Genomic DNA, 279,616 nt, shown 5'->3' with positions numbered 1-279,616 from the left:
ATTATTAGAGGGGGCATGTAGAGGCCTGGGAAGTTAGTGTTCAGAGACAGGGAGGACGATGGCTCATCTAGATTTTAAAAGCTGCCTGGTGCATGCACACAGGGGTTGACATGGCTCCATCATATGCAGATGATCGGGCTCAAGGAAGCGGGCAAGGGTTTAGCTGAGTCATACGTGGATCATGCAGGAGGGAACCTTTAACATCCCCAGGTGACTGAGGGCTTGTGTGCCCCTGCATGACCCCTAGAACCTAGAAGTACCAACCATATGTGGCTTAATCCATTGCAGTCACCACCTTACCAAGTGATTTGAAATGCCCATCATGAGCTGAATATTACTGGATCTATCAAGTTATAAAGTAGGACATTTACAGCTACAACCTGTTATCAAATGGGAGTGGTATATTAGAGATCAGGACCACGTAGGTCCGGAAGACACAAGGAAGATACATGAAGAAATGGCCAACTTCCAATGGTTTCTACTCCTGTTACAATGCCTTCTGCTGTCAAGCATACACCTATAGTCTATTCCCTATGATTGGTTGAATGAGGAAGAGATGACTAGGTAGTGGGATTTTCTGAGTTTGAGACGAGTCTGGCATACAGAATCAGTTCCACAATTACACAGAAAAATCCAGTCTTGAAATCACCAAAAAAAAAAAAAACTGAATCAAACAATAACTATGACCCAACTTCAATCAGCATCTTACATTCTAGCAGCAGCAGTCACATATAAAGTATTTTGAAGAAGAAAAGTCTCTTTTTGCCTCTGTGCTTTGGCTCTGGCTACCAAGCTCATTCCTGTACTAGCATTAGTGCCTACGTCATTGTAATTTTGGTGAATACTTAAAATGAGCTGAGAAGTCAAGGTTTGTGGGCTGAACAACTGCTGGATTCTTCACTTGATCTTAGAGAAAAGGCTGAGAAGCAATCTATTGGATTCTTCAATTGCCATTGGTAAGCAGCTGTTCTTAAGTTACCTGGACCACAGCTTGTAAGACATTCTAATAAGCTCACTTTTTACATCCATGGTGAGAATCATTCTACCTGTTCTGTTCATGTAGAGAATCTTGAATACTGCAGCTGTATATTTTATTCACCTAACTATAGAGGAAGATATGCCGGCTGACAATAGTGCTCATGAAGTCATTCTTTCTAGCTCCATTATTCTCTACATATTCAAATTTCCATGAACACTACCCTTTTTATAATTATTCATTCGCCTGGAGTTTGCTTCGAATTTAAGGAATAAAACCCATAAACAATGGAGTCATCATCCAGCTTTCCGATGGGGGAAAGACCAATCATCTTGAGACCTGGTTCCTGCTTTTCTCCTTCCTGTTGTGTAAAATCCCTGTGAAAACCATGTAAAAAGTACCTTCAGTTCATCTGACCTCAGAGTGAAGCCACAGAACAAATATTTCATTTTGTAACTTTATTTATTTATTTATTTATTTATTTATTTATTTTTCGAGACTTGGTTTCTCTGTGGTTTTGGAGCCTGTCCTGGAAATGGCTCTTGTAGACCAGCCTGGTCTCAAACTCCCAGAGATTCCCCTGCCGAGTGCTGGGATTAAAGGCGTGCACCACCACTGCCCAGCTCATTTTGTAACTTAAAAACTCTCTTCTTGAGGGGCGGGGTGGAGCCGCGGCAGGAAGGCGAGGGGCGGGACCTGCTGGGAGCGCGGCGGCGGCGGCAGCGTGCGCGGGCACGAGCGACGGGCCTGCTTCGTGCTCAGGAGCAGCGGGCGCGCGCTGCGGCGGGTGTGCGGGACGCGGTCTGTTGTGCTCCCGGTTCTGCTCGGTCCCTCCTCGGTGGCTGGCGGAGGCCCCGAGCGCTGCGCTGCGGGGCGCGTCCCTTCCTTCCCTGCTCGTCCTGCCAGGCTCCTCTCGCACTGAGCGGTCTCTCGGACGCCACACCGGCCCGGATATGGGTCGTGGACAGCAGAAGATTCAGTCTCAGCAGAAAAATGCCAAAAAGCAGACTGGACAAAAGAAGAAACAAGGACACGACCAAAAGGTTGCTGCGAAAACTGCCTTAATATACACCTGCACAGTCTGTAGGACACAAATGCCAGACCTGACTCTTCTACTGTCTCAGACCTAGGTAACAATCCTGCAGCTGCTTTTTTTTTCTTTCTTTCTTTCTTTCTTTTTTTTTATTTATTTTTTTATTTTTCGAGACAGGGTTTCTCTGTAGCTTTTTTTTTTTGGGGGGGGGGGGGGTTTCCTGTCCCGGAACTAGCTCTTGTAGACCAGGCTGGCCTCGAACTCCCAGAGATCCGCCTGTTTCTGACTTCCGAGCGTGCGCCAGCACCGCCAGGCTGCAGCTGCTTTTTGTAAACAAACTGTTGATCAGCAAAAATAAAGGGGCTACAGAAACACTCATTTTTATGCTGTTCCCTTTGGGCTTTATGCAAAGACAATTCTGTGTAAGTGTATAGTCAACTCTGATTTGGAAATCTGAAAAATCAGTCCATTCTTATAAAGTTTTTTTTACAATTGTAATTATATTGATGTTCATATTGTGTAAAATAACTCATTCAATAAAGTAGTGCTTTGATTTCACAACATCACAAGAAAAAAGAAACTCTCTTTAGTTGTTAGTGTTTTGGGCATCCTTACCCCTGCGGGACAGGAAATTGCTCAATCCACCTAGTACAGTGCACAGTACAAGCTAGTGAGTCACCATTGCATCCAACAGGAAAAAAAGAAAGTTCCTCTGGAGAGCTAGAAGATGACATTGATCACTTTAGTAGCCAGGGGCCAGTGCTATTAAATGCATGTATTCTCAAATCTGGAGAAGTTCTCTGTTGGGGTGAATGGAATGGACAGGAGCCAGTATTCTGTCTCTTTTAGCACACTGTACCCCTATGGGTGGTGCTTTTGCCACTCAGGACTCACTAGCCAATCATGCACTCCAGGTGACCTGTCAGTCAGAAGCAGTGCAGGTCTCTTCCGGGCAGCTGCCTTCAGTCTTGGCTTTGAAGAGGAGCTGGTGCCAGTAGATTCCTGTTCTCGGGTGCAGTTGCTGTTGCAGGGAGATGATGAGCTGAGAACTTTGGCAAAATGGAGAAGCACAACATGGTGAGTGAGGGAACGCGGTCTTCTGATGGGGAGGAGCAGAGGGCGAGGTGCGGAAAACACTATGGTGTGTCCTTCCGTCATCTGCATGGAAACCTGCCGCCATAGTCCCTGTACTGTGAAGTCCCTCATGGTCCCTGCTAAACTCATGAGTCTAGGGGCAGGCCTGTGTATAATTTTGCTCTGACTCAATCTGCTTAAAGTATTGGGAGCAGGAAGCTGTGTTTAAAAACACTTTTGTAGTCAACTTCAGCAGGGTCGATGCATTCACGGAAACAAGTTGCCAAGCTCAGAGAGGCCTAGTTTCTTCAACATAGTTTCAATATTGAGCACTTTGCATTTAACCTTTAAATGTAATCTCCATTTATATTTAAATCTGTGGAGGTTATCAAATACATCTCACATGTTGGGTAGGTCTCCACTACTATACGATAATGTAGAATAGTAGAATTGGAAATACAAAGGATTTACCAATGCGTTTGAAATAATTAAGTCTCACAAAGTAGAATTTAGCAGAGGGAGGACTGTGTCTAAAACACCCAAAAGCTAAGTATATGCTAATGAGGGCTGGTAGAGATTAGAATGCCCAGGTATACATTGTTCATCAGGATTGTCCAGATATTTGACTCCAAACCATTTCAAAGAAGCCAGCACTGATATTTTTTTTAAAAAATTGCCGGTGGGCAACGATGGTGCACATCTTTAATCCCTGTAATCCTGAGGACGAGGCAGGTGGATCTCTGTGAGTCTACAAGAGCAAGTTCTAGGACAGGCTCCAAAGCTACAGAGAAATCCTGTCTCGAAAAGTCAAAAGTAAATAAATAAACATCACTAGGCTCATCCAAATATCAAAAAACAGACCTCTTATGAAGCTGCTCAAAGAGGCATTACAGAGTCACAGCCAACCATAAGGCCTGGTCTGATTTCAAGTTCCTGTTTTCCTTTTGAGAAAAGCATAGTTCTACCAGAAGGGCTATATGACACCAGGTGACCTATATTTGAAATGTAAATCACTGTTGTGTGAAGGACTGGCCTGAACAATCAAGGCTTTCATTTAGAACCTCAGGCAGGTAAGAGGGACATTCTTGGGAGACCTAGTAACAGCCTGGGACATAAGCCTTGTGAGTTTCCCTAAGAACCTGATGTATTGATAATAAAACAGAGCTCCTTCTCTAAAACCAGGAATATGCATTGGAGCTGGTAATGGTCTGGTGCCCAGGCCTTTGTGGAGGGGTTGCTTCAGATCTTGACAACCCAACCCTTCCCACTAGATGGAGCTCTGCGCTTAGCCAAGATTTCAAAATACCCTGTATACCCATTGTGTAGAATTGTTGGACTAGCTTCTTCCTAAATTTGTCTCATTGCATGATAGTTTCTGCTGACTTCATATAATTCTTTCATTTCTCCTCAGGAATTAGTATACAAAATGCTAGACATCATCTTCTCTCTCTCTCCCTCTATTCTTTTTCTTGATACAGTGTTTCTCTGGCCTTGAACTCACAGAGAAACATAGGGCTCTTCTCCCTGTGTCTTGGGATTAAAGGCATATGCTACCACCACCTGGCTATTTTTCATAAGAAGCTTATTAGCATGGGACATATCTTCTGCAACACCCCCCCGTCTTTTTTTATTTTTTACTTGTCCAGTATTTCTCATCCCCTGTGACCTTCACCTTACAACCCTGTCAGTGAAGAATGACCTGCTGTAACAGGTCACTGGCGTACTTAAGAAAATATTCTGGGAATATTTCTTGTCTAAATATCTAGACCAGCATGTTGCCTGTTGCTACCTCAATTGTTCAAAGTATAATCTGGACACAGTGGTGGCGCATGCCATTAATCCCAGCACTCGGGAGGCAGAGGCAGGCGGATCTCTGTGAGTTCAAGAACAGTCTGGTCTACAAGACCTGGTTCCAGGACAGGCTCCAAAAACCACAGAGAAACCCTGTCACGAAAAACCAAAAAAAAAAAAAAGGGCTGGAGAGATGGCCCAGTGGTTGAGAGCACTTGCTGCTCTTCCAGAGGTTCTGAGTTCGATTCCCAGCAACCATATGGTGGCTCACAACCATCTGTAATGAGATCTGGTACCCTCTGGCTTGTGGACATACATGGAGGTAGATTGTTGTATACATAATAAATAAATCCTTAAAAAAAACAAAGTATAATCTGGACGAAGTGCCTAAGAGATACTTAAAAGATAACAGCATATATTGAATGCAAAATCTGTCTAACCTGGTTCCACTTGAGCATTGGACAGAGATTGATGCATACTGTTATTAAAGAGATTTTTTTTCATTAATCTCCTAAGTGTGTGATGTGATATCTCAGTGAAAAGGCATATTAATTCTAGAAGAGTTTCATTTCCATCCTGATAGAAATATTGTTTCTGAGGGGGCTGGAGAGATGGCTCAGCGGTTAAGAGCATTGCCTGCTCTTCCAAAGGTCCTGAGTTCAATTCCCAGCAACCACATGGTGGCTCACAACCATCTGAAATGAGGTCTGGTGCCCTCTTCTGGCCTTCAGGCATACACGCAGAAAGAATACTGTATACATAATAAATAAATAAATTAAAAAAAAAATTTAAAAAAAAAAAAAAAAAAAAAAAAAAAAGAAATATTGTTTCTGAGACAAGTTGTGTTATGTTGACTCAGGTGGCCTTGGTCCCTGTCTGCTGCCTTACACAGCAGTGACCTTGAGTGTCCTCTATATTACACCTTCAAAATACTTAAATGACTAAACCAACACACAATTTTAAAATTATGTATTTGCTGGGCAGTGGTGGTGCATGCCTTTAATCCCAGCACTCAGGAGGCAGAGGCAGGCAGGTCTCTGTAAATTCAAGGATAGCCTGGTCTACAAGAACTAGTTCCAGGACAGACACCAAGGCTACCAAAAAACCCTGTCTCAAAAAACAAAAACAAAATGAATAAAATTATGCATTTGAGTCATGTAGTTACAGTCAAATGCATTTGCAGGGAAAGGATTTGCATATGCAGTATTATTTCTGTCTTCAGACCACAGTAGAAAGAATAGATTATTGTGTGCACTTCAGGAGGCACAGCATAGGCAATCAGCTGTTGGAGCCACCACTATGAAAAAGGGCCTGATTGTGGTAGCAGGAGTGATTTGTAATTTGCTAGCATATTTAAATTAATGTCATGTGAATGAACACAGACTAGATTGTGTGCTATACATATTGGGAAGGTTGTCTTGAGTCAAGAAATATTGAATTAGCAAATAGGCAACTATCCTCTGCAGATATGATTGATCTTGCTTGACACAGTTATTTCGGCTCAGTGATTTGAAAAACAGGCCATTGACTAACTCTATGTGTCAAGTTACAGATCTCAGCAGCCAACATATGTATATGGGCACCATCAATCTACCTCTTATTAATGATATCCCCTCCCCTAGGGAAGGGCCTTCTCTTTTTTCAAAGTTATTATAGAAAATTTTATTTAATCTTAAAAGTACATTATTATCATCACTTCAAAAATCACTTTTTGGTATCAGTTTCAAATACTTTCTTTATGTGTATTGCTGCTCTTTTCTCTATTTGTTTCTGTTCTCTAATGTTTCTAAGTCATTAGTAGTTTTATTTCATTTCTTTCAAGTTATGTTCATTTCTTTGTAGAGCACTGTCTCCTGTAGCTTAGGCTTGCTTCATGTTGTGTAATTGAGAATTATTTTCAACACCTAATCCTGCCTCTGCAGCCCAATGCTGGGAAGACAGTCCTGTAACTCCTTCCAGGTTTGGCCTTGACTTATCAATGAGAAAGAAAAATAGCAGTTAATAAGTGTCTGCTAATCTTTCTGGCTTTTATTTGGGAACTTAGAAATGAAGAGGGATTGGTATAGGCTTGCAGTCTTCTGTTCCTATTTAAAGTGTTCAGTGTGGAGCCTGAACCTAAAAGATGCAAAGATGGCAACATGTGGAATGCAGAATCTCTTCTAGCCTGGCTTCTCTTCGAGCTGCATCTAGAGATGGGTGTACCATATAATCATAGAGACTTATTTATTGATCTCTCAAATGTGTAGAGTGAATTCTCTCTGGGGAAGTCCTATCAGTTCTAAACAACCGTAGTTTCAGGCTTTCAGAAATTCCTTTCCGAGACTAGCTATCTTACCCTGACATAAGTGGCTTTGGTCCCAGACTTTTCCTCTCCAGGGCAATGACCTTGTTGTCCTGTATGACACCTTCAAAATCTTTTTTTTTTTTTTTTTTTTTTTTTTAAATACTTATTTATTATTTATTATGTATACAATAGTCTATTTGTGTGTATGCCGAAGGCCAGAAGAGGGCGCCAGACCTTATTACAGATGGTTGTGAGCCACCATGTGGTTGCTGGGAATTGAACTCAGGACCTTTGGAAGAACAGGCAATGCTCTTAACCACTGAGCCATCTCTCCAGCCCACCTTCAAAATCTTAAATTAAATGATTGTAGCACCTCAGTTTCAAAGTTACACATTTGAGTCAGGAAACTGAATATCCACTGCAGGAAAAATATTTGCATGTGGAGAGTGGTCTCTCTCTTGAGATCAGAATAGAAACAACTATCTCTATTTTTTCTCTTCTCCAATGTTTCTAGGTCATTAATAGTTTCATTCCATTTTTTAAGTGATGTTGATTGTTGATTTCTTTGTAGAGCAATGTCTTCTGTGGCTTAAGCTTGCCTCATGCTAAGTAATTGAGAATTGCTTGAACACCTAATCCCACCTCTGTTGTCTACCACAAGTCAGAAGCCAAATTTGGGCGATAACACATGTTATACTTGTACTGGAAACAAGAAAGATGCACAATCTATAAGTGATAGAATCTTCTGAAGTTCGCTTCAGCACTGTTGCACCAATCTGTTTTGCAGAGTTGGAAACTCAGTTAAGATTCTGTGAGAGTTTACTGAATGAATTTGTAAAAATGAAGCCACAGTTGTATGATGCGATGATAGGATGTTGAGATACCAAGCTATGAGACATATGCCATAAAGAGCTTCATACAGGGAGTGGAAGCAGCAAAAGAGAGACATCTACAGGAATAGAACTATGTAAGCCCTTTGAGAATGAAGTCCTAACAGCCTGAGACAGACCTACATGATTCATTGTTTGCCCTGATAAGTTTTAGTCTTACCTTGGTCAAATACCCTAACTGTACTCATATTCCTTTTTTTAAAAATTTATTCTTCTCTCATACTATACAATGAGTCAATACACCCAATTTTTTCATCTTATTTTTCCTTTTAGTAGTTAGTAATTCTTCATTCAGTTTCAGTTTTCTTATGTGTACTGTGTACATTGATCTGCTTCCTTGTCTCTCTCTGTTAATAGACATTTCTCTTGTAAGGTGATATCTTATTCAAAGGGTACAGAAGTATAGAATCCTGAACATAATTAGCTGTTAGTCTAGGACCAGGAAAATGGAAATAAATGTTAGGAATAATGGCAGAAATTGAGTATTGTGGTCATAGGATTTCAGTTGGAAATAAACTCCAGAAAAAAAATTAATCCTGAGGTCGTTTGTGTGATATTTTGGCTCAAATCTTTCTTCCTCTGCCTGTGCTCTATAAATTGAGTAAGACAGAATTAAAAAATAATGAGCTAATTTCTTAAATGGAACATTGAATATGTTCAAAGGTTATCACTGATGGCTTATTCAGGTGCACAGTGGAAAAAACAAGTGAGCAAAAATTAATAAAAATGAGAAGGTAGTTTCAGACAGCAGTCATGTGTTGAGATAGGCAGGGATTTTCAAGGTGTTTATCACCATTATAGAGAAGGCCCATGCTATGGAATGGAAGCTTATCAAGGTGCCACAAGCATAAGACTCTGGCCACAGAAAACTTCAATTTAGGGAAGGTGTGAGCAAAGTGATTCATAGTCTCAGGAAGCTACTTCTTTTTTTTTTGTTTGTTTTTGTTTTTGGAGACAGGGTTTCTCTGTGGTTATGGAGCCTGTCCTGGAACTAGCTCTTGTAAACCAGGCTGGTATCAAACTCACAGAGATCCACCTGCCTCTGCCTCCCGAGTGCTGGGATTAAAGGCATGCGCCACCACCACCTGGCAGGAAGCTACTTGTTTCAAAACTTTCTGCACCTGTGGTCCAAGCTTGTTAGTGTCCTTCACAAATAAGAAATCACACTTTTCAGCATCACCCCTATGTGTTGCTCTTGGAAACAAGAAAGAATCAAAATTTAAGATCATGAATTTTTAGTTTATGGTTACAGTTTATCATTGTTGCAGGCATCTATGTTATGCAGAGTTAGAAGCCCAGAGAGGAGACAGTGAGAGTTCATTGCATGGAGCTCTGAGGATTGAAGCCTGGCATTGTTGGTTGTTTTCTTTTACTTCTTTCTCTATTGAGAATCTGCTACCCATTTATCAAATAAATCTCACACATGGAGGCTTATGTTTTCTTTCCTTTTTTTTTTTTTTTTTTTTTTTTGGTTTTTCGAGACAGGGTTTCTCTGTTGTTTTGGAGCCTGTCCTGAAACTAGCTCTTGTAGACCAGGCTGGTCTTGAACTCACAGAGATCCTCCTGCCTCTGCCTCCCGAGTGCTGGGATTAAAGGCGTGCGCCACCACCGCCCGGCTGGCTTATGTTTTCTTATAAATGTCTGACCTTGCTTTGCTTTGGCTTCTTTCAAGGATGGTTATTTTAAACTTAATTTTTTCTTTCTATCTTTTCACTCTGGCCTTCATCTTTCTCTATTCTGTATTCCCTTCTTTATTTCTGACTCCATCATTTGCTGTGTAGCTAGGTGAATGTCTCCTGTTGTTCTCTCCTTTTCTTGCCTTGTCTTCACTTTTTCATCCCAGAGTTCTCCTTTCTTTTATTCTCTTTGGCTGCCAGCCCTCTCTATGCTTTCTTGTCGTTCTCTTGGTCCTTCAGTTCTTTTCCATATAAACCAGGTATTTTAGATAGGCAAAGTATCACAACTTCACAGAGCTAAACCAATGCAGCATAAAAAATGGCAGCACTTCTTTGCATCATTAAATCAAAAGTTCTACAGCATAAACAAGTAAACACAATTAGAGATGTTATTTCACAACACACTGGATTTTCATTTTGAGCCCAAACATGTTAAGATACCTAAGTTATGACACAACTTCCATGGAAACCTAGCTGCTCATAGGGAGTGGAAGTTACCAAAGAGAGAAATGCATGAGAAGTCGCAAGGACAGGACCGTTTAAGCTATTTGAAACTGAAGCCATACATCTGACAAGGGAGCTACAGGATTTGATGTTTGTCCTGCTCTACTTCAGTCTTTCCATGGTCCAGTCTTCCCTCACTGTGTCTCCATCTTTCTCTCCTGGAATGTTAATGGGATTTTGTGCCATTCTATATTGGCAATATGTAACTAGTTTTCATGTTTTACAAGATGTTACTGTCAAGAGACAGAAGCTTCTCAGCTTCAGGATGTGCCATTTATTATCTGTGCTACTGTGGTTTTACGAAGGAAGTGGTCTACTGTGCCCATGTATTACAGGCTTCTTCCCACTTTCTCTTCTATCAGGTTCATTGTGTTCAGATTGATATTGAGATCTTTAATCCATTGGGACTTGAGTTTTGTTAATGGTGACGAACATGGATCTATTTTTATTCTTTTACAGGTTGTCATCCAGTTATGCCAACCCCATTTGTTAAAGATACTTTCTTTCTTCCGTTGTATAATTTTAGCTTTTTGTCAAAAATCAGGTGTTCTTAGGTTTGTGGGTTAATAGCTGTGTCTTCAATTCAATTCCATTGGTCAACGTCTTTTTTTTTTTTTTTTTTTGGTTTTTCGAGACAGGGTTTCTCTGTGGTTTTGGAGCCTGTCCTTGAACTAGCTCTTGTAGACCAGGCTGGTCTCGAACTCAGAGATCCACCTGCCTCTGCCTCCCAAGTGCTGGGATTAAAGGCATGCGCCACCACTGCCCGGCAACGTCTCTGTTTTTATGCCAATACCAAGCTTATTTTTTTTTTTTGCTTTTGTTTTTTTTTTTTTTTTCAAAATAGGGTTTCTCTGTAGCTTTGGGGCCTGTCCTGGAACTAACTCTTGTGGACTAGGCTCATCTTGAACTCACAGAGATCCACCTGCCCTGCCTCCTGAGTGCTGGGATTAAAGGCATATGCCATCAGCATCCAGCCAATACCAAGTTTTTTTTCATTGCTGTAGAGTTTGATATTAGGAGGGTCATGCCTCTGGAAGTTCCTTTATTGTATAGGATTGTATTGGCTATCCTGGGTTTTTTGTTTTTTCCATATAATGTTGATTATTGTTCTCTCAAGATCTGTGAAGAATTTTGTTGGGATTTTGATAGGGATTGCACTGAATCTATAGATTGCCTTTGGTAGAAATGCCATTTTACTATGTTGATCCTACCAATCCAAGAGCATGGCAGATCCTTCCATTTTCTGGTCTCCTCTTCAATTTCTTTTTTGGAAGACTTAAAGTTTTTGTCAAAGAGATCTTTCACTTCCTTGGTTAGAGTTACCCCAAGATATTTTATGCTATTTGTGGCTATCATTAAAGGTGATATTTCTCTGATTTCCCTCTCCACTTCTTTATCTTTTGTGTATAGGAGGGCTACTGATTTCTTTGAGTTGATCTTGTATCCTGCCACATAACTTAAGGTATTTATTAGCTGTAGACACTCTCTGGTAGAGTTTTGGGGATCACTAATGTACACTATCATATCATCTGCAAATAACGAAAATTTAACTTCTTCCTTTCCAATTTGAATCCCCTTGATCTCCTTATGTTGTCTTATTGCTATTGCTAGAACTTCAAGCACCACATTGAAGAGATATGGTGAGAGTGGACAGCCTTGTCTTGATCCTGATTTTAGTGGAATGGCTTTGAGTTTCTCTCCATTTAATTTGATGTTAGCTGTCAGCTTGCTGTATATTGCTTATATTATATCCAGATATGATCATTGTATCCCTATTCTCTCCAAGACCTTTATCCTCAGTATGGAAGCAGGGCCTCTTGCTGGGCTCCAAGGACCTCACAGAGAAAAAGGCCGTGCATCATTCTTTGTAGGAACTTCAGTAAACATCTCTGAATTCTTTCATTTGTTCTTTCATTGATTTTATTCAATGGATACAGTGTCTTAATGTATACTTCCACCTGTCCTGGACATGATTCCATAGACTTGGCTGACATTCAAACCAGGAAAATATATCCACCTGTGCTTCAGAAATTCTGAGTTTAAAGGCCTGAGTCAATACACCCAGTTTGTCTACTGTATTTTTTTTGTGATTAGTATTTCTTCATACAATTTTCTCATGTGCACTATGTCCTGTTGATCTGTTTCCTTTGTCTCTCTATTAATAGTTCTTTTGTGAGGTGATATCCCATTCAAAGGGTACAGAAATGACAGAGGTGAATCTCCTATTCAATTTCCTTCTAAAGTGATTGTCTGTGTCTTGGAATAATACCAGAATTTTATGACTATACAGTCAAAGAAGTATACATTTACGATGTTGTCACCATCATGCTTTCTATTATACATGTGACTGAAATATTTTAGAGGGCAGTGACCTATGATGATGTGCATATCAACTTTACTCGGGAAGAGTGGAATTTGCTGGATCCTTCCCAGAAGAATCTCTACAAAGATGTGATGCTGGAGACCTACAGGAACCTCACTACTATAGGTAAAAATGAATTTTCTTCATGTTTCAAAATAAGGGGATAATTTTTTCTTGTTTAATGATGTTCTTCTGTAATTTGATTTAGAAAGAATAAGAATGAGTTGAATAAAGCAGTCATAGTTCTAAGGCTCCCTTGAGATAACAGTTTAAATATTGCATAATTTTCAATAACTTAACATATATTTTCTGGTATTATATTTTAGAATGCATTTGGGAAGACCATAATAGTGAAGAACATTGTCAATTTTCTAGAAGACATGAAAGGTAATTTTCATGGGCAAGCTGATAACAGATGATACTTTTTAAGGCATAGCACCATGAGAGCTTTGTTGTAGATCTGCAAATAAATTTCTTTTTGCTACTCATAATATAAAAGTACACACATTGAAGCAATGATAAGTATATCTGCAAAATTATTTACTAAACCAATAGCCCATAGTAAATCTTGTATTCCTTGTACACTTCTTGTGACTGTGCTAAGTTTAGTGAGAGAAGCAGTTAGAGTTGAATCATTGGCAGTTGTTCTGCAGAAACCTTTATCTATACCATAAGTCTGTGAGGAACAGCAAGTTCCCTTAGAACTCAACGTGAAAATATTTTAATTGAAATTCTTCTTTACTATGTATACCATAGGTTACTCTTGATACAAGAATATGAGCATAGGGATATAGAGAGATGTAGCATCCCACTCTCTAAGAATAATTAGATAACCAATAGTCCCCATGTTGAGTATACTTGTTGAATTGGATTAAATTATACAATTAATTGGTTTTCCACCATCACTGTTAATATATGAACAAACTCTCACTGCAAGAAGCCCTATGAGTTCTAGAACTGTGCAAATACTGTTGGGTGTCCTAGTTCACATAACATATGTAATATGGTTCATGGTATAGGAGAATTCATGAATGTTAAAGCTGAGTTTATCCAGTTCTCTTCGCCTTTGTGTAAATTATCATAGAAAAAAAGATTCTGTGACTATAAAAAGGTAAGCCATAAAAGAAAGGGATTTGCCATTGGAGGTATCTTTCAAGTTGCAAAGAGCAAAACATGAGTTTAGACAGACTTACAAAAACATAGTATCTGATTCCTCTTTAGAATTGGAACATATTATAAAATTCATAGAAATGTGTAGGCACAACAGTGTATTCAATGTAGTAAAGCTTTTACATGTGCCAATTATTCTTACAGGAGTGAGAGAATTCAAACTGGAGAGAAACCTTCAGTAAATTTTCAATGTGATAAATCCTTGACATATGACAAGCACCTTAAATGGAATGAAAGAACACATACTAGAGAGAAACCCTATGAATGTAATCAGTGTGGTAAGGCCTATGCTTACCGCAGTACTCTTCAAAGCCATGAAAGAACACATACTGGAGAGAAACCCTATGAATGTAATCAATGTGGTAAGGCCTTTGCACGGCATAATGCTCTTCAATACCATGGAAGAACACATACTGGAGAAAAACCCTATGAATGTAACCAGTGTGGTAAAGCCTTTGCAGCTCAAAGTACTCTTCAAGTACATAAAAGAATACATACTGGAGAGAAACCCTATGAATGTAATGAATGTGGTAAGGCCTTTGCAGCTCACGGTACTCTTCAAAACCATAAAACGACACATACAGGAGAGAAACTATTTGAATGTAATCAGTGTGGCAAGGCCTTTGCAGTTCACAGTAATCTTCAAAACCATAAAAGAACACATACTAGAGAAAAACCCTATGAATGTAATGAGTGTGGGAAAGCCTTTGCATCTCACAATAATCTTCAGAACCATAAAAGAACACATACTGGAGAGAAACCCTATGAATGTAATCAGTGTGGTAAGGCCTTTGCACGACACAGTAATCTTCAAAACCATAAAAGAACACATAGTGGAGAGAAACCCTATGAATGTAATGAGTGTGGTAAGGCCTTTGCACAATACAGTAATCTTCAAAAGCATAAAAGAACACATACTGGAGAGAAACCCTATGAATGTAAAGAGTGTGGGAAGGCCTTTGCATTTCACAGTAATCTGAAATGCCATAAAAGAATACATACTGGAGAGAAACCCTATGAATGCAATGAGTGTGGAAAGGCCTTTGCAACTCACGGTACTCTTCAAAACCATAAAAGAACACATACAGGAGAGAAACTGTATGAATGTAATCAGTGTGGCAATGCCTTTGCTGTTCACAGTAATCTTCAAAGCCATAAAAGAACACATACTGGAGAAAAACCCTATGAATGTAAAGAGTGTGGGAAGGCCTTTGCATCTCACAATAATCTTCAGAACCATAAAAGAACACATACTGGAGAGAAACCCTATAAATGTAATGAGTGTGGTAAGGCCTTTGCAGCTTATCGTACTCTTCAAGTACATAAAAGAATACATACTGGAGAGAAACCCTATGAATGTAATGAATGTGGTAAGGCTTTTTCACAGTACATTGTTCTTCAATGCCATAAAAGAACACACACTGGAGAGAAACCATACGTATGTAATCAGTGTGGCAAGGCCTTTGCATCTCACAGTAATCTTCAAAACCATAAAAGAACACATACTGGAGAGAAACCCTATGAATGTAATCAGTGTGGGAAGGCATTTGCAGCTCGCAGTACTCTTAAAAGGCATAAAATATCTCACTCTAGATAGAAACTCTATGAACTTAATCAGTGTGGTAAGAGCGTTGCACAGCACAGTCATCTTCAAAGGCATAAAAGAACACACAAAAGAGAGAAACCCGATGGATGTATTTCATGTGGTAAAGCACAGTAATCTTCAAAGGCTTAAAAGAACAAGAAACTGAATGAAATCAGCATGATAAAGCCTTTTCATGTCTTATTCATCTTCAAATGCATATATGTACACCTACAGGATAGAAACCGTAAATGGAATCTATGTGGTTAATCCTTTGTCACAATAATCTCCAAATACATTAAACAATCCATCCTGGAAAGAAACTATGAATTTAATGAGTATACTCTTCAAAAAGATTTTTTAAAAATCATACTGCAGTGAAACTCTCTGAATATATCCATTATGGTAATGTTTTGTACTTTATACAGGAGTAAATCTTTTTGTGTATACATCTGATAAAGCTTGTGCAAATTACAATATCCTTTGGTTACCTAAAGAAGAACCTAAGGGCTTATTCTAAATTATGTTTTAAGATCCTTACAGTCAGCTAACTAACAACATTCGTTCTGTAGAAAAAAATTTAATCATGTCAATGATCTGTTCAATATGATACCTCTTTATTTTGTTTGCAACAGCAAACTAATGAACAAAAGCTAATTCTTGAATTTATGAAATCATATGGGTAGGAGAAAAGGCTAGTCAAAGAAACACATCCTGATCCTGAAATGAAATCTAAAGTAAAACACTTTATCTCTAAATCTAGAACTGGTTATCGAAACAATATCACCCTGAAAACAGAACCAAAAAAATAAAAAGGGCCAGTGAAGAAAACACACTTTTGCTCTCAATCCAGAGCCAAAGAAACACTCTTCCCTTGTTCAACTGAGCACCAAAGCAACCAATCTCTGAGCACAGAATTCTGCCCATGTCTCAGCTTGTTCAAACTCAGGGACTGAAATCTGACAAATTTCCACCTTCAAAATCTCCTTAGATCTGGTTTTAAGAAGCCCTATATAATTCATATTGCTCATTCAGTTAGCAGCTGTTTCTTTCCACCTTGGCAGAGGCAGTCACTCTCTTCCCTCCCATATAAATCTCCTGACTGAGGTTTCTGTGAAGAACTTCTTTCACTGGAATGGATCAGAAACTCCCTAGTGGAGTTGAATTGAGACATAATTGATACTTCTACTTGAAAGTCATTTAACCCAGAGGAGCACAGCAGCAATGGACACCTCTTTTGAGGCACTTCATTAGGGGAGTAGAGCAGATCAGTAACAGACATTTCTGCTGGGAAACTCTCTTAGAAGAATTGAGCGGATCCTCTCTCTCAGAGAGGAACATCATTGCCTCATCTAGTGTGGCACCCTTCTCTTCACAACTGTAGGTGTTTCCTGACTTCAGGCAGTAAGGGTATCTTTCCCTTCAGAACTGTAACTCTTGAGTTGTGAAGTTGAATGATAATGTAACTCTTTTAGATTTTATACTTCTTCAATTGCAAGACCAAAGTAATTAAGGTATAAGGATTTATGGATGGGTACTTTGGTCTTTTGTTTTGTTTTTCAAGACAGGGTTTCTTTGTAGCTTTGAGCCTGTCCTGGAACTAACTAGTGTTGTAAATGTTTTAAATTCTATTTAGCTCACTTTTAAGTCTGAGCTAGGAACAAACTCAGAATGAAAAAGTTCATATTCATGAAAAAAATGTTAATGGCTTTAAACATCACAGATTTCTTTAGCTTCAAGAAAAATAATTTTTTATCATAGCCTTGCAAGAAATAAATTACATACCATGTTCATTCAAAACTGATAGAGGAGATAATTGCATTGTGGTTTCTATTTTTACGCATTTGAGGTAGTCACTAGAGTGTGCTGTACGTGTGGCAAATCCATTTAGTGAAGTTTAATTTGTAGACTTTATATTCCTTCTACGACTTTTTCATCTTCTGTTGTGCCTGTACCTTGTGATAGGTATTTCTGCTGTAATGTATGTAATGGAGCCCTTATCATATAATTTTTCTCAATGGTTATTGAAATATCAGGCCATGTTTAAGCATACTTTCATAAAACAGTGGTGATTTATCTTTCTGGTTTTGATTTTTTCTTTTCACAAGTATTTCATTGAAATTTTGTTGTTTGATATCCATCTTATCTTGGATATCAGTAATGATTCAGGGATACATTTGAACTCATGAGTACAAGTCCAAGGGTAGATGATGAACTACCAATGTGCTGTTTTTTCAAGAGAATTTAACAATGTTAATTTTAAAATGACTGATAAAAATTATAAGAAACATTAAATACTTGATGTGTGTATTCAAAGAAGTATTTTTATTTATCTGATATGGATGTAATAATTTATGAGAATCAACAAACATCTGTGTATGTAATTCCATAGCTTGAGGTTCTACAGGAATTGAGGTAAGATTTCTAGTCTTGCTCCGAACAGTGCTTTCCCACTGAACCATTTCAGTGGTGCTCAAATTCAATTTGAATAAATATTACACTAGTAAAATATGTTCATTTTGAGGAGTAGACATTTATTTATAACACTTTTTCAAAACCAAAATTATACACCAGGAAATTGCCTCATTTAGTAAAGATCATTGCTGCTAAGTCTGATGACCTGGGATCTATCTCTGGGTTATGCACAATACCTTTACAAGTTTTCTCATATTTCTTTACATTAGCAGTTACCCATAGACACTCCTCCAACAGCTCATTCATTCATGAATAATTTTCAAACCCAAAGAAGTGCCATTGAGGTCATTTGTAGGCAAATATCTCCATAGGTTTAATCACTAGAACTCACAAAGCGGAAGTAGATTATTGACCCCTGCTAGCTTTCCTGTCAGTGCTACATACACATCATGGCACAGGTGTATTCACACAAACACTCCAAACAATTTTAAACAGATGGAATTAACAATGCAAAGAAAGTAACAAATTACTGAGACCATATGAAATAATTTGGCCATTTAAATTATAGAATTGCAAGAAACATTGCTATTCATCAAAACAATGATGCTCCATTTTATATCTTATTTTATTATTTATTTCTCTGATTCAATTCAATTAAAATTAAAATTCAGTGCATTTAAAAACACATATTTCACCTGGACATAGAATTGTATGGCTATAATTACAACACACAGGAGTGTGGGCTGGGCTGATCTCAGTAAGGCCAGCATATTCCCCAAAATAAATTCCTGGCATCCATGGCTATGTGGAGGTAACCTGTCTTAGAAATAAAAAAAACTTAAATTATGGATCTTATGTTCATAAAATATGAGTGGTTCTTGGTTGGCCAGGAAGTACAACCACCTTGTTTTCATTTATTGGTGGCACCAACTATTGGTGACAGTAAAAATAAAGTCACTTTTGTATGCTTACACATTACAAATTTCACTTATCCCAACTTTTGTTTATAGAACACAATTAACCATCATGCATTTAACTAATTCATCTTTCTGAACTATCAATAAATCAGATACAATTAAAAACAGGAGATATAGAGCATTCTACAGTAGAAGTCAGCAACCATATCTTTGACTCCAGAACTTTGTGGTAAATTTTTATAGGGTCTAGTGTGTGGTAATCAAGTAGATCAGTGGTACTGAGTAAGAAAGGACATTTCCGGGAAGGAGTTGGAGGTAATTCCCAGTAATGCTGCCCAGAAATTATTCAAGATGCCGTCATGTTGAATAACAGACCAGACATGGGCTGGAGCCACAAACAAATGCATGACCTTGATACCTGTGGGTGTCTGTCCTAGAGAATTAAATCAGGGCTCCACACATATTTTGATTTACAGAAATACAGGGAAAGTGGCCAGCAGGTGCATGACCTGAGCCCTCAGGTCGGATAGAGAAAGAAGACACACAAACAGTAAACTTAGAATCTGTTAAGGGAGCTGCTTGATTTGTTGCTAATGCTGAGTCATGAAGCCCTTGGTTGAAGGAGGCAAGCCTCTGGTCACTGCTAGCAAGCATAGCCCACCAAAGAAAAGGCAGTTACAAAGACATTGCATTTGACTATGTTTTTGGGTGTTCAGATTTTTTTCCAAGTTATTTCAGATTTTTTGTGAAAGTTTTGGCTACACATTGGAATGGCATTTGTGAACAGACTTATTTTTCCTAACTGCCACCTCAAGATTACCAAACAGAGGCTTTTAAGATTTTAAGAATTGAAAATGTTTACCCAAGATCATAGTTATTACTAGCCTGCTCTTACATTTTAAATTAACCCATATTCCCCATTTAGTGTCTTCCACTGGTAGAACATTTATCAGCATGGCACATTCATGTCTTCCTCCCTCTGCCTCATGCCCAGCTTCTAGCCAGTCAGTGTTTTATTAAACCCATTTGAGTGACAAATCATTGGAGTATACAAGAGAATTACTCCAACATAGATGTTACTTAGAAATGGGATTTCGTTTACCAAAAACCTTAGTACTCATGGAACTGTGACTTCATTTTTATGTAAAACCTACTCAATGGCTGGGAATGTTCATGTTACAAATATAAATAAGCATACGTAAACATTTAGAAAGCTACACAAAGTTAGTATTGATTTGTATGTATATTTGTAGGTACAAGTTTATATCTGTGTGGAGATGTATGTATGTGTATGATTCTGTATGTGTGTATGATGGGGAAGCTCTATTAACCAATCATGCCTAGTAAAGACATGGCTAACTGGAACCCAGGAAGAAAACTGGGACTTACCAGGTGCTCACTCTCTGCGTAATTCTCACCGACACAGAGGATGTTGGACTCCCCATTCTTGTGGTGTGAGTTTCCCATTGTAACCATTAAAAATATAATTGTTATCCTTAAGCTGGCCTGGTTATTTCCCATATTGAGCTAATTCACAACATGCATGTTTATATGTGTGGAATACAAGAGAAACTCTGGTGTTATTCCTCTGATTTTCCCAAACTTATTTGTTATTTCTTTTGAGATAGAGTCTCTGATTACTCTGTAACTTTCCAAGTAGACTAGGCTAGCTGGCCAACAAGCCCTATGTAGCCAATATTCTCTGTGTCCCAGTACAGTATTAAAACTTCTTGTGACCATAGTTTTTTTTTTCTCTTTCTCTTCAGTATAGATTCTGGGCCTCAAATTGATTTCCTTAAGCTTACAAGGCAGGCTCACCTGTCTTCTCAGACCCACACAACTTCAGGTTTTTTGTCCTTTCTCTTTGGTTTTCATTTAGTTTTTTGAAACAATTCCATGTAGCCTTGGCTAGGTGCCTTCAAACACACCTATAATACCAGTGTTTATGAGGCTGAGGCAAGATGTTGACAAACTTGATGTCAGCCTGTGCTACACTGTATGAACCAGTACCAAGAAAATAAATAGATACTACTCGTTAGTATTGCCCTCTTTAGTATCTCCTCAGTCCAGCATCAGGAGTGCCATTTTAGTTACCAATTAAGATTGCATCAATCTGCTGCCTGACATCCATAAATGGCTCCGCATTGCTCTCAAGATGATGAAGATGCTCATCAGCAGGGCCTCACTGCTGTCTGCCTGACTCCCTAGCTCCCAGTTTCTCCCCACTCTTTCATAGTCAATGCAATAAATAACCAAATGTGTCTTTAAATCTTCCCGATATTCAGGATGTAAAGTATCAAACGATGAGCCTCGGGGTAAAATATAAAATAATGGAAATGGGGCCGGGCGGTGGTGGCGCACGCCTTTAATCCCAGCACTCGGGAGGCAGAGGCAGGCGGATCTCTGTGAGTTCGAGACCAGCCTGGTCTACAAGAGCTAGTTCCAGGACAGGCTCCAAAACCACAGAGAAACCCTGTCTCGAAAAACCAAAAAAAAAAAAAAAAAAAAAAAAATAATGGAAATGGGTTAATTTAAGATGCAAGTACTAGATTGGAATAAACCTGAGCTGTTGGCAAAATAGTGTTGTAATTAACAACATTCTGTGTGATTATTTAGGTTTGGGTGGTCAGGAAACACAAGTGCGGTCTCCGTTTACACATCGTCCACACCATAGTGAGCTAGGCCTGAGCTCTAACAGTGGTCTGCTGTTGTGGAATATTATTTTCACTGTGTAAAGGTGTGCTACATTTTTCTACTACTTCGTAAAATGATGCAAACATGATACAGTTTTTGATTAAATAGGATTAACCTGGGGTCAAGAGGCTGTATCAGCAATCAACAGACAAGACGTTGTAGGGAGAAGCTAAGAGTAGCAAGTGTTCTTAAGCAGGGGCTGAGTAGAAGGACAGCACATTTTGGAAGGAGTACGCAATGAGAACATATTAGGTTGCTATTCAATGTCTTTGAATACTTCACCTCAACTTTTTTTTTTAAAGATTTATTTATTTATTATTATTATGTGTACAGTATTCTCAGTATTCTGTCTGCATGTATGCCTGCAGCCAGAAGAGGGCGCCAGATATCATTACAGATGGTTGTGAGCCACCATGTGGTTGCTGGGAATCGAACTCAGGACCTTTGGAAGAGCAGGCAGTGCTCTTAACCGCTGAGCCATCTCTCCAGCCCTTCACCTCAACTTTTAAGTCCTGTGTTCTGTAGAAGGATAGAGACTTAGATATGTAGTTCCTTACTCGCTTTCATAGCATCCCCTATCTCATGTCTCTATGAGTGTGAGGCTGGAGACCAAGGGCCAAACTGCTGCTGGTAAATGTGGAGTTGCAATCATGGGTTGAGACAGCAGTTGCTTGAGGTACAGTCCCTTTGTATATGTGTTGGTTATGATGGTTAATGAATAAGAAGCTGCTTTCAGCCAATGACTTAACAGAATGTAGCCAGACAGAAAAAGCTATGTAGAGAAAGTAGGCATAATCAGAAGAGAAGCCAGGTAGCCACCACAGGAGAAAGACACCACCAAGCGCTGGTATTAAAGGCTTATGCAATTATGCTCAGCTATGAATTACATCCCTTAAGATATGTGACAAGCTCGGTGGTGGTGGCGCATGACTTTAATCCCAGCACTTGGGAGGCAGAGGCAGGCAGATCTCTGTGAGTTCGAGACCAGCCTGGTCTACAGAGCTAGTTCCAGGACAGGCTCCAAAGCCACAGAGAAACCCTGTCTCAAAAAAAAAAAAAACCAACAACAACAAAAAAAAAAGATGGGTGACAAATGTTTCTGTATCTTTTGTAAGGACACCTAAGCACAGTGTCTCTCTCTATTTAGTACCTAATCTTCTGTGTACACATGTTCCCTCTCAATGTCTCTCTGACTTTTGTGGAAATATTTTTCTGTGGTGTAGCCAAGGATTCAATATTACCCAAGTGGTGGTTCCTTAAGAGGGCTCTTCCCAAGGCATTTGTAGCAATTCTGGACTGGATCTACCACTGAAGTTGATACAGAGGTGAAAGGGAAATTACCAGGGCTCAGAGACATCTTCTGAGCATGCATGAGTCAGGGCTGGCATCAGTCTGGCTATGCTACTTTTAATTCAATCTCTGACAGGATATCATCTTCCCTTACACACTTAGTGTATCAGCTTTTCTTGATCTTGTGCATATTGTTAAATAAGGAGTTGGAGGGGTAATAAATCAATATGAACCTCTTATATAGTAATTGGAAAACAGGGTCCTTAAACATCAGTTCTGTTAATCCTTCACTGCCAGCACGGGGAATCTAGTTTAAGAAAAAATGAAGGGCACAGCTATATCATGGTGGTGCCTACCTATAATCCTAGCACTTAGGAGACAGAAACAAGGAGATCAGAAGTTAAAGGCACTCCTCAAACACAAAGCAAGATTAAGATCAGCCTGGGAAACACGAGACACATCCACATGCACATAAACCCACAGGTGCACATACACACACACAAGGATAAAAGAAAAATATGCAGCACTCGGGAGGCAGAGGCAGGTGGATCTCTGTGAGTTCGAGACCAGCGTGGTCTACAAGAGCTAGTTCCAGGACAGACTCCAAAGCTTCAGAGAAACCCTGTCCCGAAAAACCAAAAAAAAGAAAAAAAGAAAAATATGGTACAATTAATGATTAATATGTACAAATTTTACTTATAGCACAAAATACATTAATCCAAGTTACAAAAAAAAATTGCAAACTTGATGCTCAAGTAGAACAGAAATGTTTAAACAAATTTCTGTGGAGTACAATGGTGAAATGCAAGAGATAGAAAACATTTTTAAAGAAATATTGGATTATAGGAAATTATCATGATGTAATCAATGGGAGGGGAAATATGCAGACCATAAAACATTGCATTAACTTCTGTCCTAATCTTATTTTTTTTTAATTATTGTCCTATGGATATATGTTTAGTTCTAGAAAATTCTGGAAAATTGTGGTGAGATACTAATAGTTGCTTCCTTTCTGGGCAATGTGGTTACAGATAACTACTCTTCTTTTCACCTTTTTAGTTATGTTAGGTATTTCTAAATAAATATGACCTTGGACCATAGAAATGCTGGCATTCTTTTTAAGAAGGCAGGGGACACCTTGTTCCAAACAGATGGGCTCCATGAGGGTGTAAGTGATGGAGATGGTGATGCAAGCTCAGCCATGTGGAAAGATAGACAGAGAGGGTCAAAAATAAAAGTATGAAATATTGACAGGGATGAATAAAATAGTTGGGAGAAGGACATATGTGGGATAGAATATGTGATTTACCTATACTATTTGCCATCCTAGAAAAGGGTGAGGAAGAGGGAAGACTGTGGGCTTCATGAGATTTCTTGGATGGGTAGAGATGCTACTGCCGTCTACTGTGGTGCAAAAAATATGTGCAACACAGGTAGCCTGTGCTGGGGAACTCCTGCAGTCAATAGCCTTTAAGATACCTGCCACCTTGGGCATCATCTCATGTACGGTAAATACAGACAAAGCCTCTTGGCTGTTGGATTTGGTTCCCATTCCCATTGCTCTCAGAAGGCTCTGGACTAGTATTCTTTCTGTTAGTTTATTTCCAGATGAGTAAACCTTTGTTATCTCTATTCTGAACTATTTAGGAACTCTTTGTACAACAACAAATTGGTGACCATATGGCCAGAATACTCACTATTGCTGGGTCACTCCTGCAGCCTTCTCCCACCACACACAGCTGAACTACCTCTCTGCAACTTAACCACCTCCCCTCTGGCACACAGCTGCACACCATTGTGTTGGCCTCCTGGAAGACAACTTTACAATTTCCTTCCTCCTATGCCCAAGTGGCTCAGTCCCTCCTACTAAGTGGCTGACTTACTGCTGCTTGTGGCTTTTGGCTTTTGGCTCTGCAGCTTCCAGCTCCTCTGGCTTCTGCCAACCCTACTCTGATTAGGCTGAGATCTGACTCTGGGAGGAGGGGCAGCTCCAGCTTGCATTTTAGATCAGCAAATGCCTGAACCAAGCTTTGTTCTGTAACCTCATGGCTCACAGCCATCTGCAAGCTCTATGTTCCTTGATAGTCTGCCCAAAACAAACCTGTATGGGGATATGCTGTTCTTAAGTAATTAACTAAATTTTGTTGTGATTTGTTTTTGTTAAGATTGATAGAGCATTGTATTTTTTTATTTTTTTTTTAAATTTATTGAAGCCGGGCGGTGGTGGCGCACGCCTTTAATCCCAGCACTCGGGAGGCAAAGGCAGGCAGATCTCTGTGAGTTTGAGGCCAGCCTGGTCTACAAGAGCTAGTTCCAGGACAGGAACCAAAAGCTACGGAGAAACCCTGTCTGAAAATCAATCAATCAATCAATCAATCAATAATTTATTGATTGTTTGATTTAAAATTTCCACCTCCTCCCATCCTCTCATTTTCCTCCCACTCCCTCTCCCCCTCACTCTCCAGTCCTAAGAAAACTCAGGATGCCCTTTCTTGTGGGAAGTCCAAGCCCCCGTCTCCATTCTAGGAAGGTGTGGATCCAAACAGACTAGGCTCCCAAAAAGCCAGTACATGCAGTAGAATCAAAATCCAGTGTCATCATTTTCTTCTCAGTCTACCCTCATTGTCAGCCACATCCAGAGAGTCTGGTTTGATAACATGCTTGTCCAGACCCAGTCCAGCTGGCCTTGATGAGCTCCCAATAGATCAGTTCCAGAGTCTCCATGGGTGGAAGCAATCCTCGTGGTCCTGCCTTCCTTTCTTATATTCTCCCTCCTTCTGCTCTTCATCTGTGCTTTGGCGGCTCAGTCCAGTGCTCCAATGTGGGTCTCTGTCTCTATCTCCATCCATCACCCGATGAAGGTTCTGTGATGATATTTAAGATATTGATCAGTGTGGCTATAGGACAAGGCCAGTTCAGGCACCCTTTCCTCCACTGATCAAGAACCTAACTAGGGACATTCCCTTGGACACCTGGGAAGCCCTCTAGAGCCAAGTCTCTTGCCAACCCTAAAATGGCTCCCTTAATTAAGATATCTTATTCCCTGATTCCGATATCCACCCTTCCTCCATCTAAACCCTCCCAGTCCCCCAAAATCTCTCCATACTCCCCTTCTCCCTTCTTTCTTCCCCTCTCCCCTTCCCTCAACACCAACCCCTTCCCCATGCTCCCAACTTTTGCCTGGTGATTTTGTCTGCTTCCAGTTTCCAGGAGGATCTATATGTTTTTCTTTGGGTTCACCTTGTTATTTAGCTTCTCTAGGATCATGAACTATAGACTCAATGACCTTTGTTCATGACTAGAATCCACTAATGAGGTAGTACATACCATATTCATCTTTTTGGGTCCTCTCACCACATAATAATCAAAACACTAAACATAAAGAGTAAAGAAAGAATATTAAGAGCTGTAAAGGAGGGGGCTGGAGAGATGGCTCAGTGGTTAAGAGCATTGCCTGCTCTTCCAAAGGTCCTGAGTTCAATTCCCAGCAACTACATGGTGGCTCACAACCATCTGTAAAGAGGTCTGGCACCCTCTTCTGGCCTTCAGGCATACAGACAGAATATTGTATACATAATAAATAAATAAATAGTTTTTAAAAAAAAAAAAGAGCTGGAAAGAAAAAAGGCCAAGTACCATTTAAGGCAGACCTATCAGAATTATACCTGACTTCTCACTGAAGACAATAAAAGCCAGAAGGTCATTGTCAAGCATTGTGCTGACATTAAGAGACCAGTGATGCCAGCCCAGACTACTATACCCAGTAAAACTTTCAATCACCATAGAAGGACAAAGCAAGATATTCCAGGACAAAACTAGATTTAACCAGTACCTAGCCACAAACTCAGCCATACACAAAATACTAAAAGGAAAACTGGAGAAAGTTAGGTTAACCAACAAAAACACAGACAATTGATGGTCTCATAGGAGTAAATCCTAAAAAAGGGAAAAAGGCATGAATTAACATCACCAACAATGAATACTAAATTAATAGGAGATAGCAATCACTGGTCAGTATTATCTCTTAATATAAATGGGATCAACTCACCTATATAAAGACACAGGCAAACAGATTGGATACAAATACAGAATCCATTCCCCTCCTGCATAAAAGAAACACATCTCAACCTCAAAGACAGACATCGTACCAAAGTAAAGGGTTGGAAAAAGTATTCAATCAAATTGACCTAAGAGACAAGTGGCTGTAGATGTCCTAATATCTAACAAGATAGACTTCAAGCTAAAATTGTTCAGAAGAGACAAGAAGGTCATTTCATATTAGTCATGAGAAAAATCTATCAAGAGAAATCTCATTACCGAACATCAATGTCCCAAATATAAGGCCACGCTCATATGTAAAAGAAACACTTCTAAAGCTTAAAACATACATAAAACCCCACGTACTAATAGTGGAAACTTCAATGTTCCCCTCTCACCACTGGACAGGTCATTAGACAAAAAATTAACAGAGAAATAACGTATCTAACAGATGTTATGACTCAAATGTACGTAACAGACTTTTATAGAATATTCCTTTCAAACAGAAAAGAATATATTTTCTTCTCCATACCTGATGGAACTTACTCAAAAATCAACCACATACTCAGTAACAAAACAAACCTCAACAAATAAAAAAAATCAGAATACCCCTATGTACTTTATCAGATCATCATGGTTAAAAACTAGAAGTCAACAGCAATACTAATTTCATCAAATGCACAAACATGGAAATTAAACAATGCTAACCAGAATCATCAATGGGTCAAGGAAGAAAAAAAAAGAAGAAATTAAAGAATTTCTAAAATTCAATGAAAATGACCACACAACATATCCAAATTTATGGGACACAATGAAAGTAGTGTTAAGAGAAAAGTTATTGCACAAAATCCCTACATATAGAAGACAGAAAAATCCCACATTAGTGAATTAACAAAACCTTTGAAAACTTTTTAACAAAAAGTAGTAAACTCACCTAAGAAATCAAGACAGCAGGAAAAATCAAACTAAGAGCTGAAATCAATAAAATAGAAATGGAAAAAACAATACAAAGAATCACTGAAACAAAGAGTAGGTTCTTATAGAAAATCAGCAAAATAGACAAAACGTTATCCAAATTAACCAAAAGGCAGAGAGAAAATATGCAAATGAACAAAATCAGAAATGAAAAGGGGGGCATAACAACAGACATGGAGGAAATACAGAGAATCATCAGGTCATATTTTGAAAACTCCACAAAATTGGAAAACTTAAAGGAAATGGACAACTTTCTGGATAAATATCACTTACCAAAATTAAATCAAGACCAGATAAACAAATTAAACACACCTATAACTGCTGAATAAATAGAAACAGCCATCAAAAGACTCCCAACCAAAAAAAGCCCAGGACCAGATGGTTTCAGCTCAGAATTATACAAGACTTTCAAAGAAGAACTAATACCAATACTCCTTGAGTTATTTCACATGATAGAAAAAGAAGGAACAATGCCAAACCCCTTTTTTGAGGCTACAATTACCCTGACACTCAAACCATAGAAAGACATTATAAAGAAAATTACAGACCAATCTCACTCATGAACATTGATCCAAAAATACAAAAAAAAAAAAAATTACTGGCAAATCAAGTCCAAGAACACATCAGATCATTCATCCACCATGATCAAGTTGGCTACATCCAACAGATGCAAGAATGGTTCAACATACAAAAATCTGTCAACATAATCCACCATATAAACAAAGTGAAAAATAAAAAAAACGTGATCATCTCATTAGATAACGAAAAACCATTAGATAAAATACAACATCCCTTCATGATAAAAGGAATATACCTAAACATAATAAATGCAATACTCAGCAAGCCAACAGCCAACATCAAACTAAATGTAGAGAAACACCCAGCTATTCCACTGAAATCAAGAACAAGACAAGATTGTCCACTCTCTTCATATCTATTTAATATAGTTCTTGAGGTTTTAGGTAGGGCAATAAGACACCAAAAGGAGATCAAGGGACTACAAATCAGAAAAGAAAAAGCCAAATGCTCACTGTTTGTTGATGGCATGATAGTTTTCCTAAGCGATCCCAAAATTCTACCAAGGAACTTCTACAACTCATAAACATTTTCAGTAATGTAGCATGATCCCGGATCAGAAAAAAAAAAAAAACAATATCCCTCCTATAAAAAGATAATAAAAGGGATGGAAAAGAAATCAGAGAAACAACACCCTTCACAATAACCAAAAGTAGAATAAAATATTTCGAAGTAACTCTAACCAAACAAGTGGGAGACTTGTATAACAAGAACTTTGATTCTTTGAAGAAAGAAATTAAGAAGAAAATAAAGTGGAAAGATCTCCCATATTTTTTGCTAGGCAAAATAAACATAGTAAAAATGGCAATCTTACTACAAAAGCACTCTACAGATTCAATGCACTGCCCATCAAAATCCCAGAAAAATTCTTCACAGACCTTGAAAGAAAGGTACTCAACTTCACATGGAAAAGAAAATATCCCAGGATAGTGAAAACAACCCTGTACAATAAAAGAACTTGGGGAGGCATCACAATTCCTGACTTCAAACTTTACTACAGTTCTACAATACTGAAAACAGCCTGGTATTGACAAAAGAACAGAGAGAAGATGAATGAACCAAATCAAAGAACCAGATAATAATTCATACATCTTTGAACACCTGATTTCTGACAAAGCAAAAAATATCAAATGGAAAAAAGAAAGCATATTTAACAAATGATGCTGGAATGACTGGATATCAACATGTAGAAGAATAAAAATAGGCCCATATCTATCACCATGCACAAAACTCAACTCCAAATGGATCAAAGACCTTAACATGGAGCCAGCCTCACTGAAATTTATAGAAGAGAAAGTGGGAAGTACACATGAACATAAGGGCACAGGAGACCACTTCCTAAATATAATCCCAGCATCACAGACACTGAAAGAAACAATTAATAAATTAGACCTCCTGAAACTGAAAATCTTCTGCAAAACAAAGGAGATGGTCAACAGAACAAAACAACAGCCTACAGAATGGGAAAAGATCATCACTAACCCCACATCAGAGGTCTGATCTCCAAAGTAGAGAAAGAACTCAAGAAATTGGTCATCAAAAGAACAAATAATCTAATTTTAAAAAATGGAGCACAGACCTAAACAGAGAACTCTCAACAGAGGAATCTAAAAGGGCTGAAAGACACTTAAGGAAATGTTCAACATCTTTAGTCATCAGAGAATTGCAAAACAACTCTGAGATTCTGTCTTACACCTGTAAGAATGGCCAAGATCAAAAACACTGATCACAACTTATGCTGGAGAGATTGTGGGGAAAATGGAACACTTCTGCGTTGCTAGTGGGAATTCAAGGGGTACAACCTCTTTGGATATCAGTGTTGCGATTTCACAGAAAATTAGGAAACAACCTTCCTCAAGACCCAATAATACCACTTTTGGGTATATAACCAAAGGATGCTCAAAAATGCACAAGGACATGTGCTCAACTATGTTCATAGCAGCTTTGTTTGTCATAGCCAGAACCTGGAAACAACCTAAATGTTCTTTGACCGAAGAATGGATAAGGAAAATATGGTTCATTTACACCATGGAGTACTACACAACAAAAAATAATAATAATGACAGGTTGAATATTGCAGGAAAATGGATACAGCTAGAAAACATTATTTTGAGTGAGCTAACCAAGACACAGAAAGAAAATTAACACATATCCTCACTCATAGGTGGTTTTTAAACGTAAAGCAAAGAAAGCTAGCCTACAAACCACAATCCTAGAGAACTTAGACAACAATGAGGACATTAGGAGGGACTTACATTGATATAATGTACATGGGAAGTAAAGAAAGACAGGATCTCCTGACTAAATTGGCAGCATAGGGACAATGCAGGAGTGTTAAAGGGGGTAGGGAAAAGACAGGAAGGGGTGTAAAGAGCAATGTAGAACTCAAAAAAATCAATAAAAAAAATACATTCCTAAAAATATCATCTGGTCATAAAAATATTAGAAACCCCAGTAGCACAATGGGAGCAACAATGAATAAATGGGACCTCCAGAAACTGAGAAGCTTCTGTAAAGCAAATGATACACTCATTAAGACAAAAAAGCATCCTACTGAATGAGAGAAGATCTTCACCAACCCCATATCAGACAAAGAACTGATCGTCAAAATATATAATGAACTCAAGAAACTAGACACTAGCTGGGCGATGGTGGTGCATGCCTTTAATCCCAGCACTCAGGAGGCAGAGGCAGGCGGATCTCTGTGAGTTCAAGACCAGCCTGGTCTACAGAGCAAGTTCCAGGACAGGCTCCAAAGCCACAGAGAAATCCTGTCTCGAAAAACCAAAAAAAAAACAAACAAACAAAAACAAAAAACCTAGACACTAAAATTCTAATTAACCCAATTTAAAAATGGGGAGCCGAATTGAACAGAGAATTCTCAACAGAAGAAGTTCAAATGGCCAAAAGACACTTAAGGTCATGTTCAACTTCCTTAGTGATCATGGAAATGCAAATCAAAAAAACTTTGAGATACCATCTTACACCTGTCAGAATGGCTAAAATCAAAAACACCTTTACTTGAAAGGATGTGGAGTAAGGGGAACGCTCACTCATCCACTGCTGCTGGGAATGCAAACCTGTGCAACCATTTTGGAAATCAGTGTGGTGGTTTCTCAGGAAATTCAGAATCAACCTACCTCAGGATCCAGCAATACCAATCTTGGGAATATATCCAAGAGATGCCCAATCATACTACAAAAGCATTTGTTTGACTATGTTTATACCAGCACTGTTTGTAATAACTAGAACCTGGAAATAACCTAGATGCCCCTCAATGGAAGAATGGATAAAGTGTGGAAATATATATATATATATATATATATATATATATATATATATATATTATATGAGTAGTACCTAGTGGTAAAAAAAATGACATCTTGAATTTTGCATGCAAATGGATGGAAATAGAAAACACTATCCTGGGTGAGATAACCCAGACCAAAAAAATGAATTTGGTATGTACTCACTCATTTGTGAACTCTAGCCATAAACAAAGGATACTAAGCCTATAGTTCACAAGCCTAGAGAAACCAAATAACAAGGTGAACCCAAAGAAAAACATATATAAGTCCTCCTGGAAATTGGAAGCAAAAAAGATTTCCGGGCTATAGTTGTGAGCATGGGAATGGGGGTAGGGGTGGGGGTGAAGTTGAGGGAAGGGGAAAGGGTAAGAGAGAAGGGAGAAGGGAAGGACTGGCAAGAGCTTGGGGGAGGGGGAGGTTGGAGATGGAGGAAGGGCCGATTTAGGAGCAGGGAAGAAGATAACTACATTAAGGAATGCATTTTAGGGTTGGCAAGAGACTTGCCTCTAGAGGAGATCCCTGGTGTTCAAGGGGATGTTCCCAGCTAGCTCCTTGGACAGCAGAGGCAAAAGATGCCTGAACTGTCCTTGACCCACTATCACACTGATGTGAGATCAGACTATCACACTGATCTCGAATATCACCATAGAATCTTCCATCGGCCGCGATGTATGGAGATAGAGACAGAGACCCTCATCAGAACAACGGACTGTGCTCCCAAGGTCCAGTTGAAGGGCAGAAGGAGGGAGAACATGAGCAAAGAAGTCAGGACCGTGAGGGTTTGGTCCACCCACTGAGACAGTGTGCCTGTTCTAATGGGAGCTCACCAAATCCAGGTGGACCGGGTATGAATGAGCACGTGATCAAACCGGACTATCTGAATGTGGCTGACAATGGGGGCTGACTGAGAAGCCATTGTTAAAGTCACTGGGACTTGTTTTATGGCATGTTCTGGCTTTTTGGGACCCTAGTCTATTTGGATGCACAGCTCCCTAGACCTGGATGTAGGGGGGGAGGGCCTTGGACTTCTCACGTGACAGGGTTCCCTGCCCTCTCTCAAGCAGGGAGAGGGAGGGGGGAGGTAGGTTGGGAGTGGGAGGGGATTGGGAGGAGGGAAGGAAGTGTAAATATTTGAATGGAAAAATAAAAAAAGAAGGAAATAAAGAAGGAATGAGCAAAACAAAATATTAGAAACCAAGGACACAGGACGGAGATAATGAGAGGAGAAAATGGCTTTGAGCCTAAAGGAAAAGAGGGTTCAACTGCTCTTGAATGAGTGCTGTAAATAACTGCCTCACAAGGAGAACACAAGTGTTTGTGAGGTAGGGAGTTTAGGGAAGATCGAAACACACATTTGTCAATTGTGTGTGACTGTGAAAGTGTAGGAGAAGACTGGGATCTAGGCAGGCATGCAGGCAGCTGTGAGGTCCTGCTGATGAGCATCTTTTTCATCTTGACAGCAGTGAGGAGCCATATGTGGCTGTCCATCAGGAAATGATGCACTCTTAAATAGTACTTAAAATGGTACTCCCAGTGCCCCACTGAGGACACATTAACAAGGGCAATACTAAAGTCTAGTATCTATTTATTTTCTTAGTACTGGTCATACGATGTAGCCCAAGATGACATTAATTTAACCATCAATCTGCCTTAACTTCACAAATGCTGGTATTATAGTTGTGAATGAATGAACCTAACCAAGACTAAAGTCTTTTTTTTTCTTCCGAGACAGGGTTTCTCTGTAGCTTTGGTGCCTGTCCCGGAACTAGCTCAGTTACTGGGTGCGCGGCAATTGGAGGTCTTCCACCGAGATTTCATCAATTGGAGGTCCTAGCCGAGATATCGGGAACTAGGGAATGCTGAGAGGTCACCCTCAGAAGGTGAGGGTGGATTGGGGTATATGTGTTAATCTTGACATCCTTCGCTCAGTTTGGCAGCAAGTGGAACCAACCAAGAAAGAGAGGTAAGCAAACAGGGTTTTCCCCAGCCGGAGGGGACATATGTATTGGGAATAGATAATGTATATAGCTTAAAAAGATAAATGTGTACAGATGTATATGTTGATTTTGTTGTCTTTTGTGTTCTGGACTGGAGAAAGACATTTGATTCTAGGAACTGCTAAGAAAAGTATCTTGACTTTAAAATATGGGCTTAAGAATGTGATGTTTTGGAAAAGAGGTTCTGTTTTTGTCTCCACAGATATTTGATATTCATGTGGTTTGAATCCCCGAGATCTCCTGAAATGTTGCACTGGACTGTGAGCTGGGGCGGCTCCAAGCAGCGGCCACTGAGGGTCTGCAACACATGCTAACCCTGGGACCAGCCTCGAGGACAGATGAGGCAAGAACACTAGGCCCACTTCCAGCACGGGCCTCAGGGTGCAGAAGCTCATCACAACTGCCAAAAGGCCTGTTGGCCTGGACCTCTGTCCCAGCCCGGGCCAACTGGCCTGGATGAAATCTACCCCATCCCGATGGAGTCGGAGCCCACTGCTCCGCCCCACTGCGCCTCCACCTTCCAGCTCGGTGAGACCCCAGATCCTGAATTTCTTGTAATCCCCTGATCTGAGTGCCTACAGCTGCTCTGAGCATGAGACCTTGAGGAGTTCCTGATGGCAAGAGGATGGTTTTTGGTTGGTTCGGCTGGGGCATGGCTATCTCCATATAATCTGCCCCTGAACACAATAAAGGGGGCATTCTTGGGGAATTCAAGGATGAGCTGTGTCACTGTCTCTCTGTCTGGTGTGTCTGTGTATTTTAACCTCCATCCCCCTTGCCCAAAGCTAGTGAACAGCGTGCCAGCGCACAGAGCACAGACACAGAGACATGGGGCGCGGCATTTGGAGGTCTCCACTGAGATATCGGCACTACATAACACAGAGTTATGTACACAGTAGAGTGGAAGGACAGAGGATGCAGGGTATTGAGAACAGAAAAATTGTTAAGGTCTTTTCCAACCTGGATACAGGTTCTGTGACTTTGGGACAGTCTTCTAATTTTCTGTAGGTTACATCGCATCCATGTGAATAGTGAGGATAATATCCCTAAGAGGGTATTTATGGAAGTATGAATCACAGAGATCCAAAGGTGAATGAAAAATAAAGGTCTTTACTGTAGGACTTCTTGAAACCTCTAAATGGCTAATGTTTATTGGTGACTCTCCAAAAACAATGTAGATTATTCACTTACAAACTTATCTGAATTTACATCCACTTCACCTCTGGTCCTATGCCCAAGAAGAGCCCTGCAAACAGCATTTGAGAGCTGGTAGCCTGGATCAGAGGTCCTAAAACTTACTTACATACTGGAATTATTTGGAAGACTGTCAAAACACAGTGTGTTTTCCTTCCAGAGTTTCTGGCTTAGGGCAGATGTGTGTTGTTACTGCTCTACTGGCACAGGGATGAATGGCTCTAAAGGTTCTGCTGAGTTTGCTGCAGCCTCTAAGTCATGGCTTGCACTGTTCTCACTATCTGGAATATTTTCATTTTTCCTACACTTGTAGCTGATCTGTCTCTTCTGGTTCTGTTTGCCACACACCGCATGCTTTTTGTCTCAGGAAGGGGGCAGCTACTGACCTATAAGCCTGTGAGTGAGCCCACCCCCAGAGAGATAATCTGTTAGGTGCTTTGTATGGGCTACAGCTTTAGAAGATGCCTCCTTTGTATTTACATCTCTACTTCAGAATCAGAAATGGTTTTAGAATTAGACTATGACTATCCTTCTCTAAATCCAAGCACAACGTTAAAAGAAAAACTCAAAACTTCTGTCTCATATCAATAGCCTTCTGCTATGGGACAGAAAGAAGATAGATTTTAAAGGAACATTTTACTTTCCTTCATGCCCATTTTGTCTATATCTTATATTTCACTGAAAATATGTCTACATGAATAATGTTTACATTTTCAACAATGAACATCTTCCAAGAAGAAGACATTGGAGCCCCACAATGTCTCTACCTGATTGATATGAAAGCATGATGCTAATAGCACTGTAAGACCGACTTATGGGTACAAGCTGCAGATATGGTGCACCTTCTTACAACGTTCTGGCCACAATTCCAAATAAGAACTTCAGAACAACCCTATCAAATACTTAGAAATCGTCTTACTTTTATAATATCCCATAGAAAGAACATTGCCCCCATGACATCTGGAAGCAATTCTAGAAGATGCCATCCTCTCTCCCAACAAAGTTTGTCTTCATGGTCAGGGAAAACATTTAAGAGTTGATTATTACTCATATAGGGTTGGGTGAAATTATGTATACCCAGAGATCTCAAAAAAAGAGGGAAAATTGAATGGGATAATAGGTAGATTACTTACTCACACTAATAATAATAGTTTGTAATAGAAGGAATACTTGTGAACTATTATTTATGGATAATTTACATTGGTATAGAGTTTTTTATTGATACAAATTCAAATTATACTTATCATATAGAATATTTCTATTTTTTTAGAATGTTTGTAACACCTATGCAAAGTTATTTTGTCAGATTTTATCTATGCATGATTCTACAATAAACATGTGTCATGTTTATTGACACAATTTTATGAGATATTTGTCATATTGCATTATATAATTCTACTTCTGATCAAGATACTGATACATGGTTTATATTTTGAGATCATTTTCCTGCTTTACTGCATAGCTGATTAAAGATTTTTTTATATTCTGATAGGAAGTCTTAATCTTCAACATTGTAATGAGACTTTAGTTGGTTGCTCATGCAGTCAGTTGTCTCTGTCATCTACTACACTTTTTGTGGGCTGCTGGACTTCACTACCTGCCTACTCAAGTAATATTAATGCTCTTCTCAGGCCTTTGATGGGGTTGAAGATGAGATAATCATACTTACCATCCTCTTATGATCTAGCCAAGCCATTTCTACTACAAGACATGGATTCCTTAGGATAGAATGCTTATCAAAACATTAGTATATATATTCCTTCCTTAATATTGATTATGCTTGTAATTCTAACTTTATATTTGACATCTGTTTCTTGTATACATAGTTTTGTATTGAGTTTGGAATTCCTTTTTTTTTTTTTTTTTTTTTTTGGTTTTTCGAGACAGGGTTTCTCTGTGGTTTTGGAGCCTGTCCTGGAACTAGCTCTTGTAAACCAGGCTGGTCTCAAACTCACAGAGATCCGCCTGCCTCTGCCTCCTGAGTGCTGGGATTAAAGGCATGCACCACCACCACCCAGCCAAGTTTGGAATTTCTTATTTAAGCAAAAGGGTTAGGTACTGGGAGAGCTTCTTCAGTCAATAGCCTGTAAGACACCACTCCACTTGGGCATGTTCTCCTACATTATAAATCGATCTATAAACTGTGTGGTCACTTTCTTCAATTCCGTTCTTGAGTCTGGCTGCTAGATTTATTGAATACAAGATCCATTGCGCTGGGGTGAGTGGATTGATATCCGATTCTTAGAATTAGTTCCATTGGTCCTCCTGTCTCTTTTTGTGCCAATACCAGGCTCTTTTCAGTACTGTAGCTCTGTAGTAGACTTAAGTCAGGGAATGTAATGACTACAGAAATTATTTTTTGTATACAGTTGTTTTGGATATCCTGCATTAATTTTTGCTTTTTTTTTTTTTTTTTTTTTTTGGTTTTTTGAGACAGGGTTTCTCTGTGGCTTTGGAGCTTGTCCTGGAGCTAGCTCGGTAGACGAGGCTGGTCTTGAACTCACAGAGATCTGCCTGCCTCTGCCTCCTGAGTGCTGGGATTAAAGGCGTGCGCCACCATCTCCCGGATTTTTTTTTTGTTTTCTATATGAAGTTGAGTATTTTTATTTTGAGGCCTGTGAAGAATTTTTCCGATGTTTACATGGGAATGGTATTGAACCTGTAGAATGCTTTTGGAAAGGTTATCATTTTTACTATCTTGATTTCTACCTAACAAGGGTAAGGGACATCTTCCCATTCTGTGGTGTCTTCTTCAGTTGTTTTCTTCAAAGATTTAATGTTCATTTCCTACAGTACTTTCACTTCTTTAGTAAGTTATTCCATAATATTTTATATTATTTGTGGCTATGGTTAATGGTGACGTTGTCATAATATATTAATTCTAGCCATTTTTTTCAAAAAATATTCCTGGTAACCACCGTCTATCTACCTTCCTGATGACCATTCCCAATTTTCTAATAACCATAATTATACCCCAACTTCTAAGGGAATTTTTAAACAAAACATACAAGGAAATGTATGAGAGATTTGACTCTTCAAGCCTCTCGTATTTCAGTTAATGGTATATCCTGTGGGCTTAAAAACATCATTGAATTTTATGATTTTATGGTTCTGGTTTGAGAGCCAAATTGTGTTTCTTTCACAGTCCCTTTTTTATTTTTTAGTTATTTTATATTTATTTATTTATTTATTTATTTATGTATACAATATTCTGTTTGTGTTTATGCCTGCTGGCCAGAAGAGGGCACCAGACCATGTGGTTCTGGGAATTGAACTCAGGACCTTTGAAAGAGCAGGCAATGCTCTTAACCTCTGAGCCATCTCTCCAGCCCCCCACAGGCCCTTTTTTAATGTTTTGGCTGTTTTCAGGGAGATTTTTTTTTTTACCTAGTTCTAGATTCAGAGTTAAAGTGCTTTTCTTTGGCTTTGGTTTCAGGTCCAATGTTAGAATACCCTTGCTGTAACCCATAATACTTCATTAAAGTTTTTATCAAATACAATCCTGGTTCAAACGAAAATAAAAAGAGGTATCATGATGCTTAAACAGATTGTGGACACTATCAAATTTTTCTCTACACAGTAGCTGCTTTTGGTTAACTGTTTGTAAGTGGCTTCAGATCTTAAAGAATAATTTAAAATGAGCCCCTAGTTTTTTTCCTCAGGTCCAAAAGATTATGATAATATGCACAAGCTTTATCAGATTGATTACACAAAAAGTCTTACTTTCATATGAATCACAAAACAATATGACACTGAATTAATTCATAGAGTTTCACTACAGTATGATGTTTTTTCATGTTTTTGAAGAATAAAGACATAACTTCAGAATTTCTTTACAGGTAGGCTCATATTATGTATTGAGATGATTCAAGGAGCTGCCGGCCGCTTCGTGCCACCCAGTTTCCGGCTGCCTGGCTAGCTTATGCCCCAAAATAAGAACACACAAATTGTATTCAACAAAACTCTGCTTGGCCCATTGTATCTAGCCTCTTTTAGGCTAATTCTCACATAGTAATTTAGCCCATTGCTAATAATCTGTGTAGCACCTCGAGGTGTGCTTACCAGGAAAGATTCAGTACATGAGACCTGGTGGCTGGCTGCATTGCATCTGCCCAGGACAGGAGAGGAAATGACGTCTGCCTCACTTTCCTCTGCCTCCCAGCACTCTGTTCTGTCTACTCAATCCACCTAAGGGCTGGCCTCAAATGGGGCCAAGGAAGTTTCTTTGTTAATCAATGACCTTCCTCCATCTTTTCCCCTTTTTCTGTTTAAACAAGAAGGAAAGGCTTTCACTTTAACATGGTAAAATTCCATATAACAAAACAGTTACAATTAAGAATTACAATATTTACATCTATTTTATGTTTATAATAACTAAGGAAAACTATAACTATTCTTCAACTCCATCAAAGACTCCAGAAACATATAATATTAGCCAGGTGGTGGTGGCGCACGCCTTTAATCCCAGCACTTGGGAGGCAGAGGCAGGCGGATCTCTGTGAGTTCGAGGCTAGCCTGGTCTACAAGAGCAGGACAGGCTCCAAAACCACAGAGAAACCCTGTCTCGAAAAAGCAAAAAAAAAAAAAAAAAAAAGATATAATATCACCTAAGTAAATGAGAAGTAAGCAACTTACAAAATGCTAGAAATCACAGAGACATCTCACTTCCTGGACAGTCACCCAAAGTTCTTCTGTACAGTTGGGGCATCCATCTTCGGCCTACAGGGCCATAGTTTCCAGCAGACATTTCAATGAAGCAGGAAATTTCAAAGGAAATTCAGTCACTATCTGCTGTGTCCTGCAGAATGTCTCGCAGACTCTTTCATGAATCAGGAACCCCGAAAGATCATCTCACCTTTAGGCAAGTTCAGCAGTCCTCTCTCTGAGGGTTTTCTGTGTCCAGTTTATGTAGTAGTCCGGGCAAGAGCAGTTTCTTGCCCAAATGGCTATCAAACTCCATAAGGAGCCTCTTCAATGCCCATCTTCCTCTTGAAGCAGCTGGTATTGCCAGGAGCAAATGTGTCACATTACCACGCAAAATTCGAAGTTATTAAAATATTTTAAATGCCATATTCTGCAGTCTTTGAAGAATATGAAGAATGCCTATCTAAAATATATCTATGCTCATCTAAAAAATATAACATGACTACAAACTTAACTATTATAGATGATTACCTATTAACAACCTATATACATTACATTTTTAAATAAACTACACAATCACAATACCTTAATCAATATCAGAAATATATACACACATAACAAAACTGACCTTAAATTAGTATCAGTAAAGCAAGATTCATTTCAATCCAAATTATTTATATCTATATTATATCACCCTTTAAATGTAAAAGAACATTTATAAACAATATTTGGGAATATGGACGTAGTTATTTCTCTCCAAACTGCTTCCTGCTGTATAGGGGCGCTGTTAATCAGGTCTTTGAGGGTATAACCTGTGTGCTAGATTTGTCTCAGTTAGCAGATAAGTAATTTTCTGAAGGTGGTCACAGCAACCTTTCAGGAGGCCGTGGTCTATCATACCATATTAGAATTGAAGCAATCCATAGGGTCTTATCCTGTGAAAACAAAAGAAGAATCTCTTTTCCAAAGTATCATATCCTTAGATCCAAATTCTGAAGTCAAGGTATTTTCAAAATATCTATCTTGGATTAGTTCAGCAGCATTGATAAAAAAATATCTTTTAGCAGATGTTGCTCTTTCCTCACCATTAAAACAATTCAAAGAGAGCACAATAGCATACAGTATCAAGATTCTCTGTGTAGTTTCCATCTTTGTACGTTTTTACTTTAACCTCTATTTCATTTATTTTGACATTTATTTCATATTCTCTGTATATCTTTGTCCTGGAATAACTCTGTAGACTAGGCTGTCTTTGAACTCTCAGAGATCTGCCTGTCTCTGCCTCCCAGGCATTGGGATTAAAGGCGTGTGCTACCACACCTTGAAGTCACAGAAGTCAATCTCCCTCCACCTCCCAAGTGTTGGGATTAAAGGTGTGTATTACCACACCCAACTACTCTCTTTCTTTCCTTTTTTTTGTTTTTTACTTTAAGAACTTTGACTTTTAGCCTGCATATATTCTTAACACACTGTAAATCATTTAAAGGTTTTCTTTGTTTTTGAATCTCTCTTTACTATATATCTACCTCTTTTTTTTTCTGACCACATGAGCTTTTAAACTACTGAGCAATATGGGCAGGATTAAAGCTGTGGCTTTGGCGGCTAGATCCAGCCTTAGCTTCAGCTTCATGGTGGAGGAACCAGCTGTAGCCATGTTTATTGCCACAAGTCTATGGCGTTTCAAGGTCCCTGACAGCAAGCAAGCTGCAGCATTCTGCTCCCAGACCACACTCAGTCAACTGCCTGCCTGAAAGAGTCAGAGTCTGCCCTGGCAGGACAGCCCAGAAGGGGGCATTTTAAAATGGCACTTTTTTCCTGCTACTGCTGAAAACAATGAAGCATTCAGTTGGCTTTTATCAACACCATTTAAGTGTTTCTTGGCAGGACCTCTTAAGAGCTGCAGGCTTTTGCAGCTAAAGCTCAGTCAGGAAGCCTCTCTTAGATGAGAGTGCTTGCTTGCCTCTAGCAAGCAGAGCATAATGAGAAATTGCTGCTACCAAGAAAACATGCTTTACTCTATTCTTTCCCAAGCTTTCCCAGGCTTTATGTGGAAGCAGTTGTCCACATGGCCACCATTCTGTTGAAGGAGCTGCGGGCCGCTTCCTGCCACCCAGATCCCGGCTGCCTGGATAGTTTATGCCCCAAAATAACAACACACAAATTGTATAAATTAAAACACTGCATGGCCCATTATATCTAGCCTCTTCCAGGCTAATTCTCACATATAAATTTAGCCCATTTGTAATCTGTGTAGCACCAAGAGGTGCGCTTACTGGGAAAGATTCAGCATGTCTGCACTGGTGGCAGGCTGCATCGCATCTTCCCCGGACAGGAGAGGAAATGATGTCTGCTTCACTTCCCTCTTCCTCCCGGCATCTGTTCTGTCTACTTCACCCACCTAAGGGCTGGCCTATCAAATGGGCCAAGGCAGTTTCTTGATTAACCAATGACCTTCCTCCACCTACCACTAATTCCATTCATCATATCTCTACAGTAGGTGTTATTTTATGCCTTTCAAGAGTACAGGGGTTCTGTAAAGGCCTTACCACACTGATTTCACTCATAAGGTTTCTTTCTAGTGTGCATTCTTTTATGAATATGAAGAGTAGTTTCATATTCAAACGTCTTAACACACTGATTGCACATATTCATTGCTTCTGGCAAGGATACATGGAAGGAATGTTGTATACATAATAAATAAATAAATCTTAAAAAAACAAAATGTGCAACAAATTACAGAGATAACTGGCTACCTGTGCAATCATACAAATTCTCATTTGCAACGTTGAACAGACCGACTTTTGCTAAGACCTAGAATAACTGACAGATCATTTTCAGAGGTAGGAAATTTTTCAAAAACATCTTTACACTGTCTTGTCAAGATTTAAGAGACCTGTTTATCCATATTCAGATACTATCTATCTTTTCAGTAGTTGAGGCATGAGCATGGTTTTGCCCAAAAGACAGTTTTGCCAAGAAAAAAAACAAACTCCAAGTGGAGTGCTTTCGGTGCTCAACATTCTCTGGGGGAATAGAGCAATGCTACCAGGAGCAATAGTGCCTCAATTCAAAAGAAGTCTAAGTTAGTTAAATTCCATATTCTACAGATCTTTGAAGTGGTTGAGGATTACCTATCTATCCAGAATATAATCTCTACTTATCTAGAGAACCTGATTATTCTAACTATAAGTATGACAAACATAGATGACTATTGTTCTATAATTTTTAATCCTTATATAACTTAAAGACTAAGATTTCATATGAGAATATTATACAATATTGCAACAAATGAGGACAATGACCTCAAAATGTAAACAATGTATAGGTATCTTGATCAGTGGTAGAAATGTACATTGCAATATGATAAATATGTATCAATATGTAAAATATTTTAAGGAGAGTTAGATGCATGAATGCATATAATATTCAATATGACTTAACATTATATCAATATATAAGAATCTATACAAATGCAATTGCCTATAAATTATAACTCACAAGCATTCACTCTATTACTCACTATTATTAGTGTGTGTAAGCTCACACTAATCTATTATTTCATCCAATTTTCCCATTTTTTTTTCAAAGAGATCCCGAGCCTTTAAAATTTCCCCTCCACCCAGGCGGTGGTGGTGCATTCCTTTAATCTCAGCACTTGGGAGGCAGAGGCAGGCAGACCTCTGTGAGTTTGAGACCAGCCTGGTCTACAAGAGCTAGTTCCAGGCAGGCTCCAAAACCACAGAGAAACCCTGTCTCGAAAAACAAAAAAAAAAATAAATAAATAAATAATAAAAATTTCCCATCCAACCCACAATCCTATACCAATTATAACCAACCCCTAAATGATGTCCCTAACCCTGAGTACAAACTTTGTTGGGAGAGGAGAGGAAGTCTTTTAGAATTACTCCCAGCCGGGTGAGGGTGGCGTAGCCTTTAATCCCAGCACTTGGGAGGCAGAGGCAGGCGGATCTCTGTGAGTACGAGACCAGCCTGGTCTACAGAGTGAGTTCCAGGACAGGTTCCAAAGCCAAGAGAAACCCTGTCTTGAAAAACCAAAAAAGAATTACTTCCAACTGTCATGGGGGTGATGTTCTTTCTTTAGGATCCTGTGAAAGTAAAATGATGGTTAAGTTCCAAGATTACTGTCTGGTATAATTCCAAATAGTCTGACTATTTGGTAAGGATTTTCTGAGCTTCCTATAAGAAGGAATGAAAATTTCTAGTCCTCAAAAGTTTTATCATAAACAAATTAGGATATAAAGTACTGCAGGTTAGTAGTTTGTTACTGATTTTAATTGAAATTATACTCAAGTTAGGTATGTTTTCAACATTATACAGAATTTTATTAGATGATTCAAATGAACATACTTTAGAAAAAATGTTTGCTGAAGTAAAGCAAACTTTGTCTCCTTGGGGATTAAAAATATACAGAATATGCTGAAAATATACAAAAAGGAATTCTATTAATTATTCAGCATGTAAAATACTTTTACAAAAAATTGAGGCCTAAATTTATAAATTAGGAGAGATTATTTGTGGAATCTTAATAATTTTCTGAAATTGCTGCAAGGCATTTACCATCTATAGTCCACTATTTGGGTAAAAAATTCAAAACAGTAATTAGAACCAAACTACAAAATGTGACATAGATTTAAATAGTCAAAGAGAATGATCATCTAAAGCATAGAAAAAAATTGGTTTAGTAGAAATAAAATTATAGGATGCACATACGGATGGTTTGGATGTGATGTTTGGTTACATTCAAGACATTTTTCTTGATACAGGGTTTCTCTGTAGCCTTGGAACATCTACTAGAAGTAGCTCTTGTAGACCAGGCTGGCCTCACACTCCACTTGCCTCTGCCATCCAAGTGCTGGGATTAAAGGCATGAGCCACCACCTCATGGTCTTCATTCTAGGCATTTTAACCTCTATGCATTCCCCTATAGGAATTTTACTGCAGAAGAAAGATATTATTTTAAAATCAATATTTTTTACCATATAAACAGACAAAAAGCTATAAAGTTATGTTAAAAAATCTGCGTTGATATTAAAAAAAAAATTGAAACTTCATCTGATGGAGGAAGGTCATTGGCCAATAAAGAAACTGCTTGGCCCTGTGGGTGGAGTAAACAGAACAGAACGCTGGGAGGAAGAGGAAGTGAGGTCAGACTCGACAGCTCTCCTCTCGGGAGCAGACGCCTGAGAGAGACGCCATGCTCCTGGCTCCTGGGCAGACGCACGCTATGAAGCTCCGACCCAGGATGGACATAGCCTAGAATCTTCCTGGTAAGCACACCTAGGGGCGCAACACAGATGATTAGAAATGGGCTAAATTAATATGTGAGAATTAGCCTAGAATAGGCTAGATAGAAATGGGCCAACCAGTGATTAAATGAATACAGTTTGTATGTTGTTATTTCGGGCATAAGCTAGCCGTGTGGGCGGCCGGGGTGCTGGGAACGCAGCCCCGTGCCCCTTATTACTACAGATTGGCACCCGACGTGATGGACTAAACCCACTTAAAAAACCAGAGAAGGCTTAAAAACAAGGGAGAGAAAGTTTAACACAGATTTTTGCTGTTTGTTGGTGGCGTGCTGTAGAGAGATTTCCTGATTTGGCAACAGCAGCAGAAAAAAATGCTGTGTCATTTTAAAGCACAGCTTCTTGGGGCTGTGCTGCCAGCGTGAACTCTGGCTTTAAAGCATTTGTGGCACTCTGCTTGATAGAGGCAAGCAAGCTTCTCTCATCTAATAGAAGCTTCCTGACTCAGCTTTAGCTGCAAAACCCTGCAGCTCATTAAGAGGTCCTGCAACGAAACACTTAAATGGTGTTGACGAAAAGCTGAACGCATGCTTTTCGGTTTTCAGCAGCAGCAGGAAAAAACCTGTGTTGTTTTAAAATGCCGGCTTTCTGGGCCATCCTGCCAGGGCAAACTCTGACTGTTTGAGGCAGGAGGGCCAGCTACCAAGAGAGGACTTGAGTGTTGTCTGTTGTAGCTCACTTGCTGGTAGGGACCTTGAAATGCCATACAGTTGTTGCAGTAAACATGGCTACAGCCTGTATATCCGCCATGAGGCTGGAAAGCTAAGGAATGGGCTGGATCTAGCTGGCAAAGCCACGCCTTTAGTCCTACTGAGATTGCTTGGTAAATTAAAGATTCATGTGGTCAGAAAAAGAGAGATATACAGTAAAGAGAGATTCAAAGACAGAGAAAATTTTTAAATGGTTTAAAGTGTGTTAAAAATAAATGCAGACTAAAAGTTGAAGTTCTTAAAGTAAAAAACAAAAAAAGGAAGAGAGTTGTTGTGTGTGGTAACACACGCCTTTAATCCCAGTGCCTAGAAGGCAGACACAAACAGATCTCTGTGAGTTCAAGGTGTAGTAGTGTACACCTTTAATCCCGAATGCCTGGGAGGCAGAGACAGGCGGATCTCTAAGAGTTCAAAGACAGCCTGGTCTACAGAGTTACTTCAGGTCAAAGATACAGAGAACCTGTCTCAAAAAGCAAAAAGTTAAAAGTAAAAATAAACGAAATAGAGGTTAAAACAAAGCTGTACAAAGATGGAAAATAGACAGAGAATTTTGATACTGTATGCTATTGTGCTCTCTTTGAATTGTTTGAATGATGAGGAAAGAGCAACAGCTGCTAAAAGATATTTATTTATAAATGCTGCTGAACTAATCCAACATAGATATTTTGAATTTGGATCTAAGGACATGATGCTTTGGAAAGGAGTTTCTTATTTTGTTTTCACAGAGGATGAGACGCAGTTCATTTCTTCTATTCTGATTTGGTATGATAAACCATGTCCTCCTGAATGGTTCCTGTGCACGCCTTCAAAAAATTGCTTCGCTCAACTGCCAACTGAGATGAAACTAGCACACAGGTTATACCATGAAAGACCTAATTAACGACGCCCCCATTCAGCAGGAAGCAGTTTGGAGAGAAAAAACTGCGCCCATGTTCCCAAATATGGTTTATAAACATTGTTTTACATTTAAAGGGGGATATGATATAGATATGAATAATTTACATTAGTATAGATTTTGCTTTATTGACAGAGATTTAAGGTCAATTTTATTATATATATAAGTGTTTCTGATTTTGATTAAGGTATTGTGATTGTGTAGTTCATTTAAATATGTACTGTATAATTAAGAAATATAGGTAGATATATTTTAGATAGACATTCTTCATGTCTTTCAAAGATTACAGAATAGGACATTTAATGTTTTAATAACTGAGGACTTTTCATGATAATGAGACACTCTGCTCCTGGCAGCACCAATCTACTTCAAGAGGAAGATGGGCATCGAAGAGGATCCTTATGGAGCTTGATAGCCATATGGGCAAGAAACTGCTCTTGCCTGGACTATTGCATAAACTGGAAACAGAGAACCCGTAGAGAGAGGACTACTGAACTTGCCTAAAGGTAAGATGATCTTTCGGGGTTCTTGATTCATGAAAGAGTCTGCGAGATATTCTGCAGGACACAACAGATAGTGACTGAACTGACTTTGAATTTTCCTGCTTTATGGAAATGTCTGCTGGATACCATGGGCCTGAAGGCTGAAGACGGATGCTCCAACAGTACAAAAGAACTTTGGGTGACTGTCCAGGCAGCGAGATGTCTTTGTCATTTCTAGAGTTTGAAGTTTCTTAGTTCTTGTTTACTTAGGTAATATTATATCTTTCTGGAGTCTTTGATGGAGTTAAGAATAGTTAGTTATAGTTATAGTTTTCCTTAGTTATGATAAAGATTATTGTAACTTTTACTTGATAACTGTTTTGTTATATGTAATTTTGCTATGTTAAATTTAAAGCCTTCCTTTTTTTTTGTTGAAACAGAAAAAGGGGAAATGATGGAGGAAGGTCATTGGCCAATAAAGAAACTGCTTGGCCCTGTGGGTGGAGTAAACAGAACAGAACGCTGGGAGGAAGAGGAAGTGAGGTCAGACTCGACAGCTCTCCTCTTGGGAGCAGACGCCTGAGAGAGACGCCATGCTCCTGGCTCCTGGGCAGACGCACGCTATGAAGCTCTGACCCAGGATGGACATAGGCTAGAATCTTCCCGGTAAGCGCACCTAGAGGCGCAACACAGATGATTAGAAATGGGCTAAATTAATATGTGAGAATTAGCTTAGAAGAGGCTAGATAGAAATGGGCCAACCAGTAATTAAATGAATACAGTTTGTATGTTGTTATTTCGGGCATAAGCTAGCCGTGCGGGTGGCTGGGGTGCTGGGAACGCAGCCCCGCGCCCCTTATTACTACATTCATCTATTAGCAAGAATTGACCAAGGTTAAATTATAAACTGTTTTACTAATGTTAAAATTGAATCATAATGGACAGCAAGTAAACACTGGCAAAGTGCTTGCAGTAACTTCTTGGGAGAGAATAACAACAAATATCTCTTTGGCCATAATATTAATAATCATAATGATCATCCTGAGTCATTTCAGACTTAAGGAAGCCCTTTGAGTTCAAGCATGCCTGCTGTACTTCTTCCAGTAAACTTGAGGGCTGTGAATAACATCTGGGTTAGCCAACAGAAAAAGCATTTTGCCCAGCTGAAAGAGTCCATTTTTTCTACTAAGATTTTGGCTAGTGTTGGCCAGACAGGGGCACTCCTTGTTAGTTATTAGAAGGTGCTTAGCTGAATCAGATAATGCACAGGTTTGAACTGCCTCCAAGAACAGTGCAGGAAGGTGGGGAGCTGGCTGTACTGCTTTTTGATCTGCCTTTTGGCTATATTTAGTATATATGCTGGCTGAGAAATAAACTCAGGCTGTTTTCTATTGACCTTTCATCCTCTAGGTCTAACCTATGATCCTGTCTTCATTTCTCTTAGTCTAACTTTTCCTAAGCCTCAGCATCCCCTCCAAGGGAAGCCCTAGGTGAATTTTGCTAGACTGATTAAATGGGGTATCCTGTCCCTGTAAGTCCTCAGACTGAATGCTGTTTCTACAAAACACTCAATCCTCAGCTCCTCTCTCGTACCACCTTATATTCCTCTCCGTGTCCAGACATGTCACTTCCTATCTGCAAATCCTTAGTGATAGGATTAAAGATATGAGACACCAGCATTTGACTCTACCACAAACTAGTGTGACTACTGGGATTAAAGCTATGTGTCAGCCTTGCCTGTGGTGTAAGGCTGGCCATGGCATCTGTTTCACTTTATGATCATCAGGCAAGCTTTATTATTAAAATATAAATGAAAAAATAAAATTAAATAATTAGAAGCAAGCATCTGAGATCAATAAGAGAAATGTAGAACTGTTTATCATCAAAGAGTATAAGAAATATTCTGAGTACAAAATGGTGAAGGTCCATCATTTTCAAAGACAATGAATGATATGATTAAATTATAGTTCACAAAATCAGCAATATAGATGATACTATTGACAAAACAAGACACAAACACAAATATATATACACATATATATATGTTTCTTATTTTTTTGTGTGGTTTTTCGAGACAGGGTTTCTCTGTGGTTTTGGAGCCCGTCCTGGAACTAACTCTTGTAGACCAGGCTGGTCTCGAACTAACAGAGATCTGCCTGCCTATGCCTCCCAAGTGCTGGGATTAAAGGCGTGTGCCACCACTGCCCGGCTCCTCTTCTCTCCTTTACCAATAATAGAAAATGGGTTGTGTATTTCACCAAAATTTATAATATTCTCTTGAAGTCTTCTGATGTTTTTACTTTACAGAAAATAGTTTTGATTACTGAAAGCATCTCATTCTCTTTTGATAAGGAAAATGATGTCTGTTAGGATCACTACCATGTTGTTTCCTAAAATTGGTGATTGAATCCAAGTCTGCACCACAGTGAGGAAATGAAATCTTTTTAAATGGAATTTCAAGAGAACAAATTTTTAAAGAATCAGTGTACATGTAAAGCAACTTGCTTTACTCCAACTGCTCTATAAGTTCCAAGCACTTTTGAAAATAAGGTTACTGATATTTTTGTGTGTTTGTGCATGACAGAGAATATCACATACACACAGACACACACACACATACACACACAAACAGGTGACATACAGAAAGGAAGGTTGCTGAATTGGGAATATTAGAGATTTCTTAACTGTAGGCCCAAATTTCTGTATGGTGTAGCAGCCAAGCATAAAATCCATAGGCCTGGTATGCGCTGATCACATAGCTCATCAGACAGCTGTCTCTGCGTAACAATAGCAAGGATGTATAGTGCCTCTCTTCTTTTGGTAGAAATGTAGATCTCCTGAGGAGAGGTATTGGCTGAAACTGGTCAGAATGTTTGGTGCCTATTTCTTGGTAATTTGGAGTAAGTCTTATAGAGATGCTAATTCATGGCCTGCTAGACAGCTAGCATACACTTAGGTGAGGACCTGACTAAAAGCCCATTCACCTGGTTGCCTAGGAGACAGCCTAATGTGTTTTCCCACTCAATAAGGTGTTTGGATAATAAACAATAAGAGATCTTCGAGAGATCTTGCCCTACCAGGATGACCCTGTAAATTGCGTCTGATCATTCTTTGTGACTCCATTCCAGTCCAGTTAGGGAAAATAATTATCTGTGTTGGACCCACACGGGCTTCAACAATTAACCTATCAACTAGCATGTAGGTATCTGAATTCAGGTCATCCACAAAAAGAATATGTGCTGAGCCACCTGCCCAGACACAAAAAAGCTTTTATCCAGTAAGTCAAGTCTTTCTCAGATTAATAAAAACAAGAAAAACAAAACATAAAAAAGAAAAAGATGACCCTTATGAAGATGATCTATAAAAATTATGATTTTGTGTATGATAAGTTTTTACCATTAAATGAATACAAATAGCTTTGCCAAACAATTTATAACTGGACAACTGATAACAAACCAATATTCACAGTGGAAACACTCAGAAAGCTCAAGGGATTATGTATTGATTATACCAACACTTAAGTAGCAAAGATACAGACATGAAGATAGCAACAACTGGAAAACATAGAAATGGCGGGAAATGGAAAGACGCAGGCATCAAAGATGAATAAAAGCAGTCTTTTAACATAAACTTTCCAAAAAACAATAATGACCTGATGAAATTAGAAATTTTCTGAATAAAATTGATGAAGGTCCATTATTTTATTTTATTTTATTTTTATTTTTTTTAATATAACTTTTTTTATTTTTTTTTAACTTTTTTTTTAATTGAGAAAAGGAGAAAAAAAAACAAGTTTCCTCCTCCTCCCAGCCTCCCATTTCCCTCCCCCTCCTCTCACCCTTCTCCCCCTCCCCCCACTCCTTTCCTCCTCCCTCTCCAGTCCAAAGAGCAGTCAGGGTTCCCTGACCTGTGGTAAGTCCTAGGTCCTTCCCCCTCCGTCCATTTCTAGGAAGGTGAACATCCAAACTGGCTAGGCTCCCACAAAGCCAGCACATTATGTGGTTCAAAACCCCGTGCCATTGTCCTTGGGTTCTCATCAGCCCTCATTGTTCGCCATACTCAGAGAGTCCAGTTTTATCCCATGCTTTTTCAGTCACAGTCCAGCTGGCCTTGGTGAGCTCCCAATAGATCAGCTCCACTGTCTCAGTGGGTGGGGGCTCCCCTCGTGGTCCTGACTTCTTTGTTCATGTTCTCCCTCCTTCTGCTCCTCATTGGGACCTTGGGAGCTCAGTCCAGTGCTCCAGTGTGGGTCTCTGTCTCTGTCTCCATCCATCACCAGATGAAGGTTCCCAATGCTGGGTCTCCTGGCGCCGAGGGTCCATTATTTTAAAGATAACCAATAATATAATTAGATTACAGTCAGATTACAGAAAAAGTAGTATAAAAAATCATGTATAATTACTTCTATACTTTCCACAATTATACATAAATAAAAAATGTGCACAATTTTTGTGAAAGAATTAAGGGGAAGGATAAAAAAAGGCAAAAGCAGATGCAGAAATATAGTCAACTTTTAATAAAAAGACCAAAGAAAACTTAGGCAAAGAAAAGTGTGATCTTGACCAATGTTACCCAGCTACCTTTGATTATATGTGTACAGAAACTAAATAAACACTGGGCTGGAGAGATGGCTCAGAGGTTAAGAGCACTGGCTGCTCTTCCTGAGGTCATGAGTTCAATTCCCAGCAACCACATGGTGGCTCACAACCATCTATAATGAGATCTGGTGCCCTCCTCTGGCATGTGGGCATACATGGAGGCAGAATGTTGTATGCATAATAAATAAATAATTTTTTTAAAAAAAGAAATTAAATAAACACAAACTGCACAACTCTCACAAACTTATCTCAAAGTAACACTTAAAATGTCGTTTCTGGCTGGGCGGTGGTGGCACATGCCTTTTATCCCAGCACTCTGGAGGCAGAGACAGGGGGATCTCTGTGAGTTTTAGGCCACCCTGGTCTAAAGAGCTAGTTCCAGGACAGGCTCCAAAGCCACAGAGAAACCCTGTCTCTAAAAACAAAAAAAAAAAAACAAAAAACAAAAAAAAAAACCCTGTTGTTTCTGACCTCCAATTACTGATATGTCTTCCAAAGACAGAAACCTCATGATATAGCTGCTCTCTTTGCAAACAGAGGAGATCTATTGTGATGGCTCTCTAGCCCCTTGTGCTTTCTTCTGGTTTCAGATATAAGCTGCTCCACTGATGCCCAATCCCAAACAACCTAGAAAAATGATTTAAGGAGTAGTGGGGGAAGAGGTGGTTGGAGATTCGTGCCTGAGATGTGGGTCTGGGGCCTTTGTGTAGGCTGGGAAGGAGACCAAGGGGCGCAGGGGACCATGGGAACAGCCTTCGCAAAGAGCACTGGTCCTGTGCCCCCGTCTACAGGTTCTGGGCACACCTGGAGACTTAAAACCACTTTTTGACATTCTGCAGGGGAATCCAGACCCAACCTCCTTTCGTGAGTTAACACCTCAAGCAAGGCAATGTATTACTTTAATTGAAGAAAAGCTTGCCTCTGCTCATATTAATTATATTGATTATAGTCAGCCACTGCTGTTGATAATTTTCCCCTCCAAGCATAGTCCTACTGGAGTTTTTTGGCAGCAAGGACCCATCCCTGTGGGTGCATGAACATGTGTCACCTGTAAAAATTGTTATCTCATATCCATCAGCTGTGCTACGTGTTATTCAGAAAGGATATAAGCTTAGTTTGCAAACTTTTGGAATGTTACCTGATAAGGTTATTACACCTTATACCCAGGCAGAAATAACTTGGTTTCAAAATTTTGCTGAAGATTAGACTTTATTTTTATGCACTAATCCCTGCAAGTTAGACAATTATTATCCTTCTGATGAGTTAGTCACCTTCTTTAAAAATCATCCGGTGTGTTTCCCTAAAATTATTTCTTTGCAGCCTCTGGCAGGGGCACGAAATGTGTTTACTGATGGATCTTCCACCAGGAGAGCTGTAGTAGCCTCCCCTCCTGATTTTGATATTCAGTCTGTTAATACTAACTCTGCTCAGGTGGCTGAATTGGATGCTGTCCAGATGGCCCTAGAGAAATATGCTGATATTCCATTTAACCTTTTTACTGACAGTCAGTATGTAAGCAATATTCTTGCACCATTGGAAACTGCAGCTTATGTTGCCTCTGTATCTCGAGTCCAGATGCAGTTATTGGCTATTCAAACTTTGCTTTGGGCAGGATCTGTACCCATTTACGTAGGGCATTTGCGGGCTCATACTGACCTCCCTGGTCCTTTGAGTGAGGGAAACGCTTTGGCTGATCAGCTTACTCGTCAAATTTATGTAGTGAGTCAGGAATATTATGAAGCTACAGAAAAAGCTCATAAACATTTTCATCTCAATGCTGGATCTTTAAGATTTCATTTTAAGATATCTCGAGAGCAATCCACTAATATTGTTAAAAAAAAGTGCTCTCTGTGTACAGAACTTTAAACTGTTCCCCATTTGGGAGTTAATCCTCGTGGGCTTGCCCCTAATCATTTATGGCAAATGGATGTCACCCATATTCCTTCTTTTGGGCACATGCAATATGTACACGTAACCGTGGATACATATTCTCATCTCATTTTTGCCTCAGGTCACACAGGAGAAAGATTACGAGATGTTAAAAGTCATTGTCTCCAGGCTTTTGCCTACATGGGAGTTCCTAAAACTGTAAAAACTGATAATGGACCAGCCTCTACTAGCTTTGCTAAATTTTGTTCTGAGTTTTCTATTTCTCACAAAACGGGTATACCTTATAATCCTCACGGACAAGCTATAGTGGAGGGAGCGCATCATACGCTCAAAGCCTATTTGCATAAAAGTAAAAAGGGGGAATATGGTTCCACCCCCAGAGATCATTTATCTTTTATTTTATACATTTTAAATTTTTTGACTGTTGATGCTCAAACTCATACCACCGCTGACAGGCATTGGTGGCCAGATTCTTCCAGGATGCCTCATGTCAAATGGAAAAATCTATCAGATGACACCTGGCATGGTCCAGATCCTGTACTGGTGTGGGGAAGAGGGGCTGTTTGTGTTTTCCCGCAGGATGCTGACAATCCAATATGGGTACCTGAGCGACTGGTGCGTGCTGTGGATTTTCCTGTCCAGAAGCCTGAAGACAGGACAGAGCGGAGAGATCAAAGAGATTCTGGCTTGTCAACTGAAGAGTTGCTGGTTTCCTGAGGAGCTGGCACGGTGGTCCGAGTGCCAAGGATTGTTCCTCTACCTGTCTACCCATCTACCCATCCCAGTGCCAAGGATTGTTCCTCTACCCGTCTACCCATCTACCCATCCCATGGTATCGGCAGCCACAGCTGTTGCTGCCACAGCAGCTAAGCTGCTGGATTTTTCATTAGTCAGTCAGTTGCTTCCTGCTAGCACAAAGGATACCTTCTCAGGGCAGGTTGCAAATGCCATAGCATTCAAATTGAGCTAAATTTACAAATGAATATTACAGTTAATTTTGCTCTTGGTTGTGGTTAAAGACCACTGCTAGATGATACAGTAATAAGCTTATTGCTGTTATTCACGGACCCTGAGGTGTACAATTTACAAATTGGCTCTTAAAATTATTCTAGTTAGCTATAACAGGGTTATTTTCACCACCGCTGAGACCTTACTTAAAGGGCTCCAATTTGGGCAGAATTATTAAAGATTGAGCAGGCACAGTCTCCTTAAGGGATGCTTACCTGTGCTGGAGCATCATCTTCATGGTTATGATGCCAGAGCCAAAGGCAAGCTCAGGTCAATATTGCCACATGGCAAGTCCTCTTAGCTATTGCCCCAGAGAATCTTTCAGCACAAATCTGGCTGAACTCAGTGATGGATAACTAGTGAGCCAAAGACGGGAAAGACTTTTGGGGGGCTGCCTCAACCTAAGACAGGAAATGTGTTTTGACCTGGATACTTTCCCATGAAGGGTAAGGGGTTTTGCCTGACGTCCAATGCCACCCAAGACAGGCCTAGTCATAATTTATACAAAAGGGGGACCTGTAGAGCCCTGGTCTCCCTTATTCCTGTGGTGCATTTGCGGGGACAGTTTATGATCAACTAACTAAGCTTCCTGTGTGTTTCTGTGCTATGCCTGCCCCACCTGGTGGTTAGCTGCAGGGCATTTACTCCATTGTTAATATGGTAATTTCCCACCTGCCTGGGCGGAGATCCTTGTGCTACAGTCAGGTAGATAAGGACTCCCCCAATGCTGAATAAAGTGGCATTCTGCTGATCTCCTTTCGAATGACCCTGGTCTCTCTGTGTCTTCTTTTCAGTCTCCAGGCCCTTACTGGACTCGCGCTGGGTACAGTGTACCGAGGGTGTAACACCAAATTGGGTGTTACAAGCCTGGTCTACAAGAGCTAGTTCCAGAACAGGAACCAAAAAGCTACTGAGAAACCCTGTCTCGAAAATTCAAAAAAAAAAAAATTGAAATAATAGGAGAAAAATGTAGATTATTGAATCTTCTCTTTAAACCTATAATTTGCTAAGCAATATGGCTATGGATAAAGCCTTGGCTTTGGCAGCTGGATCCACCCAATTCCTTAGATTTCTGAGATTCTAGTCTCATGGCTGAGGTACTGGCAGGAGCCATGTTTATTGCCACAATTCTATGGAGTTTCAAGGTCCTTATCACCACCAAGAAGCATGATGGTGACTGTACATAAGACACCATTTAAGTGTTTGGTGTGGTGCTTCTTAAAAGGGCTGCAAGGTTTTTACAGCTAACGCTGAGTCAGGAAGCTTCTCTTAAATGAGAAATGCTTGCCTCTAGCAAACAGAGCCCAGCTAGGAAAATGCTGATACCAAGAAACCATGCTTAACTCTGTTCCTTTATGTCTAGAATTAATTTCCAAGCCCTCTCAGGTTTAAATTGGATTTAGTTATCCACATTGACAACATTTGTTAACAGAGGTTTCTGTTTCACCTGGTCCAGTAGCCATTCAGTCCCAAAAAAACCAAACAGAGGTCTACATTGATTATAAACTGGTGTGCCTATTAGATCATGCTTCCTATTAACCCTTACATCCTACAATCACCCACAATTCTTGTCTGTGTCAGCCACATGGCTTGGTACCTTTTGTCAGCAAGGCAATCTCATCTTATGTCCTCTGCCTCTGGGTGATAACTACAGGCTGAACCTTTGCTCTTCCCAGAATTCTCCTGCTCTGATCTGCCCTGCCTATACTTCCTGCTTGGTCACCCAGCATATAGTTCCTGCATGGCTAATGGCCAATGAGCATTTTGTTAAAACAATACAATTGACAAATCTTTAAAAAGCCCATGACCATTGCCCCACAGCAAACTTTGTCTAAATTAGAATCAAAGAAATAGGTAAGGAACAGTTCAAAAGGACCCAAATTACATGATCACATACTTGTACCTGATTTCAGTCTGGGAGAAAATATAGCAAGAGAAGTATAAATAATAGTCTCTGATGGAACCTTGTAAATTTCTCATAGTTCTTGATTACAAAGAGATCAGAATTTTGGTTCTTAAACTCTTATTAGTATTTTTGTCTATTATGCTAAAAAAAACACATTTCAAAAAATCAGAATGGAGTCAGGGCCATTGGGAATGTCCATATGTCCCTTTCCATAGATGACAGAGAGTTTTCCCTGAAATTTCCTTTGGAAATGATATGGAAGCTGAGAGGAATTCACCATGGTGATAAAATGAGACAGTGACAGCAAAGACACGAAATGAATGGGAAGTTTGTAAACTCTCTTCAAATCTAGTACCAGTGCATCAACTCTCCCTAGACTTTGTGTTTCATACAGAGTTTAAGAGAACACACTAATTCTAATTCATGCAAAATTACATCTGGAAACGCAGTCAGTAAAACCATGCTCCTTTAATTCAGAATGAATTACTTAGAATAGCTAGTACAACATTGGACCCATTTCTCCTGTGTGGTATGCAAGTGTAAAGATAGTTTCTATTGTATAAAATCACACAATAAAATATTACCATATTTTCACACAAAAAGGGATATAAAGAAATGCAAGTTTGGCCAGGAAATAGTGGTGCATGCTTTAAACTCCTGCACCTGGGAGGAAGAGACAGGCAGATCTCTGTGAGTTTGAGAACAACCTGCTGTATGGTTTGTGTGCCAGCAGAGCCAGATATACACAGAGAAACCCTGTCTTGAAAAACCCACTAAAGCCTTGTTGGCCAGAGAAGGGTGATGTACACCTTTAATCCAAGCACTCGGGAGGCAGAGACAGGTGTATCTCTGTGAGTTTGAGGCCAACCTGGTCTACAAGAGCTAGTTCCATGCCAGGCTCTAAAACAACCTAAAATCCTGTCTTGAAAAAAAAACAACAAAAAAACAAAACCCAAACCAAATCCTGTACCAGAAAACCCATTGGAGAGAGTCTTAGTCCAGCAACAGATGGAGATAGAGACAAAGTCCCTCATCAGAGCACTGGACTGAGCCCCCAAGGTCCAGTTGAAGAGCAGAAGGAGGGAGAAAATGAGCAAGGAAGTCTGGACTGCGAGGGGTTGGTCCACTCACTAAGACAGTCTTCCTGTTCTAATGGGAGCTCACAAAATCCAGCAGAACCAGGACTGAGTGAGCATCCGATCAAACTGGACTCTCTGAATGTGGCTGAAAATGGGGGCTGACTGAGAAGGCATTGATAAAGGCACTGGGACTTGTTTCTACTGCATGTACTGGCTTTTTGGGACCCTAGTTCAATTGTCTATTTGGATGCAAAGCTTCCTAGGACTGGATGGGGGGGGGGGTGTGCTTGGACTTCCCACAGGGCAGGATTCCCTGCCCTCTCTTAAGGAGGAATGGGGAGGGAAGAGGGGGTGTGGGGGAGCGGGAGGGGAATGGGAGGAGGGGAGGAAGTGAATGGAAAAATAAAAAAAGAAACAAAAAAAAAAACCAAACCACCAAAAACAAAAAACAAAAAGACTTCAAAGATACAGAAACCCCAGTCTTGTGAAAGTGAAAAGCAAAGAAACAAGCAATAAGTGAAGAAAATTAAAAACTGAAGTTTAAGAAATATACTCATGATCCATTGGACCCTGAATTCTACAAGTTCCATTCTGCCCTAAATCTCCAATTATACCCCTACAAACCCCTGCCACAACCTCAATGGAACACTGAAACACAACCTGCTACTCCTCAGAGGGGACCAAGAGGTGAGTGACTACCCATGCAGCAGGACACCCCACTCTCTAGGCCCTCCATACCAGAGCAAAACCCCAGGACCTCCCCCAGTGGCCTCAGCTTCCCTAGCCAGCTAGCCTTTGAGTTTCCTGAAAGGAGGCTGCTCCAACACCCCCATCCCATCCATTGAACCTTGAAAGCTACAAGTCCCATTGTGCCCCAAGCCCTCCTATCCATGCACCCGCAACCTAAGTGGAACTCTGCAGCACAGCCTGCTATTACACAGAAAGGACCAAGAGGTGAGTGATGACCCACCTAGCAGGACAACCTCTTTAGGACCTCCATACTGGGGCAAAACTCTGGGCCCAAACACTACCTGCTTCAGTTCACTAGCCAGCCAAATGGTAAGTTTCCTCCAGGTGTGCTGCTCAAACACCTCCACACCATCCATCAGCCACTGAAAGCTACAAGTCTCACTCCACCACCAAAACTTCCCATGCTACCTCCCAGCACCTTGCAACTTCAGAGGAACATTAAAACACAAGATGTAGTTTCACAGGATGGCCTAAGACAGGGACCCTGAAGCACAAGCTGTGACTGCACAGACTGGACCAAGAGTGTGACCCAGGAGTGCAGACCAAAAGAGCAGGCCAAGAAGAGAGAGTACAAAGACAGACCTCAGTGGCATGGCTCTCTGAAACACAGAGTTGGCCAAGAACAGGTCTCAAAGACACAAACCATCACTTTAAGGATTGGAACAAAAGGAAAAGACACTGCTGGCACCAATTGAAGGATGAGATGGATAGGTGCCAATGCAAGAATTCATCCAATAACATAGAAAGCAACATGGTAACACCAGAACCCAGTGGTCATACTACACAAAGACTTAGTCATCCTAAGCCAGGAGAAACAAAAGAAATGATTTTCGATGTAGCTTTGTGAAAATGATGGGGTCCCCAATGTAACTCTAGGAGGATGATGAAGGAAATAAAAATTCCCTTAAAGAAACCAAGGAAAAGACAGACAACAAATTGGAAGACATCAAAGAAACCAAGAAAAAACAATCAAACAGATGAAACAAACAGCTCAAGACTTGAAGACTGAAATAGAGGCAATAAAGAAAACATTAATGCAGGGAATTCTGTATATGGAAAATCTGGTTAAACAAATGGGAACTATAGCAGGAAGTGTAACCAGCAGAATACAAGAGATAGAAGAGAGACTCTCAGATGCTGAAGATACTATAGAAGAAATCAAATCATTGGTCAAAGAAAACAACAAATCCAACAAATTCCTTACACAAAACATCCTGGGAATCTGGGACACCATGAAAAAAATTAAAACTTAAGAATAGTAGGGATAGAAGAAAGAGAACAACACCAACTCAAAAGAACAGAAACTATATTTGACAAAAAAAAAATCATAGAAAAAAACTTTCCCAACCCAAAGAAGAATATCCCTATGAAGGTACAAGAAGCTTAGAGAACACCAAATAGACTAGACCAAAAAAGTCTCCCCCAACATATAATGATCAAAATGCAAAATAGAGAACGAAGAAAGAATATTAAGAGCTGCAAAAGATAATGGCCAAGTATAATATAAAGGCAGACCTATCAGAATAACACCCAAATTCTCCATGGAAACCATGAAACCAAGAAGGCCCTGGACAGATGTGCTGAAGACACCAAGAGACCACAGACACCAGACCTACCAAAGCTTTCAATCACCATAAATGGAAAAAATATGATATTCCAGGGCAAAACCAGATTTAAACAATACCTATCCACAATCCAGTCAAGCAGAAAGTACTAGAGGGAAAACTCCAACCCAAAGAAGCTAACTTTAAAACCGGCAACAGATATCCTAACACCCACAAACCCCAAAGAAGGGAAACACAAACACCGCTACTGAAAAATACCAGGAACTAGCAGTCCCTTGTTATTTACATCTCTTAATATCAATAGACTCAATTAACCTATAAAATGGTACAGGCTAAGAAAATGGATACAAAAGCAGGATCCATCCTTTTGCTTTATAAAAGAAACACACCAAGATGCTCACCTTCCCGGACCTGGGGGGAGCAGGGAGGACCTTGGACTTCCCATAGGGTAGGGAACCCTGACTGCTCCTTGGACTGGAGAAGGAGAGGAAGGGGGTTGTGGGGAGGGGAGGGAAGTAGGAGGAAGGGAGGAGGTGGAAATTTTCAATAAAAAATAAATTAATTAAAAAAAATTAAAACACACCTAAACCTCAAAGACAAACACTGCCAAAGAGTAAAGTGTTGGAAAAAGATTTTCAAATCAAATGGACCTAAGCAGCACACAAGTATAGGTATCCTAATAGCTAACCAAATAGACTTCAAAGTAAAGCCGATCAGAATAGATGAAGGACACTTCATACCCATAACAGAAACAATTCATCAAGATGAAGTCTCAATCCTGAACATCTATGCCCCAAATATTAGAACACCCACTCATGTAAAAGAAACATTACTAAAGCTTAAATTGCACATCAAATCCCATACAAGAATAGTAGGAGGAAGTTGCTTTTTCGTCTCCACACTCCTGTTTCGCTGCCTGCGTCCTCTGGATGGCCTCGCAAAACTGCGACCCAGCTGCTGCCAGCATTCCGGCAGTTCGCAAGGGAGCCGAGCCCAGCGGGGGTGGTCCCGGCCAGTGGGCAAGAGGCTACAACAGGAGCTGATGACCCTCATGATGTCTGGTGACAAAGGGATTTCTGCCTTCCCTGAATCAGACAACCTGTTCAAATGAGAAGGGCCCATCCATGCATGGAGCAGCCGGCACAGCATATGAAGACCTGAGGTATAAACTCTCACTCGCGTTCCCTAGTGGCTACCCTTACAACGCACCCACGGTGAAGTTCCTCACACCCTGCTACCACCCCAACGTAGACACCCAGGGGAACATCTGCCTGGACATCCTCAAGGATAAATGGTCCGCGCTGTATGATGTCAGGACCATCTTGCTGTCTATCCAGAGCCTGCTAGGAGAACCCAACATCGATAGCCCATTGAACACACACGCTGCTGAGCTCTGGAAAACCCCCACAGCATTTAAGAAGTACCTGCAAGAAACCTATTCAAAGCTGGTCTCCAGTCAAGAGCCCTGTCACAAGCTTCTCCTTGTGTCGTCTTTTTTCTTAGATGGTCTGTCCTTTTCTTGATTTCTACGCTGTGGTGTTACTTTTGTTTTATTTGTCTTTTTAACTTAAGTCTGCTTAAGTTCTTACAATGTATATTAAATAAATACATGTTGATTGTTTTTGTATAAAAAAAAGAATAGTAGGAGACTTCAACACCCCACTCTCCCCAGTGGGCAGGTTATACAGAAAAATAAGACAACTAACAAATGTCTTGACTTAAATGGAATCAATGGACATCTACAGAGCATTCCACCCAAACACAAAATATACCTTCTTCTCAGCACCTCAGGGAACCTTCTCTAAAATGGACCACAAACATGGTAACAAAGCAAACCTCAACACACACACAAAAAAATGGAATAACCCCCTGTGTCTTTTCAGATCACCATGTTTTAAATTTAGGATTTAGTAACAACACTAATCACAGAAAACCTAAAAACTCATGGAAATTGAACAGTGCTCTATTAAACCACCCCTAGGTCAAGCAAGAAATAAAGAAAGAAATTAAAGACTTTGTGGAATTCAACAAAAATGATGGCACAGAATACCCAAATCTATGGGAAACTATAAAAGCAGTGCTAAGATGAAAGTTCATAGCACTAAATAAAGAAAGTATAGAAAACTCACACCAGTGACTTAACAGCACACCTGAAAGCTCTAGAACAAAAAGAAGCAGACTCACCCAGGAGTAGAGGATAGGAAATAATCAAATTGAGGGCTAAAGTCAATAAAATACCAAAATTAAATCAACACCAGATGAACAATTCAAATCAGCTTATAACCTGCAAGGAAAGAGAAGAAGTTATCAAAAGCCTTCCAGCCAAAAAAAAAAAAAAAAAGCCTAGGGCAAGGCAGTTTCAGTTCAGAATTCTGTCAGAACTAAGAACTAATAACTATACTCAAAGGATCCACATAATAGAAATAGAAGTAAGGGCCGGGCGACGGTGGCGCACGCCTTTAATCCCAGCACTTGGGAGGCAGAGGCAGGTGGATCTCTGTGAGTTCGAGACCAGCCTGGTCTACAAGAGCTAGCCAGGACAGGCTCCAAAGCCACAGAGAAACCCTGTCTCAAAAAACCAAAAAAAAAAAAAAAAAGAAAGAAAAAGAAATAGAAGTAAGATTGCCAAACCCCTTTTATGATGATACAGTTACTCTTATACCAAACCATACAAAGATTCAACCAAGGAGAATTCCAGACCCATCTTACTGATGAACATAGAGGCAAAAATACTCAATAAAATACTAGAAAATAAAATCCAAGAACACATTAACAAAAAATCATTTACCATGATGAAGTCAGTTTCATCTCAGAGATGCAAGTACGGTTCAACATACAAAAATCTATTAAGAATCCTGCCCTCTAAAATATCCAAGTTATGTTAAAAAAAAATCCTGTCCTCTTTAAGTTCCTCTCCTAACATCTTTTAAGAGTGAACAACAGCCAGGCAGTGGTGGCACACACCTTTAATCCCAGCACTTGGGAGGCAGAGGCAGGCGGATCTTTGTGAGTTCAAGACCAGCCTGGTCTACAAGAGCTAGTTCCAGGACAGGCTACAAAACCACAGAGAAACCCTGTCTCGAAAAACTAAAAAAAAAAAAAAAAAAAAAAAAAGTGAACAACAATATGGCAGTATAGGCCAAATTAACCCTTTTCTCCTAATCCTGGGTTTTGGTCATGGTATTTCATCACAACAATAGAAACCACAATTAAGACACCATGTGCGGTTGATATGTATGAGAGACCTGCTATTTTCTAAAGGTAAACAAAGAAGAGAGATTTGGGGGAAGGTTGGGACAGAGAACAATGGTGGGAGGAAAGACTGCAGTCAAGATGAAAGAATAAATAAAAGACAAATGAAAGAGAGGAATGAGGAAAACTGAGGGAAGATTGGGTCAAGGAAAGGTGAAAATTTAGCAGGGCAAATGACAAATCTTGTGGCTCTATCTCAGGTACATGGGCTTTATTTCCAAAGGGTTTAGAAAGTTCTGTACCTGCTGAAGCATTAATCTAATTGACATTTAACAATAAGAAATCAGGAGTCAGAGAGCAGGGTAAGAAACTGAAAGATCAGAGAAGCAGTTAACCAGCAAATTGTGACTACCACCTCTTCAGTCTCTCCATGTTAGTAAAGTGCTAATATTCTCCTAGGCCTGCCTTAGGAATCCTGACTCCTATCTGCCCAAAGTCCTCCAAACCTCTATGGTAAATTTTGGTCAGGTAGTGATTAGCTCTGCTGTAATGCTTAGCAGGCTTTATTATCAGAATATAATCAATATATCACACATTTCCCTATTTGTCTTATTAAAAGGTGAAGGTTTTAACTAACACAGTAAAGCTATATACACTAAATACAATAACTATATATAATATATACAGAGGAGAATTATACTAACAATGTCCAATCCATTTGCATTTGGTAAATTTAGAGAAAATGTTTGATCATCTATCCTATCTTAGTAAGCCCAAGGTGTTGTACCTAAAGTACTTTTTATCCTAACTGGTATTACTAACCTTAAATAATGTTTCTGCCGCTTAGCCTTATATACATTATACATTTTTTAATTCATTTTTTTCAATTTGTTAACATGCATAATTACAATTATTGAGCTTTTGGCTCCATCAGAGAACTCAGAGGGATATAATATTCCCTGAGTAAACAGGAAGTATAAAGCAAACAACATTTAAAATGAAGAAACAACACCACCTGTCTATGTAAAATAAATTTTTGTCAGGCTATAGTGGTGCATGCCTTTAATCCCAGCACTTTCATAGCAGAGGCAGATATATCTCACTAAGTTAGAGGCAAGCCTGTTCTACAAAGTGAATTGAGGAAAGCCAGAGGAATCTGTCTTTTAAAAAAAAGGAAACAGGGGCTGGAGAGATGGCTCAGTGGTTAAGAGCGCTGTCTGCTCTTCCAGAGGTCCTGAGTTCAATTCCCAGCAACCACATGGTGGTTCACAACCATCTGTAGTGAGATCTGGCGCCCTCCTCTGGTGTGTGAGCATACATGGAGGCAGAATGTTGTATACATAATAAATAAATAAATCTTTAAAAAAAAAAAAAAGGAAACAAAATGTCTTTTTGTTTCACCTTGAAAACACACCTAACATGATTATAATAAGTGACTGTTAGGCCAATTTATTCTTTTGAAGAGGATATTTTATTTGGATGATGTGTTATTTTTTAGATACCTCGGTTGTCTAGTGGTTCTTAGATTCCTTAGATCAATGTTTTCATACTTTTGTAAAGATAAAACAAAACTCTGCCATAACCCTATCTTTATGAAGATTTATTGTTGGAAATTATATTTAATCAAAAGGAAGACATCTGTTAATCTTACGAATTAGTTAAGATTGAATGGTAATGCTCTCTGATGAACTACTGTTTCTTTTACTCAAGAGATTTTTTATTTATTTATTTATTTACTTATTTATTAAAGATTTCTATCTCCTCCCCGCCACCACCTCCCATTTCCCTCCCCCTCCCCCAGTCAACTCCCCCTCCATCATCAGCCCGAAGAGCAGTCTCAAGAGATCTTTTTGTTTGAAGCTAATCTTTAAGGATTGAAGTGGTATCTATAACTTTATTCCCCAATTTAATACATATCGTGGTTTTTATTCTGAATGCAATGTATCTTTAAAGCATACAGGTTGGTTAATTTAGCAGGGCTTTTTTATTATCTAAGGTCTCCCCACAGCTGTTGTTTCCTTTTTACTAGCATTTAAAACTGTAAAAGTTAATAATCTATTCTGTAACCTATCTTTATGGCCTTAATTACTCCTTTCTGCTAACTGAGCATATATTTTAAGATGCCTGATGAAGTGTTAATCTAATTAATCTTTTTCAATCCCAAAACAACCTAAAAATTGTTTAAAATCTGCTTCCTGCTACATGGCATAGAGCAGAATATGTGGATTGTGCCCTATCTACCTGTCTACCACATTGCACACCTGAGAAATCTCTGCACATCAGAAACTCCTTTTGTCCTCTGGAACTAAGCTTCACTGGATCCCACCATTGCAGCTAGTGGTAACACCATGTTAAAAGCACTCTACTCTACTATTGCTTTACCAGGTCCTAAACAATTTGTAATATTTATAACACAAACCTGAAACTGGAATGCAATATTCAGAACTTCTAGAAACTAAACCTTCAGTTTTCTAATCTCTCTTCCCACTGCACAGCAAAAGCAGTGCCCATGTGTGTACTCTGGACAGAGATACAACCAGCATCATTTCCTTCCATTCCAGGGCTGTAGTATTTATATACAAAAAGAGGCTCAGAGAACAAGGGCCACTGCCAACATGAACCACATGGACCAACATAACTGCAGTCTAGCTCATGGTACTTCCCAGTCTCAGCAGAAATGACATTTCAACAGACCTGCTCTGATACGCCCCACTCATTACAGGATTGCTTATGGTCTTCCTTACCACCCCCTACAGCAGAGACAGAAGAGAATCATGGAAAGAACTGACAAACTGTCTGCCACTAGTACTCTTGATGTCTAACCCTTCCTAGAATCCCTCACTGGCTAGGGCCACTCAGCTAGGCCTCTCAATATTAGCAGCTCCTCTACAGGAGGATCAGAGATCAAATGACTCAGACAGCACAATCCTTCCAGTGCTGCCCTCCCAGCCCAGCAGACAGGGCCCCAGTTTAGACAGTTTGTATTTAGTACACATTTTCCCACTCTACTAGAGCACATCCTCTTCCTCATCTAGAGCACAGGGTCCTTTGTGTGCACATTCCATTACATACCCACTCTCCAGTTCAGCCATCCTACTGCCTCAGAGATGGAAAATCCTGCAGACAAACAGGTCACATTCATAACATAACTAATGTAACTGTGTAACTGTGGTTACTTTGTAACTGTTGTTAAAGAACAGGCAGGGAATTAGAAAACAATCCAGGTATCTTAGGGCTTGGAGGCAGCAAGGAGAATGTAAATATGATGTAGTTGTCATCTCAAAAACGATTTTGAAAACTTGAGACAGACTTTATGGTCATGTACTCCAGAGACTAGGGATTTGTATTAAAGCACATTAAAATTTTTTTCATGTATTTTCTCAAAAGATCAATGTCTTAATAGAGAAAAGTCCTGTTAAGTAGGGCCACAACATTTTACCCTGATTCTTGTAGATGAACTACTGTAAATATAGCAATTAGGTTTAAAGATAAGGTCACTCCCTTTCCCAGATTCCTTTTTGCGCTGGTCTGTGGACTGCAAACAATGGTCAATCAGGACATTCATAGAGCATCTACAATTGACTACCTGATTCCACAGAGCTAATCTCAACGACTTATGAAGGAGGAAAGCTCTCACCCTCAGTCTGACCTTTCCCTTCCTGTGCTGCATCTCCACCAGCTTCACTAAACTCCTCCCCCTATTGTGGTCTGAGGACAGAAAGAATGCTCCATATGCAAATCCTTTCCCTGCAATTGTAATGCATAGTCAACTACATGCCTCACATGCATAATTTTAAAACTGTGAGGTGGTGCGATCCTTTTTGAAAGGAATTTTGAAAGTGTATCATACAGGACAGCAAGGTCATTGCCCTGGACAGCAGCAGACCTAGGGCACCTGAGTCAACATAAGAGAACTTGTCGCAGAAACTATTTTTCAAACAGGGTGGAAATGCAGCTGTTCTAGAATTAATATGCCTTTTTATTAACAAATCACTTCACACATTTAGGGTGCCAACCTGTAATGCCTCCTTGAAAGGCTTGATAGAGGTTGTTCTTTGATATGGAGATATGCCTGGTGTCTGGTTTTAAATCAGTGGTGGCTTCTTTGTTTGTAATGGTTTGGAGCCAAATATCTGGACAATCCAGTTGAGCAATGTGTACCCTAGCAACCTAAACTCTAAGAGCCCTGTTTAAAACACATTTATTTCTGGGTGATGTAGAGGCAGCCCTCCCTCAGCTAATTCTACTTTCTGAGACTGAACTATTTCCAAGGCATTGGAAAATTCTTTACATCAGCAATTATCCTCTTCTACATTGCGGATTAGAAGTGCAGCGCTATCCAACAGGTGAGATGCCTTAATACCGTCCACATAGTTAAATATAAATGGAGATTGTATGTAAGGATGAATGCAAAGTGCTCAATATCGAGAAGATACTTGAGAAAGTAGGCTTCTCCGACTTTAGCACTTTAAAGTTGACAAGAAAGATGTTTGTACACACAGCACCCTGCTCCCAATTCTCTAAGCGGATTAAGCCCAAAGCACAAAGTTATTCAGAGTTCCATACCTAGGTCTAGGAATTAACAAAGACCGCATGGGACTTCACAATGCAGGGAATCTGGTGGTAGGTTCCCACGTGGATCAAAGGAGGACGCACCACGCTGTCTCCCGCACCTCACCCTCTGCTCCTCCCATCTGGAGACAGCATTCCCTCACTCACCATGTTGTGGTTTCTCAGCTTGCCAAATCTCTCAGTTTATCAACTTCCTGCAGCAGCAACTTCACCTCAACACAGGGAACCACCCGTGTGTGCTCCTCTGCAAAATCGAGACTAAATGCGGATGCCCGGAAGAGCCCTGCAGAACATCTGACTGGCAGGTCACCTGGAGGGCCTGATTGGCTTGTGAGACCTGAGTGACAAGAACACCTCCCACAGGACTGAAGAGGACTTAAAGAGACAGCACAGATATTTCAGGCCATTCCATCCACCGGAGTCAAATATCTTTTCTTGATTGGCCAAGATATGCACTTCAATAGCCCTTGCTCCTGGCTATAAAAGCCAACACCATCATAATCTTGCACTCCATAGGAACTTTCCCTTTTGCCTCCAGAATACGACGTGGCCAGTTAGCTTGTACAGTGCACTGTGCTGTGCTTGGTGAGTGTAGGGCTTTCCTGTCCCACGGGGGAAAGAATGCCCAGAATATTAACAGCTAAAGAGAGTTTTTAAGGTCACAAAAGGAGATGTTTGTTCTGTGGCTTCATGCTGAGGTCAGATGAACTGAAGGTACTTTTTACATGGTTTTCACAGGGATTCACACAACAGAAAAGAGAAAAGCAGGAGCCAGATCTCAATCAAGATGATTTGTCTTGTGCTGGAGAGATGGCTCAGTGGTTAAGAGCATTGCCTGCTCTTCCAAAGGTCCTGAGTTCAGTTCCTGGCAAACACATGGTGACTTACAACTATCTGTAATGAGGTCTGGTGCCCTCTTCTGGGCTGCATACATACAGACAGACAATTGTATACATAACAAATAAATAAGTAAATATTTTTAAAAAAAGATGATTGGTCTTTCCCCCATCGGAAAGCTGAATGATGACTCCATTGTTTATGGGTTTTATTCCTTAAATTCGAAGCAAACTCCAGGAATATGAATAATAATAAAAAGAGTAGTGTTCATGGAAATGTGAATATGTAGAGAATAATTGAGCTAGAAAAATGTCTTCATGAGCACTATTGTTAGCCAGGACATCTCCCTCCATGGTCAGGTGGATAAAATATACAACTGCAGTATTCAAGATTCTCTACATGAACAGGACAGGTAGAATGAATCTCAACATGTAAATAAAAAGTGGGACTAGTAGAATGTCTCATGAGCTGTGTTTCAGGTTGTTTTAAAATAGCTACTTATAATAGAAGAATCCAGTAGATTTTGCTTCTCAGCCTTTTCCCAAAGATCAAGTCAAGAATCCAGTAGTTGTTCAGCCCATGAGGCTTGATGTCTCAACTGATTTTAAGTATTCACCAAAATTTCAAAGAAGTAGTCTCTAGTACTAGTAAAGGAATGAGCTTGTAGCCAGAGCAAGGTGATAAAAAAGAGACTTTTCTACTTCAATATACTTTATATGCAATTGCTGCTACCAGAAGGTGAGAAGGTTAAAATTAGATCATAATCTTGTTTGATTCAGATTTTCTTGCTTTTGTGATTTAAGACAGGATTTTTCTGTGTAGGTGTGGAACACATTCGGTAGGCCAGACTGGTCTCAAACTCAGAAAATCCCAGTGCCTCTTGTTGTGCCCAGATTATGACCACCAGAGAGAGACCACCAGATAGGTTCAGTCTGTAATAAGCAAGGTTTAATCAGCATAATACAAACATGTTTGGAACTCATCTCCATCCCCCTTACAGCAAAGTAGAGAGGAGTTGTAGCTCCTCTGTGGGGTAAGCTTTTAGAGAAATAACTACAAAGAGAATCTTTGACACTGCTTTGGCATGGGTACAAGGACTTTTGCTCCCTCCCATTCTGTTAAGTCAGCTTTCTCCTTGTTCTTAGAGCAAGGCCCCTGTTCTTGAGTTAGGCCATCTTTATCAGTCTGTACCAGGTGGCTGGGTGGGCTGAGCTAAGTGACCTTGTGCTTGGAGTCTCCTGGGTGGGAGAGGGGAATGCCACTATCTTCCTGGGAAAACATTCTGCTGGGAAATTTCTTTTTGCCCCTTTGAGAATAAGGGGTGAGGGTTCCACATACCCCACTCCTTTTGGTCCTAAGCTCAATCATGGGCTGGCTTTGCTAACATTGGCCAAATTGTCTTTTACAATTACAGAATTGTTTTTTATGGTTTTTTTTTTTTTTTTTTACTTAGCATTTTAACCAGGGATAATTGGATGATGTATTCTTTTAACTGCTTCTAGCTGGCTTTAGGGCGTTGTTGATAAGGGTTAACAAAGGTGAATGAAATGCTAGTCAAAAAGAGAAAATTTTAGGAACGTTTGGTTTGTGGACTTTGTTGAAGAGGCAGGGAGCACTTACATCGACTAGACTGGTCCACATCAGTTTTTAACAAGTCCATGGTCCACAGTCATTTGGAGCAGGTTGTAGTAAGCAATTGATGCTTGTTTTTATCCACCAACCAAGGCAAAACCTGTTGAAACAAATTTAAACTAGGAACAGAAGTTAATACATTTGAAACTTTTAGGCCCATATTAAAATTCATATTATAGAAATAGCAAATAACAGATATCTATAAAACAGTAAAAATAGACTTATACCTTTGAGTCCCAGCAAAAACACAGAAAATCCTGAGCTTGTAACCTAACTAGTATATAGTCATTGTTTTATTGTTTATGAACTTTTATATCCTCAGATTTTATATATAATGAGCTAACAAGCTGGCTATAGCTTTGTGTAAGTATCTGGATATCCTTTTTGCTCTTAAATTGATATTATAGCTGGCCTAGCCATTAATACAGAAATCTTAGAAGGATAAATAAATTATATTTAAATACAGACAAACGGAAAAATGACAGAGACCAGCCCATATAAAGTCATACCCAGGTCTCCATAGCACTGGAGGCAGACGTATCAGAACAGCAGGCTTTACCAGACCTCTAGGGTGATTGGTTACTGTGGAAGAGTGATGTGGAAAAGACTGACCTTATTTTGTCTAGGCAAAAGTGGTGCAATCAATTCTCCAAGGTTCTACTGTTTGTTCACAGTCTGGGCTGGGTCCTGACAGCCAGTGCTGTACTGGGGGTCATGGTTCCCAGTGGTCAGCATAATTGTTATCCAGGTGGAGACATTGTGGGGTCCCATAGTCTTCTTTGGAGACCTTGGGTCACTGTTAGGATCTCAGGGTCTCTGTCTGACACAACCTTTTTAAATTTTATTTTAAATGCCATTTTTATAGATCTCTGAAGTATTTGGGGCTGCTTAGGTATCTCTCATTAGACAGATTTTATTTTAAATTACTTGTTTTAAGCTTTGGAACATATATAGGGGACTAAATAAGGCTTATCCCTGCATTTATATTAGTACTTTGAGGATGATTGATTATTAACTAGTATTTTTAACAGAGCAGAATTATATACCATATTTTTGTCAGCTTGAACCTTTAAATTAATGATTTTAGCAAAGACAATGAGAATAAAATCTAAATATTAACAATATGAAACATTTTATAAGCATATATGTTTTATAACCTAATTTATTGTAGCTGATGTTTTTGGTGACTATCACTTGGCATTGGTGTTTTTTCTCGTAACTTTTTTTGGGGAGTCTAGTCCCAGCTATTCTGGGTGGTAACTGACAATCTTATATATCAATAAAGAACAGCATAAAACAGTTTCTAACATTATATATATCAAAAAGACATTTAAATTTTTGTGAACCCAAATCTAATGACCAGAGCTCAGAGAAAAATTACAAGTACAAAACTTATAATTATCAAAGGCTAATTTTTTAATAAAACATACAAATGTTCTTAAGAAATAAACATGACGTTTTAACAAAACAAACAGAATTTAAAATAAACAGAATTAAACGTTAAACATTTAGGTACAAGAAAGTACAGCAAACATCTATTGGCCTTTTATAATTTTTTTTATATCTTTTGTGACTTTTTATATACCTTTTGTAATTTTTTATAACCCATTTTCCCCCTGTGGAAACAAAAGCATTTTTAGACATAATGTATCTTTGAAATTTATTTTTAAATCAATATTTTTTAAAGTTACAGGTTGATAAAATTTAAAACTTCTTGTAAGCAATATCAGGACAGGAAAGGGTTAAGAGGAGAAACTGCTGGGCAGCAGAAGAACCTTGAGTGTTATCACACTAAAGAACTTGGCTCAGACAAGAAAAGAGGCACAGAGAGTGTCCTTGGCTGCCAAAGCTTTTGTAAAAGAGTTTTTTTTAACCTTTTTTTGACCTTGAACTCAGATTCTCTGTTTTACATTTACCCAGGTTTTTAATTGCAAGCAGTCAATTCCATGTCACGCGCCTGCATGTCCCTCTCTCCTGTCAAAGCAAAGGCCCTCAAGATACAGAGAGAGAACAAGGGAAAGGGGGCTGCCCTGTTCTGCTGCAGCCAGCCTCTCTGGCACTAGCTCCACCTCCTGTCTTCTGAAGAGGCATTCCTCTGCCCTCAGCAGGGTGCTTGACGACTTTGTAGCCTGCTCTGTCCCAGGTGACGCTGCTCCCTGGCCTTGGAGCCCCTCAAGCCCCAAAGATCCTCTGCCACGTAGCATTTTCCAGGCTCAAGGCTTAGCTCTAAGCATCCAGGCAGTGTATTCTCTGCCATCAGTCCTGGCTCAGGGCTAGGGATACAGACCCTAGATGGGCTGCTGTCAAGTCAGCTGTATTTTTACATTTAAGTTTTGTCTTATTTTTTCTTTTTAGTCCTCGTCAGTCCAGTCTTAAACATAATAAGCAAAGAGACAACAGTTTTCTGGAACTCCAGGGGATCATCATTAACCAGATGTAGTGGCCCCAAAGACATTCCAAGTCATAGGCATGCACCCCCTACCCTCTCCACACCCAGTTTCTTTCTGGTGCTCTATAAGATTTTGCCTCTCTCTTCTCCATCCCTAGGGTCTGCAGGGGAGGGGGCTGGGGCTCCAGAGGAGCTGAAGGATCCTCTAGGATAGAAGTTGAGAGAAATTAAAAACAAAGCAACAATTACCATAACATAACACAAAGAGATTTTGACAAATTCCTGGGACAAGACACAGTGACACTTTCTCCCACGGTGGAAGAAACCCAAACAGCTTTCTTTGAGGTAGCTGCAAACGACCCAGGGATGGGAGAATGCTGGCCCCTGTCTATTGACCCGGAACTGGGAGAATTCCCATCTGGGAGCAAAACTCCCAGTCTAAAAAAGACCTGGGGCCAGAAAGGCCCCTGTCTGGAAATGGAAGACAAGGCATCCCTTGCTGATCCAGGGTCTCTGTACAAGCGTGTCCGCTTCAGAGAACACCTGTCAATACCAAAATCCCAAATCAGCTGACCGGTACTAAACCAAAGCAACCATAGTCAGACAGACAAGATGACAGAGACAAAGAGACAAGAGACAAAAGACAAAGAGAGCTCTCTCACCGGTAGATGCTAATAAACGTCCAGACTTTCATCATTCCGGTGGAATCCCTGGGGTTCCAGGCCAATGCACTAAATGTTGTGCCCAGATTATGACCCCCAGAGAAAGACCACCAGAGAGGTCCAGTCTGTAATAAGCAAGGTTTAATCAGCATAATACAAACATGTTTGGAACTCATCTCCATCCCCCTTACAGCAAAGTAGAGAGGAGTTGTAGCTCCTCTGTGGGGTAAGCTTTTAGAGAAATAACTACAAAGAGAATCTTTGACACTGCTTTGGCATGGGTACAAGGACTTTTGCTCCCTCCCATTCTGTTAAGTCAGCTTTCTCCTTGTTCTTAGAGCAAGGCCCCTGTTCTTGAGTTAGGCCATCTTTATCAGTCTGTACCAGGTGGCTGGGTGGGCTGAGCTAAGTGACCTTGTGCTTGGAGTCTCCTGGGTGGGAGAGGGGAATGCCACTATCTTCCTGGGAAAACATTCTGCTGGGAAATTTCTTTTTGCCCCTTTGAGAATAAGGGGTGAGGGTTCCACACACCCCACTCCTTTTGGTCCTAAGCTCAATCATGGGCTGGCTTTGCTAACATTGGCCAAATTGTCTTTTACAATTACAGAATTGTTTTTTATGGTTTTTTTTTTTTTTACTTAGCGTTTTAACCAGGGATAATTGGATGATGTATTCTTTTAACTGCTTCTAGCTGGCTTTAGGGCGTTGTTGATAAGGGTTAACAAAGGTGAATGAAATGCTAGTCAAAAAGAGAAAATTTTAGGAACGTTTGGTTTGTGGACTTTGTTGAAGAGGCAGGGAGCACTTACATCGACTAGACTGGTCCACATCAGTTTTTAACAAGTCCATGGTCCACAGTCATTTGGAGCAGGTTGTAGTAAGCAATTGATGCTTGTTTTTATCCACCAACCAAGGCAAAACCTGTTGAAACAAATTTAAACTAGGAACAGAAGTTAATACATTTGAAACTTTTAGGCCCATATTAAAATTCATATTATAGAAATAGCAAATAACAGTTATCTATAAAACAGTAAAAATAGACTTATACCTTTGAGTCCCAGCAAAAACACAGAAAATCCTGAGCTTGTAACCTAACTAGTATATAGTCATTGTTTTATTGTTTATGAACTTTTATATCCTCAGATTTTATATATAATGAGCTAACAAGCTGGCTATAGCTTTGTGTAAGTATCTGGATATCCTTTTTGCTCTTAAATTGATATTATAGCTGGCCTAGCCATTAATACAGAAATCTTAGAAGGATAAATAAATTATATTTAAATACAGACAAACGGAAAAATGACAGAGACCAGCCCATATAAAGTCATACCCAGGTCTCCATAGCACTGGAGGCAGACGTATCAGAACAGCAGGCTTTACCAGACCTCTAGGGTGATTGGTTACTGTGGAAGAGTGATGTGGAAAAGACTGACCTTATTTTGTCTAGGCAAAAGTGGTGCAATCAATTCTCCAAGGTTCTACTGTTTGTTCACAGTCTGGGCTGGGTCCTGACAGCCAGTGCTGTACTGGGGGTCATGGTTCCCAGTGGTCAGCATAATTGTTATCCAGGTGGAGACATTGTGGGGTCCCATAGTCTTCTTTGGAGACCTTGGGTCACTGTTAGGATCTCAGGGTCTCTGTCTGACACAACCTTTTTAAATTTTATTTTAAATGCCATTTTTATAGATCTCTGAAGTATTTGGGGCTGCTTAGGTATCTCTCATTAGACAGATTTTATTTTAAATTACTTGTTTTAAGCTTTGGAACATATATAGGGGACTAAATAAGGCTTATCCCTGCATTTATATTAGTACTTTGAGGATGATTGATTATTAACTAGTATTTTTAACAGAGCAGAATTATATACCATATTTTTGTCAGCTTGAACCTTTAAATTAATGATTTTAGCAAAGACAATGAGAATAAAATCTAAATATTAACAATATGAAACATTTTATAAGCATATATGTTTTATAACCTAATTTATTGTAGCTGATGTTTTTGGTGACTATCACTTGGCATTGGTGTTTTTTCTCGTAACTTTTTTTGGGGAGTCTAGTCCCAGCTATTCTGGGTGGTAACTGACAATCTTATATATCAATAAAGAACAGCATAAAACAGTTTCTAACATTATATATATCAAAAAGACATTTAAATTTTTGTGAACCCAAATCTAATGACCAGAGCTCAGAGAAAAATTACAAGTACAAAACTTATAATTATCAAAGGCTAATTTTTTAATAAAACATACAAATGTTCTTAAGAAATAAACATGACGTTTTAACAAAACAAACAGAATTTAAAATAAACAGAATTAAACGTTAAACATTTAGGTACAAGAAAATACAGCAAACATCTATTGGCCTTTTATAATTTTTTTTATATCTTTTGTGACTTTTTATATACCTTTTGTAATTTTTTATAACCCATTTTCCCCCTGTGGAAACAAAAGCATTTTTAGACATAATGTATCTTTGAAATTTATTTTTAAATCAATATTTTTTAAAGTTACAGGTTGATAAAATTTAAAACTTCTTGTAAGCAATATCAGGACAGGAAAGGGTTAAGAGGAGAAACTGCTGGGCAGCAGAAGAACCTTGAGTGTTATCACACTAAAGAACTTGGCTCAGACAAGAAAAGAGGCACAGAGAGTGTCCTTGGCTGCCAAAGCTTTTGTAAAAGAGTTTTTTTTAACCTTTTTTTGACCTTGAACTCAGATTCTCTGTTTTACATTTACCCAGGTTTTTAATTGCAAGCAGTCAATTCCATGTCACGCGCCTGCATGTCCCTCTCTCCTGTCAAAGCAAAGGCCCTCAAGATACAGAGAGAGAACAAGGGAAAGGGGGCTGCCCTGTTCTGCTGCAGCCAGCCTCTCTGGCACTAGCTCCACCTCCTGTCTTCTGAAGAGGCATTCCTCTGCCCTCAGCAGGGTGCTTGACGACTTTGTAGCCTGCTCTGTCCCAGGTGACGCTGCTCCCTGGCCTTGGAGCCCCGCAAGCCCCAAAGATCCTCTGCCACGTAGCATTTTCCAGGCTCAAGGCTTAGCTCTAAGCATCCAGGCAGTGTATTCTCTGCCATCAGACCTGGCTCAGGGCTAGGGATACAGACCCTAGATGGGCTGCTGTCAAGTCAGCTGTATTTTTACATTTAAGTTTTGTCTTATTTTTTCTTTTTAGTCCTCGTCAGTCCAGTCTTAAACATAATAAGCAAAGAGACAACAGTTTTCTGGAACTCCAGGGGATCATCATTAACCGGATGTAGTGGCCCCAAAGACATTCCAAGTCATAGGCATGCACCCCCTACCCTCTCCACACCCAGTTTCTTTCTGGTGCTCTATAAGATTTTGCCTCTCTCTTCTCCATCCCTAGGGTCTGCAGGGGAGGGGGCTGGGGCTCCAGAGGAGCTGAAGGATCCTCTAGGATAGAAGTTGAGAGAAATTAAAAACAAAGCAACAATTACCATAACATAACACAAAGAGATTTTGACAAATTCCTGGGACAAGACACAGTGACACTTTCTCCCACGGTGGAAGAAACCCAAACAGCTTTCTTTGAGGTAGCTGCAAACGACCCAGGGATGGGAGAATGCTGGCCCCTGTCTATTGACCCGGAACTGGGAGAATTCCCATCTGGGAGCAAAACTCCCAGTCTAAAAAAGACCTGGGGCCAGAAAGGCCCCTGTCTGGAAATGGAAGACAAGGCATCCCTTGCTGATCCAGGGTCTCTGTACAAGCGTGTCCGCTTCAGAGAACACCTGTCAATACCAAAATCCCAAATCAGCTGACCGGTACTAAACCAAAGCAACCATAGTCAGACAGACAAGATGACAGAGACAAAGAGACAAGAGACAAAAGACAAAGAGAGCTCTCTCACCGGTAGATGCTAATAAACGTCCAGACTTTCATCATTCCGGTGGAATCCCTGGGGTTCCAGGCCAATGCACTAAATGTTGTGCCCAGATTATGACCCCCAGAGAAAGACCACCAGAGAGGTCCAGTCTGTAATAAGCAAGGTTTAATCAGCATAATACAAACATGTTTGGAACTCATCTCCATCCCCCTTACAGCAAAGTAGAGAGGAGTTGTAGCTCCTCTGTGGGGTAAGCTTTTAGAGAAATAACTACAAAGAGAATCTTTGACACTGCTTTGGCATGGGTACAAGGACTTTTGCTCCCTCCCATTCTGTTAAGTCAGCTTTCTCCTTGTTCTTAGAGCAAGGCCCCTGTTCTTGAGTTAGGCCATCTTTATCAGTCTGTACCAGGTGGCTGGGTGGGCTGAGCTAAGTGACCTTGTGCTTGGAGTCTCCTGGGTGGGAGAGGGGAATGCCACTATCTTCCTGGGAAAACATTCTGCTGGGAAATTTCTTTTTGCCCCTTTGAGAATAAGGGGTGAGGGTTCCACATACCCCACTCCTTTTGGTCCTAAGCTCAATCATGGGCTGGCTTTGCTAACATTGGCCAAATTGTCTTTTACAATTACAGAATTGTTTTTTATGGTTTTTTTTTTTTTTTTTTACTTAGCATTTTAACCAGGGATAATTGGATGATGTATTCTTTTAACTGCTTCTAGCTGGCTTTAGGGCGTTGTTGATAAGGGTTAACAAAGGTGAATGAAATGCTAGTCAAAAAGAGAAAATTTTAGGAACGTTTGGTTTGTGGACTTTGTTGAAGAGGCAGGGAGCACTTACATCGACTAGACTGGTCCACATCAGTTTTTAACAAGTCCATGGTCCACAGTCATTTGGAGCAGGTTGTAGTAAGCAATTGATGCTTGTTTTTATCCACCAACCAAGGCAAAACCTGTTGAAACAAATTTAAACTAGGAACAGAAGTTAATACATTTGAAACTTTTAGGCCCATATTAAAATTCATATTATAGAAATAGCAAATAACAGTTATCTATAAAACAGTAAAAATAGACTTATACCTTTGAGTCCCAGCAAAAACACAGAAAATCCTGAGCTTGTAACCTAACTAGTATATAGTCATTGTTTTATTGTTTATGAACTTTTATATCCTCAGATTTTATATATAATGAGCTAACAAGCTGGCTATAGCTTTGTGTAAGTATCTGGATATCCTTTTTGCTCTTAAATTGATATTATAGCTGGCCTAGCCATTAATACAGAAATCTTAGAAGGATAAATAAATTATATTTAAATACAGACAAACGGAAAAATGACAGAGACCAGCCCATATAAAGTCATACCCAGGTCTCCATAGCACTGGAGGCAGACGTATCAGAACAGCAGGCTTTACCAGACCTCTAGGGTGATTGGTTACTGTGGAAGAGTGATGTGGAAAAGACTGACCTTATTTTGTCTAGGCAAAAGTGGTGCAATCAATTCTCCAAGGTTCTACTGTTTGTTCACAGTCTGGGCTGGGTCCTGACAGCCAGTGCTGTACTGGGGGTCATGGTTCCCAGTGGTCAGCATAATTGTTATCCAGGTGGAGACATTGTGGGGTCCCATAGTCTTCTTTGGAGACCTTGGGTCACTGTTAGGATCTCAGGGTCTCTGTCTGACACAACCTTTTTAAATTTTATTTTAAATGCCATTTTTATAGATCTCTGAAGTATTTGGGGCTGCTTAGGTATCTCTCATTAGACAGATTTTATTTTAAATTACTTGTTTTAAGCTTTGGAACATATATAGGGGACTAAATAAGGCTTATCCCTGCATTTATATTAGTACTTTGAGGATGATTGATTATTAACTAGTATTTTTAACAGAGCAGAATTATATACCATATTTTTGTCAGCTTGAACCTTTAAATTAATGATTTTAGCAAAGACAATGAGAATAAAATCTAAATATTAACAATATGAAACATTTTATAAGCATATATGTTTTATAACCTAATTTATTGTAGCTGATGTTTTTGGTGACTATCACTTGGCATTGGTGTTTTTTCTCGTAACTTTTTTTGGGGAGTCTAGTCCCAGCTATTCTGGGTGGTAACTGACAATCTTATATATCAATAAAGAACAGCATAAAACAGTTTCTAACATTATATATATCAAAAAGACATTTAAATTTTTGTGAACCCAAATCTAATGACCAGAGCTCAGAGAAAAATTACAAGTACAAAACTTATAATTATCAAAGGCTAATTTTTTAATAAAACATACAAATGTTCTTAAGAAATAAACATGACGTTTTAACAAAACAAACAGAATTTAAAATAAACAGAATTAAACGTTAAACATTTAGGTACAAGAAAATACAGCAAACATCTATTGGCCTTTTATAATTTTTTTTATATCTTTTGTGACTTTTTATATACCTTTTGTAATTTTTTATAACCCATTTTCCCCCTGTGGAAACAAAAGCATTTTTAGACATAATGTATCTTTGAAATTTATTTTTAAATCAATATTTTTTAAAGTTACAGGTTGATAAAATTTAAAACTTCTTGTAAGCAATATCAGGACAGGAAAGGGTTAAGAGGAGAAACTGCTGGGCAGCAGAAGAACCTTGAGTGTTATCACACTAAAGAACTTGGCTCAGACAAGAAAAGAGGCACAGAGAGTGTCCTTGGCTGCCAAAGCTTTTGTAAAAGAGTTTTTTTTAACCTTTTTTTGACCTTGAACTCAGATTCTCTGTTTTACATTTACCCAGGTTTTTAATTGCAAGCAGTCAATTCCATGTCACGCGCCTGCATGTCCCTCTCTCCTGTCAAAGCAAAGGCCCTCAAGATACAGAGAGAGAACAAGGGAAAGGGGGCTGCCCTGTTCTGCTGCAGCCAGCCTCTCTGGCACTAGCTCCACCTCCTGTCTTCTGAAGAGGCATTCCTCTGCCCTCAGCAGGGTGCTTGACGACTTTGTAGCCTGCTCTGTCCCAGGTGACGCTGCTCCCTGGCCTTGGAGCCCCGCAAGCCCCAAAGATCCTCTGCCACGTAGCATTTTCCAGGCTCAAGGCTTAGCTCTAAGCATCCAGGCAGTGTATTCTCTGCCATCAGTCCTGGCTCAGGGCTAGGGATACAGACCCTAGATGGGCTGCTGTCAAGTCAGCTGTATTTTTACATTTAAGTTTTGTCTTATTTTTTCTTTTTAGTCCTCGTCAGTCCAGTCTTAAACATAATAAGCAAAGAGACAACAGTTTTCTGGAACTCCAGGGGATCATCATTAACCGGATGTAGTGGCCCCAAAGACATTCCAAGTCATAGGCATGCACCCCCTACCCTCTCCACACCCAGTTTCTTTCTGGTGCTCTATAAGATTTTGCCTCTCTCTTCTCCATCCCTAGGGTCTGCAGGGGAGGGGGCTGGGGCTCCAGAGGAGCTGAAGGATCCTCTAGGATAGAAGTTGAGAGAAATTAAAAACAAAGCAACAATTACCATAACATAACACAAAGAGATTTTGACAAATTCCTGGGACAAGACACAGTGACACTTTCTCCCACGGTGGAAGAAACCCAAACAGCTTTCTTTGAGGTAGCTGCAAACGACCCAGGGATGGGAGAATGCTGGCCCCTGTCTATTGACCCGGAACTGGGAGAATTCCCATCTGGGAGCAAAACTCCCAGTCTAAAAAAGACCTGGGGCCAGAAAGGCCCCTGTCTGGAAATGGAAGACAAGGCATCCCTTGCTGATCCAGGGTCTCTGTACAAGCGTGTCCGCTTCAGAGAACACCTGTCAATACCAAAATCCCAAATCAGCTGACCGGTACTAAACCAAAGCAACCATAGTCAGACAGACAAGATGACAGAGACAAAGAGACAAGAGACAAAAGACAAAGAGAGCTCTCTCACCGGTAGATGCTAATAAACGTCCAGACTTTCATCATTCCGGTGGAATCCCTGGGGTTCCAGGCCAATGCACTAAATGTTGTGCCCAGATTATGACCCCCAGAGAAAGACCACCAGAGAGGTCCAGTCTGTAATAAGCAAGGTTTAATCAGCATAATACAAACATGTTTGGAACTCATCTCCATCCCCCTTACAGCAAAGTAGAGAGGAGTTGTAGCTCCTCTGTGGGGTAAGCTTTTAGAGAAATAACTACAAAGAGAATCTTTGACACTGCTTTGGCATGGGTACAAGGACTTTTGCTCCCTCCCATTCTGTTAAGTCAGCTTTCTCCTTGTTCTTAGAGCAAGGCCCCTGTTCTTGAGTTAGGCCATCTTTATCAGTCTGTACCAGGTGGCTGGGTGGGCTGAGCTAAGTGACCTTGTGCTTGGAGTCTCCTGGGTGGGAGAGGGGAATGCCACTATCTTCCTGGGAAAACATTCTGCTGGGAAATTTCTTTTTGCCCCTTTGAGAATAAGGGGTGAGGGTTCCACACACCCCACTCCTTTTGGTCCTAAGCTCAATCATGGGCTGGCTTTGCTAACATTGGCCAAATTGTCTTTTACAATTACAGAATTGTTTTTTATGGTTTTTTTTTTTTTTACTTAGCGTTTTAACCAGGGATAATTGGATGATGTATTCTTTTAACTGCTTCTAGCTGGCTTTAGGGCGTTGTTGATAAGGGTTAACAAAGGTGAATGAAATGCTAGTCAAAAAGAGAAAATTTTAGGAACGTTTGGTTTGTGGACTTTGTTGAAGAGGCAGGGAGCACTTACATCGACTAGACTGGTCCACATCAGTTTTTAACAAGTCCATGGTCCACAGTCATTTGGAGCAGGTTGTAGTAAGCAATTGATGCTTGTTTTTATCCACCAACCAAGGCAAAACCTGTTGAAACAAATTTAAACTAGGAACAGAAGTTAATACATTTGAAACTTTTAGGCCCATATTAAAATTCATATTATAGAAATAGCAAATAACAGTTATCTATAAAACAGTAAAAATAGACTTATACCTTTGAGTCCCAGCAAAAACACAGAAAATCCTGAGCTTGTAACCTAACTAGTATATAGTCATTGTTTTATTGTTTATGAACTTTTATATCCTCAGATTTTATATATAATGAGCTAACAAGCTGGCTATAGCTTTGTGTAAGTATCTGGATATCCTTTTTGCTCTTAAATTGATATTATAGCTGGCCTAGCCATTAATACAGAAATCTTAGAAGGATAAATAAATTATATTTAAATACAGACAAACGGAAAAATGACAGAGACCAGCCCATATAAAGTCATACCCAGGTCTCCATAGCACTGGAGGCAGACGTATCAGAACAGCAGGCTTTACCAGACCTCTAGGGTGATTGGTTACTGTGGAAGAGTGATGTGGAAAAGACTGACCTTATTTTGTCTAGGCAAAAGTGGTGCAATCAATTCTCCAAGGTTCTACTGTTTGTTCACAGTCTGGGCTGGGTCCTGACAGCCAGTGCTGTACTGGGGGTCATGGTTCCCAGTGGTCAGCATAATTGTTATCCAGGTGGAGACATTGTGGGGTCCCATAGTCTTCTTTGGAGACCTTGGGTCACTGTTAGGATCTCAGGGTCTCTGTCTGACACAACCTTTTTAAATTTTATTTTAAATGCCATTTTTATAGATCTCTGAAGTATTTGGGGCTGCTTAGGTATCTCTCATTAGACAGATTTTATTTTAAATTACTTGTTTTAAGCTTTGGAACATATATAGGGGACTAAATAAGGCTTATCCCTGCATTTATATTAGTACTTTGAGGATGATTGATTATTAACTAGTATTTTTAACAGAGCAGAATTATATACCATATTTTTGTCAGCTTGAACCTTTAAATTAATGATTTTAGCAAAGACAATGAGAATAAAATCTAAATATTAACAATATGAAACATTTTATAAGCATATATGTTTTATAACCTAATTTATTGTAGCTGATGTTTTTGGTGACTATCACTTGGCATTGGTGTTTTTTCTCGTAACTTTTTTTGGGGAGTCTAGTCCCAGCTATTCTGGGTGGTAACTGACAATCTTATATATCAATAAAGAACAGCATAAAACAGTTTCTAACATTATATATATCAAAAAGACATTTAAATTTTTGTGAACCCAAATCTAATGACCAGAGCTCAGAGAAAAATTACAAGTACAAAACTTATAATTATCAAAGGCTAATTTTTTAATAAAACATACAAATGTTCTTAAGAAATAAACATGACGTTTTAACAAAACAAACAGAATTTAAAATAAACAGAATTAAACGTTAAACATTTAGGTACAAGAAAATACAGCAAACATCTATTGGCCTTTTATAATTTTTTTTATATCTTTTGTGACTTTTTATATACCTTTTGTAATTTTTTATAACCCATTTTCCCCCTGTGGAAACAAAAGCATTTTTAGACATAATGTATCTTTGAAATTTATTTTTAAATCAATATTTTTTAAAGTTACAGGTTGATAAAATTTAAAACTTCTTGTAAGCAATATCAGGACAGGAAAGGGTTAAGAGGAGAAACTGCTGGGCAGCAGAAGAACCTTGAGTGTTATCACACTAAAGAACTTGGCTCAGACAAGAAAAGAGGCACAGAGAGTGTCCTTGGCTGCCAAAGCTTTTGTAAAAGAGTTTTTTTTAACCTTTTTTTGACCTTGAACTCAGATTCTCTGTTTTACATTTACCCAGGTTTTTAATTGCAAGCAGTCAATTCCATGTCACGCGCCTGCATGTCCCTCTCTCCTGTCAAAGCAAAGGCCCTCAAGATACAGAGAGAGAACAAGGGAAAGGGGGCTGCCCTGTTCTGCTGCAGCCAGCCTCTCTGGCACTAGCTCCACCTCCTGTCTTCTGAAGAGGCATTCCTCTGCCCTCAGCAGGGTGCTTGACGACTTTGTAGCCTGCTCTGTCCCAGGTGACGCTGCTCCCTGGCCTTGGAGCCCCGCAAGCCCCAAAGATCCTCTGCCACGTAGCATTTTCCAGGCTCAAGGCTTAGCTCTAAGCATCCAGGCAGTGTATTCTCTGCCATCAGACCTGGCTCAGGGCTAGGGATACAGACCCTAGATGGGCTGCTGTCAAGTCAGCTGTATTTTTACATTTAAGTTTTGTCTTATTTTTTCTTTTTAGTCCTCGTCAGTCCAGTCTTAAACATAATAAGCAAAGAGACAACAGTTTTCTGGAACTCCAGGGGATCATCATTAACCGGATGTAGTGGCCCCAAAGACATTCCAAGTCATAGGCATGCACCCCCTACCCTCTCCACACCCAGTTTCTTTCTGGTGCTCTATAAGATTTTGCCTCTCTCTTCTCCATCCCTAGGGTCTGCAGGGGAGGGGGCTGGGGCTCCAGAGGAGCTGAAGGATCCTCTAGGATAGAAGTTGAGAGAAATTAAAAACAAAGCAACAATTACCATAACATAACACAAAGAGATTTTGACAAATTCCTGGGACAAGACACAGTGACACTTTCTCCCACGGTGGAAGAAACCCAAACAGCTTTCTTTGAGGTAGCTGCAAACGACCCAGGGATGGGAGAATGCTGGCCCCTGTCTATTGACCCGGAACTGGGAGAATTCCCATCTGGGAGCAAAACTCCCAGTCTAAAAAAGACCTGGGGCCAGAAAGGCCCCTGTCTGGAAATGGAAGACAAGGCATCCCTTGCTGATCCAGGGTCTCTGTACAAGCGTGTCCGCTTCAGAGAACACCTGTCAATACCAAAATCCCAAATCAGCTGACCGGTACTAAACCAAAGCAACCATAGTCAGACAGACAAGATGACAGAGACAAAGAGACAAGAGACAAAAGACAAAGAGAGCTCTCTCACCGGTAGATGCTAATAAACGTCCAGACTTTCATCATTCCGGTGGAATCCCTGGGGTTCCAGGCCAATGCACTAAATGTTGTGCCCAGATTATGACCCCCAGAGAAAGACCACCAGAGAGGTCCAGTCTGTAATAAGCAAGGTTTAATCAGCATAATACAAACATGTTTGGAACTCATCTCCATCCCCCTTACAGCAAAGTAGAGAGGAGTTGTAGCTCCTCTGTGGGGTAAGCTTTTAGAGAAATAACTACAAAGAGAATCTTTGACACTGCTTTGGCATGGGTACAAGGACTTTTGCTCCCTCCCATTCTGTTAAGTCAGCTTTCTCCTTGTTCTTAGAGCAAGGCCCCTGTTCTTGAGTTAGGCCATCTTTATCAGTCTGTACCAGGTGGCTGGGTGGGCTGAGCTAAGTGACCTTGTGCTTGGAGTCTCCTGGGTGGGAGAGGGGAATGCCACTATCTTCCTGGGAAAACATTCTGCTGGGAAATTTCTTTTTGCCCCTTTGAGAATAAGGGGTGAGGGTTCCACATACCCCACTCCTTTTGGTCCTAAGCTCAATCATGGGCTGGCTTTGCTAACATTGGCCAAATTGTCTTTTACAATTACAGAATTGTTTTTTATGGTTTTTTTTTTTTTTTTTACTTAGCATTTTAACCAGGGATAATTGGATGATGTATTCTTTTAACTGCTTCTAGCTGGCTTTAGGGCGTTGTTGATAAGGGTTAACAAAGGTGAATGAAATGCTAGTCAAAAAGAGAAAATTTTAGGAACGTTTGGTTTGTGGACTTTGTTGAAGAGGCAGGGAGCACTTACATCGACTAGACTGGTCCACATCAGTTTTTAACAAGTCCATGGTCCACAGTCATTTGGAGCAGGTTGTAGTAAGCAATTGATGCTTGTTTTTATCCACCAACCAAGGCAAAACCTGTTGAAACAAATTTAAACTAGGAACAGAAGTTAATACATTTGAAACTTTTAGGCCCATATTAAAATTCATATTATAGAAATAGCAAATAACAGTTATCTATAAAACAGTAAAAATAGACTTATACCTTTGAGTCCCAGCAAAAACACAGAAAATCCTGAGCTTGTAACCTAACTAGTATATAGTCATTGTTTTATTGTTTATGAACTTTTATATCCTCAGATTTTATATATAATGAGCTAACAAGCTGGCTATAGCTTTGTGTAAGTATCTGGATATCCTTTTTGCTCTTAAATTGATATTATAGCTGGCCTAGCCATTAATACAGAAATCTTAGAAGGATAAATAAATTATATTTAAATACAGACAAACGGAAAAATGACAGAGACCAGCCCATATAAAGTCATACCCAGGTCTCCATAGCACTGGAGGCAGACGTATCAGAACAGCAGGCTTTACCAGACCTCTAGGGTGATTGGTTACTGTGGAAGAGTGATGTGGAAAAGACTGACCTTATTTTGTCTAGGCAAAAGTGGTGCAATCAATTCTCCAAGGTTCTACTGTTTGTTCACAGTCTGGGCTGGGTCCTGACAGCCAGTGCTGTACTGGGGGTCATGGTTCCCAGTGGTCAGCATAATTGTTATCCAGGTGGAGACATTGTGGGGTCCCATAGTCTTCTTTGGAGACCTTGGGTCACTGTTAGGATCTCAGGGTCTCTGTCTGACACAACCTTTTTAAATTTTATTTTAAATGCCATTTTTATAGATCTCTGAAGTATTTGGGGCTGCTTAGGTATCTCTCATTAGACAGATTTTATTTTAAATTACTTGTTTTAAGCTTTGGAACATATATAGGGGACTAAATAAGGCTTATCCCTGCATTTATATTAGTACTTTGAGGATGATTGATTATTAACTAGTATTTTTAACAGAGCAGAATTATATACCATATTTTTGTCAGCTTGAACCTTTAAATTAATGATTTTAGCAAAGACAATGAGAATAAAATCTAAATATTAACAATATGAAACATTTTATAAGCATATATGTTTTATAACCTAATTTATTGTAGCTGATGTTTTTGGTGACTATCACTTGGCATTGGTGTTTTTTCTCGTAACTTTTTTTGGGGAGTCTAGTCCCAGCTATTCTGGGTGGTAACTGACAATCTTATATATCAATAAAGAACAGCATAAAACAGTTTCTAACATTATATATATCAAAAAGACATTTAAATTTTTGTGAACCCAAATCTAATGACCAGAGCTCAGAGAAAAATTACAAGTACAAAACTTATAATTATCAAAGGCTAATTTTTTAATAAAACATACAAATGTTCTTAAGAAATAAACATGACGTTTTAACAAAACAAACAGAATTTAAAATAAACAGAATTAAACGTTAAACATTTAGGTACAAGAAAATACAGCAAACATCTATTGGCCTTTTATAATTTTTTTTATATCTTTTGTGACTTTTTATATACCTTTTGTAATTTTTTATAACCCATTTTCCCCCTGTGGAAACAAAAGCATTTTTAGACATAATGTATCTTTGAAATTTATTTTTAAATCAATATTTTTTAAAGTTACAGGTTGATAAAATTTAAAACTTCTTGTAAGCAATATCAGGACAGGAAAGGGTTAAGAGGAGAAACTGCTGGGCAGCAGAAGAACCTTGAGTGTTATCACACTAAAGAACTTGGCTCAGACAAGAAAAGAGGCACAGAGAGTGTCCTTGGCTGCCAAAGCTTTTGTAAAAGAGTTTTTTTTAACCTTTTTTTGACCTTGAACTCAGATTCTCTGTTTTACATTTACCCAGGTTTTTAATTGCAAGCAGTCAATTCCATGTCACGCGCCTGCATGTCCCTCTCTCCTGTCAAAGCAAAGGCCCTCAAGATACAGAGAGAGAACAAGGGAAAGGGGGCTGCCCTGTTCTGCTGCAGCCAGCCTCTCTGGCACTAGCTCCACCTCCTGTCTTCTGAAGAGGCATTCCTCTGCCCTCAGCAGGGTGCTTGACGACTTTGTAGCCTGCTCTGTCCCAGGTGACGCTGCTCCCTGGCCTTGGAGCCCCGCAAGCCCCAAAGATCCTCTGCCACGTAGCATTTTCCAGGCTCAAGGCTTAGCTCTAAGCATCCAGGCAGTGTATTCTCTGCCATCAGACCTGGCTCAGGGCTAGGGATACAGACCCTAGATGGGCTGCTGTCAAGTCAGCTGTATTTTTACATTTAAGTTTTGTCTTATTTTTTCTTTTTAGTCCTCGTCAGTCCAGTCTTAAACATAATAAGCAAAGAGACAACAGTTTTCTGGAACTCCAGGGGATCATCATTAACCGGATGTAGTGGCCCCAAAGACATTCCAAGTCATAGGCATGCACCCCCTACCCTCTCCACACCCAGTTTCTTTCTGGTGCTCTATAAGATTTTGCCTCTCTCTTCTCCATCCCTAGGGTCTGCAGGGGAGGGGGCTGGGGCTCCAGAGGAGCTGAAGGATCCTCTAGGATAGAAGTTGAGAGAAATTAAAAACAAAGCAACAATTACCATAACATAACACAAAGAGATTTTGACAAATTCCTGGGACAAGACACAGTGACACTTTCTCCCACGGTGGAAGAAACCCAAACAGCTTTCTTTGAGGTAGCTGCAAACGACCCAGGGATGGGAGAATGCTGGCCCCTGTCTATTGACCCGGAACTGGGAGAATTCCCATCTGGGAGCAAAACTCCCAGTCTAAAAAAGACCTGGGGCCAGAAAGGCCCCTGTCTGGAAATGGAAGACAAGGCATCCCTTGCTGATCCAGGGTCTCTGTACAAGCGTGTCCGCTTCAGAGAACACCTGTCAATACCAAAATCCCAAATCAGCTGACCGGTACTAAACCAAAGCAACCATAGTCAGACAGACAAGATGACAGAGACAAAGAGACAAGAGACAAAAGACAAAGAGAGCTCTCTCACCGGTAGATGCTAATAAACGTCCAGACTTTCATCATTCCGGTGGAATCCCTGGGGTTCCAGGCCAATGCACTAAATGTTGTGCCCAGATTATGACCCCCAGAGAAAGACCACCAGAGAGGTCCAGTCTGTAATAAGCAAGGTTTAATCAGCATAATACAAACATGTTTGGAACTCATCTCCATCCCCCTTACAGCAAAGTAGAGAGGAGTTGTAGCTCCTCTGTGGGGTAAGCTTTTAGAGAAATAACTACAAAGAGAATCTTTGACACTGCTTTGGCATGGGTACAAGGACTTTTGCTCCCTCCCATTCTGTTAAGTCAGCTTTCTCCTTGTTCTTAGAGCAAGGCCCCTGTTCTTGAGTTAGGCCATCTTTATCAGTCTGTACCAGGTGGCTGGGTGGGCTGAGCTAAGTGACCTTGTGCTTGGAGTCTCCTGGGTGGGAGAGGGGAATGCCACTATCTTCCTGGGAAAACATTCTGCTGGGAAATTTCTTTTTGCCCCTTTGAGAATAAGGGGTGAGGGTTCCACATACCCCACTCCTTTTGGTCCTAAGCTCAATCATGGGCTGGCTTTGCTAACATTGGCCAAATTGTCTTTTACAATTACAGAATTGTTTTTTATGGTTTTTTTTTTTTTTTTTACTTAGCATTTTAACCAGGGATAATTGGATGATGTATTCTTTTAACTGCTTCTAGCTGGCTTTAGGGCGTTGTTGATAAGGGTTAACAAAGGTGAATGAAATGCTAGTCAAAAAGAGAAAATTTTAGGAACGTTTGGTTTGTGGACTTTGTTGAAGAGGCAGGGAGCACTTACATCGACTAGACTGGTCCACATCAGTTTTTAACAAGTCCATGGTCCACAGTCATTTGGAGCAGGTTGTAGTAAGCAATTGATGCTTGTTTTTATCCACCAACCAAGGCAAAACCTGTTGAAACAAATTTAAACTAGGAACAGAAGTTAATACATTTGAAACTTTTAGGCCCATATTAAAATTCATATTATAGAAATAGCAAATAACAGTTATCTATAAAACAGTAAAAATAGACTTATACCTTTGAGTCCCAGCAAAAACACAGAAAATCCTGAGCTTGTAACCTAACTAGTATATAGTCATTGTTTTATTGTTTATGAACTTTTATATCCTCAGATTTTATATATAATGAGCTAACAAGCTGGCTATAGCTTTGTGTAAGTATCTGGATATCCTTTTTGCTCTTAAATTGATATTATAGCTGGCCTAGCCATTAATACAGAAATCTTAGAAGGATAAATAAATTATATTTAAATACAGACAAACGGAAAAATGACAGAGACCAGCCCATATAAAGTCATACCCAGGTCTCCATAGCACTGGAGGCAGACGTATCAGAACAGCAGGCTTTACCAGACCTCTAGGGTGATTGGTTACTGTGGAAGAGTGATGTGGAAAAGACTGACCTTATTTTGTCTAGGCAAAAGTGGTGCAATCAATTCTCCAAGGTTCTACTGTTTGTTCACAGTCTGGGCTGGGTCCTGACAGCCAGTGCTGTACTGGGGGTCATGGTTCCCAGTGGTCAGCATAATTGTTATCCAGGTGGAGACATTGTGGGGTCCCATAGTCTTCTTTGGAGACCTTGGGTCACTGTTAGGATCTCAGGGTCTCTGTCTGACACAACCTTTTTAAATTTTATTTTAAATGCCATTTTTATAGATCTCTGAAGTATTTGGGGCTGCTTAGGTATCTCTCATTAGACAGATTTTATTTTAAATTACTTGTTTTAAGCTTTGGAACATATATAGGGGACTAAATAAGGCTTATCCCTGCATTTATATTAGTACTTTGAGGATGATTGATTATTAACTAGTATTTTTAACAGAGCAGAATTATATACCATATTTTTGTCAGCTTGAACCTTTAAATTAATGATTTTAGCAAAGACAATGAGAATAAAATCTAAATATTAACAATATGAAACATTTTATAAGCATATATGTTTTATAACCTAATTTATTGTAGCTGATGTTTTTGGTGACTATCACTTGGCATTGGTGTTTTTTCTCGTAACTTTTTTTGGGGAGTCTAGTCCCAGCTATTCTGGGTGGTAACTGACAATCTTATATATCAATAAAGAACAGCATAAAACAGTTTCTAACATTATATATATCAAAAAGACATTTAAATTTTTGTGAACCCAAATCTAATGACCAGAGCTCAGAGAAAAATTACAAGTACAAAACTTATAATTATCAAAGGCTAATTTTTTAATAAAACATACAAATGTTCTTAAGAAATAAACATGACGTTTTAACAAAACAAACAGAATTTAAAATAAACAGAATTAAACGTTAAACATTTAGGTACAAGAAAATACAGCAAACATCTATTGGCCTTTTATAATTTTTTTTATATCTTTTGTGACTTTTTATATACCTTTTGTAATTTTTTATAACCCATTTTCCCCCTGTGGAAACAAAAGCATTTTTAGACATAATGTATCTTTGAAATTTATTTTTAAATCAATATTTTTTAAAGTTACAGGTTGATAAAATTTAAAACTTCTTGTAAGCAATATCAGGACAGGAAAGGGTTAAGAGGAGAAACTGCTGGGCAGCAGAAGAACCTTGAGTGTTATCACACTAAAGAACTTGGCTCAGACAAGAAAAGAGGCACAGAGAGTGTCCTTGGCTGCCAAAGCTTTTGTAAAAGAGTTTTTTTTAACCTTTTTTTGACCTTGAACTCAGATTCTCTGTTTTACATTTACCCAGGTTTTTAATTGCAAGCAGTCAATTCCATGTCACGCGCCTGCATGTCCCTCTCTCCTGTCAAAGCAAAGGCCCTCAAGATACAGAGAGAGAACAAGGGAAAGGGGGCTGCCCTGTTCTGCTGCAGCCAGCCTCTCTGGCACTAGCTCCACCTCCTGTCTTCTGAAGAGGCATTCCTCTGCCCTCAGCAGGGTGCTTGACGACTTTGTAGCCTGCTCTGTCCCAGGTGACGCTGCTCCCTGGCCTTGGAGCCCCGCAAGCCCCAAAGATCCTCTGCCACGTAGCATTTTCCAGGCTCAAGGCTTAGCTCTAAGCATCCAGGCAGTGTATTCTCTGCCATCAGTCCTGGCTCAGGGCTAGGGATACAGACCCTAGATGGGCTGCTGTCAAGTCAGCTGTATTTTTACATTTAAGTTTTGTCTTATTTTTTCTTTTTAGTCCTCGTCAGTCCAGTCTTAAACATAATAAGCAAAGAGACAACAGTTTTCTGGAACTCCAGGGGATCATCATTAACCGGATGTAGTGGCCCCAAAGACATTCCAAGTCATAGGCATGCACCCCCTACCCTCTCCACACCCAGTTTCTTTCTGGTGCTCTATAAGATTTTGCCTCTCTCTTCTCCATCCCTAGGGTCTGCAGGGGAGGGGGCTGGGGCTCCAGAGGAGCTGAAGGATCCTCTAGGATAGAAGTTGAGAGAAATTAAAAACAAAGCAACAATTACCATAACATAACACAAAGAGATTTTGACAAATTCCTGGGACAAGACACAGTGACACTTTCTCCCACGGTGGAAGAAACCCAAACAGCTTTCTTTGAGGTAGCTGCAAACGACCCAGGGATGGGAGAATGCTGGCCCCTGTCTATTGACCCGGAACTGGGAGAATTCCCATCTGGGAGCAAAACTCCCAGTCTAAAAAAGACCTGGGGCCAGAAAGGCCCCTGTCTGGAAATGGAAGACAAGGCATCCCTTGCTGATCCAGGGTCTCTGTACAAGCGTGTCCGCTTCAGAGAACACCTGTCAATACCAAAATCCCAAATCAGCTGACCGGTACTAAACCAAAGCAACCATAGTCAGACAGACAAGATGACAGAGACAAAGAGACAAGAGACAAAAGACAAAGAGAGCTCTCTCACCGGTAGATGCTAATAAACGTCCAGACTTTCATCATTCCGGTGGAATCCCTGGGGTTCCAGGCCAATGCACTAAATGTTGTGCCCAGATTATGACCCCCAGAGAAAGACCACCAGAGAGGTCCAGTCTGTAATAAGCAAGGTTTAATCAGCATAATACAAACATGTTTGGAACTCATCTCCATCCCCCTTACAGCAAAGTAGAGAGGAGTTGTAGCTCCTCTGTGGGGTAAGCTTTTAGAGAAATAACTACAAAGAGAATCTTTGACACTGCTTTGGCATGGGTACAAGGACTTTTGCTCCCTCCCATTCTGTTAAGTCAGCTTTCTCCTTGTTCTTAGAGCAAGGCCCCTGTTCTTGAGTTAGGCCATCTTTATCAGTCTGTACCAGGTGGCTGGGTGGGCTGAGCTAAGTGACCTTGTGCTTGGAGTCTCCTGGGTGGGAGAGGGGAATGCCACTATCTTCCTGGGAAAACATTCTGCTGGGAAATTTCTTTTTGCCCCTTTGAGAATAAGGGGTGAGGGTTCCACACACCCCACTCCTTTTGGTCCTAAGCTCAATCATGGGCTGGCTTTGCTAACATTGGCCAAATTGTCTTTTACAATTACAGAATTGTTTTTTATGGTTTTTTTTTTTTTTTACTTAGCGTTTTAACCAGGGATAATTGGATGATGTATTCTTTTAACTGCTTCTAGCTGGCTTTAGGGCGTTGTTGATAAGGGTTAACAAAGGTGAATGAAATGCTAGTCAAAAAGAGAAAATTTTAGGAACGTTTGGTTTGTGGACTTTGTTGAAGAGGCAGGGAGCACTTACATCGACTAGACTGGTCCACATCAGTTTTTAACAAGTCCATGGTCCACAGTCATTTGGAGCAGGTTGTAGTAAGCAATTGATGCTTGTTTTTATCCACCAACCAAGGCAAAACCTGTTGAAACAAATTTAAACTAGGAACAGAAGTTAATACATTTGAAACTTTTAGGCCCATATTAAAATTCATATTATAGAAATAGCAAATAACAGTTATCTATAAAACAGTAAAAATAGACTTATACCTTTGAGTCCCAGCAAAAACACAGAAAATCCTGAGCTTGTAACCTAACTAGTATATAGTCATTGTTTTATTGTTTATGAACTTTTATATCCTCAGATTTTATATATAATGAGCTAACAAGCTGGCTATAGCTTTGTGTAAGTATCTGGATATCCTTTTTGCTCTTAAATTGATATTATAGCTGGCCTAGCCATTAATACAGAAATCTTAGAAGGATAAATAAATTATATTTAAATACAGACAAACGGAAAAATGACAGAGACCAGCCCATATAAAGTCATACCCAGGTCTCCATAGCACTGGAGGCAGACGTATCAGAACAGCAGGCTTTACCAGACCTCTAGGGTGATTGGTTACTGTGGAAGAGTGATGTGGAAAAGACTGACCTTATTTTGTCTAGGCAAAAGTGGTGCAATCAATTCTCCAAGGTTCTACTGTTTGTTCACAGTCTGGGCTGGGTCCTGACAGCCAGTGCTGTACTGGGGGTCATGGTTCCCAGTGGTCAGCATAATTGTTATCCAGGTGGAGACATTGTGGGGTCCCATAGTCTTCTTTGGAGACCTTGGGTCACTGTTAGGATCTCAGGGTCTCTGTCTGACACAACCTTTTTAAATTTTATTTTAAATGCCATTTTTATAGATCTCTGAAGTATTTGGGGCTGCTTAGGTATCTCTCATTAGACAGATTTTATTTTAAATTACTTGTTTTAAGCTTTGGAACATATATAGGGGACTAAATAAGGCTTATCCCTGCATTTATATTAGTACTTTGAGGATGATTGATTATTAACTAGTATTTTTAACAGAGCAGAATTATATACCATATTTTTGTCAGCTTGAACCTTTAAATTAATGATTTTAGCAAAGACAATGAGAATAAAATCTAAATATTAACAATATGAAACATTTTATAAGCATATATGTTTTATAACCTAATTTATTGTAGCTGATGTTTTTGGTGACTATCACTTGGCATTGGTGTTTTTTCTCGTAACTTTTTTTGGGGAGTCTAGTCCCAGCTATTCTGGGTGGTAACTGACAATCTTATATATCAATAAAGAACAGCATAAAACAGTTTCTAACATTATATATATCAAAAAGACATTTAAATTTTTGTGAACCCAAATCTAATGACCAGAGCTCAGAGAAAAATTACAAGTACAAAACTTATAATTATCAAAGGCTAATTTTTTAATAAAACATACAAATGTTCTTAAGAAATAAACATGACGTTTTAACAAAACAAACAGAATTTAAAATAAACAGAATTAAACGTTAAACATTTAGGTACAAGAAAATACAGCAAACATCTATTGGCCTTTTATAATTTTTTTTATATCTTTTGTGACTTTTTATATACCTTTTGTAATTTTTTATAACCCATTTTCCCCCTGTGGAAACAAAAGCATTTTTAGACATAATGTATCTTTGAAATTTATTTTTAAATCAATATTTTTTAAAGTTACAGGTTGATAAAATTTAAAACTTCTTGTAAGCAATATCAGGACAGGAAAGGGTTAAGAGGAGAAACTGCTGGGCAGCAGAAGAACCTTGAGTGTTATCACACTAAAGAACTTGGCTCAGACAAGAAAAGAGGCACAGAGAGTGTCCTTGGCTGCCAAAGCTTTTGTAAAAGAGTTTTTTTTAACCTTTTTTTGACCTTGAACTCAGATTCTCTGTTTTACATTTACCCAGGTTTTTAATTGCAAGCAGTCAATTCCATGTCACGCGCCTGCATGTCCCTCTCTCCTGTCAAAGCAAAGGCCCTCAAGATACAGAGAGAGAACAAGGGAAAGGGGGCTGCCCTGTTCTGCTGCAGCCAGCCTCTCTGGCACTAGCTCCACCTCCTGTCTTCTGAAGAGGCATTCCTCTGCCCTCAGCAGGGTGCTTGACGACTTTGTAGCCTGCTCTGTCCCAGGTGACGCTGCTCCCTGGCCTTGGAGCCCCGCAAGCCCCAAAGATCCTCTGCCACGTAGCATTTTCCAGGCTCAAGGCTTAGCTCTAAGCATCCAGGCAGTGTATTCTCTGCCATCAGTCCTGGCTCAGGGCTAGGGATACAGACCCTAGATGGGCTGCTGTCAAGTCAGCTGTATTTTTACATTTAAGTTTTGTCTTATTTTTTCTTTTTAGTCCTCGTCAGTCCAGTCTTAAACATAATAAGCAAAGAGACAACAGTTTTCTGGAACTCCAGGGGATCATCATTAACCGGATGTAGTGGCCCCAAAGACATTCCAAGTCATAGGCATGCACCCCCTACCCTCTCCACACCCAGTTTCTTTCTGGTGCTCTATAAGATTTTGCCTCTCTCTTCTCCATCCCTAGGGTCTGCAGGGGAGGGGGCTGGGGCTCCAGAGGAGCTGAAGGATCCTCTAGGATAGAAGTTGAGAGAAATTAAAAACAAAGCAACAATTACCATAACATAACACAAAGAGATTTTGACAAATTCCTGGGACAAGACACAGTGACACTTTCTCCCACGGTGGAAGAAACCCAAACAGCTTTCTTTGAGGTAGCTGCAAACGACCCAGGGATGGGAGAATGCTGGCCCCTGTCTATTGACCCGGAACTGGGAGAATTCCCATCTGGGAGCAAAACTCCCAGTCTAAAAAAGACCTGGGGCCAGAAAGGCCCCTGTCTGGAAATGGAAGACAAGGCATCCCTTGCTGATCCAGGGTCTCTGTACAAGCGTGTCCGCTTCAGAGAACACCTGTCAATACCAAAATCCCAAATCAGCTGACCGGTACTAAACCAAAGCAACCATAGTCAGACAGACAAGATGACAGAGACAAAGAGACAAGAGACAAAAGACAAAGAGAGCTCTCTCACCGGTAGATGCTAATAAACGTCCAGACTTTCATCATTCCGGTGGAATCCCTGGGGTTCCAGGCCAATGCACTAAATGTTGTGCCCAGATTATGACCCCCAGAGAAAGACCACCAGAGAGGTCCAGTCTGTAATAAGCAAGGTTTAATCAGCATAATACAAACATGTTTGGAACTCATCTCCATCCCCCTTACAGCAAAGTAGAGAGGAGTTGTAGCTCCTCTGTGGGGTAAGCTTTTAGAGAAATAACTACAAAGAGAATCTTTGACACTGCTTTGGCATGGGTACAAGGACTTTTGCTCCCTCCCATTCTGTTAAGTCAGCTTTCTCCTTGTTCTTAGAGCAAGGCCCCTGTTCTTGAGTTAGGCCATCTTTATCAGTCTGTACCAGGTGGCTGGGTGGGCTGAGCTAAGTGACCTTGTGCTTGGAGTCTCCTGGGTGGGAGAGGGGAATGCCACTATCTTCCTGGGAAAACATTCTGCTGGGAAATTTCTTTTTGCCCCTTTGAGAATAAGGGGTGAGGGTTCCACACACCCCACTCCTTTTGGTCCTAAGCTCAATCATGGGCTGGCTTTGCTAACATTGGCCAAATTGTCTTTTACAATTACAGAATTGTTTTTTATGGTTTTTTTTTTTTTTACTTAGCGTTTTAACCAGGGATAATTGGATGATGTATTCTTTTAACTGCTTCTAGCTGGCTTTAGGGCGTTGTTGATAAGGGTTAACAAAGGTGAATGAAATGCTAGTCAAAAAGAGAAAATTTTAGGAACGTTTGGTTTGTGGACTTTGTTGAAGAGGCAGGGAGCACTTACATCGACTAGACTGGTCCACATCAGTTTTTAACAAGTCCATGGTCCACAGTCATTTGGAGCAGGTTGTAGTAAGCAATTGATGCTTGTTTTTATCCACCAACCAAGGCAAAACCTGTTGAAACAAATTTAAACTAGGAACAGAAGTTAATACATTTGAAACTTTTAGGCCCATATTAAAATTCATATTATAGAAATAGCAAATAACAGTTATCTATAAAACAGTAAAAATAGACTTATACCTTTGAGTCCCAGCAAAAACACAGAAAATCCTGAGCTTGTAACCTAACTAGTATATAGTCATTGTTTTATTGTTTATGAACTTTTATATCCTCAGATTTTATATATAATGAGCTAACAAGCTGGCTATAGCTTTGTGTAAGTATCTGGATATCCTTTTTGCTCTTAAATTGATATTATAGCTGGCCTAGCCATTAATACAGAAATCTTAGAAGGATAAATAAATTATATTTAAATACAGACAAACGGAAAAATGACAGAGACCAGCCCATATAAAGTCATACCCAGGTCTCCATAGCACTGGAGGCAGACGTATCAGAACAGCAGGCTTTACCAGACCTCTAGGGTGATTGGTTACTGTGGAAGAGTGATGTGGAAAAGACTGACCTTATTTTGTCTAGGCAAAAGTGGTGCAATCAATTCTCCAAGGTTCTACTGTTTGTTCACAGTCTGGGCTGGGTCCTGACAGCCAGTGCTGTACTGGGGGTCATGGTTCCCAGTGGTCAGCATAATTGTTATCCAGGTGGAGACATTGTGGGGTCCCATAGTCTTCTTTGGAGACCTTGGGTCACTGTTAGGATCTCAGGGTCTCTGTCTGACACAACCTTTTTAAATTTTATTTTAAATGCCATTTTTATAGATCTCTGAAGTATTTGGGGCTGCTTAGGTATCTCTCATTAGACAGATTTTATTTTAAATTACTTGTTTTAAGCTTTGGAACATATATAGGGGACTAAATAAGGCTTATCCCTGCATTTATATTAGTACTTTGAGGATGATTGATTATTAACTAGTATTTTTAACAGAGCAGAATTATATACCATATTTTTGTCAGCTTGAACCTTTAAATTAATGATTTTAGCAAAGACAATGAGAATAAAATCTAAATATTAACAATATGAAACATTTTATAAGCATATATGTTTTATAACCTAATTTATTGTAGCTGATGTTTTTGGTGACTATCACTTGGCATTGGTGTTTTTTCTCGTAACTTTTTTTGGGGAGTCTAGTCCCAGCTATTCTGGGTGGTAACTGACAATCTTATATATCAATAAAGAACAGCATAAAACAGTTTCTAACATTATATATATCAAAAAGACATTTAAATTTTTGTGAACCCAAATCTAATGACCAGAGCTCAGAGAAAAATTACAAGTACAAAACTTATAATTATCAAAGGCTAATTTTTTAATAAAACATACAAATGTTCTTAAGAAATAAACATGACGTTTTAACAAAACAAACAGAATTTAAAATAAACAGAATTAAACGTTAAACATTTAGGTACAAGAAAATACAGCAAACATCTATTGGCCTTTTATAATTTTTTTTATATCTTTTGTGACTTTTTATATACCTTTTGTAATTTTTTATAACCCATTTTCCCCCTGTGGAAACAAAAGCATTTTTAGACATAATGTATCTTTGAAATTTATTTTTAAATCAATATTTTTTAAAGTTACAGGTTGATAAAATTTAAAACTTCTTGTAAGCAATATCAGGACAGGAAAGGGTTAAGAGGAGAAACTGCTGGGCAGCAGAAGAACCTTGAGTGTTATCACACTAAAGAACTTGGCTCAGACAAGAAAAGAGGCACAGAGAGTGTCCTTGGCTGCCAAAGCTTTTGTAAAAGAGTTTTTTTTAACCTTTTTTTGACCTTGAACTCAGATTCTCTGTTTTACATTTACCCAGGTTTTTAATTGCAAGCAGTCAATTCCATGTCACGCGCCTGCATGTCCCTCTCTCCTGTCAAAGCAAAGGCCCTCAAGATACAGAGAGAGAACAAGGGAAAGGGGGCTGCCCTGTTCTGCTGCAGCCAGCCTCTCTGGCACTAGCTCCACCTCCTGTCTTCTGAAGAGGCATTCCTCTGCCCTCAGCAGGGTGCTTGACGACTTTGTAGCCTGCTCTGTCCCAGGTGACGCTGCTCCCTGGCCTTGGAGCCCCGCAAGCCCCAAAGATCCTCTGCCACGTAGCATTTTCCAGGCTCAAGGCTTAGCTCTAAGCATCCAGGCAGTGTATTCTCTGCCATCAGTCCTGGCTCAGGGCTAGGGATACAGACCCTAGATGGGCTGCTGTCAAGTCAGCTGTATTTTTACATTTAAGTTTTGTCTTATTTTTTCTTTTTAGTCCTCGTCAGTCCAGTCTTAAACATAATAAGCAAAGAGACAACAGTTTTCTGGAACTCCAGGGGATCATCATTAACCGGATGTAGTGGCCCCAAAGACATTCCAAGTCATAGGCATGCACCCCCTACCCTCTCCACACCCAGTTTCTTTCTGGTGCTCTATAAGATTTTGCCTCTCTCTTCTCCATCCCTAGGGTCTGCAGGGGAGGGGGCTGGGGCTCCAGAGGAGCTGAAGGATCCTCTAGGATAGAAGTTGAGAGAAATTAAAAACAAAGCAACAATTACCATAACATAACACAAAGAGATTTTGACAAATTCCTGGGACAAGACACAGTGACACTTTCTCCCACGGTGGAAGAAACCCAAACAGCTTTCTTTGAGGTAGCTGCAAACGACCCAGGGATGGGAGAATGCTGGCCCCTGTCTATTGACCCGGAACTGGGAGAATTTCCATCTGGGAGCAAAACTCCCAGTCTAAAAAAGACCTGGGGCCAGAAAGGCCCCTGTCTGGAAATGGAAGACAAGGCATCCCTTGCTGATCCAGGGTCTCTGTACAAGCGTGTCCGCTTCAGAGAACACCTGTCAATACCAAAATCCCAAATCAGCTGACCGGTACTAAACCAAAGCAACCATAGTCAGACAGACAAGATGACAGAGACAAAGAGACAAGAGACAAAAGACAAAGAGAGCTCTCTCACCGGTAGATGCTAATAAACGTCCAGACTTTCATCATTCCGGTGGAATCCCTGGGGTTCCAGGCCAATGCACTAAATGTTGTGCCCAGATTATGACCCCCAGAGAAAGACCACCAGAGAGGTCCAGTCTGTAATAAGCAAGGTTTAATCAGCATAATACAAACATGTTTGGAACTCATCTCCATCCCCCTTACAGCAAAGTAGAGAGGAGTTGTAGCTCCTCTGTGGGGTAAGCTTTTAGAGAAATAACTACAAAGAGAATCTTTGACACTGCTTTGGCATGGGTACAAGGACTTTTGCTCCCTCCCATTCTGTTAAGTCAGCTTTCTCCTTGTTCTTAGAGCAAGGCCCCTGTTCTTGAGTTAGGCCATCTTTATCAGTCTGTACCAGGTGGCTGGGTGGGCTGAGCTAAGTGACCTTGTGCTTGGAGTCTCCTGGGTGGGAGAGGGGAATGCCACTATCTTCCTGGGAAAACATTCTGCTGGGAAATTTCTTTTTGCCCCTTTGAGAATAAGGGGTGAGGGTTCCACACACCCCACTCCTTTTGGTCCTAAGCTCAATCATGGGCTGGCTTTGCTAACATTGGCCAAATTGTCTTTTACAATTACAGAATTGTTTTTTATGGTTTTTTTTTTTTTTTTACTTAGCGTTTTAACCAGGGATAATTGGATGATGTATTCTTTTAACTGCTTCTAGCTGGCTTTAGGGCGTTGTTGATAAGGGTTAACAAAGGTGAATGAAATGCTAGTCAAAAAGAGAAAATTTTAGGAACGTTTGGTTTGTGGACTTTGTTGAAGAGGCAGGGAGCACTTACATCGACTAGACTGGTCCACATCAGTTTTTAACAAGTCCATGGTCCACAGTCATTTGGAGCAGGTTGTAGTAAGCAATTGATGCTTGTTTTTATCCACCAACCAAGGCAAAACCTGTTGAAACAAATTTAAACTAGGAACAGAAGTTAATACATTTGAAACTTTTAGGCCCATATTAAAATTCATATTATAGAAATAGCAAATAACAGTTATCTATAAAACAGTAAAAATAGACTTATACCTTTGAGTCCCAGCAAAAACACAGAAAATCCTGAGCTTGTAACCTAACTAGTATATAGTCATTGTTTTATTGTTTATGAACTTTTATATCCTCAGATTTTATATATAATGAGCTAACAAGCTGGCTATAGCTTTGTGTAAGTATCTGGATATCCTTTTTGCTCTTAAATTGATATTATAGCTGGCCTAGCCATTAATACAGAAATCTTAGAAGGATAAATAAATTATATTTAAATACAGACAAACGGAAAAATGACAGAGACCAGCCCATATAAAGTCATACCCAGGTCTCCATAGCACTGGAGGCAGACGTATCAGAACAGCAGGCTTTACCAGACCTCTAGGGTGATTGGTTACTGTGGAAGAGTGATGTGGAAAAGACTGACCTTATTTTGTCTAGGCAAAAGTGGTGCAATCAATTCTCCAAGGTTCTACTGTTTGTTCACAGTCTGGGCTGGGTCCTGACAGCCAGTGCTGTACTGGGGGTCATGGTTCCCAGTGGTCAGCATAATTGTTATCCAGGTGGAGACATTGTGGGGTCCCATAGTCTTCTTTGGAGACCTTGGGTCACTGTTAGGATCTCAGGGTCTCTGTCTGACACAACCTTTTTAAATTTTATTTTAAATGCCATTTTTATAGATCTCTGAAGTATTTGGGGCTGCTTAGGTATCTCTCATTAGACAGATTTTATTTTAAATTACTTGTTTTAAGCTTTGGAACATATATAGGGGACTAAATAAGGCTTATCCCTGCATTTATATTAGTACTTTGAGGATGATTGATTATTAACTAGTATTTTTAACAGAGCAGAATTATATACCATATTTTTGTCAGCTTGAACCTTTAAATTAATGATTTTAGCAAAGACAATGAGAATAAAATCTAAATATTAACAATATGAAACATTTTATAAGCATATATGTTTTATAACCTAATTTATTGTAGCTGATGTTTTTGGTGACTATCACTTGGCATTGGTGTTTTTTCTCGTAACTTTTTTTGGGGAGTCTAGTCCCAGCTATTCTGGGTGGTAACTGACAATCTTATATATCAATAAAGAACAGCATAAAACAGTTTCTAACATTATATATATCAAAAAGACATTTAAATTTTTGTGAACCCAAATCTAATGACCAGAGCTCAGAGAAAAATTACAAGTACAAAACTTATAATTATCAAAGGCTAATTTTTTAATAAAACATACAAATGTTCTTAAGAAATAAACATGACGTTTTAACAAAACAAACAGAATTTAAAATAAACAGAATTAAACGTTAAACATTTAGGTACAAGAAAATACAGCAAACATCTATTGGCCTTTTATAATTTTTTTTATATCTTTTGTGACTTTTTATATACCTTTTGTAATTTTTTATAACCCATTTTCCCCCTGTGGAAACAAAAGCATTTTTAGACATAATGTATCTTTGAAATTTATTTTTAAATCAATATTTTTTAAAGTTACAGGTTGATAAAATTTAAAACTTCTTGTAAGCAATATCAGGACAGGAAAGGGTTAAGAGGAGAAACTGCTGGGCAGCAGAAGAACCTTGAGTGTTATCACACTAAAGAACTTGGCTCAGACAAGAAAAGAGGCACAGAGAGTGTCCTTGGCTGCCAAAGCTTTTGTAAAAGAGTTTTTTTTAACCTTTTTTTGACCTTGAACTCAGATTCTCTGTTTTACATTTACCCAGGTTTTTAATTGCAAGCAGTCAATTCCATGTCACGCGCCTGCATGTCCCTCTCTCCTGTCAAAGCAAAGGCCCTCAAGATACAGAGAGAGAACAAGGGAAAGGGGGCTGCCCTGTTCTGCTGCAGCCAGCCTCTCTGGCACTAGCTCCACCTCCTGTCTTCTGAAGAGGCATTCCTCTGCCCTCAGCAGGGTGCTTGACGACTTTGTAGCCTGCTCTGTCCCAGGTGACGCTGCTCCCTGGCCTTGGAGCCCCGCAAGCCCCAAAGATCCTCTGCCACGTAGCATTTTCCAGGCTCAAGGCTTAGCTCTAAGCATCCAGGCAGTGTATTCTCTGCCATCAGTCCTGGCTCAGGGCTAGGGATACAGACCCTAGATGGGCTGCTGTCAAGTCAGCTGTATTTTTACATTTAAGTTTTGTCTTATTTTTTCTTTTTAGTCCTCGTCAGTCCAGTCTTAAACATAATAAGCAAAGAGACAACAGTTTTCTGGAACTCCAGGGGATCATCATTAACCGGATGTAGTGGCCCCAAAGACATTCCAAGTCATAGGCATGCACCCCCTACCCTCTCCACACCCAGTTTCTTTCTGGTGCTCTATAAGATTTTGCCTCTCTCTTCTCCATCCCTAGGGTCTGCAGGGGAGGGGGCTGGGGCTCCAGAGGAGATGAAGGATCCTCTAGGATAGAAGTTGAGAGAAATTAAAAACAAAGCAACAATTACCATAACATAACACAAAGAGATTTTGACAAATTCCTGGGACAAGACACAGTGACACTTTCTCCCACGGTGGAAGAAACCCAAACAGCTTTCTTTGAGGTAGCTGCAAACGACCCAGGGATGGGAGAATGCTGGCCCCTGTCTATTGACCCGGAACTGGGAGAATTCCCATCTGGGAGCAAAACTCCCAGTCTAAAAAAGACCTGGGGCCAGAAAGGCCCCTGTCTGGAAATGGAAGACAAGGCATCCCTTGCTGATCCAGGGTCTCTGTACAAGCGTGTCCGCTTCAGAGAACACCTGTCAATACCAAAATCCCAAATCAGCTGACCGGTACTAAACCAAAGCAACCATAGACAGACAAGATGACAGAGACAAAGAGACAAGAGACAAAAGACAAAGAGAGCTCTCTCACCGGTAGATGCTAATAAACGTCCAGACTTTCATCATTCCGGTGGAATCCCTGGGGTTCCAGGCCAATGCACTAAATGTTGTGCCCAGATTATGACCCCCAGAGAAAGACCACCAGAGAGGTCCAGACTTGAATAAGCAAGGTTTAATCAGCATAATACAAACATGTTTGGAGCTCATCTCCATCCCCCTTACAGCAAGGTAGGGAGGAGTTGTATCTCCTCTGTGGGGTAAGGTTTTAAAGATATAACTACAAAGAGATTCTTTGACACTGCTTTGGCATGGGTACAAGGACTTTTGCTCCCTCCCATTCTGTTAAGTCAATGAAAGACCCCCAGTGCTGGGGAGACTCTCACTCAAGTCTCGGGATAACACGACCCCCCTAGTAACTCACTAGAGACCGTCCTTGCTGCAATCACAGGAGGCTTTAATCGATGAGATGGGAACCAGTGCACTGGGGCCGAGACTCATAACCCACTCAGGGGAAGAGTTCGACCCCGAGTGACCTGGAGAAGGGGTTTTTATAGGAAGAAACCACAGCCCAGTAATCCCAAAGGGGCAGGGAGGGTGTCACGACAACTCCCTGCCTCTCAAGATCACTCAAGGTCATAATCAGCTAGTTCCTGAAACACAGTATTCCAAAAATACCTAATGATAATCACAAGGGGAAAACTCCCTGTTTCTCAAGATTATTCTCAAGATTACAATCGAACTTTATCTTCAGCTAGTTCATGAAACACAGTCATTGAACTGGCTAATGCTAGATTCCTGATTCTTCTCTTCCTGCTTAGATTTTCGGCTATTTTCTTCCTGCTGGGGGGGGGGGGTCTGGATTTATCCAGGTCTTTCATCTCCCCACTTCTGCTAGTACCTAGTTCTAATCATAGAACTAGATTTTAATATCTTCTTGACCTTGTAAAGCACTATATTGGTGGCATAACATCAAAATCTGAACAGCACTTACTCCTTCTCTAATGAAGGTAATTAGTTTTAATTCATTAAAGTACCAAGGGGCCTGTATGAGGGCAACTACCCCGAGGCCCAGGATTTCTTAGCTTTCTCTCAGTCAAAAAATTCAAAGAAAACACAATAATATACATGATCCAGACTCTGTGTATATTCCATCTTTATGTGGCTTACTTATTTTTATTCTTTCTTTTTTTCTTTTTTTAATAATTTATTTAACTTTATTTTATGTGCATGGGTGTGAAGTGTCAGATCCATTGCAACTGGATCTTCACACAGTTGTGAGCTGCCATGTGGGTGCTAGGAATTGAACCCGGGTCCTCTGGAAGAGCAGTCAGTGCTCTTAACCACTGAGCCATCACTCCAGCCCCCTATTTTTATTCTTTCTCTTTAAAAACTTTACCTTTTAAAAAGCATTAACTTTATTTTATGACTCTCTTTATTTTTTTTCTTCTGTCTTTCAATCCTACACACATCATTTAACACTATGACTTGTCTGCATTTGTCTTTATTGCATACCTATAATTATTTACTGTCCAGGGGTGCTTTTTCAAATGCTAAGCACTTCTTAAAAACTTAAGCTTCATCATTGCTAAGGAAAATACAGCAGAGCCTGCTTTCCCCACCCAGTCCAGCATGGCAGAGCTGCTTGCCACATATAAGCTGCACGCACTGTCCTAATTTCAGGGACACAGCCAGTGCATGCCACCATTAAGCAAGCTGCACCATGCTACTCACAAACCCCATCCAAATACCTGGTCTCCTGAAAAAGCCAGAGCTCATACTGGCAGCACGTCCCAGAAAGCTTTCATTTCAAAACAGTGCAGCTTCTTTTCTGCTGCTGCTGCTGAGTCAGGAAAACCTCTCTTAAAGGAGGTGTGGCATGCCACCAGCAAACGGCAAGAAGCTGTGTTAAAACTCTGCTTGTTTTTTTTTTCTGGAATTCCTTTTCAAGCCCTCTCAGGTTTTACATGGATTTAGTTGGCTATGTGGGCACCAATTTGTTGCAAAAAGAGGATGTATGGTTTAAGACCCCAAGCCAGGGCCAGTGTTTCTTTTTTCCTGCTGTCTAGAGATCTTGACATAGAAATCCCAACTTCTTATGATGCACCATGTCTCCCAGGGTGCTGTCATTCTTCCCTCTATGACAATAATAGACTAAACCTCTGAAATTAAATGTTTCCTTTTATGAGAGTTACCAAGGACCTGGTGTCTCTACAGAAAATAGAACCCTAAGACAAATGGCTATTAAAGGGGTTAAAGATAATCTAAGATAAACTATAATTATTCTCTGAACCTACATCATCCAAACCTCTCCACAATCCCAGAAAAATAATCAATTGATTATTCTTGCTGATGGCCCAGTATAGGTGTGGCACTCTTCTAGGAACTGTTCACAGTTGTTTAGTCCTGTGCTTTTAGGCAGAAAATCACAATGACTGGAAAGGTTACTGAGAAGTTTCTTTATGACATGGGGACTAGAACACAGAGAGAAGGAATACAGGAAAGGCCAGGGAAATATATAACTTGCACGACACATCTCCAGTGACCTACTTCCTCCAACTATACTCTAAAGATCACACTAACTCCAAATGGTGCCACCATCTGGGAAACAAGTCAACAACATATGAACTATGGGCTCATTTCATTTTCAAACTCTAACCATGGCAATGAACTCCTAAACACCAAACCAAGACTTCACAATTGATAGCCATTCTGTCTCATCATATATCAATCTGTTTATATAACATCTATCCATCTGTTCACACTGTTTTCATAACCTGCTTTCAAGGAAATGGCAGTGGGGCATGGGGGGATGTTAAAGTCCTGTGTGTAAGAATTAGATACCTGATTTTGGATTCCCAGAACCCACATAAAATGTCAAGTTCTGGATGCCTATGCCTGTGATCCCATGTAAGGGGAAGAAGCAGACATGAAGATTCCTGGGATTTGTTGATTAGCTAGAGTAGGAGAATAAGAGAGCTCCACTCTGAGATACTGTCTCAAAAAAAAAACAAACAAACAAACAAACAAACAAACAGAAAGATAGATTGATGGGTACATAGATAGGTAGGTAGAGAAATAGCAGAGGGAGATTGAGAAAGACTCTTCATATCAACCTCTGGCCTTCACATACACATATTTCACTTGGGGGCCAGTCTCAAGGCTATATGGCCTCAAACTCACTGAGATCGAACCCACCCGCACTCCCATGTTCTGTGATTATAGCCATGTACCTCGAAGTTGAGTTGAAATGTGTGTTTTTAAGGGACTTATCATTGAGTCATAAAAGCATAATGAAAGACTTAAAAGGAAACATCATTGCTTTGATAAATAACAATATTTCTTGAAATTCTATAATTTAAATCACCAAGTCATTTTGTATGTTCATAATCATGAGTCATTTTTATTGCATTGTCAATTCCATCCATTTAAAAATGTTTGAAGTGTGCTTTTGTGAATACACCTGCCATGTTGTGCATGTAGCACAAATAGGAAAACTAACAGGTGTCTATGATGTACTTCCACTTTGTGAGTTTTAGTCCTTAAACCTAGGGAGTCATTTGGCTGCAAATAACCTCAAAGACATTTCTTTGGGTTTAAAAATTATTTGTGAATGAGCTGATGTAGGAGTGTGTAAGTAACTGATGAAGTCAACAAATATGAAAAAAATTTGTAAGAGTATTAGGGTAATCAAGACATAGAAGCCAGGTTATCAGGCTTAGCAGCAATGAATTTTACTAAATGATGGAATTCTCTGGCATACAATTTTGGTTCTGAGAATGTATTACAAATACATGTCTTGTTCTATGAATGTAAAAATTAAAAAAATCTGTGCTGGTAAGAATATTTTCACATGCCAAGAGGATTGACTATTCAAATTATCCCATGTTCCTCTATTCCTGTATGAAATTACATTTCCAATTTGAAAAGAAAAGAATAATTTACTGTTGTAATATTTCTTCTAATTGAATTTGAGCACCAATGATATGACTCAGTGGGAAAGGACTGTTTTGTGCAAGACTAGAAACCTAACCTCGATGGCATCTTGAATTTTGCAGGAAAATAGATGGAGTTAGAAAACATCCTTTTGAGTGACGTAACCAAGACACAGAAAGACAATTATCACATGTACTCAATCATAAGTGGGTTTTAATCATAAAACAAAGAAAACCAGCCTACAACTCATAGTCCCAGAGAACTTAGACAACAATGAGGATACTAAGGAGACATACATAGTTCTAATATACATGGCAAGTAGAAACATTCAAGATCTCCTGAGTGAATTAGGAGCATAGGGACCTTGGGGGAGGATTGAAGGGGAGAGGCGAGGCAGGGAGGGGAGCACAGAAAAGTGTAGGGCTCAAGAAAGATCAATTAAAAAAATAAAAAAATAACATCAAGTTATAGTGTCAGATACACAGTTGATTGCTGATTATCCTACTTTATTATATCTATAAAGGATAAATTAAAATGTTTCTTTGTATACACACAAGGTATTTAATGTTTCATATACTTTATTTATTTTTTAAAAGATTTATTTATTTATTATGTATACAACATTCCTTCCATGTATGCTTGCCAGAAGAGGGCACCAGATCTCACCATAGATGGCTGTGAGCCACCATGTGGTTGCTGGGAATTGAACTCAGGACCTCTGAAAGAGCAGTCAGTGCTCTTAACCTGTGAGCCATCTCTCCAGCCCCATATAATTTATTTTATCAGTCATTTAACATAAATATTGTCAAATTCTGTTGAAAAAACACACACACACACACATTTGGAGTTCATCATCTACCCTTGGACTTGTATTCAGGAGGCAGACACATGGGCATCATGAATTCAAATTTATCCCTGATTCTTTTCTGACATCCAAGCTAGATTGAATAACAAACAACAAAATCTCAACAGAATTGGTGAAAAGATAAAAATCGAAACCGGAAACAACAACCCACCACATTTACTTGAAAAGTATGTTCCCACATGGCCTGACACTTCAATAACCAATGGGACACAAGTATGATGGGTTTACCATTCTATACATTACAGCAGAATAATACATTTGGTAAAGGCACAATAGAAGACTAACAAACTCCAATGAAGGAATATAAGGACTACAAAATAAAATTCACTAAATGGATTTGCCACATATAGCACACTTTAATACCTACCTCAAATATTTCAAAATAGAAACCAAAATGCCATGATTTCCATCAGTCTTGAGTGAACATGGCATGTAATTTACTTCCTTCAAGGCTATAATAAAAAAAATTTTACTTATAGCTAAACAAAACTGTGATGTCCAAAGACATTAACCAATTGTTTTCATCAATAGAACTTTCTTTTTTTTGAGTTTGTTCCTATTTCCAAACTTCAAAGTGATATAAATAGACTTAAATATTTAAGGCACTAGAGTTAGGCTAGGTGAGTGAAAAATGTTCATTCATAGAACTAAGGTCAGATGTCTGACAGGTTCCTATAATTCCTTCCGCAAGAAGATCCAAGGTATTAACTTTCTGTGGATACAGAATGCATATTCAAATACAGAGACATACACATACATCACATAATTACAATTAAAACAACTTTTAAGATAAATGATTTTTCACTCATGAACACTTTTCTCCTGTAAACATTCATTTCCTGTAAAAGAGGAGCTGAGAGGCATTTTACAGCTTACTTGCACAATGAATTGGTTCATGTGAAGAAAAACCAAAGTTAGATTTGAAGTAAGAGAAATCAATTTTTCTAAGAAAGTTTCCCAGTAGAAATATCTGGTGCTGATCTCCTCCACTCCCCTAAAGGAATATTAGGTAAGATATGTCCATTGTTTCTGTGCTCTTCTGGGCTGTTTCCAAACAGAGGTATCAATTGTCTCTTGGCTCAACTCCAGGAATTTCTCAACTATTCCAGTGAAAGAAGGTATTCACATTGTTAGGAATATTTTCCTAATGCGAGCTCTCCGCTGACACAAATTTCTAATCAAGCCAAATCAAAACAAGCCAAATTGAGAAGTATCCAGGTGTAATGGGAGTTTGGTCTCTTGGGTGGCCCCGAGGGGAAACCGGGAAGCTGCACAAATGAGACCACTGGGAGGGAAAAAAGGAGACCACGTGTTCCTCTTTTTGGGAGATCACTTAAATATTCTTGGGTGTGGTCCTGACCTCCCTCCAGGGAGGGATCAGGATTTGGCCTGCTGGGATTTGGAGTCCAAAGTGCTAACTCTAAGAGTTAGGGGTTTAGGACAGATGCAAAGGGCTGGGGATTCAGCTCCCAACTTAACATTCTAGACTCTTTGCATATAGGGGTGACAGAAAATTGGAGTGGTAATTATGACAAACATTTAGGCTCTCTTTGGAAAAAAGGGCATAGACTCATATCTGGCTACTTCCTATAGGCACGGGGTGATGTGGGAAAGGAGAAAGCTAGGTGTCCGTTCAGTGAGACGTGTGGCTGGAAAGGCAAACAGCAGGTATCTGTTCCTTGGGGGAGATGAGAAGGAAGGTATCTAGGAAATAATTTTTTTTTCGTTTTTTGAGACAGGGTTTCTCTGTGGTTTTGGAGCCTGTCCTGGATCTAGCTCTTGTAGACCAGGACATCTTGAACTCACAGAGATCCACCTGCCTCTGCCTCCCAAGGGCTGGGATTAAAGGCGTGCGCCACCATCGCCTGACTTTAGGAAATAAATTGTTATCACTAAAGACGAGTGTGCCAGAATGAGGAGCAGGTAGGACCTTTATTGTGGCATCATGGAAAACCAGAGATTTACTTGAGAGGGAAGAAAACATGAATATGAACATCTCAGCCAGTGTGGAAAGCGGCAGCTGCATACTGAATGAGCATAGGATTTCTTAGGACCAGACAGCATCAAAGAAGATTTTGAAGGTGAGAATTTGCTGGATTTCAATCCCTGAACCTGAAAAACTCAGAGATAAGCTTGATTTTATGCCAAGGGATTGGTTGTTTTTGTGCTCAATTGGACAAGGGTAGAGTTTGTTTTTATGATTCTGGTTGGAGATCCAAAGTGTATGTCTTTCACTGGCCCTTTTTAATGTTTTGGCTGTTTTCAGGAGGATGTTGTTTCTTTACCTAGTTCAGATTCAGAGACAAAGTGCTTACTGTTGACTCTGGTTTCAGGACCAATGTGTGTTTCTTTGAATACCCTTTCTCCAAACTATAATGCTTCATAAAAGGGTTTGTCCATTAGATTGCTAGTTCAAACTAAAATAAGAAGAGGTATCATGATGCTTGAACAGATTGTTGACACTATCAAATTATTTCTATACAATACAATAGTTAACTGACTGTAAGTGGCTTTAGATTTTAAGGAATAGTTTAAAATAAACCCTCAGGTTTTTTCCTCAGGTCCACAAGATTATGGTAATATGCACACACAAGCTTTATCAGATTGATTACACACAAAAAGTCTTACTAATATATGAAGCACAAAACATTATGACACTGAATTCATTTATAGAGTTTCACTACAGTATGGTTTTCCTCATGTGTTTGAAGAATAAACACATTAAGTTCAGAGTTTCTCTACAGGATGGCTAAATTCTGTTGTAATAGGAGCTGCGGGGCTGTGTCCCCAGCACCCGGAAGCCCCCATGGCTAGCTTTACCCGAAATAATTACACGGAAACTGTATTCTTTTAAACATCGCTTGGGCCATTTCTATCTAGCCTCTTCTAGACTAGCTCTCGCACCTGGACTAGCCCATTTCTAATAATCTGCTGTAGCCCACTAGCTGGCTTACCAGGAATAATCTTAACCTGCGTCTGCCTGGAGTGGGAGAATCATGGCGACTCACTGACTCAGCTTCTTTCTCCCAGCCTTCTGTTCTGTTTACTCCTCCCACCTATGTTTTAACCTATGAGGACCAAGCAGTTTCTTTATTGCTTAACCAATGAAATCAACAGATTGATATATGACACTCCCATCAAAATTCATATGGTTTCTCCCCAGTATGTGTTCTTTTATGCTTTTGAAGATGACTGTGTTGAGCAAAGGCCTTACCACACTGATTACATTCATAGGGTTTCTCTCCAGTATGTGTTCTATTATGCTTTTGAAGATTACTCTTAGCTGCAAAGGCCTTAGCACACTGATTACATTCATAGGGTTTCTCTCCAGTATGTATTCTTTTATGAACATGAAGATTCTTTTGATATGCAAAGGACTTACCACAATGATTACATTCATAGGGTTTCTCTCCAGTATGTGTTCTTTTATGCATTTGAAGATGATCCTTACGTGCAAATGCCATACCACACTGATTACATTCATAAGGTTTCTTTCCAGTATGAGTTCTTTTATGATTTTGAAAATTACAGTTTTGAGCAAAGGCCTTACCACACTGATTACATTCATATGGTTTCTCTCCGGTATGCATTCTTTTATGACTGCGAAGGTTATTTTGATATGCAAAGGCCTTACCACACTGATTACATTCATAGGGTTTCTCTCCAGTATGCATTCTTTTATGCAATTGAAGAAGACTGTGACGTGCAAAGGCCTTATCACACTGATTACATTCATAGGGTTTCTCTCCAGTATGTGTTCTTTTACGCATTTGAAGATGACTGTGATAAGCAAAGGCTTTATCACATTGCTTAATTTCACAGCATTTTTCTCCGGTATGTGTTTTTTCATTCCTTAAAGGATGAGTGTTATAAGACAAGGCTTTAGCACAGTGAGAATATACTAAAAACTTCTCTCCAGTTTGATTTCTTTCAATCCTGAAAGGATAATTGGCACATGTAAAAACTTTACCACATTCAATGCACTGTTAAACCTCATATCTATATAAATTAATTTCATATTCTTTCCAATTGTAAAAAGGGATTAAATATTAAGGTTTTATAACTTTGTTTGAAATCATGTTTTGTTCTTTCCTTAGGGGCCATTTTGCATCTGGAAAAATATTTGTGATAAATTCCTTTGTGTCATGGTTTACCATTTCATCTATATCTAGCCCTATATTTTTCTATGATATTTTTCACATTTTTTAAATATTTATTTATTATTATGTTTTACAATATTCTGTCTGTGTGTATGTCTGCAGGCCAGAAGAGGACATCAGACGTCATTACAGATGGTTGTGAGCCACCATGTGGTTGCTGGGAATTGAACTCAGGACCTTTGGAAGAGCAGGCAATGCTCTTAACCACTGAGCCATCTCTCCAGCCCTATTTTTCACATTTTTGAAGAGAACTGCATACTCTGAGTTCTTTACCAACTCAACTTTTCTGCATTCATAAATTTTACTATATTGTGAATTATACATTTCCAATGAACTAAGACACACAGAAGTATTTGCACAGACCAAGAACTCATGGGGGTTTTTGTGATGTGAGTTGGTTTATGTATTAACAATGATGGTAGAAAACCAATTACTTGTATAATTGGACTAAACTCAACAAGTATACTCTGCATGAGAAATACAGTTTATCTTCTAATTGTTCTATAGGAGAGATATGATAAATCTTTCCATATCCCTATGCTCATATGCTTGTGTCAAGAATAACATGATATACATAGGAAAGGAAGAATAGTGGAAGATTTCCACACTGAATTCTCACAATTTGACTTTCTGTTCTTCACAGACTTGCGGTATAGATATTAAGGTTTCTCCACAACATCTGCCCCTTGACCCTTGACTCTAACAGCTGCTTTCACTAAAATTAGCATAGTCACAAAAAGTATATGAGTAATACAAGACTTACCATGGGTTATTGATTTAGTAGAAAGTTTTGCAGCTCTACTCATCATCATTAAAATGTGTACACATTTTTTGTCATGAGTAGCAAGAAACCAATGGACCGGCAGATCAATAACATAGCTCTCGTGGTGCTATGAATCAAATGGTGATAGCTGTATAAATATTGCTTTCTTGACTTTTTCTTAAATGAAAGCCTTGCAAATGCAATTCACATACATGAAATTGAGGTATATGGATTTGTGAGAATTTAATAACCATCAATGCTTTAAAGCTGTGCTTATTTACACTGTTGCTTTTGTTTATGAGTTTATAATGTGTCCTAGGACATTATAAACTCATCAGAGACACATTGTTATGAATTTGCACAAGAAAATTACCTTGCATCTCTTCTAGAACATTGACTATGTTCTTCATTGTTACAGTCTTCCCAAATGTATCCTAAAATACAGTACCAGAATATGTAAGTGATATTATTTAACATTGTGCAACAATTAGCTTATTATCTTAAGTGCACCTAAGAATTATGACTGCATTATATACCTCATTTTCTTCTTTCTAAATCAAATTACAGAACAACATAATAAACCAAGGAAAAGTTGTCTCCTATTTTGAAACATGAAGGAAATTCATTTTTCCCTATAGCAGTGAGGTTCCTGTAGGTCCAGCATCACATCTTTGTAGAGATTCTTCTGGGAAGGATCCAGCAAATCCCACTCTTCCTGAGTGAAGTTTATATGCACATCATCATAGGTCACTGCCTTCAAAAATATACCACACATGTATACAATGTAAGCATGACAGTGACAACATTGGAAATGCATACTTCTTTGAAAGTACAGTTGTGGGCTGGAGAGATGGCTCAGAGGTTAAGAGCATTGCCTGCTCTTCCAAAGGTCCTGATTTCAATTCCCAGCAACCACATGGTGGCTCACAACTATCTGTAATGAGGTCTGGTGCCCTCTTCTGGCCATCAGGCATATACACAAGATAATATTGTATGCATAATAAATAAATAAATATAAAAAAAAGAAAGTATAGTTGTATGATTCTGGTGTTCCTTACTCTTATTCTAAGACGTAGACAGTCACTTTAGAAGGACATTTAAAGGAGAGACAAATCTGTCATTTCTCTACACTTTAAATGGAATTTCACCTTTTAAGAGCAATGTCTATTAACAGGGAGAGACAAGAAAAAAATCAATAGTATATCATATGCATGAGAAAATTGTATGAAAAGTTACTGACTACAGAAGGGAAAAGAAAGATGGACAAACTGGGTATATTGATGCAATGTGCCTTTAATCACAACACTCAGAAAACAGAGGTGGGAATATTTGTCTCTGAGTTGAATGCTAGTCAACTCTATGCAATCAGGTCCAGGAAAGGTGGCAGTACACATTAAGACTCTGTCTCCATTGCAAACCTCAATGTAACAAACAATGGGGTAGAAAAACTGAAAGGCTTTTATTAAGGTTCTTACAAAGAACTGTTTTCACTCCAGTTCTGTGGTCTTCTTCCAGACCCCTGAAGTACCCTAATATAAACTGAAATACAAATAACATTTTGAAGAAAAACAACTTCCTGTATAAAACAGTTACAAGTGGACAGATGAAAACAGTAGAAATATAAATGTTGGTCATAAATAATCAACACAGAGCTGGAGAGAGGGCAGAGTAATACAGCGCTCTTGCTGATCTTGAATGGAAGTGGACACATTTGCCAGTAGTTACATGAGAATCACAACTTTCCATTTTTCCATGGTCAGGATTTTTGAGATCCTTTGATCACTCTGATGACCAGGTATCCATATGGTGCATATTCAGGCAGACATATAAAATACTCATAGTGATTTTAAAAAATCAAAGCAAGCATAACAAGCAGGAAACAGTTCATGCAACTGCAATTTAATGACTCAGAATACTCAAGCAGTATTAATGTTATGAATACATGGCATCCTGGGAATCAGAGTGATACCCTCTGTCAAATTTTAAAATTCAAAATGGACATGAAGCTAAGCATAGTAGCATATACTTGATATGAATAAAACCTACATTCCAGGGCCATCATCCAATAACAAAAAAAAATAGAGCCAGGAATGATGCCTCCCTTTACTTTCAGAAATTTAGAGCCACACAATGACTCAGATAAGAAAACACAACAATTAAAACAGCAGGTTACAAAACTCCTTAGCACTGAATAGTAACTGTTTCTTCTATATCTTATGTGATTTAGAGATTGAGCCTATGATGATGATAAAAGCATTTCAGTATAAGTATGAAGGTGGTTGATTAATATCAAACACAGCAGATATGAATGTCAGGAAATCCATGAGTATTGAGACTCATAGCATATAATCAGGAATTTCATCTAGAAAGGCTTCTCCTACTAAAGATTCACAAAAAGATGAAAGAAAACCCACCAAAGAGAAAAACTTGTTCACATACATGATATTTTCTGGGAGGTTGTTCATTCAGTCAAGTACATTCTGATTCCAGTCACTATTGGCTCATGGTCAACAATGAAAAAACTGCATTTAGTCATTTCAATGACTCACATTTAAAGATCTTTGAAGGACACTTAAAAGAAATTAAACACTAGCTCAGAATTGAAAAATAGATTGTTATTTATTTGGGGGTAGACTCACAAATCACAAGTCTATGCTTGAACAAAGATCAAAAACCGAATTGTGCATCCAGAAAGCGACCAGACTCATGCTCTACATTGGCATATATACTATAAGAGGCCACACCCCAGTGGGCAGGAAACCACTGGCTGTAAGTCTCTCTACAGCACCTCCCCCTTTTGTTTAAATAAGAATTCTAAGCCCAATACAAAATTATATACAATAAGAACAATATATTCAATAATTATCCTATCACCTAACTAGATTAAGTTTTGTATAATAAATAACTTGACCAAGTCATGAGTGGAAATTAACTACAACTATCTAGTCTTCAACCCCACTGAAGATCCAAGAAGGGAAATAATATTACTTGAGTAAGCAGGAAGTGCAATCAAGCAACTTTCAAAATGTGCAACAAATTACAGAGACAACTGGCTACCTGGGCAATCATCCATATTCTCATTTGCAATGTTGAAGCAACCAACTTTGGCTAAGACCTAGAATAACTGACAGACCAATTTCAGAGGTAGGAAATTAACAGTCCTGCTTATTCATTTTCGGATACCATCTATCTTGTCAGTGGTTGAGACATGAACATTTCTTTGCCCAAAGGCCAGTTTATGTCATCATTGAGGTGGCAGTGGTAACAAGTTACGACGTGTTATGGTAAAAAATAAAAACAAAGAAGATTATATTCAGTTATCTTGTTCTGAGAAGAAAAAAAGAAGATATAGAAATTATAGGATAAATGATAGATTACTAAATTGGCTTTAAATCAAAACCAACCATTTTTATTAAATATTTTACATTATTATAGGTTTTTGTATATTAATACATATTTGAGGATATTTTTGTTATACTGTACATGTTTCTAATCTTGTTTAACATATTTTTATATATTTATGCAAATTCAAGGTTATTTTTGATAAAAACATACTGTACATATATTTCTACTCTTGTGTAAGGTTTTGTGCCCAACAAGTCACTTAACGATGTAAAATAAATCTCTAGCCCTGTTGCCAAATAAAGAGGTCCAGGCTCTTTCTAAGAGGGTATCTGACCCCAGAAAAACAGCCTACTGCAGGTTCCCAGGCTTACCGGGTCCTGTGGGGAGGAATTAGCACCAGCTTGGACCCCGCTGGCATGTGTGCCTCCACGGGAGGCCTTAGTTCCGTGACCCTGGCACTAGCACAGGCTACCTCCCCTGGGCAAGGGCCACAGATCTTTGGTGCGAGGCTTCACATGGCACCAGCAGAGGGGAGGCTGCCATTCAGTCCCTAGCACCTTAGTTTCCAGGGAGAACAAGCCTTCTCTTTGGAAAGGAGACCCTCCCCCACTCCGGGAACCCCATTGGGGATCCTCCCAGGACCTGGCTCCAGCCTCAGCTCCATCCACAGTGAGCTCCTAGCTGTATAGCACAAGCTTCCCACACCCCCACCTCAGTACTCACAGCAAGCTAGCAGCTTTTCTCTGAATGGGATTCCAGAGGCCCCACTTGGAACAGAAGTGGATGAAGGGAATCACAGTTGTGCCAAACTGGCACATTCCCAAAAACCCCCAAAGAGAGACTGGGGAGGGTATGATCAATGGCTGACTTGACTGGTGGGCTGGGAGGAAAGCTAGTAAACCATCAGAGGCCCCATGAGGAATCCATTCTAGGGAACTTTTCAGGTCAGGATTGGTGGGCCATCTGGAAGCCTCAACTTAGTTCCTTGGGAAGGCCACATCCTTCACCATGGGAGGCTCCTCTTGAGCCCTCACACTAAGCCCAAGGATTGGGGAGACCAGGCCTGGCTGAGGTGGCGCTGGGAAATGGTAGCTTTTTCACATAGGCAGTGGGCAGAAGTGGAAGAGGAAGGCCCTTGAAGACACTCCTGCTTGTAAAAGCTGGGAAGACCTTGGCATTGGCTGCTATAGGGGGAGGGAACACCCCGGACTGTCTAAGGAAGCCCTCCTCCCCCGAGTCCTCCTGCACCGTGCTGGTGGACTCCAGTCAGCACAGGGACTTCAGGGGCAAGCATTCCCCTCTCGTGCATGCTCCTGCCCCAGTCTCTACCTGCTGTAGCAGGGAGCTGTGTGCAGAGGTGGGCAGGATTACACAGCCCAAGAGGAGGGATGAGCCATCAGCTGGGCTTATTCCTGAGCAGCGACTAAGGGAGCCAAAGCCTTTGTTTGGTTTTAATACAGCTAAGATGGCTCTCCCGTTAGTGAGCTCCCCTGTGGAGTGGGGTGCGGAGGAGGCTCAGTGCCTTCCCAAGACCGGGCTCTGAAGGAAGAGTAATGCGCCCTGGGCTCGGGAGATGATGCTAGGAGTTCGAGCGTCAGCGCGCTGGCGACAATAGCGGAGGCTGCTTGGCCAGGCAGCATAGCTGGAGCCCTTGGCGAGCCTTCCCGGGCCTGTCTTTTCGCCTATGGTGACAGCGGAGGCAGCAGGGCCGGCAGTCGCAACAGAGAGCAGTGCGGTTCAGCAATGCAGCCCCGGCAAGACAAGGACAGCCAGGGCCTGCCGTGAGGTGCAGGACTCACGCGCTCCCCCCCCCCACATCGACCCTGGCCTGGGGGCGCTCCCCAGAAGGAGGGTCAAAGAGCAGGCGGTCGGACTGGGTGTCAGGCAGGGGAGGGGCAGACTGCCTTTATCAAAGTCAGAGGGAAGCTGGCACAGTACCTGCCCTGTGCTCTGTGATGTAATGGTTTGACCCAGAGGAGGGGGGATTCTCTGCATAAGCTCTCCCAGGTGACAATATAGGGAACCTGATCCAGTTGGCCATAAGGGTCAGGCTGGAAGATTTTTTCTTTAACCTGCAAAACAGTATCTAGATTGAAGGCCCCGCCCTGTGGCCAGTCCAGTTTAAAAGTGGGCCATTCCAAGGAGCAGACCGCTTCCCAGCGTTACTTTCGTATTTCCAAAGACTCTATCTTTAACCTCCTTCCAATGATCTAAAGTCAGGGTCGATGGGGTGGTCACTTGCTGCCCCATGGTACCAGATTTAGACTCGAGTACAAACAGATATACAAAAGCAGAGATGCTCCATGAAAAAGACATGAAAAGTCAAAACCAAACTCAAAATCAGAAGCTGCTCACCACTACAGATTCAGATGGAGGTAAGCGACAAAAAGTCATGCCTCCTGGGAACTAGAGGAGTGACCTGGTCACTCTTAGCCCCTTCAGATTACTGGAGCATCCTCCAGATTTCATTCAGATACTGGCCCTACATAGGTACAATTTCTCAGAATACCAACGAACGCAAACTACAATAGTCACAGAAACAAAGCAGACAGGCAGACAAAGACAATATGAGCGCTCCTACCTCCATCTGGGCCTGGAATGGGTCTGGAAGCAACTCACTTCTCGGCCAATGCACCAAAATGTTGGACTAGAAGTCCAAACATCAGGGAGGAGTTGCTCCAGACACCACTCACATAACCATAATTGATGCAAAAGCAAGAGGAATTTATGCTGTTATGACAGGGTCCTTCAGGTTCGGGATATAAAGGACATCCGATAGCTGCTACAGCCCATCTTTTAAAGCGAAAAGCCACAGACACAAGGGGGGAACCTGAAGGTTGTTTTCCAAATTATTGGATTGGCTTATTCACAGGGTTACTAACAGTGACTGGTCTATTCCAGGGCAGGAGAATAGCTTCCTGATCAGGCGAGATAAGGAGGAGCATCTGTGAGCCATCCTGACCTTGTCCCAGTGACTAAATCAACACATCAGGAACTGAGTCAACATCTGTGGGTTGTCTTTGCCTCAATTCCCAGAATGGAGTTCTGTTTGAAGATTATTCACAAGGACACTGGAGGATGAGTAGTCAGGATGTGTGTGGGAGACTGTCGGGTTTCCAAATGCTGAGAGGCTTCAGAAAATGTCTTTAGAGCTGAGATGCCTCAGAAATGCATTTAGAGTCCTTCAGCGATGTGCCTGGTGTCTGGTTTAAATCGGTGGTGGCTTCTTTGTCATGGTTTGGAGCCAAATATCTGGACAATCCAGTTGAACAATGTGTACCCTAGCATCCTAACCTCTAACAGCCCTGATTAAAACACATTTATCATCTGGGTGATGTAGAGGCAGTCCTCCCTCAGCTAATTCTTCTTTGTGAGACTGAACTATTTCCAAGGCATTGGAAAATCCTTTATATCAGCAATTCTACTCTTCTACATTGTGGCTTAGAAGTGCAGCGCTACCCAACAGGTGATATACCTTGATATCCTCCACATAGTTAAATATAAATGGAGATTTATGTAAAAGTTAAAGGCAAAGTTCTCAATATTGAGAAAATACAGGAGAAATTAGGCTTCTCCGAGTTTGGCATATTGAAATTGACAAGAAAGATGTTTGTACACACACCGCCCTGCTCCCAATTCTCTAAGCCGATTAAGCCCAAAGCACAAGTTATTCAGAGTTCTGTCCCTAGATTTAGGAATTAACAGGACCGCATGGGACTCCATAGTACAGGGAATCTGGCGGCAGGTTCCCACACAGATCCCGGGAGGACGCACCATGCTGTCTCCCGCCCCTCACCCTCTGCTCCTCCCCATCAGGAGACAGCATTCCCTGGCTCACCATGTTGTGGTTCCTCAGCTCGCCAAAGCTCTGTTCATCATCTCCCTGCAACAGCAGATTCACTGCAGCACAGAAGCCACTGGCGCCAGGTCCTCTGCGAAGTCCATTCTGAAAGCGGACGCCCTGAAAAACCCGGCACTACTCCTGACTGGCAGGTCACCCAAAGGGCCTGATTGGCTAGTGAGGTCTGAGTGACAAGAACACCTCCCACAGAGCTGTAGTGTGCTTAAAGACACAGCACAGAGGTTTCTGGTCATTTCTTCCACCCCAGTCAAACATCTTTTCTAGACTAACTAAGGTATGCATTTCAATATTACTTTCCCTGGCTCCAAAAGTAGACACTGTCATAATCTTGCACTCCATAGGAACTTTCCCTTTTTCCTCCAGGACACACTGTGGCTAGCTAGCTTGTACAGTGCACTGTGCTAGGTGGCTGCAGGGATTTCCTGTCCCACAGGGGAAAGAATGCCCAGAATATTAACAACTAAAGAGAGTTTTAAGGTCATAAAAGTAGATGTTTATGCTGTGGCTTCATGCTGAGGTCAGATGAACTGAAGGTACTTTTTACATGGTTTTCACAGATATTTCACACAACAGAAACGAGAAAAGCAGGAACCAGATCTCAAACAAGATGATAGGTCTTTTCCCCATCAGAAGGCTGGATGATGGTTTTATTACTGAAATTTGAAGCAAACTCCAGGAAAATGAATAATAATAAGAAGGGTAGTGTTCATGGAAATGTGAATACACAGAGAATAATGGAGCTAGAAGGAATGACTTCATGAGCACTATTGTTAGCCAGCACATCTTCCTCCATGGGAGGTGAATAAAATATACAACTGCAGTATTCAGGATTCTCCACATGAACAGGACAGGGGGAATGAATTTCACCATGTATGTAAAAAGTGGGCTTATTAGAATGTCTCACAAGCTCTGTTTCAGGTGGTCTAAAAATAGCTACTTATAAATGACAATTAAAGAATTCAGTAGATTGCTTCTCAGCCTTTTCCCAAAGATCAAGTGAAGAATCCAGTGGTTTTTCAGCCCATGAGGCTTGATGTCTCAGCTGGTTTTAAGTATTCACCAAAATTCAAAGAAGTAGTCTCTAGTACTAGTAAAGAAATGAGCTTGGTAGGCAGAGCAAGGTGACAACAAAGAGACTTTTCTACTTCAATATACTTTCTATGTAACTGCTGCTACCAGAAGGTGAGAAGGTTAAAGCTAGATCATAGTCTTGTTTGATTCACATTTTCTTGTTTTTGTGATGTCAAGACAGGATTTTTTCTGTGTATGTTTGGAAATCATTAAGTAGGCCAGACTGGTCTCAAACTCAGAAAATCCCAGTGCCTCTTGTTGTGCCCATATCATGACCCCCATACAGAGACCACCAGAGAGGTCCTTTAAAATCCCTTAGTACAGAAAATAGAACACTAAGACAAATAACTATTAAAGGGACTAAAGATAATCTAAGATAAACTATAATTATGCTCTAAACCTACATCATCCAAACCTCTCCAGAATCACAAAAGTTCTAATCAATTGATTATTCTTGCAGAAGGCCCAGTGTAGGTGTGGCGTTCTTCTGGGAATAACTGTTCACAGTTGTTTAGTCCTGTGCCATTAGGCAGAAATTCACAATGACTGGAAAGGTTACCGAGAAGTTTCTTTATGACATGGGGACTAGACAGCAGAGAGAAGGAATACATGAAAGGCCAGCAAAATGTATAACTTGCACGGCACATCTCCAGTGACCTACTTCCTCCAACTATACTCTAAAGATCACACTAACCCCAAATGGTACCACCATCTGGGAAAAACAAGTCAATAATCATATGAACTATGGGCTCATTTCATTTTCAAACTCTAACCATGGCAATGAACTCCTAAGCACTAAAGCTAGACTTCACAATTGCTAGCCATTCTGTGTCATCTGTTTATCTAACATCTATCCATCTGTTCACACTGTTTTCAAAACCTGCTTTCAAGGAGATGGCAGTGGGGCATGGGGGGGATGTTAAAGTCCTGAGTGCAAGAATTAGATACCTGATTTTGGGTTCCCAGCACCCCCATAAAATGTCAGGTTCTGGATGCCTATGCCTGTAATTCCAGGTCAGGGGAAGAAGCAGACAAGAAGATTGGGATTTATTGATTAGCTAGAGTAGGAGTATTTGAGCGCTCCACTTTGAGATACTATCTCAAAAAAATTAGAAAGACAGATTGACAGGTACATAGATAGGTAGGGAGATAAAGCACTTGGAGTCCAATCTCACGCTACATGGAACTATCTGACAAACTAAACCAAAACTAAACAATGCTGACAGAATATCTGTAGTTGAGAGGGCAGAGAAGACAGGTGAGATTTTCTTGTAAGAAGAAGGAACTCAGTTTGAGCCCAAGAATCCATGCTGAAGAGAAAACGAAAAAGTCACAAGGACTTTTAACACTAGTAATGGGAAAGGGACATGGAGACAAATGAGTACCTGGGGCTTGTTGGTCAGCTAGCCTAGTCTACTTGGAAAGTTACAAAGCAATCAGAGACCCTATCTGAAAAGAAATAGAAAATAAAAGTTTGATCAAATCAAAGGCCTGAAACCAGAGATTCACTTCTGTCTTCCAAATATATACACACACATATATACAATCATGTACTTATATTTCCACAAGTATATATACACAGAATGCCCAAACATACACACACAGATATACAATAGCACATACAAATTCATACAATAGTCCATACAATTCATTGCTAGCTTTGATTGTGTCTTTCTATGGTTATTTATGCTGGTTTATATTTGTAACACACACATTCTCAGCTATTAAGTAGGTCTGATGTAAAAAAGATATCAGCTTCGTGACAGGTTTTGAATATTTTGCAAAGCAAATCCCACGTACAAGGAACATCTGTGGTGGAGTGATTATTCTGTTGTATACTCTGAAGATTTGTCACTCAACTTGCTTTAATAAAACAATGACTGTCCAGCAGATAGGCATGAGACAGAGGGAGCATGTCTAGATTGTGTCATGTTAATAAATGTTCTACTATGTGGAGAATATGTGTTAACTTAAAAATGTCACAGGTAGTTAGTAATAAGCCTGATATATTGGTCAAGTATTTTCAATTATTAAAAGCCTCGATGTAGTTACTTTGAAGTGGTATGTAGGAAAGAAATGACGGTTTAAAAATGGCGTTCCAAGGCAGGCGGATCTCTGTGAGTTCGAGACCAGCCTGGTCTACAAGAGCTAGTTCCAGGACAGGCTCCAAAACCACAGAGAAACCCTGTCTCAAAAAACCAAAAAAAAAAAAAATGTCATTCCAATGTGTGGCTAAAATTATCAGATAAAATCGGAAATACCTTGGAAAAGGAATCTAAACACAAAACTACATAGTCAAATGCAGCTTCTCGGTAACTGCCTTTTCTTTGGTGGGCTTTGCTAGAGATCAGTGATCAGAGGCTTGCCTCCTTTTACAGATGGCATTCTCAATCAGCATTTCCAGAAAATAGGCAGTTCTTTTAAGAGACATCAAGTTTACTCATACAGTGTCGTCTTTCCCTTGCTGATCTGAGAACCTAGGTTAAGAACCTGCTGGCCACACCCCTGTATTTCTGCAAATAAAAAAAAAAATCAAAGAATGTGTGGAGCCCTGACTTGGTTCTCCAGGACAGACATGCTCAGGTGTTAAGGTCATGTGTTTGTGGCTGAAGCCCACCTTTGGTCTTTTATTCGACATGACTGCATCTTGAATAGATTCTAGACAGCATTACTGGGAATTACCTTCAACACCTTCACAGAAATGTCCTTTCTTAGTCAGTACACTGATCTTTGCTACTGTGCACTATATCGTATAGAAATTTACCATAAAGTTCTGTGTTCAAAGATATGATTGCCGGGGAAGAGAAGGAAATCTTTAATAAATAAATAAATTTAAAAAAAAAATTTAAAAAAGATATGATTGCTGACTTCTACTGCGGAATGGTATTTTCCCCATTTTTAGTTCTGTGTCCAATTTCTGGATAGTTCAGAATTTTGAGTTATTTAAATGCATGATGATTATGGTCTATAAACAAAAGTCAGGATAAGAGAAAATTTTAAATTGTGAATACAAAAGTGATGTGTTTGCTGTCATTAGTAGGTGCCACCAATAAATGATAACATGATTGCTCTTTCTGGCTAGCCAAGAATGATCCACAACCTTGTAGAATGAACTTAAGCAAGGGTACACCTGAATAGTGAGTTTTTATGTTCCAATTATGGCCAATTGCTTTGGTTAAATAGCCAACTATCTTTTAAAGACTTACATTTTCAGCTTGTTTCCTGATTATTTGTTTTGTACTTTTCCCTCAGTTGAGGAACATTTGGGCTCAGGAATTCTTTAAGAACAAAGACTAAGTTAGTTTCCAATACTATCAGTCCTTTATTTCTTCTGGGCCAAGATGAGTTAAGATGAACTTAGATCAGCCTTTTATACCTTACTATTATTAATGACATGTTCATGAGGCTGAAAAGAAGGCTCAGCACTTAGAACATTGGTGACTCATCCAGAGAATCTTTGATACCCAGCACCCACAAGACAGCTCACAACTGTCTGTACCTCCGGTCAGAGGAGAGTAGACACTGTTTTCTGGTCATCACTAGTACCTGAGATACACTTGCTACACTCACTGTTCAAACTCCTACATCTAAATTGAATTTCATTCCTTTTTAAGGTAACAGACACATGAAGAAAACCTAGTTAAAATATAGAATCAAATACAGATCTGTCTTTTCAGTATTTGCCCATTTTGTACCCTAAGAGGCCAGAGAATGCACCTGATCTTCAGGACCTCCAATTACAGGGAGTTCTATCCAATAAGATATGGTGCTATGAGTCAAACCTGGGTACCCAAGAGGAGCAGTACTCCTGAGACAACTCTCCAGGTCCCACATGTGTCATAATTCTTAAGGGAGAGGAGTCACACTGCTCCTTCTGTCTCTCATCACTTGAAGGATAAAATCCACTCTAGATGGTTGTCAAAGATTCAATGGATGGAATGTGAATGGAATTTGTATATTATTTTTTATTTTCATTGTTAAGAGAGCTCTCTCTATGTGAGGGAACATTTAAAGGTTGGTTGAAATCCATTTGATTCCAGCTAGATTTTATTAGGAAAACATCTTTAACTTGGGATAGGCTGTCCTTTGTGATCTTTTTGAGATAGGATATGTCCATGTGGCCATTGATGCCAGGTATGCATTATGTGGAACAGGCTGGCCTCAAACTCACTGAGATTAGACCCACAGAGACTCCATGTTCCATAATTAGAGCCATGCATCTTTAAGTTGAGCTGAAATGTTTTTAAAGGACTTACTGAGTCAAAAAACATAATGAAAGACTTAAAAGGGAACATCATTGTTTTGATAAATAACAATATTTCTTCTAATTGAATTTGAGCACCAATGAGATGACTCAGTGGGAAAGGACTCTTACGGGCAAGACTAGAATCCCAATCTCGATTACATCTTGAATTTTTCAGGAAAATGGATGGAGCTAGAAAACATCATTTTGAGGGAGGTAACCCAGACACAGAAGACAATTATCACATGTACTCACTCATTAAGTGGGTTTTAATCATAAAGCAAAGAAACCCAGCCTACAAATCACAGCACCAGAGAACTTAGACAACATGAGGACACTAAAGAGACATACAAAGTTCTAATATACATGGGAATTAGAAAAAGACAAGATCTCCTGAATAAATTGGGAGGATGGGACCTTGTGGGAATACTGAAGGGAAGGGAAGAGGCAGGAGGGGAGCAGCAAAAAAATGTAGAGCTCAATAAAGATCAAAAAAATTTACAAGAAAAGAACATTAAGTTATGGTGTCAGATAAACTGTTGATTGTTGATTATACTACTTTATTACATCTATAAAAGATAAATGAAAATGCTTCTTTGAATAAACATAAGGTATTTAATGCTTCTTATTATTTATTTTATCAGTGAAGACAGATTGATAGGTACATAGATAGGTAGGGAGATAAAGCACTTGGAGTCCAATCTCACGGCTACATGGAACTATCTGACAAACTAAACCAAAACTAAACAATGCTGACAGAATATCTGTAGTTGAGAGGGCCTAAGAAGACAGGTGAGATTTTCTTGTAAGAAGAAGGAACTCAGTTTGAGCCCAAGAATCCATGCTGAAGAGAAAACGAAAAAAGTCACAAGGACTTTTAACACTAGTAATGGGAAAGGTCATGGAGACAAATGAGAACCTGGGGCTTGTTGGTCAGCTAGCCTAGTCTACTTGGAAAGTTACAAAGCAATCAGAGACCCTATCTGAAAAGAAATAGAAAATAAAAGTTTGGGGGCTGGAGAGATGGCTCAGAGGTTAAGAGCACTGACTGTTCTTCCAGAGGTCCTGAGTTCAATTCCCAGCAACCACATGGTGGCTCACAACCATCTGTAATGATACCTGGTGCCCCCTTCTGGCCTGCAGGTGTACATGCAGGCAGAACGCTGTATACATAATTAATATATAAATCTTTAAAAAAAAATAAATAAAAGTTTGGTCAAATCAAAGGCCTGAAACCAGAGATTCACTTCTGTCTTCCAAATATATACACACACATATATATAATCACATACTTATTTTTCCACAAGTATATACACACAGAATGCCCAAACATACACACACAGTTGTACAATAGCACATACAAATTCATACAATAGTACATACAATTCATTGCTAGCTTTGATTGTGTCTTTCTATGGTTATTTATGCTGGTTTATATTTGTAACACACACATTCTCAGCTATTAAGTAGGTCTGATGTAAAAAAGATATCAACTTTGTGACAGGTTTTGAATATTTTGCAAAGCAAATCCCATGTACAAGGAACATCTGTGGTGGAGTGATTATTCTGTTGTATCCTCTGAAGATTTGTCACTCAACTTGCTTTAATAAAACAATGACTGGCCAGCAGATAGGCCTGAGACAGAGGGAGCATGTCTAGATTGTGTCATGCTAATAAATGTTCTACTATGTGGAGAATATGTGTTAACTTAAAAATGTCACAGGTAGTTAGCAATAAGCCTGATATATTGGTCAAGTATTTTCAATTATTAAAAGCCTCGATGTAGTTACTTTGAACTGATATGTAGGAAAGAAATGACTGTTTAAAAATGGCATTCTGGAAGAGCAGAGGCGTTCTGTAGGGCTGGGTTGAAAGTCTCTGTCTAATAGCATCCGCCTGACCCCCAGTTCAGGGGGCACCTAGCCAGGGGCTGTCCTCCCTTACTCTAGCCTTGCATGTACTTGGTATTAACCGAGATGCGGAGAGCTGGTCTCGCTCAGGGATCAGAGAAGGAGGAGAGTGACCGGTCCTGGGCTGTTCCTGCATACCCGGCGGCCACCAGAACTCCAGCCCTAGGGAGTGGGCAGGGCCTCTAGCCGCCTCGCTCCCTGCTTTTCCTCTCCTTCAGCGTTGTCTACTAGCTACTTTTCCTGCTCTCTCTCCCAGGAGACGAACGTTTGAGCCTGAGATGGCAGCCACCCTGCTCATGGCTGGGTCCCAGATCAGACTTAATGCCAATGCCTTCTCGACATTTCTAACCATGTCTCTAATTTCAAGAAGAAAGGCTGGGACTAAACTCCTAGATGCTAAGTAGTGAGGAAGCATTGTGTGATTTCAGGCCCCTGTGACGTTTGAAGATATGGCCATGTACCTCACTCGGGAAGAATGGAGACCTCTGGATCATGCACAAAGAGACCTTTACAGGGACGTGATGCAGGAGAATCACGGAAATGTTGTCTCACTGGACTTTGAGATCTGGAGCGAGAACAAAACAAATTTGAAAGAGGAGCTTAGTGAAGATGTGGAGTTTGTGACCATGTCCGAAGAGCCTATTGGGGATGCTGAGAAGAACCCGGAAAGCGAAGAAGTCTTTGAAAGTGGGGACAGGTCCGAAAGACAGTGGGGAGAGCTGATCGCAGAGGAGTGGGTCAGCTACCCTCTCCAGCAGGTCACAAAGAAGTTCACACAGGCATCCGCTATCACATGTGTTCTCAGTGTGGGGAGGCCTTTAGTCAGATTTCAGACCTCAATCGACACCAATAAACGCACATGGGACACCGAGCCTACAAGTGTTAAGAATGCGGCAAGGGCTTCAGCCGCAGCTCCCACCTTAACCAGCATCAGAGAACACACACGGGCGAGTATCAAGGTTATGATAAAAATTTTTACTTAAAGCTAAAGAAAACTGTGATGTCTAAAGAAAGTATCCAATTGTTGTCATGAATTGAACTTTCTTTTTTCTATGAGTGTGTTCCTATTTCCAGACTTCAGAAAGATATAAATAGACTAAAAATATATGAGGCACTAGAGTCATGCCTAGGTGAGAACTATTGTTAGATGTTTGACAGCTTCCTGTAATTTCTTCTGCAATAATATCCAAGGTATTATCTTTAAGTGGATACAGAATGCACATTCAAATACACACAAGATGCAGGGCTGGTTCAACATATGAAAATCTATTAATGTAATCCATCATATAAATAAACTGAAAGAAAAAAACCATATGATCATTTCATTAGAAGCTGAAAAAGCATTTGACAAAATTCAACACCCCTTTATGATAAAAGTCTTGGAGAAATTAGGGATACAAGGGTCATACCTAAACATAATAAAAGCTATATACAGCAAGCCGACAGCTAACATTAAGTTAAACGGAGAAAAACTCAAAGCCATCCCACTAAAATCAGGAACACAACAAGGATGTCCACTCTCTCCATACCTCTTCAATATAGTGCTTGAAATTCTAGCAATAGCAATAAGACAACATAAGGGGATCAAGGGGATTCGTATCAGAAAAGAAGAAGTTAAGCTCTCGTTATTTGCAGATGATATGATAGTACACATAAGCGACCCCAAAAACTCTACCAAAGAACTCCTACAGCTGATAAACACCTTTAGGATTGTGGCAGGATACAAGATCAACTCCAAAAAATCAGTGGTCTTCCTATACACTAAGGATAAGGAAACAGAGAGGGAAGTTAGAGAAGCATCACCTTTCACGATAGCCACAAATAGCATAAAATATCTTGGGGTAACTCTGACCAAGGATGTGAAAGATCTATTTGACAAGAACCTTAAGTCTTTGAAGAAAGAAATTGAAGAGGACACCAGAAAATGGAAGGACCTCCCTTGCTCTTGGATTGGGAGGATCAACGTAGTAAAAATGGCAATTTTACAAAAAGCAATCTATAGATTCAATGCAATCCCCATCAAAATCCCATCAAAATTCTTCTCAGATCTGGAGAAGACAATAATCAACTTTATATGGAAAAACAAAAAACCCAGGATAGCCAAAACAATCTTATACAACAAAGGATCGTCTGGAGGCATTACCATCCCTGACTTCAAACTCTACTACAGAGCTGCAGTATTGAAAACAGCTTGGTATTGGAATAAAAACAGAGAAGTCGACCAATGGAATCGAATAGAAGACCCTGACATTAACCCACAAACCTATGAACACCTGATTTTCGATAAAGGAGCTAAAAGTATACAATGGAAAAAAGAGAGCATCTTCAACAAATTGTGCTGGCAAAACTGGATGTCAACTTATAGAAGAATGAAAATAGATCCATATCTATCACCATGCACAAAACTCAAGTCCAAATGGATTAAAGACCTCAACATCAGTCCGAACACACTGAACTTGATAGAAGAGAAAGTGGGAAGTACTCTACAACACATGGGCACAGGAGACCACTTCCTACGTATAACCCCAGTAGCACAGACATTAAGGACTTCATTGAATAAATGGGACCTCCTGAGACTGAGAAGCTTCTGTAAAGCAAAGGATATTGTCGCTAAGAAACAAAGGCAACCCACTGACTGGGAGAAGATCTTCACCAACCCCGCAACTGACAAAGGTCTGATCTCCAAAATATATAAAGATCTCAAGAAACTAGACCGTAAAAGGCTAATCAATCCAATTATAAAATGGGGCACGGAGCTGAACAGAGAATTCTCAACAGAAGTCCAAATGGCCAAAAGACACTTAAGGTCATGCTCAATTTCCTTAGTGATCAGGGAAATGCAAATCAAGACAACTTTAAGATACCATCTTACACCTGTCAGAATGGCTAAAATAAAAAACACCAAGGATAGCCTTTGCTGGAGAGGCTGTGGAGAAAGGGGTACACTCATCCATTGCTGGTGGAAATGCAAACTTGTTCAACCACTTTGGAAAGCAGTGTGGTGGTTTCTCAGGAAATTCGGGATCAACCTACCCCTGGATCCAGCAATACCACTCTTGGGAATATACCCAAGAGAGGCCTTATCATACAACAAAAATATATGATCTACTATGTTCATAGCAGCATTGTTTGTAATAGCCAGAACCTGGAAACAACCTAGATACCCTTCAATAGAAGAATGGATGAAGAAAGTATGGAATATATACATATTAGAGTACTACTCAGCAGTAAAAAAACAAGGACTTCTTGAATTTTGCATGCAAATAAACGGAAATAGAAAACACTATCCTGAGTGAGGTAAGCCAGACCCAAAAAGAGGAGCATGGAATGTACTCACTCATATTTGGTTTCTAGCCATAAACAAAGGACATTGAGCCTATAGTTAGTGATCCTAGAGAAGCTAAATAAGGAGAACCCAAAGAAAAACACATAGGCATCCTCCTGAATATTAACCTTCATCAGGCGATGAAAGGAGACAGAGACAGAGACACACATTGGAGCACGGGACAGAAATCTCAAGGTCCAAATCAGGAGCAGAAGGAGAGAGAGTACGAGCAAGGAACTCAGGACCGCGAGGGGTGCACCCACACACTGAGACAAAGGGGATGTTCTATTGGGAACTCACGAAGGCCAGCTGGCCTGGGTCTGAAAAAGCCTGGGATAAAACTGGACTCACTGAACATAGCGAACAATGAGGACTACTGAGAACTCAAGAACAATGGCAATGGGTTTCTGATCCTACTGCACGTACTGGATTTGTAGGAGCCTAGGCAGTTTGGATGCTCATCTTATTAGAACTGGATGGAGGTGGGGGTTCCTTGGACTTTTTACAGGGCAGGGAAACCTGATTGCTCTTCGGGCTGAGCAGGGAGAGGGACTTGGTTGGGGGAGGGGGAGGGAAATGGGAGGCGGTGGCGGGGAAGACACAGAAATCTTTAATAAATAAATAAATTTAAAAAAAGAAAAAAAAATACACACAAGAGACACACACATACATCACATATCTACAATGAACACAAGTTTTAAGACAGTTTTTCACTCATGAAAACTTTTCTCCTGTAAACATTCATTCATTTCTGTAAAAGAGGAGCTGAGAGTCATCGTACAGCTTACTTACACAATGAATTGGTTCATGTAAAGAAAAAGCAAACTTAGACTTGAAGTAAAAGAAATTAATTCTTCTAAGAAAGCTTTCCAGGCCGGGCAGTGGTGGTGCACATTTTTAATCCCAGCACTTGGGAGGCAGAGGCATTTCCAGGACAGGCCCCAAAGCGACAGAGAAACGCAGTCTCAAAAAACAGAAGAAAAAAAAAAAAAAAAAAAACCAAAAAAAGAAAGTTTCCCAGTAGAAATATCTGGTGCTGATCTCCTCCACTCCCACGGAAATATTTCATAATATATGACCAATTCCTCTGTCATTTTCTGAACTAAGTTCCCAAACAGAGGCATCAATTGTATCTTGGCTCAACTCCAGGAGTTTCTGAAACATTCCAGTAAAAGAGGTATTCACATAAATCTTGAATCAGATTTATTTGAGAAGGAAGAAAACATGAGTATGAATACCTCTGCAAAGTGTGGAAAGGGGTAGCTGCATACTGAATGAGCATAAGACTCAAATAGGACTTCTTAATAACCGAGAGCAAAGGAGATTTTGATGGTGGGAATTTGCTGGATTTCAATCCCTGATCCTGAAAAAGCTCAGGGATGAGCTTGATTTTATGCCAAGGGATTCATTGCTTTTGTGCTCAGTGGACAAGGATAGAGTTTGTTTTTATGGATCTGATTTGAGAGACAAATTGTGTGTCTTTACTGGCCCCTTTTAATGTTGGCTCTTTTCAGAGAGATGTTGTTTCTTTAACTACTTCTAGATTCAGAGAAAAGGTACTTTCTTTTGGCTCTGGTTTCAGGACAAATGTATGTTTCTTTAAATACCCTTTCTCCAACCAATAATGCTTCATAAAATGTTTGTCCATTAGTTTGCTACTTCAAACTAAAATAATAAGAGGTATCATGATGCTTGAACAAATTGTTGACACTATAAAATTCTTTTCTATACAATAACTGTTTTTGTTTAAAGAATAGTTTACAATAAGCACTCAGTTTTTTCCTCAGGTCCAAAGATTATGGTAATATGCACCACAAACTTAATCAGATTGATTACACACAAAAAGTCTTACTCCTATATGAAGCACAAAACATTCTGACACTGATTTTCATAGAGTATCACTACAGTATGATTTTTCTCATGTTTTTAAAGAACACACATATTAAACTCAGAGTTTCTCTATAGGATGTCTTATTTTACATATTTGGAGATGATTGGGAAAAAGGATTCAGGACAGATTCCATTCACATGTATCTCTCCAGTATGTGTTCTTTTATGCTATTGAAGATGATTGTGACATGCAAAGTCCTTACCACATTGATGGCATTCATAGGGTTTATTGCCAGTATGTGTTCTTTTATGATTTTGAAGAGCACAGTTGTGAGCAAAGACCTTAGCTCATTGATTACATTCAAAGGTTTTCTCTCCAGTATGTGTTCTTTTATGCCTTTGAAGATGACTGTATTGAGCAAAGGCCTTATCACACTGATTACATTCATAGGGTTTCTCTCCAGTATGTGTTCTTTTGTGCCTTTGAAGATGACTGTGTTCAGCAAAGGCCTTACCACACTGATTACATTCATAGGGTTTCTCTCCAGTATGTGTTCTTTTATGCATTTGAAGAGTACCACGTTGAGCAAAGGCCTTATCACACTGATTACATTCATAGGGTTTCTCTCCAGTATGTGTTCTTTTATGCATTGGAAGAGTACCACGTTGAGCAAAGGCCTTATCACACTGATTACATTCATAGGGTTTCTCTCCAGTATGTGTTCTTTTATGGTATTGAAGGTGACTATGACGTGCAAAGGCCTTACCACACTGATTACATTCATAGGGTTTCTCTCCAGTATGTGTTCTTTTATGGTATTGAAGGTGACTAAGATGTGCAAAGGCCTTACCACACTGATTACATTCATAGGGTTTCTCTCCAGTATGTGTTCTTTTATGGTATTGAAGGTGACAAAGATGTGCAAAGGCCTTACCACACTGATTACATTCATAGGGTTTCTCTCCAGTATGTGTTCTTTTATGCATTTGAAGAGTACCGCGTTGAGGAAAGGCCTTACCACACTGATTACATTCATAGGGTTTCTCTCCAGTATGTGTTCTTTTATGCTTTTGAAGATTACTCTGATCTGCAAAGGCCTTACCACACTGATTACATTCATAGGGTTTCTCTCCAGTATGTGTTCTTTTATGGTATTGAAGGTGACAAAGATGTGCAAAGGCCTTACCACACTGATTACATTCATAGGGTTTCTCTCCAGTATGTGTTCTTTTATGCATTTGAAGAGTACCGCGTTGAGGAAAGGCCTTACCACACTGATTACATTCATAGGGTTTCTCTCCAGTATGTGTTCTTTTATGCTTTTGAAGATTACTCTGATCTGCAAAGGCCTTACCACACTGATTACATTCATAGGGTTTCTCTCCAGTATGTGTTCTTTTATGCTTTTGAAGAGTACCGCGTTGAGCAAAGGCCTTACCACACTGATTACATTCATAGGGTTTCTCTCCAGTATGTGTTCTTTTATGCATTTGAAGAGTACTAGGTCGAGCAAAGGCCTTACCACACTGATGACATTCACAGGGTTTCTCTCCAGTATGTGTTCTTTTATGGTATTGAAGGTGACAAAGATGTGCAAAGGCCTTACCACACTGATTACATTCATAGGGTTTCTCTCCAGTATGTGTTCTTTTATGCATTTGAAGAGTACCGCGTTGAGGAAAGGCCTTACCACACTGATTACATTCATAGGGTTTCTCTCCAGTATGTGTTCTTTTATGCTTTTGAAGATTACTCTGATCTGCAAAGGCCTTACCACACTGATTACATTCATAGGGCTTCTCTCCATTATGTGTTCGTTTATGCCTTTGAAGAGTACCACGTTGAGCAAAGGCCTTACCACACTGATTACATTCATAGGGTTTCTCTCCAGTATGTGTTCTTTTGTGCCTTTGAAGATGACCTTGTTGAGCAAAGGCCTTACCACACTGATTACATTCATAGGGTTTCTCTCCAGTATGTGTTCTTTTGTGCCTTTGAAGATGACCTTGTTGAGCAAAGGCCTTACCACACTGATTACATTCATAGGGTTTCTCTCCAGTATGTGCTCTTTTATTCTTTTGAAGATGACTGTGATCAGCAAAGGCCTTACCAAGCAGATTAAGTTCATATGATTTTTCTTCATTATGTGTTCTTTTATGACTTTGATGAGTTTCATAAAGAACAAAGTCTTTATCATCTTGACTATATTCATAGAGTTTCTCTCCAGTGTGTGTTCTTTCATGCATTTGATGATGACTGTGATAATCAAAGGCTTTACCATATTGCTTAATTTCACAGCATTTTTCTCTGGTATGTGTTTTTTCATTCCTTAGAAGGTGAGTGTCAGAAGACAAGGCTTTAGCACAGTGAGAACATACTGAAAATTTCTCTCCAATTTGATTTCTTTCAATCCTGCAAGGATAATTTACACACGTAAAAGCTTTACCACATTCAATACACTGTTGAACCTCAGATCTGTATGAATTAATTTCATAATTTGTTCCAATTGTAAAAATGAATCAAATATTAATGTCTTATAACTTCATTTAAAATCATGTTTTCTTCTTTTATTAGGAAAAATATTTGTGATGATAAATTCCTTTGCGTCATGGTTTACCATTTCATCTATACCTATCCCTATATTTTTTCTATGATATTTTTCACATTTTTAAAAAAAACTCCATACACTGAGTGCCTTACAAACTTTACTGCATTCATAAATTTTACTATGAATCATTATACATTGGCTAAGTGAACTAAGACACCAAGAAGTATTGGCAGACTTAGAACTCTTTGGGCTTTTTTGTAATGTGAAGTTGTTTATGTATTAACAATCATGGTAGAAAACCAATTACTGTATACTTGGACTTAATTGAACAAGTATACTCTCTATGGGAACTACAGTTTATCTTCTATTTGTTCTTAATGAGATGTATGCTATATCTTTCCATATCCATATTCTCATATGCTTGTATCAAGGGGAACATATGATATACATAGTAAAGGAAGAATAGTAAATAAAAGATTTCCACATTGAATCCTCATGGTTTCACTTGCTGTTCCTCATAGACTTGTGGTATAGATATTAAGGTTTCTCCACAACAACTGCCCCTTGACCCTTGACTCTAATTGCCACTTTCACTAAACTTAGCAAGTCACAAAAAGTATATGAGTAATCCAAGTCTTACCATGAGCTATTGATTTAGGAGAAAGTTTGCAGCTACACTCATCACTGAAATGTGTATACAGTTTTTGTCATGAGTAGCAAGAAAGAAATGGACTGACAGATCGACTACATAGCTCTCACGTTGCTATGATTCAAATGGTGATATCTGTTGAGTCATTGCTTCCTTGACTTTTTCTTAAATGAATGCCTTGCAAATGCAATTCACATATGAGAAATTGAGGAATATGGATTTGTGAGAATTTAATAACCATCAATGCATTTAAAGGTGTGCTTATTTACACTGTTGCTTCTGATTAATTGTTCCAGGACATATTACAAACTCATCCGAGGCACATTGTTATAAACTTGCACAGGAAAATTACCTTTCAGGTCTTCTAGAACATTGACTATGTTCTTCAGTGTTACAGTCCTCCAAAATGTACCCTGAAATACAGTACCAGAATATGTATGTTATATTACTTAATATTGTACAACAATTAGCTCATTATCTTAAGTGCACCTAACAACTATGATTGTATTATTCATCTCATTTTCTTCTTTCTAAATCAAATTACAGAACAACATTATAAGGCAAGGAAAGGTTGTCTCCATATTTTGAAACATGAAGGAAATTCATTTTTACCTATAGTAGTGAGGTTCCTGTAGGTCTCCAGCATCACATCTTTGTAGAGATTTTTCTGGGAAGGACTCAGCAAATCCCACTCTTCCTGAGTGAAGTTGATATGTAGATCATCATAGGTCACTGCCTTCAAAAATATACCACACATGTATACAATGTAAGCATGACAGTGACATCATTGGAAATGCATACTTCTTTGAAAGTACAGTTGTATGATTCTGGTGCTCCCCATTCTTATTCTGTGATATAGTCAGTTACTTTAGAAGTAAATTGAAAAGGAGAGTCAATTCTGTCATTTCTATACACTTTGAATGGGATTTCACCTTATAAGAACAATATCTATTAACAGGGTGAGACAAGAAAAAAGATCAACAGTAAATTATATGCATGAGAAAATTGTATGAAAAATTACTCATTATAGAAAGAAAAAAAGATACACAAATGTGTGAATTGGTGTATTGTGCCTTTAACCACAACACTCAGAAAACAGAGGTGGGTATATTTGTCTCTGAGTTGAATGCCAGTCAAGTCTATGCAATCAGGTCCAGGAGAGGTGGCAGTACAGACTCTGTCTCCATTGCAAGCCTCAATGTTACAAACAATGGGATAGAAAAACTAACAGGCTTTTATTGAAGTTTCTACAAAGAGTTGTTTTCTCTCCAGTTCTGTAGTCTTCTTCCAGACCCTGAAGTATCCTAATATAAACTGCAATACCAATAACATTTTGAAGAAAAACAACTTCCTGTATAAAACAGTTACAAGTGGACAGATGAAAACAGTAGAAATATAAATGTTGGTCGTAAATTATCAACACAGACCTGGAGAGAGGGCAGATTAATTCAGCACTCTTGCTGATCTTGAATGGAGATGGACAAATTTGCCTGTCCTTACATGGGGATTACAACTATCCATTTTTCCAGGGTCAGGATTTCTGATATCCTTTGATCACTCTCATGGTACATATCCATGCAGGCATATAAAACAGTCATATTGATTTAAAAAATCAAAGCAAGCATAACAAGCAAGAAGATGTTCATACAACTGTAATTTAATAACTAAAAATACTCAGGCAGTATTAATGCTATCAATCCATGGGATGGCATCCTGGGAATCAGAGAGATACCCTCTGTCAAATTTTTTTTAAAGATTTATTTATTTATTATGTATACAACATTCTGCCTCCATGTATGCCCGCACGCCAGAGGAGGGTGCCAGATCTCAGTACAGATGGTTGTGAGCCACCATGTGGTTGCTGGGAATTGAACTCAGGACCTCTGGAAGAGCAGCCAATGCTCTTAACCTCTGAGCCATCTCTCCAGCCCCCTCTGTCAAATTTTAAAATTCAAGATAAGCATGAAGCTCAGCACAGCAGCATATACTTGACATAAAAAATACCTGCATTCCAAGGCCATCATCCAATAACATAGAAACAAATAGAGCCAGGAATGATGCCTCCCTTTAGTTTCAGGAATTTAGAGCCACACAATTACTTAGATAAGCAAAAAAAAAAAAAAAAAAAAAAAAAAAAAAACAATTAAAACAGCAGGTTACCAAACTCTTGTGCACTGAATAACAACTGTTTCTGCTCTTTCTTATGTGATTTAGAGATCGAACCTATAATGATGGTAATAGCATTTCAGTATAAGTAGGAAGTTGGCTGATTAATGTCAAGCACAACACAGTATATAAATGTCAGGAAATTACTTTAGGGTATTGAAACTCATAGCATACAATGAGGAATTTCATCTAGAAAGGCTTCTCCTACTAAAGATCCACAGAAAATTGAAATAAAACCAATAAAGAGAGAAAGTTCTTCAAACACATGATGTTTTCTGGGGGGTTGTTCATTCAATCAAGGACATTCTGAACCCAGTCACTACTGGTCCATGGTCAACAACTGAAAGAAATCATTTCATCACATCAAAGCTTCACATTTAATGATCCTTAAAGGACTCTTAGAAGAAATGCAATACTAGCTCAGAAATGAGAAATAGATGTTTATTTATTAGGGATAGACTCACAAATCAGAATCCTATGCTTGAACTGAGTTCAGAAACTGAATCATGCAGCCAGAAAAGAGGCTGGACTCATGCTCTATACTGGCATATATAGTATAAGAGGCCACGCCCCAGTGGTCAGGAAACCACTGGATGTAAAACTTCCTACAGCACATTCTCCTTTTGTTTAAATAAGAGAGTTCTAAGCCCAATACACAATTATATACAATAAATAAGAACAATATATTCATTAATTATCCTATCCTAACTAGTTTATGTCTTGTATAATAACTTGGCCAAGTCATGAGAGGAAAGTAACTTCAACTATCTAGTCTTTAACCCCATCAAAGATCCAAGAAGGGAAATAATATTACTTGAGTAAGCAAGAAGTGCAATCTAGCAACTTTCAAAATGTGCAACAAATTACAGAGACAACTGGCTCCCTGGGCAATCATCCAAAGTCTCATTTGCAATGTTGAAGCAACCAACTTTGGCAAAGACCTAGAATAACTGACTGACCACTTAAGGAGGTAGGAAATTTTTAAGAATCATCTTATCCTGTCTTGGCAAGATTTAACAGTCCTGCTTATCCATTTTTGGATATCATGTATTTTGTCAGTAGTTGAGATATGAACATGTCTTTGCCTAAAGGCCAGTTTTGCCAAGAAGAAAACAAGCTCCAAGTAAAATGACTGGTGCTCAACATTCTCTGGGGAATAGATCCGTGCTACCAGGAGCAATTGTGTCTCACTTCAACAGTACCCTAAGTTATTTAAATGTCATATTCTACAGCTCTTTGAAGTGGTTGAAGATTATTTATCTATGCAGAATATAATCTCTACTTATCTAAAAAACCTGACTAGTCTAACTATAAGTATGACAAACATAGATGACTATTGATCTATAATTCTCAATACCTATATAATTTAAAGACTAAGACTTCATATGAGAATATTATACAATAAACAACTGTGCAACAAATGAAGACAATGAATTCAAAATGTAAACAATGTATAAGTATCTTTATCAGAGGTAGAAATGTACATTGCAAAATGATAAATATATTTCAATATATAAAAATGTTTGAAGCAGAGGTAGAAACATGGATGCATTCAATATTCAATATAATTGAACATTGTATCAATGTACAACAATCTATACCAATGTAATTGCCTGTAAATTATAACTCACAAGCATTCACTCTATTACTCACTATTATTAGTGTGAGTAAGCTCCCACTATTCTATTATGCCATCCAATTTTCCCTTTTTTTTTCAAAGAGATTATTGAGCCTATAAAATTTCCCTTCCAACCCACAACCCTATACCAATTATTATCAACCCTTCAATGATGTCCCTAACCCTGAGGACAACCTTTGTTGGGAGAGGGGATGTCATCTTTTAGAATTACTTCCAGCAGTCATGGGGGTGATATTCTTTCTATGGGAGCCTATGAAAGTAAAATGATGGTTAGGTTCCAAGTTTACTATCTGGTATAATTGCAAATAGTCTCTGAGTACTTGGTAGGGTTATTCTGACTTCCTATTGGGAGGTCTGCCCAGAACGTTGTAAAAAAGTGCACCACTTCAGCTAAACAAGTTGGAGCCATCTTGATGAGCTGCTAGGCAAAACAGGTCTAGTAGTAGTGCTATCATCATCAAGATGTAATATCAAACAGGTTGAGTTGCTGTTCCTGGAAACTTCAAAAATTACTGCAGGAAAATTCATTGTTCATTGCGGAAAACTTAAACTTTATTTATATAGACATATGCAGACATATATATTCAATGACATGTACAATAGAGACAAAAATTAGATATGAAGAAAAGTAAAATTTTTTTCTAAATTCTTTTTTTCTTTCTGTCCCATATTATGGCTCTTAACAGGAGACAGAATCTCTGATTTTTATTTTAACAACATGCTTGGATTTATAGAGGGACAGAGCCAGTGTCAAACTCCAAAGCCAACTCTATAGATTCATAAATATACATCCACCTACAAAAGGCACCCAATGAAATGAGGATAAAAGTGTAGATTATTGATTCTGCTCTTGTTGCGGGAGGTCCTCCCGCTCCTCCAGCCTATAGCTGCTGAGATACCTGCCCATTGGGGCGTGGTCTCTCTCCCTTTAAAAAAGCGGCCACTTCCCTCTCGTCTCTCTCTTCACTTCCTACTCCACTCGTGACTAGACTCCCTTCCTGGTTGCATAGAGGGCTGTTGCCTGGGACAGTGATCTGTAAGTTTTTTCCCCTTTAAATAAATACCACCCTATTAATCATAATTCCAAACTGGTGTGGCATTGTTTGTGACTTACGCCTTCATGATCTAAAAAGAATAAAGGGGCATATATATGTATTCTGATAAGATAAAAGGGTGGATCATTAAAATTAATTTTAAAAAGTAACTACTGATTTATGTATTTTACATTGATATAGATATGGATGCTTCCTTTTGATACTAATTTGACATTATTTTTTGTTAAAACATAATGTCTATAATTTTATATTCTTACTCAAGATATTTACCTAACACAACTCACTTAAACATGTAATGAAAATATCTAGTCCTTGAAAGTTATTATTATCAGCTAGAATATGAAGTACTGCATGTTAGTACATGTTATTGCAATTGAAATTATATTCAAGTTAGGTAGGTTTTCAACATTATACAGAATTTTATTAGCTGATTCATATGTACATACATTAGAGAAAATGTTTGAAGAAGTAGAGCAAACTTTGTCTCATTGGGGATTACAAATTACTTCTGAAAATATACAAAAAATATACAAAAAAATATAAAAAAAATCATTCTAAGTGAGGTAAGCCAGACACAAATGACAGTGGTGTGAACTCCCTTATACATTAATATTAGTTGTAAAGGGTAATCATGCTACAACCCACAGACACAGAGAGGTTAGTTAACAACAAAGGCTCAAGCGGGGATACATGGATCTCCCTCAAAAGGGAAACTAGAATAGGTCTTCTTCTGGATTGATGGGGGTAGGTGGGGATGGGTATAGGAGAAAGCAGGATCAGGAGAGTTGGATGTAGTGAGAATGAAGAAAGTCTACAGGAATTGGAGAACATTTGGAAGTTGGTATGGTACCTAGTACAGTAAATACTCATTAGATTGTGTGAAAATGCCCCTAGCAAGGACTTGTAGGAAAGGGGAATAAGAAGCCTGTGGAGCCTTCTCTAAGCAGGCAAAGTTTTCTATGTTGGGACTGGGACACCAACCCAGCAACAGTATCTTCAATCTACAACTCGTCCTGCTTGCAAGATATATTGAGTTACTTGTTCTTAGAACTTGTAGGAGTAAACAACAAATAACTCGTGAAACTTCAGGCCCATTCCATTAGAGGGAGACAATGCCCATACTAATTGGATGTCCAAGACCTGAGCTCACTACACTACAGGTCTATGATAGAGCCAAACAAGATAGGAAAAAAGTCCAAGAAATGATTTTTCATGATATTCTCCTATTCTCATAGAATGGTGCCTCAGCCAATTGTTATCAGACTGGCCTATTCCAGGAACTGAAAGCACCAGGAGCAGACATGGGCATTCAAACAATAAGAGGAGCTAAGGAGACCCTGCTGGCAATGGGGAGGAAGTACCATAGCAACCACCTCCCACCTTGGTTGAGGACACTAGGTTAACACAGCCCACAGAATCAACTAAGCTGGAGTTATTAGTGCTCAAAGAGACTCGTGATCTTATAGGGGCCTGTGCTAAAAGCTTTGCATATACATTATCAGTACATACTTTGGTGTTTTGTGGGACCTGTAATACTGGGTGTGTATATGTGGGGTGTACTTTAACTCATTTGATAGTTCTTGAGACCCCTTTCCTCATACGGGGTTTTTATATTCAGGCTTGATATGGATTCTGCCTAGTCTTTATTTAACTTGTTGTTCCATGTATATGGGGGTTCCCATGGAGGGGAGGCTGAGGCTGAGGATAAATTAGATTAAGAGAAATGAAGACAGACTCATAGGTTAAATTGAGAGGATGAAAGGTCAGTAGGAAACAGCCCGAGTTTATTTCTCAGCCAGCATATACACTAAACACAGTCAAAAGGCAGATCAAAAGCAGTACAGTCAGCTCCCCACCTCCCTGCACTGTGCTTGGAGGCAGCTCAAACCTGTGCATTATCTGATTCAGCTAAGTAGCTTCTAATCACTAACAAAAAGTGCCTCTGGATGGCCTACACTAGCACAATCTTAAAAGAAAAAAAATGAGCTCTTTCAGCTGGGCAAAATGCTTTTTCTGTTGAGAAACGCAGATGTTACTCACAGCCCTCAAGGTTACTGGAAGAAGCACAGCAGGCATGCTTGAACTCAAAGGCTTTTTTAAGTCTGAAATGATTCCAGATGGAATCTGAGTCACACATGGGCTCCCACATTGGACTGGGAATTTTATAGAGCTAAGAACTAGGGGCTGGATGCTGTGCTTCTCTGATCTTTCAGCTTTCATCCCTACTCTCTGACTACAGGGTTTATAAATAAGATCAATTTGCACAACACCTAAAAACTAATTTTTAAAAAAGGGGTTCTTCTTAATTCCTATTCATGATTTTGGGTCTAAATCTCTACTAGCAAGTAACTAACAATTAAGTTTTTGAATTCTGTATGTAAATAATAAACTATGCTCTTTTAACCTCTTTGAGCTTTACTACATACAGCACTTAAAAGGTTTTCTATAGTAAACCACGATCATTCTTAACAGTGACCATTAAAATCTTGGGGCCCCACACCATTGATTCCTCCTAGAGTGTGGTAATGCCACTAAACTGTCTGCTCCCCCCCCAAAGGTCAACTTTGGGCTATGAATTATTCAGGAAATTTCCAAGATTACTATCTAAGATGGTCCTCATGCACTACACTAGCCAGAACTTGAGATAATTCCTCCACTTTCCCATTACACAAAGACTGGACAAGAGATAATACAGGCAATTCTCCCATGAATTGAAATTATCTTAGGTTTATTTCAGGGACCCTTATAGATAGATACCATTGCCCACAGACAACAAAAAATAATTTCAAAAGCATGGTTCCCATATTCCCAAGTGTTGGGGTAAGCAGTTTGGTCATCCATTAGGTCATGATTTATGTCATCATTGAGGTGGCGGTGGTAACAGGTTACTACGGGTTACGGTAAAAAATATAAACAAAGAAGATTATATTCAGTTATCTTGTTCTGAGAAGAAAAAGGGAAGGTATAGAAATTATAGGATAAATGATGGATTACTAAATTGGCTTTAAATCAAAACCAACTATTTTTATTAAATATTTTACATTATGATAGGTTTTAGTATATTAATACATGTTTGAGAATATTTTTGTTATACTGTATATATTTCTAATCTTGTTTAACATATTTTTGTATATTTATGCAAATTCAAGGTTATTTTTGATAAAAACATACTGTACATATATTTCTACTCTTATGTAAGGTTTTTGTGCCCAACAAGTCACTTAACGATGCAAAATAAATCTCTAGCCCTGCTGTCAAAATGAAGAGGTCCAGGCTCTTTACGGGACATTTGCTTTCTGACCCCAGTAAAACAGCCTACTGCAGGTTCCCAGGCTTACTGGGTCCTGTGGGGAGGAATTAGCACCAGCTTGGACCCCCGCTGGCATGTGTGCCTCTACAGGAGGACTTAGTTCCATGACCCTGGCACTAGCACGGGCTACCTCCCCTGGGTAAGGGCCACAGATCTTTGGCACAAGGCTTCACATGGCACCTGCAGAGGGGAGGCTGCCATTCAGTCCCTAGCACCTTAGTTTCCAGGGAGAACAAGCTTTCTCTTTGGAAAGGAGACCCTCCCCCACTCCGGGAACCCCATTGGGGATCCTCCCAGGACCTGGCTCCAGCCTCAGCTCCATCCACAGTGAGCTCCTAGCTGTATAGCACAAGCTTCCCACACCCCACCTCAGTACTCACAGCAAGCTAGCAGCTTTTCTCTGAATGGGATTCCAGAAGCCCCGCTTGGAACAGAAGTGGATGAAGGGAATCACAGTTGTGCCAAACTGGCACATTCTCAAAGACCCCTAAAGAGAGACTGGGGAGGAAATGATCAATGGCTGACTTGACTGGTGGGCTGGGAGGAAAGCTAGTAAACCACCAGAGGCCCCATGAGGAATCCATTCTAGGGAACTTTTCAGGTCAGGATTGGTGGGCCATCTGGAAGCCTCAACTTAGTTCCTTGGGAAGGCCACATCCTTCACCATGGGAGGCTCCTCTTGAGCCCTCACACTAAGCCCAAGGATTGGGGAGCACCAGGCCTGGCTAGGTGGCACTGAGAAATGTTAGCTTTTTCACATAGGCAGTGGGCAGAAGTGGAAGAGGAAGGCCCTTGAAGACAGTCCTGCTTGTAAAAGCTGGGAAGACCTTGGCATTGGCTGCTATAGGGGGAGGGAACACCCCGGACTGTTTAAGGAAGCCCTCCTCCCCCGAGTCCTCCTGCACCGTGCTGGTGGACTCCAGTCAGCACAGGGACTTCAGGGGCAAGCATTCCCCTCTCGGGCATGCTCTGGCCCCAGTCTCTACCTGCTGTAGCAGGGAGCTGTGAGCAGAGGTGGGCAGGATTACACAGCCCAAGAGGAGGGATGAGCCATCAGCTGGGTTTATTCCTGAGCAGCGACTAAGGGAGCCAAAGCCTTTGTTTGGTTTTAATACAGCTAAGACGGCTCTCCCGTTAGTGAGCTCCCCTGTGGAGTGGGGTGCGGAGGAGGCTCAGTGCACTGAGGGAAGAGTAATGCGCCCTGGGCTCGGGAGTTGACGCTAGAAGTTTGAGCGTCAGCGCGCCGGCACCAATAGCGGAGGCTCCTTGCCCAGGCAACAGGCCTTGACACCGTCCACATAGTTAAATACAAATGGAGATTGTATGTAAAGGTTAAAGGCAAAGTGGTCCATATTGAGAAAATACTGGAGAAATTAGGCTTCTCCGAGTTTGGCATACTGAAATTGACAAGAAAGATGTTTTTACACACAGCGCCCTGCTCCCAATTCTCTAAGCCGATTAAGCCCAAAGCGCAAGTTATTCAGAGTTCTGTCCCTAGATTTAGAAATTAACAGGACCGCATGGGACTTCACAACACAGCGAATCTGGCGGCAGGTTCCCACACGGATCCCGGGAGAGCGCAGCATGCTGTCTCCCGCCCCTCACCCTCTGCTCCTCCCCTTCAGGAGACAGCATTTCCCCTGCTCACCATGTTGTGGTTTTCCAGATTGCCAAAGCTCTCAGTTCATCATCTCCCTGCAACAGCAAATTCACCGCAGTACAGAAGCCACTGGCGCCAGGTCCTCTGCAAAGTCCGTTCTGAATGGGACGTCCTGAAAAACCAGGCACTACTCCTGACTGGCAGGTCACCCAAAGGGCCTGATTGGCTAGTGAGGTCTGAGTGACAAGAACACCTCCCACAGAGCTGTAGTGTGCTTTAAAGACACAGCACAGAGGTTTCTGGTCATTTCTTCCACCCCAGTCAAACATCTTTTCTAGACTAACCAAGGTATGCATTTCAATATTACTTTCCCTGGCTCCAAAAGTAGACACTGCCATCTTCTTGAACTCCACAGGAACTTTCCCTTTTTCCTCCAGGACACACTGTGGCTAGCTAGCTTGTACAGTGCACTGTGCTAGGTGGGTGCAGGGATTTCCTGTCCCACAGGAGAAAGAATGCCCAGAATATTAACAACTAAAAAGAGTTTTAAGGTCATAAAAGTAGATGTTTATGCTGTGGCTTCATGCTGAGGTCAGATGAACTGAAGGTACTTTTTACATGGTTTTCACAGATATTTCACACAACAGAAAAGTGAAAAGCAGGAACCAGATCTCAAACAAGATGATAGGTCTTTTCCCCATCAGAAGGCTGGATGATGGTTTTATTACTGAAATTTGAAGCAAACTCCAGGAAAATGAATAATAATAAAAAGGGTAGTGTTCATGGAAATGTGAATATGTAGAGAATGTCTTCATGAGCACTATTGTCTGCCAGCACATCTTCCTCCATGGTCAGGTGAATAAAATATTCAACTGCAGCATTCAAGATTCTCCACATGAACAGGAGAGGTAGAATGAATCTCACCATGTACGTAAAAAGTGGGCTTATTAGAATGTCTCACAAGCTGTGTTTCAGGTTGTCTAAAAATAGCTACTTATTAATGACAATTAAAGAATTCAGTAGATTGCTTCTCAGCCTTTTCCCAAAGATGAAGTGAAGAACACAGTGGTTTTTCAGCCCACGAGGCTTGATGCCTCAGCTGGTTTTAAGTATTCACCAAAATTTCAAAGAAGTAGTCTCTAGTACTAGTAAAGGAATGAGTTTGGTCGCCAGAGCAAGGTGATAAAAAAGAGACTTTTCTACTTCAATATACTTTCTATGTAACTGCTGCTACCAGAAGGTGAGAAGGTTAAAGCTAGATCATAGTCTTGTTCGATTCAGATTTTCTTGTTTTGGTGATTTCAAGACAGGATTTTTCTGTGCAGGTGTGGAAATCATTCGGTAGGCCAGACAGGTCTCAAACTCAGAAAATCCCAGTGCCTCTGGCTCTTGAGTCACAGTGTTAACGGTGTGCATGGCCACCAAGCAGCTAAAGGTGTATCCTATTATCTCAGACTATGCAGATTAATGGAGGATTTTCCCATTTAAAAACATTTAAGTAAAATCCCTCTCGGGTATAATTAATTCTTTGTCTACTAGTTAATTCCAGAGGAAGTCCGTTTGACTACCAATAATAGCCATTTCAACAGCCAAGACAGAAGAAATGAGAAAAAAATTCTTGCCTGTAGAAGACATCAACAACTACGAGATTCTTCACTTGATCTTTGGGAAAAGGCTGAGAAGCAATCTACTGGATTCTTCAATTTTTATTGGTAGGCAGCTATTTTTCCCTTATCCCCCTTCCTGTGACCATAGGGCAGTTGCTAAGGCCTGGGCCTGTAGATGTTGTAGCTTTGTCTGTCGGGAAGACTCAGCTGATTCTTCTCAGGCATTAAAAACTTTAAAGGCCATTTTCACTAATTCCCATATAGGAGTTTGGGGACCATCCTCAACTTTTTTCCCCTAATATCTGGTTCTGACTGAGGAAGCAGAATTATTAGTAGAAAAGGAAAGCAGCTACTTTTCTTTTTTTTTAAATATTTATTTATTTATTTATTATGTATACAATATTCTGTGTGTCTGCCTGCAGGCCAGAAGAGGGCATCAAATCTCATTTCAGATGGTTGTGAGCGACCATGTGGTTGCTGGGAATTGAACTCAGGACCTTTGGAAGAGCAGGCAATGCTCTTAACCACTGAGCCATCTCTCCAGCCCAAGCAGCTACTTTTCTACCTGATAGATTTGGAAGAGAAAAGGGAACAGGGGAGGGACTAGCCCAGTGTGCATAAGGGATCCAGGAGTGCAGAGAGGTGGGGGGGGAGGGGAAGGTTGAAATTGACCTTGAACCTCTGAATTGGGAAAGGGAGGGGGAAAGAATGTTGCTCCATGGGAGGGGTTGGGAAGTGTGGGTTTCAGGGAGTTGGAGAGGGGCCAGTGCCTCTGGCACTGTGGTGCTGAGAGACACTGGCTACTAAGTGGGGGAGGGGGGGCAAGAGTGCAGAGGCCAAAAATCATGGACATATATATGTAAGCTCTGTTTATTTGTATCAGACAAGCTCAATTTAAAAAGATCTTTGTAAGAGGCTCATAGGGGCAACAACAGACCTGGCTTTGAACTCTAAGTGTCCATTTTAGTCTATGCCCAACCATGAGGCCTAAGTCCATTTTAGCATGTCCTCAACTGTATATTGGATGCCTGGTGTCCCAGGACAGACAGATCTCCAACTCAGCCAAGCCTGATCCCACGGGATTGACTGCCACCTGACTTGACTTCCCGGTGTGAGTTCATGACTTCAGCGGGAATCCGAAAACGACAAAAATAAGTATGAATGGGTCCCCTAGAACTCTATAGCATCGATAAGAAAAGGGACTCATCAAGACGCCGCTGTGGCCCAGAAGCCATTTGTCAGCGTGGTGTAGAGAGCTCAAACTATAGAGTAGGGGCCTTCCAACACATGGCCTGCGAAGTGGAAAGGGCCTGGCCTAGCTTGGCGGGAACCTCCAAAATGTTAGGAATATTCATTTTTTAAAAAATGTATTTATTTACTTTATTATGTACACAATTGTCTGTGTGTATGCCTGCAGGCCAGAAGAGGGCACCAGACCTCATTACAGGTGGTTGTGAGCCTCCAAGTGATTGCCAGGAATTGAACTCAGGACCTTTGGAAGAGCAGGCAATGCTCTTAACCACTGAGCCATCTCTCCAGCCCCTAGGAATATTTCTTACTACTAGCTCCCTGCCGACGCAAAATTCCCAATCAAGCCAAATCAAAACAAGCCAAATTAATATCCAGGTTTAATGGGCGATCTGTGCTCTCAGGGGGCCCTGAGCGGGAACCAGGAAGCCGCAGAAATGCTACCCCCAGGAGGAAGAGAGGGAGACCACGTGTTCCTCTTTTGGGGAATCACTTAAAGACTCTGCAGAGTGGTCCTGACCCATCCCTGGGGGTGGGGTCAGGACCTGGCCAGCTGGGAATTAGTGTCCAGACCAGGCCTGGGGGCTGGGATAGATGCGAGGAACTGGGGTCTACGCTCCCAACTTGACAGTTGTGTTTTGAGAGTGTGTTTCTTTCACTGGCACATTTTAATGTTTGGGCTGTTTTCAGGGAGATGATGTTTCTTTAACTAGTTCGAGATTCAGAGAAAAAATGCTTTCCTTTGGCTCTGCTTTCAGGTCCAAGGTGTATTTCTTTGACTAGCCATTTCTCTTACCCAAAAGGCTTCAAAAAAAGGTTTTGGCCATTAGTTTGCTGGTTCAAACAAAATAAAGAGATATCATAGTGCTTGAACAGATTTTTACACTATCCATTTTTATCTACACAATAACTGCTATTGGCTAACTGACTATGTGTGTGGGCTTAAGATCTTTAAAAAATAAGTTATAAAAAGCCCTCCGTTTCTTCCACAGGTCCAAATGATTAGGGTAATATGCATAAGCTTTCTCAGATTGATTACACACAAAAGTCTTACTCCTGTATGAAGTACAAAGAACTCTGATTGCTCTTCGAGCAGATGAGGGAGGGGGAATTGATCGGGGGAGGGGGAGGGAAATGGGAAGCGGTTGTGGGGACGAGGCAGAAATCCTTAATAAATAAATAAATTTAAAAAATAAAAATAAAAAAAAATAAAAAAAAAACATTAAAACACTAAATTCACTTAGAGTTTCACTATAGTATGAGTTTTCTCATATTTTTGAAGAATACACACACTGAGTTCATAGTTTTCTGCAAGATGGTTTATTTTATGCATTTGGAGATGGTTGTGACAAAGGATTTACCACAGACTCCATTCACAGTTATCTCCCCTGTCTGTGTTCTTTTATGCATTTGAAGATAAGATGTGAATAGGCTTTCTCACACTACTATACATTCATAACGTTTTCCTCTACTGTGTGTTCTTTTATTACCTTGAAGAGTACAGTGGTCTCCAAAGGCCTAATCACACTGACTACATTCATAGGGGTTCTATCTAGTCTGTGATGTTTTGTATTTTTGAAGATGGCTGTTTTGTGCAACGGCCTTACCAAAAATATTACAATCATAGGATTTCTCTCTAGAATGTGTTCTTCTATGCAATTGAGGATTACTGTGATGTGCATGGCCTTACAACACTGATTACATTCATAGAGTTTCTTTCTCTCCAGTAGTTTTCTTTTATGCAATTGAAGACTATTTTGATACGCAAAGGCCTTACCACATTCATTACATTCATAGGGTTTCTCTCCAGTATGTGTTCTTTTATGCAAATGAAGATGAGTATGTCGTGCAAAGGCTTTACCACACTGATACATTTATGAGGTTTTTCTCCAGTATGTATTCTTTTATGCTTTTGAAGACTACTGTTGTCAGCAAAGACCTTACCTCACTGATTACATTCATAGGGTTTCTCTCCACTATGTATTCTTTTATGCTTTTGAAGATTACTCTGATCTGCAAAGGCCTTACCACACTGATTACATTCATAGGGTTTCTCTCCAGTATGTGTTCTTTTATGCTTGTGAAGAGTACCATTTTCAGCAAAGGCCTTACCACACTGATTACATTCATAGGGTTTCTCTCCTGCATGTGTTTTCTTCTGCTTTTGAAGATCAGTTTGACATGCATAGGCCTTACCACACTGATTGCATTCATAGGGTTTCTCTCCAGTATCTGTTCTCTTATGCTTTTGAAAATCAGTTTGACATGCATAGGCCTTACCACCCTGATTGCATTCATAGTCTTTCTCTCCCGTATGTATTCTTTTATGACTTTGATGAGTCTCATAAAGAACAAAGTCTTTATCACCTTGACGATATTCATAGGGTTTTTTTCCAGTGTGTTTTCTAAGCACTTGAATATGACTGTGATAAGCAAAGGCTTTACTGCATTGCTTACTTTTAGAGGGTTTTGCTCCATTATATGGGTTTCATTCCTTAGCAGGTCAGTGTCATAAGACAAGACTTTAACACCGTGAGTATACACTGAAAGTTTCTTCTCTCCATTTTGATTTTCTTCAATCCTACAAGGATAATTGGCACATTTAAAAGCTTTGCTACATTCAATACACTGCTGAACCTTGGTATTTGTATGAATTAATTTTATAACTTGTTCCAATTCTAAAATGGAATTAGTTATTAAGGTTTTATAACTCTGTATAAAATCATGCTTTCTTTTTAATTAGGGTTCAGTTTGCATCTAGGAAAATAAGTATTATGATAAATTCCTTTGTTTCATGGTTTACCTTTTGACATTTACAAAAACATTTTATATGTTATTATTCATATTTTAGAAGACAACTGATTAAACTGAGAGCTTTAAAAACTTTACTGCATTCATAAATTTTACTATACTTGAATCATATTATATTTGCTAAGTGAACTAGGACATTCAGAAGTATTTGCACAGACCTATAATTCATGGGGAATTTTTGTAATGTTTATATATTAATAATGATGGTAGAAAACCTTCATTATTGCATACTTGAATGAAATTCAACAAGTATACTCTACATGGGAACTACTGCTTATCTTCTTTTTGTTCTTAAGGAGAGGTATGTTAAATCTTTCCATATCCCTATGCTCATAAGCTTATATCAAGGGTACTGTATGATACACCTAGTAAAGGAAGAATAATTCACATACATGAAATGGAGGTATATGGATTTGTGAGGATTTAATAACCATCTATGCACTTAGCTGTGCTTATTTGCACTGCTGCTTTTGTTTAAAAGTTCTAGGAGAAAGTGCGATCTCATCAGAGGCACATTGTTATCAACTTGCACATGAAAATTACCTTGCATGTCTTCTAGAACATTGCCAATGTTCTTCAGTGTAATGGTCTTCCCCAATGTATCCTAAAATACAGGACCAGAATATATGTTATATCATTGAACAATATGCACGATTTAGCTTATTATCTTAAGTGCACCTAAGAACTATGACTGCTGTATTCACCTCATTCTTTTTCTAAATGAAATTGCAGAACAAAATCCTTAACCAAGGAAAAGTTGCTTCCATATTTTATTTTATTTTTTATTTTTTGGTTTTTTGAGACAGGGTTTCTCTGTGGTTTTGGAGCCTGTCCTGGAACTAGCTCTTGTAGACCAGGCTGGTCTCAAACTCACAGAGATCCACCTGCCTCTGCCTCCCGAGTGCTGGGATTAAAGGCGTGCACCACCACTGCCCGGATGCTTCCATATTTTAAAACATGAAGGAAATTCATTTTTACCTATAGAAATGAGGTTCTTGTAGGTTTCCAGCATTACATCTTTATAGAGATTCTTCTGGGAAGGATTGAGCAAATTCCACTCTTCCCGGGTGAAGTTGATATGCACATCATCATAGGTCACTGTCTCCTAAAATATACCATAAATGTTCAAAATGGAAAGCATGACAGTGACAATGTTAGAAACATACTTCTTTTACAGTATAGTCATATGATTCTCGTGTTCCCCACTCTTATTCCATGACTTAGACAGTCACTTTAGAGGAAAATTGAAAAGCAGAGTGAACTCTGTCATTTCTGTACCCTTTGTATGGGATACCACCCCATAAGAGCAACATCTATTGAGAGGAAGAGGTATTGAAAAAGATCAACAGAAAAAAAAAAAAAAGATCAACTGTATATAGTATGCATGAGAAAATTGCATAAAGAGTTACAGACCACACAAAAAAAGTAATATGGACACACTGGGTGTATTGGTGTATTGTGCCTTTAACCACAACACTCAGAAAACAGAGGTGGGTATATTTCTCTCTGAGTTGAATGCCAGTCAAGTCTAAGCAATCAGGTCCAGGACAGGTAGAAGTACACATTAAATTGTCTCCATTGCAAAAAACAGTGAAACAAAAAAACAAATGGGATAGAAATAACTTAAAGGTTGTTACTGAAGTTCTTACAAGTAATTTTGCATTTACTCCAGTTCTGTATTCATCTTCCAGACATCTGAAGTGACATAATTTAAACTGTCATACCAATAACCAAAGCAGTTAAAATGGACAGATGAAAACACTAGAAATATAAATGTTGGTCACAAATAATCAACAGAGAGCTGGAGAAAAGGCAGAGGAATTCAGAGATCTTGCTGGTCATGAATGGAGGTGGGCACATTTTCCAGTACTTACATGGGGATCACAACTTTCCTTTGTTCCATGAACAGGAATTCTGAGATCTTTTGATCACTTCGGTGACTAGATACCCATGTAATGAATATCCATGCAGACATATAAAATAGTCATATTTGATTTAAGAAAAATCAAATCAAGCATAACCATCCAGAAGAAATTCATGCACCTCCAATAACTGACTCAGAATTCTAAGGCAGTGTTAATGCCATAAATACATGGTATCCTGGGAATCAGAGTGAAACCCTCTTTCAAATTTTAAAATCCAAGATATGCATGAGGCACTGCACAGCAGCATATAGTTGACATATAAAAAAACCTATATTACAAGGCTATCACCCAATAATATAAAAATGTATAGAGCCAGAAATGATGCCCCTCTCTACTTTCAGGAATATGGAGCCACACAGTAAGGGCTACTTCAACAAGCAAAGAAAAAAATTAAAATAGCAGGTTGCCAAACTCCTTAATAGCAACTGTTTCTGCTATATCTTATTTTAACCTATAGAATATAGGTAATATATAGAATATAGAAATCAAGCCTATAATCATGGCAAAAATATTTTAGTATAAGACGGAAATTGTCTAATTAATGACAAGCACAAAACAGTAGATACAAATATCAGGAAATTAGTTGAGTTTATTGAGACTCATCACATACAAAGAGGAATTTCATCTAGACAGGCTTCTCTTACTAAAGATCCACAGGAAATTGAAAGGAAGCCACAAAGGAAAGAAACTTTTTCAAATACATGATCTTTTCTGGGAGGTTGTTCATTCAATCAAGTACATTCTGACCCCGGCCACTATTGGCTCAAGGTCAACAATGGAAAAATTGCAGTTAGTCATTTCAAGGATAGACATTTAATGATCCTCATCTGCAATGGTCCCTACACTGTCCAAATGTGTAATGTCTCCTCTGGCACTCAAGACAATCTGTTGACAGCAACATCTTATAAAACCTGAAAACACATTACCTCTTTCTAACATCAGTGGCACAAAATACCATTAACATCCCAAAAGAGAAAAATAAAGACACAGTAAGGGAAGTTTGAACCAAGACTGAAGCAGAGCAGGATAAACATCAAATCCTGTAGCTCTCTTGTCAGATGTATGGCTTCAGTTTCAAATGACTTAAATGGCCCTATCCTTGCAACTTCTCATGCATTTCTCTCTTTGGTAACTTCCACTCACTATAAGCAGCTAGGTCTCCATGGAAGTTGTGTCATAACTTAGGTATCTTAACATCTTTGGGCTCAAAATGTAACCCAGTATGTTGTGAAATAACATTTTTAAGTGTGTTTTATTTATTTAAGCTGTGGAAAATTGTTTTAATGATGCAAGGAATTGCTGCATTGGTTTAGCTCTGTGAAGTTTTGATGCTTTGCCTATTTAAAATACCTGGTTGGTGTAAAAAAAAAGATTGAATGACCAATCACATGGCAAGAAAGGACAAGCAGGGCTGCCAGGAAAAGAGAATACATGGGAAGGGAAATCTGGGAGGAAAACAGAAAGAAGAGGCAACAGGAGGAGAAAAAAACAGGAACCTTTAATCCAACTACACAGCAAGCCATGGAGTAAGAAACAAAGAGAGGAATACAGAATAAAGATAAAGGCCAGGGGGAAATTGTAGAGAGAACAATTAAGTTAAATCAACATGCCTTGAAACAAATCAAAGTCAAGCATTTATAAGAAAAAAAAATAAGCCTCCATGTGTGAAATTTAATTGAGAACTGGGTGGCAGGCCCTAAAGGAACAAGAGAGGAAAAGATACCACACCACACCCAGCTTCGATCCTCACAGCTTCGTGCAATGAACTCTCACTGTCTCCTCATTGGGCTTCTGACTCTGCCAAACACAGATGCCTGCAACAATGGTAAACTGTAACCATAAACTAAAAATCCATGATCTTAAATTGTGATTCTCTCATGTTCCCAAGACCAATACATTACTGGTGATGCTGAGAAATTAGATCTCTTAATTGCAAAGAACACTAACGAGCTTGGACCACAAGTGCAGACAGTTTTGAATGAAGTAGCTTCCTGAGACTATGAGTCACATTGCTACCCTAAAGTGAAGGTTTAAGTGCATGGAGTCTTACCCTTAGGGCACCTTGATAAGCTTCCACTGCAGAGTAATGGCTTTTCTTTAATGATAATTAACTCTTGGAAAATTCCTGCCTGCTTTAACACAAAATGCCCTTTGAAACTATCTTTTTATTTTCTTTTATTTCTGCCCTACTTGGATTTTTTTACTGTGCACCTAAATGAGTCATGAATGATAACCATTGAACAGCTTCAATATTCCATTTAAGACATTAACCCATTACTTTTGAATTTGGCATTACTAAAGTTCTAGTGCATGGGCAGAAGAAGAAAAATTGTGGAGCCAAAATATCACACAAAAGTCTGGATGGTCATGACACACGCCTTTAATCCCAGCACTGGGGAGGCAGAAGCAGGTGAATCCCTCTGAATTTGAGGCCAGCCTGGTCTACAAGAACTAGTTCCAGAACAATAGGACTGTTTCACTGGGAAACCCTGTCTTGAAAAACCAAAAAGAAAAAAAATCAGACAAAAGTCCTCAGGATTGGTTTTTTTTTTATCAAGTTTATTTTCAACTGAAATCCTATGATCTCAATACCCACTCTCTGCCATTACATTTTAATTTTCCTGGTCCTATAAGAACAGTTAATTATGTTCATGTTTCTTTTTTGTGTCACATAAAAATCTTGATATCTTCCACATTGTGGCAAAAGTCATCATTCCTATATTCTACTGACAAACAAAATCAACTTTTGTGTTGTAATTGTTTGTGCTGCCTGCTTTTATGCTACTGTGATTAAATACTCCAACTGAAAGCATCTCAGGCAGTAAATGGGATTATTTCATTGATTGTGTCAAATCACACTCAATCATTTTGGAAATGTAGGAGAAACTGCACGCTAACAATTGAAGGCAAAACACATTTGCAAAGACTGTTTACAGCCTTTCTCTTTTGCCTAGTCTCTACCTCATGCTCAGAATGCTCCATATCCCAGCACAGGTCCACCTTCTTAGGGGCTTCCTACATCAATCATCAATCAACACCATCTCTCACGGACACAGCAGTTTCTGGCTATTATGAACAGAGTCGAGCAAATGTCCTTGTGCTGGGATGGAAGAGCGAGTTTTGGGAATATGCGCAAGAGGGGGATACCTGAGTCATGGGGTAGATTGACTCTCAATATTCTGAGGATTTTTGCATATTGATTTTCACAGTGGCTGGATTTTTACAATTTTGCACCGCAAGAGCAATGAGTCCCCTTGCTCCACATCCTTGAAGCCTTAGCTGTCACTTGTGTTGTTGAACTTATCCTTTCTGTCAGGTTTATGATGAAATCTCCTGATGGCTAATGATACTGAACATATTTTAAATGTGTCTCATCTATTTTAGATTCCTCTACTGAAAATTCCATTTAGAGGTGTACCACACCGTATCTGAATTATTTGGTTGCTGTGTTGTTGCATGACTATTTTTTACCCTGAGTGAGGCAACCCAGAAGCACATAAATCAAAATGGTTTACTCAGTTATAAGTGGATATGAGCAGGTAAGTAAAGTACAACCATAGTAATCACAGTCAATCACAGTACAAGCCATAGATGCAGAAAGGCTAAGTAACAAGAACTGCTCTGGGGGACATGCATGGATTTCTCTGGGAAGACAGAATAGAATAGATTTTGTGGGTGCACTGGAGGCAGGTGGGGATGGGAACAAGAAAGATCAAGTAAGCAAGGGACAGAGATGACGTATAGGAGGGAGAGATGATAGGAATAATGGAGCTTTTTGCAGGAGGTATGGAAAGAGTACACTGCAAACTTCCAGAACTACAAGAAAGACACTATTGAAGATTCCTAGTAGTGAGGAATACAGAGGCTGAACCAGCCTTATTCTGTAATACATACGGCTCCCATTGGTGGGATTGGGACACAAAGTCAGTCACTAAACTGAGAACTATACTTGTTCTGCTAGCAAGATTCACTGGGGAAAAAGTGGCTTAGAGTTTGTGAAGTGAACAACCAATGACTGATCTTTTAGTCCAAGCTGTGAGAGGAAGCCAATGTCTGATACTGCCAGGATGGCCAGGAACCAGAGCTTGATGGCTTCCAGAATTAGGGTAGAACCAAATACAACTAAACAAGAAAAAAAATAAAATGATTCATATCTAAAATCATAGATAGATTCCCAGGAAAAATGCCACCAGAGAGAATTCTTCCAGCAGCTGATGGTTACACATGCACAGATCCCTACCCAAACATTACCTTGAGTTCTTGGAATCCTGTGGAAGGAAGGGGTAAAAAATGTAGGATCTGGGGGGTTTGTGGATCCCAGGAAAACCAAAGCTACAGAATCAACAAAACAAGTCTCATAGGGTCTCAGACAAAATGAAGTGAGAATCATGGAACATGAACAGCTCTGTGCATGCCCTGTGCATGCATGCTTTGGTTGTTAGCTTGGGGTGTTTGTGTGATTACTAACTGTAGAACTCTTGGTATCTCTTACTCTTGCCAATTTTTGTGACCTTTCATTCCTATTCACTTGCTTTGTCCAGTTTTAATAAGGGATTTTTACCTAATTTTCTTGAACATTTTTTTTAAAGATTTATTTATTTATTATGTATACAACATTCTGCCTCGATGTATGCCCGCACACCAGAGGAGGGTGCCAGATCTCAGTACAGATGGTTGTGAGCCACCATATGGTTGCTGGGAATTGAACTCAGGACCTCTGGAAGAGCAGCCAGTGCTCCTAACCTCTGAGCCATCTCTCCAGCCCTTTCTTGAACATTTTTATGAAGGGTTTCTTTGATATCCCTTGGAGGCCTTCTATTTTATGACAGATGAAAAAGGAGCAATGGACCTGGGGGAATGAGTACTGTGGAAAACTGGAAGTGGTGGAGGAACTGGACGCAGCAGTCAATATGTATTGTATGAGAAAAGAATAAATAAAAGAGAAAATAAAAAAATTAAATGCATTTAGTCTGAGTTTTTTAGCTTCATAATCTGTAATAACCCAAAAAGCACAAATGTCTATAAACTCTTCTGGAATTCCAGCCAACCTCTTGTCTGACACAATTTGAAATTTCAAGTAACAAATTAAGGATTTCCAACATGCAATGGCATAGGATAAACTCCCATTCAGGAAAAGGAATATAGTTGTGCTTCAGCCCCAAACTCAAGCAGAAAATCCTTGCTCATGTGCACATCATCCCAGCCAGAAGAACAGGTAGGCAGTCCACCAATCTATGAAACTAACACACTCACTAAATTCCCAGATACAATCCCCAACAAGCTAGGGCTTGTTTGTCTGGAGGAGATTATATATAGTGGAATCATAATTCCATGAGTATGTGAACTTAGAGATAATATTAATAAAGCTCAAAATATGCCTGTCTAGGGCTGTAGAGCTGGCTCAGTAGTTTGGAGCACTGACTGCTCTTCCAGAGGGCCTGGGTTCAATTCCCAGCATTCATGTGGCAGCTCACAACTGTCTGAAGTTCCAGTTGCAGGGGATCTGACACCTTCACACCAATGCACATAAAATAAAGTTAAATAAACCATAAAAAAACTTTAAATGCCTATTAAGTTTGACATGCAAGCAGGAGAAGGTGATTGTAAAGACTTAGATCATCAGTTGAAATTTGACATGGCAGTATATGCTCAACTTAATATTACAGCAAAAAAAGGCCTGGTACAAATTACCTTGCACTGGAAAGAAAACAAAAAAATTGTCTAAGATGAAACAGAAACCTGATGAATTGTTTCAAGATTTTGTTTCTCAATTGATGACAACTGTAGGGAGACAATTAAGAGATTCAGAGACTGAACATTACTTGAAAACAGTATATATGCTGTCCGAGAAATAAACTCGGAGCTGTTTGGTACTGGCCTTCAGTCCTATGGCCTTCAGTGGTTTAACCTATGTTTGTGTCTTCATTTCTCTTGATCTAAATTTTCCTCAATCTCAGTGTCCTTTCCCAGGGAACCCTAACTGAATTCTGCTGGACAGACCATATGGAGTATTCTACCAAGCTTGAACAAAATTGACTACAGGTTCTGTATGATGTTGCCCTGAGATAAGGAATTTTGTTGCATATGCCTTCTATAAATAAAGAGATTAGCTAGATACATTCTACACTGTAAGGTACATTGCTTGGCTTTCAATGCAGAGCAAGGGTCTTCCATTTAATGGTGTAAAATCCTTGAAAATCTCTCTTTTTCACCACTGGACTGTCATCTGAAATTACCTAATGCTTTTCTTTCTTTTCATTCCTTTCTATGTGTTTCTTTTTGACTGTAGACCTAATGCAGTCAGCAGTAATAACTATCCAACAGAAATAATATTTTTCTAAGATATCAGTCTATTACTCTTTAATTGTGCCTTAATAACCTTCTTGGCATATAAAAATGTTAAGAAAGATTTGGGGCCAAAGAATCACAAAAATAATCTCTAGGAAAATTTTTATAAAGTCTTCTAAGCACCTGTAGTTACTTACCAGAACAATATCACCTAATAAACCCACAAGGAAAGAGGACAGACTTGGGCTGGAGGGACCAGAGCTAGATGATGCTAAGAAGCTTATTGACAGCAATCTGAATTTTTATATATTTATCAAGAACTGAAGTTAATGGCAATTTCTGGGCTCAAGACATTTGTGGTTCCCCAGATGCCATGAAGATTGTAAGCTATACAGGGAATACAAGTTCATTGTCTCAGACCAGTTGCCCTATAAAGCTTCTGAGCTTCCTTGACTACTAAGGGATTATAAAGAGAAACACAAATTAGCCTGAATGCCTCTGTGAGTGAGTCCATCAATCTGTCAGGAACTGGAAGTCACGCTGTGCCCCAGTAGCCATTGACTTAACCTGAAATCCCTGAGACACAGATCTCTCAGGACTGATAGTCCAGATCAACTCCTTTTTGCCCATTAAAATCCTATGACCCTGCCCTCCACTGCCTGCCAGCACTGTCAACGTTCCAGGCTTCCAGGTCCTACAAGAACAGTCAGTTACGCTCTGTGTAGAGCTTTCCTTGACTTTTGGATTTTTGCCACCTAAAGTCTCGATATCTTCAAAATTCTTCCTAAGTCCATATTTCCAAGTCCATTGCAGCAACAAAATCCCTGTTGAGGCACCATTTTTTGTTGCTACTTTCATCTCTGTTGCTATAATTAAATTATCTAACCAAAAGAACTGTGGAAATGAACGGGTTTATTGGGTTGTTATGCCTAAGTCAGAGTACACCACTGTGGGAGTTTAGTATCAAAACTCAAGTTAATCACTGAAGGCAAAACATGCAGAACCATTGTTGCCTAATTTTCTCTTTTGCCTTGTCACTGTCTTGTGCTCAGCTAGCTCTCTTCATCAGACCAGGCCCACTTGCTTAGAGACATTGCCAACTCAGTGGAAGATCTTCCAACATCAATTGTCAATCGACACAGTGTATATCAGACACAGATCAGACATTCTGATCTGAGCACATGCCTAATTGATGTGCCCTCAGGGGAACCTTGGCTTTGTCATGTTGACAGCTGAGGCTGATAAGCACACAGACACAATATATGAGAAGGTTTTAGAGAACCAAAGACAATGTATTAGTCTAGTCAATGAGCTAAACAGCAAAGACTCAAACATGAAGACAGCAGCAACTAGAAAGCACAGACATGCCAGGAAATGGAAAGGGGTTAGCATCTAAGATCAATAAGAGAAAACTAAAACTGTTTATCCCAGAAACTATTATAAATGAACAATTAAGGATCAAATAGCATAAGCAATATTCTGAATACAAATTGGTGAAGGTCTATAATTTTCAAGAAAATGAATGATGTAATAAGTTTACGGTTCAAAAAAATAAAAAAATATAGATGACACCATTATAAAATACAATACAAGCACAGATCTACAAATATATATGTTATGTCCATTAAACATGAACTACAAGATATTCATCAAAATCAACCTCCAAGAAATCACTGGCATCCTATAGACTCCAGTTCTCTCCTTTAGCAATGATAGAAAATGGCTTGGGTGAGAAGGGCTGTTCTAAAAAAGTCAGAAGCTTCACTTGAAGTCTTCTGATGGTTTTACTTTGTAGAAAATAGTTTTGCTTATTAAAACATTTCATTCTCTTATGATAAAAAAATAATGTGTCTCAGGATAACTTAGATAACATTTTGTTACCTACAATTGGTGAATGAATGTAAGTCTGCATCCCAGTGAGGAAATAAAAACTTTTTAATAGAAATTTCAAGAGAACAGATTTTTGAAGAATCAGGGTACATGTAAAGCAAATTCCTTTGCCCTGACTTTAAGACACAAGCACCTTTGCAAACAAGGTTATTGCTATTTCTTGTGTATGTTTGTGTATGGGAGACAATGTCTTGCATATGTATACAGGTGACACACAGAAAAGGAGGTTGTCAGATCTGCTGGATTGGGAATAGTAGAGATTTATTAACCTCCCATCTTGAGTGTAACTATCTGAACTCAGGTTACTCACAAAAAGAATATGTGCTGAGCCACTTGCCAAGACACATGAAATCTTATATCCAATAAGTCAAGTCTATTAATATTGATAAAAACAAGAAAAACAAATCATAAATAAAGAAATAAAAAATGATCCTTAGGCAGATGATGCATCAAAATTAAGATTTTGTGTCTGGTAAATTTTCACAATTAAATGAATGGAATCCAATGAGTTTGTCCAACAATTTACAGCAGGAAAGCTGAATACAAAGCTACATCCACAGTGGAAACACAAAGAACACCCAAAGAGATTATGTATTGTTCATACCAACACTTAGGTAGCAAAGACTCAAATATGAAGATAGCAACATCTATAAAACACAGATACACCAGGAAATGGAAAGAGGCAAGCATCTAAGATAAAAAAAAAAATGAGCCTCTCCAGGTAAACTATTCCCAAAACCAAAACTTAAGACTGATCACAGAAAATACTTTCTGAATAAAATTGGTGAAGGTCTACCATTTTAAAGAAAATGAATAATATAGTTAAATTACAGTCATACATTACAGAAAAAAACAGGTTCATATGACTTCTTTACTTTCCACAAATTCACATCAATCAAGAATGTTTATAAAATTTGTGAAAGAATAAGAGGGTTGGAGAGAAACAAAGAACAGAAGCAGTGAAATATTGTCAAGTTTAAATCAAAAGACCAAGGAAAACTTAGGTAAGGAAAAGTGTGAACTTGACCAATGTTACCCAGCTGCCTTTGATAAGAAGTGAACAGAAATTAAATAATCACAAACTTCACAACTTTCACAAAGGTTTTTCAAAGTGATCCTTAAACTGTTATTTCTGACCCCTAAGTTACTGATGTCTTCCAAAGAAAGAAGCCTCATGATATAAATGCTGTATTTCCAATGGGGGAGATTTCTTTCAATGGCTCTCCTGCCCATCATGCTTTCTTCTGTGTGGCGGACCTCTCGACCGGCGATGAAGAATGACCACCACACCAGGATTCCACTCAGATCACGCTTTTACTGGAGTGCCCTTGATTGATGGGGAGCATGGAATGAGGGGCGGGAAAACGAGGAACAGGGAGCAGATGGGAGAGGCAGCAGGAAGCGAAGGGACCGGGGTGCACTAAGGCAGCCGCTTAAATAGGGAATTGGCACACGGGTAGCCCTGTGATTGGCTGCCAACAACAGCTGACACCAGACCGCATCGGGATAGGCTCAAGGATCCTCATCCTCTGCGCATGCGGGAAGCGGGGACGCGCAGCTCTCAAAGCCATAGCCAAATATGGAGTTGTATATAACCAACAAGACAGGATGTCGGCGCCATCTTGTAATGGCGATCCTGTCCGGCTCACTACACTTCTGGTTTCTGGGAAAGGCAGCCCTACTGATGACCAATCCCAAAACAAGCATAAAATGATTTAAAATGGATTCCTGCTACATGGAATATGGCAGGAGATGTGGATTGTGTACTATCTAATTGTCTAACACGATGCACACCTGAGAAGTTTCTGCACATCAGAAATTCCTTTTGTCTTCTGGAACTAAGCTTCACTGTATGGTACATCATTGTGGCTAGTAGCAACATCATGTTAAAAGCCTACAATACACGTATCGCTGTAAAATGTTTAATATCATCCTTTTCCTAGCAGGTACCAAAATATTTAAAACCTTTATAACACAAACCTGAAATTAGAATTAGATGAAAACTTCTGGAATCTAGACATTCAGTTTTTTAATCTCACTTCCCACTGCACAACAAAAGCAGTGACTATGTGGATACTCTGGAGAGTGATACAACCTGCATCATATTCTTCATTTCCAGGGCTCCAGAGTCTCCCTTTACCCTGTAAATCTCTAAAAAGGGAGGCTCAGAGAACAAGGGCCCCTTCCACCATGAACCACATGGACCAACATGACTACAGTCTGTCTCATGGTCCATTCAAGTCACAGCAGAAATGACAGTTCAACAGACCTGCTCTGAACACCTTCCACTCAACATGGTATAGCTTTTGGTCTTCCTACAACAGAGGCAGAAGAGAAACATGGAAAGAACCCAAACCTGCCACTAGTACTCCTGATTGCTAACCCTTCTCAGAATTCCTAATTGGCTAGGGTCAACTAACTGGGCCTCAGGATACTAGCAGCTCCAGTACAGGATGACTAGAGATTAAATGACTCAGACAGCACAGTTTTTTCAGTTCTGCCCTCCCAGCCCAGAAGACAGTTCCCTAGTTCACTTTGTATTTTAGTACACATTATTCCCCTCTCCTAGAGCAAATTCTGTTCCTCATCCAAAGTAGAAGATCTGGGTAAAATGTTTTGGTCCCTCCAAACAGAACTGTTACTTTTCTGGATTAAGATTTTCATCTTTAGAGAAAATATATAGGACATCTTTAATGGGCTGTAATAAAAATCCCTAGTTTCTGGAACATATGGCCAAAATGTCGGTTTCAACTTTTGAAAATGAGTTTTGAGATTAAACCTGTATCATATTCACATTGTCTTTGCTCCCTCCAAGCCCTAACATGACCCCAATTGTTTTCTAATTCATGGTCTGCTCTTTAACAACAGTTACACATTAATAGTAGTTATTTTATGAATGTGATACTATAGATATAGCAATTAGGTTTAAAATAAGGTCTGTAACTTACCCAGATTCTTGATTGCCATGGTCTGTGCACATCAAACAATGGTCAATCAGAATAATCATACCGCATCTACAACGGACTGCTGATTCCACATAGGTAATCTCAACTACTGTTGAAGGAGGAAAGCTCTAACCCTCCATCTCTCCTCTGCCTTTCTGCACTGTGTCTCCACAGCTTCACAGTTGGTCAATGAGCTCAATCCTTGCACAGGTCCCTCTTCTTCTTAGTCCCCAATAAAAGTCAGAAAGATCAGCAGACATTCATTAACTCTTCTATTTTTCTTTCTCATTGCTAGTCAAGGCCAAACCTGGAAGAAGTTGCAGGTTTGTTTTCCCAGCACCGGGCAGCAGAGGCAGGATTACATGTTCAAAATGATTCTCAGTTACCTAACATGAGGCAAGCCTAAACTATAGGAGACATTTATCTACAAAGAAATCCAGTCAACATCATGAGAGAAATGAAATGAAACTAGTCATGACTTAGAAACATTGGAGAACAGAAACAAACAGAGATAAGAGCAGCAATACACTGAAATTAAATATTTGAAAATGATTCCAATAAGTGATTTCTAAATTGATAAAAATATTACACTTTTAAGATTAAAAAATCTTTGTATATTGACTTTGAAAAAGAGTAGGCCCTTCCCTAAGAGAGAACATCATTAATAAGAGATAGATTGATGTTGCCCATATGTAGGTGTTGGCTGCTGAGATAGGAAACCTTGACAAGAAGAGTTACAATAGTCACAATCAATGGCTTCTTTTCCAAATCTCTGAGCAGAAACAACTGTGTCAAGCAAGATCATTCATGTCTTCATAGGATTGTTTCCTAATTGCAAATTCAATGTTCATTGGCTCATGATAACCTTCCCAAAATGTTCACCACTCACCATCTGTTCTGTATACATTAACATGGCATTAATTAAAATAAACCATACTGGGAAATTACAAAATCACTCCCTGTACCACAGTCCAGTCCTTTTTCATAATGGTGGCACCAACACCTGATTGCCTATGCTGTGTCCCCTGCAGTATACAGAATAATCTATTCCTCCTATTGTGGTCTGAAGACAGAAGGAGTGCTCCATATGCAAATCCTTTTCCTGTGACTGCATAGAATAGTCAACTACATGACTCAAATGGATAATTTTAAAACTGTGAGGTGGTACAGTCTTTTTATTTAAGAATTTTGAAAATGTAATACAGAGAACAGCAAGTTCATTGGGCTGGACAGCAACAGACCAAGGCCACCTAAGTCAATATAGCAGAAGTTGTCTCAGAAACAATTTTTCTAACAAGATGGAAATGCAGCTGTTCCATAGGACTGATATGCCTTTGCATTGAGAAACCACTTCACTCATTTAGGAAATTAATAAAGAAAAATCCGTTTAATGATGGCATGCATCCATCACTGGCTAATGCTCAAAGAGGAGCAAACTAAGAGAGATTTTGAGTTCCACATATGCTATTATCCTTGAGTGTCCTTTAGGTTCAGGCTCCAGGTTACACCTTGAACAACTGAAATAAAAACAGAAAACTTGCCAGGCTAGACATTTAGGCAGACAGGAGAGCTACACGACATGGTTATTCTCAGAATAATTTCTTAAGTACAAGGGTGACCTGAGACAGCAGGGAATTCTTCACTGACAGTGTTCTGATGTGAAGGTCACAGGGGATGAGAAAGACAGGACAAGTACAATGTAAAAAGGATAGAAGCTAGGTTAAGGTGGACTTGGAGAAGATATGGCCTATGCTTTGTAAGCTTCTTAAGAAAAGTAGTATCTTCCCAGGCAATGGTGGCACAGGCCTTTAATCCCAAGACTCAGGAGGCAGAACCAAGTAATCTCTGTGACGTTAAAGCAAGCCTGGTCTACAGAGATTGTTCTAGAATAGTCAAGACAGTCTAGGATAGTCAGGTCAGACCTACAGAGAAACTCTGTCCTAAAAAACAAAAAAACAAAAACAAAATAAAAAAGAGAGAAGAAGAAAAGCATCCTGTATCTCGTATACTTCCAGGGAGTAAATGGAAAGAAATGGAAGAATTTTATGAAGTCAGTAGAAACTATTACACAATGGGAAAAATTTAGGAGGAGGCTAGTCAAACAATTCTACACAACAGGAATACAGGGCATCTCAAGAACTTTCCTACGTGCAGAGTTGGCTTGGGGACTGAAAATCATAGCTCCATATGCTAGGAAGAGTTGGTTTCTAAGAACCAGAAGAAACTTCTCCACAAAGGGCTTATCGCCAGACCATTACCAGTGCTTCCAAACATATTCCTGGTTTTAGATAAGGGGCTTTGTTTTATTATCAATACATCGGGCCCTAAGGGAAGGCTTCCAAGAATGTTCTTTCTCTCTGCCTGAGGTCCTAAATGAAAGCCTTGATTGACCAGGTCAGTCCGTACCAAACAGTATTTTGCTTTTCAAATATTTGTCAGCTGATGTCATTTTGCCCATCTGGTAGAACTATGCTTTTCTTACAAAGAAAGGGGAACTTTAAGGCACACCAGGCCTTAAGGTTGGTTGTGACCCTCTAATGCCTCCTTGAACAGCTTGTTAGAGGCCTGTTTTTTGACATGAGGAAGAACCAAGAAGTTTAAATGGCTTCTTTGAAATATACCTTCTTCTCAGTACCTCACAGATCCTTTCTAACATGGACCACAAACATGTTAACAAAGCAAACCTTGACACACAAAAAATGGAATAACCCCCTGTGTCTTACCAGATCACTATGTTTTAAAGTTAGGATTTAACAACACTAATCATAGAAAGCCTAAAACCTCATGGAAATTGAACAGTGATCTATTAAACCACCCCTAGGTCAAGGAAGAAATAAAGAAAGAAATTAAATACTTTGTAGAATTCAACAAAAATGATGGGACAGAATACCCAAATCTATGGACACTATGAAAGCAGTGCTAAGATGAAAGGTCATAGCGCTAAGTGCCTACATAAAGAAAGTGGAGAAAACTCACACCAGTTACTTACCAGCACACCTGAAAGCTCTAGAACAAAAAGAAGCAGACTCACCCAGGAGGAGTAGAGGATAGGAAATAATCAAATTGAGGGCTGAAGTCAATAAAATACCAAAATTAAATCAAGACCAGATGAACAATTCAAGTGAGCTTATAACCTGCAAGGAAAGAGAAGAAGTCATCAAAAGCCTTCCAACCAAAAAGAGCCCATGGAAAGACAGTTTCAGTTCAGAATTCTGTCAGAACCAAGAAGTAATAACTATACTCCTCAAAGGGTTCCACATAATAGAAACAGAAATAAGATTGCCAAACCCTTTTTATGAAGCTACAGTTACCCTTATACCAAACCACACAAAGATTCAAACAAGGAGAATTCCAGACCCATCTCACTGATGAACATACATGCAAAACTACTCAATAAAATACTAGCAAATCAAATCCAAGGACACATCAAAAAAATCGTCTACCATGATGAAGTCATCCTTCATCTCACAGATGCAAGGATGGTTCAACATACAAAAATCTATTCAGGGTCCTGCCCTCTTTAAGTTCCTACCATGACATCCTTTAATAGTGAACAACAATATGGCAGTATAAGCCAAATTATCTCTTTTCTCCCAATCTTGCATTTTGGTCATCGTGTTTCATCACAACAGAAACCCTAATTAAGACACCACATTCGGTTGATATGTATGAGAGACCTGCTCTTCTCTAAAGTTAAACAAAGAAGAGAGATTTGGGGGAAGGTTGGGACAGAGAGCAATGGTGGGAGGAAACACTGCAATCAAGATGAAAGAAGAATAAATAAAAGACAAATGAAAGAGAGGAATGAGGAAAACTGAGGGAAGATTGGGTCAAGGAAAGATGAAAACTTAGCAGGGCAAATGACAAATCTTGTGGCTCTATCTCAGGTATATGGGCTTTATTTCCAAAGGGTTTAGAAAGTTCTGTACCTGCTGAAGCATTAGTTTAATTGACATTTAACAATAAGAAATCAGGAGTCAGAGAGCAGGGTAAGAAACTGAAAGATCAGAGAAGCAGTTAACCAGCAACTTGTGACTACCACCTCTTCAGTCTCTCCATGTTAGTAAAGTGCTAATATTCTCTTAGGCCTGCCTTAGGAATCCTGACTCCTATCTGTCCAGAGTCCTCCAAACCTCTATGGTAAATTTTGGTCAGGTAGTGATTAGCTCTGCTGTAATGCTAAGCAAGCTTTATTATCAGAATATAATCAAAATATCACGCATTTCCCTATTTGTCTAATTAAAAATGAAGGTTTTAACTAACACAGTAAAGCTATATACACTAAATACATTAACTATATATAAGATATAAAGGGGAGAATTATACTAACAATGTCCAATCCATTTGCATTTGGTAAATTTAGAGAAAATGTTTGATCATCTATCCTATCCTAAAGTACTTTTTATCCTAACTGGTATTACTAACCTTAAATAATGTTTCTGCCTCTTAGCCTTATATGCATTATACATTTTTTAATTCTTTTTTTTCAATTTGTTAACATGCATAATTACAATTATTGAGCTTTTAGCTCCATCAGAGAACTCAGAGGGATATAATATTCCCTGAGTAAACAGGAAGTATAAAGCAAACAACATTTAAAATGAAGAAACAACACCACCTGTGTTTGTAAAATAAATTTTTGTCAGGCTATAGTGGTGCATGCCTTTAATTCCAGCACTTTCACAGCAGAGGCAGATATATCTCACTAAGTTAGAGGCCAGCCTGTTCTACAAAGTGAATTCCAGGAAAGCCAGAGGAATGTGTCTTTAAAAAAAAAAAAGGAAACAAAATGTCTTTTTGTTTCACCTTGAAAACACACCTAACATGATTATAATAAGTGACTGTTAGGCCAATTTATTCTTTTGAAGAGGATATTTTATTTGGATGATGTGTTATTATTTAGATACCTCGGTTGTCTAGTGGTTTTTAGATTCCTTAGTTCAATGTTTTCATACTTTTGTAAAGACAAAACAAAACTCTGCCGGAACCCTACCTTTATGAAGATTTATTGTTGGAAATTATATTTAATCAAAAGGAAGACATCTGTTAATCTTACGAATTAGTTAAGATTGAATGGTAATGCTCTCTGATGAACTACTGTTTCTTTTACTCAAGGGATTTTTTATTTATTTATTTATTTACTTAATTATTAAAGATTTCTGTCTCCTCCCTGCCACCACCTCCCATTTCCCTCCCCCTTCCCCCAGTCAACTCCCCCTCCATCATCAGCCCGAAGAGCAGTCTCAAGAGATCTTTTTGTTTGAAGCTAATCTTTAAGGATTGAAGTGGTATCTATAACTTTATTCCCCAATTTAATACATATCTTGGTTTTTATTCTGAATGCAATGTATCTTTAAACCATACAGGTTGGTTTAATTTAGCAGGGCTTTTTTATTATCTAATGTCTCCCCACAGCTGTTGTTTCCTTTTTACTAGCATTTAAAACTGTAAAAATTAATAATCTATTCTGTAACCTATCTTTATGGCCTTAATTCCTCCTTTCTGCTAACTGAGCATATATTTTAAGATGCCTGATGAAGTGTTAATCTAATTAATCTTTTCAATCCCAAAACAACCTAAAAATTGTTTAAAATCTGCTTTCTGCTACATGGCATAGAGCAGAATATGTGGATTGTGCCCTATCTACCTGTCTACCACACTGCACACCTGAGAAATCTCTGCACATCAGAAACTCCTTTTGTCCCCTGGAACTAAGCTTCACTGGATCCCACCATTGCAGCTAGTGGTAACACCATGTTAAAAGCACTCTACTCTACTATTGCTCTACCAGGTCCTAAACAATTTGTAATCTTTATAACACAAACCTGAAACTGGAATGCAATATTCAGAACTTCTAGAAACTAAACCTTCAGTTTTCTAATCTCTCTTCCCACTGCACAGCAAAAGCAGTGCCCATGTGTGTACTCTGGACAGAGATACAACCAGCATCATTTCCTTCCATTCCAGGGCTGCAGTATTTCTATACACAAAGAGGCTCAGAGAACAAGCACCACTGCCTACATGAACCACATGGACCAACATAACTGCAGTCTATCTCATGGTACTTCCCAGTCTCAGCAGAAATGACATTTCAACAGAACTGCTCTGAACATGCCCCACTCATTACAGGATTGCTTATGGTCTTCCTTACCACCCCCTACAGCAGAGACAGAAGAGAATCATGGAAAGAACTGACAAACTGTCTGCCCACTAGTACTCTTGATGTCTAACCCTGCTCAGAATTCCTCACTGGATAGGGCCACCTAGCCTAGCCTCTCACTATTAGCAGCTCCTCTACAGGAGGATCAGAGATCAAATGACTCAGACAGCACAATCCTTCCATCCAGTTCTGCCCTCCCAGCCCAGCAGACAGGGCCCCAGTTTAGACAGTTTGTATTAAGTACACATTTTTCCACTCTACTAGAGCACATCCTCTTTCTCATCTAAAGCACAGGGTCCTTTGTGTGCACATTCCATTACATATCCACTTTCCAGTTCAGCATCCCATTGGCTCAGAGATGGAAAATCCTACAGACAAACAGGTCACATTCATAACGTAACTACTGTTAGAGTGTAACTGTGGTTACTCTATAACTGTTGTTAAAATAGAACAGACCAGGAATTAAAAAACAATCCAGGGATCTTAGGGCTTGGAGGCAGCAAGGAGAATGTAAATATGATGTAGTTGTCATCTCAAAAACTATTTTGAAATCTTGGGACAGACTTTATGGTCATATACTGCAGAGACTAGGGATTTGTATTAGAGCACAGTAAAAATTTTTCATGTATTTTCTCTAAAGATCAATGTCTTAATAGAGAAAAGTCCTGTTAAGTAGAGCCACAACATTTTGCCCAGATCTTCTATTGTAGATGAACTACTGTAAGTATAGCAATTAGGTTTAAAGATAAGGTCACTCCCTTTCCCAGTTTCCTTTTGGCACTGGTCTGTGGACTGCAAACAATGGTCAATCAGGACATTCATAGAGCATCTACAGTTGACTACCTGATTTCACATAGCTAACCTCAACTACTTATGAAGGAGGAAAGTTTTCACCCTCAGTCTAGCCTCTCCTTTTCTGCACTGTGTCTCCACCAGCTTCAATAAACTCTTCCTCCTACTGTAGTCTGAGGACAGAAGGAATGCTCCACATGCAAATCCTTTCCCTGCAACTGCAATGCATAGTCAACTACATGACTCTCATTTATAATTTTAAAACTGTGAGGTGGTGCAATCATTTTTAAAGGAGTTTTGAAAGTCTAGTGTACAGGACAGCAAGGTCATTGCCCTGGACAGCAGCAGACCAAGGCCACCTGCATCAACATAAGAGAACTTGTTTCAGAAACTATTTTTCTAACAGGGTGGAAATGCAGCTGTTCTAGAATTAATATAACTTTCATTGAGAAATCACTTCACACACTGACAGTGGCAAACTGTAATGCCTCCTTGAAAGGCTTGATAAAGGTTGTTCTTTGATATGTGGAATCAACAGTGGATTCTTTGTAATAGTTTGGAGCCAAATATCTGGACAACCCAGTTGAACAAAGTGTACCCTAGCATCCTAAACTCTAACAGCCCTGAATAAAACACATTTATCTTTTGGGTTATGAAGAGGCAGTCCTCCCTCAGCTAATTCTACTTTGTGAGACTGAACTATTTCCAAGGCATTGGCAAATCCTTTATATCACCAATTCTCCTCTTCTACGTTGCAGCTAAAAGTGCTGCGCTACCCAACTGGTGAGATGCCTTGATACCATCCACATACTTAAACTTAAATGGAGATTGTATGTAAAGTTAAATGCAAAGTGCGCAATATCGAGAAGATTCTGAAGAACCTAGGCTTCACTGACTTTGGCATATTGAAGTTGACAAGATGTTTGTACACACAGCACCCTGCTCCCAATTCTTTAAGCGGATTAAACCCAAAGCGTAAAGTTATTCAGAGGTCTGTCCCTAGGTCTAGGAATTAACAGGACCACGTGGGACTTCACAATGCAGAGAATCTGGCGGCAGGTTCCCACGCGTATCCTGGGAGGATGCACCATGCTGTCTCCCGCACCTCACCCTCTGCTCCTCCCCATCTGGAGACAGCGTTCCCCTGCTCACCATGTTGTGGTTTCTCAGCTCGCCAAAGCTCTCAGTTTATCAACTTCCTGCAGCAGTAACTTCACCGGAACACAGAAAACAAATGGCGCCAGCTCCTCTGCAAAATCGAGACTGAATGCGGTGCCCGGAAGAGCCCTGCACAACATCTGACTGGCAGGTCACCTGGAGGGCCTGATTGGCTAGTGAGGGAGGCCTGAGTGACAAGAACACCTCCCACAGGACTGAAGTGCGCTTCACAAGACAGCACAGAGACTTTGGGCCTCTCCAGCCACCTGAGTCAAAGATCTTTTCTTGATTGGCCGAGATATGCATTTCAATAGCACTTGCCCTGGCTATGGAAGCCGACACCATCATAATCTTGCACTCCACAGGAACTTTCCCTTTTACCTCCAGAATACGACCTGGCCAGTTAGCTTGTACAGTGCATATGCATTTCAATAGCACTTGCCCCGGCTATAAAAGCCGACACCATCATAATCTTGCACTCCACAGGAACTTTCCCTTTTACCTCCAGAATACGACCTGGCCAGTTAGCTTGTACAGTGCACTGTGCTGTGCTAGGTGGGTGTAGGGATTCCCTGTCCCACAGGGGAAAGATGCCCAGAACATTAACAGCTAAAGAGAGTTTTAAGGTCACAAAAGGAGATGTTAGTTCTGTGGCTTCATGCTGAGGTCAGATGAACTGAAGATATTTTTTACATGGTTTTCACAGGGATTCACACAACGGAAAAGAGAAAAGGAGGAACCAGATCTCAAACAAGATGACTGATCTTTCCCCCATCAGAAGGCTGGATGATGGCTCCATTGCTTTATGGGTTTTATTACTGGAATTTGAAGCAAACTTCAGGAAAATGAATAATAATAAAAAGAGTAGTGTTCATGGAAATGGGAATATGTAGAGAATAATGGCGCTAGAAGGAACTGCAGTATTCAAGATTCTCTACATGAACAGGATTGGTAGAATGAATCTCAACATGTATGTAAAAAGTGGGCTTAGTATAATGTTTCACAAGCTGTGTTTCAGGTTGTCTAAAAATAGCTACTTAAAAATGACAATTAAAGAATTCCGTAGATTGCTTCTCAGCCTTTTCCCAAAGATCAAGTGAAGAATCCAGTAGTTGTTCAGCCCATGAGGCTTGATGTCTCAACTGATTTTAAGTATTCACCGAAATTTCAAAGAAGTAGTCTCTAGTACTAGTAAAGGAATGAGCTTGGTAGCCAGAGCAAGTTGATAAAAAAGAGACTTTTCTACTTCAATGTACTTTATATGCAATTGCTGCTACCAGAAGGTGAGAAGGTTAAAATTAGATCATAATCTTGTTTGATTCAGATTTTCTTGCTTTTGTGATTTCAAGACAGGATTTTTCTGTGTAGGTGTGGAACTCATTCGGTAGGCCAGACAGGTCTCAAACTCAGAAAATCCCAGTGCCTCTTGTTGTGCCCAGATTATGACCACCAGAGAGAGACCACCAGATAGGTCCAGACTGTAATAAGCAAGGTTTAATCAGCATAATGCAAACATGTTTGGAACTCATCTCCACCCCCATTACAGCAAGGTAGAGAGGAGTTGTATCTCCTCTGTGGGGTAAGCTTTTAAAGCCTTAACTACAAAGAGAATCTTTGATGTTGCCTTGGCAAGGGTACAAGGACTTTTGCTCCCTCCCATTCTGTAAAGTCAGCTTACTCCTTGTTCTTAGAGCAAGGCCACTGTCCTTGAGTTAGGCCATCTTTAACAGCCTGTACCAGGTGGCTGGCTGGGCTGACCTAGGTGACCTTCTGCTTGGAATCTTGCAGGTGGGAGAGGGGAATTCCACTATCTTCCTGAGAAAACATTCTGCTAGGAAATTTCTTCTCTTCCCTTTGATAATAAGGGGTGAGGGTCCCACACCTCTTGCTCCTGTGTCAAGGTGTTAAAGGTGTGCATGCCCACCAAGCAGCTAAAGGTGGGTCCTATTATTTCAAGCTATCCAGATTAGTGGAGGATTTTCCCATTCCAAAATCTTTAAGTAAAATCTCCCTCAGGTATAATTAATTCTTTGTGTATTGATTAATTCCAGAGGTAGTCAGTTTGACCACCAAAAATAGCCATTTCTACAGCCAAGACAAAAGAAATGAAAACAAAATTATTCTTGCTGGAGGCACAAAGTGCAAGGGAGTTATTTTCAAAACAGTGTTTTTCCTCAACAAAGGAAGAATGGGGATTTTCCTTAGGATGTCTGAACACACTCATGATATGGTCTCCCTTTTCTTAAGCATGCTAAATTAACAAATCCACTAGTGAACATGATTCCAATGTAAAAACAGATATTTAGGAAATCTTACCACGAAGTCTTGTAGGAACATACGTAAATTAGACAAATGATGGAAAGAACTGTCTCTGGCATGTTTATATTTTACCATAAGGTCTTAGTTGAAAATCAAGTAGATGACATTGTGAAAAGTAGATTGTCAATCTTGATGATCAATCTAAAAGATAACTGTACCAACACCGTATATCTCACAGACACAAAAGATAGAGAACACAAAACCAGAAAACTTCAAGGAAAAGTCACCTAAAAGCCCTCTATACAGTGCTCCTGGATGAACGGTTATGATGATCTCTGTTACTCTCAGAGCAAAGCTGGTTTTGCTCTGAGCAGGGTGGCAAGACAGAAGGCCACAGCTGCTTCCATGCAAGGTAAGAAGGAGTCCATTTTAACTAGACCTGGCTTGCTGTCTGTCTCGGGGTCAGGACATCACTGTAGAGAATTTCATTTTTTTCTTTTCTCTAACCTTAAAAAAATCTTTAGTTATACAGTGTTTTGCTTGCATGTGCCTCTGCACAGTACCTACAGAGGGCAGAAGAAGGGATGAGATACCTGGGACTTGAATCAGAACAAATGGTGTGCTAGCATGCAGGGTCCAGGAATGGAATCAGGGTCCTCTGTGAAAACACCCAGTGATGAGCCATCTATCTAGCCCCTCTTTTTAATTTAAAATTAATCTTTAAAATTTGTTAATCAAAAGAAAATACATCATTTTTTTATTTCCTTATTCCATCCCTGCCACAATTCCCTTCCAACTTCATCCTTGTTAAGTGTGGGTAAATATGTATGCTGAAATACATAAATATGTTATACCCAAATCTGCAAAGTCTCCAAAAAGCCAACAAGGAGATCACGTCCTATACATAAAAGCAAAGAGCCTTTATTTTATGCAAGTTTGCAAACTCGGTCTCTCTGCATGTCCTGTGTATTGGAATAACTGGAGAGCTCTGAACTGAGTTAGAGTTTGGTTTTTATAGTAGTCAAGGTGGGGATGAGGAGTTTCTAAGGTTCAGGACCCCTGATTGGTTGACATTTGCCTAGGGGTGTCCTGGTGAGTGTGTGCTGGCAGGTGATCCTATCTAAAATGGTTGGAATGTTAAGCATTTCCTTTGGATGGTCTATTTTTGGGTGGTGCTTGGGTAATCTCAGTTTATATTGATATAGATTTTTGTAAATTGATACAAATTTACAGTTGTTTTGTTAGAAAATTATATATATATACATATATTTGTTTTTAATCTCAATCAAAGTATTGTACCTATATACCTTATATAACAATTCAATGCAAATGTGTAGGCCTTTAAAGTTATTATATCAACTAATTAGAATATCATGAAATATAAATTAGTAGTCATCAATTATAATCCATCTTGTAGTTATATTAGGTATATTTTCAAGGTCAAGCTGAGATATATTTTAGATAGTCTATGACAATTGGGCATGACTTACCATGGGTATGTTTTTCTCTGTAAATATGACCAAAAAAAGGGAGTAGAAGTTTATGTTCTCTCTTTGTTAGTCAGAACTGGTGCAATCCTGGCTGTTGGTCATCATAGCTCTTGGGAGAATTACAGGACAGGAGCATCTAGAACAGTGGCATCTACCTAGTTCTCTATTTCTGAGTTTATTTTTCCTTTGAACCCTGAATAGTTAAATACACTTTTGTGGTTTCTCACTTCAATAGGTAGCATGGTGGTGTGCACGCAGACTTGGTACTAAAGAAAGAGCTGAGAGCGCTACATCCAAATCACCAGGCAGCAGGTAGTGAAAAATACTTATATGTCCCTTGACCCAAGAATGAACAAGGAAAGGGGGCTACATTTACATAACTGAGTACTTCACAGTAAAATAATGACATCTTGAAATTTGCAGGCAAATGGATGGATCTAGAACACACTATATTGATTGAGGTAACCCAGACCCAGAAAGAAATATTGTATGTATTCACTCATAAGTAACATTTAGACATAAAGCGAAGAAACACCAGCCTAAAATTCACAATTCCAGAGAACTTAGACAACATGAGGACCCTAAAGAGGCATACATGAATCTAATATACAGGGGAAGTAGAAAAAGACAAAGTCATGACATCTGTTAGTTCTCAAACACAGTGGTGTTTGTTATACAGCTTGTTCCCACGCAATAGAAAAGAACTTTTTCTTTTTTTAATATTTATTTATTTATTATGTATACAATGTTCTGTCTGTGTGTATGCCGGCAGGCCAGAAGAGGGCACCAGACCTCATTCCAGATGGTTGTGAGCCACCATGTGGTTGCTGGGAATTGAAATCACGACCTTTGGAAGAGCAGGCAATGCTCTTAACCTCTGAGCCATCTCTCCAGCTCCTGGAAAAGAACTTTTTCAATCCTGCTATTGACATGATATTTTTATGAATTCTGATGTCATCATCACATTTCCAAACAATAATTATTTAGTTTCTACATTTCCTTATGCTAGAGGACCTGACAGACCCATGTGGGATCTAATGTGTGCTATATATATATAAGACAAAGCCTATTCCTGATTATATCTTGAACCTGAAAAAACAATGGAGTCAATTCTACATCATCTGGTATTAATTATGTGGTTTCAATATCCAAAGTTACTTTTTCTGCATATTGCAAATCAATAACTTTGTTGAGAAGTCCTTTAAAATCCCTTAGTACAGAAAATAGAACGCTAAGACAAATAACTATTAAAGGGACTAAAGATAATCTAAGATAAACTATAATTATGCTCTAAACCTACATCATCCAAACCTCTCCAGAATCACAAAAGTTCTAATCAATTGATTATTCTTGCAGAAGGCCCAGTGTAGGTGTGGCATTCTTCTGGGAACAACTGTTCACAGTTGTTTAGTCCTGTGCCATTAGGCAGAAATTCACAATGACTGGAAAGGTTACCGAGAAGTTTCTTTATGTCATGGGGACTAGAAAGCAGAGAGAAGGAATACACGAAAGGCCAGGGAAATATATAACTTGCACGGCACATCTCCAGTGACCTACTTCCTCCAACTATACTCTAAAGATCACACTAACCCCAAATGGTACCACCATCTGGGAAAAACAAGTCAATAAGCATGTGAACTATGGGCTCAATTCAATTTCAAACTCTAACCATGGCAATGAACTCCTAAGCACTAAAGCTAGACTTCACAATTGCTAGCCATTCTGTGTCATCAGTTTATCTAACATCTATCCATCTGTTCACATTGTTTTCATAATCTGCTTTCTAGGAGATCGCAGTGGGGCATGGGGGGATGTTAAAGTCCGTAGTGCAAGAATTAGATACCTGATTTTGGGTTCCCAGCACCCAAATAAAATGTCAGGTTCTGGATGCCTATGCCTGTAATTCCAGGTCAGGGGAAGAAGCAGACAAGAAGATTCCTGGAATTTATTGATTAATTAGAGTAGGAGAATTTGAGCGCTCCACTTTGAGATACTGTCTCAAAAAAATTAGAAAGACAGATTGATAGGTACATAGATAGGTAGGGAGATAAAGCACTTGGAGTCCAATCTCACGGCTACATGGAACTATCTGACAAACTAAACCAAAACTAAACAATGCTGACAGAATATCTGTAGTTGAGAGGCCTGAGAAGACAGGTGAGATTTTCTTGTAAGAAGAAGGAACTCAGTTTGAGCCCAAGAATCCATGCTGAAGAGAAAACGAAAAAAGTCACAAGGACTTTTAACACTAGTAATGGGAAAGGGACATGGAGACAAATGAGTACCTGGGGCTTGTTGGTCAGCTAGCCTAGTCTACTTGGAAAGTTACAAAGCAATCAGAGACCCTATCTGAAAAGAAATAGAAAATAAAAGTTGATCAAATCAAAGGCCTGAAACCAGAGATTCACTTCTGTCTTCCAAATATATACACACACATATGTACAATCACATACTTATATTTCCACAAGTACATACACACAGAATGCCCAAACACACACAGAGATGTACAATAGCACATAGAAATTCATACAATAGTACATACAATTCATTGCTAGCTTTGATTGTGTCTTTCTATGGTTATTTATGCTGGTTTGTATTTGTAACGCACACATTCTCAGCTATTGAGTAGGTCTGATGTAAAAAAGATATCAGCTTCGTGACAGGTTTTGAATATTTTGCAAAGCAAATCTCATGTACAAGGAACATCTGTGGTGGGGTGATTATTCTGTTGTATACTCTGAAGAATTGTCACTCAATTTGCTTAAATAAAGCAATGACTGGCCAGCAGATAGGCATGAGACAGAGGGAGCATGTCTAGATTGTGTCATGCTAATAAATGTTTTACTATGTGGAGAATATGTGTTAACTTAAAAATGTGACAGGTAGTTAGTAATAAGCCTGATATATTGGTCAAGAATATTCAATTATTAAAAGCCTTGATGTAGTTACTTTGAACTGGTATGTAGGAAAGAAAAGACTGTGAAGGCGTAAGTCACAAACAATGCCACACCAATTCGGGGTTATGATTATTAGGGTGGTATTTATTTAAAGGGGAAAAAACTTACAGATCACTGTCCCAGGCAACAGCCCTCTACGCAACCAGGAAAGGAGTCTAGTCACAGGCGGAGCAGGAAGTGAAGAGAGAGAGGAGAGGGAAGTGGCCGCTTTTTTAAAGGGAGAGAAACCACGCCCCAGTGGGCTGGTACCTCAGCGGTGATAGGCTGGAGGAGTGGGAGGACCTCCCGCAACAAGACTGTTTAAAAATGGCATTCGGGAAGAGCAGAGGCGTTCTGTAGGGCTGGGTTGAAAGCCTCTGTCCAATAGCATCCGCCTGACCCCCAGTTGGGGGGCACCTAGCCAGGGGCTGTCCTCCCTTACTCTAGCCTTGCATGTACTTGGTATTAACCTAGACGTGGAGAGCGGGTCTCGCTCGGGGGTCAGAGAAGGAGGAGAGTGACCAGTCCTGGGCCCTTCCTGCATACCTGGTGGCGACCTGAACTCCAGCCCTGGGGAGTGGGCAGGACCTCTAGCCACACCTCGCTCCCTGCTTTTCCTCTCCTTCAGCGTTGTCTACTAGCTACTTTTCCTGCTCTCTGTCCCAGGAGACGAACGTTTGAGCCTGAGATGGCAGCCACCCTGCTCATGGCTGGGTCCCAGATCAGACTTAATGCCAATGCCTTCTCGACATTTCTAACCATGTCTCTAATTTCAAGAAGAAAGGCTGGGACTAAACTCCTAGATGCTAAGTAGTGAGGAAGCATTGTGTGATTTCAGGCCCCTGTGACATTTGAAGATATGGCCATGTACTTCACTCAGGAAGAATGGAGACCTCTGGATCCTACACAAAGAGACCTTTACAGGGACGTGATGCAGGAGAATTAAGGAAATGTTGTCTCACTGGACTGTCAGATCAGGAACGAGAACGAAACAACCCGAAAGAAGAGCTTAGTGAAGATGTGGAGTTTGTGACCATGTCCGAAGAGCCTATTGGGGATGCTGAGAAGAACCCGGAAAGCGAAGAAGTCTTTGAAAGTGGGGACAGGTCCGAAAGACAGTGGGGAGAGCTGACCGCAGAGGAGTGGGTCAGCTACCCTCTCCAGCAGGTCACTGACCTGCTGGCCCACAAAGAAGTTCACACAGGCATCCGCTATCACATATGTTCTCTGATGGAGGAAGGTCATTGGTTAAATAAAAAGAAACTGCTTGGCTCTCATTGGTTAGAAGATAGGTGAGAGGAGTAAACATAACAGAACGCAGGGAGTAAGAGGAAGTGAGCTCAGACTCCACAGCTCTCCTCTCAAGAGCAGACGCCTCAGAGAGACGCCATGCTCCCAGCTCCCGGGAAGATGGATGTGATGAAGCTCAGACCCAGGATGGACGTAGGCTAGAATCTTCCCGGTAAGCGCACCTAGCTGTGCTACATAGAATATTAGAAATGGGCTAGTCCAGGTGCGAGAGTTAGCCTAGAAGAGGCTAGATAGAAATGGGCCAAGCAGTGATTAAAAGAATACAGTGTCCGTGTAATTATTTCGGGGCATAAGCTAACCAATCAGGCTGCCGGGGTGCTGGGAACGCAGCCCCGCTGCTCTTTTTACTACAGTTCTCAGTGTGGGGAGGCCTTCAGTCAGATTTCAGACCTCAATCGACACCAAAAGCGCACACGGGACACAGACCCTACAAGTGTTACAAATGCGGCAAGGGCTTCAGCCGCAGCTCCCACCTTATCCAGCATCAGAGAACACACACGGGCGAGCCACCCTATGACGGCAACGAGTGGGGGAAGAGCTTTGGAAGGAGCTCTCACCTCATTCAGCACCAGACAATCCACACCGGGGAAAAGCCGTACCACTGCAACGAGTGCGGGGAGAACTTCAGCCGCATCTCGCACTTGGTCCAGCACCAGCAGAGGCACAGGGGAGAGAAGCCCTACGAGTGCATGGCCTGTGGGAAAAGCTTCAGCCACAGCTCCCATCTGATCACACACCAGAAAATTCACACCGGGGAGAAGCCCTATGAGTGTAACGAGTGCTGGCGAAGCTTCGGGGAGAGGTCAGATCTGATTAAGCACCAGAGGACTCACGCGGGAGAAAAGCCCTACGAGTGTGTGCAGTGTGGAAAGGGGTTTACACAAAGCTCCAACCTCATCACCCATCAAAGAATTCACAGGGGAGTGAAGCCTTACGAATGTACCAAGTGTGACAAGAGTTTCAGCCGGAGCTCAGCTCTTATTAAACACAACAGAGTCCATACCGACTAAGTCCTATATTCCTGAGTAAGAAATGACTCGTGGAGGTAGTTATATTTGATTTGATATCAGTGAGCTTCCTTTAGATTGACTTTCCTTATTGTTGGCCACGTTTTCAAACATGGTAGAATACGACCCCTTTGAAATTCCGACCCACAGCGTTGGGGAAGTTTTCCCCTTCTCCAAAATAGTTAGTTTTCTTCACTGGTTTTATTACAAGAATCGCTTCATCAGAAGCAGCCCCCGTTCCTAGTAACTTGAAAGCTGAAGACCATAGGACAAGATGCTGGTGGATGCTTAGTCCTGGAAATGGAGTAGGTTTTTAAAAAGTTGTTTTTTCCTCTCGTATCTTTGGCCCCAAAAGACTGTAGTGGGAATGTAGAACTGGACTAGGGTGGCCGCAGCTGCTCTGGAAGAAGGCATGCGGACTTGTCCTGGGTAGCCACTGTTCACACACCGCAGTGGCCGGGCTCATGCACTTCCCTTCCAAAGGGCTTTTTCCTTGAGTAGCTCATATTGGTACCTTGCCTTCTTGTGCACAGGATTCTGCACGCTGAAAGCAGTGACTGAATCACTTCCCTTGTTTCTCACTTGTATATAGCTTGCACGCTTTTGAAAGCTACCCGAAGACACAGTGTGAAAGGAGAAGGGTACAAGGTTGAGGACCAAGGGCCCTTGGATGGTGGTGACCTTAGCAAGAGATACCCATTGATGCTGTCATTAATCAGGTTTATGAATTGTCTTCAGAAATCACTTTAGAGATCGCAGTGTGGAAACTGCCTTTACGAAAGGACAGGACCGCAGGTGATGATGGAAGGAGTAGAAGTGGGTTGACTCCTTCAGGGAAGGGAGCACCGAGCCCTTCCCAGGGAGCGACAGTCCTTTCTGTGTCCTTTGCCATCTACCTTTAACAGTTAGGTCACTCGCCCTTGTACTGCTAACTCTAGGGTTTGATAGGGCCACGCCCCAGTCTTTATCATAGCTCGCTTAAAGGAATGTGTATGTATAGTGAAGTGTGTATTCTAATAGCAGAGACCGAATTCCTAAGAATCAGCATGTTCTTACGTGATGTAGACCATAAGATAGAACTGTAGGCATACTCCATGTGAGAGAATTCCTTTACTTTTCTTGTGTTATGGGAAAGAATTTGAACACTGGTGCGCAGGCGTGCACTCTCCTGTAAGGCTTGGTTTTGTACAGAACTAAACTCTTGCTCGTATGTGTCCATCAGTTGTGAGACAATGACTGGACAGTTAGGTCCTTTGCCCTTTCTCAGACTGAGTTATCTTCTCCTGTGATGAAACCTCTTTGGCCTCATCAGAAGAAATGAATAAGCCTAAAGAGGAGTGTGTTTCCCGCCTCCAGGTACAAAGAGTTACAGTGAGAGTTGCCCAGTGTCGCCCAGTACCTCAGTTCTCTTTATCTCAGCCCAGGCAGGAATTATGAGTAGCCCGGATATTGGTGCTTACTCCGTCCCCTGGGGATGGAAGGGGATGGGGCCCAGTGCATTTTATGGTGCTTAGTGCAGACTTGCAAATGTTAACATGTTTTTTTTTTTCAAGAAACCTTTTTTTTTGCAGGGGTGGGGATTGGGGGTGGCACATGCCTTTAATCCCAGCACTTGGAAGGCAGAGGCTGGCAGATCTCTGTGAGTTCAAGGCCAGCCTGGTTTACAGGATAGAGTTCCAGGACAGCCAGGGCTACACAGAGAGTCCTTGTCTTGGAAAAAACAAAAAAATTTTTTGTTGAAGTTCTTTGGGATTTGGCATTTAGTGCTTTCACTACAGAGTCATTGTGAGTGAAGCTGGGTGACACCTACCGTGTCATTCACTAGTGACAGCCTCAAAAGCAACCAAATGAAAAGCACTCCGATTGGTCCCTCCCATTTGAGCATGAACTTGGGGCAGGCACGTGGTTTCTATTCTGTACGACATCTAGCCTGCTGTGGGTATTCACATTTTAACCGTTAGGTGACTTATGTATTCTTGGTAACTAAACTCAGATATGGCATCTGTATGTAGCCAATGACTTGGTTGAGTCATTGTAAGTGTCTGCTTGGGAGTAGCTTTTAGAAGACAGCACCTCTGATCCAACTTCATTTTACCCCTTTCTCTACCCGGTCCCCATCCCCCCAGCCCTGCAACACCACCTCCAGCCTAAAGGTTTTGCTAGTGTGCCATTTGCTGCTTTTGCCTTGTAGATGAAAGGCTCAGGGAGGGTCTCTGATTGCCTTCCCATCTCCCCATACCTGTCTGCACCAGCTGAGTGCCCTCCCTCCTGCAGTCATCCGCGGCCCACTCCCAGTGCTGAGCTCTGTGGAAGTCATGCCTTTGTCACACTTCACCAATGCTGTTTGCATGACTGCTGTTTGCAGGCCCCTGGCTGCTCCTGCACATACCCAGACACTCTGTGCCTGTGTTCTGTGGTTGTGGAGAGCGGATCCCGTTGGTATTGGTCAGTTATCCTAGTGTCTTGTCTATGGCTGTATTATCCTAACAATATTCTATAATTAAAGGTATAATTTTTAAAGTAAAAAAAATAAAAATGGCATTCCAATGTGTGGCCAAAAATTTCAGATAAAATCTGAAATACCTTGGAAAAGGAATCTAAACACAAAACTACATAGACAAATGCAGCTTCTCGGTAACTGCCTTTATTTGGTGGGCTATGCTGGAGATCTGTGATCAGAGGCTCGCCTCCTATTACAGATGGCTTTCTAAATCAGCATTTGCAGAAAATAGGCAGTTCTTTAAAGAGACATCAAGTTTACTCATATGGTGTCTTCTTTCTCTTTCTGACCTGAGAGTCTAGGTTATGAACCTGCTGGCCACACCCCTGTATTTCTGCAAATCAAAGAATGTGTGGATCCCTGACTTGATTCTCCAGGACAGACATGCTCAGGAGTTAAGGTCATGTGTTTGTGGCTGAAGCCCACCTTTAGTCTTTTATTCAACATGACTGCATCTTGAATAGTTTCTAGATAGCATTATTGGGAATTACCTTCAACACCTTCACAGAAATGTCCTTTCTTAGTCACTGCACTGATCTTCTTTGCTACTGTGCACTATATCATACAGAAATTTACCATACAGTTCTGTGTTCAAAGATATGATTGCTGACTTCTACTGCAGAATGGTATTTTCCCCATTTTTAATTCTGTGTCCAATTTCTTGATAGTTCAGAATTTTGAGTTATTTAAATGCATGATGATTGATTATGGTCTATAAACAAAAGTCAGGATAAGAGAAAATTTTAAACTTTGAATATAAAAGTGATGTGTTTACTGTCATTAATAGGTGCCACCAATAAATGATAACAACATGATTGCTCTTTCTGGCCAGCCAAGAATGATCTACAACCTCGTAGAATGAACTTAAGCATGGGTACACCTGAATAGTAAGTATTTATGTTCCAATTATGGCCAATTGCTTTGGTTAAATAGCCAACTATCTTTTATTTATATTTATTTATTTGTTTGTTTGTTTGTTTGTTTTTCGAGACAGTGTTTCTCTTTGGCTTTGAAGCCTGTCCTGGAACTAGCTCTGTAGACCAAGCTGGTCTCGAACTCACAGAGATCCGCCTGCCTCTGCCTCCCGAGTGCTGGGATTAAAGGCATGCACCACCATCGTCCGGCCGCCAACTATCTTTTAAAGACTTACATTTTCAGCTTGTTTCCTGATTATTTGTTTTGTTTTGTACTTTTCCCTCAGTTGAGGAATATTTGGGCTCAGAAATTCTTTAAGAAGAAAGACTGCCAGGCGATGGTGGCGCACGCCTTTCATCCCAGCACTCGGGAGGCAGAGGTGAGTTCGAGACCAGCCTGGTCTACAAGAGCTAGTTCCAGGACAGGCTCCAACACCACAGGGAAACCCTGTCTCAAAAAAAACCAAAAAAAAGAACAAAGACTAAATTAGTTTCCAATACTATCAGTCCTTTATTTCTTTTGGGCAAAGGATGAGTTAAGATGAACTTCGATCAGCCTTTTATACCTTACTGTTATAAATGACATGTTCATGAGGCTGAAAAGAAGGCTCAGCTCTTAGAACATTGGTGACTCATCCAGAGAATCTTTGATACCCAGCACCCATAAGACAGCTCACAACTGTCTGTTCCTCCAGTCACAGGAGAGTAGACACTGTCTTCTGGTCATCACTAGTACCTGAGATACACTTGCTACACTCACTGGTCAAACTCCTACATCTAAGTTGAATTTCATTCCTTTTTAAGGTAACAGGCACATAAAGAAAACCTATTTAAAATATAGAATCAAATACACATCTGTCTTTTCAGTATTTGCCCATTTTGTACCCTAAGAGGCCAGAAGAATGCACCCGATCTCCAGGACCTCCAATTACAGGGAGTTCTATCCAATCAGATATGGTGCTATGAGTCAAACCTGGGTACCCAAGAGGAGCAGTACTCCTGAGACAACTCTCCAGGTCCCACATGTGTCATTATAATTCTTAAGGTAGAGGAGTCACATTGTTCCTTCTGTCTCTTATCACTTGAAGGATAAAGTCCACTATAGATGGTTGTCAAAGATTCAATGGAAGGAATGTGAATGGAATTTGTATATTGCTTCTTATTTTCATTGTTAAGAGACTTCTCTTTATGTGAGGGAATATTTAAAATGTTGGTTGAAATCAGTCTGACTCCAGGCAGATTTTATTAGGAAAACTTCCATAATTTGGGAGTCTTTGTCTTTTGTGATGTTTTTGAGATAGGATATGTCCACATAGCCATTGATGCCAGGTATGCATTATGTGGAACAAGCTGGCATCAAACTCACTGAGATTGGACCCACCCACATTCCTGTGTTCTGTGATTAGAGCCATGCACCTCTATGTTGAGCTGAAATGTTTGTAAAGGACTTATTGAGTAAAAAAAAAAACACATAATGAAAGACTTAAAAGGGAACATCATTGTTTTGATAAATAACAATATTTCTTCAAATTGTATTATTTAAATGGCCAAATAATTTCATATGTTCAAAATAATGAGTCATTGTTATTGCATTGTCAATTCCATCCATTTAAAAATGTTTGAAGTGTGCTTTTGTGACTACACCTGCGACATGATGTGCATGTAGCACAGATAGGAAAACTAACAGGGGTCTATGATCTACGTCCACGTTGTGAGTTTTAGTCCTTAAACCTTGGGAGTCATTTGACTGCAAATACACTGAAAGAAACTTCTTTTGGTTTAAAAATTATTTGTGAATGAGATGATGTAGGAGTGTGTATAAGTAACTGATGAAGTCAACAAATATGAAAAAATTCGTAAGAGTATTAGGGTAAACAAGATATAGAAGCCAGGTTATCAGACTTAGAGGCAATGAACTTTAATAAATGATGCAATTTTCTGGCATGTAATTTTGGTTTTGAGAAAGTATAAATACATGTCTTGTTCTCAGAATGAAGAAATTAAAAAAATCTGTGCTGGTAAGAGTATTTTCACATGCATAGCAGATTGACTATTCAAATTGTCCCATGGTCCTCTCTTGTTGTATGAAATTGCATTTACAATTTGAAAAGAAAATAAGACTCTACTGTTGTAATATTTCTTCTAATTGAATTTGAGCACCAATGAGATGACTCAGTGGGAAAGGACTCTTATGGGCAAGACTAGAATCCCAACCTCGATTACATGTTGAATTTTTCAGGAAAATGGATGGAGCGAGAAAACATCATTTTGAGAGAGCTAACCCAGACACAGAAGACAATTATCACATGTAGTCAGTCATTAAGTGGATTTTAGTCATAAAGCAAAGAAACCCAGCCTACAAATCACAGTCCCAGAGAACTTAGACAACATGAGGACACTAAAGAGACATACAAAGTTCTAATATACATGTGAATTAGAAAAAGACAAGATCTCCCGAGTAAATTGGGAGGATGGGACCTTGTGAGAGTACTGAAGGGAAGGGAAGAGGCAGGAGGGGAGCAGCAAAAAAATGTAGAGCTCAATAAAGATCAAAAAAATTTACAAGAAAAGAACATTAAGTTATGGTGTCAGATAAACAGATGATTGCTGATTAGACTACGTTATTACATCTATAAAACATGAATGAAAATACTTCTTTAAATACACATAAGGTATTTAACATTTCTTATTATTTATTTTATCAGTCATTTTAATGTGAATACTGTCAAATTCTGTTGAAAAACCACATACATTTGGAGTTCATCATCGACCCTTGGACTTGTATACAGGGGGCAGACATATGAGCATCATGAATTCAAAATAATCCCTGAATTTTTCCTGACATCCAAGCTAGGATTAATAACAAACAAAAGCTGAAGGGAATTTCTGAAAAGATAAAAATCTAAACCAGAAACAACCCAAAACATTTACTCAAAAAGTATGTTCCCACATGGCCTGACACTTCAATAACCAATGGGAAACAAGTATGATGGGTTTACCATTCTATACATTATAGCAGAAAAATACCCATCACTTGGTAAAGGCACAAAAAAAGATGAACAAAATCCATAGAAGTAATATAAAGACTACAAAATAGAATTCACTAAATGGATTTGCCACACATATAGCTCACTTTAGTACATACTTCAAATATTTCAATGTAGAAACCATAATGCAATGATCTCCACCAGTCTTGATTAAACATGGTATGTAATTTACTTCCCTCAAGGTTATGATAAAAATTTTTACTTAAAGCTAGAGAAAACTGTGATTTCTAAAGAAATTAACCAATTGTTGTCATGAATTGAACTTTCTTTTTTCTAAGAGTGTGTTCCTATTTCCAGACTTCAAAAAGATATAAATAGACTAAAAATATATGAGGCACTAGAGTCATGCCTAGGTGAGAACTAATGTCAGATGTTTGACAGCTTCCTGTAATTTCTTCTGCAATAATATCCAAGGTATTATCTTTATGTGGATACAGAATGCACATTCAAATACACACAAATACACACACATACATCACATAACTACAATGAACAAAACTTTTAAGACAGTTTTTCACTCATGAAAACATTTCTCCTGTAAACATTCATTCATTTCTGTAAAAGAGGAGCTGAGAGTCATCGTACAGCTTACTTACACAATGAATTGGTTCATGTAAAGAAAAAGCAAACTTAGACTTGAAGTAAAAGAAATTAATTCTTCTAAGAAAGCTTTCCAGGCCGGGCAGTGGTGGTGCACAACATTAATCCCAGCACTTGGGAGGCAGAGGCTTTTCTAGGACAGGCCCCAAAGCTACAGAGAAACCCAGTCTCAAAAAACAGAAGAAAAAAAAACAAAAACAAAAAAAGAAGAAAGTTTCCCAGTAGAAATATCTGGTTCTGATCTCCTCTACTCTCAAGGGAATATTTCATAATATATGTCCAATTACTCTGTCATCTTCTGAACTAAGTTCCCAAACAGAGGCATCAATTGTATCTTGGCTCAACTCCAGGAGTTTCTGAAACATTCCAGTAAAAGAGGTATTCACATAAATCTTGAATCAGATTTATTTGAGAAGGAAGAAAACATGAGTATGAATACCTCTGCAAAGTGTGGAAAGGGACAGCTGCATGCTTAATGAGCATAAGGCTCAAATAGGACTTCTTAATAACCGAGAGCAAAGGAAATTTTGATGGTGGGAATTTGCTGGATTTCAATACCTGATCCTGAAAAAGCTCCGGGATGGGCTTGATTTTATGCCGAGGGATTCATTGCTTTTGTGCGCAGTGGACAAGGATAGAGTTTGTTTTTATGGATCTGATTTGAGAGCCAAATTGTGTTTCTTTACTGGCCCCTTTTAACGTTGGCTGTTTTCAGAGAGATGTTGTTTCTTTAACTACTTCTAGATTCAGAGACAAGGTACTTTCTTTTGGCTCTGGTTTCAGGACCAATGTATGTTTCTTTAAATACCCTTTCTCCAACCAATAATGCTTCATAAAATGTTTGTCCATTAGTTTGCTACTTCAAACTAAAATAATAAGAGGTATCATGATGCTTGAACAAATTGTTGACACTATAAAATTCTTTTCTATACAATAACTGTTTTTGTTTAAAGAATAATTTACAATAAGCCCTCAGTTTTTTCCTCAGGTCCTAAGATTATGGTAATATGCACCACAAACTTAATCAGATTGATTACACACAAAAAGTCTTACTCCTATATGAAGCACAAATCATTCTGACACTGATTTTCATAGAGTATCACTACAGTATGATTTTTCTCATGTTTTTAAAGAACACACATATTAAACTCAGGGTTTCTCTATAAGATGTCTTATTTTACATATTTGGAGATGATTGGGAAAAAGGATTCAGGACAGATTTCATTCACATGTATCTCTCCAGTATGTGTTCTTTTATGCAATTGAAGATGATTGTGACATGCAAGTCCTTACCACATTGATGGCATTTATAGGGTTTCTCTCCAGTATGGGTTCTTTTATGATTTTGAAGAGCACAGTTGTGAGCAAAGACCTTACTTCATTGATTACATTTAAAGGATTTCACTCCAGTATGTGTTCTTTTATGCCTTTGAAGATGACTGTGTTGAGCAAAGGCCTTACCACACTGATTACATTCATAGGGTTTTTCTCCAGTATGTGTTCTTTTATGTTTTTGAAGATGACTAAGATATGCAAAGGCCTTACCACACTGATTACATTCATAGGGTTTCTCACCAGTATGTGTTTTTTCATGGTATTGAAGGTGACTATGATGGGCAAAGGCCTTACCACACTGAATACATACATAGGGGTTCTCTCCAGTATGTGTTCTTTTATGCATTTGAAGACTACCACGGTGAGCAAAGGCCTTACCACACTGATGACATTCATAGGGTTTCTCTCCAGTATGTGTTTTTTTATGACTTTGAAGAGTACTAGGTCGAGCAAAGGCCTTACCACACTGATTACATTCATAGGGTTTCTCACCAGTATGTGTTCTTTTATGCATTTGAAGAGTACCACGGTGAGCAAAGGCCTTACCACACTGATGACATTCATAGGGTTTCTCTCCAGTATGTGTTTTTTTATGACTTTGAAGAGTACTAGGTCGAGCAAAGGCCTTACCACACTGATTACATTCATAGGGTTTCTCTCCAGTGTGTGTTCTTTTATGCCTTTGAAGATGACTGTGTTGAGCAAAGGCCTTACCACACTGATTACATTCATAGGGTTTCTCTCCAGAATGTGTTCTTTTATGCTCTTGAAGATTACTAAGATATGCAAAGGCCTTACCACACTGATTACATTCATAGGGTTTCTCTCCAGTATGTGTTCTTTTATGGTATTGAAGGTGACGATGATGTGCAAAGGCCTTACCACACTGATTACATTCATAGGGTTTCTCTCCAGTATGTGTTCTTTTATGCATTTGAAGAGTACCATGTTGAGCAAAGGCCTTACCACACTGATTACATTCATAGGGTTTCTCTCCAGTATGTGTTCTTTTATGCATTTGAAGAGTACTAGGTCGAGCAAAGGCCTTACCACACTGATGACATTCACAGGGTTTCTCTCCAGTATGTGTTCTTTTATGACTTTGAAGAGTACTAGGTCGAGCGAAGGCCTTACCACACTGATTACATTCATAGGGTTTCTCTCCAGAATGTGTTCTTTTATGACTTTGAAGAGTACTAGGTCGAGCAAAGGCCTTACCACACTGATTACATTCATAGGGTTTCTCTCCAGAATGTGTTCTTTCATGCAATTGAAGGTAATCCAGATGTGCAAAGTATTTACCACACTGACTAAATTCATAAGGCTTCTCTCCATTATGTGCTCTTTTATGCATTTGAAGATTACTTTTCTGAGCAAAGGCCTTACCACACTGATTACATTCATAGGGTTTCTCTCCAGTACGTGTTCTTTTATGTGTTTGAAGATTATCCTGACATGCAAAGCATTTACCACATTGAAAACATTCATAGGGTTTCTCTCTAGTATGTGTTCTTTTATTCTTTTGAAAATGACTGTGATCAGCAAAGGCCTTACCAAGCGCATTAAATTTATATGATTTTTCTTCATTATGTGTTCTTTTATGACTTTGATGAGTTTCATAATGAACACAGTCTTTACCATCTTGACTATATTCATAGGGTTTCTCTCCAGTGGGTGTTCTTTCATGCATTTGATGATGACTGTGATAATCAAAGGCTTTACCACATTGCTTAATTTCACAGCATTTTTCTCTGGTATGTGTTTTTTCATTCCTTAGAAGGTGAGTGTCATAAGACAAGGTTTTAGCATAGTGAGAACATACTGAAAATTTCTCTCCAATTTGATTTCTTTCAATCCTGCAAGGATAATTTACACATGTAAAAGCTTTACCACATTCAATATACTGTTGAACCTCAGATCTGTATGAATTAATTTCATAATTTGTTCCAGTTGTAAAAATGAATCAAATATTAATGTCTTATAACTTCATTTAAAATCATGTTTTCTTCTTTCATTAGGAAAAATATTTGTGATGATAATTCCTTTGTGTCATGGTTTACCATTTCATCTATACCTATCTCTATATTTTTCTATGATTTTTTCACATTTTTTAAAAGAAATGCATACACTGAGTGCCTTACGATCTTTACTGCATTCATAAATTTTACTGTGAATCCTTATACATTGACTAAGTGAACTAAGACACTAAGAAGTATTGGCAGACTTAGAACTCATGGGGCTTTTTTTTTTAATGTGAAGTTGTTTATGTATTAACAATGATGGTAAAATACCAATTACTGTATACTTGCACTTAATTGAACAAGTATACTCTCCATGGGAACTACAGTTTATCTTCTAATTGTTCTTAATGAGTCGTATGCTACATCTTTCCATATCCATATTCTCATATGCTTGTATCAAGAGTTCACATATGATATACATAGTAAGGAAGAATAGTAAATAAAAGATTTCCACATTGAATCCTCATGGTTTCACTTGCTGTTCCTCATAGACTTGTGGTATAGATATTAAGGTTTCTCCACAACAACTGCCCATTGACCCTTGACTCTAACTGCCACTTTCACTAAACTTAACAAGTCACAAAAAGTCTATGAGTAATCCAAGTCTTACCATGAGCTATTGATTTAGGAGAAAGTTTGCAGCTACACTCATCACTGAAATGTGTATAAAGTTATTGTCATAAGTAGCAAGAAAGAAATGACCTGGCAGATCTACTACATAGCCCTCACGTTGCTATGATTCAAATGGTGATTATCTGTTTAGTCATTGCTTCCTTGACTTTTTCTTTTTCTTTTTTTTTAGTTTTTTTCGAAACACGGTTTCTCTGTGGTTTTGGAGCCCATCCTGGAACTAGCTCTGTAGACCAGGCTGGTCTCAAACTCCCAGAGATCCGCCTGCCTCTGCCTCCCGAGTGCTGTTGACGTTTTCTTAAATGAATGCCTTGCACATGCAATTCACCTATGAGAAATTGAGGAATATGGATTTGTGAGAATTTAATAACCATCAATGCATTTAAAGCTGTGCTTATTTACAATGCTGCTTTTGATTCATTGTTCCAGGACATATTAGAAACTCATCAGAGGCACATTGTTATAAACTTGCACAGGAAAATTACCTTGTAGGTCTTCTAGAGCATTGACTATGTTCTTCAGTGTTACAGACCTCCAAAATGTACCCTGAAATACAGTACCAGAATATGTATGTTATATTATTTAATATTGTACAACAATTAGGTCATTCTCTTTTTTTAATTATTATTATTTTTTTTTGTTTTTCGAGACAGGGTTTCTCTGTGGTTTTGAAGTCTGTCCTGGAACTAGCTCTTGTAGACCAGGCTGGTCTCGAACTCACAGAGATCCACCTGCCTCTGCCTCCAGAGTGCTGGAATTAAAGGCGTGTGCCACCACTGCCCAGCTAGCTCATTATCTTAAGTGCACCTAAGAACTATGATTGTGTTACTCATCTCATTTTCTTCTTTCTAAATCAAATTACAGAACAACATTATAAGGCAAGGAAAGGTTGTCTCCATATTTTGAAACATGAAGGAAATTCATTTTTACCTGTAGTAGTGAGGTTCCTGAAGGTCTCCAGCATCACATCTTTGTAGAGATTTTTCTGGGAAGGACTCAGCAAATCCCACTCTTCCTGAGTGAAGTTGATATGTAGATCATCATAGGTCACTGCCTTCAAAAATATACCATACGTGTGTACATGTAAGCATGACAGTGACATCATTGGAAATGCATACTTCTTTGAAAGTACAGTTGTATGATTCTGGTGCTCCCCATTCTTATTCTGTGATATAGTCAGTTACTTTAGAAGTAAATTGAAAATTAGAGTCAATTCTGTCATTTCTATACAATCTGAATGGGATTTCACCTTATAAGAACAATATCTATTAACAGGGTGAGACAAGAAAAAAGATCAACAGTAAATTGTATGCATGAGAAAATTGTATGAAAAATTCCTCATTATAGAAAGAAAAAAAGATACACAAATGGGTGTATTGGTTTATTGTGCCTTTAACCACAACACTGAGAAAACAGAGGTGGGTATATTTGTCTCTGAGTTGAATGCCAGTCAAGTCAATGCAATCAGGTCCAGGAAAAGTGGCAGTACACATTAAGACTCTGTCTCCATTGCAAACCTCAATAAAACAAACAATGGGATAGAAAAACTAACAGGCTTTTATTGAAGTTTCTACAAAGAGTTGTTTTCACTCCAGTTCTGTAGTCTTCTTCCAGACCCTGAAGTACCCTAATATAAACTTCAATACCAATAACATTTTGTAGAAAAAGAACTTCCTGTATAAAACAGTTAAAAGTGGACAGATGAAAACAGTAGAAATATATATGTTGGTCATAAATAATCAACACAGACCTGGAGAGGGGGCAGATTAATTCAGCACTCTTGCTGATCTGGAATGGAGATGGACAAATTTGCCTGTACTTACATGGGGATTATAACTATCCATTTTCCAGGGTAAGGATTTCTGATATTCTTTGATCACTTTCATGGTACATATCCATGCAGGCATATAAAACAGTCATATTGATTTAAAAAAATCAAAGCAAGCATAACAAGCAAGAAGATGTTCATACAGCTGCAATTTAATGACTCAAAATACTCAGGCAGTATTAATGCTATCAATCCATGGGATGGTATCCTGGGAATCAGAGAGATACCCTCTGTCAAATTTTAAAATTCAAGATAAGCATGAAGCTCAGCACAGCAGCATATACTTGACATAAAAAATACCTGCATTCCAGGGCCATCATCCAATAACATCACAACAAATAGAGCGAGGAATGATGCCTCCCTTTACTTTCAGGAATTTAGAGCCACACAATGACTCAGATAAAACAGCAGGTTACCAAACACTTGAGCACTGAATAAGAACTCTTTCTGCTATATCTTATGTGATTTAGAGATTGAGCCCATAATGATGGTAAACACATTTCAGTATAAATAGGAATTTGGCTGATTAATGTCAAGCACAACACAGTAGATATAAATGTCAGGAAATTACTTTAGGGTATTGAAACTCATAGCATACAATGAGGAATTTTATCTAGAAAGGCTTCTCCTGGTAAGGATCCACAGAAAATTGAAATAAAACCAATAAGGAGAGAAAGTTCTTCAAATACATGATATTTTCTGGTGGGTTGTTTATTTAATCAAGTACATTCTGAACCCAGTCACTATTGGTCCATGGTCAACAAATGAAAGAAATCATTTCATCACTTAGAAGATTCACATTTAATGATCCTTAAAGAAGGACTCTTAGAAGAAATGCAATACTAGCTCAGAATTGAGAAATAGATGTTTATTTATTAGGGATAGACTCACAAATCAGAATCCTATGCTCAAACTGAGATCAGAAACCGAATCATGCAGCCAGAAAGAGGCTGGACTCATGCTCTATACTGGCCTATATAAGAGGCCATGCCTTAGTGGTCAGGAAACCACTGGCTGTAAGATTTCCTACAGCGCCTTCTCCTTTTGTTTAAATAAGAGAGTTCTAAGCCCAATACACAATTCTATACTATGAATAAGAACAATATATTCATTAATTATCCTATCCTAACTAGTTTATGTCTTGTATAATATATATATGTCTTGAAAAAAAAAACAACAAAAAAACAAAACCAAAACCAAATCCTGTACCAGAAAACCCATTGGAGAGAGTCTTAGTCCAGCAACAGATGGAGATAGAGACAAAGTCCCTCATCAGAGCACTGGACTGAGCCCCCAAGGTCCAGTTGAAGAGCAGAAGGAGGGAGAAAATGAGCAAGGAAGTCTGGACTGCGAGGGGTTGGTCCACTCACTAAGACAGTGTTCCTGTTCTAATGGGAGCTCACCAAATCCAGCAGAACCAGGACTGAGTGACCATGCGATCAAACTGGACTCTCTGAATGTGGCTGAAAATGGGGGCTGACTGAGAAGGCATTGATAAAGGCACTGGGACTTGTTTCTACTGCATGTACTGGCTTTTTGGGACCCTAGTTCAATTGTCTATTTGGATGCAAAGCTTCCTAGGACTGGATGGGGGGGGGGTGCTTGGACTTCCCACAGGGCAGGATTCCCTGCCCTCTCTTAAGGAGGGATGGGGAGGGAAGAGGGGGTGTGGGGGAGCGGGAGGGGAATGGGAGGAGGGGAGGAAGTGAATGGAAAAATAAAAAAAGAAACAAAAAAAAAAACCAAACCACCAAAAACAAAAAACAAAAAGACTTCAAAGATACAGAAACCCCAGTCTTGTGAAAGTGAAAAGCAAAAAAACAAGCAATAAGTGAAGAAAATTAAAAACTGAAGTTTAAGAAATATACTCATGATCCATTGGACCCTGAATTCTACAAGTTCCATTCTGCCCTAAATCTCCAATTATACCCCTACAAACCCCTGCCACAACCTCAATGGAACACTGAAACACAACCTGCTACTCCTCAGAGGGGACCAAGAGGTGAGTGACTACCCATGCAGCAGGACACCCCACTCTCTAGGCCCTCCATACCAGAGCAAAACCCCAGGACCTCCCCCAGTGGCCTCAGCTTCCCTAGCCAGCTAGCCTTTGAGTTTCCTGAAAGGAGGCTGCTCCAACACCCCCATCCCATCCATTGAACCTTGAAAGCTACAAGTCCCATTGTGCCCCAAGCCCTCCTATCCATGCACCCGCAACCTAAGTGGAACTCTGCAGCACAGCCTGCTATTACACAGAAAGGACCAAGAGGTGAGTGATGACCCACCTAGCAGGACAACCTCTTTAGGACCTCCATACTGGGGCAAAACTCTGGGCCCAAACACTACCTGCTTCAGTTCACTAGCCAGCCAAATGGCAAGTTTCCTCCAGGTGTGCTGCTCAAACACCTCCACACCATCCATCAGACACTGAAAGCTACAAGTCTCACTCCACCACCAAAACTTCCCATGCTACCTCCCAGCACCTTGCAACTTCAGAGGAACATTAAAACACAAGATGTAGTTTCACAGGGTGGCCTAAGACAGGGACCCTGAAGCACAAGCTGTGACTGCACAGACTGGACCAAGAGTGTGACCCAGGAGTGCAGACCAAAAGAGCAGGCCAAGAAGAGAGAGTACCAAGACAGACCTCAGTGGCATGGCTCTCTGAAACACAGAGTTGGCCAAGAACAGGTCTCAAAGACACAAACCATCACTTTAAGGATTGGAACAAAAGGAAAAGACACTGCTGGCACCAATTGAAGGATGAGATGGATAGGTGCCAATGCAAGAATTCATCCAATAACATAGAAAGCAACATGGTAACACCAGAACCCAGTGGTCATACTACACAAAGACTTAGTCATCCTAAGTCAGGAGAAACAAAAGAAATGATTTTCGATGTAACTTTGTGAAAATGATGGGGTCCCCAATGTAACTCTAGGAGGATGATGAAGGAAATAAAAATTCCCTTAAAGAAACCAAGGAAAAGACAGACAACAAATTGGAAGACATCAAAGAAACCAAGAAAAAACAATCAAACAGATGAAACAAACAGCTCAAGACTTGAAGACTGAAATAGAGGCAATAAAGAAAACATTAATGCAGGGAATTCTGTATATGGAAAATCTGGTTAAACAAATGGGAACTATAGCAGGAAGTGTAACCAGCAGAATACAAGAGATAGAAGAGAGACTCTCAGATGCTGAAGATACTATAGAAGAAATCAAATCATTGGTCAAAGAAAACAACAAATCCAACAAATTCCTTACACAAAACATCCTGGGAATCTGGGACACCATGAAAAAAATTAAAACCTAAGAATAGTAGGGATAGAAGAAAGAGAACAACACCAACTCAAAAGAACAGAAACTATATTTGACAAAAAAATCATAGAAAAAAACTTTCCCAACCCAAAGAAGAATATCCCTATGAAGGTACAAGAAGCTTAGAGAACACCAAATAGACTAGACCAAAAAAGTCTCCCCCAACATATAATGATCAAAATGCAAAATAGAGAACGAAGAAAGAATATTAAGAGCTGCAAAAGATAATGGCCAAGTATAATATAAAGGCAGACCTATCAGAATAACACCCAAATTCTCCATGGAAACCATGAAACCAAGAAGGCCCTGGACAGATGTGCTGAAGACACCAAGAGACCACAGACACCAGACCTACCAAAGCTTTCAGTCACCATAAATGGAAAAAATATGATATTCCAGGGCAAAACCAGATTTAAACAATACCTATCCACAATCCAGTCAAGCAGAAAGTACTAGAGGGAAAACTCCAACCCAAAGAAGCTAACTTTAAAACCGGCAACAGATATCCTAACACCCACAAACCCCAAAGAAGGGAAACACAAACACCGCTACTGAAAAATACCAGGAACTAGCAGTCCCTTGTTATTTACATCTCTTAATATCAATAGACTCAATTAACCTATAAAATGGTACAGGCTAAGAAAATGGATACAAAAGCAGGATCCATCCTTTTGCTTTATAAAAGAAACACACCAAGATGCTCACCTTCCCGGACCTGGGGGGAGCAGGGAGGACCTTGGACTTCCCATAGGGTAGGGAACCCTGACTGCTCCTTGGACTGGAGAAGGAGAGGAAGGGGGTTGTGGGGAGGGGAGGGAAGTAGGAGGAAGGGAGGAGAAAAAAATTAAAACACACCTAAACCTCAAAGACAAACACTGCCAAAGAGTAAAGTGTTGGAAAAAGATTTTCAAATCAAATGGACCTAAGCAGCACACAAGTATAGGTATCCTAATAGCTAACCAAATAGACTTCAAAGTAAAGCCGATCAGAATAGATGAAGAAGGACACTTCATACCCATAACAGAAACAATTCATCAAGATGAAGTCTCAATCCTGAACATCTATGCCCCAAATATTAGAACACCCACTCATGTAAAAGAAACATTACTAAAGCTTAAATTGCACATCAAATCCCATACAAGAATAGTAGGAGGAAGTTGCTTTTTCGTCTCCACACTCCTGTTTCGCGGCCTGCGTCCTCTGGATGGCCTCGCAAAACTGCGACCCAGCTGCCGCCAGCATTCCGGCAGTTCGCAAGGGAGCCGAGCCCAGCGGGGGTGCCATCCCGGCCAGTGGGCAAGAGGCTACAACAGGAGCTGATGACCCTCATGATGTCTGGTGACAAAGGGATTTCTGCCTTCCCTGAATCAGACAACCTGTTCAAATGGGAAGGGCCCATCCATGCATGGAGCAGCCGGCACAGCATATGAAGACCTGAGGTATAAACTCTCACTCGCGTTCCCTAGTGGCTACCCTTACAACGCACCCACGGTGAAGTTCCTCACACCCTGCTACCACCCCAACGTAGACACCCAGGGGAACATCTGCCTGGACATCCTCAAGGATAAATGGTCCGCGCTGTATGATGTCAGGACCATCTTGCTGTCTATCCAGAGCCTGCTAGGAGAACCCAACATCGATAGCCCATTGAACACACACGCTGCTGAGCTCTGGAAAACCCCCACAGCATTTAAGAAGTACCTGCAAGAAACCTATTCAAAGCTGGTCTCCAGTCAAGAGCCCTGCCACAAGCTTCTCCTTGTGTCGTCTTTTTTCTTAGATGGTCTGTCCTTTTCTTGATTTCTACGCTGTGGTGTTATTTTTGTTTTATTTGTCTTTTTAACTTAAGTCTGCTTAAGTTCTTACAATGTATATTAAATAAATACATGTTGATTGTTTTTGTATAAAAAAAGAATAGTAGGAGACTTCAACACCCCACTCTCCCCAGTGGGCAGGTTATACAGAAAAATAAGACAACTAACAAATGTCTTGACTTAAATGGAATCAATGGACATCTATAGAGCATTCCACCCAAACACAAAATATACCTTCTTCTCAGCACCTCAGGGAACCTTCTCTAAAATGGACCACAAACATGGTAACAAAGCAAACCTCAACACACACAAAAAAAAATGGAATAACCCCCTGTGTCTTTTCAGATCACCATGTTTTAAATTTAGGATTTAGTAACAACACTAATCACAGAAAGCCTAAAAACTCATGGAAATTGAACAGTGCTCTAGTAAACCACCCCTAGGTCAAGCAAGAAATAAAGAAAGAAATTAAAGACTTTGTGGAATTCAACAAAAATGCTGGCACAGAATACCCAAATCTATGGGAAACTATAAAAGCAGTGCTAAGATGAAAGTTCATAGCACTAAATAAAGAAAGTATAGAAAACTCACACCAGTGACTTAACAGCACACCTGAAAGCTCTAGAAGAAAAAGAAGCAGACTCACCCAGGAGTAGAAGATAGGAAATAATCAAATTGAGGGCTAAAGTCAATAAAATACCAAAATTAAATCAACACCAGATGAACAATTCAAATCAGCTTATAACTTGCAAGGAAAGAGAAGAAGTTATCAAAAGCCTTCCAGCCAAAAAAAAAAAAAAAAAAGCCTAGGGCAAGGCAGTTTCAGTTCAGAATTCTGTCAGAACTAAGAACTAATAACTATACTCAAAGGATCCACATAATAGAAATAGAAGTAAGGGCCGGGCGACGGTGGCGCACGCCTTTAATCCCAGCACTTGGGAGGCAGAGGCAGGTGGATCTCTGTGAGTTCGAGACCAGCCTGGTCTACAAGAGCTAGCCAGGACAGGCTCCAAAGCCACAGAGAAACCCTGTCTCGAAAAACCAAAAAAAAAAAAAAGAAAAAGAAAAAGAAATAGAAATAAGATTGCCAAACCCCTTTTATGATGATACAGTTACTCTTATACCAAACCATACAAAGATTCAACCAAGGAGAATTCCAGACCCATCTTACTGATGAACATAGAGGCAAAAATACTCAATAAAATACTAGAAAATAAAATCCAAGAACATATTAACAAAAACTCATTTACCATGATGAAGTCAGTTTCATCTCAGAGATGCAAGTACGGTTCAACATACAAAAATCTATTAAGAATCCTGCCCTCTAAAATATCCAAGTTATGTTAAAAAAAAATCCTGTCCTCTTTAAGTTCCTCTCCTAACATCTTTTAAGAGTGAACAACAGCCAGGCAGTGGTGGCACACACCTTTAATCCCAGCACTTGGGAGGCAGAGGCAGGCGGATCTTTGTGAGTTCAAGACCAGCCTGGTCTACAAGAGCTAGTTCCAGGACAGGCTACAAAACCACAGAGAAACCCTGTCTCGAAAAACTAAAAAAAAAAAAAAAAAAAAAAAAAAAAAAGTGAACAACAATATGGCAGTACAGGCCAAATTAACCCTTTTCTCCTAATCCTGGGTTTTGGTCATCGTATTTCATCACAACAATAGAAACCACAATTAAGACACCATGTGTGGTTGATATGTATGAGAGACCTGCTATTTTCTAAAGGTAAACAAAGAAGAGAGATTTGGGGGAAGGTTGGGACAGAGAGCAATGGTGGGAGGAAAAACTGCAGTCAAGATGAAAGAATAAATAAAAGACAAATGAAAGAGTGGAATGAGGAAAACTGAGGGAAGATTGGGTCAAGGAAAGGTGAAAATTTAGCAGAGCAAATGACAAATCTTGTGGCTCTATCTCAGGTACATGGGCTTTATTTCCAAAGGGCTTAGAAAGTTCTGTACCTGCTGAAGCATTAATCTAATTGACATTTAACAATAAGAAATCAGGAGTCAGAGAGCAGGGTAAGAAACTGAAAGATCAGAGAAGCAGTTAACCAGCAAATTGTGACTACCACCTCTTCAGTCTCTCCATGTTAGTAAAGTGCTAATATTCTCTTAGGCCTGCCTTAGGAATCCTGACTCCTATCTGCCCAAAGTCCTCCAAACCTCTATGGTAAATTTTGGTCAGGTAGTGATTAGCTCTGCTGTAATGCTTAGCAGGCTTTATTATCAGAATATAATCAATATATCACACATTTCCCTATTTGTCTTATTAAAAGGTGAAGGTTTTAACTAACACAGTAAAGCTATATACACTAAATACAATAACTATATATAATATGTACAGAGGAGAATTATACTAACAATGTCCAATCCATTTGCATTTGGTAAATTTAGAGAAAATGTTTGATCATCTATCCTATCTTAGTAAGCCCAAGGTGTTGTACCTAAAGTACTTTTTATCCAAACTGGTATTACTAACCTTAAATAATATTTCTGCCTCTTAGCCTTATATACATTATACATTTTTTAATTCATTTTTTTCAATTTGTTAACATGCATAATTACAATTATTGAGCTTTTAGCTCCATCAGAGAACTCAGAGGGATATAATATTCCCTGAGTAAACAGGAAGTATAAAGCAAACAACATTTAAAATGAAGAAACAACACCACCTGTCTATGTAAAATAAATTTTTGTCAGGCTATAGTGGTGCATGCCTTTAATCCCAGCACTTTCACAGCAGAGGCAGATATATCTCACTAAGTTAGAGGCAAGCCTGTTCTACAATGTGAATTGAGGAAAGCCAGAGGAATCTGTCTTTTAAAAAAAAGGAAACAAAATGTCTTTTTGTTTCACCTTGAAAACACACCTAACATGATTATAATAAGTGACTGTTAGGCCAACTTATTCTTTTGAAGAGGATATTTTATTTGGATGATGTGTTATTTTTTAGTTACCTCGGTTGTCTGTCATGGCCCGTGAGGGTCCAACATAAATTCCCTAATTCCTTCCACCGGCTGGAACGGAGTCGCAAGGAAAAGAACCGACACAGCTTACACCGTCATCATGGAAAAGGCCAGATCGCCGTTTATTGTCCAAACATTTTATATAACCACACCAAATTTAGCGGGGAGGGGGAAAACCAATTATGCCATCACCTAGGCAACCAGGTGCCTTGGCTCAAGTCACATCAGCGTCTAGCAGTCAGGTAGGCCCTGAATTAGCATCTCTATAAGACATCCTTCCAAATTACAAAAGGAAGGAAGCACCAAATATCTGAACTCTTAAGTCATCAGCTTCAGTCAAACATCTCTTCTCAGGTAATCCACATTTTAACAAAAGAAGCTAGGAGCAGGCATCCTGGCCTTTGTTAAGGGCAGAGACAGCTTGTCTGCAGAGCTACATGATCAGCTCGGACCGGGCTAATGGCTTTTGTGCCATATCGAAATATGGGCCCACAGTTGTCTAGTGGTTTTTAGATTCCTTAGTTCAATGTTTTCATACTTTTGTAAAGACAAAACAAAACTCTGCCGGAACCCTACCTTTATGAAGATTTATTGTTGGAAATTATATTTAATCAAAAGGAAGACATCTGTTAATCTTACGAATTAGTTAAGATTGAATGGTAATGCTCTCTGATGAACTACTGTTTCTTTTACTCAAGGGATTTTTTATTTATTTATTTATTTATTTATTTACTTAATTATTAAAGATTTCTGTCTCCTCCCTGCCACCACCTCCCATTTCCCTCCCCCCCCCAGTCAACTCCCCCTCCATCATCAGCCCGAAGAGCAGTCTCAAGAGATCTTTTTGTTTGAAGTTAATCTTTAAGGATTGAAGTGGTATCTATAACTTTATTCCGCAATTTAATACATATCTTGGTTTTTATTCTGAATGCAATGTATCTTTAAACCATACAGGTTGGTTTAATTTAGCAGGGCTTTTTTATTATCTAATGTCTCCCCACAGCTGTTGTTTCCTTTTTACTAGCATTTAAAACTGTAAAAATTAATAATCTATTCTGTAACCTATCTTTATGGCCTTAATTCCTCCTTTCTGCTAACTGAGCATATATTTTAAGATGCCTGATGAAGTGTTAATCTAATTAATCTTTTCAATCCCAAAACAACCTAAAAATTGTTTAAAATCTGCTTTCTGCTACATGGCATAGAGCAGAATATGTGGATTGTGCCCTATCTACCTGTCTACCACACTGCACACCTGAGAAATCTCTGCACATCAGAAACTCCTCTTGTCCCCTGGAACTAAGCTTCACTGGATCCCACCATTGCAGCTAGTGGTAACACCATGTTAAAAGCACTCTACTCTACTATTGCTCTACCAGGTCCTAAACAATTTGTAATCTTTATAACACAAACCTGAAACTGGAATGCAATATTCAGAACTTCTAGAAACTAAACCTTCAGTTTTCTAATCTCTCTTCCCACTGCACAGCAAAAGCAGTGCCCATGTGTGTACTCTGGACAGAGATACAACCAGCATCATTTCCTTCCATTCCAGGGCTGCAGTATTTCTATACACAAAGAGGCTCAGAGAACAAGCACCACTGCCTACATGAACCACATGGACCAACATAACTGCAGTCTAGCTCATGGTACTTCCCAGTCTCAGCAGAAATGACATTTCAACAGAACTGCTCTGAACATGCCCCACTCATGACAGGATTGCTTATGGTCTTCCTTACCACTCCCTACAGCAGAGACAGAAGAGAATCATGGAAAGAACTGACAAACTGTCTGCCCACTAGTACTCTTGATGTCTAACCCTGCTCAGAATTCCTCACTGGATAGGGCCACCTAGCCTAGCCTCTCACTATTAGCAGCTCCTCTACAGGAGGATCAGAGATCAAATGACTCAGACAGCACAATCCTTCCATCCAGTTCTGCCCTCCCAGCTCAGCAGACAGGGCCCCAGTTTAGACAGTTTGTATTTAGTACACATTTTCCCACTCTACTAGAGCACATCCTCTTCCTCATCTAAAGCACAGGGTCCTTTGTGTGCACATTCCATTACATATCCACTTTCCAGTTCAGCATCCCATTGGCTCAGAGATGGAAAATCCTACAGACAAACAGGTCACATTCATAACGTAACTACTGTTAGAGTGTAACTGTGGTTACTCTATAACTGTTGTTAAAATAGAACAGACCAGGAATTAAAAAACAATCCAGGGATCTTAGGGCTTGGAGGCAGCAAGGAGAATGTAAATATGATGTAGTTGTCATCTCAAAAACTATTTTGAAATCTTGGGACAGACTTTATGGTCATATACTGCAGAGACTAGGGATTTGTATTAGAGCACAGTAAAAATTTTTCATGTATTTTCTCTAAAGATCAATGTCTTAATAGAGAAAAGTCCTGTTAAGTAGGGCCACAACATTTTGCCCAGATCTTCTATTGTAGATGAACTACTGTAAGTATAGCAATTAGGTTTAAAGATAAGGTCACTCCCTTTCCCAGTTTCCTTTTGGCACTGGTCTGTGGACTGCAAACAATGGTCAATCAGGACATTCATAGAGCATCTACAGTTGACTACCTGATTTCACATAGCTAACCTCAACTACTTATGAAGGAGGAAAGTTTTCACCCTCAGTCCAGCCTCTCCTTTTCTGCACTGTGTCTCCACCAGCTTCAATAAACTCTTCCTCCTACTGTAGTCTGAGGACAGAAGGAATGCTCCACATGCAAATCCTTTCCCTGCAACTGCAATGCATAGTCAACTACAATTATAAATGACTCTCATTTATAATTTTAAAACTGTGAGGTGGTGCAATCATTTTTAAAGGAGTTTTGAAAGTCTAGTGTACAGGACAGCAAGGTCATTGCCCTGGACAGCAGCAGACCAAGGCCACCTGCATCAACATAAGAGAACTTGTTTCAGAAACTATTTTTCTAACAGGGTGGAAATGCAGCTGTTCTAGAATTAATATAACTTTCATTGAGAAATCACTTCACACACTGACAGTGGCAAACTGTAATGCCTCCTTGAAAGGCTTGATAAAGGTTGTTCTTTGATATGTGGAATCAACAGTGGATTCTTTGTAATAGTTTGGAGCCAAATATCTGGACAACCCAGTTGAACAAAGTGTACCCTAGCATCCTAAACTCTAACAGCCCTGAATAAAACACATTTATCTTTTGGGTTATGAAGAGGCAGTCCTCCCTCAGCTAATTCTACTTTGTGAGACTGAACTATTTCCAAGGCATTGGCAAATCCTTTATATCACCAATTCTCCTCTTCTACGTTGCAGCTAAAAGTGCTGCGCTACCCAACTGGTGAGATGCCTTGATACCATCCACATAGTTAAACTTAAATGGAGATTGTATGTAAAGTTAAATGCAAAGTGCGCAATATCGAGAAGATTCTGAAGAACCTAGGCTTCACTGACTTTGGCATATTGAAGTTGACAAGATGTTTGTACACACAGCACCCTGCTCCCAATTCTTTAAGCGGATTAAACCCAAAGCGTAAAGTTATTCAGAGGTCTGTCCCTAGGTCTAGGAATTAACAGGACCACGTGGGACTTCACAATGCAGAGAATCTGGCGGCAGGTTCCCACGCGTATCCTGGGAGGATGCACCATGCTGTCTCCCGCACCTCACCCTCTGCTCCTCCCCATCTGGAGACAGCATTCCCCTGCTCACCATGTTGTGGTTTCTCAGCTCGCCAAAGCTCTCAGTTTATCAACTTCCTGCAGCAGTAACTTCACCGGAACACAGAAACTTCACCGGAACACAGAAAACAAATGGCGCCAGCTCCTCTGCAAAATCGAGACTGAATGCGGTGCCCGGAAGAGCCCTGCACAACATCTGACTGGCAGGTCACCTGGAGGGCCTGATTGGCTAGTGAGGGAGGCCTGAGTGACAAGAACACCTCCCACAGGACTGAAGTGCTCTTCACAAGACAGCACAGAGACTTTGGGCCTCTCCAGCCACCTGAGTCAAAGATCTTTTCTTGATTGGCCGAGATATGCATTTCAATAGCACTTGCCCTGGCTATAAAAGCCGACACCATCATAATCTTGCACTCCACAGGAACTTTCCCTTTTACCTCCAGAATACGACCTGGCCAGTTAGCTTGTACAGTGCACTGTGCTGTGCTAGGTGGGTGTAGGGATTCCCTGTCCCACAGGGGAAAGATGCCCAGAACATTAACAGCTAAAGAGAGTTTTAAGGTCACAAAAGGAGATGTTAGTTCTGTGGCTTCATGCTGAGGTCAGATGAACTGAAGATACTTTTTACATGGTTTTCACAGGGATTCACACAACGGAAAAGAGAAAAGGAGGAACCAGATCTCAAACAAGATGACTGATCTTTCCCCCATCAGAAGGCTGGATGATGGCTCCATTGCTTTATGGGTTTTATTACTGGAATTTGAAGCAAACTTCAGGAAAATGAATAATAATAAAAAGAGTAGTGTTCATGGAAATGGGAATATGTAGAGAATAATGGCGCTAGAAGGAACTGCAGTATTCAAGATTCTCTACATGAACAGGATTGGTAGAATGAATCTCAACATGTATGTAAAAAGTGGGCTTAGTATAATGTTTCACAAGCTGTGTTTCAGGTTGTCTAAAAATAGCTACTTAAAAATGACAATTAAAGAATTCCGTAGATTGCTTCTCAGCCTTTTCCCAAAGATCAAGTGAAGAATCCAGTAGTTGTTCAGCCCATGAGGCTTGATGTCTCAACTGATTTTAAGTATTCACCGAAATTTCAAAGAAGTAGTCTCTAGTACTAGTAAAGGAATGAGCTTGGTAGCCAGAGCAAGTTGATAAAAAAGAGACTTTTCTACTTCAATGTACTTTATATGCAATTGCTGCTACCAGAAGGTGAGAAGGTTAAAATTAGATCATAATCTTGTTTGATTCAGATTTTCTTGCTTTTGTGATTTCAAGACAGGATTTTTCTGTGTAGGTGTGGAACTCATTCGGTAGGCCAGACTGGTCTCAAACTCAGAAAATCCCAGAGCCTCTTGTTGTGCCCAGATTATGACCACCAGAGAGAGACCACCAGATAGGTCCAGACTGTAATAAGCAAGGTTTAATCAGCATAATGCAAACATGTTTGGAACTCATCTCCACCCCCATTACAGCAAGGTAGAGAGGAGTTGTATATCCTCTGTGGGGTAAGCTTTTAAAGCCTTAACTACAAAGAGAATCTTTGATGTTGCCTTGGCAAGGGTACAAGGACTTTTGCTCCCTCCCATTCTGTAAAGTCAGCTTACTCCTTGTTCTTAGAGCAAGGCCACTGTCCTTGAGTTAGGCCATCTTTAACAGCCTGTACCAGGTGGCTGGCTGGGCTGACGTAGGTGACCTTCTGCTTGGAATCTTGCAGGTGGGAGAGGGGAATTCCACTATCTTCCTGAGAAAACATTCTGCTAGGAAATTTCTTCTCTTCCCTTTGATAATAAGGGGTGAGGGTCCCACACCTCTTGCTCCTGTGTTAAGGTGTTAAAGGTGTGCATGCCCACCAAGCAGCTAAAGGTGGGTCCTATTATTTCAAGCTATCCAGATTAGTGGAGGATTTTCCCATTCCAAAATCTTTAAGTAAAATCTCTCTCAGGTATAATTAATTCTTTGTGTATTGATTAATTCCAGAGGTAGTCAGTTTGACCACCAAAAATAGCCATTTCTACAGCCAAGACAAAAGAAATGAAAACAAAATTATTCTTGCTGGAGGCACAAAGTGCAAGGGAGTTATTTTCAAAACAGTGTTTTTCCTCAACAAAGGAAGAATGGGGATTTTCCTTAGGATGTCTGAACACACTCATGATATGTTCTCCCTTTTCTTAAGCATGCTAAATTAACAAATCCACTAGTGAACATGATTCCAATGTAAAAACAGATATTTAGGAAATCTTACCACGAAGTCTTGTAGGAACATACGTAAATTAGACAAATGATGGAAAGAACTGTCTCTGGCATGTTTATATTTTACCATAAGGTCTTAGTTGAAAATCAAGTAGATGACATTGTGAAAAGTAGATTGTCAATCTTGATGATCAATCTAAAAGATAACTGTACCAACACCGTATATCTCACAGACACAAAAGATAGAGAACACAAAACCAGAAAACTTCAAGGAAAAGTCACCTAAAAGCCCTCTATACAGTGCTCCTGGATGAACGGTTATGATGATCTCTGTTACTCTCAGAGCAAAGCTGGTTTTGCTCTGAGCAGGGTGGCAAGACAGAAGGCCACAGCTGCTTCCATGCAAGGTAAGAAGGAGTCCATTTTAACTAGACCTGGCTTGCTGTCTGTCTCGGGGTCAGGACATCACTGTAGAGAATTTCATTTTTTTCTTTTCTCTAACCTTAAAAAAATCTTTAGTTATACAGTGTTTTGCTTGCATGTGCCTCTGCACAGTACCTACAGAGGGCAGAAGAAGGGATGAGATACCTGGGACTTGAATCAGAACAAATGGTGTGCTAGCATGCAGGGTCCAGGAATGGAATCAGGGTCCTCTGTGAAAACACCCAGTGATGAGCCATCTATCTAGCCCCTCTTTTTAATTTAAAATTAATCTTTAAAATTTGTTAATCAAAAGAAAATACATCATTTTTTTATTTCCTTATTCCATCCCTGCCACAATTCCCTTCCAACTTCATCCTTGTTAAGTGTGGGTAAATATGTATGCTGAAATACATAAATATGTTATACCCAAATCTGCAAAGTCTCCAAAAAGCCAACAAGGAGATCACGTCCTATACATAAAAGCAAAGAGCCTTTATTTTATGCAAGTTTGCAAACTCGGTCTCTCTGCATGTCCTGTGTATTGGAATAACTGGAGAGCTCTGAACTGAGTTAGAGTTTGGTTTTTATAGTAGTCAAGGTGGGGATGAGGAGTTTCTAAGGTTCAGGACCCCTGATTGGTTGACATTTGCCTAGGGGTGTCCTGGTGAGTGTGTGCTGGCAGGTGATCCTATCTAAAATGGTTGGAATGTTAAGCATTTCCTTTGGATGGTCTATTTTTGGGTGGTGCTTGGGTAATCTCAGTTTATATTGATATAGATTTTTGTAAATTGATACAAATTTACAGTTGTTTTGTTAGAAAATTATATATATATACATATATTTGTTTTTAATCTCAATCAAAGTATTGTACCTATATACCTTATATAACAATTCAATGCAAATGTGTAGGCCTTTAAAGTTATTATATCAACTAATTAGAATATCATGAAATATAAATTAGTAGTCATCAATTATAATCCATCTTGTAGTTATATTAGGTATATTTTCAAGGTCAAGCTGAGATATATTTTAGATAGTCTATGACAATTGGGCATGACTTACCATGGGTATGTTTTTCTCTGTAAATATGACCAAAAAAAGGGAGTAGAAGTTTATGTTCTCTCTTTGTTAGTCAGAACTGGTGCAATCCTGGCTGTTGGTCATCATAGCTCTTGGGAGAATTACAGGACAGGAGCATCTAGAACAGTGGCATCTACCTAGTTCTCTATTTCTGAGTTTATTTTTCCTTTGAACCCTGAATAGTTAAATACACTTTTGTGGTTTCTCACTTCAATAGGTAGCATGGTGGTGTGCACGCAGACTTGGTACTAAAGAAAGAGCTGAGAGCGCTACATCCAAATCACCAGGCAGCAGGTAGTGAAAAATACTTATATGTCCCTTGACCCAAGAATGAACAAGGAAAGGGGGCTACATTTACATAACTGAGTACTTCACAGTAAAATAATGACATCTTGAAATTTGCAGGCAAATGGATGGATCTAGAACACACTATATTGATTGAGGTAACCCAGACCCAGAAAGAAATATTGTATGTATTCACTCATAAGTAACATTTAGACATAAAGCGAAGAAACACCAGCCTAAAATTCACAATTCCAGAGAAGCTAGACAACATGAGGACCCTAAAGAGGCATACATGAATCTAATATACAGGGGAAGTAGAAAAAGACAAAGTCATGACATCTGTTAGTTCTCAAACACAGTGGTGTTTGTTATACAGCTTGTTCCCACGCAATAGAAAAGAACTTTTTCTTTTTTTAATATTTATTTATTTATTATGTATACAATGTTCTGTCTGTGTGTATGCCGGCAGGCCAGAAGAGGGCACCAGACCTCATTCCAGATGGTTGTGAGCCACCATGTGGTTGCTGGGAATTGAAATCACGACCTTTGGAAGAGCAGGCAATGCTCTTAACCTCTGAGCCATCTCTCCAGCTCCTGGAAAAGAACTTTTTCAATCCTGCTATTGACATGATATTTTTATGAATTCTGATGTCATCATCACATTTCCAAACAATAATTATTTAGTTTCTACATTTCCTTATGCTAGAGGACCTGACAGACCCATGTGGGATCTAATGTGTGCTATATATATATAAGACAAAGCCTATTCCTGATTATATCTTGAACCTGAAAAAACAATGGAGTCAATTCTACATCATCTGGTATTAATTATGTGGTTTCAATATCCAAAGTTACTTTTTCTGCATATTGCAAATCAATAACTTTGTTGAGAAGTCCTTTAAAATCCCTTAGTACAGAAAATAGAACGCTAAGACAAATAACTATTAAAGGGACTAAAGATAATCTAAGATAAACTATAATTATGCTCTAAACCTACATCATCCAAACCTCTCCAGAATCACAAAAGTTCTAATCAATTGATTATTCTTGCAGAAGGCCCAGTGTAGGTGTGGCATTCTTCTGGGAACAACTGTTCACAGTTGTTTAGTCCTGTGCCATTAGGCAGAAATTCACAATGACTGGAAAGGTTACCGAGAAGTTTCTTTATGTCATGGGGACTAGAAAGCAGAGAGAAGGAATACACGAAAGGCCAGGGAAATATATAACTTGCACGGCACATCTCCAGTGACCTACTTCCTCCAACTATACTCTAAAGATCACACTAACCCCAAATGGTACCACCATCTGGGAAAAACAAGTCAATAAGCATGTGAACTATGGGCTCAATTCAATTTCAAACTCTAACCATGGCAATGAACTCCTAAGCACTAAAGCTAGACTTCACAATTGCTAGCCATTCTGTGTCATCAGTTTATCTAACATCTATCCATCTGTTCACATTGTTTTCATAATCTGCTTTCTAGGAGATCGCAGTGGGGCATGGGGGGATGTTAAAGTCCGTAGTGCAAGAATTAGATACCTGATTTTGGGTTCCCAGCACCCAAATAAAATGTCAGGTTCTGGATGCCTATGCCTGTAATTCCAGGTCAGGGGAAGAAGCAGACAAGAAGATTCCTGGAATTTATTGATTAATTAGAGTAGGAGAATTTGAGCGCTCCACTTTGAGATACTGTCTCAAAAAAATTAGAAAGACAGATTGATAGGTACATAGATAGGTAGGGAGATAAAGCACTTGGAGTCCAATCTCACGGCTACATGGAACTATCTGACAAACTAAACCAAAACTAAACAATGCTGACAGAATATCTGTAGTTGAGAGGCCTGAGAAGACAGGTGAGATTTTCTTGTAAGAAGAAGGAACTCAGTTTGAGCCCAAGAATCCATGCTGAAGAGAAAACGAAAAAAGTCACAAGGACTTTTAACACTAGTAATGGGAAAGGGACATGGAGACAAATGAGTACCTGGGGCTTGTTGGTCAGCTAGCCTAGTCTACTTGGAAAGTTACAAAGCAATCAGAGACCCTATCTGAAAAGAAATAGAAAATAAAAGTTGATCAAATCAAAGGCCTGAAACCAGAGATTCACTTCTGTCTTCCAAATATATACACACACATATGTACAATCACATACTTATATTTCCACAAGTACATACACACAGAATGCCCAAACACACACAGAGATGTACAATAGCACATAGAAATTCATACAATAGTACATACAATTCATTGCTAGCTTTGATTGTGTCTTTCTATGGTTATTTATGCTGGTTTGTATTTGTAACGCACACATTCTCAGCTATTGAGTAGGTCTGATGTAAAAAAGATATCAGCTTCGTGACAGGTTTTGAATATTTTGCAAAGCAAATCTCATGTACAAGGAACATCTGTGGTGGGGTGATTATTCTGTTGTATACTCTGAAGAATTGTCACTCAATTTGCTTAAATAAAGCAATGACTGGCCAGCAGATAGGCATGAGACAGAGGGAGCATGTCTAGATTGTGTCATGCTAATAAATGTTTTACTATGTGGAGAATATGTGTTAACTTAAAAATGTGACAGGTAGTTAGTAATAAGCCTGATATATTGGTCAAGAATATTCAATTATTAAAAGCCTTGATGTAGTTACTTTGAACTGGTATGTAGGAAAGAAAAGACTGTGAAGGCGTAAGTCACAAACAATGCCACACCAATTCGGGGTTATGATTATTAGGGTGGTATTTATTTAAAGGGGAAAAAACTTACAGATCACTGTCCCAGGCAACAGCCCTCTACGCAACCAGGAAAGGAGTCTAGTCACAGGCGGAGCAGGAAGTGAAGAGAGAGAGGAGAGGGAAGTGGCCGCTTTTTTAAAGGGAGAGAAACCACGCCCCAGTGGGCTGGTACCTCAGCGGTGATAGGCTGGAGGAGTGGGAGGACCTCCCGCAACAAGACTGTTTAAAAATGGCATTCGGGAAGAGCAGAGGCGTTCTGTAGGGCTGGGTTGAAAGCCTCTGTCCAATAGCATCCGCCTGACCCCCAGTTGGGGGGCACCTAGCCAGGGGCTGTCCTCCCTTACTCTAGCCTTGCATGTACTTGGTATTAACCTAGACGTGGAGAGCGGGTCTCGCTCGGGGGTCAGAGAAGGAGGAGAGTGACCAGTCCTGGGCCCTTCCTGCATACCTGGTGGCGACCTGAACTCCAGCCCTGGGGAGTGGGCAGGACCTCTAGCCACGCCTCGCTCCCTGCTTTTCCTCTCCTTCAGCGTTGTCTACTAGCTACCTTTCCTGCTCTCTGTCCCAGGAGACGAACGTTTGAGCCTGAGATGGCAGCCACCCTGCTCATGGCTGGGTCCCAGATCAGACTTAATGCCAATGCCTTCTCGACATTTCTAACCATGTCTCTAATTTCAAGAAGAAAGGCTGGGACTAAACTCCTAGATGCTAAGTAGTGAGGAAGCATTGTGTGATTTCAGGCCCCTGTGACATTTGAAGATATGGCCATGTACTTCACTCAGGAAGAATGGAGACCTCTGGATCCTACACAAAGAGACCTTTACAGGGACGTGATGCAGGAGAATTAAGGAAATGTTGTCTCACTGGACTGTCAGATCAGGAACGAGAACGAAACAACCCGAAAGAAGAGCTTAGTGAAGATGTGGAGTTTGTGACCATGTCCGAAGAGCCTATTGGGGATGCTGAGAAGAACCCGGAAAGCGAAGAAGTCTTTGAAAGTGGGGACAGGTCCGAAAGACAGTGGGGAGAGCTGACCGCAGAGGAGTGGGTCAGCTACCCTCTCCAGCAGGTCACTGACCTGCTGGCCCACAAAGAAGTTCACACAGGCATCCGCTATCACATATGTTCTCTGATGGAGGAAGGTCATTGGTTAAATAAAAAGAAACTGCTTGGCTCTCATTGGTTAGAAGATAGGTGAGAGGAGTAAACATAACAGAACGCAGGGAGTAAGAGGAAGTGAGCTCAGACTCCACAGCTCTCCTCTCAAGAGCAGACGCCTCAGAGAGACGCCATGCTCCCAGCTCCCGGGAAGATGGATGTGATGAAGCTCAGACCCAGGATGGACGTAGGCTAGAATCTTCCCGGTAAGCGCACCTAGCTGTGCTACATAGAATATTAGAAATGGGCTAGTCCAGGTGCGAGAGCTAGCCTAGAAGAGGCTAGATAGAAATGGGCCAAGCAGTGATTAAAAGAATACAGTGTCCGTGTAATTATTTCGGGGCATAAGCAGGCTGCCGGGGTGCTGGGAACGCAGCCCCGCTGCTCTTTTTACTACAGTTCTCAGTGTGGGGAGGCCTTCAGTCAGATTTCAGACCTCAATCGACACCAAAAGCGCACACGGGACACAGACCATACAAGTGTTACAAATGCGGCAAGGGCTTCAGCCGCAGCTCCCACCTTATCCAGCATCAGAGAACACACACGGGCGAGCGACCCTATGACGGCAACGAGTGGGGGAAGAGCTTTGGAAGGAGCTCTCACCTCATTCAGCACCAGACAATCCACACCGGGGAAAAGCCGTACCACTGCAACGAGTGCGGGGAGAACTTCAGCCGCATCTCGCACTTGGTCCAGCACCAGCAGAGGCACAGGGGAGAGAAGCCCTACGAGTGCATGGCCTGTGGGAAAAGCTTCAGCCACAGCTCCCATCTGATCACACACCAGAAAATTCACACCGGGGAGAAGCCCTATGAGTGTAACGAGTGCTGGCGAAGCTTCGGGGAGAGGTCAGATCTCATTAAGCACCAGAGGACTCACACGGGAGAAAAGCCCTACGAGTGTGTGCAGTGTGGAAAGGGGTTTACACAAAGCTCCAACCTCATCACCCATCAAAGAGTTCACAGGGGAGTGAAGCCTTACGAATGTACCAAGTGTGACAAGAGTTTCAGCCGGAGCTCAGCTCTTATTAAACACAACAGAGTCCATACCGACTAAGTCCTATATTCCTGAGTAAGAAATGACTCGTGGAGGTAGTTATATTTGATTTGATATCAGTGAGCTTCCTTTAGATTGACTTTCCTTATTGTTGGCCACGTTTTCAAACATGGTAGAATACGACCCCTTTGAAATTCCGACCCACAGCGTTGGGGAAGTTTTCCCCTTCTCCAAAATAGTTAGTTTTCTTCACTGGTTTTATTACAAGAATCGCTTCATCAGAAGCAGCCCCCGTTCCTAGTAACTTGAAAGCTGAAGACCATAGGACAAGATGCTGGTGGATGCTTAGTCCTGGAAATGGAGTAGGTTTTTCAAAAGTTGTTTTTTCCTCTCGTATCTTTGGCCCCAAAAGACTGTAGTGGGAATGTAGAACTGGACTAGGGTGGCCGCAGCTGCTCTGGAAGAAGGCATGCGGACTTGTCCTGGGTAGCCACTGTTCACACACCGCAGTGGCCGGGCTCATGCACTTCCCTTCCAAAGGGCTTTTTCCTTGAGTAGCTCATATTGGTACCTTGCCTTCTTGTGCACAGGATTCTGCACGCTGAAAGCAGTGACTGAATCACTTCCCTTGTTTCTCACTTGTATATAGCTTGCACGCTTTTGAAAGCTACCCGAAGACACAGTGTGAAAGGAGAAGGGTACAAGGTTGAGGACCAAGGGCCCTTGGATGGTGGTGACCTTAGCAAGAGATACCCATTGATGCTGTCATTAATCAGGTTTATGAATTGTCTTCAGAAATCACTTTAGAGATCGCAGTGTGGAAACTGCCTTTAGGAAAGGACAGGACCGCAGGTGATGATGGAAGGAGTAGAAGTGGGTTGACTCCTTCAGGGAAGGGAGCACCGAGCCCTTCCCAGGGAGCGACAGTCCTTTCTGTGTCCTTTGCCATCTAACTTTAACAGTTAGGTCACTCGCCCTTGTACTGCTAACTCTAGGGTTTGATAGGGCCACGCCCCAGTCTTTATCATAGCTCGCTTAAAGGAATGTGTATGTATAGTGAAGTGTGTATTCTAATAGCAGAGACCGAATTCCTAAGAATCAGCATGTTCTTACGTGATGTAGACCATAAGATAGAACTGTAGGCATACTCCATGTGAGAGAATTCCTTTACTTTTCTTGTGTTATGGGAAAGAATTTGAACACTGGTGCGCAGGCGTGCACTCTCCTGTAAGGCTTGGTTTTGTACAGAACTAAACTCTTGCTCGTATGTGTCCATCAGTTGTGAGACAATGACTGGACAGTTAGGTCCTTTGCCCTTTCTCAGACTGAGTTATCTTCTCCTGTGATGAAACCTCTTTGGCCTCATCAGAAGAAATGAATAAGCCTAAAGAGGAGTGTGTTTCCCGCCTCCAGGTACAAAGAGTTACAGTGAGAGTTGCCCAGTGTCGCCCAGTACCTCAGTTCTCTTTATCTCAGCCCAGGCAGGAATTATGAGTAGCCCGGATATTGGTGCTTACTCCGTCCCCTGGGGATGGAAGGGGATGGGGCCCAGTGCATTTTATGGTGCTTAGTGCAGACTTGCAAATGTTAACATGTTTTTTTTTTTCAAGAAACCTTTTTTTTTTGCACGGGTGGGGATTGGGGGTGGCACATGCCTTTAATCCCAGCACTTGGAAGGCAGAGGCTGGCAGATCTCTGTGAGTTCAAGGCCAGCCTGGTTTACAGGATAGAGTTCCAGGACAGCCAGGGCTACACAGAGAGTCCTTGTCTTGGAAAAAACAAAAAAATTTTTTGTTGAAGTTCTTTGGGATTTGGCATTTAGTGCTTTCACTACAGAGTCATTGTGAGTGAAGCTGGGTGACACCTACCGTGTCATTCACTAGTGACAGCCTCAAAAGCAACCAAATGAAAAGCACTCCGATTGGCCCCTCCCATTTGAGCATGAACTTGGGGCAGGCACGTGGTTTCTATTCTGTACGACATCTAGCCTGCTGTGGGTATTCACATTTTAACCGTTAGGTGACTTATGTATTCTTGGTAACTAAACTCAGATATGGCATCTGTATGTAGCCAATGACTTGGTTGAGTCATTGTAAGTGTCTGCTTGGGAGTAGCTTTTAGAAGACAGCACCTCTGATCCAACTTCATTTTACCCCTTTCTCTACCCGGTCCCCATCCCCCCAGCCCTGCAACACCACCTCCAGCCTAAAGGTTTTGCTAGTGTGCCATTTGCTGCTTTTGCCTTGTAGATGAAAGGCTCAGGGAGGGTCTCTGATTGCCTTCCCATCTCCCCATACCTGTCTGCACCAGCTGAGTGCCCTCCCTCCTGCAGTCATCCGCGGCCCACTCCCAGTGCTGAGCTCTGTGGAAGTCATGCCTCTGTCACACTTCACCAATACTGTTTGCATGCCTGCTGTTTGCAGGCCCCTGGCTGCTCCTGCACATACCCAGACACTCTGTGCCTGTGTTCTGTGGTTGTGGAGAGCGGATCCCGTTGGTATTGGTCAGTTATCCTAGTGTCTTGTCTATGGCTGTATTATCCTAACAATATTCTATAATTAAAGGTATAATTTTAAAGTAAAAAAAAATAAAAATGGCATTCCAATGTGTGGCCAAAAATTTCAGATAAAATCTGAAATACCTTGGAAAAGGAATCTAAACACAAAACTACATAGACAAATGCAGCTTCTCGGTAACTGCCTTTATTTGGTGGGCTATGCTGGAGATCTGTGATCAGAGGCTCGCCTCCTATTACAGATGGCTTTCTAAATCAGCATTTGCAGAAAATAGGCAGTTCTTTAAAGAGACATCAAGTTTACTCATATGGTGTCTTCTTTCTCTTTCTGACCTGAGAGCCTAGGTTATGAACCTGCTGGCCACACCCCTGTATTTCTGCAAATCAAAGAATGTGTGGATCCCTGACTTGATTCTCCAGGACAGACATGCTCAGGAGTTAAGGTCATGTGTTTGTGGCTGAAGCCCACCTTTAGTCTTTTATTCAACATGACTGCATCTTGAATAGTTTCTAGATAGCATTATTGGGAATTACCTTCAACACCTTCACAGAAATGTCCTTTCTTAGTCACTGCACTGATCTTCTTTGCTACTGTGCACTATATCATACAGAAATTTACCATACAGTTCTGTGTTCAAAGATATGATTGCTGACTTCTACTGCAGAATGGTATTTTCCCCATTTTTAATTCTGTGTCCAATTTCTTGATAGTTCAGAATTTTGAGTTATTTAAATGCATGATGATTGATTATGGTCTATAAACAAAAGTCAGGATAAGAGAAAATTTTAAACTTTGAATATAAAAGTGATGTGTTTACTGTCATTAATAGGTGCCACCAATAAATGATAACAACATGATTGCTCTTTCTGGCCAGCCAAGAATGATCTACAACCTCGTAGAATGAACTTAAGCATGGGTACTGAATACTTACTGAATAGTAAGTATTTATGTTCCAATTATGGCCAATTGCTTTGGTTAAATAGCCAACTATCTTTTATTTATATTTATTTATTTGTTTGTTTGTTTGTTTGTTTTTCGAGACAGTGTTTCTCTTTGGCTTTGAAGCCTGTCCTGGAACTAGCTCTGTAGACCAAGCTGGTCTCGAACTCACAGAGATCCGCCTGCCTCTGCCTCCCGAGTGCTGGGATTAAAGGCATGCACCACCATCGTCCGGCCGCCAACTATCTTTTAAAGACTTACATTTTCAGCTTGTTTCCTGATTATTTGTTTTGTTTTGTACTTTTCCCTCAGTTGAGGAATATTTGGGCTCAGAAATTCTTTAAGAAGAAAGACTGCCAGGCAATGGTGGCGCACGCCTTTCATCCCAGCACTCGGGAGGCAGAGGTGAGTTCGAGACCAGCCTGGTCTACAAGAGCTAGTTCCAGGACAGGCTCCAACACCACAGGGAAACCCTGTCTCAAAAAAAACCAAAAAAAAAGAACAAAGACTAAATTAGTTTCCAATACTATCAGTCCTTTATTTCTTTTGGGCAAAGGATGAGTTAAGATGAACTTCGATCAGCCTTTTATACCTTACTGTTATAAATGACATGTTCATGAGGCTGAAAAGAAGGCTCAGCTCTTAGAACATTGGTGACTCATCCAGAGAATCTTTGATACCCAGCACTCATAAGACAGCTCACAACTGTCTGTTCCTCCAGTCACAGGAGAGTAGACACTGTCTTCTGGTCATCACTAGTACCTGAGATACACTTGCTACACTCACTGGTCAAACTCCTACATCTAAGTTGAATTTCATTCCTTTTTAAGGTAACAGGCACATAAAGAAAACCTATTTAAAATATAGAATCAAATACACATCTGTCTTTTCAGTATTTGCCCATTTTGTACCCTAAGAGGCCAGAAGAATGCACCCGATCTCCAGGACCTCCAATTACAGGGAGTTCTATCCAATCAGATATGGTGCTATGAGTCAAACCTGGGTACCCAAGAGGAGCAGTACTCCTGAGACAACTCTCCAGGTCCCACATGTGTCATTATAATTCTTAAGGTAGAGGAGTCACATTGTTCCTTCTGTCTCTTATCACTTGAAGGATAAAGTCCACTATAGATGGTTGTCAAAGATTCAATGGAAGGAATGTGAATGGAATTTGTATATTGCTTCTTATTTTCATTGTTAAGAGACTTCTCTTTATGTGAGGGAATATTTAAAATGTTGGTTGAAATCAGTCTGACTCCAGGCAGATTTTATTAGGAAAACTTCCATAATTTGGGAGTCTTTGTCTTTTGTGATGTTTTTGAGATAGGATATGTCCACATAGCCATTGATGCCAGGTATGCATTATGTGGAACAAACTGGCATCAAACTCACTGAGATTGGACCCACCCACACTCCTGTGTTCTGTGATTAGAGCCATGCACCTCTATGTTGAGCTGAAATGTTTGTAAAGGACTTATTGAGTAAAAAAAAAAAAACATAATGAAAGACTTAAAAGGGAACATCATTGTTTTGATAAATAACAATATTTCTTCAAATTGTATTATTTAAATGGCCAAATAATTTCATATGTTCAAAATAATGAGTCATTGTTATTGCATTGTCATTTCCATCCATTTAAAAATGTTTGAAGTGTGCTTTTGTGACTACACCTGCGACATGATGTGCATGTAGCACAGATAGGAAAACTAACAGGGGTCTATGATCTACGTCCACGTTGTGAGTTTTAGTCCTTAAACCTTGGGAGTCATTTGACTGCAAATACACTGAAAGAAACTTCTTTTGGTTTAAAAATTATTTGTGAATGAGATGATGTAGGAGTGTGTATAAGTAACTGATGAAGTCAACAAATATGAAAAAATTCGTAAGAGTATTAGGGTAAACAAGATATAGAAGCCAGGTTATCAGACTTAGAGGCAATGAACTTTAATAAATGATGCAATTTTCTGGCATGTAATTTTGGTTTTGAGAAAGTATAAATACATGTCTTGTTCTCAGAATGAAGAAATTAAAAAAATCTGTGCTGGTAAGAATATTTTCACATGCATAGCAGATTGACTATTCAAATTGTCCCATGGTCCTCTCTTGTTGTATGAAATTGCATTTACAATTTGAAAAGAAAATAAGACTCTACTGTTGTAATATTTCTTCTAATTGAATTTGAGCACCAATGAGATGACTCAGTGGGAAAGGACTCTTATGGGCAAGACTAGAATCCCAACCTCGATTACATGTTGAATTTTTCAGGAAAATGGATGGAGCGAGAAAACATCATTTTGAGAGAGCTAACCCAGACACAGAAGACAATTATCACATGTAGTCAGTCATTAAGTGGATTTTAGTCATAAAGCAAAGAAACCCAGCCTACAAATCACAGTCCCAGAGAACTTAGACAACATGAGGACACTAAAGAGACATACAAAGTTCTAATATACATGTGAATTAGAAAAAGACAAGATCTCCCGAGTAAATTGGGAGGATGGGACCTTGTGAGAGTACTGAAGGGAAGGGAAGAGGCAGGAGGGGAGCAGCAAAAAAATGTAGAGCTCAATAAAGATCAAAAAAATTTACAAGAAAAGAACATTAAGTTATGGTGTCAGATAAACAGATGATTGCTGATTAGACTACGTTATTACATCTATAAAACATGAATGAAAATACTTCTTTAAGTACACATAAGGTATTTAACATTTCTTATTATTTATTTTATCAGTCATTTTAATGTGAATACTGTCAAATTCTGTTGAAAAACCACATACATTTGGAGTTCATCATCGACCCTTGGACTTGTATACAGGGGGCAGACATATGAGCATCATGAATTCAAAATAATCCCTGAATTTTTCCTGACATCCAAGCTAGGATTAATAACAAACAAAAGCTGAAGGGAATTTCTGAAAAGATAAAAATCTAAACCAGAAACAACCCAAAACATTTACTCAAAAAGTATGTTCCCACATGGCCTGACACTTCAATAACCAATGGGAAACAAGTATGATGGGTTTACCATTCTATACATTATAGCAAAAAAATACCCATCACTTGGTAAAGGCACAAAAAAAGATGAACAAAATCCATAGAAGTAATATAAAGACTACAAAATAGAATTCACTAAATGGATTTGCCACACATATAGCTCACTTTAGTACACACTTCAAATATTTCAATGTAGAAACCATAATGCAATGATCTCCACCAGTCTTGATTAAACATGGTATGTAATTTACTTCCCTCAAGGTTATGATAAAAATTTTTACTTAAAGCTAGAGAAAACTGTGATTTCTAAAGAAATTAACCAATTGTTGTCATGAATTGAACTTTCTTTTTTCTAAGAGTGTGTTCCTATTTCCAGACTTCAAAAAGATATAAATAGACTAAAAATATATGAGGCACTAGAGTCACGCCTAGGTGAGAACTAATGTCAGATGTTTGACAGCTTCCTGTAATTTCTTCTGCAATAATATCCAAGGTATTATCTTTATGTGGATACAGAATGCACATTCAAATACACACAAATACACACACATACATCACATAACTACAATGAACAAAACTTTTAAGACAGTTTTTCACTCATGAAAACATTTCTCCTGTAAACATTCATTCATTTCTGTAAAAGAGGAGCTGAGAGTCATCGTACAGCTTACTTACACAATGAATTGGTTCATGTAAAGAAAAAGCAAACTTAGACTTGAAGTAAAAGAAATTAATTCTTCTAAGAAAGCTTTCCAGGCCGGGCAGTGGTGGTGCACAACATTAATCCCAGCACTTGGGAGGCAGAGGCTTTTCTAGGACAGGCCCCAAAGCTACAGAGAAACCCAGTCTCAAAAAACAGAAGAAAAAAAAACAAAAACAAAAAAAGAAGAAAGTTTCCCAGTAGAAATATCTGGTTCTGATCTCCTCTACTCTCAAGGGAATATTTCATAATATATGTCCAATTACTATGTCATCTTCTGAACTAAGTTCCCAAACAGAGGCATCAATTGTATCTTGGCTCAACTCCAGGAGTTTCTGAAACATTCCAGTAAAAGAGGTATTCACATAAATCTTGAATCAGATTTATTTGAGAAGGAAGAAAACATGAGTATGAATACCTCTGCAAAGTGTGGAAAGGGACAGCTGCATGCTTAATGAGCATAAGGCTCAAATAGGACTTCTTAATAACCGAGAGCAAAGGAGATTTTGATGGTGGGAATTTGCTGAATTTCAATACCTGATCCTGAAAAAGCTCCGGGATGGGCTTGATTTTATGCCGAGGGATTCATTGCTTTTGTGCGCAGTGGACAAGGGTAGAGTTTGTTTTTATGGATCTGATTTGAGAGCCAAATTGTGTTTCTTTACTGGCCCCTTTTAACGTTGGCTGTTTTCAGAGAGATGTTGTTTCTTTAACTACTTCTAGATTCAGAGACAAGGTACTTTCTTTTGGCTCTGGTTTCAGGACCAATGTATGTTTCTTTAAATACCCTTTCTCCAACCAATAATGCTTCATAAAATGTTTGTCCATTAGTTTGCTACTTCAAACTAAAATAATAAGAGGTATCATGATGCTTGAACAAATTGTTGACACTATAAAATTCTTTTCTATACAATAACTGTTTTTGTTTAAAGAATAATTTACAATAAGCCCTCAGTTTTTTCCTCAGGTCCAAAGATTATGGTAATATGCACCACAAACTTAATCAGATTGATTACACACAAAAAGTCTTACTCCTATATGAAGCACAAATCATTCTGACACTGATTTTCATAGAGTATCACTACAGTATGATTTTTCTCATGTTTTTAAAGAACACACATATTAAACTCAGGGTTTCTCTATAAGATGTCTTATTTTACATATTTGGAGATGATTGGGAAAAAGGATTCAGGACAGATTTCATTCACATGTATCTCTCCAGTATGTGTTCTTTTATGCAATTGAAGATGATTGTGACATGCAAGTCCTTACCACATTGATGGCATTTATAGGGTTTCTCTCCAGTATGGGTTCTTTTATGATTTTGAAGAGCACAGTTGTGAGCAAAGACCTTACTTCATTGATTACATTTAAAGGATTTCACTCCAGTATGTGTTCTTTTATGCCTTTGAAGATGACTGTGTTGAGCAAAGGCCTTACCACACTGATTACATTCATAGGGTTTTTCTCCAGTATGTGTTCTTTTATGTTTTTGAAGATGACTAAGATAAGCAAAGGCCTTACCACACTGATTACATTCATAGGGTTTCTCACCAGTATGTGTTTTTTCATGGTATTGAAGGTGACTATGATGGGCAAAGGCCTTACCACACTGAATACATACATAGGGGTTCTCTCCAGTATGTGTTCTTTTATGCCTTTTAAGAGTACCACGTTGAGCAAAGGCCTTACCACACTGATTACATTCATAGGGTTTCTCCCCAGTATGTGTTCTTTTATGCATTTGAAGAGTACCACGGTGAGCAAAGGCCTTACCACACTGATGACATTCATAGGGTTTCTCTCCAGTATGTGTTCTTTTATGACTTTGAAGAGTACTAGGTCGAGCAAAGGCCTTACCACACTGATTACATTCATAGGGTTTCTCTCCAGTGTGTGTTCTTTTATGCCTTTGAAGATGACTGTGTTGAGCAAAGGCCTTACCACACTGATTACATTCATAGGGTTTCTCACCAGTATGTGTTTTTTCATGGTATTGAAGGTGACTATGATGGGCAAAGGCCTTACCACACTGAATACATACATAGGGGTTCTCTCCAGTATGTGTTCTTTTATGCCTTTTAAGAGTACCACGTTGAGCAAAGGCCTTACCACACTGATTACATTCATAGGGTTTCTCCCCAGTATGTGTTCTTTTATGCATTTGAAGAGTACCACGGTGAGCAAAGGCCTTACCACACTGATGACATTCATAGGGTTTCTCTCCAGTATGTGTTCTTTTATGACTTTGAAGAGTACTAGGTCGAGCAAAGGCCTTACCACACTGATTACATTCATAGGGTTTCTCTCCAGTGTGTGTTCTTTTATGCGTTTGAAGATGACTGTGTTGAGCAAAGGCCTTACCACACTGATTACATTCATAGGGTTTCTCTCCAGAATGTGTTCTTTTATGCTCTTGAAGATTACTAAGATATGCAAAGGCCTTACCACACTGATTACATTCATAGGGTTTCTCTCCAGTATGTGTTCTTTTATGGTATTGAAGGTGACGATGATGTGCAAAGGCCTTACCACACTGACTACATTTATAGGGTTTCTCTCCAGTATGTGTTCTTTTATGCATTTGAAGACTACCATGTTGAGCAAAGGCCTTACCACACTGATTACATTCATAGGGTTTCTCTCCAGTATGTGTTCTTTTATGCATTTGAAGAGTACTAGGTCGAGCAAAGGCCTTACCACACTGATGACATTCACAGTGTTTCTCTCCAGTATGTGTTCTTTTATGACTTTGAAGAGTACTAGGTCGAGCAAAGGCCTTACCACACTGATTACATTCATAGGGTTTCTCTCCAGAATGTGTTCTTTCATGCAATTGAAGGTAATCCAGATGTGCAAAGTATTTACCACACTGACTAAATTCATAAGGCTTCTCTCCATTATGTGCTCTTTTATGCATTTGAAGATTACTTTTCTGAGCAAAGGCCTTACCACACTGATTACATTCATAGGGTTTCTCTCTAGTACGTGTTCTTTTATGTGTTTGAAGATTTCCTGACATGCAAAGCATTTACCACATTGAAAACATTCATAGGGTTTCTCTCTAGTATGTGTTCTTTTATTCTTTTGAAGATGACTGTGATCAGCAAAGGCCTTACCAAGCGCATTAAATTTATATGATTTTTCTTCATTATGTGTTCTTTTATGACTTTGATGAGTTTCATAATGAACACAGTCTTTACCATCTTGACTATATTCATAGGGTTTCTCTCCAGTGGGTGTTCTTTCATGCATTTGATGATGACTGTGATAATCAAAGGCTTTACCACATTGCTTAATTTCACAGCATTTTTCTCTGGTATGTGTTTTTTCATTCCTTAGAAGGTGAGTGTCATAAGACAAGGTTTTAGCATAGTGAGAACATACTGAAAATTTCTCTCCAATTTGATTTCTTTCAATCCTGCAAGGATAATTTACACATGTAAAAGCTTTACCACATTCAATATACTGTTGAACCTCAGATCTGTATGAATTAATTTCATAATTTGTTCCAGTTGTAAAAATGAATCAAATATTAATGTCTTATAACTTCATTTAAAATCATGTTTTCTTCTTTCATTAGGAAAAATATTTGTGATGATAATTCCTTTGTGTCATGGTTTACCATTTCATCTATACCTATCTCTATATTTTTCTATGATTTTTTCACATTTTTTAAAAGAAATGCATACACTGAGTGCCTTACGATCTTTACTGCATTCATAAATTTTACTGTGAATCCTTATACATTGACTAAGTGAACTAAGACACTAAGAAGTATTGGCAGACTTAGAACTCATGGGGCTTTTTTTTTAATGTGAAGTTGTTTATGTATTAACAATGATGGTAAAATACCAATTACTGTATACTTGCACTTAATTGAACAAGTATACTCTCCATGGGAACTACAGTTTATCTTCTAATTGTTCTTAATGAGTCGTATGCTACATCTTTCCATATCCATATTCTCATATGCTTGTATCAAGAGTTCACATATGATATACATAGTAAGGAAGAATAGTAAATAAAAGATTTCCACATTGAATCCTCATGGTTTCACTTGCTGTTCCTCATAGACTTGTGGTATAGATATTAAGGTTTCTCCACAACAACTGCCCATTGACCCTTGACTCTAACTGCCACTTTCACTAAACTTAACAAGTCACAAAAAGTCTATGAGTAACCCAAGTCTTACCATGAGCTATTGATTTAGGAGAAAGTTTGCAGCTACACTCATCACTGAAATGTGTATAAAGTTATTGTCATAAGTAGCAAGAAAGAAATGGACTGGCAGATCTACTACATAGCCCTCACGTTGCTATGATTCAAATGGTGATTATCTGTTTAGTCATTGCTTCCTTGACTTTTTCTTTTTCTTTTTTTTTAGTTTTTTTCGAAACACGGTTTCTCTGTGGTTTTGGAGCCCATCCTGGAACTAGCTCTGTAGACCAGGCTGGTCTCAAACTCCCAGAGATCCGCCTGCCTCTGCCTCCCGAGTGCTGTTGACGTTTTCTTAAATGAATGCCTTGCACATGCAATTCACCTATGAGAAATTGAGGAATATGGATTTGTGAGAATTTAATAACCATCAATGCATTTAAAGCTGTGCTTATTTACAATGCTGCTTTTGATTCATTGTTCCAGGACATATTAGAAACTCATCAGAGGCACATTGTTATAAACTTGCACAGGAAAATTACCTTGTAGGTCTTCTAGAGCATTGACTATGTTCTTCAGTGTTACAGACCTCCAAAATGTACCCTGAAATACAGTACCAGAATATGTATGTTATATTATTTAATATTGTACAACAATTAGGTCATTCTCTTTTTTTAATTATTATTATTTTTTTTTGTTTTTCGAGACAGGGTTTCTCTGTGGTTTTGAAGTCTGTCCTGGAACTAGCTCTTGTAGACCAGGCTGGTCTCGAACTCACAGAGATCCACCTGCCTCTGCCTCCAGAGTGCTGGAATTAAAGGCGTGTGCCACCACTGCCCAGCTAGCTCATTATCTTAAGTGCACCTAAGAACTATGATTGTGTTACTCATCTCATTTTCTTCTTTCTAAATCAAATTACAGAACAACATTATAAGGCAAGGAAAGGTTGTCTCCATATTTTGAAACATGAAGGAAATTCATTTTTACCTGTAGTAGTGAGGTTCCTGAAGGTCTCCAGCATCACATCTTTGTAGAGATTTTTCTGGGAAGGACTCAGCAAATCCCACTCTTCCTGAGTGAAGTTGATATGTAGATCATCATAGGTCACTGCCTTCAAAAATATACCATACGTGTGTACATGTAAGCATGACAGTGACATCATTGGAAATGCATACTTCTTTGAAAGTACAGTTGTATGATTCTGGTGCTCCCCATTCTTATTCTGTGATATAGTCAGTTACTTTAGAAGTAAATTGAAAATTAGAGTCAATTCTGTCATTTCTATACAATCTGAATGGGATTTCACCTTATAAGAACAATATCTATTAACAGGGTGAGACAAGAAAAAAGATCAACAGTAAATTGTATGCATGAGAAAATTGTATGAAAAATTCCTCATTATAGAAAGAAAAAAAGATACACAAATGGGTGTATTGGTTTATTGTGCCTTTAACCACAACACTGAGAAAACAGAGGTGGGTATATTTGTCTCTGAGTTGAATGCCAGTCAAGTCAATGCAATCAGGTCCAGGAAAAGTGGCAGTACACATTAAGACTCTGTCTCCATTGCAAACCTCAATAAAACAAACAATGGGATAGAAAAACTAACAGGCTTTTATTGAAGTTTCTACAAAGAGTTGTTTTCACTCCAGTTCTGTAGTCTTCTTCCAGACCCTGAAGTACCCTAATATAAACTTCAATACCAATAACATTTTGTAGAAAAAGAACTTCCTGTATAAAACAGTTAAAAGTGGACAGATGAAAACAGTAGAAATATATATGTTGGTCATAAATAATCAACACAGACCTGGAGAGGGGGCAGATTAATTCAGCACTCTTGCTGATCTGGAATGGAGATGGACAAATTTGCCTGTACTTACATGGGGATTATAACTATCCATTTTCCAGGGTAAGGATTTCTGATATTCTTTGATCACTTTCATGGTACATATCCATGCAGGCATATAAAACAGTCATATTGATTTAAAAAAATCAAAGCAAGCATAACAAGCAAGAAGATGTTCATACAGCTGCAATTTAATGACTCAAAATACTCAGGCAGTATTAATGCTATCAATCCATGGGATGGTATCCTGGGAATCAGAGAGATACCCTCTGTCAAATTTTAAAATTCAAGATAAGCATGAAGCTCAGCACAGCAGCATATACTTGACATAAAAAATACCTGCATTCCAGGGCCATCATCCAATAACATCACAACAAATAGAGCGAGGAATGATGCCTCCCTTTACTTTCAGGAATTTAGAGCCACACAATGACTCAGATAAAACAGCAGGTTACCAAACACTTGAGCACTGAATAAGAACTCTTTCTGCTATATCTTATGTGATTTAGAGATTGAGCCCATAATGATGGTAAACACATTTCAGTATAAATAGGAATTTGGCTGATTAATGTCAAGCACAACACAGTAGATATAAATGTCAGGAAATTACTTTAGGGTATTGAAACTCATAGCATACAATGAGGAATTTTATCTAGAAAGGCTTCTCCTGGTAAGGATCCACAGAAAATTGAAATAAAACCAATAAGGAGAGAAAGTTCTTCAAATACATGATATTTTCTGGTGGGTTGTTTATTTAATCAAGTACATTCTGAACCCAGTCACTATTGGTCCATGGTCAACAAATGAAAGAAATCATTTCATCACTTAGAAGATTCACATTTAATGATCCTTAAAGAAGGACTCTTAGAAGAAATGCAATACTAGCTCAGAATTGAGAAATAGATGTTTATTTATTAGGGATAGACTCACAAATCAGAATCCTATGCTCAAACTGAGATCAGAAACCGAATCATGCAGCCAGAAAGAGGCTGGACTCATGCTCTATACTGGCCTATATAAGAGGCCATGCCTTAGTGGTCAGGAAACCACTGGCTGTAAGATTTCCTACAGCGCCTTCTCCTTTTGTTTAAATAAGAGAGTTCTAAGCCCAATACACAATTCTATACTATGAATAAGAACAATATATTCATTAATTATCCTATCCTAACTAGTTTATGTCTTGTATAAAAACTTAGCCAAGTCATGAGAGGAAAGTAACTTCAACTATCTAGTCTTCAACCCCATCGAAGATCCAAGAAGGGAAATAATATTACTTGAGTAAGCAGGAAGTGCAATCAAGCAACTTTCAAAATGTGTAACAAATTACAGAGACAACTGGCTCCCTGGGCAATCATCCAAAGTCTCATTTGCAATGTTGAAGCAACCAACTTTGGCAAAGACCTAGAATAACTGACCGACAACTTAAGGAGGTAGGAAAATTTTAAAAACCATCTTATCCTATCTTGGCAAGATTTAACAATCCTGCTTATCCATTTTGGATATCATGTATCTTGTCAGTAGTTGAGACATGAACATGTCTTTGCCTAAAGGCCAGTTTTGGTAAGAAGAAAACAAGCTCCAAGTGAAGTGACCGGTGTTCAACATTCTCTTGGAAATAGAATGATGCTACTAGGAGCAATTTTGTCTCACTTAAACATAATTCAAAGTTATTTAAATGCCATAATCTACAGCTCTTTGAAGTGGTTGAAGATTACCTATATATGAATATAATCTCTATGTATCTAAAGAACCTGATTATTCCAACTATAAAAACCATAAATGACTATTGATCTATAATTCTTAATACCTATAAACTTAAAAACTAAGGCTCATATTAGAATATTATACAAGGGGACTGGAGAGATGGCTCAGTGGTTAAGAGCATTGCCTGTTCTTCCAAAGGTCCTGGGTTCAATTCCCAGCAACCACATGGTGGTTCACAACCATCTGTAAAGAGGTCTGGTGCCCTCTTCTGGCCTGCAGGCATACACACAGACAGAATATTGTATACATAATAAATAAATAAATATTAGAATATTATACAATAAACAACTGAAACAAATGAGGACAATGACTTCAAAATGTAAACAATGTATAAGTATCTTGATCAGAGGTAGAAATGTATGTTGCAATATGATAAATATATATTAATCCATAAAAATGTTTTTAAGCAGAGGTAGAAGCATGAATGCATACAATATTCAATATAATATCACATTATATTAATATACAATAATCTATACCAATGCAATTGCCTATAAATAATAACTCACAATATTCACTCTATTTACTCACTATTATTATTAGTGTGAGTAAGCTCACACTAATCTATTATCCCATCCAATTTTCCCATTTTTTTTCAAAGTGATCCCTCAGCCTCTAAAATTTTCTCTCCATCTTGCAACCCTATACCAATTATAATCAACCCCTAAATGATATCCCTAATTCTGAGAACAAACTTTGTTGGGAGAGGAGACCTTGTCTTTTAGAATTACTTCCAGCTGTCATGGGGGGGAATTTTCTTTCTATGGGATCCTGTGAAAGTAAAATGATGGTTAAGTTCCAAGATTACTGTCTGGTATAATTGCAAATAGTCTCTGCATATTTGGTAAGGTTTTTCTGAGCTTCCTATTAGGAGGTCTGTCCAGAACATTGTAAAAAGTGCACCATTTCAGCTAACCAAGTTGGAACCACCTTGAGTAGCTGGTTCTCAAAACAGATCTTGTAGTAGCGCTATCATCATCATGACGTCATATCAACCAGGTTGAGTTGATGTTCTGGGGCCCCATCTTCTTCCTGGAAATTTCAAAATTCACTGCAGGAAAATTTATTGTTCATTGTGCAAACCTTCAACATTAATTATATAGACATATACAGACAAATATATTCAGTGACATGGACAATAGAGACAAAAATAGATATAAAGAAAAGTAAATTTTTTTTCTAAATTCTTTTTTATTTCTGTCCCATGCTCCTGACATGAGACAGAAACTCTGAATTTTTCTTTTAACGTGTTTGGATTTATAGAGGGACAGAGCCAGTGTCCAACTCCAAAGCCAACTCTATATATTCATAAACATTTATCCACCTACAAAAGGCACCCAAGGTAATGATAGAAAAAAAGTGTAGATTATTGAATCTACTCTTAAAAAAATCAAGAGGCATATATATGTATGATGAGATAAAAGGGTAGATCATTAAAATTAATTTAAAAAGTAACTACTTATTTAAATATTTTACAATGATATAGATATGTATGCTTCCTTTTGATAGTAATTTGATATTATTTTTGTTAAAACATACTGTCTATGATGTTATATATATATACTCAAGATATTTTACCTAAAACAACTAACTTAAACATGTAGTGAAAATGGTTGCCAGGCAGTGGTGGCGCACGCCTTTAATCCCAGCACTCTGGAGGCAGAGGCAGGCAGATCTCTGTGAGTTCGAGACCAGCCTGGTCTACAAGAGCTAGTTTCAGGACAGGCTCCAAAATCAGAGAGAAACCCTGTCTCGAAAAAGCAAAAAAAAAAAAGAAAAGAAAAGAAAATATTTAGTCCTTGAAAGTTATTATTATTAAAGTACTGCATATTAGTAGTTTGTTACTTATTACAGTTGAAAGTATAATCATATTAGGTATGTTTTAACATTATACAGAATTTTATTATGCCTGCTGTTCTTCTTCCAGGAACCTTGATGGTGGTGAATAACATCTGTGTTAGCCAACAGAAAAAGCAGTTATCTCAAAGTGACCCTTAAACTGTTGTTTCTGACCTCTAATTACTGATCTATCTTCCAACGACAGAAGTCTCATGATATGGATATTCTCTTAGCAAACAAAAGAGATCTCTTGTGATGGCTCTCCCGGCCCTAGTGCTTTCTTCTGGTTTAGATAAATGCTGCTCCACTATTACCCAATCCCAAACAACCTAGAGAAATGATTTGAAGAAAAGTGGGGGAAGCAGGTGGTTGGGGATCCCTGCCTGAGAAGTGGGCTTTTGGGGAGACTGGGAATGAGGATCCTTCAGCTACAGGTTCTGGGATGAGTTGGGGAGTCCCCAGAAGCCAGAAGGAACACTTCAAGGACAGCATCATTGAGGACCCAGAGCTAGAAGGTGATCAAAGCTTCAGGGAGTCAGGGAGATAGAGGAAGAGGATGAGAAATTAAAGGAGCTACAAAATGAGGTAGAGAAGCAGATGAATAAGAATACAACCCCAAAATAAGAGTACAACCCCAGGCAATGCTGGCTCAGTGATCTCATCTCTTGAGGAGAAGATGGAGGCTGATGCCAGTTCCATCTATGTTGGCAATGTGGACTATGGTGCAACAGCAGAAGAGTTGGAAGCTCACTTTCGTGGCTGTGGTTCAGTCAACCATGTTACTAATTTGTCAGTCTGTGACAAATTCAGTGGCCTTGGCAAAGGGTTTGAAGATGTAGAATTCATAGACAAAGAGTCAGTGAGGACTCCCTGGCTTTAGGTGAGTCCCTGTTTAGAGTGAGACAAATCAAGATGATTCTCATCACTACAACAGACAGGGGTTTCCCACAAATCCAATACCATGCCCAGACTACTAATTACAACATCTCCCTGTCTTGATTCTACAGTGGTATTAACAGCAGGCCCTGGGATCAAGTCTACAGGGGCCAGGCTAGAGTGATATCATGGTATTCCCCTTACTAAAAAAAGTATTGGAAAAAGAGAGGGGGAAAAAAGAGGAAAGAAGGGAAAAAAGAATGTAAAAAGATAGAAAACAAACGATGACCTCGATGGGAAAAAATCTTTTTAAAAAAGGTATACTGGGGGGCTGAGAGATGGCTCAGAGGTTAAGAGTAATGACTGTTCTTCCAGCGATCCTGAGTTCAATTCCCAGCAACCACATGGTGGCTCACAACCAATTATAATGACATCTGGTGCCCTCTGCTGGCCTGCAGGGCTAAATAAATAAATAAATAAATAAATAAATGAATCTTTAAAAAAAGTTATACTGTGGAAGGGGGAGAATCCCAAAATTAACTGTAGGGACCTGCTCTGGGCAGTAGGAGAGGCCCAGGGAATGGGGCAGGTGTGACATATTTCCTATGGAGATTCAACATGGACACTTCTCAAATGTGCAAACTGTTTCCTGTTTCTCTGCTCCACTTCACTCTCTTTAGGACTGCTCAAGGGTAGGTGGGTACGGGTGGTAGAAGAACTTCTTTTACACAGAGTTCTGGAAGGGCACCAATCTGTTCAGCTTATTTTCTTCCCTCATCTTCTCTCTGTCTTTTGCAGTCCCTGCCTGCTTCTGATTTACCAGGTCTAGGCACACGCCTAGGGCTCCAGCCTCTCCAGGTTTTTTTGGTGAACTATTTTGTTTGCTTTTTTGTTTATTTTTCTGTCTTGAGTGTCTTTCTTTGCAGGTTTTTGTACCAGAAAGAACTCACTCCCAGTGGATTCAGTGTGAATTCTACTTACCTTAGAGGAATACAGTACTTTGTTTTGTGAAGTTTTGCAGTGTTTTTTTTTAATTTATTCATCAGGTGTTCTGGTTTTATTTTATCTTTACATTTTCCCCTTTTATTTAAAAGGAATGGGAAGAAGTGGGAATAAGGAGGTGGGAGCTGGATTTTGTTTATTTTCTTAAACTCATTTAAAAGGGATGGGTTTTTTAAAATAATGTGTCATGGAGAATGTTGTTTATGGAAAACAAAAAAAAAATGGTTTAAATTTATTTTCTGCTACATGGATTATGGTCCAAGATGTGGATTAAGCTCTATCTACCTGTCCAATACAATGCACACCTGAGAAATCTCTGCAGATCAGAAAATCCTTATTCCCCTGGAAGTAAGCTTCACTGGATCACACCATTGCAGCAAGTGGCAGGATCACAATAAAAGCATTCTGATCATGCATTGCTAGAAGGTCAATATCATCATTTCCTACCAGTTCCTAAACTATTTGTAATCCTTATAACACAAACCTGAAATTGGAATGCAATATTGAGAAATTCTGGAATCTAGACGTTCAGTTTTCTAATCTCTCTTCCCACTGCACACCAAGAGCAGTGTCCACGTGTGTACTCTGGACAATCACGATCATATGCTGAATTTCCAGAGACTCCTCTGCCCCAATAAATTCATATACAGGGAGGCTCAGAGAACACGGGCCACTGCCAACATGAACCACATGGACCAACATAACTACATGCTGGCTCATGATCAGGCCAAGTCACAGCAGAAATGACAGTTCAACAGACCTGAACACCTAACACTCACGATGGTATAGCTTGTGATCTTCCTTCCAACTCCAACTGCAGAGGCAGAATAGAATCATGGAAAGAACCCACACACTGTCTGCTACTAGTATTCCCTATTTCTAACCCTTCCCAGAATTCCTTACTGGTTAGGGCCACGTGGCTGAGCCTCAAAATATTAGCCGCCTCTCTATAGAAGATTCAGATATCAAAAGACTCCAGTTCTGCCCACCCAGCCCAGAAGACAGGGGCCTAGATTTTTTTTTTTTTGGTTTTTCAAGACAGGGTTTCTCTGTGGTTATGGAGCCTGTCCTGGAACTAGCTCTTGTAGACCAGGCTGGCCTCGAACGCACAGAGATCTGCCTGCCTCTGCCTCCCAATTGCTGGGATTAAAGGCGTGTGCCACCACCGCCCAGCCAGGGGCCTAGATTAGAACATTTGTCTTTAGTACACATTATTCCACTCCCCTATAGCACATCCTATTCTTCATCCAAAGCACAGGGTCCTTTGTGTGCACATTGCCTTGCACACTCACTTTCCAGTGCAGCCATTCCATTCCCTCAGAGATGGGAAATCCTGAAGACAAACACAGGTCACAGTTATAAAGGAATCACTGTTCCTGTGTAACTGTGGTTACTTTGTAACTGTTGTTAAACAAAAACAGACCATGAATTAAAAAACAATCAGGATATGTTACGGCTTGGAGTGAGCAAAGACAATGTGGACATGATGAAGTTTTAATCTCAAAAATTATTTTGAAAACTTGAAACACACTGTATGGTCATGTGCTCCAGAGACGAAGGATTTGTATTAGAGCACAATAAATATTTCTCATGTATTTTCCCTAAATATGAAGATCGTATTCCAGAAAAGTAATGGTCCTGTTAAGCAGGGACACAACATTTTACCCAGATCATCTATTTTGGATAACTACTGTAAATATCACACATTAGGTTTCAAGATAAGGTCAGTCCATATCCAGATTGCCATTGTCTGTGGACTGCAAACAATGGTCAATCAGGATAATAATACAGCATCACAATTGACTACCTGATTCCACATAAGTAATCTCAGTCGAAAGAGGAAAGCTCTCACCCTCAGGCTAACCTCTCACTTCCTGTACTGTGTCTCCACCAGCTTCAAAGTTGGTCAATGAGTTCAATTCTTATAACAATCCCTCTATATTTCTATGTTCCCAGTAAAAGTCAGAAAGATCAACAGACACTCATTAACTGCTCTATTTTTCTTTCTATCTGACTAGTGAAGGACAAACCTGGAAGGAGTTGCAGGACTGTCGTCCCAGAACTGGGCAGCAGAGGCAGAATTAGGTGTTCAAAATAATTCTCAATTTTTTTTTTTCGAGACAGGGTTTCTCTGTAGATTTGGTGACTGTCTTGGAACTAGCTCTTGTAGACCAGGCTGGCCTCGAAGTCCCAGAGATCTGCCTGCCTCTGCCTCCTGAGGGCTGGGATTAAAGGTGTGCGCCACCACCGCCCAGCAAAATAATTCTCAATTACACAGCATGAGGCAAGCCTAAAATATAGGAGACATTGATCTACATAGAAATCTACATAACTGGAAAGAAATGAAATGAAACTATTAATGACTTAGAAACAATGGATAACAGAAACAAATAGAGATAAGAGCAGCAATACACTTAAAGAAAGTGTTTGAGCAGGGCAGTGGTGGCGCATAATTCTATAAAAAATGGAGTAAAGACCTAAACAGAGAACTCAACAGAGGAATCTAAAATGGCTGAAAGACACTTAAGGAAATATTCAATATCCTTAGTCATCAGAGAAATGCAAATCAAAACAACTCTGAGATTATAACTGACACCTGAATATATGGCTAAGATCAAAAATACTGATGACAACTTATGCTGGAGAGGTTGTGGGGAAAAGGGAACATTTCTGCATTGCTGGTATGAATGCAAGCTGGTACAGCCCCTTCAGATGTCAGGGTGGCAATTTCTCAGAAAATTAGGAAACTACCTTTCTCAAGACCAAGAAATACCACTTTGGGGAATATATCCAAAGGATGCTCAATCGTGCCACAAGGACATGTGCTCAACTATGTTCATAGCAGCTTTGTTTGTCCTAGCCAGAACCTGGAAACAACCTAAATGCTGCTCAGCTGAAGAATGGATAAGAAAAATGTGGTACATTTACACCATGGAGTGCTACACAGCAGAAAAAATAATGACATCTTGAAACTTGCAGGGAAATGGATAGAACTTGCAAACATTATTTTGCATGAGGTAACCCAGACCCAAAAGACAATTATCACATGTACTCACTCATAAGTGGTTTTAAAGCACAAAGCAAAGAAAGCTAGCCTACAGACTGCAAATCCCAGATCTTAGACAAAAATGAGGATGCTAAGAGAGACTTACAGAGCTCTAATCTACATGGGAAGTATAAAGTATAAAAAGACAAGATCTCCTGAGTAAACTGAGTGCATGTGGACCGTGGGAGGGGTTGAATAGGGGAGTGGAGAGGCAGGGAGTGAAGAAAAGAAAATTGTAGAGCTCAATAAATACCAATAAAAAAATAGATCATATCTGCAAGGGATAGTTATCTAATTGCAAATTCAATGTTTCTTCACTCAAGATAACCTTCCTAATCTGGACACCCACACAATCTGGTCTGTGTTCATTCACATGACATTAATTTACACATGCTGGGCAATTACAAACCACTCCTGCTACCACAGTCAGGCCCTTTTACATAGTGGTGGCTCCAACAGCTGATTGCCTATGCTGTGCCCCCTGCAGTGCACACAATAATCTATTCTTCCTATTGTGATCTGAGGACAGAAGAAATGCTCCATATGCAAATCCTTTTCCTGCGACTGCATTAGGCAGTCAACTACACGCCTTGAATGCATTATTTTACTTCACTGGGTTTTTTTTATTTTGATACAAGGTATCTCTGTAGCTTTGGTGACTGTCCTGGAACTAGCTCTTATAGACCAGCCAGGCTTCAAACTCACAGAGATCTGCATGCATCTGCCTCCCAAGTGCTTGGATTAAAGGCATGCATCACCACTGCCCAGCAAATACATAATTTTAATACTGTGAATTGGTACAGTCATTTAAGAACTTTGAAGGAGTAATATAGAGGACACTCAAGGTTGCCCAGGAAAGCAACAAAGAGGGACCAAAGCCACCTGAGTCAACATAACAGAAGTTGTCTCAGAAGCAATATTTCTATCGGGACAGAAATGCAGCTCTTCTAGAATTAATATGCCTTCCCTCTGAGAAATCACATCACACACTTAGGAGATTAATAAAGAAAGTATCTTTAATGATGTTATGCCTTGATCTCTGTCCAATGCTCAAGGGACAGAAGTTAGATAGATTGTGCATTCAATATATACTGTTAGTCATAAGTATCCCATAGGATAATGGTCCAGATTATACTCTGAACAATTGAAATAGAAACAGGCAACTTGCCAGTCTAAATATATAGGCAAAAATATTCTCAGAATATTTTCTTAAGTATGCCCGTGACCTGTTACAGCAGGTCATTCTTCACTGCCATGGTTCTAAGGTGAAGATGACAAGAGAGGAGAAAGACTGGACTGGACAAGTAAAAGATAAAAAAGATAGGGTGGGGAGGTGTTGCAGAAGATACGTCCCAGCCAAGTAAGCTTCTTAAGAAAAATAGCATCTTAGCTGAGCAGTGGTGGGGCATGTCTTTAATTCCTGCCAGCAGATCTCTGTGAGTTCAAGGCCAGCCTAGTCTATAAAAGCTTGTTCCAGGATGGGCTCCAAAGCTACAGAGAAACTTGAAAAACCAAAAAAAAAAATGAAAAAAGAAAAATAGCAACTTGTCAGGTGGTGGTGGCCTATACTTTTAATCCCAACACAGGAAGAAGAACCCTGTGCCTCTCTGTGAGTTCAAAGCCAGCCTGGACTATTACTTCCTAGGGGGAAATGAAGGAATTACATGAAGTCAGCAGAAACTATGATACAATGAGACAAATTTAGGGAGAGGCTAGTCCAACAATTCTACACAAAGAGTATACAGGTTATTTCGAAATCTTTGGTACGTCCAGAATGGCCTTGGTACTGAGAACCATAGCTCCATATGGTGGGAAAGGTTGAGTTGTCAAGATCTGAAGCAACCCCTCCACAAAGGCCTGGGCACCAAACCATTATGGGCTCTCCAATACACAGTCCTGTGATGGAGGAAGATCATTGGCTAATAAAGGAACTGCCTTGGCCCATTTTATTGGTTGAAAGATAGGTGGGAGGAGTAGGCAGAACAGGACGCTGGGAGGAAGAGGAAGTGAGGTCAGTCTAGACAGCTCTCCTCTCGGGAGCAGATGCCTGAGAGACGCAATGCCCTGCTCCCGGGATGAAGCTCCGACCCAGGATGGACATAGGCTAGTATCTTCCTGGTAAGTGCAGCTTGGGGTGCCATACACAGATGATTAGAAATGGGCTAAATTAATATGTGAGAATTAGCCTAGAAGAGAATGGGCCAAGCAGTGTTTAAATGAATACAGTTTGTGTGTTGTTATTTCGGGCATAAGCTAGCTGAGCAGGCGGCTGGGGTGCTGGGAACGCAGCCCCGCCGCCCTTATTACTACAGTCCTGGTTTTAGAGAAAGAGCTCTGTTTTAGTATCAATACATCAGATCCTTAGGGAAACTCACAGGCTTATGTACCAGGCTGTTGCTAGGTCAGCAAGAATGTCCCTCCTCCCTGCCTGAGGTCCTAAAGGAAAGCCTTGATTGCTCAGGCTAGTCCTTCACACAACACTGTTTTACATTTCAAATATATGTCACCGGTAATATTGGTCTTCTGACAGAACTATGCCTCTCTCAAAAAGAAAACTGGAACTTTATGGCATGCCAGGTCTTAAGGTTGGTTGTGACCTGTAATGTCTCCTTGAGCAGCTTGTTAACAGGTCTATTCTTTGATATTTGGGTGGGTCTAGTAATTTTTTTTTATTTTTCAAGACAGAGTTTCTCTGTATCTTTGGAGCCTGTCCTGGAACTCACTCTTGTAGATCAGGCTGCCCTTGAACTCATAGAAATCCACCGGCCTCTGCCTCAAGCGTATTGGAATTAAAGGTGTGCACCACCACCACCCAGCAGTGACTTTTTATTTTTAACTCAGTGATGGCTTCTTTGAAATGGTTTGGAGTCAAATATCTGGACAATCCCGATAAACAATGTATACCCAGGTATTCTAATCTCTACCAGCCCTCATTAGCATAGACTCACAGTTTGGGTGTTTTAGACGCATTTCTCCCTCTGATAAATTCTACTGTGTGAGAGTTAAATAATTTTTAAGCATTGGTAAATCTATTGTATCACCAATTCTACTCTTCTCCATTATGACACAGTAGTGGAGAGCTACACGACATGTAAGATGCCTTTGATAACATCCACAAATTTAAATATAAATTCAAATTATAGTTAAAGCTTAAATGCAAAGTGCTCGATATCGAGAAGATACTGGAGAAACGAGGCTTCCCTGAGTTTGGCAACTTGTTTCCATGAATGCAGGAAACGTGTTGAAGTTGACTAGGAAGGTGTTTTTACACGCAGCTTTCCACTCCCAAGACTCAAATGAGATGAAGCCACAGAGCAAAGTTATTCAGAGGCCTGCCCCTAGGTCCAGGAGTTAGCAGGGCCCATGAGGGACTTCACAATACAGGCAATATGGCGGCAGGTTCCCACCCAGGCCCATGGAGTTCACACCATAGTGTTTTCCGCACCTCACCCTCTGCTCCTCCCCATCAGGAGACATCATTCCCTCACTCACCATGTTGTGCTTCTCCATTTTGCCAAAGTTCTCAGCTCATCATCTCCCTGCAACAGCAACTGCACCCGAGAACAGGAATCCACTGGCTCCAGCTCCTCTTCAAAGCCAAGACTGAAGGCGGCTGCCAGGAAGAGACCTGCACTGCTTCTGACTGGCAGGTCATCTGGAGTGCTGATTGGCTAGTGAGTCCTGAGTGGCTAGAGCCCCGCCCATATAGGGTACAGTGTGCTTAAAGAGACAGAATACTAGCTCCTGTCCATTCCATTCACCCCAAGAGAGAACTTTCCAGATCTGAGAATACATGCATTTTAATAGCACTGGCCCCTGGCTACTAAAGCAATCAATGTCATCTTCTTGCACTCCTAGCAACTTTCCCTTTTTCTTCCAGCATTCTGTGTGACTTATACGGTGCACTGTGCTAGGTGGGTGGAGCAATTTCCTGTCTCACAGATGTAAGGATGCCTAGAATACTAACAACTAAAGAGAGTTTTAAAGTTACAAAATGAAATATTTGTTCTGTGGTCAGGACCTCTCCCACAGCATATTTAGGTGGGATCCTAGAGGCGAAACACATGGCTCCCAGTTTGCATGGGCTCCCCCGTCCTGATTCCCTGATTCCCAACATGGGATCAACCACTAGAGGGTGCTGTACTTAATAAAATGATGGATATTTTGATTTGTTTTCATTTCACCTAATTGAACTTCTATGTGCTAGCAGAGCTGCGCAATCTTAGGATTTTTTCTTACCAAGAAGGAAGCACAAAACACACAAGAAACACTCTTAGGAGATTATTAGAGGGGGCATGTAGAGGCCTGGGAAGTTAGTGTTCAGAGACAGGGAGGACGATGGCTCATCTAGATTTTAAAAGCTGCCTGGTGCATGCACACAGGGGTTGACATGGCTCCATCATATGCAGATGATCGGGCTCAAGGAAGCGGGCAAGGGTTTAGCTGAGTCATACGTGGATCATGCAGGAGGGAACCTTTAACATCCCCAGGTGACTGAGGGCTTGTGTGCCCCTGCATGACCCCTAGAACCTAGAAGTACCAACCATATGTGGCTTAATCCATTGCAGTCACCACCTTACCAAGTGATTTGAAATGCCCATCATGAGCTGAATATTACTGGATCTATCAAGTTATAAAGTAGGACATTTACAGCTACAACCTGTTATCAAATGGGAGTGGTATATTAGAGATCAGGACCACGTAGGTCCTGAAGACACAAGGAAGATACATGAAGAAATGGCCAACTTCCAATGGTTTCTACTCCTGTTACAATGCCTTCTGCTGTCAAGCATACACCTATAGTCTATTCCCTATGATTGGTTGAATGAGGAAGAGATGACTAGGTAGTGGGATTTTCTGAGTTTGAGACGAGTCTGGCATACAGAATCAGTTCCACAATTACACAGAAAAATCCAGTCTTGAAATCACCAAAAAAAAAAAACTGAATCAAACAATAACTATGACCCAACTTCAATCAGCATCTTACATTCTAGCAGCAGCAGTCACATATAAAGTATTTTGAAGAAGAAAAGTCTCTTTTTGCCTCTGTGCTTTGGCTCTGGCTACCAAGCTCATTCCTGTACTAGCATTAGTGCCTACGTCATTGTAATTTTGGTGAATACTTAAAATGAGCTGAGAAGTCAAGGTTTGTGGGCTGAACAACTGCTGGATTCTTCACTTGATCTTAGAGAAAAGGCTGAGAAGCAATCTATTGGATTCTTCAATTGCCATTGGTAAGCAGCTGTTCTTAAGTTACCTGGACCACAGCTTGTAAGACATTCTAATAAGCTCACTTTTTACATCCATGGTGAGAATCATTCTACCTGTTCTGTTCATGTAGAGAATCTTGAATACTGCAGCTGTATATTTTATTCACCTAACTATAGAGGAAGATATGCCGGCTGACAATAGTGCTCATGAAGTCATTCTTTCTAGCTCCATTATTCTCTACATATTCAAATTTCCATGAACACTACCCTTTTTATAATTATTCATTCGCCTGGAGTTTGCTTCGAATTTAAGGAATAAAACCCATAAACAATGGAGTCATCATCCAGCTTTCCGATGGGGGAAAGACCAATCATCTTGAGACCTGGTTCCTGCTTTTCTCCTTCCTGTTGTGTAAAATCCCTGTGAAAACCATGTAAAAAGTACCTTCAGTTCATCTGACCTCAGAGTGAAGCCACAGAACAAATATTTCATTTTGTAACTTTATTTTTTATTTATTTTTTTATTTATTTATTTATTTATTTATTTATTTATTTATTTATTTATTTTTCGAGACTTGGTTTCTCTGTGGTTTTGGAGCCTGTCCTGGAAATGGCTCTTGTAGACCAGCCTGGTCTCAAACTCCCAGAGATTCCCCTGCCGAGTGCTGGGATTAAAGGCGTGCACCACCACTGCCCAGCTCATTTTGTAACTTAAAAACTCTCTTCTTGAGGGGCGGGGTGGAGCCGCGGCAGGAAGGCGAGGGGCGGGACCTGCTGGGAGCGCGGCGGCGGCGGCAGCGTGCGCGGGCACGAGCGACGGGCCTGCTTCGTGCTCAGGAGCAGCGGGCGCGCGCTGCGGCGGGTGTGCGGGACGCGGTCTGTTGTGCTCCCGGTTCTGCTCGGTCCCTCCTCGGTGGCTGGCGGAGGCCCCGAGCGCTGCGCTGCGGGGCGCGTCCCTTCCTTCCCTGCTCGTCCTGCCAGGCTCCTCTCGCACTGAGCGGTCTCTCGGACGCCACACCGGCCCGGATATGGGTCGTGGACAGCAGAAGATTCAGTCTCAGCAGAAAAATGCCAAAAAGCAGACTGGACAAAAGAAGAAACAAGGACATAACCAAAAGGTTGCTGCGAAAACTGCCTTAATATACACCTGCACAGTCTGTAGGACACAAATGCCAGACCTGACTCTTCTACTGTCTCAGACCTAGGTAACAAACCTGCAGCTGCTTTTTTTTTCTTTCTTTCTTTTTTTTTGTTTTATTTTTCGAGACAGGGTTTCTCTGTAGCTTTTTTTTTTGGGGGGGGGGGGTTCCTGTCCCGGAACTAGCTCTTGTAGACCAGGCTGGCCTCGAACTCCCAGAGATCCGCCTGTCTCTGACTTCCGAGTGCTGGGATTAAAGGCGTGCGCCAGCACCGCCAGGCTGCAGCTGCTTTTTGTAAACAAACTGTTGATCAGCAAAAATAAAGGGGCTACAGAAACACTCATTTTTATGCTGTTCCCTTTGGGCTTCATGCAAAGACAATTCTGTGTAAGTGTATAGTCAACTCTGATTTGGAAATCTGAAAAATCAGTCCATTCTTATAAAGTTTTTTTTACAATTGTAATTATATTGATGTTCATATTGTGTAAAATAACTCATTCAATAAAGTAGTGCTTTGATTTCACAACATCACAAGAAAAAAGAAACTCTCTTTAGTTGTTAGTGTTCTGGGCATCCTTACCCTTGCGGGACAGGAAATTGTTCAATCCACCTAGTACAGTGCTCCATACAAGCTAGTGAGTCACCATTGCATCCAACAGGAAAAAAAGAAAGTTCCTCTGGAGAGCTAGAAGATGACATTGATCACTTTAGTAGCCAGGGGCCAGTGCTATTAAATGCATGTATTCTCAAATCTGGAGAAGTTCTCTGTTGGGGTGAATGGAATGGACAGGAGCCAGTATTCTGTCTCTTTTAGCACACTGTACCCCCTATGGGCGGTGCTCTAGCCACTCAGGACTCACTAGCCAATCATGCACTCCAGGTGACCTGTCAGTCAGAAGCAGTGCAGGTCTCTTCCGGGCAGCCACCTTCAGTCTTGGCTTTGAAGAGGAGCTGGTGCCAGTAGATTCCTGTTCTCGGGTGCAGTTGCTGTTGCAGGGAGATGATGAGCTGAGAACTTTGGCAAAATGGAGAAGCACAACTTGGTGAGTGAGGGAACGTGGTCTTCTGATGGGGAGGAGCAGAGGGCGAGGTGCGGAAAACACTATGGTGTGTCCTTCCGTCATCTGCATGGAAACCTGCCGCCATAGTCCCTGTACTGTGAAGTCCCTCATGGTCCCTGCTAAACTCATGAGTCTAGGGGCAGGCCTGTGTATAATTTTGCTCTGACTCAATCTGCTTAAAGTATTGGGAGCAGGAAGCTGTGTTTAAAAACACTTTTGTAGTCAACTTCAGCAGGGTCGATGCATTCACGGAAACAAGTTGCCAAGCTCAGAGAGGCCTAGTTTCTTCAACATAGTTTCAATATTGAGCACTTTGCATTTAACCTTTAAATGTAATCTCCATTTATATTTAAATCTGTGGAGGTTATCAAATACATCTCACATGTTGGGTAGGTCTCCACTACTATACGATAATGTAGAATAGTAGAATTGGAAATACAAAGGATTTACCAATGCGTTTGAAATAATTAAGTCTCACAAAGTAGAATTTAGCAGAGGGAGGACTGTGTCTAAAACACCCAAAAGCTAAGTATATGCTAATGAGGGCTGGTAGAGATTAGAATGCCCAGGTATACATTGTTCATCAGGATTGTCCAGATATTTGACTCCAAACCATTTCAAAGAAGCCAGCACTGATATTTTTTTTAAAAAATTGCCGGTGGGCAACGATGGTGCACACCTTTAATCCCTGTAATCCTGAGGAAGAGGCAGGTGGATCTCTGTGAGTCTACAAGAGCAAGTTCTAGGACAGGCTCCAAAGCTACAGAGAAATCCTGTCTCGAAAAGTCAAAAGTAAATAAATAAACATCACTAGGCTCATCCAAATATCAAAAAACAGACCTCTTATGAAGCTGCTCAAAGAGGCATTACAGAGTCACAGCCAACCATAAGGCCTGGTCTGATTTCAAGTTCCTGTTTTCCTTTTGAGAAAAGCATAGTTCTACCAGAAGGGCTATATGACACCAGGTGACCTATATTTGAAATGTAAATCACTGTTGTGTGAAGGACTGGCCTGAACAATCAAGGCTTTCATTTAGAACCTCAGGCAGATAAGAGGGACATTCTTGGGAGACCTAGTAACAGCCTGGGACATAAGCCTTGTGAGTTTCCCTAAGAACCTGATGTATTGATAATAAAACAGAGCTCCTTCTCTAAAACCAGGAATATGCATTGGAGCTGGTAATGGTCTGGTGCCCAGGCCTTTGTGGAGGGGTTGCTTCAGATCTTGACAACCCAACCCTTCCCACTAGATGGAGCTCTGCACTTAGCCAAGATTTCAAAATACCCTGTATATCCTTTGTGTAGAATTGTTGGACTAGCTTCTTCCTAAATTTGTCTCATTGCATGATAGTTTCTGCTGACTTCATATAATTCTTTCATTTCTCCTCAGGAATTAGTATACAAAATGCTAGACATCATCTTCTCTCTCCCTGTATTCTTTTTCTTGATACAGTGTTTCTCTGGCCTTGAACTCACAGAGAAACACAGGGCTCTTCTCCCTGTGTCTTGGGATTAAAGGCATATGCTACCACCACCTGGCTATTTTTCATAAGAAGCTTATTAGCATGGGACATATCTTCTGCAACACCCCCCCCGGTCTTTTTTTATTTTTTACTTGTCCAGTATTTCTCATCCCTTGTGACCTTCACCTTACATCCCTGTCAGTGAAGAATGACCTGCTGTAACAGGTCACTGGCGTACTTAAGAAAATATTCTGGGAATATTTCTTGTCTAAATATCTAGACCAGCATGTTGCCTGTTGCTACCTCAATTGTTCAAAGTATAATCTGGACACAGTGGTGGCGCATGCCTTTAATCCCAGCACTCGGGAGGCAGAGGCAGGCGGATCTCTGTGAGTTCAAGAACAGTCTGGTCTACAAGACCTGGTTCCAGGACAGGCTCCAAAAACCACAGAGAAACCCTGTCACGAAAAACCAAAAAAAAAAAAAAAAAAAAGGGCTGGAGAGATGGCCCAGTGGTTGAGAGCACTTGCTGCTCTTCCAGAGGTTCTGAGTTCGATTCCCAGCAACCATATGGTGGCTCACAACCATCTGTAATGAGATCTGGTACCCTCTGGCTTGTGGACATACATGGAGGTAGATTGTTGTATACATAATAAATAAATCCTTAAAAAAAAACAAAGTATAATCTGGACGAAGTGCCTAAGAGATACTTAAAAGATAACAGCATATATTGAATGCAAAATCTGTCTAACCTGGTTCCACTTGAGCATTGGACAGGGATTTATGCATACTGTCATTAAAGAGACTTTTTTTCATTAATCTCCTAAGTGTGTGATGTGATTTCTCAGTGAAAAGGCATATTAATTCTAGAAGAGTTTCATTTCCATCCTGATAGAAATATTGTTTCTGAGACAAGTTGTGTTATGTTGACTCAGGTGGCCTTGGTCCCTGTCTGCTGCCTTACACAGCAGTGACCTTGAGTGTCCTCTATATTACACCTTCAAAATACTTAAATGACTAAACCAACACACAATTTTAAAATTATGTATTTGCTGGGCAGTGGTGGTGCATGCCTTTAATCCCAGCACTCAGGAGGCAGAGGCAGGCAGGTCTCTGTAAATTCAAGGATAGCCTGGTCTACAAGAACTAGTTCCAGGACAGACACCAAGACTACAGAAAAACCCTGTCTCAAAAAACAAAAACAAAATGAATAAAATTATGCATTTGAGTCATGTAGTTACAGTCAAATGCATTTGCAGGGAAAGGATTTGCATATGCAGTATTATTTCTGTCTTCAGACCACAGTAGAAAGAATAGATTATTGTGTGCACTTCAGGGGGCACAGCATAGGCAATCAGCTGTTGGAGCCACCACTATGAAAAAGGGCCTGATTGTGGTAGCAGGAGTGATTTGTAATTTGCTAGCATATTTAAATTAATGTCATGTGAATGAACACAGACTAGATTGTGTGCTATACATATTGGGAAGGTTGTCTTGAGTCAAGAAATATTGAATTAGCAAATAGGCAACTATCCTCTGCAGATATGATTGATCTTGCTTGACACAGTTATTTCGGCTCAGTGATTTGAAAAACAGGCCATTGACTAACTCTATGTGTCAAGTTACAGATCTCAGCAGCCAACATATGTATATGGGCACCATCAATCTACCTCTTATTAATGACATCCCCTCCCCTAGGGAAGGGCCTTCTCTTTTTTCAAAGTTATTATAGAAAATTTTATTTAATCTTAAAAGTACATTATTATCATCACTTCAAAAATCACTTTTTGGTATCAGTTTCAAATACTTTCTTTAAGTGTATTGCTGCTCTTTTCTCTATTTGTTTCTGTTCTCTAATGTTTCTAAGTCATTAGTAGTTTTATTTCATTTCTTTCAAGTTATGTTCATTTCTTTGTAGAGCACTGTCTCCTGTAGCTTAGGCTTGCTTCATGTTGTGTAATTGAGAATTATTTTCAACACCTAATCCTGCCTCTGCAGCCCAATGCTGGGAAGACAGTCCTGTAACTCCTTCCAGGTTTGGCCTTGACTTATCAATGAGAAAGAAAAATAGCAGTTAATAAGTGTCTGCTAATCTTTCTGGCTTTTATTTGGGAACTTAGAAATGAAGAGGGATTGGTATAGGCTTGCAGTCTTCTGTTCCTATTTAAAGTGTTCAGAGTGTGGAGCCTGAACCTAAAAGATGCAAAGATGGCAACATGTGGAATGCAGAATCTCTTCTAGCCTGGCTTCTCTTCGAGCTGCATCTAGAGATGGGTGTACCATATAATCATAGAGACTTATTTATTGATCTCTCAAATGTGTAGAGTGAATTCTCTCTGGGGAAGTCCTATCAGTTCTAAACAACCGTAGTTTCAGGCTTTCAGAAATTCCTTTCCGAGACTAGCTATCTTACCCTGACATAAGTGGCTTTGGTCCCAGACTTTTCCTCTCCAGGGCAATGACCTTGTTGTCCTGTATGACACCTTCAAAATCTTAAATTAAATGATTGTAGCACCTCAGTTTCAAAGTTACACATTTGAGTCAGGAAACTGAATATCCACTGCAGGAAAAATATTTGCATGTGGAGAGTGGTCTCTCTCTTGAGATCAGAATAGAAACAACTATCTCTATTTTTTCTCTTCTCCAATGTTTCTAGGTCATTAATAGTTTCATTCCATTTTTTAAGTGATGTTGATTGTTGATTTCTTTGTAGAGCAATGTCTTCTGTGGCTTAAGCTTGCCTCATGCTAAGTAATTGAGAATTGCTTGAACACCTAATCCCACCTCTGTTGTCTACCACAAGTCAGAAGCCAAATTTGGGCGATAACACATGTTATACTTGTACTGGAAACAAGAAAGATGCACAATCTATAAGTGATAGAATCTTCTTCTGAAGTTCGCTTCAGCACTGTTGCACCAATCTGTTTTGCAGAGTTGGAAACTCAGTTAAGATTCTGTGAGAGTTTACTGAATGAATTTGTAAAAATGGAGCCACAGTTGTATGATGCGATGATAGGATGTTGAGATACCAAGCTATGAGACATATGCCATAAAGAGCTTCATACAGGGAGTGGAAGCAGCAAAAGAGAGACATCTACAGGAATAGAACTATGTAAGCCCTTTGAGAATGAAGTCCTAACAGCCTGAGACAGACCTACATGATTCATTGTTTGCCCTGATAAGTTTTAGTCTTACCTTGGTCAAATACCCTAACTGTACTCATATTCCTTTTTTTAAAATTTATTCTTCTCTCATACTATACAATGAGTCAATACACCCAATTTTTCATCTTATTTTTCCTTTTAGTAGTTAGTAATTCTTCATTCAGTTTCAGTTTTCTTATGTGTACTGTGTACATTGATCTGCTTCCTTGCCTCTCTCTGTTAATAGACATTTCTCTTGTAAGGTGATATCTTATTCAAAGGGTACAGAAGTATAGAATCCTGAACATAATTAGCTGTTAGTCTAGGACCAGGAAAATGGAAATAAATGTTAGGAATAATGGCAGAAATTGAGTATTGTGGTCATAGGATTTCAGTTGGAAATAAACTCCAGAAAAAAAATTAATCCTGAGGTCGTTTGTGTGATATTTTGGCTCAAATCTTTCTTCCTCTGCCTGTGCTCTATAAATTGAGTAAGACAGAATTAAAAAATAATGAGCTAATTTCTTAAATGGAACATTGAATATGTTCAAAGGTTATCACTGATGGCTTATTCAGGTGCACAGTGGAAAAAACAAGTGAGCAAAAATTAATAAAAATGAGAAGGTAGTTTCAGACAGCAGTCATGTGTTGAGATAGGCAGGGATTTTCAAGGTGTTTATCACCATTATAGAGAAGGCCCATGCTATGGAATGGAAGCTTATCAAGGTGCCACAAGCATAAGACTCTGGCCACAGAAAACTTCAATTTAGGGAAGGTGTGAGCAAAGTGATTCATAGTCTCAGGAAGCTACTTTTGGAGACAGGGTTTCTCTGTGGTTATGGAGCCTGTCCTGGAACTAGCTCTTGTAAACCAGGCTGGTATCAAACTCACAGAGATCCACCTGCCTCTGCCTCCCGAGTGCTGGGATTAAAGGCATGCGCCACCACCACCTGGCAGGAAGCTACTTGTTTCAAAACTTTCTGCACCTGTGGTCCAAGCTTGTTAGTGTCCTTCACAAATAAGAAATCACACTTTTCAGCATCACCCCTATGTGTTGCTCTTGGAAACAAGAAAGAATCAAAATTTAAGATCATGAATTTTTAGTTTATGGTTACAGTTTATCATTGTTGCAGGCATCTATGTTATGCAGAGTTAGAAGCCCAGAGAGGAGACAGTGAGAGTTCATTGCATGGAGCTCTGAGGATTGAAGCCTGGCATTGTTGGTTGTTTTCTTTTACTTCTTTCTCTATTGAGAATCTGCTACCCATTTATCAAATAAATCTCACACATGGAGGCTTATGTTTTCTTTCCTTTTTTTTTTTTTTTTTTTTTTTGGTTTTTCGAGACAGGGTTTCTCTGTTGTTTTGGAGCCTGTCCTGAAACTAGCTCTTGTAGACCAGGCTGGTCTTGAACTCACAGAGATCCTCCTGCCTCTGCCTCCCGAGTGCTGGGATTAAAGGCGTGCGCCACCACCGCCCGGCTGGCTTATGTTTTCTTATAAATGTCTGACCTTGCTTTGCTTTGGCTTCTTTCAAGGATGGTTATTTTAAACTTAATTTTTTCTTTCTATCTTTTCACTCTGGCCTTCATCTTTCTCTATTCTGTATTCCCTTCTTTATTTCTGACTCCATCATTTGCTGTGTAGCTAGGTGAATGTCTCCTGTTGTTCTCTCCTTTTCTTGCCTTGTCTTCACTTTTTCATCCCAGAGTTCTCCTTTCTTTTATTCTCTTTGGCTGCCAGCCCTCTCTATGCTTTCTTGTCGTTCTCTTGGTCCTTCAGTTCTTTTCCATATAAACCAGGTATTTTAGATAGGCAAAGTATCACAACTTCACAGAGCTAAACCAATGCAGCATAAAAAATGGCAGCACTTCTTTGCATCATTAAATCAAAAGTTCTACAGCATAAACAAGTAAACACAATTAGAGATGTTATTTCACAACACACTGGATTTTCATTTTGAGCCCAAACATGTTAAGATACCTAAGTTATGACACAACTTCCATGGAAACCTAGCTGCTCATAGGGAGTGGAAGTTACCAAAGAGAGAAATGCATGAGAAGTCGCAAGGACAGGACCGTTTAAGCTATTTGAAACTGAAGCCATACATCTGACAAGGGAGCTACAGGATTTGATGTTTGTCCTGCTCTACTTCAGTCTTTCCATGGTCCAGTCTTCCCTCACTGTGTCTCCATCTTTCTCTCCTGGAATGTTAATGGGATTTTGTGCCATTCTATATTGGCAATATGTAACTAGTTTTCATGTTTTACAAGATGTTACTGTCAAGAGACAGAAGCTTCTCAGCTTCAGGATGTGCCATTTATTATCTGTGCTACTGTGGTTTTACGAAGGAAGTGGTCTACTGTGCCCATGTATTACAGGCTTCTTCCCACTTTCTCTTCTATCAGGTTCATTGTGTTCGGATTGATATTGAGATCTTTAATCCATTGGGACTTGAGTTTTGTTAATGGTGACGAACATGGATCTATTTTTATTCTTTTACAGGTTGTCATCCAGTTATGCCAACCCCATTTGTTAAAGATACTTTCTTTCTTCCGTTGTATAATTTTAGCTTTTTGTCAAAAATCAGGTGTTCTTAGGTTTGTGGGTTAATAGCTGTGTCTTCAATTCAATTCCATTGGTCAACGTCTTTTTTTTTTTTTTTTTTGGTTTTTCGAGACACGGTTTTTCTGTGGTTTTGGAGCCTGTCCTTGAACTAGCTCTTGTAGACCAGGCTGGTCTCGAACTCAGAGATCCACCTGCCTCTGCCTCCCAAGTGCTGGGATTAAAGGCATGCGCCACCACTGCCCGGCAACGTCTCTGTTTTTATGCCAATACCAAGCTTATTTTTTTTTTTGCTTTTGTTTTTTTTTTTTTCAAAATAGGGTTTCTCTGTAGCTTTGGGGCCTGTCCTGGAACTAACTCTTGTGGACTAGGCTCATCTTGAACTCACAGAGATCCACCTGCCCTGCCTCCTGAGTGCTGGGATTAAAGGCATATGCCATCAGCATCCAGCCAATACCAAGCTTTTTTTCATTGCTGTAGAGTTTGATGTTAGGAGGGTCATGCCTCTGGAAGTTCCTTTATTGTATAGGATTGTATTGGCTATCCTGGGTTTTTTGTTTTTTCCATATAATGTTGATTATTGTTCTCTCAAGATCTGTGAAGAATTTTGTTGGGATTTTGATAGGGATTGCACTGAATCTATAGATTGCCTTTGGTAGAAATGCCATTTTACTATGTTGATCCTACCAATCCAAGAGCATGGCAGATCCTTCCATTTTCTGGTCTCCTCTTCAATTTCTTTTTTGGAAGACTTAAAGTTTTTGTCAAAGAGATCTTTCACTTCCTTGGTTAGAGTTACCCCAAGATATTTTATGCTATTTGTGGCTATCATTAAAGGTGATATTTCTCTGATTTCCCTCTCCACTTCTTTATCTTTTGTGTATAGGAGGGCTACTGATTTCTTTGAGTTGATCTTGTATCCTGCCACATAACTTAAGGTATTTATTAGCTGTAGACACTCTCTGGTAGAGTTTTGGGGATCACTAATGTACACTATCATATCATCTGCAAATAACGAAAATTTAACTTCTTCCTTTCCAATTTGAATCCCCTTGATCTCCTTATGTTGTCTTATTGCTATTGCTAGAACTTCAAGCACCACATTGAAGAGATATGGTGAGAGTGGACAGCCTTGTCTTGATCCTGATTTTAGTGGAATGGCTTTGAGTTTCTCTCCATTTAATTTGATGTTAGCTGTCAGCTTGCTGTATATTGCTTATATTATATCCAGATATGATCATTGTATCCCTATTCTCTCCAAGACCTTTATCCTCAGTATGGAAGCAGGGCCTCTTGCTGGGCTCCAAGGACCTCACAGAGAAAAAGGCCATGCATCATTCTTTGTAGGAACTTCAGTAAACATCTCTGAATTCTTTCATTTGTTCTTTCATTGATTTTATTCAATGGATACAGTGTCTTAATGTATACTTCCACCTGTCCTGGACATGATTCCATAGACTTGGCTGACATTCAAACCAGGAAAATATATCCACCTGTGCTTCAGAAATTCTGAGTTTAAAGGCCTGAGTCAATACACCCAGTTTGTCTACTGTATTTTTTTTGTGATTAGTATTTCTTCATACAATTTTCTCATGTGCACTATGTCCTGTTGATCTATTTCCTTTGTCTCTCTATTAATAGTTCTTTTGTGAGGTGATATCCCATTCAAAGGGTACAGAAATGACAGAGGTGAATCTCCTATTCAATTTCCTTCTAAAGTGATTGTCTGTGTCTTGGAATAATACCAGAATTTTATGACTATACAGTCAAAGAAGTATACATTTACGATGTTGTCACCATCATGCTTTCTATTATACATGTGACTGAAATATTTTAGAGGGCAGTGACCTATGATGATGTGCATATCAACTTTACTCGGGAAGAGTGGAATTTGCTGGATCCTTCCCAGAAGAATCTCTACAAAGATGTGATGCTGGAGACCTACAGGAACCTCACTACTATAGGTAAAAATGAATTTTCTTCATGTTTCAAAATAAGGGGATAATTTTTTCTTGTTTAATGATGTTCTTCTGTAATTTGATTTAGAAAGAATAAGAATGAGTTGAATAAAGCAGTCATAGTTCTAAGGCTCCCTTGAGATAACAGTTTAAATATTGCATAATTTTCAATAACTTAACATATATTTTCTGGTATTATATTTTAGAATGCATTTGGGAAGACCATAATAGTGAAGAACATTGTCAATTTTCTAGAAGACATGAAAGGTAATTTTCATGTGCAAGCTGATAACAGATGATACTTTTTAAGGCATAGCACCATGAGAGCTTTGTTGTAGATCTGCAAATAAATTTCTTTTTGCTACTCATAATATAAAAGTACACACATTGAAGCAATGATAAGTATATCTGCAAAATTATTTACTAAACCAATAGCCCATAGTAAATCTTGTATTCCTTGTACACTTCTTGTGACTGTGCTAAGTTTAGTGAGAGAAGCAGTTAGAGTTGAATCATTGGCAGTTGTTCTGCAGAAACCTTTATCTATACCATAAGTCTGTGAGGAACAGCAAGTTCCTTTAGAACTCAACGTGAAAATATTTTAATTGAAATTCTTCTTTACTATGTATACCATAGGTTACTCTTGATACAAGAATATGAGCATAGGGATATAGAGAGATGTAGCATCCCACTCTCTAAGAATAATTAGATAACCAATAGTCCCCATGTTGAGTATACTTGTTGAATTGGATTAAATTATACAATTAATTGGTTTTCCACCATCACTGTTAATATATGAACAAACTCTCACTGCAAGAAGCCCTATGAGTTCTAGAACTGTGCAAATACTGTTGGGTGTCCTAGTTCACATAACATATGTAATATGGTTCATGGTATAGGAGAATTCATGAATGTTAAAGCTGAGTTTATCCAGTTCTCTTCGCCTTTGTGTAAATTATCATAGAAAAAAAGATTCTGTGACTATAAAAAGGTAAGCCATAAAAGAAAGGGATTTGCCATTGGAGGTATCTTTCAAGTTGCAAAGCAGTGCCTAATCAAAGAGCAAAACATGAGTTTAGACAGACTTACAAAAACATAGTATCTGATTCCTCTTTAGAATTGGAACATATTATAAAATTCATAGAAATGTGTAGGCACAACAGTGTATTCAATGTAGTAAAGCTTTTACATGTGCCAATTATTCTTACAGGAGTGAGAGAATTCAAACTGGAGAGAAACCTTCAGTAAATTTTCAATGTGATAAATCCTTGACATATCACAAGCACCTTAAATGGAATGAAAGAACACATACTGGAGAGAAACCCTATGAATGTAATCAGTGTGGTAAGGCCTATGCTTACCGCAGTACTCTTCAAAGCCATGAAAGAACACATACTGGAGAGAAACCCTATGAATATATACAATCACATACTTATATTTCCACAAGTATATACACACAGAATGCCCAAACACACACAGAGATGTACAATAGCACATACAAATTCATACAATAGTACATACAATTCATTGCCAGCTCTGATTGTGTCTTTCTATGGTTATTTATGCTGGTTTGTATTTGTAACGCACACATTCTCAGCTATTGAGTAGGTCTGATGTAAAAAAGTTATCAGCTTCGTGACAGGTTTTGAATATTTTGCAAAGGAAATCCCACGTACAAGGAACATCTGTGGTGGAGTGATTATTCTGTTGTATACTCTGAAGATTTGTCACTCAATTTGCTTTAATAAAACAATGACTGTCCAGCAGATAGGCATGAGACAGAGGGAGCATGTCTAGATTGTGTCATGCTAATAAATGTTCTACTATGTGGAGAATATGTGTTAACTTAAAAATGTCACAGGTAGTTAGTAATAAGCCTGATATATTGGTCAAGTATTTTCAATTATTAAAAGCCTTGATGTAGTTATTTTGAACTGGTATGTAGGAAAGAAATGACAGTTTAAAAATGGCACTCCGGAAGAGCAGAGGCATTCTGTAGGTCTGGGTTGAAAGCCTCTGTCTAATAGCATCGGTCTGACCCCCAGTTCGGGGGGCACCTAGCTGGGGCTGTCCTCCCTTACTCTAGCCTTGCATGTACTTGGTATTAACCAAGATGCTGAGAGTGAGTCTCGCTCGGGGGTCAGAGGAGGAGAGTGACCGGTCCTGGGCCATTCCTGCATACCCCGCGGACACCATAACTCCAGCCCTAGGGAGTGGGAAGGGCCTATAGCAGCGCCTGGCTCCCTGCTTTTCCTCTCCTTCAGCATTGTCTACTAGCTACTTTTCCTGCTCTCTTTCCCAGGAGACGAATGTTTGAGCCTGAGATGGCAGCCACCCTGCTCATGGCTGGGTCCCAGATCAGACTTAATGCCAATGCCTTCTCGACATTTCTAACCATGTCTCTAATTTCAAGAAGAAAGGCTGGGACTAAACTCCTAGATGCTAAGTAGTGAGGAAGCATTGTGTGATTTCAGGCCCCTGTGACATTTGAAGATATGGCCATGTACCTCACTCGGGAAGAATGGAGACCTCTGGATCCTACACAAAGAGACCTTTACAGGGACGTGATGCAGGAGAATTACGGAAATGTTGTCTCATTGGACTTTGAGATCTGGAGCAAGAACGAAACAAATTTGAAAGAAGAGCTTAGTGAAGATGTGGAGTTTGTGACCATGTCCGAAGAGGCTATTGGGGATGCTGAGAAGAACCCGGAAAGCGAAGAAGTCTTTGAAAGTGGGGACAGGTCCGAAAGACAGTGGGGAGAGCTGACCGCAGAGGAGTGGGTCAGCTACCCTCTCCAGCAGGTCACTGACCTGCTGGCCCACAAAGAATTTCACACAGGCATCCACTATCACATGTGTTCTCAGTGTGGGGAGGCCTTTAGTCAGATTTCAGACCTCAATCGACACCAAAAAACGCACATGGGACACAGACCCTACAAGTGTTACGAATGCGGCAAGGGCTTCAGCCACAGCTCCCACCTTATCCAGCATCAGAGAACACACACGGGCGAGTATCAAGGTTATGATAAAAATTTTTACTTAAAGCTAAAGAAAACTGTGATGTCTAAAGAAAGTAACCAATTGTTGTCATGAATTGAACTTTCTTTTTTCTAGGAGTGTGTTCCTATTTCCAGACTTCAAAAAGATATAAATAGACTAAAAATATATGAGGCACTAGAGTCATGCCTAGGTGAGAACTATTGTTAGATGTTTGACAGCTTCCTGTAATTTCTTCTGCAATAATATCCAAGGTATTATCTTTAAGTGCATACAGAATGCACATTCAAATACACATAAGAAGATGCAGGGCTGGTTCAACATATGAAAATCTATTAATGTAATCCATCATATAAATAAACTGAAAGAAAAAACCATATGATTATTTCATTAGAAGCTGAAAAAGCATTTGACAAAATTCAACACCCCTTTATGATAAAAGTCTTGGAGAAATTAGGGATACAAGGGTCATACCTAAACATAATAAAAGCTATATACAGCAAGCTGACAGCTAACATTAAGTTAAACGGAGAAAAACTCAAAGCCATCCCACTAAAATTAGGAACACAACAAGGATGTCCACTCTCTCCATACCTCTTCAATATAGTGCTTGAAGTTCTAGCAATACCAATAAGACAACATAAGGGGATCAAGGGGATTCGTATCGGAAAAGAAGAAGTTAAGCTCTCGTTATTTGCAGATGATATGATAGTATACAAAAACTCTACCAAAGAACTCCTACAGCTGATAAACACCTTTAGTATTGTGGCAGGATACAAGATCAACTCCAAAAAATCAATGGCCTTCCTATACACTAAGGATAATGAAACAGAGAGGGAAATCAGAGAAGCATCACCTTTCACGAGAGCCTCAAATAGCATAAAATATCTTGGGGTAACTCTGACCAACGATGGGAAAGATCTATTTGACAAGAACTTTAAGTCTTTGAAGAAAGAAATTGAAGAGGACACCAGAAAATGGAAGGGCCTCCCTTGCTCTTAGATTGGGAGGATCAACATAGTAAAAATGGCAATTCTACCAAAAGCAATCTATAGATTCAATGCAATCCCCATCAAAATTCTTCGCAGATCAGGAGAAGACAATAATCAACTTTATATGGAAAAACAAAAAACCCAGGATAGCCAAAACAATCTTATACAACAAAGGATCGTCTGGAGGCATTACCATCCCTGACTTCAAACTCTACTACAGAGCTGCAGTATTGAAAACAGCTTGGTATTGGCATAAAAACAGAGAAGTCGACCAATGGAATCGAATAGAAGACCCTGACATTAACCCACAAACCTATGAACACCTGATTTTCGATAAAGGAGCTAAAAGTATACAATGGAAAAAAGAGAGCATCTTCAACAAATTGTGCTGGCAAAACTGGATGTCAACTTGTAGAAGAATGAAAATAGATCCATATCTATCACCATGCACAAATCTCAAGTCCAAATGGATTAAAGACCTCAACATCAGTCCGAACACACTGAACTTGATAGAAGAGAAAGTGGGAAGTACTCTACAACACATGGGCACAGGAAACCACTTCCTACGTATAAACCCAGTAGCACAGACATTAAGGACCTCATTGAATAAATGGGACCTCCTGAGACTGAGAAGCTTCTGTAAAGCAAAGGATATTGTCGCTAAGACACAAAGGCAACACACTGACTGGGAGAAGATCTTGACCAGCCCCGCAACTGACAAAGGTCTGATCTCCAAAATATATAAAGACCTCATGAAACTAGACCGTAAAAGGCTAATCAACCCAATTATAAAATGGGGCACGGAGCTGAACAGAGAATTCTCAACAGAAGTCCAAATGGCCAAAAGACACTTAAGGTCATGCTCAACTTCCTTAGTGATCAGGGAAATGCAAATCAGGACAACTTTAAGATACCATCTTACACCTGTCAGAATGGCTAAAATAAAAAAAACACCAAGGATAGCCTTTGCTGGAGAGGCTGTGGAGGAAGGGGTACACTCATCCATTGCTGGTGGGAATGCAAACTTGTTCAACCACTTTGGAAAGCAGTGTGGCGGTTTCTCAGGAAATTCGGGATCAACCTACCCCTGGACCGAGCAATACCACTCTCGGGAATATACCCTAGAGAGGCCTTATCATACAACAAAAATATATGATCTACTATGTTCATAGCAGCATTGTTTGTAATAGCCAGAACCTGGAAACAACCTAGATGCCCTTCAATAGAAGAATGGATGAAGAAAGTATGGAATATATGCATATTAGAGTACTACTCAGCAATAAAAAACAAGGGCTTCTTGAATTTTGCATGGAAATGAACAGAAATAGAAAACACCATCCTGAGTGAGGTAAGCCAGACCCAAAAAGAGGAGCATGGGATGTACTCACTCATATTTGGTTTCTAGCCATAAACAAAGGACATTGAGCCTATAAATAGTGATCCTAGAGAAGCTAAATAAGGAGAACCCAAAGAAAAACATATAGGCATCCTCCTGAATATTATCCTTCATCAGGCGATGAAAGGAGACACAGACAGAGACCCACAATGGAGCACTGGACAGAAATCTCAAGGTCCAAATCAGGAGCAGAAGGAGAGAGAGTACGAGCAAGAACTCAGGACCGCGAGGGGTGCACCCACACACTGAGACAAAGGGGATGTTCTATTGGGAACTCACCAAGGCCAGCTGCCCTGGGTCTGAAAAAGCCTGGGATAAAACCAGACTCACTGAACATAGCGGATAATGAGGACTACTGAGAACTCAAGAACAATGGCAATGGCTTTCTGATCCTACTGCATGTACTGGCTTTGTAGGAGCCTAGGCAGTTTGGATGCTCATCTTATTAGAACTGGATGGAGGTGGGGGTTCCTTGGACTTTCCACAGGGCAGGGAACCCTGATTGCTCTTCGGGCTGAGGAGGGAGAGGGACTTGGTTGGGGGAGGGGGAGGGAAATGGGAGTTGGTGGCGGGGAAGAGACAGAAATCTTTAATAAATAAATAAATTAAAAAAAAACAAATACACACAAGACACACACACATACATCACATATCCACAATGAACACAACTTTTAAGACAGTTTTTCACACAATGAATTGGTTCATGTAAAGAAAGAGCAAACTTGGACTTGAAGTAAAAGAAATTAATTCTTCTAAGAAAGGTTTCCAGGCCGGGCAGTGGTGGTGCACATTTTTAATCCCAGCACTTGGGAAGCAGAGGCATTTCCAGGACAGGCCCCAAAGCTACAGAGAAACCCAGTCTCAAAAAACAGAAGAAAAAAAAACAAAAAAAAAAACAAAAAAATGAGAAAGTTTCCCAGTAGAAATATCTGGTTCGGATCTCCTCTACTCCCAAGGGAATATTTCATAATATATGTCCAATTCCTCTGTCATCTTCCGAACTAAGTTCCCAAACAAAGGCATCAATTGTATCTTGGCTCAATTCCAGGAGTTTCTGAAACATTCCAGTAAAAGAGGTATTCACATAAATCTTGAATTGGATTTATTTGAGAAGGAAGAAAACATGAGTATGAATACCTCTGCAAAGTGTGGAAAGGGACAGCTGTATACTGAATGAGCATATGGCTCAAATAGGACATCTTAATAACAGAGAGCAAAGGAGATTTTGATGATGGGAATTTGCTGGATTTCAATCCCTGATCCTGAAAAAGCTCAGGGATAGACTTGATTTTATGCCGAGGGATTCATTGCTTTTCTGCTTAGTGGACAAGGATAGAGTTTGTTTTTATGGATCTGATTTGAGAGCCAAATTGTGTGTCTCTACTGGCCCCTTTTAATGTTGGCTCTTTTCAGAGAGATGTTATTTCTTTAACTACTTCTAGATTCAGAGAGAAGGTACTTTCTTTTGGCTCTGGTTTCAGGACCAATGTATGTTTCTTTGAATACCCTTTCACAAACCAATAATGCTTCATAAAATGTTTGTCCATTAGTTTGCTACTTCAAACTAAAATAATAAGAGGTATCATGATGCTTGAACAAATTGTTGACACTATAAAATTCTTTTCTATACAATAACTGTTTTTGTTTAAAGAATAATTTACAATAAGCCCTCAGTTTTTTTCCTCAGGTCCAAAGATTATGGTAATATGCACCACAAACTTAATCAGATTGATGACAAACAAAAAGTCTTACTCCTATATGAAGCACAAAACATTCTGACACTGATTTTCATAGAGTATCACTACAGTAAGATTTTTCTCATGTTTTTAAAGAACACACATATTAAACTCTGAGTTTCTCTATAGGATGTCTTATTTTACATATTTGGAGATGATTGGGAAAAAGGATTCAGGACAGATTCCATTCACATGTATCTCTCCAGTATGTGTTCTTTTATGCAATTGAAGATGATTGTGACATGCAAAGTCCTTACCACATTGATGGCATTCATAGGGTTTCTTGCCAGTATGTGTTCTTTTATGATTTTGAAGAACACAGTTGTGAGCAAAGACCTTACCTCATTGATTACATTCAAAGGGTTTCCCTCCAGTATGTGCTCTTTTATGCCTTTGAAGATGACTGTGTTGAGCAAAGGCCTTACCAGACTGATTACATTCATAGGGTTTCTCTCCAGTATGTGTTCTTTTATGGTATTGAAGGTGACTATGATGTGCAAAGGCCTTACCACACTGATTACATTCATAGGGTTTCTCTCCAGTATGTGTTCTTTTATGTCTTTGAAGATTATCCTGACATGCAAAGCATTTAGCACATTGATGACATTCATAGGGTTTCTTGCCAGTATGTGTTCTTTTATGATTTTGAAGAGAACAGTTGTGAGCTTACCTCATTGATTACATTCAAAGGGTTTCTCTCCAGTATGTGCTCTTTTATGCCTTTGAAGATGACTGTGTTGAGCAAAGGCCTTACCACACTGATTACATTCACAGGGTTTCTCTCCAGTATGTGTTCTTTTATGCCTTTGAAGATGACTGTGTTGAGCAAAGGCCTTACCACACTGATTACACTCATAGGGTTTCTCTCCAGTATGTGTTCTTTTATGGTATTGAAGGTGACTATGACGTGCAAAGGCCTTACCACACTGATTACATTCATAGGGTTTCTCTCCAGTATGTGTTATTTTATGCATTTGAAGACTACCACGTTGAAGAAAGGCCTTACCACACTGATTACATTCATAGGGCTTCTCTCCACTATGTGTTCTTTTATGGTATTGAAGGTGACTATGATGTGCAAAGGCCTTACCACACTGATTACATTCATAGGGTTTCTCTCCAGTATGTGTTCTTTTATGCATTTGAAGGTGACTATGACGTGCAAAGGTCTTACCACACTGATTACATTCATAGGGTTTCTCTCCAGTATGTATTCTTTTATGGTACTGAAGGTGACTTTGATATGCAAAGGCCTTACCACACTGATTACATTCATAAGGTTTCTCGCCAGTGTGTGTTCTTTTATGGTTTTGAAGAGTACCACGTTGAGCAAAGGCCTTACCACACTGATTACATTCATAAGGTTTCTCGCCAGTGTGTGTTCTTTTATGGTTTTGAAGAGTACCATGTTGAGCAAAGGCCTTACCACACTGATTACATTCACAGGGTTTCTCTCCAGTATGCGCTCTTTTATGGTATTGAAGCTGACTATGACGTGCAAAGGCCTTACCACACTGATTACAGTCATAGGGTTTCTCTCCAGTATGTGTTCTTTTATGGTATTGAAGGTGACTTTGATGTGCAAAGGCCTTACCACACTGATTACATTCATAGGGTTTCTCACCAGTATGTGTTCCTTTATGGTTTTGAAGAGTACCACGTTGAGCAAAGTCCTTACCACACTGATTACATTCATAGGGTTTCTTTCCAGTATGTGTTCTTTCATGCAATTGAAGATAATCCAGACGTGCAAAGTATTTACCACACTGACTACATTCATATGGCTTCTCTCCATTATGGGCTCTTTTATGCATTTGAAGATTACTGTTCTGAGCAAAGGACTTACCACACTGATTACATTCATAGGGTTTCTCTCCAGTATGTGTTCTTTTATGTCTTTGAAGATTATCCTGACGTGCAAAGCATTTACCACATTGACTACATTCATAGGGTTTCTCTCTAGTATGTGTTCCTTTATTCTTTTGAAGATGACTGTGATCAGCAAAGGCCTTACCAAGCAGATTAAATTTATATGATTTTTCTTCATTATGTGTTCTTTTATGACTTTGATGAGTTTCATAAAGAACAAAGTCTTTATCATCTTGACTATATTCATAGAGTTTCTCTCCAGTGTGTGTTCTTTCATGCATTTGATGATGACTGTGATAGTCAAAGGCTTTACCACATTGCTTAATTTCACAGCATTTTTCTCTGGTATGTGTTTTTTCATTCCTTAGAAGGTGAGTGTCATAAGACAAGGCTTTACCACTGTGAGAACATATTGAAAATTTCTCTCCAATTTGATTTCTTTTAATCCTGCAAGGATAATTTACACATGCAAAAGCTTTACCACATTCAATACACTGTTGAACCTCAGATCTGTATGAATTAATTTCATAATTTGTTCCAGCTGTAAAAATGAATAAAATATTAATGTCTTATGACTTCATTTAAAATCATGTTTTCTTCTTTCATTAGGAAAAATATTTGTGATGATAAATTCCTTTGTGTCATGGTTTACCATTTCATCTATAACTATCCCTATGTTTTTTCTATGATATTTTTCACATTTTTTTAAAAAAAAACTGCATACACTGAATGCCTTAAACTTACTGCATTCATAAATTTTACTATGAATCATTATACATTGGCTAAGTGAACAAAGACACCAAGAAGTATTGGCAGACTTAGAACTCTTGGGGCTTTTTTGTAATGTGAAGTTGTTTATGTATTAACAATGATGGTAGAAAACCAATTACTGTATACTTAGTCTTAATTGAACAACTATACTCTCCATGGGAACTACAGTTTATCTTCTAATTGTTCTTAATGAGTCGTATGCTACATCTTTCCATATCCATATTCTCATATGCTTGTATCAAGAGTTAACATATGATATACATAGTAAAGGAAGAATAGTGAATAAAAGATTTCCACATTGAATCCTCATGGTTTGACTTGCTGTTCCTCATAGACTTGTGGTATGGATATTAAGGTTTCTCCACAACAACTGCGCCTTGACCCTTGACTCTAACTGCCACTTTCACTAAACTTAGCAAGTCACAAAAACTTTATGAGTAATCCAAGTCTTACCATGAGCTATTGATTTAGGAGAAAGTTTGCAGCTACACTCATCACTGAAGTGTGTATACAGTTATTGTCATAAGTAGCAAGAAAGAAATGGACTGGCAGATCTACTACATAGCTCTCACGTTGCCATGACTCAAATGGTGATTTCTGTTTAGTCATTGCTTCCTTGACTATTTCTTTTTCTTTTTTTGGTTTTTTTGAGACAGGGTTTCTCTGTGGCTTTGGAGACTATCCTGGAACTAGCTTTGTAGACCAGGCTGGTCTCAAACTCCCAGAGATCCGCCTGCCTCTGCCACCCGAGTGCTGTTGACTTTTTCTTTAACGAATGCCTTGCAAATGCAATTCACATATGAGAAATTGAGGAATATGGATTTGTGAGAATTTAATAACCATCAATGCGCCGGGCGGTGGTGGCGCACGCCTTTAATCCCAGCACTCGGGAGGCAGAGGCAGGTGGATCTCTGTGAGTTCGAGGCCAGCCTGGTCTACAAGAGCTAGTGCCAGGACAGGCTCCAAAGCTACAGAGAAACCCTGTCTCGGAAAAACTTAAAAAAAAAAAAAAAAAAAAAAAAATAACCATCAATGCATTTAAAGCTGTGCTTATTTACACTGCTACTTTTGATTCATTGTTCCTGGACATATTACAAACTCATCAGAGGCACATTGTTATAAACTTGCACAGGAAAATTACCTTGCAGGTCTTCTAGAGCATTGACTATGTTCTTCAGTGTTACAGTCCTCCAAAATGTACCCTGAAATACAGTACCAGAATATGTATGTTATATTATTGAATATTGTACAACAATTAGTTCATTATCTTTTTTTTATTTTTTTTAATTAATTAATTAATTTATTTATTTATTTTTTGGTTTTTCGAGACAGAGTTTCTCTGTGGTTTTGGAGCCTGTCCTGAAACTAGCTCTTGTAGACCAGGCTGGTCTCAAACTCACAGAGATCCGCCTGCCTCTGCCTCCCGAGTGCTGGAATTAAAGGCGTGCGCCACCACCGCCCGGCTAGCTCATTATCTTAAGTGCACCTCAGAACTATGATTGTGTTATTCATCTCATTTTCTTCTTTCTAAATCAAATTACAGAACAACATTATAAGGCAAGGAAAGGTTGTCTCCATATTTTGAAACATGAAGGAAATTCATTTTTACCTATAGTAGTGAGGTTCCTGAAGGTCTCCAGCATCACATCTTTATAGAGATTTTTCTGGGAAGGACTCAGCAAATCCCACTCTTCCTGAGTGAAGTTGATATGTAGATCATCATAGGTCACTGCCTTCAAAAATATACCATACGAGTGTACATGTAAGCATGACAGTGACATCATTGGAAATGCATACTTCTTTGAAAATACAGTTGTATGATTCTGGTGTTACCCATTCTTATTCTGTGATATAGTCAGTTACTTTAGAAGTAAATTGAAAAGGAGAGTCAATTCTGTCATTTCTATACACTTTGAATGGGATTTCACCTTATAAGAACAATATCTATTAACAGGGTGAGACAAGAAAAAAGATCAACAGTAAATTGTATGCATGAGAAAATTGTATGAAAAATTCCTCATTACAGAAAGAAAAAAAGATACACAAATGGGTGTATTTGTTTATTGTGCCTTTAACCACAACACTGAAAAAACAGAGGTGGGTATATTTGTCTCTGAGTTGAATGTCATGCAAGTCAATATAATCAGGTCCAGGAGAGGTGGCAGTACACATTAAGTCTCTTTCTCCATTGCAAACCTCAATAACACAAACAATGGGATAGAAAAACTAACAGGCTTTTTTTGAAGTTTCTACAAAGAGTTGTTTTCACTCCAGTTCTGTAGTCTTCTTCCAGACCCTGAAGTACCCTAATATAAACTGCAATACCAATAACATTTTGAACAAAAAGAACTTCCTGTATAAAACAGTTACAAGTGGACAGATGAAAACAGTAGATATATAAATGTTGGTCATAAATAATCAACACAGACCTGGAGAGAGGGCAGATTAATTCAGCCCTCTTGCTGATCTTGAATGGAGATGGACAAATTTGCCTGTACTTACATGGGGATTATAATTATCCATTTTCCAGGGTAAGGATTTCTGATATCCTTTGATCACTTTCATGGTACATATCCATGCAGGCATATAAAACAATCATATTGATTTAAAAAATTCATAGCAAACATAACAAGCAAGTAGATGTTCATACAACTGTAATTTAATGACTCAAAATACTCAGGCAGTATAAAAGCTATCAATCCATGGGATGGCATCCTGGGAATTAGAGAGATACCCTCTGTCAATTTTTAAAATTCAAGATAAGCATGAAGCTCAGCACAGCAGCTTATACTTGACATAAAAAATACCTGCATTCCAGGGCCATCATCCAGTAACATAACAACAAATAGAGCCAGGAATGATGCCTCCCTCTACTTTCAGGAATTTAGAGCCACACAATGACTCAGATGAGCAAACAAAACAATTAAAACAGCAGGTTACCAAACTCTTGAGCACTGAATAACAACTGTTTCTGCTATATCTTCTGTGATTTAGAGATTGAGCCTATAATGATGGTAAACACATTTCAGTATAAATACGAATTTGGCTGATTAATGTCAAGCACAACACAGTAGATATAAATGTCAGGAAATTACGTTAGGGTATTGAAACTCATAGCATACAATCAGGAATTTCATCTAGAAATGCTTCTCCTACTAAGGATCCACAGAAAATTGAAATAAAACCAATAAGGAGAGAAAGTTCTTCAAATACATGATATTTTCTGGTGGGTTGTTTATTTAATCAAGTACGTTCTGAACCCAGTCACTATTGGTCCATTGTCAACAAATGAAAGAAATCATTTCATCACTTAAAAAATTCACATTTAATGACCCTTAAAGAAGGATTCTTAGAAGAAATGCAATACTAGCTCAGAATTGAGAAATAGATGTTTATTTATTAGGGATAGACTCACAAATCAGAATCCTATGCTTGAACTGAGATCAGAAACCGAATCATGCAGCCAGAAAGAGGCTGGACTCATGCTCTATACTGGTATATATAATATAAGAGGCCATGCCTTAGTGGTCAGGAAACCACTGGCTGTAAGATTTCCTACAGCACCTTCTCCTTTTGTTTAAATAAGAGAGTTCTAAGCCCAATACACAATTCTATACTATGAATAAGAACAATATATTCATTAATTATCCTATCCTAAATAGTTTATGTCTTGTATAATAACTTAGCCAAGTCATGAGAGGAAAGTAACTTCAACTATCTAGTCTTCAACCCCATCGAAGATCCAAGAAGAGAAATAATATAACTTGAGTAAGCAGGAAGTGCAATCAAGCAACTTTCAAAATGTGTAACAAATTACAGAGACAACTGGCTCCCTGGGCAATCATCCAAAGTCTCATTTGCAATGTTGAAGCAACCAACTTTGGCAAAGACCTAGAATAACTGACCGACAACTTAAGGAGGTAGGAAAATTTTAAAAACCATCTTATCCTCTCTTGGCAAGATTTAACAATCCTGCTTATCCATTTTTGCATATCATGTATCTTGTCAGTAGTTGAGACACGAACATGTCTTTGCCTAAAGGCCAGTTTTGCCAAGAAGAAAACAAGCTCCAAGTGAAGTAACCAGTGTTCAACATTCTCTCGGAAATAGAATGATGCTACTAGGAGCAATTGTGTCTCACTTAAACATAACTCAAAGTTATTTAAATGCCATAATCTACAGCTCTTTGAGGTGGTTGAAGATTACCTATATATGAAGAATATAATCTCTACGTATCTAAAGAACCTGATTATTCCACTATAAAAACCATAAATGACTATTGATCTATAATTCTTAATACCTATAAACTTAAAAACTAAGGCTCATATTAGAATATTATACAAGGGGGCTGGAGAGATGGCTCGCTGGTTAAGAGCATTGCCTGTTCTTCCAAAGGTCCTGAGTTCAATTCCCGGCAACCACATGGTGGTTCACAACCATCAGTAAAGAGGTCTGGTGCCCTCTTCTGGCCTGAAGGCATACACACAGACAGAATATTGTATACATAATAAATAAATAAATATTGGAATATTATACAATGAACAACTGAAACAAATGAGGACAATGACTTCAAAATGTAAACAATGTATAAGTATCTTGATTAGAGGTAGAAATGTATGTTTCAATATGACAAATATATATCAATCCATAAAAAGGTTTTTAAGCAGAGGTAGAAGCATGAATGCATACAATGTTCAATATAATTTCACAGTATATTAATATACAATAATCTATACCAATGCAATTTCCTATAAATAATAACTCACAATATTCACTCTATTTACCTACTATTATTATTAGTGTGAGTAAGCTCACACTAATCTATTATCCCATCCAATTTTCCCATTTTTTTTCAAAGTGATCCCTCAGCCTCTAAAATTTTCTCTCCATCTTGCAACCCTATACCAATTATAATCAACCCCTAAATGATATCCCTAATTCTGAGAACAAACTTTGTTGGGAGAGGAGATGTTGTCTTTTAGAATTACTTCCAGCTATCATGGGGAGGAATTTTCTTTCTATGGGATCCTGTGAAAGTAAAATGATGGTTAAGTTCCAAGATTACTGTCTGGTACAATTGCAAATAGTCTCTGCATATTTGGTAAGGTTTTTCTGAGCTTCCTATTAGGAGGTCTGTCCAGAACATTGTAAAAAGTGCACCATTTCAGCTAACCAAGTTAGAACCATCTTGACTAGCTGGTACTCAAAACGGATCTGGTAGTAGCACTATCATCATCATGACATAATATCAACCAGGTTGAGTTGATGTTCTGGGGCCCCATCTTCTTCCTGGAAATTTCAAAATTCACTGCAGGAAAATTTATTGTTCATTGTGCAAACCTTCAACATTAATTATATAGACATATACAGACAAATATATTCAGTGACATGTACAATAGAGACAAAAATAGATATAAAGAGAAGTAAATTTTTTTCTAAATTCTTTTTTCTTTCTGTCCCATGCTCCTGACATGAGACAGAAACTCTGAATTTTTCTTTTAACATGTTTGGATTTATAGAGGGACAGAGCCAGTGTCCAACTCCAAAGCCAACTCTATATATTCATAAACATTTATCCACCTAGAAAAGGCACCCAAGGTAATGATAGGATAAAAGTGTAGATTATTGAATCTACTCTTAAAAAAAATCAAAAGGCATATATATGTATGATGAGATAAAATGGTAGATCATTAAAATTAATTTAAAAAGTAACTACTTATTTAAATATTTTACATTGATATAGATATGTATGCTTCCTTTTGATAGTAATTTGATATTATTTTTGTTAAAACATACTGTCTATGATGTTATATTTTTACTCAAGATATTTTACCTAAAACAACAAACTTAAACATGTAGTGAAAATAGTTGCCAGGCAGTGGCGGCGCACGCCTTTAATCCCAGCACTCGGGAGGCAGAGTCAGGCGGATCTCTGTGAGTTTGAGACCAGCCTGGTCTACAAGAGCTAGTTTCAGGACAGGCTCCAAAATCAGAGAGAAACCCTGTCTCGAAAAAGCAAAAAAAAAAAAAAAAAAAAAATTTAGTCCTTGAAAGTTATTATTATTAAAGTACTGCATATTAGTAGTTTGTTACTTATTAAAGTTGAAAGTATAATCATGTTAGGTATATTTTAACATTATACAGAATTTTATTATGCCTGTTGTTCTTCTTCCAGGAACCTTGATGGTGGTGAATAACATCTGTGTTAGCCAACAGAGAAAGCAGTTATCTCAAAATGACCATTAAACTGTTGTTTCTGACCTCTAATTGCTGATCTATCTTCCAACGACAGAAGTCTCATGATATGGATATTCTCTTAGCAAACAAAAGAGATCATTTGTGATGTCCCTCCCGGCCCTAGTACTTTCTTCTGGTCTAGATAAATGCTGCTTCACTGATACCCAATCCCAAACAACCTAGAGAAATGATTTGAAGAACAGTGGGGGAAGCAGGTGGTTGGGGATCCCTGCCTGAGAAGTGGGCCTTTGGGGAGACTGGGAATGAGGATCCTTCAGCTACAGGTTCTGGGACCAGCTGGGGAGTCCCCAGAAGCCAGAAGGAGCACTTCAATGACAGCATCATTGAGGACCCAGAGTAGAAGGTGATCAAAGCTTTAGGGAGTCAGGGAGATAGAGGAAGAGGATGAGAAATTAAAGGAGCTACAAAATGAGGTAGAGAAGCAGATGAATAAGAATACAACCCCAAAATAAGAGTACAACCCCAGACAATGCTGGCTCAGTGATCATCTCTTGAGGAGAAGATGGAGGCTGATGCCAGTTCCATCTATGTTGGCAATGTGGACTATGGTGCAACAGCAGAAGAGCTGGAAGCTCACTTTCGTGGCTGTGGTTCAGTCAACCATGTTACTAATTTGTCAGTCTGTAACAAATTCAGTGGCCTTGGCAAAGGGTTTGAAGATGTAGAATTCATAGACAAAGGGTCAGTGAGGACTCCTTGGCTTTAGGTGAGTCCCTGTTTAGAGTGAGACAAATCAAGATGATTCTCATCACTACAACAGACAGGGGTTTCCCACAAATCCAATACCATGCCCAGACTACTAATTACAACATCTCCCTGTCTTGATTCTACAGTGGTTTTGACAGCAGGCCCTGGGATCAAGTCTACAAGTGCCAGGCTAGAGTGACATCATGGTATTCCCCTTACTAAAAAAAGTATTGGAAGGAGAGAGGGGGAAAAAAGAGGAAAGAATGGAAAAAAGAATTTAAAAAGATAGAAAACCAATGATGACCTCGATGGGAAAAAATGTTTTTTAAAAAAGATATACTGGGGGGCTGAGAGATGGCTCAGAGGTTAAGAGCACTGGCTGCTCTCCCAGAGGATCCAGGTTCAATTCCCAGCAACCACATGGTGGCTCACAACCACCTATGATCTGGTGCCCTCTTCTGGCAGGCAGGCATACATGCAGACAGAACATTGTATACATAATAAATAAATAAATTAATTAATTAAAAGGCCGGGCAATGGTGGTGCATGCCTTTAATCCCAGCACTCGGGAGACAGAGGCAGGCATATCTCTGTGAGTTCAAGACCAGCAGACTGGTCTACAGAGCTAGTTCCAGGACAGGCTCCAAAGCCACAGAGAAACCCTGTCTCAAAAAAAAAAAGACATGAAGATGGACCTAGGAACTCATTTCATGGCAATGACAGGAAAGAGAATTGGATCGGATGCAGGGATGATTTATAAATCTAGTGACATGGAACTCATGAGGTACTTTGTATTTCTTAATGTGGAAAAGTATGGAGGAAGCAAGTATAACACCTCTGCTGGCTGAACCTGCCATGGATGGTTCTACAACAGGAAGGAAAAAGATTGGCACAGAAATTAATGATATAATACTGAAAATGAATGAGAAATGCAATGAAGTCATAATATGATTCTTTAGAAAATGGTAATCAAATCCTAAACTTTTAGAAAATAAGACTCATGATTTTAGAATCAGAAAAGGAATGGGAGAAAATACTCCATATTTGCAGAATAACAATCATAAAGTAATACTGAAACATGTTGTAAAAGATGAAAACCTAAAAATGTTAACAATGTTTTTACCATGAAGTGAAATATGACAGGCATGAAGAGTCAAATCTCTCATGTGTTCACTTGTATGTTTTGCTTAAAATTTCCCTTAGAAGTTGGTGGTATAATATGGCTAGCAAAAGATTGTGAGTGGTCCTCAAGAAGGCAGCTAGAAGGTGGTTACAAGGAATATTTTTTTGAAATAGAAAGATGGCTACAATTAGTATATCATGGAAACAACACACTTAACAATAGCCACAAATAATATAAAATATTGTGGAATAACTCAAAAAATGGAAGGCATGTATGATAAGAACTTTACACTTTGGAAGAAAGAAAATGGATGGAGAGATCAGAGAATGGGAATATCTCCCATGCCCTTTGGTAGGTTGATATTAATGTAGTAAAAATGAAAATCTTTCCAAAAGCAATTCAACTGGTTCAATACCATTCCCATGTAAATCTCAGCAAAATTATTCACAAACCTTAAAAAAATACTCACCTTCATATAGAAAAGCAAAAAACCCACAGCATAAATCCAACCACAGTGAATCATAAAATAAGAGAATGTGGGAAGTATTTTGAGTTCATTCACACAGGAGACTATTTTCTAAATATAACCCCAGTAGCACAGACAAAGAGAGTAATAATTAATAAATGGGCCCTCCTGATACTGAGAAATTTCTGTGAACCAAAGGACATGATCAACAGTACAAAAAAAGGCAGCCTATAGTATGGAAAAAGATCTTCACCTACCCCACGATGGACAGTGGAATGATCTCCAAAACATACAAAGAACAAAAAAAAAAAAAAGTCACCAAAAGAACAAATAATCCAATAAAAATGGGGTACAGACCTAAACAGAGAACTCTCAATGCATGAATCTAAATTGCCTGAGAGACACATAGGGAAATTTCCAACATCCTTAGCCATTAGAGAAATGAACATTGAAACAACTCTGAGATTCCATCTTACATCTGTTAACAATAGCCAAGATCAAAAACACTGATGACAACTTAAGCTAGAGAGGATGTAGGGGTTAAGGGAATATTCCTCCATTGCTTATGGGAGTGCAAACTTGTACAGCCACTTTGGATATCAGTATGGTGATTTCTCATAAAATTAAGAAGTAAACCACCTGGTGATGGGGCATACCTTTAATCCCTGCACTTGGGAGGCAGAGACAGGCAGATCTCTGTGATTTTGAAGCCAGCCTGGTTTACAAGGCTTAGTTCCAGGACAAGCTCCAAAGCTACAGAGAAATTGTGTCCTAAAAAAACAAGCAACAAAAACAAAAAGACAGAAAATAAGGTAACAACCTATCTCAAAACACAGCAGTACCAGTTTTGGGTATGGACCCAATGGATGCTCAACCATACTACAAGGACAAGTGCTCAACTATGTTCACAGCATCATTATTTGTCACAGCCAGAACCTGAAAACAACACCTCCACTGAAGAGCTGATAAAGAAATTATGGTACATTTACAAAATGGAGTACTACACAGTGGATAAGAATAATGAATCTTGAAATTCGTGGGCAAATTACTGGATCAGAAATCATATGAGAGTGAGTTAACCCAGACCCAGAAAGACAAAATAAAATATGTTCTCGCTCCTAAGTGTCTTTTAAATATAAAACAAAGGACAAACATCTTACAATTCACAAAGACAGAGAACATAGACAACAAAAAGGAAAATAAGAAATACATACATGGGTCTATTCTACATAGGACATAGAGAAAAACTATATCTGAGTAAAGATGGAGCATGTGGATCATGGGAGAAGGGGAGTGGAGAGGAAAGGAGAGTAGTGGAAAAATATATAGTTGAAAAAAACAGTTAAAAAATCCTTGCTACACAGAAAATCACGGGTGAATTATCCAAAGTGATAGTCATAAATGAATATCAGAAATATGGAACTTTGCTTAATTATGTAGCTGAATAAAATAACTCCTCATGCTAAGGGAAACTGATTTATGACACCTGATTAAAAATAATCCACACATATTTTGCAAGAGAAAATTGAAGATTCTGGGCTATAGAGATGGCTCAGTGGTTAAGAGCATTGCCTGCTCTTCCAAAGGTTCTGAGTTCTGTCTGAGTGTATGTCTGCTGCCCTCTTCTGGCCTGCAGACACACACGCAGACAGAATATTGTATATATAATAAATAAATAAATGTAAAAAAAAAAAGATTAAAAAGAAGAAAATAGATTCTGCTTTTGTTGCCACAAACTTTCCAGGTTAATATTATGTCCTTCTGGGTTCTTTGATTGACTTCAAAACTATATATAGTTATAGTTTTCTTTAGTTATGGTGTGTGTAAATTAGATATAAAAGTTGAGACTCACAAAGGTAGGATAGATGATATACATTAATTTGCTAAATGTAAGTTGACTAAATATTGTAATTATAATTAAACCAATTAAAATGCCCATGTTTTATTAAGCACAGCACTCTTGGGTGGCTGAGACAGAAAACCTGGGTGCACATGCAAACCTGGGACTATGGATTCCTCCTCCAGAAGCTCACTTAAATACCCTGTTGGAGTGGTCTTGACCCTCCCTTTAGGAGGGTTCAGGACCTGGCATGCTGGGATTTGGAGTCCAAACCAATGAAACTCCCAGGCTGTGGTCTGTGTTGGATGCCAGGGGCTAGGGTGATGCTCCCAACTTAACATTCCAGACTCTTTGGATATAGGGGTTACAGAAAGTTGAGATGATAATTTAGGATCTCTTTGGAAAAATGGGTGTAAACTCAAGTCTGGCTAATTCCTGTGGGCATGGGATGACATGGGAGGGGCAGAGGTGAAAGTTGGTGGCTGTAGAAAGGCATTCTGTTCACTATCATCCCAGAAATGGCAGGCACCTGCTTCTTGAGGGAGGTAAGAAGGCAAGTGTCTAGGAGAAAAAATATTGTTATTCCTGGCCCTATAAAATTGAGCTATCCATGGGATTTGACACAATAGCAGGTGAAACCAGATTTTAGTTGGCAGGTATTCTTAATCCAGAAGAGTTGTAGGTGTCCTTGATCTAAGAAAGCTGGTACCAATGGTAAAGTCCTAGGATCTGGTATAGTTGCTTACAGAATGCCCTGTAAGTTGGTCTCTAGTTAGGCAGCAGGAATTACCTACACAATATGCTTAAAACTGGCTGGGGTGCTGGGCGGTGGTGGTGCACACCTTTAATCCCAGCACTCGGGAGGCAGAGGCAGGCAGATCTCTGTGAGTTTGAGACCAGCCTGGTCTACAAGAGCTAGTTCCAGGACAGGCTCCAAAACCACAGAGAAACCCTGTCTTGAAAAACCAAAAAACAAAACAAATAAACAAAAAAAAAAACAAAAAACAAAAAACTGGCTGGGGTTAGTGTAACAGTAAAACAATTAAAAATTAAAAACCCTGGGGGGTGGGCCCTTTGTTCGCGAGCTAACCAGGCAGCGCGGAGTTTCGATCTGGGCACCGAGTGAAACATCATTGTGGTGAGTGAGTGCTGCGGCAGCTGGGAACATACCTCAGCCCGCCCACACTTCCAGGCCATCCTACAGGGGCTATACTGCCCAAACCGCCTCTCTATTTCTATCCCATTCAGCTTACATCCAGATCCCCACACCCCCTGTCTCCCTCCCTCTCTCCCTCCTTTGGGGCATAGCGCCTCCCTACCGAGCATGCTAGGACGCTGGGACCAAACCGGGAGGACAAAGGGGTGGCCGGTAGCTCCTTTGTTCCCATAGCTTGCCCGCAGCGAGCGGGGTGGGCCCTTTGTTCGCGAGCTAACCAGGCAGCTCGGAGTTTCGATCTGGGCACCGAGTGAAACATCATTGTGGAGAATCATCTCTGGGGAGTGACATCACTGGGAAGGTACATCAGTGGGCAAGAAGACCTGATCCTGTAAAAGAAGATCCAAAAGGGAGTATTGGGAGGAAGAGATGGGAAGACGCCAATGCAGGAATTCTCCCAACAATCTGAAAAACAACATGAAACCACCAGAAGCCAGTGACCCCACAACAGGAGGACATGAACACCTTAATCAAGAAGAAGTAGAAAAAACTGACTTCATGAAAGTGATTGACACCCTTAAACAGCATATAAAAAACGCCCTTACAGAAATGGATGAGAAGTATAATAGAAAGTTCGAGGAATTGAGTAAATCAGTGAATGATACCCTAGGAAACCAAGGAAAAACAATCAAGCAGATAAAGGAAACAGTTCATGACTTGAAAACTGAAATGGAGGCAAAGAAGAAAACACAAACAGAGGGCTGGCTGGACATGGAAAATCTAGGTAAACGAATAGAGACTACAGAATCAAGTATAACCAGCAGAATACAAGAGATAGAAGAAAGAATCTCAGATTCTGAGGATAACATAGAGAAAATAAACACTCTGATCAAAGAAAACAGCAAGTCCAACAAACTCTCATCACAAAACATTCAGGAAATATGGGACACAATAAAAAGACCAAACCTAAGAATAATTGGAGTAGAAGAAGGAGAAGAAGTGCAGCTCAACGGTACAGAAAATATACTTAATAAAATTATAGAAGAAAACTTTCCCAAACTGAAGACAGATGTACCTATGAAGGTTCAAGAAGCATACAGAACACCAAATAGGCTGGATCAAAAGAAAACATCCCCTCGCCATATAATAATCAAAACACAAAATATACAGAATAAAGAAAGAATTTTAAGAGCCGCAAAGGAAAAAGGCCAAGTTACTTATAAAGGTAAACCTATCAGACTTACACCTGACTTCTCTATGGAAACCATGAAAGCCAGAAGGTCCTGGATAGATGTTCTCCAAAAACTAAGAGACTACGGATGCAAGCCCAGACTACTATATCCAGCCAAACTTTCATTCACTATAAATGGAGAAAACAAAATTTTCCGGGATAAAAACAAATTTAAACAATACGTAGCCACAAATCCAGCCTTACAGAAAATAATAGAAGGAAAATCACTAACCAAGGAGTCCAACAATGACCACAATAACTCAGACATCTAGAGACTCTTCACCAGCGCAAATCAAAGAAGGAAAACACACAAACCCTACTACTAAAAAAGTGACCGGAGTTAACAACCACTGGTCATTAATATCACTTAATGTCAATGGGCTCAACTCACCTATAAAAAAGCACAGGCTAAGAGTTTGGATAAGAAAACAGGATCCAACATTCTGCTGTCTACAAGAAACACACCTCAACCACAAAGACAGGCACCTACTCAGAGTAAAGGGCTGGGAAAAGGCTTATCAAGCAAATGGACCTAAGAAACAAGCAGGTGTGGCCATACTAATTTCTAACAAAGTTGACTTCAAACTTAAATCAATCAGAAGAGATGGAGAGGGACATTTTATACTCATAAAAGGAACAATTCATCAGGAAGAAGTCTCAATCCTGAATATCTATGCCCCTAATATAAAAGCACCCACGTACGTAAAAGAAACATTACTAAAACTCAAGGCAGACATCAAACCGCACACACTAATAGTAGGAGACTTCAACACTCCTCTCTCACCAATGGACAGGTCAATCAGACAGAAACCTAACAGAGAAATTAGAGAATTAATGGAGGTAATGAATCAAATGGACTTAACAGACATCTATAGATTATGCCACCCAAAGAGGAAAGAATATACCTTCTTCTCGGCAGCTCATGGAACCTTCTCAAAAATTGACCATATACTTGGTAACAAAGCTAACTTACACAGTTACAAAAAAATATTAGTAACCACCTGTGTCTTATCAGATCACCATGGATTAAAGTTAGAATTCAACAACAATGCTACCCCCAGAAAGCCTACAAACTCATGGAAACTGAACAGTCAACTTCTGAACCATACCTGGATTAAGGAAGAAATAAAGAAAGAAATTAAAGTCTTCCTTGAATTCAATGAAAATAAAGAAACAACATACTCGAACTTATGGGACACTATGAAAGCAGTCCTGAGAGGAAAGTTCATAGCACTAAGTGCCCACCTAAAGAAAACAGAGAAAGCACATACTGGAGACTTAACAGCCCACTTGAAAGCTCTAGAAAAAAAAGAAGCAGACTCACCTAGGAGGAGTAGAAGACTGGAAATAATCAAATTGAGGGCTGAAATCAACAAAATAGAAACACAGAAAACAATCCAAAGAATCAATGAAACAAAAAGCTGGTTCCTGGAGAAAATCAACAAGATTGATAAACCCCTATCCAAACTAATCAAACGACAGAGAGAGAACACGCAAATTAATAAGATCAGAAATGAAAAGGGGGACATAACCACAGACACAGAGGAAATTCAGAGAGTCATTAGATCTTACTACAAAAGCCTGTATGCCACAAAACTGGAAAATGTAAAAGAAATGGACGCTTTTTTAGATAAATACCATCTACCAAAACTAAACCAGGACCAGGTGAACAATCTAAACAGACCTGTAAGTCACCAAGAATTAGAAGCTGTTATCACAAACCTCCCTACCAAAAAAAGTCCAGGACCAGATGGTTTCAATGCAGAATTCTACCAGAACTTCCAAGAAGACCTAATACCTATACTCCTTAATGTATTCCACAATATAGAAACAGAAGGGTCATTACCAAATTCCTTTTATGAAGCCACAATTACTCTGATACCAAAACCACTCAAAGACTCAACCAGGAAAGAGAACTACAGGCCAATCTCACTCATGAATATCGACGCAAAAATCCTCAACAAAATACTGGCAAATCGAATCCAAGAACACATCCGAAAAATTATCCATTATGATCAAGTAGGCTTCATTCCTCAGATGCAGGGCTGGTTCAACATACGAAAATCTATCAATGTAATCCAGCATATAAATAAACTGAAAGAAAAAAACCATATGATCATTTCATTAGATGCTGAAAAAGCATTTGACAAAATTCAACATCCATTTATGTTAAAAGTCTTGGAGAGATTAGGGATACAAGGGTCATACCTAAATATAATAAAAGCTATATACAGCAAGCCGACAGCTAACATCAAATTAAACGGAGAGAAACTCAAAGCCATCCCACTTAACTCAGGAACACGGCAAAGCTGTCCACTCTCGCCATACCTCTTCAATATAGTGCTTGAAGTTCTAGCAATAGCAATAAGACAACATAATGGGATCAAGGGGATTCGAATTGGAAAGGAAGAAGTTAAACTTTCGTTATTTGCAGATGATATGATAGTGTACATAAGCGACCCCCAAAACTCCACCAAAGAACTTATACACCTGAAAAACAGCTTTAGTAATGTGGCAGGATACAAGATCAACTCCAAAAAATCAGTCGCCCTCTTATACACAAAGGATATGGAAGCAGAGAGGGAAATCAGAGAAGCTTCACCATTCACGATAGCCACAAACAGCATAAAATATCTTGGGGTAAATCTAACCAAGGAAGTGAAAGATCTATTTGACAAGAACTTTAAGGCATTGAAGAAAGAAATTGAAGAGGATACCAAAAAATGGATGGACCTCCCTTGCTCTTGGATTGGGAGGATCAACATAGTAAAAATGGCAATTCTACCTAAGGCAATTTATAGATTCAATGCAATCCCCATCAAGATCCCATCAAAATTCTTCACAGATCTGGAGAAGACAATAATCAACTTTATATGGAAAAACAAAAAACCCAGGATAGCCAAAACAATCCTATACAATAAAGGATCTTCTGGAGGCATTACCGTCCCTGACTTCAAACTCTATTACAGAGCTACAGTAATGAAAACAGTGTGGTACTGGCATAAAAACAGAGAAGTCGACCAATGGAATCGTATAGAAGACCCGGATTTTATCCCACAAACCTATGAACACCTCATTTTCGATAAAGGAGCTAAAAGTATACAATGGAAGAAAGAAAGCATCTTCAACAAATGGTGCTGGCACAACTGGATGTCAACCTGTAGAAGAATGAAAATAGACCCATATCTCTCACCGTGCACAAAACTCAAGTCCAAATGGATTAAAGACCTCAATATCAACCCGAACACACTGAACCTGATAGAAGAGAAAGGGGGAAATACCCTACAACAGATGGGCACAGGAGATTGCTTCCTATGTATAACCCCAGAAGCACAGACATTAAGGGCAACATTGAATAAATGGGACCTACTTAAACTGAGAAGCTTCTGTAAAGCAAAGGACATGGTCACTAAGACA

At 39.6% G+C, this 279,616-nt stretch overlaps 2 protein-coding genes and 8 pseudogenes across 2 annotated transcripts; 6 read left to right on the top strand and 4 right to left on the bottom strand.

Moving 5' to 3' along the window:
- The first annotated feature begins 3,003 nt into the window (after nt 1-3,003).
- Nucleotides 3,004-15,499, top strand: LOC121434568 (zinc finger protein 431-like). Its single transcript, XM_041633510.1, has 4 exons — nt 3,004-3,086; nt 12,590-12,716; nt 12,917-12,977; nt 13,905-15,499. The coding sequence occupies exons 1-4, from the start codon at nt 3,069-3,071 to the stop codon at nt 15,355-15,357; spliced, it is 1,659 nt and encodes a 552-aa protein (XP_041489444.1). The 5' UTR covers nt 3,004-3,068; the 3' UTR covers nt 15,358-15,499.
- Nucleotides 15,500-60,526: 45,027 nt separating this feature from the next.
- LOC121434583 lies at nt 60,527-61,120 on the top strand (annotated as a pseudogene).
- A 72,370-nt stretch (nt 61,121-133,490) lies between these two features.
- LOC121434561 (zinc finger protein 431-like) lies at nt 133,491-136,986 on the bottom strand. The gene is made up of 3 exons (XM_041633504.1): nt 136,953-136,986; nt 136,693-136,753; nt 133,491-135,471 (listed from the first exon to the last, which is right to left on the bottom strand). The coding sequence occupies exons 1-3, from the start codon at nt 136,984-136,986 to the stop codon at nt 133,491-133,493; spliced, it is 2,076 nt and encodes a 691-aa protein (XP_041489438.1).
- A 13,769-nt stretch (nt 136,987-150,755) lies between these two features.
- LOC121434582 lies at nt 150,756-197,233 on the bottom strand (annotated as a pseudogene).
- Nucleotides 197,234-199,339: 2,106 nt separating this feature from the next.
- Nucleotides 199,340-199,935, top strand: LOC121434581 (annotated as a pseudogene).
- Nucleotides 199,936-213,894: 13,959 nt separating this feature from the next.
- LOC121434580 lies at nt 213,895-256,069 on the top strand (annotated as a pseudogene).
- LOC121434570 lies at nt 223,812-228,708 on the bottom strand (annotated as a pseudogene).
- On the top strand, nt 232,657-233,297 carry LOC121434569 (annotated as a pseudogene).
- A 4,864-nt stretch (nt 256,070-260,933) lies between the features above and the next one.
- LOC121434579 lies at nt 260,934-265,961 on the bottom strand (annotated as a pseudogene).
- Nucleotides 265,962-266,446: 485 nt separating this feature from the next.
- LOC121434578 lies at nt 266,447-270,605 on the top strand (annotated as a pseudogene).
- The last annotated feature ends 9,011 nt before the right edge of the window (nt 270,606-279,616 follow it).

The sequence above is a fragment of the Microtus oregoni genome, unplaced genomic scaffold (assembly GCF_018167655.1).
Source record: "Microtus oregoni isolate MIOR12 unplaced genomic scaffold, Mior012 000044F_000, whole genome shotgun sequence".
NCBI lineage: Eukaryota > Metazoa > Chordata > Mammalia > Rodentia > Cricetidae > Microtus > Microtus oregoni.
Note: the sequence above shows the minus strand (reverse complement) of the source record. Positions and strands in the feature narration are given on the sequence as shown.

Bases quoted from the DNA above. Each gene is read 5' to 3' on its own strand.
- LOC121434568 (XM_041633510.1), top strand. The intron at 12,717-12,916 runs GTAAAAATGAAT...ATTATATTTTAG, and splicing joins CAGGAACCTCACTACTATAG to AATGCATTTGGGAAGACCAT. The intron at 12,978-13,904 runs GTAATTTTCATG...TTATTCTTACAG, and splicing joins TTTTCTAGAAGACATGAAAG to GAGTGAGAGAATTCAAACTG.
- LOC121434561 (XM_041633504.1), bottom strand. From the start codon at position 136,986: ATGCTGGAGACCTACAGGAACCTCACTACTATAG. The intron at 136,754-136,952 runs GTAAAAATGAAT...ACTGTATTTCAG, and splicing joins CAGGAACCTCACTACTATAG to GGTACATTTTGGAGGACTGT. The intron at 135,472-136,692 runs GTAATTTTCCTG...TCACCTTCTAAG, and splicing joins TGTTCTAGAAGACCTGAAAG to GAATGAAAAAACACATACCA.